Source organism: Rhinopithecus roxellana, chromosome 6 (genome assembly GCF_007565055.1).
Source record: "Rhinopithecus roxellana isolate Shanxi Qingling chromosome 6, ASM756505v1, whole genome shotgun sequence".
In the NCBI taxonomy this organism is placed as follows: Eukaryota; Metazoa; Chordata; class Mammalia; order Primates; family Cercopithecidae; genus Rhinopithecus; species Rhinopithecus roxellana.
Window position 1 is genome coordinate 132,935,712 of NC_044554.1, and position 231,847 is coordinate 133,167,558.

Below are 231,847 nucleotides of genomic sequence, written 5' to 3' on the forward strand. Positions count from 1 at the left end.
GTCTTTCTGACTCTTATTTGTTCAATGTATACTTACTGTCCACTTCCCTTAGAAATGTGGCTCTATAATGTGGGAGAGGATGAGGTGAGAGCGACAGGCTCCAGCATCGCCACAGCAACACCAGCTAGCACCGGCTTGAGGAAAGCAATTTTCAGAGCCATATTCATGGCACATCTTTTAACCCAGTAAATCCACTCTAGAAATTTCCCTAAGAAGGAACTAGTGGGCAAATAGATACTTCATTATAACATGATTGAAAGAGAGATCAATTAGGTTTCCTTGTGAAAGGAAGGTTTATTAAAAATGAAATTACTAAAAAATAAATTTTTATAAGTATCTTCCTTTCCTTAAGGACCTGTCTCAGCTGATTACGTTATTGCTTTCAATCCCTGTAATAAACGACGAGGCAGCTATTAGGAAGTTCATTTTTAAAATAAAGAGGCAAAAATTAAGAAGGGTTAAATTACTTGCCCAAGATGAAAGAACTACTAAATTGAAAAAGTAGTACTTAAACCTAGTTTTTTTGGTATTCAAACCAGTTATTTCTGTTATGGTACAAGTTAAATTGATATTATACATATTTTTCAGGGCTTTTTATAGTCTTCATAATGATCATTTGAATGAATATATAATATTTTATTGATAATCATGACATAACAATTAGGAAAACATATAGAATATCAAATCAAAAATATAACTTAAGTGTGTATTTACCCTAAAAATACAACTACATGAAAAAAATATTACAAGGAAACATTGAACAATAAAAACAGCTGTTGTTTTTAGGTAGCATTATAGGCAATTTTATTCATTTTCTTTAACATCTATTACTATTATTATTAATATTACTTTAGAGACAGGGTCTTTTTATAATGCCCAGGTTTGTGTGTAGTGACTTTTTACAGGCATGATCATAGCCCACTATAGCCTTGAGCTTCTAGACTCAAGTGCTCCTCCTACCTCAGACTCCCAAGTAGTTGGGACTACAGGTATGTGCCACCACGCTTGTCTAACTTCTATTATTTTTTGTTTTTGCTATTCTGTTGATGTTATTTTGTACAGTTGCTTTTGCAATACTGGGGTAAAGCAAACACTGAAAGATCATTCTTTTGGAATCATCAGACTTTCTTCCCCATCTCATAGTCCCAGCAAGTTGCACTCACTTTAAGGAAGGAAAAAAAAAAGGATTCTATAGGTATTGATATGTCTAATTCTAAGCATATACTCTTCATAGACAAGTTTATTTTCGGTTCCAGGAATTCAGTTTATTATCTTAACAGTCTGTAAGAGTAAGAGCAAGATAGTCACAGTTTCCTCCCTGAAGTGCTAATTTCATCTGAGTGTGATATTCCAACTGCTGTGGATCAGTAGGGAATTGTGTGTAAGAAATAAGCATCAGGGAACAGGGCACTTTGTTTTGATGAAACCACAGGTTGAAAAAAGCTTTTCACCTTTGTGCTAGCCTTTTCATATCTCCACAGTGTTGTTTAACCAGCAATATATGGAATGTCTTTTATGTGCTATGTGAAGAGAGGACACCCAAGAAGAATAAGAAAAAGAGCTTATAATTTAGAAAGAAATATAAAATAGGCACCCAAATAAATACATAATAAATATAATATGAGGCATCTTAAGTCACATGAGATACTACAATATAATGTGAAAACACAATTTTCACCTTCGTGAAATACTCTCAAGACTTACCGTGAAATGACTTACACACAATTCCCTACTACTCCACAGCAACGGGAATATCACACTCCACAGTGTTGTGGAGTTGAGAAGAGGCTAACACAAAGGTGAAGAATTTACTTCAAGTAAAGGTAACACTATACACAGACATGGAGGATTCCTAGTTTTCATTTCTGTAAATGGGAAAGGTCTATGTGAACCCGGTTATGGCAGGATGGAGGCAGCCAAACTAAGCCTACTTCTGCCATTTCTTTTGATACATTTGGCAGAGTTGATGTGGACATTTTAAGGAATAGGGAAATATATTGAAGAGGAAAGGGATAAAATAAAAATCAGTTAACTTATGACCTTGGCAAAATAGCAACTTTAAAGGAGGCAGCATCTTTCTGTTGTCAAGTTGCTACAAAATCATCTCTATGACCTTAGCACGAGCATGTTATCTCCAATAACATCTCTGCTCACTGGGCCTGGGGTGGGCATCCACCTCCCACCTCCCCAGCTCCAGCCACCATTCAAGTTTTTTCTTTGGGATTCTGTTTATTCAACAAATATTTGAATGCTTACTAGGTGCTAGGGATTGAGACAGGCACTGAGAGTGTGAAAGTTGTCAGAATCAAAATGGAGTCATTTGTGTTAAAAACTCTGACAAATAGAGGTGGGGAAAGCCATGAAGGGAGAGTTCCCAGGCTTGTATGCTTGATACCAAGAACTATCCCCAAAGACTCTGCAGAAACCACAATCTTGCACAAAAAAATACCTCTGCAAGGGCGTCTACCCAGCAACTGCCTGTCCAACCTCAAACTGGCGCCACCTTTGTTATTGATCCTTGAAGCCATGGATAATTATCTCAAAAACAATGTAATTCTCTTCACTTTTCCCTTAAAAGCCTTTACCTCCCTGAATACACACATAAGTGACTATGGCACACATAGTCCCACTGGAATGCCCTGTCCACGAATAAATATCATTTTCTTTTAGAGAGCCTCTCTCTGTTTTTTATTTAGGTTGGCAGAAGACTAAACATATACATGATCTTCGACTTGTGGAGCCTACAATCCAGCTAGAAGACAGAAATTAATCAGAAAATCACAAAAAATAAACATAATTTCAATGGTGATAGGTGCTACCAAAACAAACAACTCCTCCACACTGCTCCAAAAAAACACACAACTTAGTTTCAACCAGAGCAATGATAGGCTGAGTTGACCTGATTGTGAACATCAAGGAGGACTTCCCTGAGGAACAGATGACTGAAGGAGCACTGAAGGAAGTCTGCATTAACTAAATGAAGAGAAAGAAACAGCATATTCCAGCAGAGAGTGGGAAAAGTTTGTCCAAGTGCCCCATGCCAGGAAGGAACAAAGTCCTGGAAGCAGATCAATGTGGAGAAAGGGAAAGGAGGAAGGGGCAAGTTGACACAGGATGAAGCTGGTTGGATGTCAGATCACATGGAACGTTGAAAACCATGTAAGTAGTTTAGTCTTTATGCTAAGAGCAATGGGAAACTGTGGAGGATGTTCATGATCAGATTTGGGTTAAGCAAAATCACTCTGGGCCAGGTATGGTGGCTTATTATCTGTAATCCCAGCATCTTGGGAGGCTGACGTGGGCTGACAGCTTGAGCCCTGGAGTTTGAGACCAGCCTAAGCAACATGGTGAAACCCCATCTCTAGCAAAAAAATGCAAAAATAAGCCGGGCATGGTGGTGTGTGCCTATAGTCTCAGATACTCGGGAGGCTGAGGCATGAGTATTGCTTGAGCCTAGGAGTTTGAGGCTGCAGTAAGCCATGATTCTGCCTGCCACTTCACTCCAGCTTGGGGGGTTGAGTGAGACCCAGCTTCAAAAAAAATAAAATAAAATAAAATAAAATAAAATAAAATAAAATAAAAATAACTCTGGCTTCAGAGTAGAGAAGGGATTCTAGTAAGAGCAATGGTGGCTCCTGGTCTGTTGTAATTTTCCAGGCAAGAAATGATGGTGGTTTACACTACAGTGGTGATGTTAGTGGATATGGAGATGGGAAATGAGGAGGAATTCACAAAGGTTTTCTGGGTTACTCAATAAAAAAGGAAACATACCACAAAGCATAACACATAACAACTTTTTCTGCCAACATATTTGTTGGAGATTTGGAGGAAAAGATATGGTGAATGCTGGGGCTTGGATCACTCAAATTCTAACCCAATTTCCTTCTAATGTGCTTTTCTATAGTGGAGAGGCCAGAGAGAGAAAATTGCATTGCAAATTCCCTGCAGTTAGATTTGCAGATGTGGTTTAGAAGGTACCAACCCAATGCACTTACATAAGATGAATTCGGGAAAGAGGTAACAAGGGAAGAAGCAAGATTCAAGGCATACTTTTTGCTGGTGTGGCTTGTAACAGAAGGAGTAGGGTTCTGGCAATTCTGCCAAATCTTTCTGATTTGATAGGTGGCCTCCTAATGGTGGCAGGAGCTATGGCAATTGGCAGCCCAGTTTGGCAGTGCCTGGCACATAAATGCTTAAAACTCATGGGCTACTATTATTACACTTAGGATATGCAGCAGATAATAATATAGGATGTCTATGTGCTACAGAGACAGAAACTAAGGGATAATTAAATGCTCACCCCAACTTCTGAGGTAGTTCAGTCCTGAAGGGAATATTGTTTCATGGTTTAATAAAGTGTATGACATTAGTGTCCCTAAGCCCGTGTTATATTCCTTTTTACAAGTAGCCTACGCGCCACAGTATAACATGCTAAAAAACCTGATTCTGTCAAATGTTTGGGAGAAAGCTAGTCTATTGAAACTAAAGGAGGGCTGGGGGCAGTGGCTCATGCCTGTAATCCCAGCACTTTGGGAGGCCAAGGCTTGAGTTTGAGACTAGCCTGGGCAACATGGCAAAACCCTATCTCCACAAAAAATGCAAAAGTTAGCCAGGTGTGGTTAGTGGTGGTGTGTGCCTATAGTGCCAGCTACTAGGGAGGCTGAGGCATGAGAATCACTTCAACCCAGGAGTCAGAGGTTGCGGCAAACCAAGATCACACTGTGGCAGGCAAGGTCTCATGCAGGCCTCCGTAACAACTGTGTCAGTACCGACTGAGTGGATAAGTTCAATATGAAAAGCCAGTGTAAGAAAAGCCCACCAGGAGTTTTGCCTAGGCCTTTCCTGGGTCTGAAAGCATGACAAAATAATGAAGGAATTCTTAACAGGACTCATTTAGGATTAAACAAGTTTTATTGTGAGTCTGAAGAAACCCCCCGGGGTTCCACAAACAAGCTTATTGGGGGGGTCGGAAGGAACTCACCAAACCTCCATGATTTAGCAGGAGACAAGATAAGGGTAATCATTCCAGCACCTGGACCTATTCAGATTAAGTAAATTTACTTAGGCTCCAGAGGAAGGTCTTCAGGACTCAGACTTTAGTTATAGATTAAAAGAAGTTAATTATGTCTTAGATGAATGTACACTTACACGTAGACATATAACTTAGAAAGTATATAAGCTCTGGAAAACTTTGTAATTTGGAGTTGGTCTGGCGATGATTTCCAAGCCTTTTCCCTGTAACAGTTGTAAAAGAATGCAAAAATAAAAACTCTCTTCATCCTGAGTTCATCCGCATCTCACTATCGGGCCACAAGAAACAGCAGCCCAACACTTAGTTTGGCCTGGGAACACCACCACCACACTCCAGCCTGGGCAACAGTGAGATCTTGTCTCAAAAAAAAAAAAAAAAAAGAAAGGAAACTAAAGGTGAGCAATCCTCCTCTAGAATATCCCAGAAATCCCAGAAATTGTAAACAGCTGATGAAAAACAATTTAGAATTAGAATAATCTGTGACTTTTAGTTGCACTGATCATTTTTTTTTTTTTTTTTTTTTGAGACGGAGTCTCGCTCTGTTGCCCAGGCTGGAGTGCAGTGGCGCAATCTCGGCTCGCTGCAAGCTCCGCCTTCCGAGTTCAGGCCATTCTCCTGCCTCAGCCTCCCGAGTACCTGGGACTATAGACGCCTGAAACAACGCCCGGCTAATTTTTTTTTTTTTTTGTATTTTTAGTAGAGACGGGATTTCACCGTGTTAGCCAGGACGGTCTCGATCTCCTGACCTCGTGATCCGCCTGCCACAGCCTCCCAAACTGCTGGGATTACCGGCGTGAGCCACCGCGCCCGGCACACTGATCATGTTGACTTAAACTAAGCAGGAAATGTATCTGAACCAGGAAAACTAACAATGTTGCAACTTCCTCTACAAGGATAACTTTACTGTAATAAATAAGAATTTTTTTTTTTCAAAAGTTAAAAATGTTAACAAAGACATGCAGGAAATGGCTCTAGCTCCTAATTCCCAAAATAATTTCTCTCTTCTCTGAACACATTTTTGGTACCTCTCAGGACATTTTCCATTTTTTAGCTTGTGTTGTAGTTATTTATGTCCACATCTGATCTGCCCAATATAGAAAACTATAAAAGCACTGAAGGGACACTCACTGATTCATTTTTATTCACTTTGAAGTGCTTGCTAAGAATGATCCCTTATACAAAGCAGGCAATCTAATAAAGGAATTGGTGAATTTTTGAACAATCCTTGTCAAGAATTATACTAACAGTTGTAAAAGAATGCTTACAAGGTGTTCATATGCAACTAAATACTTTGATTCATTTTTCAGATAAAAGTGAAGGAGGAAGATGAGTAGGGCTGTACAGGTTTTAGAGGATGGCAACTCAGATTTAGACAGGTGTTTTTCCCACTTTCCACAAGCAAAAAGATGGCCGTTTAAGAGGGTTGGAGATTTAGCCTCTGACCATTCATAGGATGTATGATTATGGTCAAGACACTGGGAACTTTCTGGGCCTTGCTCCACCACCCCTTCATAAAAGAAGTTGATGAAGTGATAAACAATAGTTCCTCCTCACTTGTAATTGTATCAGAAAACTGAAGCTATTAGGGATCTTAAGTTCATCTAGCCCCAGAATGGCAATTCAGCATTATCTTAGATGCTGATCTTGGCCTATCAGTGGCAGCTTCTTGCAGTGTTGAGAACAATTCTGAGGCTCTATTTGGACTCAGCGGAAAAGGCAGCCTTGACTTAATAATGATGTCTGATACAAGGCAGGAGGAAAGTGGCAGCAAATAAGTCAAGATATGTCATCCCCAATTTAGCCCAATGCCTTCTCTTCACAGGAAAAAAATAAGACCAGAAGCTCATATTTTGAGTTTACCTTGTGCCAGGCACTGTGCAAATTGCTTTTACATTCACAATTGTATTTAATCCTTAGCTTTAAGAAGTTAGCATTATTATCATTCCCATTTTACAGATGAGGCTTAAGGAAACAAAATTTGCCTGAGGTTCACACCTTAGAAACCCATATCCATAAGCATTTCCCTGTATCGCCTCCTGTAGGCACTTACTATGTGTTATGCCAGTGGTTCTCATCGGGGGGATTTTGCCCTCCAGAGGACTTCTGGCAAAAGTCTGGAGATTTTTTGTTGTTACAACTGGGGAGGACAGGGCGTTCCTTGAATCTAGTAGGTGGAGTCCAGATATGCTGCTAAATGCACAAGACAGCACCCCTCCCCACCCCTTGCCTCCAGCAGGAAAGAATTATCTTTACCTAAAATGTTAATAGTGCTGAGGTTGAGAACTCTGTATGCAGGAACTGTTTGCAAATGGATGATCAAACTCTTCCTGTAGTCCAGCAGGTACATAATTATCTCCATTTTACAGACAAGGAAAGGTGATCACAGAATGAGGTGGTCATCACAAGACAGGAACTGAGTTAGTTTGATTCTAGAGGCCCTCAGTTTCCTTTACTATCAAAACATGCAAACTCAGGTAGCACCCGTGTACCTATTACCGATTTCAGAAGCTAAGACCACTGTGCCAAATGTGAAAAATTCCCACTGTGGTGGGCGTGTCTCCAAAGAGAAAAAGTATTTGTTCAACAGTTCAAAGAAGAGGGTCTCTAGGAACTCTTAATATGGAACCACTGATCTTTATTAGACATTCAAATCGTTATTTTAAAATAAGACTTTGAGGAGAAAGCTAATTTTAGAACATTAACAAGCTTTTTCAAGAATAATTAGCTCGTCTGGGCGCGGTGGCTCAAGCCTGTAATCCCAGCACTTTGGGAGGCTGAGACGGGCGGATCACGAGGCCAGGAGATCGAGACCATCTGGCTAACACGGTGAAACCCCGTCTCTACTAAAAATACAAAAAAAAAAAAAAAAAAAAAAACCCAACTAGACGGGCATGGTGGTGGGCGCCTGTAGTCTCAGCTACTCGGGAGGCTGAGGCAGGTGAATGGCGTAAACCCGGGAGGCGGAGCTTGCAGTGAACTGAGATCCGGCCACTGCACTCCAGCCTGGGCGGCAGGGCGAGACTCTGTCTCAAAAAAAAAAAAAAAAGAATAATTAGCTCTGCGTGGGTTTCAACTTTTCTTTTTCCTTTAGATTTTAGGAGCTGGAGAGCCTGGAAGCTTATTTAGGAGTAGAAGAGGAAATGAAACTATGAAAAGCCACAGTACAATTCCTTCTTTACTTGGGGACAAGGCACAATGTGAATAATTCTCTCATCCTGTCCAATTAACGCCTCAAGTATACACACACACACACACACACACACACACACACAAAGAGAGAGAGAATGTACACTCTATAATGATTTGATTTGGAAGACATTAATGAAAAAACCCAGAACGGCATGCTAGTGTAAACAACAAAGTCCTATGCAAATAACTTCCTTTCGGATTGAAGGTTGGTCTCCTACAGAAAAACCAATGCTAAAGAAACAGGCGGAGAGGCTGAAGATGGAGAGCAAAAGAAAAAGAAATAAAATAACTTGAACGAGGAAGGGGACTGGCAGAAGGAGGGCAGAGCAAGCCTCTCTCAGAGAGGAAGTATAGAAAAATGGAAGGAGGTTTGGGAAAACCCAGTCTAAGCTGCTCCGGCGGCGGGGCTGGGCGTGGGCAAGGTGCCTCCTTGGACTGTGCGCGCGCCTGCCAAACACGTCCTTCCACTACCCATCCAGCCACCTGGCGCTGGTCAGGCTTTGCGAGGTTGTTTAGGAACCGATTTGAAATCTTCTCCAATAAGCTTTTCCGTGTGCCGACGCAGGCGGCATGACAGTCGGTTTGCTAGGCAGCATCTCTGGCGCCTCCCGCCCTCGCCCGCCGCCTGTCAGATCCGAAACAGACAGTCCCAGACATTTCGCGAGGGGGATGGTTCCAGAAAGCGGAGATCTGAACGTGGTGAATGAAATGTGAACAAAATAGCTCCGGAAAGAGTCTCAGAAACCTTGAATTGGGGTCAGTTTGGAGACTGGAAATGCGACGAGCGCCTCAGGTGGTGGTTGGCAGGGGGATTTAACACTGTGGAGCCCTTTGTGCCAGGCGCCGAGCCCAGCGAGCCACGCGCGGTGCCCAGCTGGGTGAGGTCGGTCAGTTGGGTCTTCAGGGAGGCTAAATACCCTGTCTTTGCCATTCCCTTCGCCTGGAACGCTGTTTGCGAGACTGGGTGTGGCAGCTCCTTTCCCATGCTCAGGAATCTGGGTAAAAGCCACCCTCGCCTAGAGGCCCCTCAGGGTGAGCACCCCATCACGCACTAAACCACTTTCGAAAGCTGGGCTTGGCTCTCATCTCAGTACTAACAGTCCGTCAGCCTTTTATTTTGTGCATAGATATGTATATTCTCTTCTTTATTGTCTGCCTTTCCACAAAAATGCAAGCCCCGTGAGTTACAGGAGCCTGGTACGCCTTTCTCACAGTTGCAAGCTTGCAACTGCTCCTGGCACATAATAGGTGCTCAGTAAATGCTCATGCCCTTCCCACCCGCCACCTGCGGCACTCGACACATTTGCAGTCTGCAAACTGACCCCAAATCATCGGCTGCTTGCATTCGTTCGTGCTAGGATCAAAGAAGGCCATTGGGCTAGTGGGAAGTCAAGTCGGGTGGACTTTCCTGTCTTTCAGGGAGATTTAATAGTAACGACGGTGCTCTCCCGACCCCCTACCCCCTTGCACATAAACTGCACAGAACAAAATCACTCCGGCACGTATCTGCACGGCTGCCTCTGGAGGTAGGGTCACGTTCTCCGAGCCCCGGGTCTCACAATGATACTGTCCTTTGTCATCTCGCGCCTAGAGTGCTGCCTCCCCATATATTTCCTCTGTTTTCGACTCCTCTGCCTCAGTCTGACTTCCTCGGGAGGTAGAGTTCTCCCAGCCTGTGCGAACGAACGCAAGGGTCCCCTGGAGCCTTCTTCGTAAACCTGCCCCTCCCACTCTGCCTTCACTTCTTCCTCCTTCACTGGCCAGGAAGAGCCACTCGAGGAACAATTACCGAACGCCTACAGCGAGCAGGCACCGAGCTGGGCCGCCGGCAGCCCCCACACCGTGCCTCGCCGCTGCACTCGCCTACCTCCGCCCTCCCAACCCGTCCGGAATACCGGATCCCTAGTCCCCCGGCTGCGTCAGGGAATCCGCGGGTTTCTTCCGAGGGCATCGCCCCACCTCCTTCCCCCAAAGACAACTTATGATTGGTCGGAGCGTGCGTCACTCTACCGCCCTCCCGCCCCCTCGGGGCCCCGCCCCCTGGCCTCGCAGGCCCCTCCCCTGCGCTCCAGCCCCTGCGCGGCTTCTCTGGCTAATCGCCGGGCGGCGCGCGCCGAGAAGTTCTGGGCAAAGTACTCAGAACTGGCCGCGTGCTGGTGGCGCCCGCTAGCCGACCCGGGAGACGGGACTAGAGCGCGACGCGGCCAGTGCGCAGCGCGGCTCCGGCCCCGTCTGTCCGCGAGTGGCCATCCCCGCACCCGACTCCTGCGGCCGGTGCGAGAGCTGTCAGCTGCACGTTGCGGGGGGACCGGAGAAGCCGGTTTGCCTTCTCCCGGGTCTGTGCGCTAACCCCCGAGCCCGGCACCGGGGAACTAGGGAGCGTCTCAGGCTGCACAGCGCTCAGGTGAGTGGCGGGGCGCCTGCCTAAATGGGGCCGAGGTGTCGGGGGGCCTGGCGGCGGCGCGGGCTCGGAAGGGCTGCGGTTTGGGGGGCGCCGCAGGTCTCTGCAGAACCGGAGTCTGCCCGTGTCGGCCGGGGAGGATCCGGCCCTGGGGCAGACCCAAGCCTGGGAGCTCGCTCTCGGTGCCGGCTGCAGCTCCCGGGGAGGGAGGACCCGGTTCTCACCCACCCTAGGGCTCCGTCCCTCGAGGGACGATTCAGAGGATTGACCGCCAGGAGGAGCCGAGCGCAGGGGCTGGGGCGCAGGTGCGGGAGGACGCGGCGCGCGGAGCTGTCCTGGGCAGCGGGGAGGCTCTGCGCCGGGGCTGGAGGCTCAGGAAGCCTGGTTAATGGGCGGAGCGCGACGCTTTACCACATCCGCGGGATGGGGTACGCCGGTGAGACTGAGACAACGCTCTCGGGGCAGGCGCTCCGCTCGCCCGCCTTCCCAACCCCGGCTTGTCCAGATCCCCCGTGCCGGGCTGGAGCCCCAGGGCACATTCCTTTCCTGTCTAAATTTACGTATTCATCAGCTCTCTGGCCCCTTCTGGAAATTTTTTTCTTTTGACTTTCCAATTACTGCTGGTCAGATCACCTTTAGGCTCACCCTAACTCTTGTCTCAGTGTCTCTCACATTGGTCCTTTCCCGGAGGCCCTGCAGCATCTTAGTTCAGGGTCTTAAGGACTTACGCACTCTTTCTGAACGTTGTCTGCAGTTGGGTTTTCCTACCTCTGTCTCTGTTTATTCCATGGTCAGGTAAATTTTTTAAGTACTATCATCATAAGCCAGATACTCCCAGGCAGCCCCTTAGCACTGCCCAGCTTCCCGGGGAGCGTTCGTAGCCTCTGGAGTCGCTGATGGGCACTGTCGTAGGTCGTCCAGATACTTCTTAAGCCGGGGCGCGCCGCCCCTCCTTCGGCAACGCAACTTGCTTACTGCCTTCTGCACACTTGTGCTTGTCCTTCTACACCTCACAAGCTACCAGTCTCCCCAGGCAGGACTCTTGGAGCTGAAGGGACTGTGAAGTTTTCGGTTTCCATGTGTCTGCGTACTGCGCAGAGGTGCTTGAGACCCCCTCGGTGTTGCTGTGACCCTCAGAGTGTGAGTATTGGGATGAGGGCATTTAGAAATGTTTTAAACTACAGCTGCTAAAGAGATACTTGCACAGACAGGTGAAAGCGAAGGCCTGGTTTCTCATCATCTACACTGTACCCCGCAAGTATCATACAAGGTGATGTCCTCCTGGCTAAAGGAGATCAGTCAGGCAGGCCTGGGCTTGTATGCATCCAAGCTAAATGACCATCCCGTCTAGCCAAGCCACATCACCCGTTTGCTGTTGCTCGTAGAAGGTAAATTTCTCCCAGAAATTGTCTCCTTGGGTTATTGGGTTATCTGTCTTCTCTCATTAGGATGTAAGTACCAGGAATGCAGAGATCTTGTCTGTCTTGTTCATCACTTGATCCTCTGTGTCAAGAACACATAGTAGGTTTGCAATAAACATTTGTAGAATGAATAAATGAAACCTTCTCTGTAAATATGAGGAATGAGATTTCATAGCTGATTTTGATTTTCATCTTTATCCTTAATTTACTATTGGGAAAATTAACAAATAGCAATACTAGGAACTTTTGTAGATTAACTCATTAAATTTACAGAAGTCTGTTAGCTAGGTATATTTAACCAGATGGGAAATTGAGGGTCCAGCAGGTTAACCAGTGTTGCCAAGGTTATCCTGGCAGAACTAGGATTCCAGCTCATTTTGTCTCTATTGTGCTGGACCTCTTCCAATAAACTAAAATGTGGTTTCCACCATTACAGCTAATAGACGTTTAGCTTTATTTGTATCAAAAGCTATGGCTTAGCCAAAAGATTTACTGTTTTCTTACTGAGATATATTTCAGTAATCGCTAATAGTTACATCATAAGCCAGATACTCCCAGGCTGCCGCCATAAGCTGTAGTTTTCTTTTTCCTTTCCTTTCCCTTTCCCTTTCCTTTCCCTTTCCTTTCCTTTTCCTTTCCTTTCCTTTCCTTTTGACGGAGTCTTGCTCTGTCGCCCAGGCTGGAGTACAGTGGCATGATCTCGACTCACTGCAAGCTCCGCCTCCGGGGTTCACGCCATTCTCCTGCCTTAGCCTCCCGGGTAGCTGGGACTACAGGCTCCCGCCACCACGCCCGGCTACTTTTTTGTATTTTTAGTAGAGACGGGGTTTCACTGTGTTAGCCAGGATGGTCTCCATCTCCTGACCTCGTGATCCGCCCGCCTCGGCCTCCCAAAGTGCTGGGATTACATGTGTGAGCCACCGTGCCCGGCTGGTAAGCTGTAATTTTCACCATCTTGCTGGGCAGTGTTGTGAGGTTATCTCCATTTTTCAGGTGAAGAATTGGAAACCGAGGTTTAGGAACCTGCCTAAGGTCACCAATAAATTGCTGAGCTAGATTTTTTAATAGTCTGACTTCAATTCTTGCCCCACTATTTAATTAGATGTTAACTCATGATAAGAGTCCAATGATACAGATATTAAAACCATCTGAGATTGTGCTGTAAACTTTCTGGTGCCGATCTCAAGTGTCTAGTTGTACTGTTTTCAGAATCCTTGAGACTCTTACTGCCATTGATTTTTGTGGTTGCGTTTATGGTTTGTGGGCCTGGTGGATTGGGGACTTTTAATCCAGAAGGAAAGGAAATCCTCCTTTCATCTAAATCTAAAGAGAAATCTGATTGGTTTTACTCACTGTGGTAAATGAACTCTCAAGTAATGCTTTATACCTCTTAAAGAAAGTGCTGGAAAACCAGCTAGTTCCTCTGTTCTCTAATGCAGAGTGGAGAGTTAGAAACTGCTACTAATTCCAAAAGCTTCTGCAGTAGGCTTTCAGTAAAACAACTACATTTCAACTCCACTCTTGCACTGATACTGAGGGTGAAAAGTTGGGGAAGAGTGGCATGGGTACCACCTAAAGGACTCATGGCAAAATGGGATGGGGAAGGAATTAGTGATTCCTTCTTTCTTCTACTTCATTCCAGTTTGGGTGCTGGTGTAACATTTCCCTCTGCATAAAGGTCTGGATAATGCAGTTTTATTTATAATGTGCTTCTTGGCAGTACTGTATTTTCCTATTTGTTAATTCTATTTCAAGAGTACTCCAGGAAGGTTTGGAGAACCCTGCAACCTGGAATGCCTGAGGAAGAGATTGAGGTGTAGGATACTAGGGAAGATGGACACTGTTAGGTGGAAAAAGTCTTCCATGCATTAATTGAGAGTTGTTTATGGTTCTCTGCACATTCCTTTCCTGTCTAAATTTGCATATTCATCAGCTTTCTGGCCCCTTCTGGAAATTTTTTTGTTTTTTTTTTGATTTTCCAGTTACTACGTTCAGATCACCTTCAGGCTCACTGTAACTCTTGTCTCAGTGTCTCTCACACTGGTCCTTTCCTGGAGGCCTTGCAGCATCTTAGTTCAGATTCTTAGGGACTTCTGCATTCTGGCCTAACATTGTCTACAGGTAGGTTTTTCTACCTCTGTTTTCCTGTCTCTGTTTTCATGGTCAGGTAAATTCTTTAAGTACTGTCATTATGTTGTTAAAAATTATTGGGTGGCTTATATAGTGAATAACATTAATGACAGTAGTAACAGCTGCTGAACTTTTATGTGTCGGGTGCTGTCATAAGTTCCTGTACGTGCATTATTGCATTTAATCCTCAGGGCAGCATCAAAGCAGGCATTGTTATTATACCTCTAGTCTCCAGATGAGCCTAGGAAAAGTTAAGTTCACAACTGCTTTGCAACTAACATGGTGGATCTCAGACTCAATCCCCAAGTTATTTTCTCTACTTACTTGCACATAGATTCCTTAGCCTGAAGTCACGATCCAGCAGACTGGGCTCAGCTTTGGCCTCATCCCGTCATTCCCCAACCCTGTGAACTGGTAGTCTGAGTTTTATTAATCAACAAAGGATTTTGCCTTTGTCCATGCACTCCTGTTGCCTAGAAAGCTCTCTGGTCTCTCCGTGTGAAAACCTAAGTCTTTCAAAGCTGGACTCATAAACTACTTTTGTCAGCATAATCTCTCTAAACCCAATTTCCCAGAGCATTTGGTTTTTTAAAATATGAGAAACTTCCCAGTTCAGTTTCTGATCACAAAGTATATTGCTGGTGTCCTTCCTTCCTTCCTTCAGCACTTCTTACCTTTTATCTTCCCCTATTCCTCTCATCCTGTTGCCTCCTGTGCTAGTAATTTATTCAAACTTACTGCCTCCCTTACTAGATTTTAAATGCCTTGAAGGCAGGGTGAATGTGTGTTCCTTAGGTTTCTATTCCTCACGTCACTAAACATGGTGTCCTATCTATAGTAACTGTTCAATTGAAAAAAATATTAATTATATTTGCTTGCATTTTGTTAGAATATTCTCTGAAAAGGTAATTGGAATGTGACATTTTGTTTTCTAGTTTTCTAATTTGTTTTAATCCACAGTATTTTATGCCATCATCATTTTATGATGAAGCAATAGAATATGCCATCATCATTTTATGATGAAGTAATAGGATTTCTAGTTAAATCCACGAAAAGCACCTGTTCTGGTTGCTCTCATCTTTGGACCAAGGAGATATTGCAAGGAGATCTCAAATTCACATGTATAATAATCATTGTCTGTAGAATAAATATTTTGCCTATGTTATGTACTATTTTTTCGTATCTATGGTAATGCTGTTAATAAAAATGTACTAAAATTGTTATGGAATTCAAATGGAATTTTTGTGAATATTTTATGGATCAATGAATATTTCACATTTTAAAGCAGATTTGCAAGACCTTCTCTGAATCAGCTCCTGCTTCCCTGTCTAGACTCACTGCTTCCCTGTCTAGACTCATAGCTCACCACTCACCATTGAGACACAATTCACATATTATACCGTTCATCCGTTTAAAGGTACAACGTTTAATGGATTTTAGTATATTCAGAGTTGTGCAACCATCACCATCATTTTAAAAAATTTATCACCCGCTAAAAAACATTTGTACCCATTACCAGTCATTCCCCATACTGCCCATCCATTGCCCCCGTCCCCACCCACTAATCTACTTTATGCCTGTATAGATTTGCCTATTCTGGACATTTCATATAAGGGGAGTCATATAGTATGTGGCCTTTTGTGTCTGGCTCCTTTCACCTAGTATGTTGTTTTCAAGGTTAATTTTTGTTGTAGTGTGTATCAGTACTTCATTCCTTTTGATTGCCTAGTAATACCCCATTATATGTATATACCATGGTTTTATTTATCTGTTTGCTAGCTGATGGGACTGGCATTTCTAAAAAAAGTTTGATTCTAATGCGACCCTAATGTGTAGTCCTGAAGTTCCTTTGAGCCCTGTTCGCTATTTTATCGTGGAGCTAGAACAGAACCTGGCACAAGATAGATGCGTAATAAACATTCAAATGACTGCAGCATTTTACTAAAAGTGTAACTCCTATTATGTTGCAGTCAGCAAAACGTCTCGTCGTTAAAAAGAGGTCCTCATAGTTGATTTTTTAGATACTGATTTGAACAAGCCAACTGTTAAAAAGAGTCAAGGAACTTTGAACATGGCTACAATGCTACAGTTTTTAGGATTTGCTTTGAAATAATCTGGGGGTGAGGAGGGGGAGTACGGAGGAAACAAGGCTGTCCGTGAGCTGATGATCGTTGAGGCTGGGTGATGAATTCTCTATCTGTGGTGTCTGCTGGGCAGCCATTGGTCGCATGTGGTTATTCAGCCTTTAAAATGTGGCTAGTCCTTACTGAGAAGTGCTGTAAGTATAACACACACACTGAGTTTCAAAGACTTAGTATGAAAAATAATGTAAAAATACCTCAATTTTTAAACATCACATATTGAAATAATATTTTGAATATATTGTAATAATGTGTAATTAAAACTAACTTGTTTTCTTTTACTCTTTGTCTACTTAAGAAATTAAAATTACATCTATGGCTCCTATTAAGCTGGGCAGTACAATGCTATACTTTTGTATATATTTGAAATTTTTCATAATAAACAGTTTAGAAATATCAAAGGCATCTTTTAAAAGTCTTGAGTATCATATTTTTATAAAGGATTCTTCTGGTATGAAAGGATTGGGAAATATTGATTTTTTTCAAAGATGCTTCTTTGCAGAAGCTTATAGCAGGCAGGCTATAGCCTTCCAATATCATTCCTGGACTTATTTAAGCTATGTGAACATTTAAAAATTCTTTTGTAATAATAAATGGAATAGCAGTGTGACGAATTGCTTCTTTAGTTATTAATCTAAATGATTTTGTTGTAAAGTTGATGAAATATTTCCTTCATCTTGGAAAAATACAGAAGACTCAGTGGTAATTTCCTTGTTCTTAGTCACATTGTTTATACCCCTGAAATTGAATTTTCTCTGGACTTGGTTTATAACCGCCTCTCCCTAAGTCTGTTGTTTGAGAGCTAGAATATGGTTGTTTCTAGATGCTCCAAGACCCCTTGAGTAAGAGTGGAATATGATTCTTAGGGAATAATAATAATAATGTGTGGGTTTAAAGCCAAGAAGCAAATTTCTTACATAAAAATTTCTTTAGATGAAAATTATGTTGCTGTCTATATGTCTGTGTTTACTTATGAAAAAAATATCTGAGGTAATCAACCCAGTTCTCTGAGCGAGTGTGGGCTGGATGAACAATCTTAGCGGAATCCTCATCTGTGATTTCTGAGATTGCGTGAGAGTAGATCTGAATTAAAAAATAGCTTAAATGTAAAGCAGAACAGAATCAAATTGCAATGAGCAATCCAGTGCGGTATTGGCAGAGGATCCCTGAACAGTTACTGTAAATAAAGTTTGCTATTTTGTTTACCCTCTACAGTTAAAATACTGAAATCTTTATTTTTAGTGTTCTGTGGGTCAGATACGTTCCTCAATGTAACATTTCTCCAAACATGTATTAAAATGTAGTACTTGTAAAGATTTGCACCTCCACTTGTAAAGGTTTTCTGTCTTGATATCAAATATCGTAATGGTTACAAGAACTTTAAAATTATAGTTTACATCTTATAAAATATTTTTCCCTCCCCAAGTAACTTGTGGTGGACAGTCATCTGAAATGTTTAGAAGCTAAAGCTAATATATATGTTTTAATCTACATATATGTATACATATGTGTGTAGATATTTATGTATGCATATATTTTTTAATCTCAGCAACTCCTATTACATTTGAAGCAGATGCCTCCCTAGAATTAAAGCATGCACTAAGATTTTTGCTCATACATTTCACAAATATTTATTAAGCACATGCCATGTGCCAGACACCAGTCTGGGTGCAGGGGATGTGGTGATGAATTGAACAGATATGGAAACCTCCCTTCAAGGAGCTTACAGACTAGAAGGGGATGTAGACATTAAAGAGTTGCAGAGAGTTCATTAATTACAGTGGGGAGATGTGGCTCAAAGGGAGTGAGTCTGGGTTTTAACTGGGACCCTGGAGAGAAAAGTTTCATTGTTTTTGTAGGTTGTGATTCAGGCTGCTGAAGGGGGAGAAAAGAGAATGTGGCTGGGGAATCCTCAAAGGAGGATGAGAGGAGCAGAGTCCTGCCCTTTTGTGTCTTTCTGCCATTGCTAGAGGGCATGTAGAACTGAGTGGGAGGAGGCCTTAACTCCTCTTTTGAGGTTTTGAATTTCTCTCTCTGATAGGACACACCGGTTTGTTTATTTGCTAATGCGAGTTGAATCCAAAGTTGAGTTTTTAACACCTTTGTAGCAGAAACAGAATGATATCTAACAACCTGCCCTCCAGCATAGCCCTGCGTGGAGCTTAAAATAACTTGCTGGCTGGATTCTAGTGTAGCTCAGTTGTCTGGCATCTGAGGCACAGTGGGTTAGCGGTATGTAAAGCCTAAAAGAATACAGGGAAGCCCACTTGGGTTTTTCTCAGGTGTAGGGCTGCTTCGTGCAAATTCCTGATGTATACAGAATTAACTGAGGTTTCCTTCAGAGCTTGTTGGAGTTATTAGGGAAGGGGAAACCATCCTTCCTTTGAAGGTGGAGGTAATTATGAATAACAGTGATAACAGTGGCAGCCATTAGCTGTTGGGCGCTCCCCATGTGCCAGGCTAAGTGCTTTACTTACACTACCTCTTTAGATCTTACAACTTAGGAGGTGGTTACTATCATTCCAGTTTACCAGTGTTAAAACAGAGACTGGGGAGCAGTCACGTGCTCTTTCGTTTTTCCAACATCCCTTTACCCTTCCTGATTTCCATTCGATAAATCACTTCTTGCCTCTGGATATATAGTCTGCTGGGACCAGAAGGAGGGGCCCCATTCCCCTCAGCTGTGGTCCTGTGAGCCAGGTCAGTCACATGCCTCTCTCTGGACTCTGGGTGTGGGAGGGTCATGGAGAGTCTGCTGTGAGATGTGTCATGGCCAGACCATCTGTGCATACAGCTTTGTTGTGGTGTAGCTTTCTATCCCACAGAGCTGTGCCCAGGCTTGCCTCTCCAGCCTCCTCTTAGTTCCTTGAACTGGTTTTTTTTCTAATACATGTTCTTTGGCTTCATTTACCAAATTGTTTTCTGTTGCTTCCACCCAAAGAACCCTGGCTATCCAGTCTTAGAGAGGGTGAAGTAGTTTCCTGTGGTCACACAGAGAGCAAGCAGCAGAACTGGGGTACAGTTAGGTCATTCAGCCTCTATTGCCAAGCCCTTGACCAGAGACCTCTTCTGTGTGCTGAACAGCATTGGACTGGCAGTCCCAGGAACTAGATGTAGTTCCTGTGGTACCTGCCTTTGGGGCCTTGGGCCACTCCTCTTTGAGCTGGACAGGGTAGATGGGATGAAATCTGTACATATCTAAGTGACACCCAGTTTGAGAGGATTTTCCTGTCTGAGACTTTTGGACACATTTTGTCCCGGTTTTCTAAAGGCTTTTACTTTGAGGTTTGAGGAACGGTCTGAGGCAGTAGTTTTCAAAGTATGACTCCAGGAGATGTATCAGTGTCACCTGGGAACTTGTTAGCAGAACTTGGGTGGGGCCCAAACCCATAGAATTGGAACTCTGGGGGTGGAGTCCAGAAAACTAGTTTTAGCCCTTCGGGTGATTATGATGCACACTAATGTTTTAAGCCCCTGACATTTTCATTTTATTAAAAACAATTTGTTATGTACAAGGTGCTACCTAGAAGCAGGGAGCAGGCAAATGTTAATTAACCAACAGCCCCTGACCTCAAAGAATATTCACTTCAGTTCAGGATATATATGTTTATAGCACTCCTCCTTCTCCCTACAATTGTGTTTTTTATATTTATATATCTGTCTGTATCTCTATATATCGATCCATCTTTTCTCTACTTATATAAACAAGATACTAAAGTGCCATAGGAGCTCAGGAGGAGTGAGGGAGATGCTTTTGCAGAGAAGTGAGTGTTTGAGACATGTCTTGAAGGGCACATAGAATTGAGATAAAGAAAGGGATGAAGGGGCCGAGTGCGATGGCTCATGCCTGTAATCCCAGTACTTTGAGAGGCTGAGGCAGGCAGATCACCTGAGGTCAGGAGTTCGAGATCAGCTTGCCCACATGGTGCAACCCAGTCTCCACTAAAAATACAAAAATTAGCTGGGCATGATGATGGGCACCTGTAATCTCAGCTACTCAGGAGGCTGAGGCAGGAGAATCACTTGAACCTGGGAGGTGGAGGTTACAGTCAGCCAAGATGGTGCCACTGCACTCCCTGGATGACAAGAGTGAGACGGGAAAGGTAGGAAGGACGTTCTAGGCAGAGGTGGTAGGTAGGATGAGCCAAGGCATAACATTTTAAGAGTTGATGGACTATCCAGTTTGATGAAGAGAAGGACTGTGTAATGGGAAAAGTAAGAGCATACAGGAGTGGAGAGGTAGATTAGGGCCCAAGTGGTGTAAGTCCTAAATCCCATAGTAAGTCCAAAGACTATTCTGTAAACAGCGAACAAGGAGGTGACAGGGTAAGAGCTATCTTAGTGGAAAGTGTTCTGGTGGTGACAGAGAAGGGCAGAGGCTGGGAGTACAGGCACAAAGTGATGACACCTGAACTGGGATGGTCACAGTGAGAGGAGGAAAAAGACAGATAATATCAAAATACTGGGAAGTTATAATGATAGCCCCTAGAAACTAGGAGTTGGGAGTAGGGTTGAGGGAGAAAGCAAAGATGATTCCACAAGAGATAATAAGTGGTGTTGGTACAATCAGGCAAAAAATAAAATAAATTCCACATGGATCAAAACTTTAAAACAATTAGAAGTACAAAACAATACAATACACTTTTAATAATAAGATGAAAAATCCTTTCTAGATAGGACACAAAATCCAGAAGCTATAAAATAAAAGATTGATTTATTTGATTACATATCATTTTTGTGGGGTCAGTTTTTAAAAATGATGTCAAAAGGCAATCAACACATTTAGGAAAATGATTGCAATTCATATCACAAAGACCTACTTTTATCAGTATATAAAGAACTCCAACAAATCAGTACGAGAAAGGCCAGTTACTGTAAAGGCAAAGAGTTTGAACACATAGTTCACGAAATGGCATGCAGATGATTCTTAAACATATGAAAACTTTAACCTCACTCATAAAAAGAGAAAATGCAAATGAAAACTTCATTGAGATGCTATTTTTCACCTGTCAGGTTGGCAAACATCACAAAATGTGATAATAGTGTTGGCAAAGGTTTGAAGAAACAGGTATTCTGTATACATCGTGGATGGAAATATAGATCGGTCCAAACTAGCAAGCCATTGGCAGTATCTGTCAAAATTGCAAATGCATGCACTCTTTGACTCAGCAATAACAGTCCTAAGAACTTTATCCTACAGATATGCAAAATTCACAAAATGATGTATATGCAAAATTGTTTCTTGCAGTATTTGAATAAATATCAGATTACAAGTAACTTAATTTTCATCAATAAGTACTGATTAAAAAATAATGGAGCTGTTAAAAATGAGGCAGCTCTACATTTTCTGATATGGAATGATATGTGAGATTTATTGTGAAGTTAAGAAAGTAAAGTATAGAATATCCATATATATATTTTGTATGTGTATATACATATACACATGGACATATATTCATACGTATATGCATACATAGTTAAAACTGGTGGGCTGAGGCTGGTGCTGTGGCTCACACCTGTAATCCTAGCACTTTGGGAGGCCCAGGTGGGCGAATCAGCTGAGGTCAGGAGCTCGAGACCAGCCTGGCCAACATGGTGAAACGCTGTCTCTACTAAAGATACAAAAATTAGCTGGGCGTGTTGGTGTGTGCCTGTAACCCCAGTTACCCCGAAAGTGGAGGCAGGAGAATCACTGGAACCCGGGAGGCAGTGGCTGCAGTGAGCCAAGATCACGCAACTGCACTCCAGTCTGGGTGACAGAGGGAGACTCCGACTCAAAAAAAGCAAAAATCCTGGTGTACTGAAGCCAGTTTACACCGGTATGTGGGAACCAACTGTACATGACTTCCCAAGCCCTTGGCTGATTACTTCATGTTGGTAATTTGAAGCCAGCCACAGTGGGGTATTTACACCATGGAAATCAGGAAACACAAGACACGAGAACATTTTTGTTTTTGTTTTTCCAGAGAGCTGGTTGATAAATGTTTAATTGTACTCACTGTATATATATAAATATAAAATATCTTTTGAAGGTTATAAAAGAGGTTGCTATAACATCAGACTCTCCTAGGAAGGAGTAACGAAAGGCAGGATAGGTATGAAGTTGAACTTATACCTTTTGAATATTGTTCCATGTAAATGTGTTACTTATTTGGAAGTAAATGTATAAAGCAAACCAAAAAGTAACTGCAGAGTTTCAGGCCTATGTGACTGTGTTATTTCTGGTGCCATTGACTACTGCTGGGGAAAACAGGAAGATGAGTAGATCTTAGAGAAAGAGAATGCTTTTGGTTTTGAATATGCTGAGCTTTAAGTGTATGGGTGGTATCAGTACAGACATGTCCAGCAATAGCTCAAGAGAGAGGGCAGAGCTGTTGATCAGTTCTAGGAGTCAGCAGTTTAGTTAAAATTGTGACACTTAAGGTGGCCCTTACCTGTAGAACCTTTGAGGCAGGTCCCAGGAGAGAAAGGGGGAAGCATGTGGTACCTTGGGGAAGGTAAGCCGAGAGATGGGTAAGGAAAGGGTAACTAGTCACAAAGATTGGAGGATCATAAAATAATAACAATGGTAGTTTCTTAAATGAAGTATTTGCTGGAAGTGAGACACTATTCTCTGTACTTTTTGAAAGAACATCATCTGATTTAATTCTCACAATCATTCTCTGGGGTGGGTACTTTTTCCATGATAACCGTTGAGTTGGGGAGGGTAATTTCAAAGAATAAACCAGGAGAGATCTCATGGGAAGGGTGTTAATAGAGCAGGACCTTGAAGTGTGATACAATTTCAAAAGGTAGAGAAATGGGAGAGAAGGACATTTCAGGTAGAGGGGAGTGATGAGCAAAGGTGGAAACAGGGTTATCCCTTGCAGCTGTAGGGTAAGAATTCATGGGCACCCAAGGGTGGTACATGGCTACTTCATCCTCTGGTCATTGGAGAGCCACAGAATGTTTTGAGCAAGGTAGGATGTGTTAATCTGTTCAACTGGTAGTCAAATACAAATGTTAAGTGTTGTATGATTGGAAGATTTCTGTGTGTACGTTGTGGGAAGGAGGGATGATAGGAAACAGGAAAAATTACCGTAAAAATTTGAGATAATGTAGATGGCCTGTGAATACAGATTTAGACTGTCTGCGAACAGGCATTGTGATGGTTTATGCAAATTCAGTCTCTCAAGCTGAATTTGCCTGTGTGGCAGTGTATTGCTTATCTTATGTATTAGTCACTTAGGGGATGTTTTTCGTATATTTTCCAGAAGACTGTGAATGGGGAATAAGCAAAGGGGCGGGAAATAAAGAAATGATTATTTGTTGACATACATTTGTGTGTATGTGATTTATATATGAGTTTTGCCTGGGAAGTAATGATCAGCCTCATGAGGCACACACAAGCCCAACCTCTTTAGAGAGGCACTGTGTTTGTACTAGCAGTTCTTTTACCTTATAAACATACATATACACAAACATAGTGTAAAATTCCACCCTAATTAGGTTTTCAGCTTAGTCTTTCTCTGGGCCAATGTCTTCTTTAAGTTTGTTTTGTATGTGTGTCATTATGGAATGATACAAATAATAGGGTGTCAAAAAGCAGAGTCTTTGGCCTAAACATTGCTCAGAAAAAGGATTGCTTGGCCTTCTTCGTGCACACCTGCCAATGCATCATACTTCTGACTTGTAATTCCTGTTTTTCTAGTCTTTCATCCTGTGGGGCAAAATAACATTCCAGCTTGTTTGTTACTTTCAGTTCTGCATCATTTGTTCCTTGATTAAGGGCCTGGAAGCCCCGCTTGTTTGTGGCATCCAGAGGTCTTATTTTCCTGCGTGTATCTAGTTAGGTGTAGATAGATCTTTATATTAGATGACTGCCTTTTCCTACCCACAGATAAGATGCCTTTGTCTGACGGATGCTAGGGGCCAGAAGCACAGGATGTGGGAGTTTGGTTTCTTTTGTAAAATGTGCAGTGTGTGGTCTCCACAGGTGCTGGATTTCTCTTCGTGGTTAAGAAATTCCCAGTCTGGGGAAAATACCCATGTTGTAGGAAGTGAGATCTGTGGGTCTTGCTGTAGCTAGTTAACTCAGGCTGAGGTTATAGCAAGTCATGGACCTCCCACATCGTTTTGAACAGTACTGTTTCTCCTTCTCTCAGAGGACTTGTGTGTGACTTAGCCAGGTGTCAATGGATGTGAAGGGGGTTTGGAGGAAACAAGGGCAAGGCAACATTCTGGCTGGGCAGGGAGCCAGCTGGAGGGGTGGGGCCACATGAATGGGACACACCCTTGAGGGCAATGGTTCTGAACCTCAGCAGTGTCAGAGTGTCCTGGAGGGACTGTAAAACAGTGAGTTGAGTCCATGGCAGTGGCTCCTGCCTATAATCCCAATACTTTGGGAGGCTGAGGTGGGAGGATCGCTTGAGGTTAGGAGTTCAAAACCAGCCTGCTCAGAATAATGAGACTCAGTCTCTACAAAAACAAACAAATAAATTAATTATTTAATGAAACAAATTGCTGGTCCCCACCCCCACAGTTTCTGAGTTAGTGGGTTTCTGATTTAGTGGGACCTGAGATTCTGCAATTCTAATAAGTCATTAGGAGATACTGACTCTGGTTCACGGACCCCTTAGCAAATCCAAGCATTGGTTCAGTAGGCAAAAGACCAAGTCTTAACCAGCCTGGAGTCCATTCTGATTCCAAGAAGAACGAGATAATTCTGGTTATTAGATTGTCATAACCCCCTTATTTTATATAACACTTCCACAATTGTAAATCACTTTAATATATGTTGCTTCTCACAACAAAATAACCCTTTGAGGTAGGCAGGGCAGGTATTAACCTTGTTGGATGACTAAGGAAAATCAGATTGAAGACAGATGACCGACTTACCCTGGGGGCAAAAATAGCTTAGCTCATACTTTTATCTAGATTTTCTTACTGTAGATTTATTGCTCCTTCTACATTGTCTTTTTTCCTTGGAAAATACTACATTTTATTCAAATGATTTTTAGACAAAACAAAATTAGGGAGATGTAGAATCCTTTCCCTCATGCATTCACAGTAAATGTTTTTTGAAGACATAATACAGAGCACATACTTATTGTTGAATAAATGAATGAATGGTTTCCATAACTCACTAACTCTACTTCTAAACTCATGCACTTTAGTGGCCCAGTAGTATCAATTACAAATAATAAGAAAAGCACAATCAATTAATGAATACAACATGCCTATTAAAAATACTTCCCAAAAGATTGCCTTTAGAGCTAGTAAAAAGCTTAGAGATCATCTGCTCAGTTATTGCTCAATGTTTGTCCAACTTTACTTGTTTTACTCACAGCCCCCGACACAAAACAACTTTTAAGTTTATAATAGTTTTAGAGGAAGAGAAAAGATGGGAAGATAGTACAAAGAATTCCCATATGCCCCCAGTGGTTTTCCCATTGTCAACATCTTACCTTAGTATGATACTTTTGTCACAATCAGTAGACCAGTACTGTTGCAGTATTAGTAACTAAAGTCTATACTTTATTCAGATTTCCTTAGCTTTTCCTTTGTGTCCTTTTGCCGTTCCAGGACTCCATGTGGGGTTCTATGTTATCTTAGTTGCCATGTCTCCTTAGACTCCTCTTGGCTGTAATAGTTTCTCAGGCTTTCCTTGTGTTTGATGACCTCGAGAGCTTTGAGGAGTATGGTAAAATATTCTGTAGAGTATGTCTCCATTGGGATTGGTCTGATGATTTTCTCGTATTGGACTGGGGTTATGGGTTTGGGGGGAAGAAGATTACAGAGGTAAAATGCAATTCTCATCACATCATATCAAGAGTATATGTTATCAGAATGATTTATAGTTTTGGTCATGTTGACCTTGCTCATCTGGCTGAGGTAGTGTCTGTCAGGCTTCTCCACCATATGGTTATTTTTTTCTTCCCCTTTCCATACTATACTCTTTGGAAGTAAGTTACTATGCACAGCTCATATCTAAGGAGTGAGGAGTTACGCTGCACTTCCTTAAGGGCAGTGTAGCTACCTAAATTATTTGGCATTCTTCTGTGAGTTGGATTTGTTTCTTCTCCATTTGTTTATTCAATCAGTTTTTTTAATCAGTGTGGATCCATTGATCTTTATTCTATACTTTGGATTATAATTTAGTAGTACTTTATTTTGTTGCTCAAGATCGTCCAGCTTTAGCTATTAGGAGTACTTTCGGTTGGCTCCTGTATCCCTTTGACGTAAGTCCATCATTGTGGATTTTTTTAGCATGTCCTTACTTTTTGGCACTACAAGGTACTCAGGCTAATCTTGTATAGTCCTTGTCCCTCCTCTACAATTATTTTTTTGTATGGGTAGTGTTGGTCTTGACCCACTAAATTGATTTCATCACCCATTACATGGTTTATTACCCACAGTGAAAAACACTGATCTGTTTCCGCTCCTCACATGTTAAAGATAAGAAAATAGACACCTCAGAAGGTGACATGGTTTATCTAAGGTTACGCCTCTTTGGTAGCAAATCCCAGGCTAGGACAAGGTCCTCTGAACTTGTAGTCCTGACCCTTTTTTACCACTCCATGCTGGCAGATTCCACCACTCAGAGTCTGGTTCAGTGTACTCCCATCTCACCCAGGTCCTTTTGCATAGGCAGTCAGATGTGCACTCAGCCGGATGTGCTGCTGTCTGCCCTGGGGAGATATCAGCACAAAGGGGAAAGTGGGTTGGCTGGATTCTTGGTGGAGGTTGCCATGGTGAGTCTGTGTTGCCTGGTTGGAATGGAGTTTTGTCATGGTGAAACAATTACAGACGCCCAGAGTGGCACTGCTGACATCAGCATTTTGCAGTTGTGGTTTGACCACATGACTGGCCTCTGTGTTCTGGGGAAGTTGGCAGAAGAGAGGCTTTTAGAATCCAACACCCGCTTCTTTGGGTTCTCTTCCTTTCCATGGGGGAGGATGAATTCAAGAAAGAAGTGAATTCAAGCAGCAAACCCCTCAGATTTCACTTTATCCTGTGAACTCCTGACATCCACAAAAATAGCACTAAGCAGACAGGTTTTTGGTGTTCTAAAAGCCCAAACAATCTGGTATTAGGATTGGGTGTGAAAAATCAGTTATGCCAAGAAGCTTATTTTCTTTTGTGAGCGGAAATAATTCAGTCATCAAAAAGTTCTGAAGATGCAGGGAATAATAAAGGACAACCTTAGTTCATATTCATTTCTCAGAGTGTTACATTTCAAAAAATTTTTTTTAAACTTTTTGTTATAATTGAGGGTGGGCACTCTGGCTGAAGAATTATTCCTATTAAGGGTTTTAAAAGAATTCAGCAATGGTGCTGTATTAGGGCATTTGTTTGCAAGTGACAGAAACTCATCCAGCATAAGGACAATGTAAAAGAAAATTTATTGGCTTATGTTGCTGAAACGTCCAAGAGTAGTGCTAACTTCAGGCACAGCTGGACCTAGGGGCTCAAGTCATGCCGTTAGAGCCCTGTTTCTTGCCATGTCTTAGCCTGTTTTTACATGACTTCATTCTCAAGCAGGCTTTCTCTGTGTCTCTTAGCAGCTATAGGCTTGTTTCCTATATGCCCAGCAACTCTTAATTCTGTAGATGCTTCTTGGCTCTGGTTGTTTGCACCTGGGTCATGTGTCTGATCCTGAACCAGCTACTGGGGCCAGAGTTGTCAGGGCTGTTACTGGCCAGGCACGGGCCAAGCATTTTGTTTTGTTTTGTTTTCTCTTCTCTTCTTTTTCTTTTTTTTTTTCTTTCTTTTCTGTCTTTCTTGTCTTATCTTTCTTGTCTTTCTGTCTGTCTTTATTTCTGACAGAGTTTCACTCTTGTCTCCCAGGCTGGAGCATATGGCATGATCTCGGCTCACTGCAACCTCCGCCTCCCAGGTTCTAGTGATTCTCCTGCCTCAGCCTCCCGAGTAGCTGGGATTATAGGTGTGCCCCACCACACCTGGCTAATTTTTTATAGTTAATAGAGATAGTGTTTCACCATGTTGGCCAGGCTGTTCTCAAACTCCTGACCTCAAGTAATCCACCCGCCTCAACCTCCCAAAGTGCTGGGATTACAGGTGTGAGCCACCGAATGTCTCTTTATTAAATAATAGAAAGGTTGATGTGCTGATACCAAAATGGGGAGTTGGCTGGGCAGACAAAAATAATGTATGTCTGTCCTTTATGATGTTGTGAACAGTGAGGATAAATGCTTGATGAATGAGTAAATGGCCAGCTCGATGCTATCCATGCATTTGTTTATTTAGTCCTTTACCAAGTTATACTCATTTATTGTATGGACTTTTGAGCCCTTTTAGAGAGATATCCTTGTTTAATGCACTATGCTGACTACCAGTCCTTGGTGGGCCCTGTTTTAGTGTGTTCAGACCACTATAATAAAATGCCAGAAACGGGGAAGTTTATAAACAATAGAAATTTGTTTCATTCAATTCTGGAGGCTAGGAAGTCCAGTATCAAGGCACCAGCAGATTTGGTGTCTGGTGAGGGCCTGCGTTCTCACAGATGGCACCTTCTAGTTGTGTCCTCTAAATGGTGGATGGGGCAAGGCAGCTCTCTGGGAGCTTTTTTGTGGGAACGCTAATGCCATACAGGAGGACTCCGTTCTTAAATCACCTCTCAAAGGCCACACTTCTGAATACCATCACCTTGGGGGTGAGAATCTCAACATATGATTTTTGTGGGGGACATAAACATTCAGACCATAGCAGGACCTCAGCAAATGTTGCTTCTTGTTAATTTCAAGTAGACTTGGCTAGATCATGGTGAGCCTCTCTTCCCTGAACCTAGTCAGATACTGCTCTAAGACTAACCAGGTCAGTATTAGACAGTTTATGATTGGTTTTGGCTGAATGGATAGCCAAAAGACCATCTTTAGTAAAGACACAGATGTCCTTAATAAATCTGCTTTACTGTTGGGGGAAAGAAGATATCTTCCTTTTTCCCTTCGTGCCATTCTTAGCTCAGATTATTAGTGGTGAATTCTAATCCTTCCTTTTGTAAGGGGGAGAAGAATTTAAAAAAGAAGAATTACATGAACAAAGAATTGTTCCAGGTTTAAAAAAATTATTTCGAAGTTTAATTATTCAGATCCCTTGCTGGTTTTCCTTGTTGCTACCTGCCTTCTGCAAATTTCGCTGCTTATTAGTACCACTTCCCGAAGGTGGGCAAGGTAAGATTGAGGGGTGTAATTAAAACCTTGATAACATCCTATCTTTTTTCTTATTTCTTTTTGGAGGGACTCTGTACTTGGTGATACTTCTGTGCAAAACCAGTTTTGTACATTGACCAAGATGAACTGTGATGGATTATCTGTGAAATTCAGTTAATTATCTTTTTGTGTTTCCTTTTACAACAGGAAGTTTAAAGTTGGCTGTGAAGTCACCCCTGGTTACTGGTGGTTACCTAGACTTCACATCTTTTTCCTTTTCTTTCCTTTTGAGTTTTGTTGGGATCAGATTAAAAATGAATTAATGTCAGGTTCGGAAGAGGGTAAGTGTTTGGGCCTGTTCATCCGTCTCGGAGTGCCTCTTCTATATTTTACAGCCCAATAGAAAAGATTTTTAAAAATCTGCCTCCATTAGCACAGATAATTGAGTTTACTATATTTTGATTTTGTGTTGTCCAGCTTCTGCATTTTTTCTGCTCTGTTTGACTAGCTTAGCACTATCAATTTATTTTCCTGTTTTTAATCTCCAAAGTATTTGTATGTGGGTTGTGGTCAAGATTCATAAAAAACATTTTGATTAGGTTTCTCATTCATTTATATACCACACAAGCGGGGCATGCCTTTGTATTATGAGAATATTTTTAGAAGAATAATGAGGTGGAAGGATCTGTGTTTCATTTCCCTTAGTTCTCCTCTATTCAGACACCTGCAGTTGCCATTAATTACTCCTCCTGCGGTACTCTCACACTCTCTTTGTCTGTTGTGCAGTGTTTTAAAATAATATTGGGAGGGAAGCTAGGTGCTGAGGCATATATCTGCATTGGAATATAATAGTTTTTTTCTTAGTAGTTCAACAGAAGGTTCATTTAAGAGTAATAGCTATTTTGGTACTATTTAAGGAAATTCTTTTCTTTTATCTTTCTCTGCAATATTTGCCTACTCTCAGTAGCTGATCTCCGTTGGTCACCTCACTTTATTCTTAGTCAAAAAATTGGTATACTATTTGTGACTCATGCATTGTTTCGGAAATAGAAAAAATTTTTTGTCCACGTTCTCTTTTCAGTGATAGGCTCTTTGGTCAAACCAGTGCAAATCAGTTGGGTTTTACAAGTGGCTGATAAGCATGTCAGCATTTAGAAAAACATTTATTCATGAAAGGTATTTTAAAAGGAATATATTTTCTTTTGGAAGTTTCACCTATTGATTTATTTTAGGAACATTTTTATTAAAGTATAATATGCCTGCAGAAAAGTATGCAAAGCATCAACGTATAATCTAATGAGTTTTCAGAAGATAAATAACCTGTGTAAGCAACATCCAGAACAAGAAACAAATTATCACCAGCTCTTCCGAAGTCCCTTTAATATAGCCCCTAGTCCCTATCCCTACCCGCAATGGGTAATTTCCATCCTGATTTGTAACACCATAAGATTAGCTTTGGTTGTTTTTGTAACTTAGGTAAATGGACTCATGCTTTAGGTCTGTGAGAGTCATTCATATTTTGATATGTGTTTTTAGTTTGTTTATTCCCATTGCTGTTAGAATCGCATTGTGTTAATATGCCAAAATTTATTTATCCATTCTATTATTGATAAACATTTGTTTTTTTTCTGTTTGGGGTTTTTATGATTAGTGCTGCTAGGAATATTCTCATACATAACTTTTGGTGAACAAATGTGTGCGTTTTTATTGAGTATATACCAAGAAGTAGAATTGCTGGGTCACAGAGTTAATATATGTTTAGCTTCAACTGATTCCCCCAAACAGTTTTCCAAAATGGTTGTGCCCATTTACGTTTCTTCCAGCTGTATATTCTAGTTGCTCTACGTCTGTACTTGTTCTTTTCTTTTTTATTTTAGCCATTCTAGTGAATGTTTAAAAATTAAAATTCATGGATTATAGAAGTCTCTAATCCCCTTTAATACTTTGATCTTAGTTATGTCCTTTAGTCATTCAAGTCACAGCCAGAATTTCAGTGTTAAAACAAACATTAAACAAAAAAAACTTAGAGAAAAGATGATCAGCATTTAAGTGGTGATATGGATGTCTAGGCCAGAGAAGAAGTCTGTGGATCTTCACTTTATTCTATTATCCCCATCACTAGATTTACAACATTGGTTTGGAAGTTGAAAACCACATATGCAGTTAAAATGCAGTCTTTTTAATTCAGTCTTCCATGCCACATTAATTGAGTGAATGTGCTGAATATCACAGGGAATGCTAAGATGAAGAATATAATCTGGACCTTCAAGAAGTTCATACTTGGCATACAAGTGTACATGGCAGAGTGAAGTGATGCTATTATGAAGCGTTAAAAATGCTCCCTGGGTACTCTGAGGAAGGAGTGATTAAGTCCTATGAGAGGAATACAGGAACACTTCATAAACATTGAAATGCCTTTGAACTTGACAGTTTTGTAGGTGAAGTTGGAAGTAATGGGCGTTTCCCAAAATATAGCCCATTTGGGGAATAGCAGATAGCTCACAGTAGTTGGATCATAGAATGTGCAGAGTAATACAAAGGGAGAAAGTGAAAGGGCGTGAAAGAAATTTTTTTAATATTCAAAGAGAGACTGTCAATAAAAAAAAAAAAAAAGCCAAAAAAACCTCATTAGAAAAAGCAATTAGAACACATGGAGATAGCATTTTTTACTATCCTATTGACTGAGATTTAACAACAGTGTTTGATAAGAGATTTATATTGATCAACATGTGGAGAAATGGTCTTCATTTATGGCTGGCAGGAGAGTAAATTGCTCTAAACCTCTATGGTGGACAATCTGGCGGTCTTTTTGAAAATTGAAAACGTGCATGCTTTTTGACCCAACAATTCTCCTTTTAGAAGTGTGCCTTACAAATATGCTTATATGTGAGCAAAAGATTATGACAGTAAAAGACTGGAAATAACCTAAATGTGGGAGAATGTTAAGTAAATAATGGCTTATATAGAGAATGGGGGAGCTTCCTCTTTATTGATATGGAACAGTCTCCAAAATATATTGTTAAATGGAAAAAAGAATGTGTAAAACAGTATATGATGGCATTTATGCAAAAATTGGGGGGAAATGAACATATTTCTGAAAAAATAAGTATGGAATTGAGTATATTAATTGCTTCCTGAGAGAACAAGATCATGAGGACTTTGAATTCTAGTCTAACAGTTATATTTTTTTAGGTTTATAAAATTCATCTAAGTGCATTCCCTCCTTTTTGGTTACAGTTCTCACAGTAACCAAGTGAGGAAGCAGTTTTTATTTGTGTTTTACAGACGAGAAAGCTGAGACTCAGGAATTTAAGCAAAATAATTCAGTGGTTGATATTAGAGAACATTAAGTATATTATTTAAGAAATCACTTACATTTACTGTATTTTGTTACTAAAAAGACAAAAAACAAAATACTAGAGTATTTTTGGAATGAATGTGTACTGAATAACAGCAGTTGAAGCTTAGTGATTTGAGACATGTTTATTAGTAATTTTATCTGGATCCTTACCTGAGTACCCTATTACCATGATCAAATTTCAGCTGTTCAATCTAGATTAAAGTTTGGTTTCATACTCTGTATCCCTAGGTGGAAACGTTGGAATTCATTAGGAAGGAAGTAATTGAGGCCTTGATAAGTTTTTGCTTAATGCAACCTGAGGATTTGTTTGTTAGGGGCATTTGGAACTGTAATCCTGTTTTTTGTTTTTTGCTTTTTTAATTGACCAGAAGGCAGGTATTGGATTTGATGGTGAGTTTTTTTTTTTTTTTTGTCTTTTTTTTTTTGTCTGTTCTACCATGTCTCAGCAAAGTGTGGATTAATGTGACTTTAATAGTATTGGCCCCCTTCTTTTAGAGTATTAAATTCCTCTCTTATTAGAAGCAATGGGCCTATTCAATTACAGAGACGGAAACTTTCTAGAGTGGCTTAAATAGCAGTTCTGCCTACTTAGTCTTACACCTGCATAGCACCAGGCAAGGCAGATAGCATGACTTATTCTAGTTATATTGATGAGCAGACAGAACTCATGGTTGTAAAGGGATGTGCCCAAAATCTTACCACTTTAATTGATGGAAGAGACAATGAATTAAAAAACTAGAAATTCAGTAAAACAAAGAGAGAGCATTTTAAAAAGGAATTTCAATGGACTAAAAGAACTCCATGAGAAGAAAGTAATAATGGTTGAAGGGTAAAGCATTAAGAAAGGATAAAACCTGAATTTTTCTTATAAAGAAACAAAACAGTATATCTCCATTGAAAAATAAAATTTTATTAAGATAACACAAGTATCTAAAAGACAGATGGGAAAAACCACAAAATATAGAAGAAGGCCTGTTTTACAAGGAAGAATACAAAGAATCAAAAAGTTTTAGGTCTAACAATGAGACTAACTTTATAAACAGAAAACCTTCCCTGATAAATGTATATATGCCTCATGTGCATAAGACAAAGGAAGATGGCCATTTGATAGTGAAAATATGAAAATGGTAATTCTAGTGCTTTACGTGTTTTATTCTTCAGTTCTTCATAACAACAAATACATGGTCAGGGTAGGTGGGACATAAAGCCAGAGTAGAGAAAACTAATGAGAATTGGTTTTTTAAAATTAGGTGTATTCTATTCTGAGTGCCCTCATTCCATAGTGAATAAAACAGTTCTATCCACTGGCATCCTTTGCACGTGTGGAAATATCTCAGAAGAACAGGGAAGAGTTGGTTAACTGGGAGCCAGGTGGCACCTTTGAGGCTGAGTCAGGGGCAGGCTTTTCAGTATTTCAGTCACAGAGCAGTTTTATTGAAGCCTTCATGGCTAAGTGGGTACATGCATGATGGGAATCAGCACTGAGTTCATATCCAGATGTTGACTGTGGGTCACTTTCATCCTGGGAGAAGTCAGTGAGTATTTTCCATGGAGACTGATCCAGGGCCTGATGGAAATGGGCATTTTCATTAGTGATATAGAATACAAAATGGAAATTATACTCTTAGGGTTTACATAATCTCATAGCTACAAATGCAAGGTTTTCTCAGCAAGACCAAGAACTAGTTTGAGTGAAAAAAATCTGAAAGATCCGTGACTAAACTGCACAGCAGTGGCTGTGCTGAAGAAGCTCAATGATGGTATGTTTTTAAAAAACATTCATTCTGTAGATATTTATTGAATGCCTACTAATGTGTCAGACCCCCTTGTGGGTCCAGGGGATACAACAACAAAGTCTCTGCCCTCATCGAGTTTGCATCATAAGCAAATAAATATATATGTCAGGTGATAGTAAGTGCTGTGGAGAACAGTAAAGCAGGGATAAGTAGGTTAGAGTGTATAGGGGACGGGGTGCTGCTATTTGATTTTACAAAGAAATGGCTGAAGGCCTCTCTGATAAGGTGACATTTGAGCAGAAACCTAAAGAAAGAGGGGAAGCACAGATTTCACAAACATCTACTTAGAGAAAACAGGAAGTGCAAAGGCCCTGAGGCCACCCCAGTAGCCTCTCCTCCACAGAACAGCCAGGGAGAATCACTAGAATGGAAGCTCTATGAGGGCAGGAACAACATGTATCTCGTCTACCGCTGTATTCCCAGCACTAGAAAAATTCCCAGCACATTGTAAGTGCTCAGTATATTTTTGTTGTTGGGATAGATTAATTGCTAAATGACATGGTAGTCCCCAAACTCATTATGGGAAAAATTTGCTTTTTTCCTTACTGGTGGGGAATTAACTGGTAAATTGACCTGCTACTGGCTTTCAGCAAATTCATGAATGATTGAACTCTAACAGTTTATTAATTAAAAAATAATTTTGTGGAATTCTGTTATGTGTCAGACACTGTTCAAGTGTTGGTAATATGTATAGTAGTGAACAAAATAAAATCCCTGCTTTCGTGAAACTTGAAATAAGGCTAACTCCCTGGCAGAGTTGACAAATGGTCAGATATTGAGAATCAAGAAGTAACCAAGGCACATTATGGATCTTTGAGACCATGATTATGGAGGCATGTTCACATTTCCCTTGCCTGCCCTGTTGCCGCACCCTCTACTCCATCCTTAGATCCATTCCTTTAGTACTGTTAGCAAGAACCCTTGGCCAGAAGGACCACTTATCAGACCCCATGGGATACTTTTTATGCTCTTTCCAAAAAACCTTTCAAAGTGTCTTCCACTTTTATAATTTCTAGGTAATGTGGTTTGGTCATCATATTCCTGCTAAAAATTTCCAGGTTTGAAATTAAAGAGAGGGTCAATGCAAAATGACTTTGTTTGTTTAGGGTCCACATCTTTAATTCTTTTTAGTGTACTGTTGGAAGAACCTAAGTTTATTTGTAGGAGATGGGGTCAGGAGGATTGCAGACTTGCCTTTTTACATCTTGACCCCCTCTGTCCCCCCACCTTTTTTTTCCTGATTTGTGTGAGAATTGGCCAGGGAGCACTGAGTAACATGGTTGGGATAGAGAGAGTGCTATTTGTCTAAACACTTTGTTTGCAGCAGAAATGCCAGGGTTAACTGGGTCTCTTGCGGATATGATTATATGAATTCAAGCAGTGTAGATGATTCTTGGCATGAGAGTAGCTGTAAAAATATTCATAATTATATAGAACTTTTAAAGCTATTTTGGTCTGATGCCTTACCTTGGGACTGAAAGATTTTGACATCCTTATGGAGAAAGGATTAAAAAGTAAGTCTCTCTTGGTGCAGAGAATAAATAACTTCACGTCTAAAAATATCTTAATGTGCAAAAAAAAAAAAATTAATCCAAAGTGTTTGGACAGACTTTGCAGCGCAGCCAGATGATTCCTGGTGCTCAGGAGAGTATTTTGGCTTGAGTGATTCTGTGTTTGGACATTATCACTACTTTGTTTGCCTACATGAAAACGATAGTTTTGGGAGAAAGTAGAAGAGTGGAATACTATGAAAGAGGAAGGAAAGTCTTGGATGAAGAAGAGCTTCACAGGGCCTGTTTGGAGCTGCCACTTCCAGTGTACCTAGACCCCTTTCTCTGAGTTTGTTCTGAGGTTCATCTAGTGACTGAGGAAGCGTTCCAGACTGCTGAGCATCATTGTGATGATTACCATGGAGATTATTTTCTTCATGAGCTGTTTTGTCTCACATTTTGTAGCAAAAGCTATTCCTGGGATGCATGTTGCCTCCTTCTAGTTCATGCCGTTGGACATTTAATGGAGAGTTAGACGGCATTGACCAATTATTAAATGGAGCTCCAGTTGTGCCTTGATCTAAGTGACTTGGAGTTTTATTTTCATTCATTTGTTCAGCATTTATTGGGCACCTACTATACCAGGATCTGAAATAGGTAGTGGGTATAAATCTGCAGCTTCTGTTTAGAGTAAGCTTCCTTCCCTGGCTATGAACTGTTTGATCACTGATACAATCTGACTGCTTCCTAATGTGCCTAATTCTTTTTCTGATGATCTATTTAGTTTTCATACTGAGAATAATAAGGAATGCTCAATTAATAAACCATTTTTTAAGATGAATATTCAAGTTCGGTTGCAATTCAGCAGACGTAATACTTTTTTTTAACACAATACTTTTATAAGACACATTTAAACTCAACTTCTGAGCAGCCTTTCTGGCAGAGATAGGAAATTAGAACCTGCTGGTGTAATTTTTTTTGAAAGAAACTCCAGGGAAGAGTTGCTGGGTTGGGAAAGATTGGGCTTACTCCTTGGCAGAGCTGACAAATGATGGCATATTGAGAATTGAGCTATAGGTGGGTTGCCAGAATAATTAAAGTGATGAAGCAAAATTACTCAAGTGAAGGCTTTAATCTTTTAAGATAGTATTATTAGCAAAAGCCCAGAGTATGTATTTATTTACTTTTTAGAGACATGGTCTCACTCTGTCGTCCAGGCTGGTACACAGTGGTGTGATCATGTCTCACTGCAACCTTGAAATCCTAGGCTCAAGTGACCCTCCTATCCCAGTCTCTCAAGTAGGTGGAACTACAAGCATGCACCACCATGCCTGGCTAATTTTTAGATATTTTGTAGAGACAGTGTCTTGCTGTGTTGCCCAGGCTGGTCTTGAACTCCTGAGCTCCAGGGATCTTACCACCTCTGCCCCCCAAAGTGCTGAGATTATAGGCATTGGCCATCCCAGAGTTATTTTAAATGAGACTGGGGAGGGGGAGCAGGGTTGGTAGGGAATTGGGTAGGGAATTATTTTAAATCTGGGAACCTTGATGGTACTCTTGTTTATAGATTCAGCAGATGGTTTGCATATTGGTAGAGCAGGCCTAGAATCCTGGAAATAACCTTACCATAATCTCTATAGAGTTGATGTAATGCACAGTTAAGAATGTTGCAGGATTTTGCCTGTGAATATACATATGCCTGGCATGAACTATACTGAGATACATGAAAAATTTGAATACCTGGTCTCCAAAGGTGGCTCATATGAGAATCTTTCCATATTTATAGAGCGACATCTAAAATTTCATCCAGTTTCAGGATATTCCTTAAGGGTATTAAAAATAATATTTTAGACATATTAGATTAGATCATATCTTCTGAGGTTTGTGAGGTTTCAGTTTGCTACAGGGCATTGTATTGAATGTCAGGAGACCTAGATAACCAGGTATATGATTAGTGATTACATGACATTGGGCAAAACTTGAGCCTTGTGGGCCTCAGTTTCTCTGTCCTTAAAATAAAAAGTTGGACTACTTATGTTCTGCTTAGCTTCTTAATTTTTTTCTTAATTCTGTTTAGATTACAGATCCTAACCCACATGAAATATTAGCCTATTGAACAGAATTTTGTGCATCATTTCAGTGTCTGGGTAGTTCAAGTGCCTCCTGCCTATTGCATTCGAAGACTAAAACTTAAAGTCTGAGCTCCTTTTTTGAAGCTTGAAAGAATGGCTGGTGGGGAGGCCCCTCTACATTCATCCCTGTCCTTCCTTTTAGTTATTAGATGTTATAATCCAGTTAATAATATCCTCAAGAAGTGTTGCTGTCAACAGTACTAGAGCTCTCTACAGTCTCATTCATGTTGGAATAAAATGATTCCTTTTTATGTTTTTAAAAAATGAAAACATTTGAGGTCTCACTGGAAGTGTTTATTCATTCGAGCTGAAAGATGTACCGTGGGTGTTGTGATTTTGGAGAGCTTCTGCAGCAGGTTTATGTCTAGAGTGTTTTGTCCCTGTTTGTGTTTGTTTAGACTGAAATTAATAGTTTTTCTTGCAAGCTATGAGGATCATTAATACAGGTTTCTCCCCCGTGGTGTGTTTGTCAGCCCTTACATGGAAGAGCAAAATGAAAGAATATTTTTTTCTTTTAAGCTCAAAGCTTATGTCTTTACCATTAAATTGGGGAACTTGGGAAAAAAAAAAAAATCCTGTGTGTGTGAGTAGGGGGAAAGGATTTGTGTGTATGCACAATAATAAAGTTTAAGTCATAAATACTAATAGTCTTCTGGCTTTTGTAAACCAGATTTCTTTCTTGGATCTAAAATTTTTTTATTTTTTGTGCCCACACCCGTCGTCATGGATTTGATGTATATATTTACAGTGATTTATTTTTTGGTTCACCTTTGTTTTTCATTTTTCCCCTTCCTTTTTACCAGAAGGAATATGAAGTTACATATAAATTCTACATAATTGAAAAAGTGATTTTGATTTACTTTTTACTTGAGCAAGGAGTTGCTTTTACTTAAAGGCATTTCTATTTTTAAGAAATTTGAAAAAACCCCACTTAAGGATCCACTTACATTAGGCCACTAGCAAATATTTTTAGATAAGATTTTGATTGATTTCTTTCAGTCTAATTCCATAATCTCAAATTTCTTCATTTCTTTTCTCCTCCTTTCCATCCTCTTGATGTTACAATAATCAATAATTTGATTTAGGAGATTCTTTCTTTTTGTTGGGGCTGGTCACGGTGGGGAGGGAGATTGTTGTTTTGAATATTAAATGATCATTTAATGGGGCTTTGATACAATATCATATAAATGCAACTTTAATCCATTAATTCAGATTTAAGGCTTAGCTTTATATAAATATTAAACTTAATTTTTTTTTCAAGTCAAGTTCAGTCTCCTCTGATTTTGTAACAGACTTCTAACTGTTGAGCATTGACTTTAGACAGTCCTCTGTGGTGACTTGAGTTCCAAATTACACAACGACTTTCATTCTGCACTGATTTGTTCTGAATGACCCTCTTTCTTTCATTTTACCCTTATCATCTTTGGCTAAGAAATTTTACACGTTTTTGTATTGAACTAAATAGTTTCTGTTTTTCCCTTTTGAGAGCTTTGATGAGTTTAACTTTTTCTATATTTCTTGGATTTCAAGTTGTAAGCCCTAGTTATAAGGACTTAAATGAATATTGATACAGGCATTTCGATTCTCTAGAAATCTGCTTTCACCAATGTGTGTGTGTCTGTATTTTTGTATGTACATGTCAACGTGGATGGATATTTGCTCCTGGAGCCTTAATTGCATTACTAATGTTTTTTTCTGGTAAAGAAAGGCAGTATGGCAAAATGACATGTTTCCTTAGGAGCTTTTGTGCTGGCACTCCATGCTGCTACAAATACTTTTTATGACCTGGCTTGCGAATCTAATCATTTATAATAGCATTTCTGTGGGGGAGAAAAACAGATTGCAAATTCCAAGCAGTTGACCTATAAAATATTTTTGAAGCATGAAGTATCGGTAAATTGGAGACTGTTGAAACAGGTCCATAAGGTCTGGGCTTAGTTTGGGTTCCCATGAAAGCAGAGCCTGAAGCAAGGAGCTGGATGCAAATAATTTATTTGAGAGGTGATCTTAGGAAGCAGCGCTGAGGGAGCAGGGAGAGAGGCAGGGAAGGAGGAAGTCAATAATAACAGGGTGTGTTATAGTTAGAGCATTTACACAGCCATCCCTGTACCTCTCTGCTTGAGGTTGTGCACTGGGCCATTTGTACTCCTGCTTTTCTGGGTCACTCTTGCCTTCAGGCTGAGTTGATACTGCCCAGCTTCAAAGAAGGCTCTGGGGACAAAAGAGACACTTAGGCTGTCTTTAGTGGGAGGTGTCAGCTTGAGGTCACCCTATTCTGAACTCCCCACCATGGCGATGGCTAAAATCAGAGGTGGGCGGAGGGAATACGACAAGGGGACATCAGGAGTATCTGCTGCTAACATCTAAAATGGATTGATTATATACAGCTCAGCTCACCTACTTCATTGAATCAAAGACTGTGTCAATTGTAAGATCTCCCATTAGTTTATGTACCACTAAGAAAGAAAATGTCCCACTGAGGAAAGAAAATATGATGCCAGGTAAACTATGATGGCTGTTAAATGTGAGACACACCCAATATCAGAGGTATTAAAATAGGAGAAAGAATGTGTTCCAGAATTGGTGGAACACAGTATGTGATGAGTACTGTGAAGCTATGCTGTAGGTCTGTATGTCATATTATGGGAAGATGTCAGGAATACATTGTTAAATGAAAATGGCAGGTTATACAACAATGTGTGAAATGTGGTTCCGTTAATGTGAATAAGCAGATTGATAAATTCTAAGTGAATTTACACTCAACTACTAATATGAATTCTCCCCAGTGTGGTGAGATTACTCACTATGTTTTCATGGTGAGATGTGCATGGTGTGACATAGTTTACAAAGAAAAAATAAAGATGTAGAAGTCCAGAGAAATCATGATATGCAGACTCTTTTGGTAAATCATTAACATCATAAAAGCCAGATCTAAAACCTCCTCTTGGAAATTGTTTAATTAATTTCTGTTTCTGTTGACTAGGAGCAGTGTTGTCGTTAGGAACAACGGATTTCCTGTGATGACTCATAACTCAGCCACATACTTTGTATCCACACCTCGGAAGAGCTTGTCCTGAGGGAGCCCCATCTACCCTCTCAGTTAAGATACTTCGGATCTCTTTCTTCACTGTTGATGACAGAGGGCTTAGTGAGATTAGCTGGCTTCCATATTAGCCTAGGTAGACAAATACCAAATCAAGATGTAAAACTGGGGATCCTGAGATCTTTAAAAGATGATTTGGGAATTATTTACTCAAAGAAAAGATGGAGACTTCCTCTTCCATAGAATGGATAATAGAGTAGGGCTGGAGGAAGGTATCGTAGTATCACCCATTCCATTACACCATCTGATTCTGTAATCTACGCAGCTTTGCTGATGGACATCATTTAGCCTCTGAAAGCTTTTCCATTGACTCAGTACCATTGCATGAAACCCATTCCAGCTGTGAGCTATCAAATTGTTAGAAGGGTCTTTTTTTTTTTTTTTTTTTTAAAAGATGAGGTAAATCTGCTTGCTTTGACTTCCACCTGTAAGCCGTAGGTCTACCTTCTGAAGTATTAATAGAAAAGTCTAATGTCTTCTGTATGGAAGTACTTCAGCTATTTCCTCTGAAGTAGAATAAGTCTGATGTCTTCTGTACAACAGTGCTTCAAATATTTGAGAATACCTATCTGTCTTCTAAGACTTTCTTTTTAGGCTATCATTCCCAGACTTGAAACCACTTGGGAATCTTCTCTCTCTCTCTTTGTCTTCCGTAGCCAAGGGAGACTGTTTCTCTGTGATCTGTTCTTGTTAGCTCCAGCTCAAGGGATTTCTGTATAGGTCTGTGCGCTTGCTGTATGGCATATGATAGGTTGTCTTAGTTTGATTTTTTTATTTCTTGTAAACGATTTAGAAATGAACATTGGATTAAAAAAATCATTATTTAAGCTTAATCTGTGATACAATTTCTTGCATCTTTGGGACACAGTGAATGGATGGAGCTCTCTGGGGACATTATATTGTCCTCCTGTACAGTGTCAAACCGCCAGCACTGATCACAGAATCTGGCACATGGGTAGTATGCAATGAATGTGTGTGTGTGTATTGTGTGTGATTTAATTGGATATATATGTATACATATATATACACGTGCATATATTACTTGTGTTCAGATTATAGTTTAGTTTGCAGCATATTTCTGATGTTCAAATTTCAATAAATACTGTGCTATCTACTCAGAAATAGTGATTCCTAGATATTTTTGGCAATATTTGGCTTCCTCCTTACCCATATAGATAAGTTGCTGGTATGGTGTTAGGAATTAAACATTATGCTAAAAGTGTTACTTTGAAATTCATTTCTTGATAGGGACTGAGGAAAGGTAGTTTCTGTGAAATAAAGATATGCAACTTTCAGGGGTAGTCACCAGGGGAGCAAAAGCAGCAGTTGGGAGTGATGCTCTGGAGGTTTCTGGTGCCTGGGTAAAGCTAGGCTGCATACATGCTGTGGGCTGATTCCTTCTGTAGCCGTTGAACTCTACCTGGAAGAGCTTTATTCAGAGAATTTCCTAGCTGTCTTTTTTCTATATTAATACATTTTTGGCAGGAGGATAGTGAATAGTGACATCGCACACATTTATAGGAACTCAGTTTTGCTTTTATTTTCTAAATCCTTTGTCATGGAATTGTAAAGTCTTTCTTAGAAGGGACCTTGGAAACTTAGAACCTCCATCTGATGTTTTACTCCTCTCTACAACACCTTGACCTGACCATCATCAAGGATGGGGCACTCCTGACTTTGTTTTTTGTTTTTTATTTTTTTTTGAGACGGAGTCTTGCTGTGTCACCCAGGCTGGAGTGCAATGGCGCAATCTCGGCTCACTGCAAGCTCCACCTCCTGGATTCATGCCATTCTCCTGCCTCAGCCTCCGGAGTAGCTGGGACTACAGGTGCCCGCCACCATGCCCGGCTAATTTTTTGTAGTTTTAGTAGAGACGGGGTTTCACCATGTTAGCCAGGATGGTCTTGATCTCCTGACCTCGTGATCCGCCTGCCTTGGCCTCCCAAAGTGCTGGGATTACAGGCGTGAGCCACCGCGCCCGGCCCTGACTTTGTTTTTAGACAGCTCCATGCCTTGCTAGAACTCAGCAGTCCAGCCTCCTGTGGTACAGATTTTTTTCTTTGTTTTACAATTTAAAGACATGAAAGGGGCGAGAATAATGAACAATAATGCTTATCCTTTTCATTTTGAGCCCAAGCCAAACAGTAAACCTTTATTGGATGCCTACTGGGTATTGTGTTAAAGAAAAAGGTTAAGGCAGTTCTTATCCTCACAAAGCAAATGATATAGATGCAGTTAATTTCTCTCTCTCTCCTCCCTCTCCTCTTTTTCTTTCTTACACACATCCCTGCTACTTCAGCTCATGAATCCAGAGCATATGATAAAAAATGATGTGAGCCGAGGAGGGAGAAATGTCTGCCACATGGAGTGGATAAGGTGGACCTGAGCCTGCCCTTCTTAATGGCAGGACTCTGGTTGTGTGACCTTTTGTTGCTTAAGAGTCCAAAGTCCAAAAGCAGCTCTGTAACCCTCTTGTTAGGCTAATCATTCAGTTAAGCTTAGTGTATTCAACAAAACAAGATGCTTGTACTGAGCAAAATAACAGATAATGTCTGTTATTTCCCTGTTAATGTCTCATATCTAAAATATAGTCTTCTACCTAAACACATTTATTAACTAATGGAAACTTACCCCTTTAAAGTACTGTGGAAGTTTTAAAAACTGACCAGAAGTTCTTTCATTGATAGATGAGGTCTGTGTACCCTTCTCTTAAATACGAGTTGGTTTGTGCTCCAACCAATAAAAGTACGGCAAAAATAACACTATATGACAACTTGGTAGTCTAGGTTGTGAAAGGCTGTGCAATTTCTGCTTACTTCTCTTGGGACATTAGTTCTGACCATGCTAACTGCCAAGTCGAAGTATGGCTACTCTGAGATTCCATGCTGGAGAAACCATGTGTAGGTGACCCAACCAGCAACCCCAGCTGAGCTCCCAGCTGACAGCCAGCATTGACTACCAGCCTTGGGAGGGAGCCTCCTAAGACACCTACCCAGCTGAGCCTTCAGATGACTCTCGCCCACCTAGCTGCAGCCCCACCTGGCATCTGATTGCCATTAAATGAGAGACCCTGAGCCAGAGCTGCCCAGCCCAGCCTTTCCTGAATTCTTCACCATTTAAATTATGAGCCAGATAAAATAGTTGTTTGAAGCTGCTAAGTTTTGGGGTACTTTGTTACTTAATAATACTAACTGGAACAAGTACTAAGAAATAAAAATGTTTAAAATCAACTCTTTATACATTGCTCTAAAATGTATTCTCCACTCTACTGTTTCTTTGAACAGAGCCTTGACATAATTCGAACCTCTTATGAACAATGAGCATCTTACCTCTTACATTATGATTAATGTAGTTATGTCCTCAAAGTATAAAATGAGTTGCAAAGAGACTCTAGACTGCTCATCTTTTCAGAGTCTTACGTGTACTTCTAGTTTTTTTTTCCTTGCTACCAGTAATCATTTCACCATATCAGAGTGTGCCACTTTCAACATGTTGAACCACATTTGGAATCATTGTGTTCAAATTCAGATACTGCCCTTCATGCAGGATGTTTTCAACAAGTATTTAGTGAGTGCTTGCCTTGTGTCTGGACTTGTTCTAGGTGCTAGATGAGATGTTAAGCTTTAAGATAGCAGTGATTTTTGTCACTGATATATTTCCAATTCCTAGAATAATATTAATACTTGTTTTCACTAAGTCTTTGTTGAATGAATAAATATACAGGACACTGCTTTAGGTTGTCAGAGCACATACTCATGATGGATTCTGCCCTTAGAAAAATGAATAGGATGGAGAAGGAACTGGAAACTGTTTTCTGAGAGAATAAATGAATTAAATGGAGATGTTTAGACTAGAAAAAAGAAGGGTTGATTGAAGGAGGGAAGGATTGTCATGTGGAAGAGAAATGGTACTAGATTTGAAATAAAGTGTTTTTCTTTTTTATTTGTTCCTTTGTTATCAAGTGATAATATTATTTAAGATAATATAGGTGGTAAACGCCACCCAAGACTTGATACTCAAGTAATCAAATCTTGAATAGGGTTTGCCACCAAATGACGTGGCAGTGACAGTTCTGGTTTAAGAATGCTGCTTTCTCAAATACGAGGAAAAATCTCGTCATGGAATCCATCAGGAAAAGAAAGTCAGATGTTAACTCCATTGGGCCAGAATGATTGTTTCCTGTTTTCTGGTTTCTAAAATATTTTTTGAGAATGATGTCATTGCTCATTCATTTAAAATGTCACTATTAAAGCAAATGAGAAGGGCGTTATAGAGGAGTTATGTACTTTGCTAGATAAGAAAAATACAAATACCATATTGTGGTACAAACCTTTGGATAAAATAGGGCATACAGGAGAACCTTTGGCATTCCTTCTCTTTTGAAAGAGAGAGGATGGTTGGGTTTATTGAGATTTTATATTTTTAAACATCACCATGGCATTTTTTTTTTCGGAGTCTCGCTCTGTCACCCAAGATGGAGTGCAGTGGCGCAATCTCTAGCTTACTGCAACCTCCGCCTCCTGGGTTCAAGTGATTCTCCTGCCTCAGCCTCCTGAGTAGTTGGGATTACAGGTGCGCGCCACCATGGCCGGCTAATATTTTTTGTATTTTTAGTAGAGACAGGGTTTCGCCATGTTGGTTGGGCTTGTCTCGAACTCCTGACCTCCTGATCAGCCCGCCTGGTCTCCCAAAGTACTGGGATTACAGGCGTGAGCCACCGCACCCGGCCACCGTGGCATTTTTAACATTTGGAGTTTCTTCTTATTAACATCACCACCATAGTCCCAGTAATGATCAGGTGAGTTTAATGCAAATGAGAAAATAAAAGCCTTTGCTCAAAGTCTCACAATAACTTTAGGAGGTGTTACAGCCACTATTGTAACCAGACATCTTATTTTAGAGTACGAAGAATCCAGTAATCTCTTCAAGTCAAGATAACTTTTAATCTTTGGTTTCTCCCTAATAAAAATGTTTCCTTAAATATATTTTTTTTAATTTTAGACTGGAAAATTTTAAATTTATTCCTTGGTTTTTCGATGCCTATGAAAGGAAATAATTGACTACTTACAGTCTCCTGTCCATGCTAGGAAGACAGATTAAGTAAAGGATTCTTAATTCAACTATTATTGTCTCTTCCAATTTGTGTTTAATCTGAAACATAAGTAAATTTCACAAATGGACTTATCTGCAGTACAATGATAAATATCAAGATTCAAAATGGAGCAACCAAAGGCACATCTGTTTATGATATTTACTCTGGATAATGACATCTTCAGCAGTCCATCCCAATTTAGTCTTGTCATAGTGAAGATACAGTCCACACCAGGGAACGTGAAAGCTTTTCTTAGAGTAAATTCCACTTTCTGATCTGTTTCAAAATTGAATCTGTTTCTTAGCATGACTCTAATAGTATATGGGTTTCCTTGGAGATCTGTAGAGATAACAGAGTTATAGTGTTAACTCTGATCTTATCTAGTTTAATGGAACTCTTCTTAGAAAGGTTTGCTGTTATTTCAGTCATTAAAATATCCCACCAAAGCAAATATAGAAACTATGCAGGTAAGATTTGAGGTGATAAACTTCAGTTTATGAATGTGGTGCTTGATTGCTTTTCATATTGCAATGAAATAACTAAATGAACAGACTGAAATGTGTTTTGTCCTTCCTTTAAGCCTCTAAGGTACAAGCACATATGTACGGGCTGCCTCATAGCTTGAGTATCCTTGTCTCAGTCACTGTGTCATGATTTGCTGTGGTCGTGATTTACTCCCTAGACTATTGGAGAGTGAGAGGGTCAGATTTATCAGTATGAATCTAGCCAGTGTACTGGGCATGGCACTGCACCAAGACAACCATAGAAGGGACATAAATTAGTGAATTCATGAACCCCTGGGCTGCCATAGCCAGGAGAGACTATAGTACTTAATGATCTACAGCATAACTTGGGAAAACTTTCTGAGGTTCTGTTTTACCTGGGCATTTCTTCTAGCCCTGGGTTGGTGTTCTGTTTGGAGCCAGAGAAGATGGCTTTTGCACTGCTCAGCTCCTTTAAAGTTCCAGTGTCACACAGTTGTTTGTAATGTAGTTTCTTAATCACAATTGTGAAATCTGAATAGTGACAGGTTTTGGGCTTTTTGTGGAGTTCATTTGATGGCATAGTCTGCCCTGCCCTGCCATGAGGCTATTCATGATCATTATCCCACTTAATAGGGATGTTCATACTTGCAAAAATATCAGTGTTTCTGACTGTGAGATGCTGCTCTAGGTCCTGCTGGAGGTGTTGTAAAATAAAAGACAGATGTATTGTGTTACCTTAAAAAAGCCATTTTGAATATTCCTAGCCTTGAAGGTTTCAGAAAAGGAACTGAAGACTTGTACCTAACAGGAAGAAAAATGGCCATCACCATAGAAACACAGAAGCTTTCATACTTTGCATTTGTCCTAATATTTCAGGGACTCTAAATTCTGTATGGTTGAGTAGATGAGACCTGATAGCAGGATTCCCTATTCTCTTGGTGATCAGCATGGAATGCATAGATTACCATGGGACAGAGAAGAGGCCTGTGAAGGATCTAAATCCAGGAAACAACGGAAGCAGTGTCTGGAAAGGCGCCAGACAGACATGGCTTCAGGCACTCCTGGCTACAAGTGTACTTAGTGCCATGGTCAGGCGTGGGGGCCCTTAGCTGTATTTAGAACTACAGGTTCATTATATTAGTTGTATAAAAGAATGCCTATGCTTAGATTGACTATTTAGTAAATTTGGTCTAGTTCATTCCATATTGTATGAATTTCATTCTTTTCAAATAGCCGCTTTGTTTTCTTATAAAGTTCTGAGGTTAAAAAAAAAAAAAGCATCTTGTGATATTGTTAAGGGAAGGCTTCTTGAGTCAATTGGACACAACATACATTTCTGGTGGTGCCCAAAGTACTTGGAGCAGATGGGCAACAAGCCTTACAGAACAAAGCTTATTCTTTTCTGTTGTGTTAATGTCTTACAAAGAGAGACGTGAGCAAAACACAGCCCTGGGTCCTTGGAATGACACTGAAGTGTGGATACTGATACCTATACAGCTTGCCTGGCTTGCCTTGCATTTAGGAGAAGTGGAGTACAATGTGAGCGATAAAGGGGCAAAGGAAGGTTGAGTTGGCACTTGGGAGGCCTTCAGTACCACCACTGTGTAGTTGGACTTCATTTTATACATCATTTGTTCACAAGTTTTGCATTTAGAATTCCATGCAATGATGTATTACACTTCAGATAACTAAATGTGTTACTTTATGCTAAATGAGAGAGCTCTTCTGTTAGGTGTGATTATGGTCAAGTGGGAGAACAGATTGCCATTACTTGATTTTTGTGGTGGGAATACTGTGACCTGTCTTACAGGATGCAGGTGCTGTAAGAGCTTGAAAGCCAGTGCTCTGGGTGAAGAGGAGTCATTGCAGGTCTTTGCATAGAGAGGAGTATTCAAAGAGATACTTTAGGAGGATTCGGTTGGCAACTCTATGTGGCATCATTTAGTGGGGAGAGCTCACTACACCTTGGAAAGCTACGTAGGAGCTATTGTAGTCATGTAGGCAAGAGATGATAATTGCTACCTGAACCTGGCAGGTAGCAGCAGGAGTAGAAAGAGGGGAAATGTTGGGAGTAGAGACTTTAAGAGATATCCTAGATGCATCGGATTCATCTCCGCTTTTCTCATTTTGTTCCTCCAGGGTTTTTATAAATTGATAAGAAGAAAGACCCATTTAGGAGGAATTATCTGATAATAGACTGGAATCTTTAGGATTTTCTCAGGGTTCAGGGCAACATTTCTTATACATATGTGAAAGGTCATCTACCTGAAACTATTGCTAAGGCAAATAGATTTCTCCTTAAAAGAAAGAAATGTTGGCCGGGAGCAGTGGTTCACACCTGTAATCCCAGCACTTTGGGAGGCCAAGACAGGCAGATCACAAGGTCAGGAGATTGAGACCATCCTGGCTAACATGGTGAAACCCCGTCTCTACTAAAAGTACAAAAAATTAGCTGGATGTAGTGGCAGGAGCCTGTAGTCCCAGCTGCTTGGGAGGCTGGGGCAGGAGAATGGCGTTTACCTGGGAGGTGGAGGTTACAGAGAGCCGAGATCGCGCCACTGCACACCAGCCTGGGTGACAGCGAGACTCCATCACAAAAAATAAAAAAATAAAAAAAAAAAAAAAGAAGAAAGAAATGTTAAGAAGAGCGATGTGGGAAGTGTGAGCTTTGGTTTGTAGCTGTCTCCTGTTTGCCTTTGAGCTCCTTTCCTGTTATTATCCTCCGCTGTGCTTATATTGAGGACTTACCTGACATCTTCATTCACTGTTCCTCTTCTCCTTGGTGTTAGAGACATCCCACACCACCTCAGCAGCCCACTCCAGTGGCCAAACCCTGCTGCTCTCACTTTGAGATGGTTATCTCTGAAATACCCTTTACTCCATCACAGCCCCTGTCTTTCCTGTCTGCTTTCTGTCAGTAAACCTTTTCTTCAGACTCATTGTGAATTTATTCCCTGATCTGCACCCTGTTTGTTCAGCCTGTCCGGTCTTTACTCTTCCACACCCTTTACTTCTCCCCAGTGTACCTAGACTATATAGTTAACCCTTTTGATGATCTGTCATTGGTACCAGTAATTTCTACACCTCCTGATCTTCTATAGGATTCATTTCTTTCTCCAACCCTGATTCAACACAACAGTCTACTTCTGTCCTTGTACTCAGTTTACCACTCTGCTTATTGGCTTTCTTACAAATTTATGATTTTAATGTTAACAGAGCCTTTTGATATTTTGATCTGAAAATGTATTTTCAGATCCAAAGTTCACACCCTTTCCCTTTTTTTTTGTAGCAGCTATTCCAAACCTTTATTATTTTCTTCAAGAATACAGCTTTCTTCCACAATCTCATTCTCAACATTTGACCTTGTTTTCATTTCATCTAAAAACAGAAGTCAATAGGAAGAAATTCTCCCAACTTTATTTTTATTTATTTATTTTTCTTTCTTTCTTTTAGTTCTGGGATACATGTACAGAACATGCAGGTTTGTTACATAGGTATACATGTGCCATGGTGATTTGCTGCACCTGTCAACCCGTCATCTAGGTTTTAAGCCCTGCATGCATGAGGTGCATTAGGTATTTGTCCTAATGCTCTCCCTCCCCTTTTCCCCCACTCTCCTAACTTTAGTTATAGCCCCCTGTTACTGATTTTTTCCCCCTTCTCAGTGACTGAACTGGGCCGTTCCGTTCTAAATCTTCACTGTCTCCCAAGGCCTCTTGATAACATTTTGGCCTGTCTGTTAATGTTTGAAACTGTTGACTATTAGGATGATTTTGGCTGCAAGTAATGGAAAACCCAAATAGAAGAAACTACGTTAAAAAAGCCTGAAATTAGGGCAGTTCCAAAGTTGCTTAATTCAGTGGGTTGACTGTGTCCTCAAGGACCCAGTTTCTTTGGTCTTTTCTTCCTGCGTGTTTAATTTTTTAAAATACGCAACATGTTAACTTTTTGTCTCCCATACTTTCCTTAGGGTTCCATTGGCCAGGATTGTTTCAGATGCACTTACCTAAGCCAATCAATAGCAAGGGGGAAATGAGATTACCTGATAGGTTTAGAATTGTCGGGATTTACAGCTGGGGTTGGGGAAGAGCCCAAGCTCTCCTCAAGCACCTAGCTTCCTAATAGCTGAACAAAGTTGGAATTCTTATTAGTCACAAAGAAGCACAGGAGAGTGGCTGTTGGGCGGACAATTACCAGTAGCTTATACCTTCTCCATGCTCAAAGACCTTGGTCCTTTGGATTATGGACAATGTTGTTCTTCCTTCTCTGAATGTTCTTGATGTCTTAGTTTTCTTCATTTATCTTTTCTCTTTCTTACTCTTAAGTACTGCATTTCCTGGGATACTTACCTCACCGTCTCTTCTTGCTCAATGCTGATTCCTTGGGCTATCTTAACTATTCCTATGATTTCATCTGATATCTCTATGCTAAAAATTCTTGAATCTTTATTTCTACACCAGTTCGTACCCCTTGTACTCTGTTTCCTTTCATTTGTTCTTGTGTTCTGCATCTTAATTAATCACATCATTTACTGTGTCAAATAATGTTGCCTTCCATTATATACTTTTCCTTAATAACAGAATCTTTTTTTTAAACAAGGGCTCACTCTGTCGCCCAGGCTGGAGTGCAGTGGCCAGATCTCAGCTCACTGCAAGCTCCTACTCCCAGGTTCACGCCATTCTCCTGCCTCAGCCTCCCGAGTAGCTGGGACTACAAGCGCCCGCCACCTTGCCCGGCTAGTTTTTGTATTTTTTAGTAGAGACGGGGTTTCACCATGTTAGCCAGGATGGTCTCGATCTCCTGACCTTGTGGGGCATTAATCCTATGGAAGCGGGGAGCCCTCATGACCTAATCACCCCGCAAAGACTCCACCTCCTAATACCATCAGGTTGATGATTAGGTTTAGTTTGGTCAGGACAAAAACATTCAGCCCATAGCAAATAAGCCCTTGTTTACTTAGGCCACCATTTGGAGATAAGGAGGGAAGTATCTTGTCGGTTGCAATTAAATGTAGTCCCTCACAGATATTTCTACTTTTGTTACCCAAACAGAACACTCCATAGTGTTCTTCTCTGTCCTTCAATGTCCTCATCCTAATTCATGGATTATACTTTGGAAATATCTTTTGATTCTGGAAACATAATATAAAACCAGAACAAGAATATCATTTCTACACTCACAAATTTGTTCAAATTAAATAGTTTGGCTATACCAAGTATGGACAAAGATATGTAAGATGGAAACTCATGTTTTATTAATGGCAATATCATTTGGAACAACCAGCTTGAAGAATGCTTTGGTAATAAGTAATTAGTTAGGTTTAAGGTGTTTTATGTTTTATAAAAGCCTTATAACACCATAAACCTCCAGTTTTGCATATCTATTTCCAGATATGTAAAAGTGTGGCACATGTATTGGGACATCTTATGTATGCTGTGTTCACTGCTATATTGTTGTGTTAGAGCAAAACATTGGAAGCAACCTAAATGTCCATAAGATGGATAAATATAGTGGATTCAGTAAATTAAATTCTATAAAGCAGAAAGAACTAAAACTATATGTATCCTTATGGGTAAATCTCAAGAATAATGTTGAACAAAAAAGTCAAATTGGGGATTCAAAAATTGAAATAAAAATTTACTGATATGGTTTGACTGTGCCCTCACGCAAAGCTGCTACAAAACTTGAATTGTAGTTCCCATAATCCCCACGTGTTGTGGGATGGACCTGGTGGGAGAAAATTGAATTATGGGGGAGATTCCCCCATCCTGTTCTCATGATAGTAAGTTAGTTCTCACTACATCTGATGGTTTTATAATCTAAGGGCCTTTACCCCTTTTGCTCGGCTTTTCTCCTGCTGCCATGTGAAGAAGGACATGTTTGCTTCCCCTTCTGCCATAATTGTAAGTTTCCTGAGGCTTCCCCAGCCATGCTGAACTGTGAGTCAGTTAAACCTCTTTTCTTTATAAATTACCCAGTCTTGGGTATATCTTTATTAGCAGCATGAGAATGGACTAATACAGTATCCTTTTCTATGACAACTGCTGTTGCTGCCCTAGTCAGGACCTCATTGCTTTTCACCTGGTATATAGTTTTAAGAGCTCAATAATTTTTCTTCTTATTCCATTCTCTCATTCCAACTCACTTTTGATACTGATACCAGTCTAGTCCTCTGTTTAAAAGCCTTTGAGTTTCCTACTGCATATAGGGTAATGCAGGCAAACTTTTATCATGGTATTCACGATCGTTTCCAGAATCATACCCCTTCACATCTTCCCTAACTTGTACGTATCTGTTCTCCAGCAGGCCCCCAAAGTGTTTGTGCCTGCAGGCAGTATCTGTGACTAGAGTGACTCTTTCCCCTATTTTCATTTTCTCTCTGCCACCTGGCAGAAGCCCAAATAGAAGGTTTCAAGGCCCACGGCTAGGGTCCTTCCTTTCTCAGTCATTCTGCTTTCCCACTCCTAGACAGAAGTGGCTGTTTACTTCACCATATACTCCCAGCACTTTATTCTCATTGGTGGTGTAAGAACTTGGCCCATTGTGTTGCATTGCAGTTTTGACCTTGTTAAGAGCACGATCTTTGTCTTGTACATGTTGAGGTCTTGGATAACCTTTGCATAATTTTAGTACATATTCTGTAGTCATTAAAGGTTATATTGAAAGAATGTATTCATGTTTGTGGATTGTGAGAGGAAAAGTTAGCTCTAAGTAACAGCCTATATTCAGTGTCTCAGTTTCCTTTGAAATTTTCACATATATTCTTACATACTCACTGAGCTTCATGGGGAAGAACTTTTCAAGTTTATCTTTTACGGGAACCAGTAACTTAAGGCCCCTTCAGTATGAAGTTGATAGAGGTTGTGTTTTAGGGGAGTGATACAAAGGATGGTAGTTTTCAACCAGAAGAAATCTTTTTTTTTTTTTTTTTTGAGACGGAGTCTTGCTCTGTCGCCTGGGCTGGAGTGCAGTGGCCGGATCTCAGCTCACTGCAAGCTCTGCCTCCCAGGTTTATGCCATTCTCCTGCCTCAGCCTCCCGAGTAGCTGGGACTACAGGCGCCCGCCACCTCGCCTGGCTAGCTTTTTGTATTTTTTAGTAGAGACGGGGTTTCACCGTGTTAGCCAGGATGGTCTCGAACTCCTGACCTCGTGATCCACCCATCTCGGCCTCCCAAAGTGCTGGGATTACAGGCTTGAGCCACTGCGCCCGGCCAAGAAATCTTAAGAATGAATTAAATGGTGATAAAAAAAAGATTCCTTCTTCAAGAATATACAGTACATAGCTTTTTTTTGGGTCTTTTTCTCTGCTTTATTAAAGCAACTCATACTCTCTGCAAAATAAATGCCAGAATACATAAAATAGAATTTGTAGAAGAAAATTAAATGTTGGTGTTCCCCCACCCCAGCACCAGGCACATAGAGACACATTATGTGAGAATTGAATCATATATAAACATTGTTTTGTGACTTTTAAAAAAACCTAATGTGTCATCAATCAATAGAACTTTTCATCATTCTTTTTAAATATAAGCATACTTTATAATCTAAATTGTATAAATCTGAAGTATATGGCCTAACTACCACCTAGGTCAAGATATGGACCCTTTCTAGTACTGTAAAAGGTTGCCTTGTAGTTTTCTCTGTGGTGATGGACAATCTGTATCTTGTTTGTGGTGGTGATTACATAAATATAGATAACATTTTATGGAAATATATATAATACAGATATATACACATGCACACAAAGTGAGTACATGTAAAAATTGGTGAGTTTCTGAGTAATTTCTGTAGCTTACCATAATCTGAGTAACCTGTGTAGCCTAATTGTATTGTGCCAATATTAATTTCCTGTTTTTGATTGTAGTTATATATAAGATGTTACCATTGGTGGGTGCTGAGTGAAGGGTACACTGGACCACTCTGCAGTATTTTTGCAACTTCTTGTGAATCTACAATTATTTCTTTCTTTCTTTTTTTTTTTTTTTTGTTGAGACAGAGTCTTGCTCTGTCACCCAGCCTGGAGTGCAGTGGCCGGATCTCAGCTCACTGCAAGCTCCGCCTCCCGGGTTTACGCCATTCTCCTGCCTCAGCCTCCCAAGTAGCTGGGACTACAGGCGCCCGCCACCTCGCCTGGCTGGTTTTTTGTATTTTTTTAGTAGAGACGGGGTTTCACTGTTTTAGCCAGGATGGTCTCGATCTCCTGACCTTGTGATCCGCCAGTCTCGGCCTCCCAAAGTGCTGGGATTACAGGATTGAGCCACCGCGCCCGGCCACAATTATTTCTTTTATTAAAAAGCCTCCCTCATGCCTGTTTTGTCATTTTAATGGATGTCTTATAGGTTATTATGTAGTTGTACTACAAATTATGTATCCAATTTTCTATGCATTAATATGTCTGCCTTTTTTTACTAGTACAAACAACCATATGATGAGCAACCCTTACATATTTTTTGAAAGGGGGCTTAAAGGAAAAGCCACTAAAGGTTCTTGTGAGTCATTTTCAATGGCTACATACAATTTTTAAGAAAATGCCTTATGTAAAAATGAAACAAACCCATGCAGTAGAAATAATTAAGTCTCCCAGAAAGAAAGCATTTCAGCAAAGTGATAATTTCTGGTGTCTCCATCTGCCTGTTGCCAAAAGTCCAAGAGTGTTGAATCCCAAGCCAAGGAATAGAAGACATAACTGAAAATTGGCCTAATTCAAACTTGTGTCATTACATTGCTTCTGAAGGGTGAAATATTTCCAGAAAAGATCCATTCAAAAGTAAGCTGTATGGCAAACTCTATTTTACAGTATTTATTTTAAGGATAAAGCCATTTAAGTAGTTATGCTGAGTTTCATCCTGATTTCTAAGCCGATTTTGAGAAGGTCAGCTTGCATGACAGACTTCTTGACACCCTAGTGTACTTTGTGCTACTCCCTAGTGGTTGGGGGCCAAAAGATAGATATGTTTTTGATAACACATACATTATATGAGGATTGTTTTCCATTTGAGCACAGCAGGTACTCTATTACTCTAGCAGTAAATGAAGGTTTTTTGTGTTGTTGACAGTGTTCAATTCACTTATGTTCTATTCCTGGCTTTTACTGTGTCTTTGATCTGAGGAGCTCGGTTATCTGTCATTAAAGCTTAAAACTAAAACACAAGAAAGGATTATAATGAAAAGGTTATTGCTTCTGAGACATCCAGCAAAGCAGGCTTACATTTGTCAATAAGATCAGTGTTGAACATGTCATATCTGTGTAATATTTGAATAAAACTTTGTTGAGATGATTGATACTGGTGTTTTTAAAATGAGGCCTGTATTGAAGTGGTGAGATTTAATTTTTCACATAAAAGACTGCTCCAATATGACCTTATTTTCCATCAGTTACAAGCTTTAACTCTTGGCTCCAGCTGAGAAAATTAACTTTCTCTCAGATTCCCATTTTAGAGCAGTTAAACACATGATCTATCTGCATTCTTAAGCTTTGCTTCTCTCTTGTCGTCTGTAAAGGTATTTATAGACTAAACTGATTTAATGCCAACAAATCTTAGTATTTGTTGTTTTACTCTATTTATGCTAAGTGGCACAGCTCTTGTGTATATATGTTTCACTGTATATTTGACTGAAATTCCAAATTTTGATAGCAAAAGCAGATGGTAACTTTGGGAAATACCCATTGGTTTGCTTTTCTCATAGCTAATTATTTAAATATCAACTAATTATTTAAATATCAACTTCTCATCAGAACTGAGAGCATAGGCAAATGCTTGCCTCAACTGGAGTTTAAGATAAATAAATAATAGAAATGCAACATTTATTTTTTACACAAGCTTAAAGTTTGCTCAATTCCTAGTTTTTCTTGGGAATGGAAGCATAATCAGAAATATTAATGATTTGAGTGTTTTGCAGGGTAGGGTGAATCTTGTTTGGGTTTTAGACTAGCTTGTGACTATTAGTAAAGTTTTCTGGATGCTTTTCTGGATTTTTTTTTTTTTTTTTTTTTTTTGAGACGGAGTCTTGCTCTGCCGCCCAGGCTGGAGTGCAGTGGCCGGCTCTCAGCTCACTGCAAGCTCCGCCTCCCGGGTTCAAGCCATTCTCCTGTCTCAGCCTCCCGAGTAGCTGGGACTACAGGCGCCCGCCTCGTCGCCCGGCTAGTTTTTTGTATTTTTTAGTAGAGACGGGGTTTCACCATATTAGCCAGGATGGTCTCGATCTCCTGACCTCGTGATCCGCCCGTCTCGGCCTCCCAAAGTGCTGGGATTACAGGCTTGAGCCACCGCGCCCGGCCTTCTGGATTTTTTTTGTTCTCCTGATGTTGGGCATCTTTTTAAATATTCATAAACTTACGATATTTTTATGCACGTGAAATTATTCAGTAACAAATCAGAGTCCATTGAGAGAGAAAATATTCTAAAGGGTCTATGTTGGCAAGATTGCTTTTTACCTTCATGGGTTGGTTCTTTTTTTGACTCTAGAACAGTGTTAATAAATAGTCAAGCTGAAATGCCTCGTATTTGACTGCCTTTTTGGGAGTTTGCAGGTGGTACTAATGATCTTTTCTCCCTTGAACACGTATAATTGAATGTCCCTGTCCTCTTTATCCTCCATTTAACCTTGAGCAGTGAACCCCCCTCTCAGCTGGGTCCCAGTTCTGCAGGCGTCTGTGTGCGTGGCCTGTTATTTACTCTCTGAATCACTGCTGGCCTTATTAAACTATTTTGGGCAGCAGCCCTTCCATTCTCCTCCTGTGAACGGTGAAGACTGGAGTTGCTGCAGCAGCATCAGGTCCAGTGTGGAATCTGAATATGGAGGAAAAACGGTTCACTGGTTTGTAACATGGCATTCTGCATTATAGAACAGTGAGGGTCTGCCCATGGGGACCACTTTGAGTCTTGAAAGTTTTCTTTTGTTTTAAAAAGTGATCTTAGAAAGATCGTTCCTGAATGCCCAACTTTTAAAATGCTTGAATATAAGGCAGTTTGGTCTTTGCCCCTGTCTTAGTCCATTTGGGCTGCTCTAAGAAGATAGCATAAATTGGGTGGCTTATAAACATCAGAAATTTACTTCTCATAGTTCTGGAGGCTGGAAAATGCAAGATCGAAGTACTGTTGGATTTGGTGTCTTGGGAGGCTCGTGTTTTGGTTGGTAGACAGTGCCTTTTTGCTGTGTCCTCACAAGGTGGAAGGGACAAGGAGCTCTGTGGGGCCTCTTTAAAAGGGCACTAGTCCTATTCATGAGGGCTCTGCCTTCATGACCTAATCACCTCCCAAAGACCCCACATCCCGATGCCATCAAATTGGTGACTAGGTTTTAATGTATGAATTTCAGGGGGACATAAACATTCTCACCAGAGCACTCCCTTTTCCCTTTCATTTTCTCTAGGATGCTTATGATCCTGGTTTGTGTTGGTGGTGTTCTCTTGCTCTTGCATTCTAACCTATCTCAGACCCCTGGGCGCACAGCTTGAACCTTGACCAGAGAATGCTGCAAGTACACTGGATAAAAAGGTGACCTCCAGTCCGAAATGCCTGCATTCAAATTCCGGTGATGGTGGACAAATATGACCTTGTTAAACCTCAGTTGCTGAAGCTTTAAACTGGGACAGATGTGCCCATGCAATTCTTATTAATTAAATAAGACATGGTTTATGGGAACTGGTTTATGGGGAAACTGACCACTGGTTTGAACTACTCTGTAGGGAAAGCCCTCTGGCCTTTGTTACGGAGAGATTATCATTCATCTAGTCTACGTGTTTTGTTTTATAGATTAGTCATTGAGACGCGAAAGGGTTGTGCTTGCACAGTGACACAGCCGTATGTGGGAGAGTGAGGACGAGAGCCCAGGTTTTTCCATTAAGCCCCAGCTGCCCCATATATATTGCTGACTTAGGGCCACATTTGAGACAGTATCAGTCTTGTTGGTGGAAGTGTTTGTTGTTCATCAGAAAATGCTTTTTCATATGCTGTTTCACACTTCTCTTTATATCCTTACATCCCCTTCCTTTTTTTTTTTTTTCTTTCTTTCAGGAAAGACTGTATTGGTTGCCTATTACTGTTATAGCAAATTATGTTGCTTTAGGCTTAAGTTGTTTAAGTTTATGGCTTAAACCAACACAATTTTATTTTCTTTCAGTTCTGGAGGTCAGAAAACTAAAATCAGGTGTCAACGGGCATTGTTCCTTTGGGAGGCTTTTGTGGAGAATTCACTTCCTTGCTTTTTCTGTCTTTTAGAGGCTGCTTGCGTTCCTTGGTTCATGGCTTCACATCACATCTCCTTTTCTTCCTCTGTTTCCATCATCCCATTGCCTTCTGCATCTCCTGACGCCCTCTTATAAGGGCCCTTGTGGTTAGATCAGACCTCCCAGGACAATCCAGGATAATCTCCCCATCATATCTGCAAAGTCCCTTTTGCCATATAAGATACATTCAGTGCTTCTGGGGATTAGAACATGGACATATTTGGGGACCATTGTATTATTCTGCCTACCACAGACAGACACCTGCCTTATAACCCAGAGTTCCCAAATGATCTCTTTTCACCTATAGTTCTGAATTCTTTCCAAGTTAAATAACATTTATCAGTCTGCTCACAAACATTTTTGTTAGCCATTCATACTCCTCCCTCTGTGCCCCACAGTGAATACCTTCTTCTAGAAAAGACCTGTTCTAGAAATGGAAGGAACTGGCGGCACCCCTCAAATCACTGTTCAGATTTGTTGGCTTACCTTGATATCAGTTCAGGAAGCAATGGTTGGGAAATGGATGTCGGGGAGCATCTGTCTTCCCACAGCTCACTTTTTGCCTCTGAACATGCACTTCCTGTGAGAATGTTAAATAATTTTTGGAATTAAAAAAATCATCTTCACATTCTACCATGTATGTATTTGGCATTTGGATTGGAGAGAGGTTTGCCTTCTTGTTTTTGGATATAGGTCAAGTTTGAGTGACAAAATCTCATTGATGAATTCATTTAATCAGAAGTCCTTCATCTCAACCTAGGTTCTCAAACCCTTAAAGACTCCACAGAAGGCTGTCAGAGAGCCAGACCCTTTGGGACTGTGCAAAACCATGTAATCCTTTCTGGAAAGACTGGACCATAACTTTCATTCAATTTTTTAAGAGGTTAACCTGGAAAGGTTAATGACCAACTAATTGATGGCTTTATTCTTCATTTCCCCCTTAGGTAAGAGGCCCTTTGAAGTACACTGCATATGTATTTTTAATAAGTGATCTTTTGTTAGCTGCAACTCAGCATCCCCCCTTCACATTGAAATAGGCCTCCCACTGAAACCCATGTCTTTTTTGCTGTCAGCAATAAAAAATTTACTTTCTTTTTTTTTTGGCATATTTTGAGGTATCTTTAGAACAAGAGATGGAACACCTTTGTTAAGTGTAATCTTAATCTTGGATAGGCAATATGTAATTTGTTTAGACAGAAATTGATGATAAAAAGTGTTGAGTTTTTCCCCCATATTCCAACAAGCACCAGATATTTTATTTGCACATTTTTTTCTTTTAGTGCATATTTCCTTGGAACTGAAAAAACTAATTTCCTTCAGTTTTGCCATGCATTTCTCCCTCACCTTTGATCATTAGTTACCCTTTCTTCTAACTGCTAAAGTTTCCTCATAAAGAATGTATGATATTTTCCTTCCTTTATCATTAACAATGCCTTCACCTTTACTTTACCCTTACCTTGCTTTATGAGAACCCAGAGAGGTGAAGACTAACTTTAGGGATTTGGTTGGTTTTTTTTTTTACATTGCTAGATATACAAGGCTGAACAATAGTAAAGAGATATTGTGTAAGCATACGGCAGAATATCAGATGAAGTGCAAAGATTTGCCAGTTGATTCACTCCACAATTTAAAGCTTAGTGAGCAAAGCATACATGACCAAGGATGATTACTTATGCTTTTTGAATCAGGAACTTTTTTAAAAACAGGTACAATTTGGAGTTAAGCTCAGATGACTGTGAAAAGGAATGCATTAATGTTCACATGAAAGTTCATGATTTGGCAGATTAGCTTGGAAGCAGCAGGCAAGGAGGGAGCCTTCCATTGAATGGAACTCCTTTGTTGATTTATTCTTATTCCTTGAAACAAAGTGTGGTGTTTGGGAGAGAATTATAGCATGAAATAGAATATATTAATATGCAAATTCTCTTTGAAAACTGTGGGACAATCTGTAAAAAAAAAGTGCTTAACTATTATGAAAGTATTGTGATATTTTTGGTAAAACTGATTTATGTTCATTTTTACTTAGTACAAGAATTTAAGCCTCATTTGGCCCAATTAACTATTTTATCAATACGGGAAGAAATGAGGTGGGATAGATGGTCTTTATGGCGTTATGCAACTATTTAATGACAAAGTCGGTGATAAAATTTAAGACAACGATCCTGATCCAGCGACCTTTCAGTATGCCACATTGCCTGTGTTCCTTAGAAAGAGGAAAAAGTTAAACACTGAATGAAACAGATTTCAGACCTTCTAAATTAAACTACAGTGAGGCACACCTGCACACCCATCAGCATGACTAAAATGTAAAAGACTGACAGTAGCAAATGTTGGCTGGGATGTGGAGCAACCAGGGCTGTCAGGCATGGCTGGTGGGAGTATAAAGAGGTGCAGCCACTTTGGAGAGCAGTTTGGCAATTTCTAAAGCTAAACATGCTTACCCTCTGGCTCGTCATACTGCCTTTTATATTTACCCAAGAGAAAGACCTGTAACACAAATGTTAATAGCAACTTGATCGTAACAACTAAAAACTGGAAACAACTCAAATGTTCATCAGCTGGTGAACAGATAAATTGTGGTGTATTTATACAACAAAATGCTGCTCAGAAGCAAAACAGAAGGGACCAGTGATATTAGCAACAACATGGCTGAAACTCAGAAACATCATATTGAGGCGAAGAAGCCATAAAAGAAAAGAGCATATTCTGTATGATTCCGTTAATACAAAGTCCTAGAACAGGTAAAACCAGATGGTAGTGATAGAAATCAGAGGCATCAGGGTCAGACTTGACCGCAAAAGGGCATGAGGGAGCTCTTTGGTTGAGGAAATGTTCTTTGAGGTGTTGATTAAAGTGATGGTTACATAGGCATATACATTTGCTCCAAACTCATCAATCTGTACACTTAAAAGGGGAGCTGTATTATCCTGTTCTCTTACTGCTATAAAGAAATACCCTGAGACTGGGTAGTTTATAAAGAAAAGAGGTTTAATTGGCTCACGGTTCTGCAGGCTGTACAGGACGCATGGTTGGGGAGGCCTCAGGAAACTTACAATCATGGCAGAAGACAAAGGGGAAGCAGGCATGTCTTACATGGCCTGAGCAGGAGGAAGGGAGGGAGGAGGAGGTGCTACACACTTTTAAACAACAAGATCTCACGATACTCACTATCATGAGAACAGCACCACAGGGGAAATTTGTCTCCATGAGCCAATCACCTCCCACCAGGCCCCACCTCCAACGTTGGAGATTACAATTTGGCATATTTGAGCAGGGACATAGACCCAAACCATATCAGGTGCATATAAATGATACCTCAAGAAGCATTTTTTTCTTTACAAAAAGAGATAAGGTAGTGAGAAGCTCAGGTGTTGAACAGCAAAGCACAGTTGGTATAAAGTGTAAAATATTTTTATCTTGCCAATGAATTTTCTGTGGTCCTATTTTCTCTCTCAAAATGGTAAACCTTATGTTATTATGCCCTTACCACTTGTCTGAGAATGCAGACATAACTAGAAGCAAGTGTATCACTGTGAAAAAAACTGAACAATCCACCCATACACATTTTCATCAGCAAGTTTCTTCTGTGCCTGAGGATATTTTGCCAACTTAAGCAGTAATCATGGGAATCATTGAGAGCTTCAGTTATTGATTCTTCTTTAGTCACCAAAATTTTACTAGCATAACTATATATGCAAGTAAAATAATACCCCAAGAAATGCCAAGTGCTATTCTGTTCTCTAGGAGGAAGTTTAGAGGATTTGTAGACTGAGTAGCTTGGAGTTATTGCCATATTCTCTGCTAAAAAGTATAAAAATAAAAACGTTGGCATCACAGTTGGTGTTCTGAGTCGTATTTTAAGGTCTGCAAGCTTGTAGCTTAGAAAAATGCTATTCAGAAAACTCTAAACTGCACATAAAACATATCTTCGTTTTTGTCAATTCCCTTGCTGGCTTCTTTCTTTTGGGTTTTCTTTCAGAGATATCTAGGACTAGAATTGAAGACATACAAATCCTCTTGAAATGAGTTCCAGACATACGATGGAAGCAGCACTAGTTCTAACTGAGTCAGAGATCCCCAAACGTTTTCTCTTGTGGCATGCTTGAGGATGATTAAGTAACTCTTGGAACCCAAAGCTCACTATAAAAAAATCTATTTGAATAAAAATTCGTGATTATATCCATTCAAATTTTCTTCTGTTCAATTCAAAATAATGCCAGCAGTCTGTTTCTTACAACATTGACTACATTGATTTTATTTACATGGATGCAATTATTAGTTCATCGGAAATTTTTTGAGTACCTGTCATATGAGGTCCTGCTAGGCAGCAGGACATAAGAATCACAGAGACCAGGTCCTCCAGGAGCTTACAGTTCAGGTAGGAGAGAAGCATGTACATATCTTTATTGTAATAGTGTTGTATATACAAGGTATATGCAAGGGCAGCCTGGTGCATGCCAGCCTGGGAATGTTAGGCAGAAATGGACAAGAAGGCCTCATTTGAGCTACGACCTTATACAGTGGTCACTCTGCTGTGCCCACAGTAAGGGTGAGCATGGCTGCTACAAAGGTTCAGAGATAGTCTGTAGAGAACTGCAGGTAGATTTGCATGGCTGGAAGGTGGAATGTCAGCTGAAAAGTGGTGGGAATTGAACCTTGTATGTAACACAGAGACTTCCTCTTGCAAGCCAGTAGTCCTCAATCCTGTACATTTCAATCATCTGGAAAGCTTTTTTTAAAAAAATGTTTATACCTGGATCCTGGGACCATTGAATTAGAATCTTCAGGTAGCGCATGTCCTGAGCATGTATTTTTCTTTACATTGTCCATGGATGATTCTGATTTGCAGCTAGATGACCTCTTACTTGTTGTAGGTAATGAATATCCACGGAAGAAACTTGATCAGGGGCATGGCATGACCCTACACGTTCAAACTGAAAACTGGAAAAGTTTGTATGAAACGGAGTCCATCTTATAAACACTACTTCTATAGGTGCAAATAGGTCCCTATCATCCCTAGTTTAGTACACCTAAGGGGTAATTGTTCTAGACACAAAGAAATAATAGGATCCAATTACCACGGCATACCAAGCCCTGTTATGGGAACTGCCTGATAGTAGTGTCTGCCTCTTCATCACACCATTGCAAAACTGAAGGCTCATAAGATTTCAATCTCTAGCTGTTTAAGGATCCTTTTAATGAAACAGGATAAACTTTATATTTCTAATTCCGGTTCTATCATCTTGTCTTAATAGTGATCCGTGGAAACTAAAACTGATATTCTGTTCAACCTTTTCCATATCACAAATCTGGGTGAAATAAATACAGCTAGCCAGCCAACTCTCTTCACTCTAGCAACATTGAGATTTAAAGGAGAAAGCTTGCTTTAAATACACCATCAGTCAAACCTATGTCTATTCCTGCTTTTCTCTTGTATACAATTCAGTGATTCTATCTGCTACAGTGATAGAGAAAAGCAGTGAAATGTTCCAATCAAAATAGGAACTGCTGAATGCATGTTTAGCCCTGAGAAACTAGAGAATGCTCTTGCAGAGAAGGATTTATTCCTTAGGAGTTAAACTTGAAAGGAAAGCCATCTTTGTAGAATTCCTTTGAGACATTTCGGTGCCTCTTGCCTCAAGCAGGCCTGTCCACTGGCTGTTTAAAAGGAAGACAAATTTTATTATTAAATAAGAACTAGCAAGGAAAGATGGAGAAACTGTATTGGGTCTTTGAGTATTTGGGCTGGAATTGGGATATTTCTTCTTTTCTTGAAAAGGCATGTGGCCACATTATAGGCAGACATCACCCCCAAGTGTTCCAAAAACTCAGACAACAATAACAAACTCAGATGTGTATGCCCATGTCAGCCCGGAAGGCTAACCACCCACCATCTACACGTGCTTCTGGGGTTGATGTTGAAGGGGCTGAGGGAGGTTTGTTATCACAGCTGTAGGCTTGTAAACAGTCTACCAGGATAATTTCTGTTTCAGCTATTGGCTTTTTAAATCCAACTCTGTGCTAATATACATGGTATTTAAAACACCTAATTATGTGGTCATGTCATTTAGAAATCTTTACTAACATTTTTTTAATGTTAATTGTATGTATAGTTCCACTGTGCTCTTACAAAGAGCAGAAAGACATATAAAAATGATGAATTGCTATGCCTTTTCCCTTGTCTCCTTTGTGTATAAACACACAAAAAAGAAATGAAAAAGAGTAACAGCTAAATATCATTGACTCTTATTCTCTCTAAAGAAGGGAAGACAGGCAGACCACCTGAGCCGGGACAAATCTGACTGCTAGGCAGAACTGTGAGCGTCTATAGGTCTAAGTATCTCGAGAATAAGGGGAACTTGTTGGTCATCTAACAGCCTTCTGATTACTGTCCGATCGGTGAGCTGCTCATACAGGCCTCAGGGCACCTGATGAAGTTGGAGATAATCGATGTCACCCAAACATTTAAAAATGGAATTGGCTGTCTCAGAAAGAATGAGTAGTGAGTTGCCCATCAGAGTATCAGCAGCCATTAAACTCAACCTTGTACAAAGTGGGCAGGCATTGAGGAAATGTTTACTAAGTTAAGGTTATCATAACGATACTGGGAAGAAGCTTAGCCAGATGATGGCAATTCTTAGAGCCAGTTCTGTGTAGGAATCCATACTGGGTATTATAGCAATATGAAAGTCACAAGTACAAAAGTGTATCGGTGATAGACTCTTACTACTTTTCCCCTTTTTATTTTTTATGTTTTTACGTAATTAAATATATCATTTTGAATATATTCTCATTATAAAAATGTTGAAAATACAGAGAACATATAGAGGAACAAAAAATCTCTTAGCATTGCCACCCAAATGTAGCCTCCTATCATCTCCCTGGGTATTTTCTTGTGACCTTTATTTTCAATGTACGTTTTTACATAGTTCTATGTACTTTTATATTCAGCATTTTTCTCTTAACCATAAATATTTTTAAAGATGATATTATTCACTGCATGAAATAAATGTATTCTAGTCTTAATTTGCTTAACTTTTATTCTACTCTTGGGCATTGAGGTTGTATACACTTTTTTCTATTGCAAATATTGAGTCCAAAGGTATGAATATTTTATAGAATTTTGTTAGTGATAGCTAAGTAGGTTTCCCAGATATTTTAACTTATTTATCCACAGCATGTGTCAAAATTGCCGATGTTGCTTCTCATTAGGTTTTGATATTTGAAATTGTTTTTCTAGATTTCATAAGTGAGAAATAGACTGGATCAGGTAAGAGAAGGTTTATTGGAGTGGTGCAAGGGGGCAGCTCTCAGAGCCCCTGGCAGGCAGCAGGAAGCACCGCTGTGACGTGGGAGGGCCTCCCACTCTGTGGACAGAGCCCCATGAGGATCTCCCTTGTCCCCAGCCGGCCGCCCGCCCCACTCTAGCTGCCATCTTCCTGGTCTCCTTTGGGTTTCTATTTACCTGCCCCTGTGTTGTTGCATGTGCATGCTGTCTGTCTGCCTGTCTCTGTGCCTCACACTCTGCATTTCTCTGGGACTCTTGTCTGTCAGCCTCTCTTCTCTTTTAGTCTCTGCCTCCCTCTGTCTGCCCCGCTGTCCCATAATCACCCCTGCTTGCTCCTCTCATGGTTAAAAATAGCTGCCCTGGCAGTCCTACTCATCTACTGAGTTCAGTGGTCTTCAGAGTCTGCCTAGGTCACTGTGTGTCTAACTTCCAAATTCTTCCACGTTCTGAGGAAGGGAATCAGGTTCGCTCAGCTAGGTCAGCACAGTGACTGCTCTTGGTTGAGGTCACTCCAGTGGCCAGGGAGACACGAGGCACAGACCCGGATTCTGATTCACCCTGAGAGTGGAAGAGGCTGGTTCTAGGAGCAGGTTGCTGAGGAGTGGAGATGCTCTTCTAGCCCTGACTTCCCAGTCCTGAGGAGCTCCACTCTGTAGAGAGAGGTCAGCAGGCGTGCTTGGGCTCCTCTGTGGGCCTAGTGATGGACCTTTCTAGATAGATAATCTATCTTGATTGATGGAAACTATCTTCTAGGATTATATTTGCTGTTCTGAACTGAGGAAGATTTGCTTAATTGGTTCCACCTCTGATTCTGGGTGTGTGTTGGGGTGGGGGAGGTATGTGGTGGTTATAGTGTAGAGTATCTCTGATGCTCATGTTTACATGTTTTTTTCTTTTTCTTATTCTTTTCCTTTTTTTCTTCGACTCCCAAAACTGTAAGCAAACTTGCTTTTCTGTTTGTTTGCCGCATCGACCCTAAGATAATAAGCTTACCTTGGAATCAGAATTAGCCCTGTGGTTCTCCCTGAGAGGGTAGCCCATCATTTTCACCAAGAGGTTGGGTTGGGGGGACAGGGTTGGACAGAGATCCTTGACCTGAAAACCTGAAGCAGGACTGGGGGGTTACATGCAGAGAACAGAGTTCATAGCAAGACTGTGAGTCAGAAGCAGGTGGTCAGGCTAGAATGAGGTCAGACTGAGGACCAGGGCAGAGCTGGCAGCTCTGTGGAAGTCACAGGAGAACCAGGAGAGGGCATAAGGAAATGGGGGAAGGGCTAGGGAGATTAGCCTGCCGTTTTACACACTTCCCTTGGGTTTTACTGTAACGATGAATCACATAGTGCATTTTATGTATTTAATTGTTTAATGAGAAAGTCATGTTTGTAGAACCAGACTCTAAAAGCACCACAGTATCCACTGAAAACTTAATTTCCCTCCCACCCTGGTCACTCAGCCATACAATTCCCTTGAGAGGGAATTGTTCCCTGGTTGGGAATATCAAGGCACAAGGAAGCAGATTTGCTCAAGGTCACATTGCTGGCAAGGACAAGCCACCTTTCTAACACCAAAGTTTGTGCTCTCCCCAGTCCACCTCACTGTGCCCTACTAGGACTTTTTGTAACACAGTCCAGACAGTACAGTGTTTGTAGATAGTTTGTATTTTTTAACCTTCTATTTTCTATTTCTCACCTAAATAATGTCTTTTCTGAGGCCAGGCCAATCCTGTTAATCCCCATTGCACTGTATGTAAATTACTTTGCAGTAGTTAAAAAGTAAATAGCATTCACAATACTAATGATGTTAGAAGTATAGAGATTCTGGTCGACTAGGTGGCTCACGCCTGTAATCCCAGCACTTTGGGAGATCGAGGTGGGTGAATCACGAGGTCAGGAGATCGAGACCATCCTGGCTAACATCGTGAAACCCTGTCTCTACTAAAAATACAAAAAATTAGCCGGGCGTGGTGGTGGGCGCCTGTAGTCCCAGCTACTCAGGAGGCTGAGGCAGGAGAATGGCGTGAACCTGGGAGGCAGAGCTTGCAGTGAGCCGAGATCACACCACTGTACTTCAACCTGGGAGACGCGAGACTCATCTCAAAAAAAAAAAAAAAAAAAAAAAAAAAAGTGTAGAGATTCCATAAGCATTTTTGAGGTGGCTGCTATGTGCCAGCCTCTCAGCTGGGTGCGAGACATAGAGGTGGTGAAAAATTGAATCTGTATTGATCATAGATGTTGAGAAGCTGCCAAAAGTCATGAATCTACTTTTACTAATCTACTTTTCATGTATCTTCCTTATAAAATACATTTTTGAAAAATCCAGCAATTTGGCTTTCTGTAAGAACGGCAAGTTCTTAAAAATCCTGTAATGTGAACTCTTGTTTGTTTTCATTTCCAAATTAGCAGAATTGTACTGAGGTTAGAACTCTGGGATAGTAGCTTAAGGAAGCCATAGGTCCTTCCTTCCCTCAGACTTTAGAGATCCCTTGTGAAGGATTTGTATGTCTCAGTGGGAGTAAGATGGAATTCCCAATGTGGACCATGCCCTGTATTTGCTCACCAGTTTAGGGTACCTGAGAGGTACCCTAGAGGGTACACTGTTTCTCTTTCCTGCTGCTGCAGCCAGGATGCTGCCACTTCTGAGCCACATTCTGGAGTTGACCTTGGAAGGCGTGATTAGCTTGAAGTGCATTGCATAGGCCTCTCTGGGCTGGCCTAGGCACATGACCAAACATCTATGAAAAAATGTGTTTTGAGTAGTGTCAAAGAGCTGATTTACAATTACCTTTCGGAGCTCAACCTCTCAAAAGTTGGGATTGTCTGTGCTTGCCCTGTTCATGTTGTTCATTTGACTGCAGACAGTGCAATTCAGGCTTTTCATTAGCTATGTCATTCTTTGGATTCGTGATGGGTTGATTTGTGTGAATATGGGTGTACATATGTGTATCTATTTTAGCCTACATCATGATATTTCTGAGAATTAGAATTGTAACTTTTTTTTAAAAATGTGGGCTTGAGTCACTGCTAAATGTAAAGCAAGCATGTAGAGCAAAGATCAACCAATTGTTTCAGAGTTTGAAAGTAATTTTCATGTCACATCCAGATTAGACTTTTAGTCACTCTGTAAAGATTTTCATTAGACCTTGGATTACACGTAAATAGATGCTCAGAGATCTAAGCTGGTGCTGCCTCCTGGGATAGAAGAAAGCCTTTGAGATCTTAGAAGACCCCAGGTTCATTACTGGGTATAGTTGTCAACAACTTCTCAGGTGAGTTCTAGGATGACTAATGTGGCAGCAGGATTGACAAGTCTTGTCATAATTTGTACAGGTGTTTCAATGTGTAGAAGTTGAATCTGACCTCTGACTTTTGCTATTTCATTCTTTTATTTCCATGAGTTCCTAGATGGTACAGATTTAATAGACTTTATGTAGACTGATCCGAAATCACAGGGTTGATTTTATTTTATTTTGTTGATTTTATTTGGTCATTTGTTTTCAACTGAGCTTGCTATTTTAAAGCAGTCTTGGTGGGGTTTTCATAACTTTCTTGTTGGAGTTTTCAAGGGAGTTTTACATTTAGATATAATTCACATACCACAAAATTTACTCTTCTAGAATATATGTCAGTAATTTTTTTAGTATATTCACAAAGTCTTGTTACCATCACCACCATCTAATGAATCTCTATCACTCAAAAAGAAACTCCATATTACTTTGTTTCCTTCAGCCTCTAGCCAGTCCCTGGCAAACATTAATCTGTTTTCTGTCTCTATAGATTTGCTTATTCTGGACATTTTATATAAATGGAATCATATAATATATGGCCTTTGAAAAGAGATCTATCCTCATTCACTTAGTGTAATGTTTTACATGTTCATACATGTTGTAGCATGACTCACTATTTAATTCCTTTTTATGAATTAAATAATATTTCATTGTGTGGATATTCTACTTTTTATTTATGCATTCAGTTAATAGACATTTAGCTTTTTCTACTTTTTGACTATTATAAATAATGCTACTGTGAACATTGCTGTGTAAGATGTCGTGTAGACATACATTTTCATATGTCTGGGTTTATACCCGGCAGTGGAATTGCTGGGTCACATGGTAACTCCATGTTTAACTGCCAGAAGGTTTTCCAAAGTTCACGTTCCCATCAAACTGTATAAGGTCCCAGTTTCTCCACATCCTTGATAACACTTGTTATTGTCTGTTAATTAATTAATTTTATATAAACATTTTAGTGCTACCTCATTTTGGTTTTGATTTGCATTTCCTTAATGGTTAATGACATTGAGCATCTTTTCATGTGCTTATTGGCCATTTTTTGTGGCTTCTTTGGAGGAGAAATGTTTATTGTAGTTATTTGCCCATTTAAAATATTGGGTTATTTGTTTTTTTATTATTGAGTTGTAAGAGTTCTTTATTCTGCATACTAGACCTGTATCAGATGATCAGCAAATATTATCTCTCATTCTGTGGATTGTCTTTTTATTTTCTTAATATTGCCCTTTGAAGTGCAAAATGTTTTAATTTTGATAAAGTCCAGTTTATCACTTCTTCCCCCCTTAGTTGCTTGTGTTTCAAGTGCCATGTATCAGAAACCATCACCTAATCTGAGGTCAGGACGAGTTACCCCTGTGTTTTCTTCTTAGAGTTTTATAGAGTTAGCTCTTGCATTTATGTCTTTGGTCCATTTTGAGTTAATTTTTGTACCTAGTGTGAGGTAGAGGGCCCAGCTTTATTCTTTTGCATGTAGATATCAAGTTCCAGCACCAGCACCATTTGTTTTAAAGGCCTTTATTCCCCTTTTGGATTATCTAGGCCCTTTTGTCAAAAATGAATTGACCATAAATGTGAGGGTTTAATGTCTACATTCTCAATCTTATTCCACTGATCTGTATGTCTGTGTTTATGCTAGGACATGTTGTCTTGGTGCCTGTAGCTTTGTAGTAACTCGAAATCACAGTGTGACTCCTCCAACTTTGAAAATACTATTTTTTGATGTGTTGCTGATGTCTGTTCTTCTCCCACACGTATTTTGAGATATCTTTTCTTTGTCATCATGAAGTCATATTGGAAATGCTAGTTGAAGTGGCCATGAATTCATTTTCAGATCTAACCTTGGTATTTATATAAAATATGTGGATTTGGATGGAATCAGACATATTCCAAAAATTTGGCCACTGGCTCTGTTTCTTAACTATCAAATGAAACTCTACCAAATCAAAGGGTAATTCTGGGAATTAAATATGTGACATACGTAAGAGCATCTAACATTGTACCTGGGAAATGTTAGGTACAAAATTTATGTCTGTTGCCTTTTCTATCCCCTTCTCATGGATGCAGAAGCTTTCTTGGTACCTTGTAATACAATTCTAAATTCTTCCTTAAAATCATTCTTCTTCCATTTAGAAACTGTTTTCTCCAGGGTCATCACAGGAATTGGAATTACTGAATGTTCTAGTCTGTGCTGCAATATTTGTATAATGTTTCAGACTAAGTTCACTGCTCTATCTCCAGTGTCTAAAACTGTGCCTGACCAATAGTAAGTGATCAGTGAACATTTGTTAAGTGAGTACTAAATGTTGATCCCATTTCCTTATTTGCTTGGATAACTATAAAGTTAATTGCTTGTATATATGTTTCTAAGTGAGCCCACATAACAGTTGTGTGAATATTTAATTACTGAGGTATTTTCCACAAGATTTTTATGAGTAGTTTATCCAGCTGACCTAGTGTTTTAACTTTCTTGAGTGGCACTTCTTTCTTCCAAATACTCACATATTCCCATCTAGATGTTTTCTCTGTAGGGTAATTCCAGACTGAAATAGGAAGGATTGAGTCTGGGTAGTAAAGTTTAAACAGCAAGTGGAGAGGGGAGTAGGATATTGGGGATGGCAAAGATATGTGGTCATGAGAACCAAGGAGGGAAACTCAGGGAGGATAGGGTCAAGTAGGAAAGCACACTGCCAGCTTCTGACCATTGCCGTGGTGTTTATGTGACGGTCAGTTTCTCATGACTCTGTTGACCTCTCAGGTCTATACATGAAACTGTAAACAAAGAGTATCCAGGTATCATTACTGGCTACTGTGAGCCTGATACACACTGAGAAATGACATCTGTCTTGTTATTATGTGCATCGAGAATAAGCCAACCTTTATAGGTAAGAGTGCAAGTCATTTTGTGGGCTCGTAGGATCACTGAATTTGAATGCTAGACAGGATCATCAGACTGAAGGAATGTTGGTAAATGGGAAAGTGTTGCCTCAGAGAATGGATTCCATTATCAAATAGGTTTGGAATGAGTTCAACCAAGTTAACAGGTTTGGGTTTTGTTGTTGTTGTTTTTGTTGTTTAACTTCAGAATTTCTCAGAGCCTGTAATGTGCCAACATATGTTACATGGTGTCTTTAAGAGTGAATGTAAGAGCAGGACTTCCCAAAGATGACTAAAAGGCTCCCACAGAGAACCTTCGGGGACTGGTACTTGCCAGGGCATATTTTGCATAGTTATGGTTCAGGGTAATGCCTTTATTTCTCAGAGATGAAGTTGTATTCTTTAGTCTTTTTGAGTTGCTGTTTCTAAGAAAGGTCATGTCTGCTGATACATAACATAGAAGCTGACTGTGTCTGTTCTCTTACTAAGAACTGTCACAAAAATGAGAGCTTAAATTAGGAATTACAAAAAAATTGATGAAACTGTCTGTGTAAGTGTATATATATAAGTTACAAAATATCCTATGCTCCAGGATATCAATATTTGGGTTTTTAAAATCTGTTACTTGTATTGCTCAGTCTGTGTGGTGCCTGATAATCCTTGATATAGCAAACTTGAAAATTCGATTTCTGTGGATTTTGCTCTGATGCACACTCCTTAAGATGGAGAACAAGGAAGAGGCAGGAGGACAAACTATGGAAAACATGACCACTGACTTCTGCTATAGAATAAACAAAATATGGACCACTATCATGGTGCTGGGGTAGTAGATAAGCTTGTCACTGGAATGCATTCTTGGAGTTCTGTGGTAGAGCAAATTGTATATAGTTACAAATATGGGTGCAGTCCTCTCTATTCCTAGGAATTCTTTTTCCTTCCCTCTCTCTACCCACACACTCATCCTTCCTTCCTTCTTCTAAGTCATCAAATAGGAGTTATTTATTTAATTTTCTAAAAAGAGAGAGAGAAATGGGAGAAAATGGAAGATGTCTTAGTGGCTGCTAGTAAACCTGGTTTGTGTGTGTTGGTGTATGTCACCATTGTGGTGTAACAGCAGCACAGCTGGGAATCCCAGCATGGGTAATTTCCATTGACATCTCTAGTGAAAATACCCAAACACCACGTTTTTCTTATCTGCATTATCAGGGGGTTTCTGCACTTCCCTAGTAGATGATGGTGTTGGGAGGAGTGGTGTTAGGCAGATTCTTTCACCTTAGAGCATGGCGCATAATGTATCTCCAACAATTGAGGCACAGCCAGAGAAGAGGGTCAGGGAATGAAGAAGACTGATGGAGGTATATGAGTCAGAATCTGAGGTTGGGGAGTGTTGGGGGAAATGAGAGAAACACAGATCGGGTGAACAAATGGAAAAAGAACCATGCAAGCCAGAAAGGTAATTGCTATTTTATTTTTACTTCAGTGATGTTTCCCTAATTTTAAAAAATTAGGCAAAAGAAAAGAAAGTAAAAAAGCTCAAGCAGAAGATAACAAATGTTAACATTTATTTCAGCCATGCCTCTGTACATGCAGTGAGAGAGGAACAGAAGGATGGATAAATGATGGGCAGAAATAATTGTGTAAGACTGGGTTCAAACAAAACATGGCTTTAAAAGTAAAACATTCAATTTGATCTTACTTGAATTTAACAAAAGGGAAATAAATTGTCCATTTTCTGAAAAGTAATTCTGTAGCATAGGAATATTTGTTCTCTTAGGTTCAGAAAAGAGATGAAAACCATCACGAGGTTGGGAGTCAGGATGGATTGAGAATAACAGGAAAACAAGATAAACATCGAGTGCCTTCTCCCTCTATCCCTGCCTGGCTTTCTGATGTATGCTGCTTGTTTTATTTTTGTTTTGTTAGGCTTTATACTTTTAACACTCTGTAGCTCTAATTTCCCCTGGGTATCCCTCCACCTATTTATTCCTAATCAGTGTACTGTTAACCATTGGTCTTTTTACTATGGCTTTTCATTCTTAAAAATGTAATGGGCTGGGCATAGTGGCTCACGCCTGTAATCCTAGCACTTCGAGATGCCGAGGTGGGTGGAACACTAGGTCAGGAGTTTGAGACCAGTCCGGCCAACATCATGGTGAAACCCCATATCTACTAAAAATATAAAAATTAGCTGGGCGTGGTGGCAGGTGCCTGTAATCCTAGCTACTTGGGAGGCTGAAGCAGGAGAATAGCTTGAACCCAGGAGGTGGAGGCTGCAATGAGCTGAGATCGCACCACTGCACTTCAGCCTGGGCAATAGAGCGAGACTCTGTCAAAAAAATAAAATAAATAAATAAAATTAGTGTTTGGTGAGCAACATGGTGATTTTTTTTTTTTTTCTTTTAGAAAGGGGTTTTGGGTGCCATATTCCTTGAGTTTGGAAATATTTCATGTTTGAGGATTATTATGTTTGGAATCATCTGTTGCCTTTATTTTTGAAAGACAACTTTTCTATTGCCAAACTGTCTTCTAAAGAGGTTGCTCACATTTCTCGTCTACTAGCAATTTATGAGAATGCCATTGATCTTTTTACTTCCATGGGGGAACTTTATGAGAATGCCATTGGTCTTTTTACTTCCATGGGGGAACTTTAAAGACTTTGCCTGAAATGACAGAACTCTATTGGGTAGTGGCTGAAGTAAGTTCGAGTTGGTAAATCAGTGGCCAGATTATGGAAAAACTTACATGTTGGAGAATCAACTGTTTTCTTGGTGAGTTTCTCCTTTCTTTGACCGATTAACAACTTTCCAGCAGGTCAAATGAGAGCTATTGGGCAGCTTTGTGGAGCTGTTTACAGACTTTGTAAATTGTGTGGGAACCCTCTTAAAAGATTTTTCATTCTGTCTGCCTGCCCACTGTGGAAAGGCACCTCTCTGGCTGATGGTAGATTTTGGTTGCCATCTGAAGGTAGTAGAAAGTGGTAAATAATTTCATCTACCAAAAAAATTGGCATCTGATTTTTTTTAACTGATGACGTTTTTGATTATGAAGTATGGTCTTTTGCCTTGCCTGACAGCCTGTTGTCTTGATACAGAGCAGTCCTTATGAATCATAGCTAAACGATTTCCAGTTGAAGCTGTATGAGCTCGAGGGTCTGGTCGTGTAGGGCAACTCATCTCTTGTAGTGACACAGTTTGAAGTACTTGTAAGTTTACACTGGGCTTTTTACTAAAAAACCTTGCTGATCTCATGTAGAAAACCAATAGCCTGTTTCATCTTTGTTTCATTTTATCCAGACAATAGAGGAAATGGGAAAGAAAATTGCCCACATGTGATTTCATACACTTAAGTTTTGGCCATCATACTTTGTGGTGGCTCAGATGTACACCAGCCATTGACTTTTTCAGAGGAGGTGAGCAGGGCACACCTGGAAGATTTCAGGAGGCAGAAATGTGTCTAGGTTTGCCCATTTTTTGCTACAGAAAAATGGGAGAAAATAGGTGGTTTAGAATGGTATGGCCTAAAACTGGGCTCTCCAGTATGGTAGATGCCAGTCATCTGTGGCTATGCAAATTTCAATAATTTAAAATGAAATAAAATTTAAAATTTAGTTTCTTAGTTGCACTGGCCACATTTCATGCACTCACTGGAGCAAGTGGCTGGAAGCTACAATATTGGACAGCATCAAGTTCTACCAGCTAGTAGATGCTACTGGCCAGTAGAACTTGATGCTGTCCAATACTGGCTCTGCTGTCCAATGACTGGCTCTGGTGTGCGTGCTGATCTTTTCTTTCCATGATCCTGCGGGGTTCTTTCCAGCCTTAAGAGTTGGGCTCTTGTCTCTTCTCCCTTGTTACCTCTACTTTCTAGCTTGAGCTTACTCACATCGTGGTGGCTGAGTTGAAGGGCAACACCCTGAGACAACAGAACAAGCGGAAGTTACATTGCCATTTCTAATGCAACCTCAGAAGTCACGTAGCATCATTTCTGCCACATTTAGAAGCCACTCAAATTGGAAGGATGGGAATATAGAAGCCACCTATTGATGAAGTGTCACTGTCACTTTGTTAGAGGAGCATGTGGGATGGGATGTACATTGGTGTGGTCATCTTTGAAAAATACATCTTCCACACCCAGTAATGAATCAGAACTGGCATCAGCTTGCTGTAAGCCATAAATAAGCCTTGACGTCTGCCTTGGGTCTGGAGACTGGGTGCTTCTCATTTTCGGGAGCTATGATGGTCATTGTTCTGTGCTGAGGCTGTTCTGTCTTTGGGTGTGAGGATGGGAGAGTTGCCTTTTGCATAGTACTTGGAGTTCTTTGATGAAAAACGGCAAGCGCAGAATGGTTTATTAGAATGCCCTTAATGTGCTAAACTCCCTAAATCAATGGATGTCTGCAGTGAATCTGCAACATAGGGGAATATGCAAGGAAGATCAGGCCCCTGGTTGCTGGATTTAATTTTTAAAATTAATTTGATGAAGCCAGCTTAGAGTTTTAACACATTACTTATATCCCACATTTTGACTTACATTTTCTTATTTGTAATTCCTATGAACGATTATTTTTGGGTAACATTCTCACTAGATGTAAACTCCCAAAGAATTAAGATCCATCTTTCCGCAAATTTTTAAAGTTTGATAAATGGATACTTGAGAATGTTTTCTTACTTCTGAGATAAAATAAGTTTAGTAAAAATCTTCTGGCAGCTAGTGTGAAGGGGAGGGAACACAGGTTATCAATTTGATAAACAAACAACGTGCCACCTACCGTGTCAATTAAGAAAAAACAAAAACAAGAATGGGACAGAGTCTTCAAATTGCTTTTGATCTATACACTCTACTGAAGAGAATAAAACAGCCATGCCATTGTTAGCACTGGAAACAGAGGTGCTTTTAGATTTTTCTTGCCTTTTTAGCTCTAGTCTACCAGTAACCACCCCACCTTTTTAAAACCTGTTTTCTCTGCCTTTTCCTTTTATGTCTCTCTTTTTACTAGTTTGTACTAGTTTAAAAGTGTCTAGGTTAAATTTTTTGCAGTAATCTTTCTTTCCCCTAGAAGTGAGTAAAACTTCCTGTATCCCCTTTTCTCCCCACCTACGTTCCCTAAATTAGTGATTCTCTTACAAGGAATTGCTTATTATTGCCCCTGCAGTTTTAGAAGGATACCTCCAAAATATGTCTTGGGGACTTAGATTTATAGAATTTGGTTTAAGCTTAAATTCTCAGTCCCAGGGTTATTTTTAGTTAAGTGGACAAACAAACGTGAAGGGTGTACATCTGATACATGACCCACTAAGGTATTTTGTTTCTCGTTATTTGAGTGTTCAGTTAGCACTTACAGAGCATTACCCATTGTTAGCTGGCTGTTTACATTTCTGAAAAGATGATAAGTAGATTTTTATAGGAAATAGGGAAGTTTTAAAACTTCACATTCACATTTCATAGTAACTCAATTGATAGTCTTTTGAGATAAGTAATGAAATGCTGTCTGTGGTTGCCAATTGTTAAAACTCTACCAAGCTTCCGCAAGCAGTTGTCAGTTAAGGGAGCGTAACAACACCCACTGATAAAATTCAAACCACCAGATGTTATTTTAAGTTCTTGGGTGGTGCTATCTTTTCTTACCCTTTAAACTGCTAAGTCACATCCTGCTTTGCATTTCAATTTGTTATAAATTGGATGCAGCAGACATAGGCCTGGCATAAGATGCTCAAACAAAATTAAATACCAAAATTAAAGAAGGCATTTCTGTGGAGTTAATCTGTCATTTCTGGATGCAAGATTATATTAGACCAGTGGCTCAACTCTTGCTGTTTATCCAAATCACCTGGGAGCATCTCAGGATGCCCTTGCCTTGGCCTCATCCCCAGTATCTGGACCAGTTGGTATGAAATGGCACCAGGCTTTGGGATTTTGTAGAAGCTTCCCAGGGTGATCCTGTCATGCAGCCAGGGTTGGGGTTGAGAAATGTTGTAGGAGGTGCCCCCTCCCTGCCCAGCTCACAGCTTTGTCCTCCATGCTTCTCTCTACCTAGTCAAGCCCTAGCCACATCTTCATGGCTCCCTGCAGGCCACCTCTTCCCAAGTTTTTTCTCACAACTACAGCCCCACCAAGCTCTTCCCTTGTGACTGCCCACAGCACCTACCAGATGGCCCACCCTGGGGTGTATTCTGGCTTATTTCATTTGTGACATCTTCTCTCTTTGATCACAGTGGTTTCCTCCTTGGATTAAGCTTCTGTCACTTAGTTTCCATCACTGAAGGGTTAGCACAGCAGTGGACACATAGTAGTTACTTTATAGGATGTATACTGAATTGAGTTTTCATCAATGTGCCTGTCTTCTTTTGGCCACCTGTTTTTCCACTGTAGCTTCCTTTATTAGCCCACATTTACTCATAAGTATTTCTTCCTTGTAAGGTGTAGAAGGACACGTAAGAGTAAACTGCAGAAGGAGGAGGAAAACTCAGCCCATTTCTGATTTCTCCATTCAGGAATGGAGGAGTTGTCGTAGGACCTATGGACTCATCTCTCTCCATTCAGAACATTGATTCATCCTGATCTGTAGTGACTCTTGGGACCACATGGGTGACAAATGCAACATGAGAGGGGCTGGCTTGCTGGAGAAGGTGAAAATTGTTTGAGGATTGGATCTCTACCGTCTATCCTATTTTGAGAATTTGGGATTATTTCAGGCCAGGATAATATACACCTTCAAACTGAAAATAGTAGCTTTTGGCTGGGTGTGGTGGCTCACACCTGTAGTCTTAGCACTTTGGGAGGCCGAGGCAGGTGGATCGCCTGAAGTCAAGAGTTTGAGACCAGCCTGACTGACAGGGTGAAACCCCGTCTCTACTAAAAAGTGCAAAAGTTAGCCAGGCATGGTGGCGTGCGCCTGTAATCCCAGCTACTCAGGAGGCTGAGGCAGAAGAATTGCTTGAACCCGGGAGGTGGAGGTTGCAGTGAGCTGAGATCGCACCACTGCGCTCCAGCCTGGGCGACCAAAGGGATACTCTGTCTTAAAAAAGAAAAAGAAAAAGAGAAAGAAAGTAGTAGCTTTCCTTATTTTGTCAAACAATGAAAAGGATTCTCATTGCCAGAGGTTCCTGTTTCTGGCACAGAAAGCTGGCCAGGACAGAGGTGATTGGCAGCTTTCTGTGAAGACGTACAGAGGTGACCTAAGGTTCCTAATTTTAAGGCATGCCAGCTTCTAGGGCCAACATTATTTGTACTATACCTGTGTAACTGAGAGATCCAAAAATTAAGTGACTTTAACAAGATTAAAGTTTATTTCTGTCTCATGTAACTGTTCAGATATTGTTATTCCTTGACTGGCATGGTGACACTACGGTCTTCAACTAGTGGCTTTCATTTCTGGGTCCAGCTATCAGCACCTCACAGCCCTCAGGAATGGGGAAAGGGCAGGGAACATGTGCATCTCTTTTAGGATCATGACCTGGAAGACAGCTCTGCTCACATCTCATTGGCAGCCCTTAGTCACAAGCCCCCACCAAGCTGCAAAGAATGCTAAAAGTGTAAGCCTCTTATTAGATGCCCATGAACCAAACTAAAACTCGAGAGTTCTATTATTAAAGAAGGGGAGAGTGGATATTGCTGGATAACAAGCCACGGCATGCATGCTAACTTGCCAAAATATCACATCTTACCAGTTATCACCCCTGTTCACTGGTTTGGGTAAAAATACACTAAATGTCAAAAGAAACCTCAAATGTGTTATGAGTTCTATGAAGTCATGGTAGGAAAGTAAAGAACTTGAGGGGGATGTGTGATGTCTCTACCTTTCGGGGAAAGGTAGACCACAAGCTTGAAGAGGACGTGGAAAGTATAGACGTAACTACAGCACAGATAGTGTTGAGGACAAGCGTGTTTGGCAAGAGATTTGCTAACCTGTTTAAGAGAGTTGAACTGAAATTTGATGGGAAGGAAAAACATCAAAACTTGATTGGCTGGCCAGGTGTGGTGGCTCACGCCTGTAATCCCAGCACTTTGGGAGGCTGAGGCGAGCGGATCACAAGGTCAGGAGATTGAGACCATCCTGGCTAACACAGTGAAACCCCATCTCTACTAAAAATACAAAAAATTAGCCGGGCGTAGTGGCGGGCATCTGTAGACCCAGCTACTTGGGAGGCTGGGGCAGGAGAATGGTGTGAACCCAGGAGGCGGAGCTTGCAGTGAGCCAAGATCGTGCCATTGCACTCCAGCATGGGCGATAGCGACACTGTGTCTCAAAAAACAAAACAAAACAAAAAAACTTGATTGGCTGGAGAACAATAGGCAGAGCAAAGATAAGAAGACCAATAACAGGAGGAGAATGTCAGTAATTTCTTTTTTAAAAAGCCTGGGCAGCTGGTTGGTTATAATACCTGCAGCTCTTTGCCATTGCACAGCCTATGAGAATGAAGCAAAATAAACTTGAAACATTGAAACTTGAATATAGATAGCATCACTGGATCTGTCTCACCATGGTTAGCATGGTTCTCATGACTAGAATATTATTTTAGAAGGGGATGTTTTACTGTAAAGAATCAGTTTTTGGGAAATCTAGACCTTGATGATGAATCCCTGGGTAAGGGGGCATGGTAGGGAAGAAAGATTGTAATAGGATCAGTATTATGGATGGCCAGATGGAGTCTATGGAGGGCGCTCTCTTCTCAGAAACTGAAACTTTAGAATTAATACCACATGGGCTGATAAAAAGGAGATTCAATCAGATAATCACCCACTGGATGTTTCATTCTGCTAACTTCTGATAAACTCTTGACTTGTGTTTCTGATTATTTAATTTTTAAGAAGACTGAAAAGATAATGCAGAGATTGATAGCTCCGGGTTTCTTTCTGAGCCAACAAAGAGGCATTAGCCAGTGATGGAAAGTGGCAGGAATCAGGAATTGAAATCCCCAAAGAAGGATGCTTTGGGCATAACAGCTCTATGATATTCGAAATATCTGAAACAAGTCAGAGAAAAGAGAGAAATGATGTCTCTGTGGCCAAAGACTTAAACTGGCAAGGAGATCTCACAAGGAAGGAATAGCTAAAATATTCTGAGATACAGAAGTAATCTCAAGTGATTCCAGTGAACAGTAAAGACAGAAGGCTCCTATGGGAATAAATAAATGTGCTCACACAGAGAACTCTTTCCCTGGCTCAACAAAGATTGCTGCCAGTCTTTGTAAGTTACTTTTCCACAGACTGTAGAAATGTGAATAAAATGCAGTCCTCGAGTGAGATGTAGACCCAGCATCTAGCAGTCAGGATATGAAGAGTGAGTCAGGGTACAGGAAACGTGACTAATACTTTCAGGCAGCACAAAAGTAAAGCAGAGTCCAAGAGGAAACAAACCCATTTGGAGTGGAAGAGAGGTTGAGAAAAGGCTTCATGGAGAAGGCAGTGCTGAAAGTGATCTTCAGAAGATGGAGGACTTTGCCACAGATAGAAGAGAGAAGATGGGTTAGGAGGGTCCTCCATGAAGAAGGACTCACTAGGACGAAGAGAGAGTACAGAATGCAGGGTTTGTATATGTGAGTTGTTAGAGATGAAGTTTGAGTAATAACAGCCAAAGTGTAACCGAGTGATGTCTGGCAAGGACTAGTACTGAGTATTTTACATGCATTATTTCAGTCAGTCTTCACAAAACCCTGTGAGGTTAGTACAGTTATTCATGCCTGCTTTTGCATGACGAAGCAACTGAGACATTTAGCCACAGAGTGAGTGAGAGGTAGAGCCAGAATCCAAAGCCAGTAAAATGCAACTGTATAGTGGAGGGTTTTGCCTGCCAGGCCTTGCTATTTTACTTAAGCCTGTAGGCATTGGGAATTTGGAGCAGGGGAGAGCCTGGAGATAAATTGAACTAGGGAGTGAATATAGGGATTGAAGCGCTGGGAGAGAAAATGTGGAGTCAACTGCGGGGCCTAATGGTGGTCTAAAATGGATCAGTTGTTTTGAGAATAGAAGAATATAAAACACATTGGGGGGTGATGAGGTCAGTGTCAGGGAGAGATAGAATCTACAGTACTGGGGGCTCTGGGAGAGGGAGTTTGGTTGGATTAGTAGCCAGTGGGTGTCTTAATCAGAGTCAGGAAAGCCAGTGGCAGGTATTAATATCAGCATGAGGGAGTGATGATTATTAAGCTTGCTGTTCCAGTGATGAATCCAGGGGCCAACACCAGGCTGGGGACTGGAGTGGGGGTAGGGAGCAGTGTAGAGACTTTACTAAAGTCAGGGGCCTGTAAGGTGATCAAGAGCTCCAGTGCATAGAGAGAAGTGGATGAGGGACAAAACTTTGGTGAGTGCCTGTGGAACTGGGAGAGGAAAAGAGGAGCCAGTAAGCAACACTTTAAAGATAAGAGGTATCAGCGCTCCTGTGTTCACAGAAGCACTGTTGATGATAGCCAAAATGTGGAAACAACCTAAATGCCCATCAACAGATGAATGTGTGAAGACACTGTGGTAGGAACAGAGTGGTCAGTGGCCTGGAGAGCAACATGCCCATGTATGCTTGTGACTGCTGTAATAAATACCTCACTCATGACTCTTCATCTGTGAAAAAGATACTCTACAGTGGTATCTACAAAGAGAATATGAAAGACTGCTGTCAGAATGGGGTGGAAGAGCAGGCTCAGAGCCCGATGGACAAAACAATGGCTGCACTTCAACAAGGAAAGTTTCCTCCTGCTCCATTCTCTGCCCCTGCCCAGCAGGGGCAATGATCCCACCTTCCCCCAAGTCTCCCTGCTCCTCTTTGCCCTGGTATGATGCTAGCACCTCCTATAAGGGGCCCTCTCATGATGTCAATGATGGGTTCTCCTCCTCCTGGGATGATGCCAGTGGGACCTGCTCCTGGAATGAGGCTGCCATGGGAGGTCACATGCCAATGATGCCTAGGCCCCCAGTGATGGAACCTCCCACCTGCTCCATGATGATGCCTGCTGAGCGCAGAATGACTCACTATGCAGATGAGAACAGCAGGGAGGCCTCTTTATATCAGTTTCCTGTTACTTCTTCTGCTTCACCAGGAGATCATGGTTCTGTGACTCTGGGTGATTTCTCTTTTTTTTGAGATGGACTCTGACCCAGGCTAGAGAACAGTGGCGCAATCTCAGCTCACGGCAACGTCCGCCTCCCAGGTTCAAGCAATTCTCCTGGCTCAGCCTTCCAATAGCTGGGATTACAGGTCCCCGCCACCACGCTTGGCTAACTTTTGTATTTTTAGTAGAGACAGGGTTTCAACCATGTTGGCCAGGCTGGTCTTGAACTCCTGACCTCAAGTGATCTGCTCACCTCGGCCTCCCAAAGTGCTGAGATTACAGGCATGAGCCACCACACCTGGCCACTGGATGTTTTCTTAACAGCATGGCAAGGAAGACTTATGCCCTCTTCTTGTCAAAGAGAATAGTTTTAGAGCCCATACTCATCAGTATGGAGTCATGACTCTTAGCCCTGGACGCCTGTGAGAATGTCCTAAAGAACTTATTCCACTTCAATCATAGACTCTGGGCTGGGGCCTGGGCAGCAGTATTTTGTAAAAGTTCTTCACTAGTTTGCAGCCAGGGTTGATAACAATTGGTCTAGACTTTTCTGAAATTTCCTTTCTGTTTCTAATAATCTTCACAGGATCTACCCAATTTTCGTTTTCCGATACCTATCTCACTCTCCCTCATCCGGCATAGCTTACTATCAGGTCCCATGAAGACTGAAGTCATTCAGTTCCTTCATCTGTTTGGGCTAAATTGGTATCCAGAACCCATTTAGCAGAGCTGGGTGCACATTTCCTATCTCTTCTCTGTCGTGGGTTTCAAGTTTGTCTTCTCTGTGGTTATTCTATTCTTTCCTGTTAGTACTTCTTCTTTAAGAAAAAAGATGGAAAACAAGTGGGATTGGAGCAATCCTCTTGGCCTCGGATGCTTTGTGAAGAGAGTTTCCACACCCAGAAGCTTATCTTCTATTTGTGCATCTGGCTCTGGCTATGTGTCCACAAAGCCCTTTAGTTTTCACCACTGCTGTTTGCAAGCCTTGGCTTGCTCCTGATACCAGTCCTGCAGGCATTATTCCAGCATGGTTGTGCAACACTCTTGATTATGAGCCTGGCAGTACACTGTTCTAGTTCCTCTTAACTGTACACACACACACACACACACACACACACACACACACACACACACACGTTTATTATGATCAGAACACTTAACTGAAACTCTGTATCCATTAAACAATAACTGGCATTCTCCCTTCCCCCCAGTCCCTGACAGCCACCATTCTCCTTTCTGTTTCTATGAATTTGATTGTTTTAAATATCTCACATAAGTGGAATCATGCAGTATTTGTTCTTCTGTGACTGGCTCATTTCACCTAGTGTAATGTCTTCCAGAGTCATCTGTGTTATTGCCCATTGTAAGATTTCTTTAGTTTTTTATGGCTGAATAATATTCTGTTGTATATATAGCTGTCCCCTGGTATCTGTGGGGTACTGGTTCTGTGATCGCCGCAAATACCAAAATTCATGGATGTTCAAGTTCCTGATATAAAATGGCAAAGTATTTGCACATAACCTGTGCACATCCTCCCGTATATTTAAATCATTTCTAGATTACTTACAATACCTAACACAGTGTAAATGCTATGTAAATAGTTGCTATACTGTATTGTTTTAAAATCTGTATATTTTCATTGTTGTATTGTTATTGCTGGAATACTGTTGCTCTGTGGTTGGCTAAATCCACAGATGTGAAACCTGCAGATACTGAGGGATGACTGCATATACCACAACTAAAAGAGTTGACAGTTATATTTTAACATTTCAACTGTACTTTTTCTGTCCCACTTCTCCCCTCCAAAATTATTCTCTTTGATAGGAAGAGGGAGTAAGTCTTCCTTGTCATGCTGTTAAGAAAACATGCAGTGGCCAGGTGCAGTGACTCACGCCTGCAATCCCAGCACTCTGGGAGACTGAGGTGGATGGATCACTTGAGGTCAGGAGTTTGAGACTAGCCTGGCCAACATGGTGAAACCCCATCTCTACTAAAAATACAAAAATCAGCCAGCTATGGTGGCACCTACCTGCAATCCCAGCTACTTGGGAGGCTGAGACGTGAGAATTGCTTGAACCTAGGAGGCAGAGGTTGCAGTGAGCTCAGATCTCACCACTGCACTCCAGCGTGGGTGACAGAGTGAGACTCTGTCTCAAAAAAAACAAAACAAAACCAAAAAATTGGTGAGAACATGGTAGCCAGTGGGGAGGACACAGTCTGATGAAGTCAACCCTACAGCAAAACCCACTGTCCCGGGTGACATCTGTGGTCAGGGGTCAGGGGATATGTGCCAGTAGTGAGGCCCATGTGACCAGGAGGAGGGATTCAGCATTGGAGCAAAGCCCTGGGCGTTCAGGTATTGAGTGCTGGCAGACACAGGGGTGGATGTGTTGGCAGACACAGGGGTGGATGTGTAGCAAACATCTGTCTTTTTTTAAGGAGGATGTCAGACTTCTGAAAAGTCCACTTGAGATACTCATAAACATATCTGTTTGGTGATGCTCTTGTGAACAAGGTAGAAAACCAAGATCTGAATCAATAGCATTTCTTCTGGTGAAGGATAGTATTACATTTGCATAAAAATCATTTGGAAATTATCTTTCCCTCCTTCTCCCAATCTGCCTGCAAGTGCCCTCTCCCAGGAATCCTACCAGCTTTGAATTGTCCATCGATGAACTTCAAAAGGCTAGTAGTAAGCAACAATGGCCACTTGGGTCTCTCTTGATCTCTTCCTTACTTCACTGGCAAGTATCTTTGATATGTGGCTTTCTGATTCTGTGAGCTAGAGGCTATTATTTGTGTCTACTCTTTCCTCATTTTCCACTTGTTCTAAGGACATTTGTGGCCATAGGAACTGTCAAGTTGAGGCTAGGAGCCATAGGGCTCACCCAGAAGATGAAATGGAAGGCATCTTAGTGTTGGAAGCCAAGTATTAGGTTGGTACACAAGTCGTTGCGGTTTTTGCCAATGAGAAGACCACCAGTACCAGAACATCTTGCCAACAGCCCAGCAGCAGCTTGTCTTACTTTCTAACTTAAGAAAAAAAGGTAATTTATTTACACATTGTCATATTCCACAGAGTTTTTGAAGTGGCCTCCAATAATACACTGCACATGGAAACCGTCCGTAGTTGAGAGAATTGGAGCACAGTGACGATAGAGGGAAGCCAAGCACAGAGAAATACTCATCTCTTGCTACTGAGGATTATCAGTGGTGAGCCATCAATTTGACCCTCTGTCCATCCTAGTACCTCAGACAAAGAGGGAGGTGCTCTGTTCACAGTCTCTGAAAGCTAAGAATAAGCCAGTTGTTTAGGCGTGGCGTTCGAGAATCCTTTCTTTATTATTATTATTTTTTCTTTTCTCTTGTAAATGACCATAGAAGAGACTTTAAAAAAAAGAAGCCTCTGTGCAGTGTAAGTTGGTGTGACCATTTTGAATAGCAACTTGGAATATCCAGTAAAACTAAAACTAGTCCTACCTTAAGATGCAGCAGCTCCACTTGCTTTAGAAAATTACCATCACAGCCTCACGGGGAACAGATACAAGTTGTTTGTTGCATCACCATTTTTAATAGGAGAGAGTCAGAAACATCTGAACGAGTAAGTTCAAGGCATAGTTATGTTGCAGGAGTGGAAGAGAACATGTGTTTTTGTGTGTGCAGTGATTTTCAGTGAAAATAAGCCAGCTGCAGAGAGAAGTTAAGTTTAAGAAAACCCAGAAAAATGGTGAGTATGTATGTGTGGAGACCCATTAATTTTGGATGATAGTAATATGGATATTTGTATATATCCTTTGCGTTTTTCTGATTAAAAGAGTAAAATACCCATTGTGATGTTGTGCAGGATGGTGACCAGTACATCCTACACTACCTGACTTACAGCAACGTTGATTGCCTTCTGCTAAATGGTCTTATATGGATTAGCTCATCTAATCACCTCAACAACCCCTTTCAGGGAGATCCTTTTAATTATTCCCATTTTGCGAATGAAAAATTGAGATCTAGAGAGACTAAAAGCTTAACCTAAAGCAACTTAGTAAGGCTGGCCTTGAACCTGGGCAGTTAGAGTCCACAGCTTTTAGTCTTTATTATACTGCTCTACAAAATTTTCCAGTATCGTACAGTGGGTTGGTTATTTATTTATTGGCAGCAATTATCTCATTGTAGGCCACGGGCATACTCCTAGAAGACAATACAGGGAAAGCAGTTCTTAGAGATCAGACTAGGGTAGTTCCATTATCAGATGATATGGCTTGAACTTGGTGCACACATTGTCTTGTCTTTTTGGATCATTTAATGGTGGCTCACAGCCCAGAAGCACCTTGTCAACCCTGGTCCTACACCAGAAATACCTGTGGAGGTTTAGGAATACCAAAGCCTGACCCCACCAGAAATTTCAACATAATAGACCTAGGATAGGATCTGTTTATTAGCATCTTTAAAAGTTTCTCACGTAATTTTAGTATGCACTCCGAGTGTGATCCACTGAATGATAAAGTCTGGACAGTACGTAGTTCAAAGTTATAATGTTTGGCAAGAGCCTGGTGCATGGGTGTTTTGTGTTGAGGATCAAGGACAGGTCCGTATGTGCTGACCTTGATGACCAGATTGCAGCTAATGTTCTGTGAAATCATGGCTCTTAATCAGATTAATGCTCTTAATGCGTCTTAGCAGGATAGATCTGTCTTACCAACTCGGTCTCTCTCTCTCTTTTTTTTTTTCTTTTTTTTTTTCCTAGATGTAGTCTTGCTCTGTCACCCAGGCTGGAGTACAGTGGCGCCATCATGGCTCACTGCAACTTCCACCTCCTGGGTTCAAGCAGTTCTCCTGCCTCAGCCTCCCAAGTAGCTGGGATTACAGGAGCCTGCCACCGCGCCCAGCTAATTTTTGTATTTTTAGTAGAGACGGGGTTTCTCCATGTTGGCCAGGCTGCCTTGAACTCTGACCTCATGATCCGCCCGCCTTAGCCTCCCAAAGCGCTGGGATTACAGGCATGAGCCACTGCACCTGGCCATCTCTCTCTCTCTTTTTTTTTTTTTGAGACAAGATCTGACTCTGTCGCCCAGGCTGGAATGCAGTGCAGTGGCAAAATCTCGGCTCACTGCAACCTCCGCTTCCCAGACTCAAGTCATCCTCCCACTTCAGCCTCCCCAGTGGCTGGTACTACAGATGTGCACAGGCATGCCCAGCTAATTTTTGTATTAGGTTGGTGCCAATGGCAAAATCCACGCTTACTTTCACACCAACCTAATATTTTTTGTAAAGACGGGGGTTTTGCCATGTTGCCCAGGCTGGTATTGAGCTCGTGAGCTCAAGCGATACACCTACCTTGGCCTCCCAAAGTCCTGGGATTACAGGCATGAGCCACCATGCCCGGCCGGCCAACTCTGTCTTTTAGTTTTCTGGAGAGCTGTTTGAGGGATTTTGCCATGATGACGAAGTGTGGGAGTGGAGACTGGAAGCACATGTATCTGGTACTTGCCATCCCTTGATTAAGGAGTAGCTAAGCAGTCGGACAAAATTTTTGTCAGAAAAGAACTCAGAGTCTACTCCAATCACTGACAGATTTACAGTAAGTCCTCATGTATCTTCATTGATAAGTTCTTGGAAACTGTGACTTCAAGTGAAACAATATATATGAAGCTAATTTTATCATAGGCTAATTGATAAAAACAATGGCATATTTCCTGTGGCATATTTCTGGTCACAAAAAACATCACCAAACTTCTAAATAACAAAAATAAAACAACATTACTTGAGGACCTTCTGTATACCAGAGGCCTAAACATTCTATGCCATGGATGTAATATTAGCCTGTGGCAGTGGTTCTTGGACTTGTGCATTCAGGTCACCTGGAGAACTTGTGAAAAACAGATCCCTGGGTCCCACTCTCAGTTCCTGATTTTGTAGGTCTGTGGTAGGGTCAGAGATTTTGCATTCCTAACAAGGGCCCAGGTGATACTGATACTGCAAGTCTGAGGGCCATTCCTTAAAAACCACAGGACTATGATGATGATAATAAAAGAGGGTTTTAGCTTCCTAGCCTCTGCCACATCACACGTACACAAATGGAAGGATTGGCTCGGAGTCAAATAAGATGGGTTGAAAGCTACAGGCTAAGTCAGTTATGTTCTCAAACTTTAATGTAAGCAGAAAACACCTAGGGTATGTGTTAAACATGGAGATTATCAGGCCTGTCCCTAGATAGAAATTCTGATTCAACTCATCTAAAATGGAGCAAAATCTGCATTTTAAGTAAGATCCAGAAGACTTTGAAAAAGGTGGATCTGGACACTTTGAGAAATTGTAGGTGATTGTACAGTTATGGGTATTTACAGTGGGTTGGCAAATTTGTATGCAGAAATGCTAATTAACAAACAAATTAATGGCAGGCTACAGAGACCTCCATGTCCTTGGTGCTCTTCTTGTTAGTAAATCTCCAAGTATAATTTACTTTGGTGATTATAGAATTCATATGCCTGTGCAATCTGTGTATGCCATGACAAAGAAGTCAGCCAATGACCATTGGTCTCCAGAAATATCTTGACATGGGTCAAAATTAACATGAGATAATTTAGTAATGATTATAATGTTGGTAATAATAATAGAACAGTCAAGTCCTGAATTTTAGTTAAAGGAAGTAGAGGAGTCCACTTCAGAAAGAAGGAAGCCCAACTTCTCAAAAATCCCTGTGACCTGACAGTCCCAGTAAGAATACTGAGGGCTGGAAAGAGATGCGGGTTCCCCTAAAGCTAAGGCAAATCCAGCAGTATTAACAGTTGCAGTGTGGTTGAGGCCAGGAAGGTTGTCATTGCCTTCTCTTCTGCTCTGTCCAGACCACACCTGGAGCTTGTCTTTAAATCTGGGCATCATTGTTAGAGAAGCACAAATTGAAGGGTGATCAGAGTTGAACATCTGGGATCCCAAGGGCTCTTGATCCTTGTCCCATTAGAAATGGATGATGATGACAATGAGGCTGTTTAGTCAAGAGAAGAAAAGATTTGCTGGGTGGGATGTGGGGATGGTAGGTTATGGTTAAAAAAATGTGCTGTCTTGTTCTATGTAGTTACCAAGGGCAAATCTAGGAGCAGTGTGTGAAATTATAGTGAGTCATTATTTCAGCTCTAAATAATGACAAACTGTCTAGAATAGATTTAAAAAAAAAAAAAAAGTGAAATGGAGTGCCTTGTTTCTATCACAGAAAGTGGTCAAGCAGTGATGATCTCGCTGTGTTATAGAAGGAGTTCTTGCTTTGTTTAAGCCAGAGGTTGGGCTAGAATTCATTATTAGGCTCCATAATTCTGTCTAATGACTGATGTTATAGCGCTTGTTGTTTTGTTTACTCAGTGATGACAAATAAATGTTTCCAGCGTAAACTGACAGCCAGATACCATTGTCCAGCTTTTTGTCTCATGGAAACTGCACACTTCAAATATGCATCCAGGTGCATTTCATTTGCTGGATTGGGCTCTGAGCAATCTGATCTCCCCTGAAGAAGTGGATTGTGAAGGCCATGGATGGAGCAGGGAATAGAAATGGATACTCTGTTTGAATGTGCCAGAGTAAGCATTTGAGTCTTTAGGCCTCTTGACTCCTGTCTTGCCAAAAGTCAGAATAAGATACCAAAAAAAAAAAAAAAAAAAAAGGTTTGTGGAGGAATTGTTTGACTTTAAGGAAGTGACTTGTGTGGACACTGAGCCTTAGTACTCATCTCCCAGAAACAGTCAGGTATTGATGCCCTTGGATCAGACCAGCGGTTCAGATAGTTCAGACACATGGACAGCACTTTAGAGGTCCAGGATCACCAATTGGTATCTGAAGTTGTTGTGTTTAGAACCTGCTTCCAGAAACTTCTGATGCTGAATCTCTGGTCTGTTGTGCTTAAAGCCAAGTAACCAAAGCCCTGCTTTTGACCATGTAACATTTTTGAAATCAGGATGTTTCAGAGGGTACCATTTGTAAAAAGATGCATATCTAGGATTTGAATAATTTTATTTTACTGAAGACCAGAAATAGATATCCCACTTTAAAAATTTATAGTATTAATCCAGGACATAATTTCTTTATATATTTTACTGGGAAATGGCAAACTATTTGGAATTACATGCCATCTGGCCTTCATGAAAGTCGTTTCCAACTATGGAAGCAAAATCTGTTTCTCAAGCAAAACATGGCCAAGTGTCTGAGTGCAGACCCCCAGGCCTAATGGATTAATAAGTAGCTGTGTTATATGCCACTCTTTGCATTCTACCAGATAATATTGCTTTTTTGGAGAGCTAGTGGTGATGAATTCTGTGGCTTTTATCTTTCTGCATTTATGTCTTCTTCCAAAGTAAGCACACTGCTTTAATGATTTAACACTAGTCTGTTCACACTCGCGTTACGGATTTTGGGAGATGTTAATATGTTGAAGGACACACGTTTTAAGATTCTGTCATCTTTATTTGTTTGTAGTTGAAGGAGGGGTAGAGCTTCTTATCTTGTGCTGTACCTGCCACTTTCAGGAAGCCAGGAGAGAGGAGGCAATGAGCTTTTACATCTGTTGAGTGTCTATTCTATTCTAAAGCCAGACATTGTATCCTCATTTTCTTATTTAATCCTTCTAATTTTCCTTCCTTCTCTCCTTCCCTCCCTCCCTCCCTCCCTCCCTCCCTCCCTTTTTCCCTTCCTTCCGCCCTTCCCTCCTTTCCCTCCCTCCCTCTCAGGCTGGAGTGCAGTGGTGCAATCTCAGTTCACTGCAACCTCTGCCTCCCAGGTTCAAGCAGTTCTCCTGCCTCAGCCTCCTGAGTAGCTGAGACTACAGGTGTGCACCACCATGCTCTGCTAATTCTGGTATTTTTAGTAGAGATAGGGTTTTACCATGTTGGCCAGGCTGGTCTTGAACTCCTGACCTCAAGTAATCTACTCACGTCCACCTCCTAAATTGCTGCAATTATAGGCGTGAGCCACTGCATGTGGCCAAATCCTTCTAATTTTCTGAGGTGGCTATTATTATTCCTCATTTTATACCGGAAAAAATAGAAATCAGAGACCTTAATACATTTGTCAAGGTGCACAGAGTTTGTAATAAGGAAAACCAATTCAAACCTAGGTCTGACTCCTTCCAGCGCACGTATATTGTGTGTAATGTCACCTTTACATCTTTTCCCAAATTGTGTCATCTTTTCTAAGTCAAACCTACTAACATGAGTCTTAAAATCAGCCTTTGTTGCCAAAATACTTAACAGTACATTGATCATTTATTCTTCCCCATTCTGGGTAGAAATCAGAGTTCTCTTTTCCCAATGGAAGCCCCAGGACAGCTTATGTTTGCATGTCATATGTCCATTTGACTTTTCACCAAAACACTAGCGTTTCACACAGTCCTGACCCGTCAGCTTCTCAAAGGTGGGTGGCAGTGGTGAGAGACGATGAAGCTCATCTCAGAGGCACAAACAGGGCATTTTTTAACTGACCCAAGTGCATCTGGTGTATGATACCCGTTGGATTTGGTGGCCTCTGTGATTTAGATGAAGGGGAGGGCCATAAGTTTTCTCCTCCTCAACCTTACCACCAGGTAGTTTGTTGAAACAAAAGCAGATCCCAGACTGAATTCTGTCACACATCAAATACTGACATTAGGCAGAATGCACCAAAGTAGCCATAAAACCTGTTCCTGTAAGCTGAGGAAGTCCTAGCTCTCCATCCTTAAGGTATGTTGACAAGTACTTGCAGGAGAGATTTACTCAGGGACAGCAATCTGCAAAAAGAAAAACTCCAGGGGACCAAGAAGCCTTCTTGGCAGGTTGTAAATGTTCTATTTTTTTTTTTATCCAGCTGATGATTATTTGAGTATTTGCAAGCATAACATTCTGTATGTGCACTTAAGATTTGTGCCCTTTAGTGTATCTGTTATTTCTCAGTACAAAATAAAGTGGAAATAAATGTTTGCCCTTAAATTATTCACAGTCTGTGAGCAGGGAAATTATCATATATTGTTCAAACCCATAAACCCTTTGAATTAGAGGTTTTCCATGGAAGGGTCTCCCGGGGGGGAGTGAAAGCACTCAGGGGTCTTTCATATGCACCGTCCTGCCGAGGCCTCCTCTTTGGTGACCCCAGCCCATCCCTGTGGTGTCCCCTAGAGTAGACACAGTAGTTGCCTCCATCCAAGTGACCATCTTGGCACCTGGGATACTTTAGTCTTGGGCTACTGCTGCCTTCTTTCATTATTCTTCCCTGTTTTAAGTAGAGCCATGCATCGCTTATGATAGAAAACACTGTGAGAAATGTGACATTAGGCAATTTCATCTTTGTTGTGGGAACATCATAGAGTATACCTAGCAAACCTGGATAGCAGAGTCTGCTACACACCTGGGCTATGTGGTACGGCTTACTGCTCCCAGGCTACAAACCTGTACAACGTGATACTCTCCTGAATACTGCAGGCAGCAGTAATACAATGTAAGGACTTGTGTAATAAACATAGAGAAAGTACAGTGAAAATACAGAATTATAGTCTTATGGGACTACCAGCGTATATGTGGGCTGTCACTGACTGAAACCCCATGATGTGGCATGCGACTATATATCCTTCTCTTGGAATTTGACTTCTTTTACTTTTTAGGCCGCTTTTGGTGGCTTTAACCAAATTCCTGATGAGGCTAGGCAGGAAGGTTCTGGGGAATGAAATAGATCTATTTCCCTGGGCAACAATCCCAGACTCCACGCTGGAGTGGGGCATGGGAGGGGCTACGGGTCCCCTCTCTTTTCTTTCCCAGAAAGGGAAAGGAGACGGGGTAAGGATCACCAGGGGGTCGTGCTGCAGAGCCCTTAGCTCTAAGTGCCAACTTTGATAGTTATTGGATTTGGCCTAGCAAGCCCTGTCTGTTGCCTCCCAGGTAAAATTCTGCAGGACAAAGAGATAAAGATGACTTCCGTATCAGCTGCCTCTAGGACAGGGTTGTGGTGTTTCTGCTTTGGCCGTTGTAGAATTCCTGTGACTTTCATTTATTGCCCACTTTTCTCTCCCTTTACATTGCACACACACCCTTCTCATCCCAGACTCTCGTTTAACAGAACCTCAGCCTTAAAGAAAAAACTAAAACAAAGCTTGTACACACACACACAAACCCTCCGCTAGTATTCCTAATCTACTGTGGAGTCTGTTGCCATAGCAGCAGGGAGCGGCTGCCCCCTCCCCTCCCCAAGCACAGACACACACTTCATCATGGGGCTCCCATCACGTTTTTAATTTTTTTTCTCTTTCTCAAACAGCAACAGCCAACACTGCTTTTTCACAAACTATTAATATATCTTTACAGTACTCTCTTGGTACTTTTTAGACTGCATTTGCTTCTGACTTCAGGTACACCTAGTCATGCCCCCATAAGTAAGGCTAACTTTATGAAGAGGCTGGTGCTGGTTTGCTTTTAGTCTTACTTATTATTGGATCCAATACTAAATGAATAAAGAGATTTGGGGAGTTATCTAAAAGTGACATGGGAATTGAGCTCTATGGCTCTGGGCACCTTAATTTCATTTTCTGAGATTTTGTATTTCTTTTCATTGTTTTGATTTTCGCTTATTGCGTTAACATACTCTTTTTTATTTTTAAAGAACTAAGTGTTAATGAAGGCATAGGAAAGAGTATATGATAATTAGCCAAGTTTGATATCATAGTTAACTAGCTGGTTCCTAGACAAATATATGATACTCTTCTTTTTATAATTAGACTATGTGAACATTAATAACGGAATGGGTTAGATTTTTTTTTTATGTTAACATGCTTAGGAAAGTTGTAGAATTTACTTGAACTTAGTGTGTTAAATAAAGTCCTGGTTTTCTGAAGCCAAAACCAAACATGTTAGTTACTCTTAACCCAGGGCTGTGGGAGAAGCCAGTGATTCTAGGCTCACATTTCTCCTCTTTGAGAACTAGAAACCCCTCCATCAGGGCAAGACTCCCAAAGAGCTGCAGGTGGCAGTCCAGCTGAGTGCTTGTAGAGGGCGCCCCCCCAGCCCCCCGCCACCCTTCTCAGTCTCCTTCCCCATCACAGACACTGTGCCATCTTGGAAATGGATACTCTGCTATAGGAGGGAATGAGATTTTGCCTCTTCAGAGCTTGATACCTCCCTCCTGATTCTTTTTAGTCCAGCTCCCCAGGTCTCTTAGGTCTCAGAGATGGAGCAACAGCTGTTATCATCAGACCTGGTCACCAGGGAGGGATGTGCTCATTTCCAGCAACGTAGTTAAGGGGCTGGGAAAAACTAATTAAGCCTCTTGGCAGCTATGTGATTGGGCAAGTTCCCTAATCTCTTAGAGACTCAGTTTTCTTCTCCATAAAATAGTGATGATACTCCACTTCCGTCATGCTGTTGATTAAATGAGACAATGCTTGTGGGAATCCTTACTATAGTGCTGGGCAGTAATTTGTGTGTACTCAATGAATGATCATCCCTTCTCTTTAAATATGCTCATAGATGATATGGAAAATTCTACTTTACCCCCCACAGTTATTTGTCATATCATGTTGTAGTTTTTAAAGATTTTTCCAAAAACCTTTGGGAGAACAAATCCTCTACCCTACTACCAAAAAACCAGGAAGAACTTTTAAAAAGTTGTAATAAAATACACATAAAATTCACATTTTTAACCATCTTCAAATGTACAATTTAGTGACATTTAGTACATTCACAGTGTTGTACACCCATCACTGCTAGCTAGTTCCAGAACTTTCTTCTTTTTTTTTTTTTTGAGTCAAGAGTCTTGCTCTGTCACCCAGGCTGGAGTGGAGTGGCGTGATTTTTGCTCACTGCAGCCTCCACCCTCCCAGGTTCAAGCGATTCTCCTGCCTCAGCCTCCTGAGTAGCTGGGATTACAGGAACCCACTACCATGCCTGGCTAATTTTTGTATTTTTAGTAGGGACAGAGTTTCGCCATGTTGGCCAGGCTGATTTCGAAATCCTGACCTCAGGTAATCCGCCCACCTCAGCCTCCCAAAGCGTTGGGATTACAGGCATGAGCCCCTGAGCCCGGCCTAGTTCCAGATCATTCTTATCACACCAAAAAGAAACTCTGTAGCCCTTAAGCAATCGCCCTACTCTCCCCCCAGTAACCACTAATTATTGGCCTTCTGTCTCTATGGATTTGCCAACTTTGGATATTTCATATGGAAACATACAATGTATGTTTTTTTGTGTCTGGGTTATTTGACTTAGCCTAATGTTGTCAAGGTTCATTGATGTTATAGCATGTATCAGTACTTCATTCCTTTTAATATCTGAATAATATCCCATTGTATATATACACCAGATTTTGTTTATCCATTAATCAGTTGATAGACATTTGGGTTCTTTCCACCTTTGACTATCATGAATAACATTGCTGTGAACATGGGCCTACAACTTTTTGAGCACCTGTTTTCACTTCTTTTGGATCTATACCTAGGATTGGAATTACTGGATCATATGATAATTCTGTGTTTAAATTTTTGAGAAATAGAACAGCTACCAAACTGTTTTCCACCATGGCTATGCCATTTTACATTTCCACCAGCAACGTCTGAGGGTTCCAGTTTCTCCACACTCTTTCCAACACTAGTTATTTCCCATTAAAAAAATTATTATTATAGCTATCACAGTGGATGTGAACTGGTGTCTTACTGTGTTTTAAGATTTTTTTATAGTACTGATATTATATGTGTCTGGACTCAAATTTCTATATTGATGTTCTTAAGCCTGCTGTATTGCAAAGCTACATGAAAAACCACCTATACAAAATTCCCAACAAGAGAATGGTGTAAAGCTTCTTTTCCTTCTTGGCCCGTGCTATAGCTAAACATCGTGACTCTGTAATCTGTAGTATGTTTAAGCCACTTGCAGACAATTTGTGGCAAATTAGAGATGATATCTGATGCCTCTGACCTTCTTTCTAATTTCTCTTTTTTAGGTTTTAGGGTTTCCTTTGGGGCACCCAAAATGTTTTTTAAACACTTTGGATAAGAGCTAAACCACCTGCCACTGGGGACTTCCATACTCTCGGCTCCCTTGTCATCTGATGGCATTTTGACTGTCTTGAGGCCAAGTGACTTGCTGTTCATGATGAGTGATGAGAAGAACCTTGGTGTGTCCCAAAAATTGGTGTCACCTTCAAGGAGCACAAGTAGCTGCTCTTCCAAGCAAGGAAGTCGACAGGTAAAGTTTAACTCATGCAAAATTTAATATGCAAATATAAGCCATCAATTTTGCTGGTTAAAATGCGCACATTTATTTGGGAAATCCTACTTCTCAGTTTAAGAGCATTTACTTTTGGTTATCTCTTGACTGTGTGAGAGAGTAAATTCTGCATAATTTTAATAATGTGTGCCTACCAGGTGGGAAGAACTGCATTTGGTTCTTCATGTAATTTTGTTTAATTCTTGCAACTGTCCTCTAGTGTAGATATTAACATCTCCATTTTCCCCATGAGGAAGCTGACTCAGACTGACCAGGTTACTTGCCCGAGGACACACAGCTAGTAAGGAGCAAAGAAAGAACCAAAGCTCAGTCTGTTTGGCTTCAGAGCCCACACTTTGCTTTATATCCTGCTAAGCAAAACAAAAAAACAATCCATCATTTTTCCAGTAATTATAATATCCACCCCAACTTTCTTCCCTTCATCACACCTTTTATGGCAGCTTGTAACCACAGATTGCCCTGTTAGTAGCTTCGAGTCTCACCTGCTTTAATATCTGTAATGGATGAGGGAACCTAATCTACAGAAAAATTGTCCAAAGGAATTAAGTAGGAGGAAGAAAGAATTGAAACAAAGGACTGAATAATTAACTCCTAAATAACTGTCGGGTAATTATATGTTGTTTCTTGGTGTCCTTTCTAATGAATCTATGTTGGCAGAATTTGCTGGTTTTAGATCAGTGGCAGTAAATGCACATTAATCATTATAATTCTTCCCCTCACAGTTAGGTGGCGAGAGAATGAGCTGTCAGAAAGCTGAATTTATGACCAAAGTGGTCTGTGAGCCTTTTCAGCACCTGCTGGCTCTGTTGGCATTTCCTTTTCCTCATAGGAAGTGCTGGCCTGAGAAATCACCCAGAGTCTTTGGTTCCAGAATTGGAAGCAGCAATTAAATAACTCCCACCTCAGTCACATCTACACATTTATGACACATCATCAGGGGTCTCTCAGACTGAGTGTTGCCTGGGATAAGGAGCTTTGCCACCCATGAATCTGTGATTCCAGGAAACTTAGATTTTGCCACAGGTCTGACATTTGGGAAGCCCTCCAGGATCTCCCCTGAGGGGTTAAGAAGGAGAATTTTGTCAGCACTGTCATCGGTTCCTTCTGGGATTAAAAAAAAGAAAAAAAGAAAAGACTAAAATTAGTCATTGGCTAATGCATCATGGCTCTCTGGAGTTCTGTTTTCATGAGGGTCACTGTGCTTGTCCTCTTTGTCAGCTTTCCACAGGAGTATTTTTCTCCCTAAGCCAAAACTCTGGTTGGGGTTAAAACAGCATGTGGTATATCCCCTACCTGTGCCATCTTCCTTACACCCAGGAATTGTTATGTCCTTCTTTGATAAAGGGGGAGAACATGATTCCTTTAAGTAGCAGGTGGTGATTACACCATAGGAATTGGAACAGTACAATGAAATTCTCAGATCAAATACTATGAAAACTTTTTTCAGTGTGTTATTTGGAATTGACTGGGTTTTCACAAAGCTTTTTTGGAAGTTACATCATAAAGGGTAAGAGGAATATGCTTGATGCCTTAACTTTTTTCTGACTTGGAATGCTTGGTCAGTCAGTCAGTCATTCATCAAATGGTCATCTTTTATATTTAGGGTCTCCTGCTTTAATATGCATATAATGTGGCTTTATAAATGGAGACACTTCTATTTCTTCTGTGGCAGAGAAAGTGGAGAATTTAATAAGTTTATTTCAACTTCATCCTATAGTTATAAAGCCCATGTTTGATTTCCAGAGGTCATTTTCTTAGTCCATCTGCTTTCTCATCCTTCTGTCGAAGAAAGGTCTTCTGTCCCAGGGTATGCTTAGTGTTTCCATCCATGTGGTCCACCTTGGCCCCCCCATACCCACTCTGCCTTCGCAAACTGGCCCAAGATTGTGCTTCAGTCTTTAAAGGTGCTGCAGCGGTGCAGGAACCTTTGAAGCTCTCCTCCCTTAGGGCACACAGCCATCTCTGATGGTCTGTCGGTTGCTAAATATAAGGATGACACTGTGTTTCCAGTCATGTCACTGAAGAGTACCAGTTAAACACTTAAAACTTCAAGATTTACATAGTAAGAAATTTAGAGGAATATGAAATATAACTAAAGATAATCTGTGCAAATACCTACTTGTATTTCAAACACCAGTTTAAAGTCATTTTCAAATTGCTCTTTTCCTTTCATCTTAAGGGGATACATCTGATGTTGATTTTATTGGTCATTTTTCTTAGTGCTAGCTTTTCTCATGTGCTTTGGAATTGCAGCCTAGAGCTTCATTAGATGAAGCTTTCCATGTATTCTTTCTCTGCACTCACTCTGACCCATCTAGGGATTTGCTGTTGCCAACTTCCTACCTCTCAGCACCCCAGTGCAGAGTCAAGTCTAATATTTGCAGCAAGGGCCTGCTGTTCCGTGATGATGATGGAATACCTGGGACCCAGCACCAGGCCCCAGACAGCATAGCCCAGTGCCTGGCTGTGAGGCTATGTCTCTCTCCTCACCTCTCCCTGGGCAAGCAGATTTTCAAAGCTCTCTTTCATTGTGGTGTGGGGGCTTCCCCCTCCACAGTTTCAGATTTCCAGCAGCGAGCTTGGCTCAAGTCCCAGCCTTTTCCTGATGACATTTTTCACCCCATTAGCCCACAGAAACAGGCTAATGGACACCTCTGTCTACAGTATACTTTACATTTCTGTTTGGTTCTGATCCATGGAGATACTTATCTTTTTTTGCCACATTATTCTTTTTTTTCAGGTTTGTTGAGGTAATAAATGACAAATGAAAGTTGTATATATTTATGGTGTATAATGTGATGTTTTGATACATGTACGCATTAGGAAGTGATTACCCATTATCAAGCTAATTAATATACCCATCACCCCCCATAGTTATTTTTGTGTGTATGTGTGGTAAGAACATTTAAGATCTACTCTTACAGCCAATTTCAAGTAAATAATGCATATTATTAACTATAGTCGCCATGGTGTTACATTAGATCCCCAGAACTTACCATTCTATCATCTGTTTCTCTAAGTGTGACTTTTTTAGATTCCACATGTAAGTGAAATCATGCAGTATTTTTCTTTCTGTGCTTGGTTTATTTCACTTAGCATAATGTCCTCCGGGTTCATCCATGTGATTGCAAATGACAAGATTTCTTTCTTTTTTAAGGCTGAATAGTAGTCCACTGCATAAGTATATGTACCACATTTTCTTTGGAAATATTTAATCTTGTTTTTTATCGCACAGACAAAAAAGAGCCCTATGTGCTTATAACTTTGTATATTTTTGCCATATTTGGAGTGAGGGTGACATTTTGTATGTTTTTGCCATATTTGGAGTGAGAGTGGCAATAGGGAAGGGGCACTAAATGGATGAACTTAAAACACCATCTTAGCTGGAAGACATGGTTTTTTAAAGTCATTTTTACTTAAATTCTCATCCAGTATTGCCAGGTGACCTTGAGAGTCTCTGTACTCCAGCCACACTAGCTTTCTTTCACTTTCTGGAGCTGAATTTTCTCTTGTCCTTGTTTCTTGAACTGAACTTAAACTTGAACCTGGTCTTCCTATCTCAGACCTATTCATATAAAATCTCATGGAGCTATGTGTTTATGTATTGATACTCTCCTACCTATATATCTATGTTAAAAGAGCTTGCTTCCTTGAAGGAGAAAATGATTGAGACCTAGGTGTTTTCATTTTTACGTCTGACCTAAGACAAAATGTACAACTTAGGGCCATAAAAACCCTAGGAGGAGGGTTCTATCATCTTTTAACTTAAATGTTGGGGCTCCTGAGATTTTAAAAACAGTAAGCCTCACTTTGCCAGTATGAAAACAACCTGTCAAGAAAATCTCTTCAAGATAATTTGAGGAGAAAGGTATGCATAGTGATTAGAACATTAACTCTCCAATCTTGGGTCCACCCATTAATTGGTTCTATGACCTTAAACTCTCCAAGCCTCAGTTTTTTCATCAATAAAATTGGAATAATAATAGTTCTTTTCTCATAGCATTGTGGTAAGGATGAAAAATAAGTACTTATTCCAGGGTCAGACTTAGGATAGATGCTGAGTAAATGTAGATGTATGTTTTTATAATTATAGTTAACATTAATTTGACCTTCATTCGTATTTGTGAAAGTCCTAAATGCTCATAGTGAATAGTTCTAGCTTTTTTTCTCCCAGGAACTTTTACAGGTTCATACATGTATCCACTCATATCTTTTTAGTGTTGTACAAAAGCCCACTAAAATATACACTGTACATGTGAATATATACTTTTAAAATAAAAAGTGCCTTACTCCACACATTAACAAAATGCTTTTGTGAAGAATACAATAGAATGTTTAATAATTGGGCTACATTTGACATCTTTAGGCATAACCTATACCTAAAACAAGTGAAAACAGTTGATGAATTCTTCCCCCATTCTGCTAAGCCATGCCCTTGCTTGGGTGGTAAGTGATTTTCCCCTCTCGCCCCCTATGCCAGCATCTATCTCTTGGTAGTAGCTGCACAGAGCATTGTGTTAAGAAGGACTTTGCAGCTGAGTCTGCATTCAGGGGAAAGATTGCCATATTTTTAGCTGTGACTTCTGGGCATAAGCCAGGGAGAGCACAGCATGGGCACTGTGTTTGTCACCCCTTAGTGACAGAGAAGAGTTGAAATCAAGAGCTCTCTGTTGCGATCTTTATAATGTGTTATTGGATGAACTTCAGGTAACCGTAGGTTGTCTCAGTTCTCCATTCATAAAATGGAGGAAAAACTCTCCTCCTGCCTTTTCCCCTGGAATGCAGTAAGAGAACATGGAGTGTTTTCAGTGGCTAAAAGACATTGAAAGTCTTTGGAGAAAAGTCCTCGGTAAATTCAAGAAACTGGTATAATTACAGATAAGCTGCCTTTACTTTGGCCAGTTCTGGAAGCAGAACTCACATGACCTTGTTTCAAGAACCCTGACACTCTGCAGAATTGGTTCTTTTTGAAGTAGATCACTTTTCAGATATCATGCCTTCACTATAGAGGAATCTACTTTTCTTGTAGGAACTAAAGGCACCCTGCTTATTTAAAAAAAAAAAAAAAAAAGGTTGTTTGTCCCTCCTGACTGTCTTAATCATACCCTATTATTTGTAGAGTTCTAAGTGGATCTTCAATGTTCTTCCTCATCCCAGGTTTTGGCTCCACTATTCCTTTAGCTAGAATGATCATATGAAACCTTACTACCCTTTTGAATTATGTCATTTCCTTAGCAATAATTTTTATTTATTGCTTTAAGATTTTAAAATGATTTTTATAAAAACAAGATTTGCTCATTGTAGATCATTTACAAAGTAAATGTGAATTGCTATGCTTTAATTAACTTGTTTTTAAATGGCTGCTGATAGGTCAAATAAAATGCCTGAAAATGACCGTGGTTTGTGGAGGTCATTGGTGTCATTGTCAGATGGTTTCCTTGCAGTCCTGGGGGTGAAAGACTGATTAGTGTTGATTCATGAGAGACTAGGAACAGAGGAGTAGAACAGCCCAGTTCTGCCAGGCCCGTCGACAGGATTTGAGAGAGGCCTTCATACATGTTCTGGTTTGGAACCTTGAGCTTGGCTAATACCATGCTTAACACTGCCATTGTCTCTCCTCTTTCAGTTGCTTCATTGGTTAAAAAAGTGTATGGTTCTTTAAGTACTGGGTCCTGTGTATACATCCTTTTATTTCTCATAGCACCTAGGACAGGGCTTTGCACGTAGAAGATACAAATCGTCGGATTGAATTTATTGAAAACCAGCGACAAATATCCTTCTATTGGGGCAGGTGAGAATGTATGGCCAGGTATACATGGAGAACATGCGGGAGCAAAAAAGCCCACAGATTCTTAAGTTCCCCTGCTCCAGTGACAGTTGTGAGGATCTATAATAAAATGAAGTAGGGCTTCCCCATTGATTTTATTCTGGCAAATGATAGCATCCATAAATGTTCTTCTATACCTGCGGTCTGTGAAGGAACTACTCTATTGAACATCTGGAACAAAAGTAAAGATGCTGGCTCTAGAAACTGATGCGTGTTCTCACTGGCTTTGCTTCCTGCTGGATAACCCTGTCATGTTTTTTAACACATTCTGGGTCTCAGCTTTTTAGCTGTGAAGTTTGGATAATTTTGCTTACTTTTGAGAACTAAATGAAACAGTAAATAAGAAGCATCTAGACTAGCACATGGAAAACATTCAGTAAATGTAGATTAAATTAATGAATGAATTTAATCATTCATTCATGCAGTTGCTCAGTAGAATTAGGTTAGGGTTAGAATTAATCATTCATTCATGCAGTTGCTCAGTAGAAAGATTACCATTCACAAAGTCTTGTAGATACATTAAGTGGGTTAAGGAGTATCTAAGTGGGAGGGAGAATTGCTATTTTAAAATGTGTAAAATATGAGTAATTGCAATTTCCTCTTATCTTTTTCCCACTGCCCCTTATATTTCCTTTCTAGAACTTTCAAAGTAACACATTCCAGAGAACAGATTAGCTTGATAAAGATGACTGAATATGCTTTGTCTTTATCAAAAGAGTCCTATAGCCTTGAGTTTTATTTCTTCAACCAATATCTATTGAGAGCCTGTTATTAAAAGGCCCTGAGCAGGGATATACGAAGCTATGAAGGACAGGACAGCTGAACAGTTCATCATAAATAAGAAATCAACTCTGACTGGAAAGACTATGGGTTGTAAAGAAAGCACAGCCTCTATTCATTTTTAAAGTGTATTGTTAGCATTTGGCATAGAAGTTAGCAGTAGAGAGTAAATCCTGACAAAATAATTGACAAGTGCTTCACTCATGATTGCAGGGGTTTTGAAATGGAGAGATCTGTTGCTAGGTCAGTTTCCATACAATTATGCAATTCACTCTTGTCACCCTGCTAATCTACAGTGACTCGAACTCTCCTAGCGTCACCCGATGAGAGCTTATTTATGCAGGGTATTAGATTATACTGCACTCCAGGGAGCCCAGCCTGGCTGGGCTCTGGGCCGGAACTCATAAAACAGGTGAGTGGAATAGGGAAGAATTTGCTAAGGAGGGAAAAGAGAATTAACACTTTAATGTCCAGGTGTTATTTCAGCTGTCTGGGTATTGAAAATGCTTAGTCCCATTTCTTTCTCTTTTTTTGAGACGGAGTCTCACTCTGTTGCCTATGCTGGAATACAGTGCCGCAATCTCGGCTCACTGCAACCTCTGCCTCCTGGGTTCAAGCGATTCTTCTGCCTCAGCCTCCTGAGTAACTGGGATTACAGGTGTGCTCCTGTAGTGCCACCATGCCTTCAGGTGATCTACCCTCTTTGGCCTCCCAAAGTGCTGGGATTACAAGTGTGAGCCACCGTGCCCGGCCCCATTTATTTCTTTTAATTTCATAATGTCTTTAGAGATACTAAGATTTAGTATCTCTAAATTTATTTCAGTATTCAGTAAAGGCTGAATAAACACCACAAGACAGTCCAATCAAGGAGGGACCTTGGAAACATCGTGGTTGTCTCACATTGTTCTATGATGATCATAGAAGAGGAGAGGCAGTGAGCATGAATGCTTGAGCCAGATGGCCAGTGTTTGAGTCTCCAGCTGTTTATAAGCTGTTTGATCTCAAAGTTAATACCCTCTCTGTGCCTTGTTTTCTTATTAGGTGTAAATTGCTTAGTTTGAGGAGAGCATGTAGTAGGAAGTGCTATGTAAGTGTTTGACAAATAAATATAGCCTTTTGTGAGCAGTGGAGTCCCGGGAGCCCTTAGGCAGTGTCACAGCTGCTTCCCTGCTTCTTTCCAGCTGGGAGGCGGGTGGCACAGTACAGGGGCAGGCAGCTTGGCTTGTGTCTAGGCTGCTCTCAGAGGAAGAGTCAGCATGGGACACTGGAAGTGAAAACTCTCCGATAGCATCTTCACAGCTCATAATATCCTTTCATGCTACCCTTTGGAGTCTCAACACAACTCAGTGAGGTCTGTAATGTTTCCCCCACTGTGGAAAGGAAATACGGCCCAGAGATATTAACTGATTTGTTCGGAGTCCCATGGCTAATAAATTGGTAGGGGACCAGGCAACCAACTATTTGGAGAGCACTGGGTTTCTTTAGATGCTAGAAGGCTTCTTCAGAAGTTTATTCAAGTTCCATGCCTTATGTACAAATGGTCATTATTTAAACAAGCCTCCATCATTTCACATCTTTATGAATGCAGGGCCAAGAGGAACGTGGATGATTGAAGTAGCCTTAGGATCGCCGTTTGCCTGGAGCTTTTTTTTTTTTTTTTTCCTTTTTTCTAGTGGACCCCACTGAGAAAAATAATTAACTATATATTTCGTATAGTTTTCTAGATTCTCATTTTCTGGGCCTTTTACTTCTCTTCCTTACTGCTGACCTTTTAGCCACCCCTATGGTTATGACATACCTCAAAGGTAGGAAGGCTGAAGAAATAAGACTGAGTTCTCAATATATTCCCACTCTGAGTAAGTCTTATAAGAAACAAACAAACATTTGATATCAGAAAAGGTTAAAGTATCGGCTCAAATGGCATATTTGAGTTGTCAGGACTTCTTTGTTCCTTTCCACATCCACAGATGACAGACTATCAGCTGCATTCCACACTCTGAAGATCACGAGAAAGTGAACTCTTAAAACACTTCTGGAAAGTTACTGAACTGTCTGTATTGTTCTGCAATTCTGGAATAATAATCACAGCAAATATATTTGGGTGAGATTTAGAAATATTACTTTGATGAAAACTACATGGAATGCCTTAAGAAAATAAATATATTTATTCATGGTTGGGAGTGGGCACATTTAAGATGCAGGAAGGCAGAACCCTGGCCCAGATGCTCCGGTTGAGAGCACGGCGTAGCAGCTGTACAAGGTAAGGGAATGTTCTCAAGAAGCTGTTGATGCAAATGTAAACTAAACTGACCGATTCAACAGCTCTTTCCTGGGGAGGGGAAAGTCTACTTCAGTAATTTGATAATATGAAAAAACTAAAGGTCCAGAAGTGACAGCGTAAGAAGTAGGACAGAGGCACAACAGAATACTTCCCTAGTGTCATCTGACATTGCTCTAAAACCTACACCCTGGCCCTACCATCGAGTTCAGCTGTGTTTTCCACTGCATCTGTACACAAGCCCACATCACCATCTAAATCACCTCCTCTCTGTTCCTACTTCAGATGAATCACATTCCTGGCACATCTTGGCCCAGTGGTCCCTGGTGCCCTGTGGTCCCTGGTGCCCTGTGGAGTGAGTTGAATCATCAAAAAACATGTTCACTTCCTACTTAATTAAACTAAAAAGTTGCTGCACAGCAAAAGAAATAATAAACAGTGAACAGACAACCTGCAAAATGGGAGAAAATATTTGCAAGCTATGCATCCAACAGGGAACTAATATCCAAAATATACAAGAAACTCAAACAGCTCAACCACAACAACAAAAAACAAATAATCTCATTAAAAAACAAGCAAAGGACATGAGTAGACATTTTTCAAAAGAAGACATACAAGTGGCCAACAGGTATATGAAAAAATGTTCAACATAATTAATCATCAGGGAAATGCAAATCAAAACCACAATGAGATACCATCTTGTATCAGTCAAATGACTATTAATACAAAGACAAAGAACAACATGGTGGTGAAGATGCAGAAGAAAGGGAACTCTTTCACATTGTCAGTGGGAATGTAAATTAGTACAGCCTCATCGGAAAACAGTATGGACATTTCTCAAAGAACTGAAAGAAGAACTGCCGTATGATCTACTGGGTATCTAACCAAAGGAAAAGAAATACATATATCTAAAAGGTACCTGCACTCATATTTTTATTGCAGCAGTATTTACAATATCAGAGATATAAAATCAACCTGTTTCCATCAATGATTGAATGGATAAGGAAAATATGATATGTACACACAGTGGAATACTGTTGAGCCATCAAAAAGAGTGAAATCATGTATTTTGCAGCAACACGGATGGAACTGGACCAGGTCATTATCTTAAGTGAAGTAAGCCAGGCACAGAAAGACAAATATCACATGTTCTCATAAGTGCGTGCTAAAAAATGTGTTCGGGTGGACATAGAGAGTGGAATGATCTAGATAACGGAGACCCAGAGGGTGAGGGTGGGGGAGGGAGGAGGAGGACGAGAAATTAGGTAATGAATACAATGTACATGGTGATGGATACCCTAAAAACCCTGACTTGACCACTATGCAAACTGTGTATGTAAGAAAATTGCACATGTACCCTATAGATATATACATTGTTTTAAAAGAACAAGATGTGTCCACATCCTAATGCTGGAACCTATGAATGTTACCACATTTGGAAAAAGGATCTTTACAGATGTAATTAATTTAAAGATTTGAGATGAGGAGGGCATCTCAGATTATCCAGGTGGGCCCTAAATTCACTGACAGATGTCCTTATAAGAAACACGTTGGGAGGCCGGGCGTGGTGGCTCAAGCCTGTAATCCCAGCACTTTGGGAGGCCGAGACGGGCGGATCGCGAGGTCAGGAGATGGAGACCATCCTGGCTAACACCGTGAAACCCCGTCTCTACTAACAAATACAAAAAACTAGCCGGGGGAGGTGGCGGGCGCCTGTGGTCCCAGCTGCTCAGGAGGCTGAGGCAGAAGAATGGCGTAAACCCGGGAGGCGGAGCTTACAGTGAGCTGAGATCCGGCCACTACACTCCAGCCTGGGCGGCAGAGCAGGACTCTGTCTCAAAAAAAAAAAAAAAAAAAAAAGAAACACGTTGGGGAGAAGACAGACATAGAGGAAAAGGTGATGTGATGGTGGAGGCAGAGATAGGAGTGATGCAGCTACAAGCCAAGGTATGCCATGGAATGCTGGCAGCCCCCAGAAACTAGGAGAGGCAAGGAATGAATGAATTCCCCTGAGATCCTCCAGAGGGAGCGTGGACCTGCCAACACTTTGATTTTGGACCTCTGGCCTCCAGAACTACTAGAAAATAAGTATCTGTTTATTTCAGCCACCAAAGTTTGTGACTGCTCATCAAGTTGGCCTCAAGAATCTAAGACACCCTGCTGCTTACTGTGTGTCAATTTTTCTGGAAGTCCCAGCTCAGGTGGATCTAGGCCTTGGAGATTATGCCTGTCTGAGCTCCTGCAGCAGGTTTGTGTCAATCTCCCATTTGCAATTTACAAATTTTCAACATTGTGGTATCCCTTTTATTAACATTTGTAATGTAAGTTAGATTCTTGAGAGCCAGCACTTGATTTTACGTCTTTGTATCTCTAGTTCCTGATGATGAGCTTTGGACCTTTGAGCAGGGACCACCCTATTAAAGGGAAGCTCCATTACAAACTGGACTATAACATACTTAGCACTAAAGTCATTCCTTCTTTGATTTGTAAAGTTCTCTGAGATCTTAACATTGTCGCTAGGTTCTCATTATGAGAACCAGTTGTTGTGTAGCACTGTGAAAATAATACACTTCTGATTTGGATCAAGATAAAGAAGAGTTTATTGTGCTAAACTTCTGCCACCTACTCCTGTGATTCTAAGTCATGCATGTGTTGATTAGTCAGAATGTATCTCTACTTTGATTGCAAATTTCAATTAGCTCTGAAAAAATAGTTTTGAGCACTCTGTAAGAGAGAACACTGTTCTCAGCTGGTGCCGTCCAGCAAAGCAGTGGGTCTCCTTGAAGAATCGTGAATGCCCTGTAGTTGGCATACAGAAGTATTATATCTGAGTGTAGAGTCTGTGATTCTCTTCTGTGCTCAGACACCAAAGGGCAGGGCTCTGTGACATGTCACTGAAAATTTTTTTAAATTAAAAGGTAATAAAGGTAAAATATTAAAACAGTCCTGGGTGATATAAGAAGGAAAAATGTCTCACCTCTGGCCCCAGTCCCATTCACATAGGAGCCTGTTTTGGAGTTTTTCTCCCCTCCACACATGGTGTGCGCTCATGAGTTGGAGTCAAAAGACCTGGGTCCTGGTCCTCAGAAGCCCCTCACTCATTTTTGTGGCCCCAAACAAATCACGCAGCGTAGATTTCTCATCTCTAAATGAAAGAGCTGGGTAAATGACTTCCTCATTCTTTGTCACACTCTGAGACTTAAATATTCCATGATGGTATAGGAAAGCCAATCATTATGGTATACTTTGAAGGGAAGAGAAAAGCCCAGAAGAGACCCTTGAGTTACTTGGGTGTTCAGAGCTACCTTGTCTTTATTGACTAAGCCACAAGCATATGGAGGGCAGAAACATGCCCCTGGAACAAAAGACAGACTTGTTCCTCTAGGGGAGAGAGTAGTGGGGTGAGAGGCAGGACTGGTAGGGGAGGGTCAGTAGGTGGCCCTGGATGGACTCAGCTAAGTGCTAGTGTGCTTCTAGGTGATCTTGTCCAAAGTGGACACTCAGCTGCAAGGTTCTGCGTGGGATCTCCAGACTCAGTCTGTAAATGGGTTCTGCCTCTTAATAGTTTGTGATCTTGCACAAACTAATTTGGACTTTCAATTTTCTCATCTGTAAAATGAGGATAATAATAGTTTCATTATAGAATCACCACAAGGTACATCATATTAAAAAAATAGTAGTTGTCACTTTTGTAACTATAATCACTACCACAATAGCAACTATAAAAACCCCATCACCACCCCAGTGGGCTGCATGGCCAGAGAGGAATGACATTTATGGGCTGGGTGTTTTCATCCTTAATAGTCCAAGAGACTCTGCTTTCCGAACAGAGCATTAGGAGGAGAGAAAAATGCATAGAAGATGCTGTTTGTAGCTTTACGGGGCTTGATACCATTAGGGGAATATTTAACAAATATTAATGATTTCCAAATATATCTGAGGGGCCTAAAAATATGCCAAAGTAATTGTAGCCATAAATGTTGAGTGAGTAATCAACAGTGTGGAAAAAGTCATACATGCATTGAAGTGTTTTTATTAATGCTGTTTTAACTATAAATCCATCTGTGGTCAATACAGTTGGAATGCGTTTTTCTCTTTGGAAACTCAGGATGGGAATGACCTCAGGTGGAGCCACCGACAGAACTGGCAGCCCACAGGGTTTTGTCTCCCTGTTGTCAGTATCAGCTGCTGGCAAGGACTGCTTTTCCTTACCTTTCTCAAGGGTTCACCACAAAGACTGTGAATATTCTCCCATTATCTAAGTAATGAAGGCACCAGTGTTTTTGGTCTGTGGCTAGCCAAGTTATAAGACTTGAAACATTCTGGGGCCTGAATCATCTGGATATTCACTTCCCTAGCCCTGGCGTGAGATTGGAGAGCTACATCTCTGTGTGAAGGGAAAGAAGGGATGGTGACAGTGGCAGGTAGTGACTGCTACTCCCATGTAGCCATCAGAACCCAAATGGGAGCTTCATTCCTCAGTCTCCTGCTTTCTTTAATTTTCTCACTTAGATTCCAAAGTCAGGAATTGTACCCGAGGTTATAGGGCTAACGCAAATGCTGCTGTTTAGTCCAGCATGAGTTTATGATAGAAGATTTAGAAAGGATCTCGTAGCTCACTTGTTCTAAACTCCCTGCCAGTCTTGGAATCTTCTCTGTGGTGCCTCTGCCAAGTGGCCACAGCCTCTGACGGAACACTCCAGACACTTTCATAGAGCAGCCATGTCGTTTTTGTTATTTTTCATAGCACTCAGTAGATAGTAAGACAACCCATCCTTTAGGCAGAGCTAGAATCCAGGGCTTTGTAGTTCCCACCCATTAGTCCTGGTTTTGCCCTCAGAGTCTGTCAAGTCAAATCCCAATTTTTCGAGACAGCCTGGTGTCCTGAAATGTGGCTACTCAAGTTGGGCTTATGGTCCAGCAGCAGTGATAGCCTCATCTGTGCAAGTGCAGAATCTCAGGCCTCCCCCAGACGTACTGAATTTAAATCTGCATTTTAAACAAGATGTCCAAGTGATTGACATGCAAATTACAGTTTGAGAAGCACTGAGTGAGAGCTCATACACTACCTTTCTCCCAGCTAATTTTTTCTTTTCTTAAAAATTGCCATTGCTATCAGACCTGCTGGTGCTAAACAAATAAACAAACAACCATAGCTGAGAAACATCTAACAAGAAACAGCAACTCCAGCTCTCAGTGATTGAAATGTGAGTACAGTTTTGGTCTAGCATCAGTTAAAGCTGTCATTCTATTAATTGAAAATCTATCGACAAGTATTGTCAGTGTTCATAAAACAATCATAAAAGATAATACTGATGATTGTTAGCCTTTCTTAATAGGCTGTAGAAGATCCTGTAATGCCTTTAAAATCATCAAAGACAGATTAAATTACATGATTGCCTTGTGATTTTTAAAAAACTGATAAACAGATTAAACAAGTAATCAGGACACCCGTTTTCCAACCATGCCTGAGAGAGGCAACCACAAAACTTTCTTCCCCAACACTCTTCAGCTGCAAGAAGAATAAAAGTTTAAATTGTTTTCTATTTCTGACATCACTGCAAGGGTAGTGACTGAGGATTCAGCATTTGAAAGGTGCCTGTGGAAACAGCTGTGCTGAAGGGAAGTGCTTTCAATTCGTGCACTCAGCAATATGGAAATTAACTTGGCCAGCACATGAGCATGAATAAACGCTTAGCTGCCTTTGCAATCACAAAGCAGCTTTCTATCTTTGGCACTTTTCAGACATTCAGTAAAACAGACTAAATTTAGTGCCAGATGACAGCGCCAGACTGTCTTCAGTGAAAACTCAAGCAAAAACCTTAAGAGGCCACATCCCCCAACCCCTCCCATGTTTCTCTCTCCATCTGGTCTTCATGGTGACCTTTAAGCTTGACACCCCACAGGACGAGACATCAGTGCAGCCGTGTTGGGCTAAGTCAGCAGGGCCTTGATTTCCCCAAGGGCCCAAGTCTACCCTGTACTGTGTCTCAGGATATGCAGCTCAAGGTGCGTGCCCTACTCATGGGTCACCAGGAGACACTCCTAAGTCCTGGTTCCTTTAGCCAAAAGAAATCAACATCCCTCTTGTTTTCTGTCCTGAGTGCCAACTCATTCTAATCCAGCACACGTTATTAAAGTCCCACGTCCTGAAGGTTCTCGGGGATTCTTTTGATACCCCCCTTGCTTTGCAGACTCATTCAGTAAATATTTATTTCAGCCCCTATTTCCCAGGTAGTAGTATTGTAATAAATAAGACACAGTCCCTGTCCTCACTGAGCTCATGTTCTAGCTAGGGAGGCTGACAGTGCAAGGTGACTGTCATCCAGGGAGGAGGTTTGGACCTAAATGAGAATTGACCAGGCTAAGAAATGGGGCAGGCTTTCCAGATACGAAAAAAATGAATGGCAAAGACTTGGCAGCCTTAAAATGCACAGGCTAATTTCCCTTCCCTGTTTGGTGGGACTTTAGGATAGGGAAAATGGTAGCTCTGAGCAGGGTTGAAGACCTAACTTGCCTCCATCCATACTGCACTGTTTCTTAACTCCTTCCAATTGTCTCAAGGTCTCGACCCTCCACTGTTCCTCTACCCAATGGGATTTACTCCTTTTTCTTCATCAGAATTTACATACTTAAACTACAGTAAAAATGCAGTATGCTATAATATGTGACAGAATGATTAAAAATGTAAGTTCTGCAGTCAGGTGGCTTCATCACTTGGTTTTATAACATCAGAGAAGTTACCTAATTCTCTCTCCCTCAGTTTCCACATGCAAAAAATAAAGAATAATAAATCTAATCTCAAAGGTTGTGCAAGAATTAAACATGATCATGTAAGTATGGTGTTTAGCACATTATCTGAAATATAGAAGATGTTTAATAAGTGTTAGCTATTGTAATTGCTCTATTCTTTCAACATATTTATTAATATCTACTATGCACTATTTTAAGTAGTGAACAAGACAGAAAAGGTTCCTACTTTCATGGAGCTAGAAAGTGTTCTCCAATTATTTTATATTATTATTGCTTATATTGTTATGTTTATGTATTATTTCAGCCGACCCCGCTGTATATTTAAATGGCATGCTGTGCAGAATTGTGGATACAGCTTAATATTTCTTTGTAAGCCAGCTACTCAGTGCCATTTACTTGGTTTGAGAACTTATTTTCTCGGTTTGAGACCCCAACAATGAATAAACCAGGAGAAATATTTTAGTTCCTACTATGTATATACTTAGTACTTTACTAAGATTCTAAGCAGGTTGAAAAAATGGTCACTGCGATAGTGTGGGAAGAAAAGACGAAAGCACTGGAGATAAAAATGAAAGGGAAGAAAAAAAAACCTTACAAGTTAATTAATTGCTAAATTATTTGGTAATGGGCAGTAATAATAATGTGATTTACAGGAATATGTGACTGATGTGGTTTGGATAATTTAGGAATTTCATGGAAGGAGGTAGAAACCAAACTAAAATCCCGAAGAGTTCGCATGGTTGGTAAAGATCAAGAGAAGATTCTGGGAGGCCAAAATATAAGTAAATCGCCAAAGTGGAAATAAAGACAACCATTTTGTCACACTCATTTTTATATTGCATGAAGGACAGGACACAACAAGGCCCCATAAGTGGTTGTTGACTTTAGTGCAAGTGAGGAATTAATGGAATGGATGAGAGCCAAGGTTAGGATGGCTGAGGAATCGAGAGGAAGGAAGTAGAAAATACACATTTTGAAGATGGAACCAACAGGACTTACTTACAAGAAAATATTAAAGCCTTTACAATTTTCAAAGTGATTTCACATATGCTGTGTCCTGGCCTAGTATTCTTTCTTACAGCGGCACACAGAATTTGCACCAAGTTCATTAGTGGTCCTAACCCTGTCATCCACGTAACCAATGTCCTCTTATTATGACCAGTATTTTAATGATTGCTTTACTCTCTTGTAAATTTGTGTGCGTATATATATAATTTATATATGTAAATATATATAATGTATATAATTTTTTATATATTAAAAATTATATATATATATATACACACACACTTTTTTTAAGAGACAGGGTCTCACTCTTTCACCCAGGCTGGAGTGCAGTGGTGTGCTCATAGCTCTCTGTAGCCTTACACTCCTGGGCTCAAGCGTTCGTCCTGCTTCAGCCTCCCAAAGTCCTGGGATTACAGGCATGAGCCACTATGTCCAGCTGAAATTCATTATTAATGTCACCTACTTGAATACATAATTTTGAAAATGTCAGCATCATGCTTCACTGTAATATAAAGGAAAATTCAACGAATGTGGTTAATGTTAAAGCATACATTTCAATATGTAAAAGCCCAGGCATGACCACACCAGAAGACATAATGAAGTGATCAGATATACCTATACATAGAAAGGGACCACTGCAAATGGAGAGGATACAGGTGTGCTGTATTAATAACTCAAATAGCATGGCCTTCAGCAACGTCGTTCTCTAAAATAGTGGGAGACACTTGGTAAAGTTCCAACAAGAACAAAATACAGTCTTCCCTCAGTTACTCAGCACTTACATCCCAAGAGTGCAAAAAACCATGCGAAAATACTTTGATGTATGTGTGAAACAGAGTTCGGTTCCATGCTCAAGTGATTTTAAGTACATTTCACCTACGGAAATGGCTAATGGCACTTTGGGAAGTCTTTGGGGTGTGGGACAGCATTTTCATTGTGCAAGACCAAGGCATTGTGGGACTTCTAACATTCCTGGCTCCCAGCCATTCCAGGCCAGAGGCATCTCCTTATCATTGTCACAACCAAAAGTGGTTCCAGGATTCCACAGTGGTCCCGAGGGAACACTCACAACCTCACTGAGGACCACCAGGCTAGATGTTGGCCTCATGACTCATGGACAGTGACAGGGGAGTTGGCGGTGGGGCGGGGGGGTCAGATTTGGATGTCGAGTCCAGAAAAGGAGTTGGTTGCATTGCTTTTTTAGCCAAGGAGAGTCTTCACTTTCTTAAATATTTCAAATCTGGCTTTTCCAACCTGGTAACAGTTTCAAGTTCTGACCCTAGGTGGAAGATAAAATGAAGAAAACACAATATTTTGTAGGAAAAAAAAATCACCTCCTATTTTTGTTTGTTTATTTATGTTAAGGGCCAAGAGATGTGCTTTAATTCCCTGCGCTCCTTGATGGCTCACTGATAGGAATGCACTCTGTCTCAGGAGGAGGAACAATCCAGTTCTAACAGGAATTTTTGAAATAGTTCTCAGATCTAATTCTTGTTTTCTTTTAAACTTACAGGTATGATCTTATCTCCTTTTTTTTTCAGTTTTGTAAAGGATGCAATAACGTCCGATTCCTCTTGGTATTTGCTCAGAACAATCGAGTGTTTTGAGCAGATGTGCATGATTGTTTAGTATTACTGCTCTGCAGGTTGCTTCTGCCTGGGACTCTTAAAACAAACAAATCAAAAGGACTTGATCCACTTAGAGTACTTTCCAGAGGATTTTAAGTCTTGGATTTTTATTTAACAATGACAACAACACTCACATCCCCTTCTTTAACAAATATGGATGCATTGTATCTCATTTGTAAATAGTCATTTGGCTCAAAGATACTGGGCATACTTCAAACGCATACTAATTTATGACATTCCAAGAAGATAAATCTGTTTGCAGACTTATTCCAAGACTAAGTTTATTCATTTGCCAATCAGATGCATACTATTCACAGGACAGCAGGTTAGGCATTGTGGGGAAATCAGAAATACTCTGGACCCTTTATGCCCTCAAGGAGCCTACTGTCCAGCAGGGATGATAAAATCTCATGTACATATTATCATAAGTAAGTGGTGAACCTCCGGAAAAGTGAGATGGAGTCCTTATGGAGTCTCTAGGGATTAAATGGTATTTTCCACTGGAGGGGGTGAAATTTGAGGTGGAAGTTTTAACTTGACAACCTTAAAGGTTCATTAACATTTAGACGGGTAAAGTGTGTTAAATTTTGAGGAATGGCTTTCTGAGCTAAAATAAATTCAAGTAAGATTTTTTTTGGTGTTTTTAAGTAATAGGAAATCTGACTTCCCATCACTTATTTGTATGCATTTATTGTCTGAGTGTAATTAAGTGACTTGGAATAATTGGTAATAATTGCTATGAAGAAATCTCATTCAACATTGCTACCTTCCTTAAAAAAATCATTTAATTTAAAAGCTGGATCTTTTTTCTAAGCTTTGCTTTTTTCCATTGAAGAAGTCTCTTTCACAACTCTGGATCTTGGGAATACCACTGTGATATTTTAAAACTCTGGAATGTACCTTTAATTGGATTCACAGTGAAGTGCTATCAGATAGAAGACAGACCCATCACGATCATGATGTAAAGAGTTCCGTTGCTAACGTAGGAAAGGGTTCTCATTAGCAGGTGGGTCCCACGTATTGAACTTGAGGACAACACAGAAACTGAGCCTGAGCCACTCAGGACCTTGTGTGGTTTCTGTGCCCTCCCTATTAGACCACTTGTGTCCCAGGACTTGAATCTAACTGCCTCCTGGTGCTGGTTCAGACTCACTGTCCATCTCCCAGTGCCTTTGGCTTCTGTCTGTAGCACCTGCTTGTGGGCTGGAGATTTGACTCAGAGCAAGTTAGTCCAGGTGAAATCTTGGCTAAAGTGTCATGCTTGTCAAAACTTAATTACCCTGTGTTGGAAATATTTTCTGTTGGATCTGGCTGGCAGTTACTAAGTATATGTATAAATGTATAAATTTATCAAGGCATACTCTTTAAGATTCGTGCATTTCATGTAAATTATATCCCAGTAAAAAATTTAAAAATAATAATAAAAATAAACTCTCCCAGTCACTGAAGTATTGCCACTTTTGGTTTATCTTCAGGTGATTAGCAATGATGTATTCCTTTTTAAGTATTTAAAAGTAAATTTTCAGAACTTTTAGTGTTTTTCTTTTTTATTTCTTTTAAAATTCTTTTTCAATTAGTTGAAATAACCTAAATAGCCAATAGTAGAAGATTAGTTGTAAAAACTGTTTGTAATAATTGGCCAAAGAAAGAAAATTTTTTGAAACAAAAAAAGATGGAAAAAACAAATTTCTGGGAAAAAAGAGTGAAAGTTCTTGTTGCAAAAATATACTTTTAATGCATCCAGATTTCCGGTACATTTAAATACCTAGAATTTGTGGATGCTGATTTTCAACAAAATAATTATTTCAACCAAGTTGTCATATTTACTGATTTGCATTGTCTCATACTTTTTAGCCAATTCTTAAACCAACTTCCTTCCCCCATCAACACACCACACACACACTCTCTCTTCTGGTTAAAATTCAGACTGAAGTCTAGTGCTGAGCAAACAGTAATTGCATGGTAATGTCAAAGTGAACAAAAATAGAACTTACAGGAAAATCTTTACATTTAGCTGTGCCTATTAAGGTTCAAACACCGAAGGAAACATTCTCTTCTCAAAAAAAGAGCTTTAAAAAAACTGAAATTTGATGCCACTAAATTATAGAATTAAATCTATGAAGCCCAGGGACTGTATGGAAATTAAATTTGGATTTCTTCTCCCCAACAAACCCAGCCAGCCCCCCCATCTTGAATAAATTTACTGATAGGACGCAGTGCTTTTTACCATTATTATTTTTCAAAAAGGTAGACATTTAACATCAACTTTTTTGCTGGAACAGGACAGCTGGGAAGTGGTGGAAGGACTGAGAGGGGAGATGAGTTACACCCAGGAGCCACCAGTTCAGAAAGGATTTTTGCTGAAAAAGAGGAAATGGCCCTTAAAAGGCTGGCACAAGGTAAGGTTGGTCTTGGCCTCCCCTTTATTTGCATTCACACTGCCCTGACACTCAGCACCTGGTTCTTAGGCACTCATATTTAATTTCTAGTTGTAATTTGAGACCAAGAAAAGGGCACCTAAATTGAATGTCTTAATTAATAATACTTTCTTCCCCACAGAGATTCTTCTATCTGGACAAAGGAATCTTGAAATATGCCAAGAGCCAAACTGATGTAAGTCTTTTCGTGGGCCCGGTGTGGTATTGAAGAATCCTAAAGGGGTAACCGTCAGCTCAGAGATGAGAGTGCATATAGTTGAGGGTAGCTTCTCTCAGAACTGGAAATCATAAAGGGGAATCACTTCTGTCTGAGCTCTGGGTTCCAGGCAGGCTCAGTTCCTCCACCAGGTCCAGGTGCAGGGGCTCCCCCAACACTCTCTGGGCATGCAAAGGTCTGTTCTGGTCTTAAGGTTGTGCTAAGGAGTTCCCCGGGTGGGAGAATACATCCTCGCAGCTAGATAACAGGAACAAAACATAGGGCGTCCCTCTCTCTTGTACTGTGACCAAGGGGTTCAGGGGAGAAGGCCCTGGGTGAAGAAGTTCCTTTTCAAATTAATCCCAGGCAGTTGGTGTGTGAGGGCTCTGAATGACCATTTGTCCTGCCCCTTGAAGGAGTCCTGCTCTTCTCCCTTCTTCCTTTCCTGTCCTCTCAGTCCCCTGCTCTCACTTCTTTTATTAATGCATCACTTCTAAATGAATGCAGACACCAGAAACTAATTCAGCGGGAGGCAGTGCAGTTGACGGGTGAATTCACTGCTATGGGAGTCAACCCACAGTGTTGACTCTTTTGCTCCCTCACATCCTGACTGTGTAAACTGCTTGTTACTTAACCCCTCTGTACCCCGGTTTCTTCATCTGTAAAATGGGGAGAGTACTTCCTACCTCAGAGATTCAGGAAGACAGTGCACGTCCAGCACGTAACTCAGCCCTGGCTCAAGTCGCAGTGTTTGTGATTTTACTGTCAGTGGGTGTGGAAGGGTGTGTCAGGGTTGTGACTGCTGCTTTTAACACCATGGTTCCCAAGTGACCCTCTTGGTACCTCTGCAGATAGAGAGAGAGAAGCTGCATGGCTGCATTGACGTCGGGCTCTCAGTGATGTCTGTAAAGAAGTCATCAAAATGCATAGACCTTGACACCGAGGAGCACATCTACCATCTGAAGGTGAGGCTGCTTCCCACTGTGCAGAGTTGACTTACGTTGGGGAAGGATTGTCAGTTATTATACTGTTGGTGATGCCTTGTGGGGATTCAGCCAACATGTAGAAGACCTTCATTACCAAAGTGTTTCTCATGGACAGTGTTGGTATTTGAATGGGATGTCATTGTGCAGGACTGTCAGCACTGCTTGAAGGTTTAGCCTCCTGGTCACCTCATCCCCTAGATACCAGCCTGCCCCCAGTGATTGTGACAACAGTCAACAATGAAAAATGTTGTTTCCGAACCATCTCCACTCAGGCAGTCACATCTTTAGTGAAGAACCATTTACTATAGGTTAAAATGTGTTCCTGAAATATATATAACATTTAGGCCATGGAGACCTGTTTTATCACTTTGGCTAATTTTATAGGAATCCCACTAAAATTCTAATATTGTAGTGAAATGTCAGGAATTTTTCCCCTAAAGCGTGGGTTCCCAAATAGTACTTCAAAGCTGCTTACCCTCTTGTGCTGTCTCTCCTGCCGATGGTAGAGATAGTCAAAGCATGAAGCGTGAGATCTAGATCTGGTTCAAATCTTGATGTGGCTACTCACTAGCCATTGAACTTTGGCAAATTACTTATCTCTGAAAGTCTCAGTTTTTTCACCTAAAACAAAATGAAAATTATTATAACACTCATCTTGTCGGGCTGCATGTAGAAAACTTGGCCTAGTGCCTGGCCCAGGGTAAACTCAGGAAGTGTAGTTATTGTATGTGCTTGTTGGATGGTACCCGAATGTTAGAAATTAATTGAGAAAATACTAAGACTGTTTTCTTACTTGGGAAAATTACTTGAGATATTGGGAATGGGGCCCGAGGATTAGGAAAATGAAAGCATGAGATCATGAGCTCCTTGTCTCAGTGTGTCCCTGTCCTCTCTATGGCATGTGTGTGGTGATTGAGCTGTGTGGACCACATACCTGTGGTTGGTTGAATGGGCAAGACAGTCAAATCTTCACTATTTCCTAGCCTAACTGTATCTCTGGGTGTAGCTAATTGTGTAAAGCAAGGTTTTTCAGCCTCAGCACCATTGACATTGTGAGCTGGATAATGCTTTGTTGTGGGAGGCTGACTTTGTATAGCAGGATGTTGAGCAGTGTCCCTGCCACCTGCCCTCTCTCTAGATGCCAGTAGCATCCTTCTCCAGTTATGACAACCAAAAATATCTCCAGACATTGCCAGGCGTTCCCTAGAGGATAAAACCACCCCTGGCTGCAAATGACTGGTGTGAAGTATGGGAGGGAAAAGCCTATATCTTAAGAGAAAAAAGAAATTTAAGAAAGAATACTATCCTTTATTCTGTTGCAGTGATTGGTCTCCACTAGAATAGTTTAGGTTATTTCTCCAGGTACTTTCAATGAATCTTAGCTCTGTATTTTGACATGGTCAGGAATTAATAGGTTCTTATTTGCCCACTATTCTGGTTAACAAAATAAAAGTAATTATGAATTAATAATTTTTAAAGGGTTAGAATACCCTAAAATATATTGAATGCTAATACTGTGATAAACGCAGTTTAATATTTCTCTATGTGATTTGCTTTAATTTCTGTTTGGTTTCTTGTTCGTTCTTTTGAACATCAGCTCTGATTCTTAGCGTAGCCAAGTATAGTTATTTGAGGGTTCTAGTTAATAGACTCAGTCAGGCAGTTTTAAATTGTGGGCTGTTTGATCCCATTTATTTTATAGATAAGGGATCCTGGATGGCAGAGAGATTAAGCGGCTGTTCACCCACGACCCTAGAACTACTTGAGAGACTGGAACAGGACCCTGGACAGTTATTTAATATAGTGCTCTTATTTTTCTACCTTGTTTAACTGATAAAAAAGTGAGTTCAGATGAGTGCTTGGGCACTGACTTATAAGGGCCTCTGAGAATAGATCAGAGCAAAGGATGACACAAGATTCCTGTAAAATTCCTCTTAACCACATCTGGGAAATGAAATACATTTCAAGAACATAATTTAGGGGAGACAAATAGGTGTGAGTCTGTTTGTATTGCTTCTTCCTGTAAATGACACATTAAAAAGCCCCTGCAGGTGCTTCCAGTCTTATAGGTACTTCTAACAATCAGCACTAGAGCCAACCTAACAGTTCCTCAGTGAGTGATATTGCTGGCATTTATTTGCATATCCTAGCTCTCATCTCTGGCATTAGTAAAGATTTTCACAAATTGACCTGAACTTTTCGTCTTGGAAGTTATCCTACTGTGCATCCTTTTGGAGTATCTTAAATTACAGCTTCATAAGTCTTAGTGTTCTAATATATGGTTATCTATCATTTTTTTTACTTTGAAAATATCAATGCATTGTCACACACACACACTGACTTTTTTTTTTTTTTTGAGACTAAGTCTCGCTGTCACCTAGGCTGGAGTATAGTGGCACGATCTCGGCTTATTGCAACCTCTCCCGCCCGGGTTCAGGCGATTCTCCTGCCTCAGGCTCCTGAGTAGCTGGGACTACAGGTGCATACCACCACACCCAGCTAATTTTTGTATTTTTAGTAGAGACGGGGTTTCACCATGTTGGCCAGGATGGTCTCGATCTCCTGACCTCGTGATCCACCCTCCTCAGCCTCCCAAAGTGCTGGGATTACAGATGTGAGCCACCGTGCCTGGCCAAAATTGACTTTTAGGAAATATTTGTGGTATATAGGTGCTTGTTATATTCTTTTTCTATATATCACATATATTTTTATAAATGTTTGAAATATCTTTAAATAAAAACTACTAGTTACAAACAGTATTCTTCATGGAAATTAGAAATTGATAATTGCTCATTTATGGAGAGAATGGCTAAAGGTTTGTGAGTATGAGAGGAAAAAAAGTTGGAAAAATAATATTGCTGTACAGTGCTTTATTTCTGAGAGTGGGAGAAATGTTCTTTCAGATAACCTTCATGTTCATTAACATATTATATTAGTTCATTTTCACACTGCTGAGAAAGACATACCCAAGACTGGGCAATTTACAAAAGGAAGAGGTGAATAGGCTTACAGTTCCACATGGCTGGGGAGGTCTCACAGTCATGGCGGAAGGCAAGGAGGAGCAAGTCACATCTTCTGTGGATGGTGGCAGGCAAAAAGAAAGAGTTTGTGCAGGGAAACCCCGCTTTATAATACCCCCAGATCTTGTGAGACCCACTCACCACCACGAGAACACTATGGGAAAGTCCTGCCCCCGTGATCCAGTTGTCTCTCACTGACCAGGTCCCTCCCACAAAATGTGGGAATTCAAGATGAGATTTGGGTGGGGACACGGAACACAGCCAAACCATATCACATATACTCCTCAGCAATGTATTCTTTGTTGGAGAGATGAACAAGGTTAAATATTTTAGGAAGAATTTACTAATTCATTCCAGTTCAGAAAAGATTGATCTGAAAAGTCTGAATTAGAGAAGAGTTTAAAAAGAAAAATGGTGCTCATATTTTCAGTAGGGATAGAGAAGCTGGGATTAGAGAACTTAGAAATGCTTTAAGAGGCAGATAAATATAAATTTCAATTTATTTGTTGCTTAATATGATTGGCAGTGTTCTGTTTTCTTAAAAATAGCATAACAGGCCAGGCGCGGTAGCTCATGCCTGTAATCCCAGCACTTTGGGAGGCCAAGGCAGGCAGATCACAAGGTCAGGAGTTCAAGACCAGCCTGGCCAACATGGTGAAACCCTGTCTTTACTCTAAAGATACAAAAAATTAGTTGGGCGTGATGGTGCATGCCTGTAATTCCAGCTACTCGGGAGGTTGAGGTGGGAGAATTGCTTGAACCTGGGAGGTGGAGGTTGCAGTGAGCCAAGATCGGGCCATTGCACTCCAGCCTTGGGCGACAGGGCAAGACTCCGTCTCAAACAAACAAACAAACAAATAAATAAATAAATAAATAACAGTTGGATTCACTCATAGAAAGCCAAAATACATACTTTATAAAGATCATTTTTACTCTGCATTTCTTTCTCAAACTTGTTCCTGTGGACCACATCAATGTAAACAGTCAATGAGAGCCTATTTCTCCATTCCTTTTCTTATTTATGTATTTTTTTTTGAGGCAGAGTCCCCCTCTGCCACCCAAGCTAGAGTGCAGTGGCTCAATCTCGGTTCACTGCAGCCTCAACCTCCCAGGCCCAAGTGATCCTCCCACCTCAGCCTCCCGAGTAGCTCAGATCACAGGCGTGTGTCGCCATGTCTGGCTAATTTTTTTGGTATTTTTTGTAGAGACAGGGTTTCACCATGTTGCCCAGGGTGGTGTCAAACTCCTGGGCTCAAGTGGTCCTCCTTCCTCGGCCTCCCAAATTGCTGGGATTACAGGCATCAGCCACTGCGCCTGGCTGTTGAAATTATGTACCAACTGAAAAAGCGGATTTCGGGAGTGGCCTCAATTTGATGAGTAATTGTTCCTTCCCGTGAGTGATTCTCTTCTTTCCTTTTTTCAATTGAATACATCATAGGTCAAATCAGAAGAAGTCTTTGATGAGTGGGTATCGAAACTTCGCCATCACAGAATGTATCGTCAGAATGAAATTGCCATGTTTCCACATGAAGTTAATCACTTTTTCTCAGGGTCCACTGTCACAGACTCTGCATCTGGGGTGTTTGACTCCATTTCAAGTAGGAAGGTAATGAGTGTTTTGCCAATAATGAATCTGAGAACGGGGTGGCTTTGTTTCGTGGAGTCCTATCTTGGGAGCTAATTCCGAAGAAGGAAAGGTTTTCAGGGACAAGCAGGTAGGCTTGGGGTGGTATTTAATTAGTCTGTTTGCCCACTGAGTCAGAAGCAAGACCAGATGAGCATCTATTATTTGGGGGGGACAGTGACTGAAGAATAAGGAGGAATTTAGCATCTCTGAATGAACTAGCTTTGTCCTGACTGGTTTGAGTTTGGTTTCCTTTTCTGGTTGTAAACTACAGTAGGTATGCATGTAGCTATGCAGGATTGCAAAATAGTTGCAAACATTTATATTATTGTTTTGGTGTTATTATTAATATGTGATAAAAGAAGAAAATAAGGTCCACCATTCAAGCATGCCATATCATAGCATGGTATGGCCAAACCAGGGTGATAGTCAGAGGTCTTAGTACTTAGCTAGAAGCTCCTTCCTCATTATAGGCAAATGGTATCCATTAGTGACTAACCCACTCTGTTATCCTTTACCTTAACATGTCCCTGCTTGGTTCTGTTTCCATTTACAATGTGCTTTTGTCATCTGTGGAACAGCGTAGCAGTATATCAAAGCAGAATTTATTTCAAACTGGAAGCAATGTATCATTTTCTTGCGGTGGTGAGACACGAGTTCCATTATGGTTACAGTCTTCAGAGGACATGGAAAAATGCTCCAAAGGTAGAGTGACTTGAAACCTCTGCTTTCTGTCGTGGCTATTAGATGATACTGGTTTGGTGTTTACACTTCAGGTGCATTTGTGTCCTTCCCCTTTGCTTGTCCACATTCTCTTCCATATTTTGCTTGTAAAGGTTGTACCCATCATCAACAAGAGACACTCTCCTTGCAGATCTTTGCATCTTCACCTGGCTGTACATGCAGACAGGTTTCTTCTTCTGTTCCTTCAGTATTGATGCCTGATACTGATGCCTGATTTCCACATGGGCCTCTAAGTCAGTCTCCAAGGGCAGAGTCTGACACACACCCAAGATTGAGAATCATTGTGCTAGAGGTGAGGGGGTGATCAGATGGAGATCTTCACGACTTAGGTGTTCTGTACCCTGACTGCACATTAGAATCACCCAGAGGACTTTTAAAATGCAGTAATACCCATTCCCAGTCCTCTGTCTCAAATCATCTCTTTAAATTGGTCTGAGGTAGGGCCCTGGTATCACTAATTTTCCAAAGTTCCCCAAGTGATTTTGATAAGGCGCCTGCCATAAGGAAGCTCAGCATTCTCAACCTTAATTAGCCAAGACTGACTTAGGGAACTAAAAACCGAAAAGATCCACAGCGGGATTGGGAGTGTTCTGATTGAATTGTCTGGGGGTGGGATTTAGGCATATATAATTTAGAAGATTTCTCCAATTGATTTAAAAGTGTAGCCATGATTGAGAACCACTGTTAGAGAAAGATACAAGAGGCAGCCTTGAAAATTGCATTATCTCTTGTTGAATCTAGGTAGTATCACCCTTGGGACCATGTAGGCTTTGCCCCTCCAATAAACATCACTCATGAGCTTTACCGAGTGACAGCTTGTCAAAGCAGTCGCTGGAGCCTTGTCTCTGGAGCAGCAGCGTCCACCCGGGAACTTATCAGAAATGCACATTTTCAGGCTCAACCCGGATGTACTGAATCAAAAACTAGGGGTAGAGCCCAGTGAGCTATGGTTTAACAAGGTCTCCAGGTGATCCTGATGATATCAAAGTGTGAGAGCCTCTAGCCTAAGGCATTTGGGCCTGTATTCTTTAGCAGAAACATCCATCAGCATCCAGCGAACAGCAAATTATGGACTATCTTTTGGGTTAGCGACTGGGATCTGGTTGGAGAGTCTTCTTATGTCTGCTCAGGTCCATCTGCAGAGGCTCATTATGATCCTCAGGCAGGTCCGTGATTGATAAAGTTTTCCTTAGAGACTGGTACAACTTTCATTTTAGTTTTATTAATGTGCATTAGGTCCTGACAAGTGGATAGCGTCAGCATATTCCTACAGGATTAAACTTAATAATGATGATGATGATGATGGCTGATTTATTTAGTTTTTACTCTGTGCCAAACACTCTTCTAAGAACTCTGCAATATCAACTCATTTAATTCTCACAACTGTTTTGTGATCTACATGTATAATTGTCCCCATCTTTGTGATGAGGAAGCTGAGGCATGCAGTTTTGCAATTTTCTCAATAGTTACAGTTCATTAAGTGGATTCAAACTGAGGCAGCCTGGTTCTCAAGATTCGTGCCCTTAACCACTAGAGTCTACAGCCTTTCCTGTAAAAAGGGAAGTAAAATTTCCGATCCTTACAGATGAAAAAAGAAAATCAACCACAGATAAATAAGGAAAAGTAGCTGGCATGGGGACAGCACAGCGATCCCTCTTGCTAGTGGACCATTGTGAGCACTGTCCTCTTTTCCCCCACAGACCTGGCACACTGTCATGCCTACCTGGTAGAAATGAGCCAGCTCCTGCAAAGCATGGATGTCCTGCATCGGACATACTCGGCACCAGCTATCAACGCCATCCAGGTGAGCCCGACTCCTCTTCTGTTGACATTCTGGCCCTCTTCTGCTTTCCTTTCTCCTCCCAGCCTTTCACTAACAGTGGGATGCTGTGGTCAGTTGCTTCAGCCAAAGTCAAGGGGATGGAGGTAGTCACCTTGCTATGCATTTATCCTTGTCGGTTTGGTGGACTTTACTGTCTGTGCTCTCTTTCCTGTTTTGAAACAAAGGGTGGAGCTTTTGAAAGTCCCAAAAAGGAAAAAAGACCACAAAGGAGGTGGCGGTCCAGAGCTATTGGCAAAGATGCTAAAGGAACACTGCAGGTAACCATGGCTTCCCCCGACAGACTGGTTTCTTCATTGGCCCTGCTCTGCATGCCATGTGCCGGGAGCTGCCTTGCCTCAGCTAGGAGAATAGATGAGTGAATACTCTGTAGTTGTTCTTTCCAATGTACTCTGCAAATAGATGAATTGAATCGCTTAGACTGTCTGGGTGCTAGGATATGCACATAATGGATCGTGGGCAAGGGAGAGAATATTTTCTAAGGGAAAAAGGGGGTGAGGTTGCAGGGACTGCTGCCATTTCTAGGGCTTTTGGTTTCCCCATCTTCACTGTTGAGCCTGCCTGTGCTCTTCCCTGCTTGTGTTTGTGCCTTGTTTTGTGGCTGCAGTTACTCTGTGCTCTGACCTGTGTCTTCTGCTGATGCTCCATGGATTTGTCATCCCTCTAAGCCCACAGGCATGATTCTCTGGGCACAGGACATGGTGTAGATTCTCCTTGGCCTCTTATCTCCAAACTCCCAATCCCTCATCCAGGATTCACTGTGTCATGCATGCGAGGAGCTTTCCCAGTGCACAGCTAAGCCACAGGCCAAGATTTACAGCTTAACGGTTGCATATTAATTTGCAACATTTTTAGAATCAACATAAATCTCAAGCTTCTGGTTAGGTCACCTGATACACTCTTGTATACTCTTTGGTTCAAAGTAGTTTATGGACTGAAGATAAGCACTTTGGAAGTAAAGAAGGTCCATGTGCAAATGAAGGTCATTTGTTTTGTAGAAGCCCTAGGTACAAAGGAAAGCATTTTAAACCTATCCATTACTAACTGCCTGGATACATGGATGATTATTGCCATGAGGAAGGAATTGAGTATAAATGAGAAAGCCTGGCAGCTTTAGCTGTCATTTTCAACCTAAAGCTTTAATGCTTCTATCATTTCCAAAAGAATATGTGATTTCTCACCCATTTTTAGCTCACAAGAAGCAAGTTGCTGTGGAAAGTGTTGTCTTGAGTTCTCATTTTTAAAAATAAGTGATCACTCAGTAGAAAGACCTACCTATAAAATGTTTTCTGTTACTATATTTCAATCTTAGAATCAAGTAAATATTCTAAGCAATCTGCATCTGAAAAGAAATATCTCCGTTTGGTGTTACTTCAGGTCCCCAAACCTTTTTCTGGCCCAGTAAGACTACACTCCTCCAATCCTAATTTGTCAACACTAGATTTTGGAGAAGAGAAAAATTATTCGGATGGCTCTGAAACCTCATCAGAGTTTTCTAAAATGCAAGAAGATCTGTGTCATATTGCCCATAAAGGTAAATGAGTTTTCTGTCTTCCTAGTGTGTTTGATGAAAATGTTAAATGCATATCTGAATGTGAGATGTCCTTAGAGAGGGTATCTTAGTTGGTTCATTTTCTGCTCTATTAAGATTTAGGGAAACCTAATTTTTATTTTATTTCCCTGGTAGTGGAGAATGTATTGGCAAGAACCGTCTTTTTAACCTTGTAGGGGAGAGAGTTAGTACTTTCAAAGCTGAGCAGTTCATGTGATGCTGATGGGAGTGTAAATTGGTAATTTTCTGGAGGGCAATATGATATTATTTTCCCACTATTTTAAAAATCTGTCTATCTAGCAATTCCACTTTGAAGAATTCATTGTAGGAATTAACTTAGAGTTTATCCAAACAAAGTATCCATTTTGCATTGTCACATCAAAAATTAGAAATAGGTATTCAACATCATTAGCCATTAGGAAAATGCAAATTAAAGCCATGATGAGATATCACTACACGCCTATTAGAAGAGCCAAAGTTAAAAGAAAATATAGTATCAAATGCCGGTGAAAATGCATATAAATTTAATCTATCATACATTTCTTGTAGCTATGTAAAATGGTGTAGCCACTCTGGAAAACAGTTTGGCAGTGTTGTATAAAACTAAACATGCATTTACCATGCAACCTAACACTCATTTCTGAGCATTTGTTCCAGATAAATGAAAATTTTTGTCCACACACAAATCTATACCCATGTTCAGAGCAAGTTTATTTGTATTGGCCAAAGACTGGAAACAAACTCAAGTGGTTTTCAACAGACGAATGGTTAAACAAACTGTGGTACATCCATACAATCGAATACTACTCAGCAATACCAAGGAACAAACTATTGATATACATAGCAACTTGGATGGATCTCAAGGACATTACGCTGAGAGAAAAGAGCCAATCTCAAAACATTACATGGCATAGGGGTATTACTCCATGTTCATGCTGCTGATAAAGACATACCCGAGACTGGGTAATTTATAAAGAGTTCCATGTGACTGGGGAGGCCTCACAATCATGGCAGATGACAAAAAGCTTGTCTTACGTGATGGCAGGCAAGAGATAATTAAAGCTCAGTGAAAAGGGAAACCCCTTATAAAACCATCAGATCTCATAAGACGTGTTCACTACCACAAGAACAGTTTGGGGGAAAACCGCCCCCATGATTCAATTGTCTTTCACTGAGTCCCTCCCATAACACATGGGAATTATGGGAGCTACAATTCAAGATAAGATTCGGGTGGGGACACAGCCAAACCATATCCATAGGGTTCCACTTACATAAATATTTTGAAATGATATAATTATGGAGATGAAGGAAGTAAAGGGGAGTGTGATTATAAAGGGGTAGCACAAGGGGTCTTGTAGTGATGAAAAGTTCCGTATCCTGATTGTGGTGCTGGTTACAGGAATGTGGACATGTGATAAAATTGCATTTACTCATACCCACACACATATAAACAGATCAGTGCATGTGAATCTGGCGAAATCTGAATAAAATCTGTAGATTATACTAATGTCAACTCCCACATTTTTATATTGTATCATAGATGTGTAAGGCGTAACTAACTACTGGGAAAAACTGGGTATAGGGTATGTGGGACTTTACTGTTTTTGCAACTACCTATAAGTCAATAATGATTTCAAAATAAAAGGTTAAAAAAATAAAAATAATCTAAATGCCAAACAATAGAAAATTGAATTTTTTCAAAAATGTAATATAATAGAATATTCACTACTGCTAATAACGATAGCTACTTAACATCGAGCACATAACTGTCGTGTCAGGTATTTGCTAATTACTTTACATGCATTATTTTAATTCTAGCTGTAGCCTGTGAAGTAGGTATCGTTGTGATCTCCATTGCATAAATAAGAAACTTGAGACTTAGACAAAATAACAGCTTCCTGAGGGTCACATGGTTATAAAGCAGCCAACATGAGACTTGAATTCTCACCTGTTTGACCCCAGAGTCCGTATTCCTTACCTGGTATTTCTCTGCTCTTACAGATGGAGTGGCCAGGATTATTTTTTATAGACATAGAAAGATGTCCTCAGCATAAAATGTAAAGTAAAAATGTAAGATTACAAAGCAATATATAGATATGATTCTATTTCGAGCATATATAGGTGTACTAAAAAGTTTGGAAGGATATATACCAACATTTTAGTGATGGAGGCTGGAGTTATAAGTTCTTATTTATCTTTCTGCTTAACTTTGTTTTCAATTTTCATGTATTATTTCTTAAAGAGAAAAGGGATTTAAAATGTTTCAGTGGGAGGGCAGTGTGTAATGTGGGAAGATAAAAGATATTTTCTCTATTGCCTTCCTTTCCTACTTCATATTTTTCTTTCATACATTACTGATTATTCAGCTCTCTCTTCCCTTACATGTTGGATATGAGGTGGGTTATAAGGAAACCATTTCATCCTTTATACAGATTGCTACCTTGAACGCTTGTCCTAATTACCATTAGAATGTTGCCAGTATTTTGCTGTGCTATTGTACAGTCCATCTGTGAAATGGCAAGAGTTACCTGGCCCACCCTTAAAGGCTCTTCAAAGAATTTGAAGAATTTAAATGATCAGCTGCATTTAGGGCATCTTAAGTTTTGTGGGAGGAAATTCCTATAAAACATTGTTACTTTTTAATAATATGAACTTAAAAAAAAATGAGAAGATAATGCCTCCCTACACAGAGGAAATGTCCTGAGTTTCACCTACACTGAAGAAGCTGCCTCCTCAGTGGGACAAAGGTCGTCATATTGAGTGGATCCATTGATCCAGTCCTCCTGCAGAGGCCTCCACCTTGTTGAAAGTCTGTAATGGGCCCCAGCCAGCAGTTCTGTCTTTCCCACTTTGTGAAAACCTGCTGGCTGCAGAGCTGCCACATACCTAGCCTGGGCCAAGGTTTGTCCTGGAGAAAGGTCCAACGCAGTTATTCAACAGTCGTCTGAGCCCTGTGGGCTTACAGACAGCAAATTCCACAGGGAGCCTAACAAGCTGTTTCATTCCTGTGGTTTTACAGTACACTTGCAGAGATGGAAAGATCTTCCTTTTCCTGGTTCAGGGAGTCTCTTACACAGATGGTAATTTGGGGGCCTCAGAGAATAAAGACAGCTCTCAGGTTTGTGCTAAGTCCTGTGACCTTGCATGCCTTCTCACTTCCATACATTCAGACTCGAAGCATCTTGACCTTTCTTCTTGTGTAAACCTCATTTTGTTACTGACAGTATCTGTTGTACTTTCTCAACTGCATCACTATTCTGTTGACTACAGTTCCAAAGCAGCTGAACTAAAGGCAAGAATCCCAGTGATGTAACATAGTCTTTGTGACCTTCAACTTGTTAAATGCGTTTGAATTCTCCTGGTTTTGTAGATCAGATGGTAGGGAACCAATATACACCCATCCTAGTTTTGAAGTCCTTATTCTATATTATAGACTGTGAGTTTGATTTTTATGGCATATTGTTGAACCAGTTGTTGGCTTATGTTTCTGTCTTTGTGTGGATGTTCACACACATAGAAGCAGAGAATGAAATGTATTGAAACCTAAAAGTCTTAAGTAATTTTTGTTGCATATATTAGTTTTTACGTTTCCCAAAATAATTTTATGGATCGCTTTGTGCATACAGTACTTCTAAAAATGAAACAAAAACTTCATGATTAAAAATGTTTGGAAAACACTGCTGACTGTGGTCTCCTTTTGGATTTACATAAGAATAGTAAATAATAAAGGCCCTGAGAAGTCCTGCAGCAAACAACAACAAAACAAAAAAATCTGTTGGCTTTGTTTAACTCAGTGACTTTCAATGTTATTTGGGAATCTTCCCCCCATTCCCAACAGCTATTAACATCCTGGAATTCAAGTTTCTGAGAAACATACTTTAAGAAACAGTGTAAGTAATAAGCCTTTTTTGGAGCTCCCTCTGTACTGGCTAAGTAGGCCACCTCTGTTAATGACCAGCTGTGGAACTCCGACTTCATTTATTAACCTCTCTGGCCCTTGATAACCTGTTAAATGTCATATAGTAGTTGTCCTGACTCTTTTGATTCTCAAATTCTGTAGTTATTTTCTTTGATTATTTTACACTGAATAGAAAGAGTCCATACTATTGCTTATTGTTACAAGAAGGTTTTCTGAGAGAGTAGTCTGTTAGCAGAAACAGAAATGACCAAACTTGGTGAGTAGATTTAGGATGGCAAAGCAAGGAACAAGACAGGACTAGGGTCAGGTGTTCCAAATGGAAGTGGATATCTGTGTTCTCTGACTTGGAAGGGAAGCAAATGATGTTTTAGGGACACTTTTCCTACAAGTGAAGGAAATCATTATTCACAAATGTGAAAGCTAAATAGAACAAAATCAAAACTGTATTTACCTATTCTTTTCTTCCTGGATTCTTTCTCTGTGTTTGAGTAGTAATTATTGAGTGGTCATTTTATGAACCATTTTCAGCTTATGGAAGCATTGAATAAAAAAGCCAATTGTGTTACAATGATACCTCTTTCATAGATCAAAAAGCTAAAAGAGATATATGACTCAACAAAAAAAAGCCAAATAATTTATTGTTCATAAATTAGAATTCAGCATAAATGTGCTGAGCAATTAGATTCATAAGTAGGATCATTTAGTAAAGTTACCTAATGTATCTAAATCAATTCAGATGGAATATGGGTTAAAAAGTATTGTGAAATCATGGGCATCCTGTGAGGTTTGAAACTTCTGCAGATTACAGAAGATCAGAGTTTCCCAGATATATTAGGAATGTTAACATTTTAAAGAAAATTCACCTAAAATTTGATTTCCAATTATAAAGGGGGGAAAAAGAGTCTTACTATTTGTTAGGTGCTCTGTGATAGTAGGTTTTCTCCTTGCTTAAAGCACTCCTCAGATGTGCCCATTATCTACATGTACAGATGTAGAAACCAAGGATTTGTCCTAAATATAAATGGCAGCTGCAACTAAGTGTTAGAGGTAGGATTTAACTTCTGGCTGGCCTTATTAGAGAATTTCTTTCTCCTGTACCACACTGCTTTCTAGAGCGGTGCCCATGACATTCATAACTGTTTTCTCCAAGATCTTATTCTTTCCTGATGCTGAGAAACTGCTAAAGAAGGAGCATATTAAGAAGTAGAGCTCAGATACATTGAGTCCAACTCTCCTTCAGTATTGACTCTCACTATCCAAACATTCCATCTATTATAGTCTCACCATACTAACTCAATAAAAGAACAGCTTGGAAACCTTAGAAACAGAAAGGTAGTGACCATGAAGAGTCACTTGTACGATGCTTATGATGTTCCATTCTGTAGATGCAACTTAAGACTTCTTATAATCAAAGACTCAGCCTGTGCCTGCCTCTCGTAGTCCAGGAAGGGTATCTGAGAAGTGGCTAATGACAGTTTGGGACAGAGATAAATAAACATAGATGCCACAGTTGCCTTCCGATATTTGAACACCCAATGAAAGAGGAAATACCTCCTGTTTGACAGTGAAGAGACACTGAGGCAAATGTCTTAGCAGCAGGGAGGACTTTCTGAGTCCCAGAGCACAATGTACCATTTTAGGAGATAGCAAGTGCTCTGACAAGCATGAGCCAACAGACCATTTGGCAGGGAAGCTGGAGATGTGAAGAGTTGTTCATGTTGTGGGTAGGTGGCTTTGATAATCTATGAGGTCCTTCATACCTCCAAGCAGCTAAGAGTTTCTGTGTGGCTTTATTTATTGTCAGGTAACCATAGATGTGATGCACTCATTTGAATCTTCTATTTTTTAAAGCTGTTTATTTGTCTTTAGTAAGCTTAGATTCGTGTTAGAAATAAGTAAGAAAACACTCCTGTCACAGAGAGTGTTCCTGACTTTTGGGATCCTGTGTCTTAATTAATGTAAATGTGGGGTCTCTCATGAGCAACCTCTGATCGTTGCCCTGTGTGTGGCAAATCGTTAGGTGGCTGTGAATGACTATTTTAACGTCCTGAGTGGGCCTTAATAATCATTTAAGAAATTTAGTACACGGGGATCTAGTCTTCCAAACCCTTTTTTTCAGATGATTTAGGAAGCGTTTTATACCTTACAATAAAATATAATGACTATATGAGTTTCTTTCTGCTTATCTTATACCTGCTGCAATCTTGTCAACTGTACCTTTTGAACCAAATATTGTATATTCTGCCAGTTTTTAAAATTTATATAGGACTTTTCTCATTTGGTGGAAAGCCTTGCTTTTCTGTGAGTCACCTGGAAGCCAGAGGAATTGATTTGGAAAAGTGGCAGCCAGCTGAGTGCCACATTTATTTTATTTGGAGCAATAAACAAGACAGTGGAGAGGTAGCTCCCCGGGGGATCCACTGAGATGGCCATGGGCATCCTGTGTGTGTGGCAGGCAGGGGAGGGGCATAGTGCCTATCTAATAGGACATAGGATGTAGTCCGTAACTGTGTGGCTTCTGCTCTCCTCCTGTGGCTGTTCCCCTATGACTCCATAGATTCTGGCCAACCCCTCATTCCTAGAATGTCTACCCTGTGTGCAGTTATTTACAAGCTTTGTCCTGGCAAAAGATTAAAGCGTCCTCTAGAGCTGCTGCCAACATTTCAAGAGACTGCAGTCACCATCACTTTCATCCTCATGCGTCTCCTTCATTGGTATCACTATGATTATTGCAGTAACACTTGTTATGTATTACATACCATGCATTGTGTTATGTGCTTTACCTGCATTCTCTCTCTCATTCAATCCTCATGACAACCATTTAAAGTAAAAGTTATTATTATCCCCACTTACAAATGTGGAAACTGGAATTCAGGCACATCATTTACTCATCCAAGGTCATGGAGTGAATAGATGATGGAGTAGGGAAGAATCCAGGGCTGGTGGTGGAACCCCAGCTGTTGGTCACTCTGTTGTCCTGCCTATTTTGCTCAATTAAATTGTTTAAAGCAAAGAGCTAAGTGTGTTTCATAGGCATTGTTAGAAAATTTTAGTTCCATTTGACCCCCATCTTCTCTTGGCAGAGGCAGCGCCATTGTGTGTGTGCGTGTGTGTGTGTGTGTGTGTGTGTGTACACAAATTGTAACTTTGTTAAGATGTCTCATGTCCATCACTAAATGCCACAACCTCAGACAAGTTCAGCAACAACATATAGAGAGGTTTAGTTGTCCTCTTTGCTATTAAATGAAGTAAGTCAATAATGCCTATTTAGTTTCTGTGTTACTAAATAGGCCACTCTTGAATAACAATACCTCTAAAAATGCAGCCCTGTGGAATTCAGTAATGTGCTAGGTCATTTGAGAAGACATCTGTCTGAGTCTCTTCCGTCTTCCTGCTCTTCTAAAACAAAATATAATCAAGGAGATTGGAAAGATAATATTGAAATGTGATAGCCACGATCAGTAATTTAGAAAACAGCTTCCTCATCCCTAGGAAGTAATTTGTACATGATGTGATCAAAACCTAATGAATAATGATTTTTTTTTTGGCTGTATGTGTTAATGTTTTTTAAAACTTCAGTTCAGGCATTGGAGGCCATAGTGGCTAAGCCCTCATTGTACCTGAGTGCTCACTCAGGAACAGAGTAGCTGAATGCCAGGGTTAGAGCTGGGGTGTTCTGGGTCCTGCAGCTGGAAGGGCTAACAAGCAAGGAGGTAGACAATAAGACCTTGTTTTGAAACAATGACAAACTTACAGAAAAGTTGCAAGAATTATACAGAGAACTTCTGTATACCCTTTACCCAAATACTTCATTTTAAATATTTGCCACATTTATTTTATCACTCTCTCTCTACATACACACTTTCACTTTTCGGAACCATTTGAGAGTAGGATTCATACATCATGTTGTTCTTCATGGCTTTATATTTTAGTATATAAAATAGGAATACTCTGTTATATAACCACAGTATAGTAATCAAATTCAGGAAATACAGCATTGAAACAATTTTATCTATTCTACCTTCCATATTCAAATGCTGTCAGTTATCCCAATAATGCCTTTAGTATCATGTTGCCCCTTGAGTCAATTTCATTGTCATTCCTCTTTTGCCTCCTTTAATTGGGAACAGTTCCTCAGCCTTTCTTTCTGTTTCATAAAACTGACACTTCTGAATAGTATAGGCCAACTTTTAAAAATAAAACACTTCTCATTCTGGGGTTGTCTGATGTTTCCTCATGATCAAATTCAGATTACATAGCCTTGGCTGGTATGCACCAAAGGAGATGTTGTATCTTTTTCAGCGTACCTTACCTGGAGGCACATGGTCCACCTGAGTCTCACCGATAGCTAATTTTAATCACTTGATTAAGGTGCTGTCTAATTTTTCTGCTGCAGTGTTAACATTTCCCCTGAAAAACCAATAAGCTTTGTTTTTAACCCTTTCCAGTCTTTGGGGATACAAACAAAACAAAACACAGATCATTGAGGATCCAGAAGCAAAGTCCAAGCGTCAGAATATCCTGATGATAAGTCATAAAGTCATGAGACGTTATAGTGGATAGGGGCCTTAGAATTGCCAGATGTGTGTGAATGGGAGTTAGTTTTAATAGACTTAATTTTTTTCGAGCAATTTTAGGTCCACAGCAAAATTGAACCAAAAGTGCAGAGCTTTTGTAAGCCCCCTGCTCCCATGTAGGCACAGTGCCCCTGCCATCAGCATCCCACACCAGAGTACTGCATCTTTTACAGTCGATGAACCTACGTGGACACATCATCATCCAGAGGCCTTAGTTTACATTAGAGTGTTTTACATGGCAAATGTGTTTTTTAAAGTCAGGGTAGAGTGTGCATTTGCTACACTCAAAATATTCAGGGCTGTTACTTTGCTTATTTCTTTTATAAGAGATAGTTTTTTTTCTGTATTTTGTTTTTAATTATGCCTCCTTATTCCTTTTTATAATGATTATATCTCTATAGTTTACTTCACTTTAAGGTCAGCTTTTAATATCATGTCAGCGGAGAGAGAGAAACTGAAGCAGCTGATGGAGCAGGATGCCTCCTCCTCCCCATCTGCTCAGGTCATTGGTCTGAAGAATGCCCTGTCATCTGTAAGTTACATGTCTGCATCCAGGAATGCCTGAGATGTGTCCAGGCTCATGAATGTTTTGTAATTTCTATTTCCATGGTTGTGTTGAAAATTCAGGAGAAAACCAAATTATCCGAATTATATTCTAACCTTTCATCAGATCTATTTATTTGAAACATCAAAACTTAACCTATCCAAATCTTAATAGCTAGTATTTTATTAAGCAATACCTTCTTTAAGTTTGGTTTCCTCTGACTGATCTAAATTTTTTTGTTTCTCTAACATTTTTATTGTACGTTTTTGTGTGTATGTGTGCATGTCTTACAGACATTTTTCTGTTAATGCTTACAAAATCTGACAGTTTGGAGGAAATTTTATTGGCGTGAGACGCCACAAGTTTAGCCTTACTTTCCAAATGACAGGTGGCAGAGTGAAATTTCCAGTTCATGCTCTTACCTTCTCTATTGCAAAGCACTGATCCTGTTTACTACTCTTTGAAAGACATGAGAGCTATTTTGTTTGATTGGATAGTACAAGACATCATTTAGCTTCCCCCCCCGGCCCCACCTACTGTGGCTACAAAGAGATGAGTCACATGAAAGTGCCTGTCAGGCAATCACTATACCTTCATAGTAACAGGAAAATCACTGACAGGGTCTCAAATGATTCTCAGCCATTCTGTCTCTCATTCTCTCTCCTTTTTTCATCAGTTTCAATTAATTCCTCAGAATAGTTAGGCTCCATTAAAGTGCCATGTCCTACCTCGATTTGAATAAAGTTATCTGTTTTTCTTTTTTTTTTTTTAACCCTACATCTATTAGGAGGCTAGAGAACTTTTGAAATATCATACTGATTTGGTTTTACTCTTTTCCTGTACTTTGGAATTCCTACTTTAGAAAAAGAAAGAATGTGTGCACATATGAAATCACCATTTGAAGCAATACTGAATTTTCTATTTCAGGTCACGTAGGGGAGATGAATTTTAGGATCTTGTAACCAGAAGCCAACACAGGCATTGAGAGAACTAGAAAATGTTGATTCATATTTTCTATTCATCGTATTGCTAAGAAAAGTGATGCTCTTGATATAATGTTAGTGATAAATCCTTTGCCAGTAGCGCGTAAAGTTGTTGTAGAATATGTAAGGAATATTCACTCATGGACCATTCCAAGTATGCTATCTTCAAAAGAAATTAAAAATAACATTGGCTTGCTCCATATATAAAAAGAGTCTTAATGTTGTCTTAAGGTGACAGATAGAATCACCCCCTTTTTGTTGTAGCAGACAGCCATACACTGGGTGCCATTTTGGTTTGAGAGAAGCAGAAGCAAAGTGTTTTTGGTTTTTTCCCCTGAGTTTCTTATTGTTCCCATTAAGCTAGCTTTTAGTGTATTTACAAAAGGTACCTCTGATGGGCTTCCAAGGCCCCTCACCCGTAATCTTCCTCTCCCTGCTTCCTCCCACAGAAGCCTGGCCTCATCTTGTCAATCTGCCTGTCTGGCCACTGAGACCTATTTGGCTGTGGTATCCTAGGCCAAGGCTGTTCTCACCTTCACTAAGGAATTCATTCTCACCCATATTCATGATTTTGGAAACTTCGGATAAAACTGAATGATCCTTTCTTTCCTTTTTGGCTTGGATTCACAATTGGGTTTAAGACTTGCTTTTTGAAAATGCAACTTTTAGAACCATATAAGAGCTATCAGAATGGGTATGTCGGTGCTGTATGTACGGTGTTGCTATGTTTTCTTCTTCTGCCTGTGGCTTACAAAGGAAAGAAAAACTAATAAAATAGCACAATTTTCAGGCTGTACTAAGATTCTAGCCTCCGTACCACTGACATATTGGCCAGAATAAAGTGAGTGCTCCAGAGAGATTGTTACATGTGGTTGTGTGAGCTTAGCTCTTGTACAGTGCTTCTTAAGTGGTCCTCAAGGATTTTCAAATAACCCATATGTTCTGCAGGGACTGAAAAATAAAGCCAGCATCCCTGTTGGAGATCCAGGTAGAGGATTAGGCAGTGCCACATCCTTTTGTGCTTTCAGCAGGTCAGTCCTGCAGGCCCTGGTGGATGGAAAAGGCTCAGAGCTTCTTAGAAAAGAGTCAGGAATACAGACACAGGCTGAATCTGCGTGCAAGAGCCCATGGAGCTGATCCTGTGAGTGTCTGGAAAGACAGTCAGGAGAACTTATCCCCTTCCACAGACAGACCATTGGAGAACAGTTGGTCATGAAGTGCACAGGAGTATCAGCGTGAAAGAAACAGCTTTCTTTACCTTTCAGTCACTTTCCTCCTAGTTGACAGGTTGAGATAAGGAATGGGCCCTGCCCAGGGAAATACAAAGGAGGCCTGGGGTAGTCTCAGATGTGCTTTTCATCTCACGTTTACCCATTCCCAGAGCCATGGTCCTTAAGCCCTTATGCAGGTAAGTGAGGTTTACTTATTTCTTTTTTGAAATAAATTGCCTTAGTCCTGAAGAATGAATAGAACAATCAATACTCATATTGGAAAAGAATAAAAATCTTTCACAAAGCCCTACTTCCCAGCACACAGCACACTTTCTTTCTTTTATTCTTTTCTTTTCTTTTTTTTTTTTTTTTTGAGACAGGGTCTCACTCTATCACCCAGGCCGCGATCTCAGCTCACTGTAACGTCTGTCAGCCTCCCAGGTTCAAGCAATTCTCCCACCTCAGCCTCCCCAGTAGCTGGGACTGCAGGCATGCGCCACCACGCCCAGCTAATTTTTGTATGTTTTGGTAGAGATGGGGTTTCACCATGTTGGCCAGGCTGTTCGCGAACTCCCGACCTCAAGTAATCTGCCTGCCTCCACCTCCCAAAGTGCTGGGATTACAAGTGTGAGCCACCATGCCCGGCCTCTAGCACACTTTCTAATATCTGATTCAATGGGTATGATAATTAAGTAGCATTGAAATACATCCAGTCATAAGGGGTGGGGACAGCCATATTCTTCAAAGCTGATAGAAGCCTGGATTCCTTAGGAAGGGATTTGACCAAAGAGACTCCAGACCACCGGTCTTAACAGAAGCTGACAGTGTCTGTGACTTCCCACTCTGTCATGCTTACCAACCCTCCTTCCATGTCTGGAATGAGAAAAGAGAAGGAGCATCATTTCCAGAACCTCCAGTTTGTCATCTCCCAGGCATCTCAGAACCAGTATCCTCTTGGAGAGCATTCAAGGAAAAAGTCCAGAAAGTGTGCTCTCAGACCACGTCACTGAGAGTTTCGTCAAGCTCTTAGAGATTGTTCCTGCAGGGCCCACTGCTGTGCTTTTCTGAAACATCCCCATTTATTAACAGAGCCCCACTATTTTAACATGTTCCAGGCCCTAGCACAAAACACAGATCTTAAAGAACGCTTACGCAGAATCCATGCCGAGTCTCTGCTCCTCGACTCCCCCGCTGTTGCCAAGTCGGGTGACAATCTGGCAGAGGTGGGTAGGTTTCTCATCTGGTAATGTCTCCTCAGCTGCCACCCGCTCCTGTGATACCATCTGTCCAGTTGCACGGCCTCCCTGCTTCCCCTCGTGGGTGCTGTTCACCTCTCTGCCCTCCTCTTCTGGGTGCTGGCCGCAGCTGGCTCATGGACTGGGGTCTCGGGCTCAAACGCTTTCTTGAGCGTATGCTGCTAATTGCATTTTTAAACTGCTCCCTACCCCTGAACTCTTCTTTCTTTTGTATTTCTTCACCCTGTTTCACTCCTAAATGTCACCCCTTTCAGTAAGTGATACTGGAGTGGGAAGTATAGAGAGAGAAACATTTTCTCTTGTTACTACTGAAGAAACCTACATTACTCTGACCTGCAGTATCTTGGTTCCCTGCCAGCCTCCTCCCCCTCTAGCCCTTTCTCTGTGGCTGTTCCCTTCTCCCTTTTCTGTGATTTTATTTTTCTTTTATAGAATGTGGCTGTACACTCTGAGGGAAAAATAATACTTCATTACAATTAAAGTGTCTCTTGGTCAGTTAAAAGTATGTTAAAAAGTTCTTTCCTCAAGACTAGGGATGTTTATCCAAAATAGTCTTTGCATGTTTAAAATGAGAAATTTCAGAAAAGTACAAGTAGGTTACTCAAAAAATAAGTAGGAAAGAGTAATGAAAATAAGAACTGTTTTTAAGCTATTTTTTATATTATATGCCTGCTTCAGATATGCTAAATTTTTATTAAGAAATGAATTAGACTGAGTACACTTAAAATAAAAAATATAAGGCAGGTAATAGACAAGAGGTGTGTGTTTATATAAGTTTTTAAAAGAAGTTTATAATGTTTAATCGTAATCCTTCATCCTTCTTTTCCTGTCCTCAAAAAAAAAAACAAACCCCTCACACACCTTCACTCCTTGGGAAGCCATTGTGCTGGGTGGTGAGGCGAGTTGAGGCTGAAGTCAGTCAGTACATGGACTATAGGGCCCGGGGCACCCAACCCATTTGGAGACCATATGGTGCCATGTGTGAACAGGCCCATCCGCTCGCATGAGCCTCACCCTCTGTCTGACAGAAGCTCATGGGTCTCTACTACTTCTGAGGCACATGCTAGTGGTTAAGTATGATGTTCCTTTATAGAAACGCTACCCCCAAGAGGTCACTTTTCAGATATTTTAGACCAGACCTAAACTGTCACCGGCAGCATTGAGCACCTAAACATTACTTACGGCGCCTTGACTTTGGGCCTGGGCAGGCCCTCTTTTGAATCTGCACATTTTCTAAAAGCAGGACCCAGTCATGGCCAGGATCAGCCATTACTGACCAGCTGCCACTTACTATGGTATTCTCTGGAGTTTGTGCATGTTTTCAGACAGTTATTTACCTTTTTAATAGTATTATCACAATTTACTTATTTAACAGGTAATTAAATACATAACCTTCATTTATTCTTTTGTGAATTTATGCTTGGCATGTCTACTTGGAACTATTTGTGTTTTGGAAAGGAAACCAAAATCACAAGCCTTTTAAAATACATGTTTTTAAACTATATATTTAAAACGCATATTTTAAAACTGATCTTAAAAGTAACATACCTGAAAGCCGAAATGCTGTACACTGTCCTTGAGAGGTAACAATAACGTTCTTCAAACATACACCTTCCAAAACAGCCTTCTTGAGTCTACATGCAGTTGTCATCTGTATCTATTTCCTCTTTCAGAAATTTTCTGTTTCCCTTATTTTTATCCCTTTTATCATAGAGTGACTCAGGCTAACTTTCCCAGCAAAGGTAAAGTTATTGTTGCCTTCAGGACATAAGCAGGAAAGTAAGTGAAAATGGCCTCCCAGACTGAAAACTTGACTCCAGTTAACTTTTTTTCAGTAACTCTGTTACCTCTGATACTCTATTGGGAAATAACAGTCTCCAACAATGGGGTCAGCCCAAGGTGCTCTCTTTTTGGAACTCTCACTTTCTTTGCTCACTTTGTTACCTTTTCTTTAGCCTCATATATTACCCATCTTTGGTGTTGGGCCTGGCTAATTGAATTCTAAAATGCCCACGTTTTTAAAAATCAAATTACTCCACAACCTACAAATTTCTCCTGTTTTATATTCCTGAATGTGAAGATTTAATATTATCAAGTTATCAGTTCTGAGATTATTTTAGATTCCAAATGAAAGGGCAAGTGACTTTGGGAGGTAACACTATACTATATCCAATGTCCATTTGAGAGACTAAAAAAGGCCAAAACTTTTAAAGAAAAGTCTGGAAGAGAAGGGAACTTAATTCTTTTAATTGTCTGTTTGCTATATCAGTGTGCCTTTGAATGCATTACCTCACAGAATCCTAACCATGACTCTATGAGTTGGATGGTGGTGGTTTCATTTGAGAAACAACAGAACTAAAGCTCACAGAGGTTAAATAACTTCCTCCAGACACACAGCTTGTAACAGACAGAGCTGGGATTTAAATTCACATCTAATGAGGCCAAAGCAATTCTTTTCTCAGTAGTATACACTGCTATATAATGAAGAACAGTATGCCAAGCTAGAAAATAAAATACTCATTGAAGCTCCAGCAGTTAAAATAAGATGATGATGGGTAAGAATGGGATGGAGTAACTCTCTTAGGCATAAACGTTATTTTGTATATAAAAGAAATACAGATTATGGTTCGAAAAGGCATCAAAAACCAATGGCAAAGAGATGGATTATTCAATAAATTAGGTTGGCACAGCTCAAAGAAGTTTATTACATTATTATTATTAATTACCATTATTTTGGAGTTGCCCAGCCTGACCTTGAACTCTTGGACTCAAGCAATCCTCCTGCCTTGGCCTCCCAAGTAGCTGAGATTATAGGCATTCACCACCCACCATGCCCTGCTCAAAGCAATTTAAAAAGAAGTTTAAATCTTCATTGCATGCTAAAATGAATCAAAAGCAAATTCAAGTTAAATATAAAAATTCAAACTGAAAAATATTAATGTAAATATCAAACTGCTAGAATAGGGAAGATTTTCTAAATTGGGGTACAATAGAAAAAAATTTCAAAAAGAATGTTGATTAGATCTGACTCTCTTTTAGGAAAAAGTAATGTGTGTCAAAAAAATAAGACAAATAATAGACTGGGAAAAATATTTTCAGTGAAATTGACAGACTGAGATAATGCTAAATCAGTGATAGTGTTTTTCATATGTAAGCAATGAACAAATAATATCAAGTAACTTAAAACTTTAATAAGTAAATGGAAAAAGACCATAATTCTCTCTCTCTCTCTCTCTCTCTCTCTCTCTCTCTCTCTCTCTCTCTCTCTCTCTCTCTCTCACACACACACACACACACACACACACACACACACACACACACACACACAGAGAGAGGAAGGGAGGGAGGGAGAGAGAAAGGGAGATAGGTATGGGTTTTCTTTTTTCTCCTTTTTCTTTTTCTTTTTTCTTTTTTTTTTTTTTACTTATTTTGCAATATTTGTAAATTCACAGGGAAGTACGAAGAAATGCAGAGGGAGGTCCCATGAACCCTTCATCCAGCCTCTCCCTACATTAACATCTCTACAAGCTTGTTTTTTAAAAAGGAGTAATTATTCAGCTTAATGAAAATTAAAACAGATTAGCTCAAAAGTTTTCTAAATTATGGTATGCAGTGCCCTTAATATAGAAAAAACAGAGGTTTCCTTATTTGTTGATGTGATTAGGTAATATATATTTTGCCTTAAAGGTTATTAATAATTCTACTTCCAAAAGTTGATTCTAAGAAATAACACGATACAAGCAAAGATATATTTACAAACATGCTAAACCATTTTCGCAAATCTGTAAACATCCCTAATTTTATTACTCTGTGACACAAATATATAATAAAATATTTATCAATTAAAGTTCATTGTCTCAAAGAATTTTGAATGGTCTGGGAAAATGTTCACAATATAATGGTTAGTGAATGAAGCAGACATTAAATTCTAAAATGCCCGCCTTTTTAAAAATCAAATTACTCCACAACCTACAAATTTCTCCTGTTTTATATTCCTGAATGTGAAGATTTAATATTATCAAGTTATCAGTTCTCAGATTACTTTGGATTCCAAATGAAAGGGCATTTGAAATGCCCTTTCAGATAGACTGTCTATCCCAGTTTTTCAAAATAAAATTTGTCCACAAATATTTTAATATGAAAATACCAGCAAGTTAATAGGGGCCACATCCACTCTCACATTCATACAATGGTACTTGAAGTGATACTTACTTGCATTTTTTAATTTTCTGTTTTGAATACATATTTTTGTTTTCAGAATGCATTTTAATTTTGAAAAAAAACTACCTTGCAATATTGTTTGGGCGAACTTTATAAAATTACATATATAGAGATACGAAAATAGCATGATTATTTCACAAGAAAAATGTGTCAAAATGCTTGTAGTGGTTGTTACAGTGTGAACTGTGAATGTCCCTTTCCCTCCCTTCTCTCTGTTTATTTAACTTAGGGGTGTTCAATCTTTTGGCTTCTCTAGGCCACATTGGAAGAAGAAGAATTGTCGTGGGCCACACATAAGATACACTAACACTAACGATAGCTGATGAGCCAGGAAAAAAAAAAATCACAAAAAAATCTCGTAATGTTTTAACAAAGTTTACAAATTTCTGTTGGGCCACATTCAAAGCCGTCCTGGGCCGTATGTGGCCCCCGGGCTGTGGGTTGGACATCCTTGATTTAACTTTTTGTAATGTAAGCAATAGATAAGCAACCAGTCATGCATTATATATGTGAAAGGAAATTATTGAATTGAACTGCCTGGGTTAATATTTTAACAAATGAGATCCTGAGTTGTTTAAGACACCATGTTGGAGACTTGGAGCTGCAGCAGTGCTGATGAGTTTTTAGTACATATAAGAAGACACCAGAAAGGGCTAGGGGCTAGGAGTATTATTTTCAGTGTTGGTCAGCCAGGAAATCCTTCGGACCCATGAGTCTAGGAGGAGGAAGATACAGAGAGAGCAGGAGTGACTAGTAATCAATTAATGAGTAGAACAAGTAGATAAATCATGAGCATCTTTTGTGACAGGAGCACACAGAAGACACAGGACAATTCTGTTGTTTGAGTGAGTGACAGAAGCTGTTCGTTATGATGTTTTCAAACTCGGTAGCTTTATGCCTGGCTCTTTTGAGGAGAGAGACCTTTTCCTTGAAGTTAACAGCTGTGATACAGATTCTAAAGTGATCTCTTTGTTAGGGTAGAGAAGAGGCTAGGTTTTCAGAAGGCTACACGGGTATTAAAATGGGTAGGATCATTAATACTTTGGGCAGATGCCTTATTTAGGAAAGGGATATATATTTCAACAGTTTGTAGATACATATTTACAAACGGAAGCAACCAGTTTGCAAAGGGACCACTTGCCTTTTATTACGAAAATCTGCTATGGCCCTCCTGTTGTAGCATCCTCTCCCTATGAGACTGAGGGGTGTGTCCTGAATTCAGACAATTTCTGGGCAAGATATAATCTGCCTTTTCCCCAAATTATTCTGGATGATATGGAAGCAACTTCTTTGCTATCCCAATAAAAAAATGTGAGTGGTTTTACTACTACCTGTCTACTCTGATTGAAAGAAATCAAATCATCCTGTCCTGAATCTGTTCTTTTTCCTCAAGTGCCACCTCCGTGAAGCCCTCCCCAAACAAAATCTCCCTAATCAGAATCAATCTCTCCACTTTGCCAGCACTTTGTCTGTTCCACAGGCCTGGTCTGATATGTGTTGGATGCATTCTCTCACCACTCATTCAGTCCACAAACCTTGTCTGGTTCATTGTTATATCCTGCCATGGCCAGCTCAGGACTTTAGTCCTCCCCAGAGGGAAAGTCCAGACCCAGCGGAGTGGAGAATAGAGGGTCATGCGAGATGAGAAAACAATGATATTCTGTTGTGTTATTTGTACAGAGGCTTATAAAGAGGACTGGGGACTTCCTTTCCGTGCAGAGTCATTGTGGGTGGAAAGAGACAGACAAAGAGAACTTATGTCATTCATCCATGAATAATAAATTATCTGCCACCAGGGTGCTCTGTACCAAAACACACTGTGTATTTGTCAAGGGACACCTCAAAAGCAAAAGCAGCATATTGTTCCTTCAGCATAGGGGCAGAAGAAAGCAACGTTGCTCTGAACCAGCCATGCAAGGACATGCATTCAGTGCAATGCAGAGGAGATTTTAGTATAAAAAGAAACATCCAGCAGTGGTAGCGAATAAGAGGATATGATTCAGAGAGCATTGGCATTTTTCCCTTTTTAAATGGAACAAAGAGTGACCTGGACAGTTGTTTTTTGCCTTGTGATTTGTTGCATGTGTGTGAGAAGTGATAGTGCCTGTAAGTGAGGTGGCCATATTGGGGGAGAACTTTGTGTTTTGCATGAGGCTCACTTCTCAGCGTTGGAGCTGACCTCTGCTTTGAGTTGCTTATTTGCATGGGCCTGTGACCTTGTGTATTGTGCAACTAAATCATTTATTTTCTTTCTCTTGACAGTGTTTCTAAATGTATACATTTTTGGTTTTGTTCTTCAAATAGGAAAACTCCCGAGATGAAAACCGAGCTCTAGTTCATCAGCTTTCTAATGAAAGTAGACTCTCCATCACTGACTCCCTTTCCGAGTTTTTTGATGCTCAGGAAGTTCTGTTATCTCCAAGCTCTTCAGAAAATGAGGTTTGAGCAATGTTTACAGTTAGGTGCCTCAAAAATCTCTCTTGTTGCTTTGCTGGTTAATCTGTTCAGTAAATAGTCCATAATCAGAAACACTAAACTCAGTGGCCCTTTTTAGTCATTGTATTCTGAGAGTTCTATCATAACTCATACCCAAAAATGATACCATATGTGAGAAGAAAAAGTAAAAGTAGAGAGCATTGGATATTTTCTCATTTCTGTAACTTGATGTGTTAAATTTGTTATGCTTTTTTTTTTTTTAAACGGAGCCTTGCTCTGTTGCCCAGGCTGAAGTGCAGTGACACAATCTCAGCTCACTGCAACCTCCACCTCCCGGGTTCAAGTGATTCTCCAGCCTCAGCCTGCCAGATAGCTGGGACTACAGGCATGCACCACCGCATCTGGCTAATTTTTGCATTTTTAGTGGAGACTGGGGTTTGATCATGTTGGCCAGGCTGGTCTCAAACTCATACTCCTAACCTCAGGTGATCTGCCTGCCTCAGCCTCCCAAAGTGCTGAGATTACAGGTGTGAGCCACTGTGCCTGGCCTCTTTTTTTTTTTTTTTTGAGACACAGTCTCACTCTGTTAGCCAGGCTGGAGTGCAGTGGTGTGATCTCTGCTCACTGCAACCTCTGCCTCCCAGGTTCAAGCAATTCTCGCACTTCAGCCGCCCAAGTAGCTGGGGATACAGGCGTGCGCCCCATGCCCAGCCAATTTTTGTATTTTTAGTAGAGACGGGCTTCCTCATATTGTCCACGCTGGCCTCGAACTCCTAGCCTCAAGTGATCCACCCGCCTCAGCCTCTCAAAGTGCTATATTTCTTCTCAAGTACAGGTTAATAATTTTGACTTCTACCTATTTAATAATGTAATATGTCTACTGCAGAGAAGGAAATTAGCATCCTGTATGTTTCTTAATCATGAAATTTAACCTACATTGATTTATAATATATAATAATTACATTTTTTTATAATGTGGTTATTGTAATATTAGTTTATAACATTATTTGTTTTACATTGATGCATAACAATTATACTTTCCTGAAGAGCAGTTATTATAGTTAATATTGCTTTGTGTCAGTGTGTACTAGTAATATTACCCCTTAAATATAGACATAGTCATCTTGTTTAGGTATTAATTCCCATAGAAGATACTTTTTACACAAATAGCTCAAAGACAAACTGTAACTCCTTCTACTCAAACACTAATAAATTCTAAAAATGCAGTCAGAATTAATAAGAATCTTTATAATAATAGTCTTGAGCTTGCTTGCTGTTTTTCTTGTGAGAACTAATTCAGAATGTATAAGAATTTTAAGAACAGGTATTTGTTGTGAATACCTCCTTGGCAGATTGGTATATGGACCTTTATGAAAACAGTACCCAAGACTATTTATAGTGTGGGACTCAACATGTTTGATCATTTGGAGTCAGGGTTTTATGAAAATCTGGCTCTTGTTTATTCTAACTCTAATGAATGTTATTTCTTCTTTCCCATAGATTTCTGATGATGACTCATACGTCAGTGACATAAGTGATAATCTTTCCTTAGATAATCTCAGTAATGATTTAGATAATGAGAGACAGACCTTGGGTAAGATTTACATTATTTAATCTCTGAAAAGTTTGGATTTTCATAGAATACTAATACGTTGTATAGTTAACTCTTGAACAATATGGGGGTTCGGGGTATATGCTGATACCCCACACAGATGAAAATCCATGTATAACTTTTGACTCCCCAAAGATTTAACTACTAACACTCAATTAACACATATTTTGTGTGTTATGTGTATTTGAGACTGTACTCTTACAATAAAGTAAGCTAGAGGAAAAAATGTTATTTAGAAAGTCATTAGGAACAGAAAAGATTGACAATTCATTAAGGGGATCATCATAAAGGTCATCATCCTGGTCATCTTCATGTTGAATAGGCTGAGGAGGAGGAAGAAGAGAAGGGGTTCGTCTTGCTGTCTCAGGGGTAGCAGAGGCAGAAGAACACCTGTATACAAGTGGACTGATGCAGTTCAAATCGGTGTGGTTCAAGGGTGAACGGTGTAGAGGACCTGCTACAAGCAAAGAGCTCTAGCAAGTACTGTGTAAGAAAACTAAGACATGGACCCCACCCCCTAGGATTTTATAATCTAGGAGAGGAGACAGCACCCACATGTGAAAGATGTATTAATTCAAATAAATTTATCTGCTTGTACAAATTTTTATTTTTATAAAGTGAGTGTATGCCAATTATATGAATATAAAAAACGTAACAGATACTTTTTTTTTTTGAGACGGAGTCTCCCTCTGTCGCCCAGGCTGGAGAGTACAATGGCGCGATCTTGGCTCACTGCAACCTCTGCCTCCCGGGTTAAAGCGATTCTCCTGCCTCAGCCTCTGGAGTAACTGGAGAATACAGGCACACACCACCATACCCAGCTAATATTTGTATTTTTTGGTGGAGATGAAGTTGCATGTTACCCAGGCTGGTCTCGAACTCCTGACCTCAAGTGATCTACCTGCCTCGGCCTCCCAGACTGCTGGGATTACAGGCGTGAGCCACTGTGCCTGGCCCAGATATCCCTTTTGCAGTCTAATGTTGTCTCTGTGGACATATTAGAATATGGTTATTCGCCCTTAAATATCAGGGGGGTTTTATAATTTAGGAATGTGATAGGACTTATATAATAAAAGATATGATCCGAGTCGTCATTTAGCTTCAGATTCTTCAAAACAACACATTTGAAAGTAACAAATGGCTACCTGTTGGACGGACCCCTCAGGGTATTCTAAGATGACCCTTTATTACTGCTTGATCCCAAGAAGGGAAATGATGGGCAGGAAAGATACTTCATAATGCTAGTTTGAACTGTGGAATATCTGGAGTGTCTGGCTAGCCCCCCAAACAGCTCTGATTTAGGACTTCAGTAAGCAGATTGGCCTGTTTAGGAAGGTGCCCTTAAAAAGAATCTGCCTACCTGGACAGTTCCCTGCATGGGTCCTTGTAGCATCAAACACTTACCATTGTTGGTACTCAGTTTGCCTTGGAGTCTCTAGGTTTGTCTGCACTATGCATTGGATACTCGAAGCACCACCTATTTTCATATCTACACGGAGGAGAGGGACCATGCCAGGCACCTTTTTGGTATTTCAGTGTTCTTCAGTTCAATGTGTATGTGTGAACTGATGAATTGTTATCTGAATGCTTAAGAGCCACCTTTTGGGGGACCACAGTATAGGGGAAGAAAACAGGTAGTTTTACCATGCTTTGGAAGAGTATCCTTTCAGTATCACACCTGCTAGAAGTGAGATGCTCATCATGGTTGGTATTTTGTTTGAAATGTTTCTTGGGAGATGAACCCCTTAGTGGAAAAGTCTAAGAACAGTGGGTTGGAAGAAGAAGGCCAAAAACACTGGAGCAAGTTTGTGTGCTACTTATTTTTCTAGAAAAACAAGGAGGCAAGTTGAAAGAGAAATGAAGAAACATCACTCCCTTGGCAAACAGCACACACACTAAAGTGGTGCTCCCACCGTAGATGAGGAGGATTGACGAATGTGGAAGTCCTCCATTCCTTTGAGTCTTATAGAGAGGGAGCCATAGGGAGTACAAGAGTTAATGGAGTGTTCAGAGGTCAAAGATAAAGAGAGGGCATGGTTCAGAACCTAAGACCACAGCTATGCTGTGTTGACACCAGCCAGGAAAAGCTTAGAGGTTAGAACTGGTTCTATCGTACTCTACAGCCATGTTGCTAGAATGCTAACTAACATTCCTTTTTTTTGTGTGTGAAGACAGATTCTCACTCTGTCCCCCAGGCTGGAGTGCAGTGGTGCGATCTCGGTTTACTGCAACCTCTGTCTCCCGGGTTCAAGCAATTCTCGTGCCTCAGTGTACCAAGTAGCTAGGATTACAGGCACACACCATCATGCCCAGTTAATTTTTTTGTATTTTAATAGAAATAGGGTTTCACCATGTTGGCCAGGCTGGTCTTGGACTCCTGGCCTCAAGTAATCCACCCGCCTCAGCCTCTGAAATTGCTGGGATTATAGGCATGAGCCACCATGCCTGGCCTACATTGCCTTTCTTGAACAAGCACTGGGCAAAACCCAGCTTTCTTCTTTGTCAGTGTTTGAATACTAGAAGTGTATGTCCCCCAGTTCTTTACAGACATTCCCATGGTTTGGGGGAGATTATATTTCTAAGCATCAATACTCGACTGAAAAGATTGGATACAGAAATAACCTTTACATTTCATGTCATCATTTTGCCTATGTTAGGACCAAGGTCTTGATACACTATTGTTGTTTGAGTTTATAGTAAAACATGAGATTTTTAGACTATTTCCTATAAATTTCTTCCCCACAATGTTGCTGGGCACATATTAGGATCTGTCTCTATGCTGGGTACTTTGGGGAAGTTAAGTGGTTAAGAATGTGGATTAAGGGACCAGACTTCCTTGGTTAGCCCCAGCTCTGCCACTCAGTGGTTGTGTGTTCTGGGACCAGATACTTACTTCCTCTATGCCTTATTTTCTTCATCTGTGAAATGGGGATAATAATACTGTTTACCACAAGTGGTAGTTACAAAGGATAAGTGGGAATAATGCACGTAAAATGCTTAGAAGACTGCCTGTCACAGAATAAAATGCCAGATATGTGTTAGCTGTTAGTAGTATTGGTGGTTATGATGGCAGTGGAATAGCACTCTTTCAAAATTTACATTAGTGGAATCAAAGAAAATTTTTTGAGAATACATGAAAAACTGTTTTCAAAAATGACTATAGGCAAGGCACAGTGGCTCACACCTATAATCCCAACACTTTGGGAGGCCGAGGCAGGAGGATTGCTTTAGGCCAGGAGTTTGAGACCAGCCTACGCAACATAGCAAGATCCTGTCTCTAAAAAAAGATACAAAAACTAGCCAGGAGTGATGTAGCATGTCTGTAGCCTAAGCTACTCAGGAGACTGAGGTGGCACGATTGTTTAGGCCCAGGAGGTCAAGGTTACAGTGAGCTATGATCACACCACTGCACTTCGGCCTGAGTGAGCCTGTTGAGAAGGACCCTATCTCAATAATTAATTAATTAGTTTTAAAACTGCCATTTGCAGCTACTTACCTATGTTGTATTTACCCATATTAAGCAACTAAAACAGGCTGGGCATAGTGGCTCATGCCTATAATCCCAGGACTTTGGAGGCTGAGGTGGGTGGATCACTTGAGCTCAGGAGTTTGAGATCAGCCTTGGCAACATAGTAAAATCTCATCTCTACAAAAATACAAAAAATTAGCCAGGCATGTTGGCATGCGTCTGTGGTCCCCACTACTTGGGAGGCTGAGGCAGGAAGATTGCTTGAGCTGGTGAGGCAGAGGTTGCAGTGAGTTGAGATTATGCCACTGTACTCCAGCCTGGGCAACAGACCAAACTCTGTCTCAAAAAAAATTTAATTTTAAAAAAGCAAAACAAATTCAAAAGTTAATTGGATGATTAGATTACCATGAGACGCACAGTGTGGCCCTGTTTTCATGTGTTTCTGTTCATCAGAGCAGCCCCTTTATTCAGTGATTGGCTTTATAATAAGTAAATGTTAAATATGGATGTTTAATAAAATATATATCAATAAAGTATGTTTATTTATATATAAATAAAAAACAAAATGCAAGAGATTTCATTTGAAAACAGGTACAATGGAGGATAGGAATTTCAGTGCATGAAACGAAGGAAAAGATTGATAGATTGACATACCTAAAATGGGTGTCATTCATCAAAATACTCCATGGAGCAAATTTAAAGGTAAATGCCAAGTGGGGATTAAATTGTAAAACAAATATAAAAACAAAAGAGTATGGTCTTAATACATAAATAGGAAGGCAGGCAATTCAGCAGAGCAAAAGTGCTCATGAAAGCACTCCAAACCACACGGGAAATCTTTTAAATGTAAGCTAAAACAAGGAGGTTACGCCGTCCACCTGACAATCTGACAGAAATTAAAAATGAAAATGACAAGCCTCAAGAGTCCTCAGGAGATGGATGCTCACATCTGCTGCCGATAAATGGGGAAGTTGGGGGCAGCCTTTTTGAAAAGCAGTCTGATTATGTGAATCAAAAGTTTTAACAACATTCAGAGTTATTGACATAGTAATCCCACTTCTTTGTATCCTAAGAAAATAATCAAAGATACAGGCAAAAAAATATGTTTACCGTCATTAAAAATGATGTTAAAAGAAAACCCTTAGGTTCCGGGGTACATGTGCAGGTTTGTTATGCAGGTAAACTGCATATCACGGTGGTTTACTCTACAGATTATTTCATCACCAAGGTCATAAGCATAGCACCCAAATAGGTAGGTTTTTGATCCTCACCCTCTATCCACCCTCCACCCACCCTCCACATTCCAGCAGGCCCTGGTGTCTATGGTTTCCTTCTTTATTCATGTGAACCAACGTTTAACACCCCTTAACAAGTGAGAACATGCATTTGGTTTTCTCTTCCTGTGTTAGTTTGCTTAGGATAACGGCCTCCAGCTCCATCTATGTTGCTGCAAAGAATATGATCCCATTCTTTTTTATGGCTGCACAGTATTCCATGGTGTATATGTACCACATTTTCTTTACCTAGTCTACTGTTGATGGACATTGAAACTGATTCCATGTCTTTGCTGTTGGGAATAGTGCTGTGATGAACATACACGTGCGTTTGTCTTTATGGTAGAACAATATATGTTTCTTTGGGTATATAGTCAGTAATGGGATTGCTGAGTTGAATGGCAGTTCTGTTTTAAGTTCTTTGAGAAATCGCCAAACTGCTTTCCACAATGACTGAGCTAACTTACATTCCCACCAGTAGCGTATAAGTGTTCCCTTTTCTCTGCAACCTCACCAGCATGTTATTTTTTGACTTTTTAATAATTGCCATTCTGACTGATATGAGATGATATCTCATTGTGGTTTTGATTTGCATTTCCCTAATGATTAGTGATATTGAGCAAAAACTGATGTTTTAGAAAAATTTTAAATAATATGGAAAAATACTCTGTTAGCTGAACAAGCAGAATATAAAATATGCTTACAGTATGAACAACACAGATGGAGAAAACATGAAATGAAGATACTCCAATATATAAATGGCTGATATTTTGGGATGGTGGAGCAATGAAATGACCATTATTTCCTTTATTATTTTCCTGTAATAAACACAGTTGTTTTACCAGAATTTAAAGTGATTTTTTAAAAACTTTACAAGTTTTTATAAACAGTAAGCAGCTATAGGCATAGAAATCCAATTTCCAGTTTTATTCTAAGTGTGTATGAGCTACGAGGAACTAGATTTTGAGGAGCGATTCAGGGTCTTCCCTGTGAATAAAGTCGATGGGTTTTAGTGTGTGTCAGTTTGGGTATTTAATTGCTCAGAATTCTTTTGCTGATTTTCTGACTTCCAGTCATACTCTGGACAACTGAGTTTAATAGTAACATTGAGTACTTGCTAGCTAAGGTTTTATTCGTGGTTTAAAAATAATAGAATAAAATGAAAAGCTTTATAGAGACAACCAGGCCTCTTTCCCTTTCAGGGCCTGTCCTTGAAAGTGGTGCGGAAGCGAAGTCCCGGAGAAGAACGTGCCTGCCGGCACCCTGCCCGAGCAGCAGTAACATCAGCCTGTGGAACATCCTGAGGAACAACATCGGGAAGGACCTGTCCAAGGTGGCCATGCCGGTGGAACTGAACGAGCCCCTGAACACACTGCAGAGGCTCTGCGAGGAGCTGGAGTACAGCGAGCTCCTGGACAAGGCCGCGCAGATTCCCAGCCCCCTGGAAAGAATGGTGAGGAGTCAGCCTTCCCTTGTCACTGTCCAGCCTCAATCCCCGAGCCACGAGGCCATTCACGGGGCCCATCAGAGAGACAGCCCCTGTTCCCTCCGGTTTCATTTTGATTGTTCTATAGACAGGTTCATTACTCAGAGCTGTCTGGCTTCCTCCGCCTGGCTGTTTCCAGTCACCTTGTCTGGATTTGGAGGCAGGGTTGGGGTGCTTCTCTGTGGCACTCGGTGCCTGGGGTAGTTCTGTTCTGTGGGTTTATGCTTCCTCTTCCTCCAGAAGCCTTCTAGCTGATTGTTCCAATGTGCCCGGCTGGAAAACATGTCTTTAGGGCTGTCTGCATGTTTATTTTTACTTCCCTGGGTGGACAGAATTTAATTTCTCGAGCTGTTTTTCTCATCCAGGGTAAGTTTCCTCTGAGAATGTTTGTGTTTATTTCTGGAATTGTCCCATTGGCTCCTAGGTTTTTGGAAAATAAAGTTCACTAGAGGAGGTTTTCACATCAGAAATACTCTTTTTTTCTCTCTCTTTCTTATTTTATAGAGTACTTAAAAAAAAAAAAAACTCTTAGAAAAGCCCACCTTCTCTTCTCTACTCGGCATCAGCTCCAGTCACAGCATGCTGGCTTCCAAGTATTTCTCATCTTTCCCCCATCTCATGGGTAGGGAGACTGGGAATGGAGAACTCAAAGGGCAAGACTCGGGCAGATCAGCCCTCTATGACTGTGACTGACTTTGTTCTTGAACGTGGGCTTCTGTACCTCTTTTTGCTTCTTCATGTTCAGTGCCCTTAGAGCGGTAAGGTCATTGTCTCTATGGGATGCTGGGACATCAGTGTCCCCCAAATGCAGAGTCTCTCTCCTGGGCGTTTGCCAGTTGGCTGCATTGGAATTGGAGTGGCCCCTCGTCTTCACAGACCTAGCCCTGCCGACACCCCACATTGATAGAGGATGCTATTCTTTTCTACATTTTAAGCATTCTGTAGTTTTAGCGCTTAGTAAAACATTATTACTTCTATGATTTGAAGATTGAGGGGAAATCTTACCTGCTGTCTGAGAGGGATATCCCATCGTCATTCTGCCCAGTCTCCAGGGCCTCCCCTATCAAAGAGACTTTCTTTTTTTGAGTCAGGGTGTTTGTCGCCCAGGCTGGATTACAGTGGTGCAGTCCTACCTCATTGCAACCTCGAACTCCTAGGCCCAAGCAACCCTCCTGCCCTGGGGCCCAAAGTGCCGGGATTACAGGCATGAGTCACTATACCTGGCCCAAAAGACTTTCTTTCTTGTTACTGATAATCAGGGTGGGAGACAAAAACAAGCTGTCTTTTTTAAACTCTTCTTGGTTACTTGTCCCCAGATAATTTTTGCTGAATAAAAGGAAGGCAAAACTTCTAGAAATAGCTTCTAAGGCAAGTGTTAAAAGTCAGCATTTGTGGACAGCTCTTTTCTTTAAAGGAAATGATTGGCTTTGAGGGCAAAATTTTCTTAAAGATGTTTCATCCTGTGGCAATTTAAGAGACCCTTAGGATATTCAGATGATTGATTGGTGTCATTGCCCTTGAGCAGAGGTTTGAGGAGAGGCTTCTCATCCCCAGCATAACCAGTAAGCAGGAGTCTTATCGCATGGGTTTTGTTTACTAACCTGCAGGTCTGCTTATGCCCCTGCCTGGACTCTCCCTCATGCTGCCAACCCGTAGGGAGAGTGCTTCCTTCCACCTCCCCTTCGGTCTCTCTTCCCCACAGCATCATGCATGGCACTAGGTTCTTTCATTGGTTATGTTCTATTTTACACGGTGCAGGTGACTAAGGGTTGATTCAGCATTCCAAACACGGTGTGGCTGTACTGTTTCACAGGTTACCAATGTGGAGAAGCAGGGAGAGGAACACACACCCAGGTTTCAAGAACACAGGCAGTCACAAGTAGGACTGACTTGAGTGTAGTTGATTTCTTCTTCTTTTTTTTTTTTTTTTTTTTTTTTTGAGACAGAGTCTCTCTCTGTCACCAGGCTGGAGTGCAGTGGCACAATCTCGGCTCACTGCAGCCTCTACCTCCCAGATTCAAGTAATTCTCCTACGTAAGCCTCCTGAGTAGCTGGGATTACAGGTGCGTGCCACCACATCCAGCTTATTTTTGTATCTTTAGTAGTGATGGGTTTCACCATATTGGTTAGGCTGATCTCGAACTCCTGACCTCGTGATCCACCCACCTTGGCCTCCCAAAGTGCTGGGATTATAGATGTGAGCGACCGTTCCTGGCCTTTTTTTTTTTTTTTTTTTTTTTTTTTTTTTTGAGACAGGGTCTTGCTCTGTCACCCAGGCTGGAGTGAGTGCAGTGGTGCAATCACGGCTCACTGTAGCCTCGACCTCCTGGGCTCAATCAGTCCTCCCACTTCTGCCTCCCAAGTAGCTGGGACCACAAGCATGTGCCACCACACCCAGCTGCGTCTGTTGTATTTTTTCTGTAGAGAAGAGGTTTCGCCATGTTGTCCAGGCTGGTCTTGAGCTCCTGGACTCAAGTGGATCTGCCTGCCTTGGTCTCCCAAAGTACTGGGATTACAGGCATGAGCCACTGCACCCAGCCAAATATAGCTGATTTTTATAAGCCATCCAGCTGCTCTAGAGAATTCTATAGCATGTGGTGGTGAGGTGGCCCCTATTATAGGCAACACCAAAAATTTAGCAGAAGGTTATAAAGGAAGATTATGTGACTAGTGAGCATTTATGAAAGGCACTCAGCTTTTCTTCAGTATAAGAAACTGCATGAAATGTGCTGGGAAGAAGAAATCTTGAGATTGTTACTACCCGACATTAGAAAGGAAAATTTGCCATCACTGCTTAGGTTTAACTGTTTTCACACACATGGAAAAAAAGACAAAGAAGGTAATGTGCCTCCCTGGTGCCCTGACGGGGAACCGCTGAAGATGCCAAGACCTCACAGTGAGGGCCGCCCAGAGAGTTTGTTCACTTCGTGTTCACGTAAAGTTTTTCTTCCTTCCTCTCTTTATTTTAATTTTTTTTTTTTTTTTTATGTTTCACTTTTCCTCCCAAAAGAGCAGAACTTTAAAGTCACTATATCCTGTGGCTTGTTTCCCAGGCTTAGGAAATGACTCAGATTTTCTTTGGTTAAAATGAATGTTTTGATTTCTATAATATCACATTTTGAATGGTTAAATTTATGATGCTGATTCCTGAGTTTTGGAGGGATGTTTTAACACTCCTTTTTTAATACTCTTTCCCCACTCCACCCCTAAAGCCTTAGCACCTTATCAAGATCCTCAGATACTGTCAGGCTTAAAAGTACTGGCCTCAGCTTAACAGTTTCCAGAAACAGTGTAGTCCAGTTTAGAAATGTCATCGTCTTGATAGCATCTCCCAACTTTTCGGCATCAAGATAAACGGACAGCTTGAAAACGTTGGATTAATTCGTTTGGGGGCCCAAATAAACATTATTTAAACGTACAATTTTAAACCTGTGTTGGTTTGGTTGTTTTTAAACAACCAAAGACAAATCTTTGGCTTTCTGAAAGAAAATCCTAGAGGTTTTATTTTGTTAAGTTCTTTGTGAACAATAAAGCTCTTGGTGACACAGAAGTGACAACGTTCTTTTCTCTTGTCCTTAGGTGTATGTGGCAGCCTTTGCCATATCAGCGTATGCATCTAGCTACTACCGAGCTGGGAGCAAGCCATTTAATCCGGTTCTTGGAGAAACATATGAATGTATTCGGGAGGACAAGGGCTTCCAGTTTTTTTCAGAACAGGTATATACACCCTTTTTTGCTTGTTGGGAGGGGTTGCTTATGTCTCCCATTCAATGTGCTTCTGAAATATTTATTTCCTACCTTTCGCTGGCTTCAAAGCAGCCGAGATAATTACAGTACTTTTCAACATAAAGGGAGGGATCGATTTCCCTTCCACTGAAGCCAAGCCACCACCCAGGGGCATAAAGGTACCACCAGTAATTCTGCACACTCGCTTGGCTACATGCATTGCCGGTGTCCTTTCTCTTTAAAATCGTTAGCACAAGGAATTTTGAAAGGATGAACATTGGCCCAACCTTCATTGTAGAGGTTTAACATTGCTCCCTAACACACTGACATCGTTATTCCAGAGCATGAATGCCCCCAGCAGAATGGGTAGCACCAGATAAATGTGTTATTCTCAATTTTGATTTGAGAGGAATCATTCATTGATGTATTTATTCATTCTAGTCAATAAATTATTTCTAGAACATATACCATGTGCCTGCCACTGTTCCAGGTGCTAGGATATCACAGTGGGGTGGGGGTGAGGGATCCGGACAGGAGTCCCTGCCCTCATATGATGGATGCACAACCTTGTACTCATGCAGCCTAAGGTTCCATCACACTCTTGCCATAGAAGTAGCATAGAGTAATACTCAGACATCAGACAGCCTAGGATCCATCCTATCTCATTTCTACCTCTTACTAGCATTATAACCCAGGGCAAGTTACATAGCTTCTCTGTGCTTTAGTTTGTTCTTGAGAGTGGAGATGATGACAGTTGTATGTACCTCACATGGTTTTGTGACGATTCAGCGAGACACTGTCTGCAAAGCGCTTGGAGCAGTGTCTGGGACATGAAGATACATGTTATATGAGTGTTTGCTGTCATTATTGATGCCAGCATGCATCAATAATTTGGGGTGGGAACATCTAAAATACTTGTCAATAGGGAATTATTTACCTAAAATAGAGTGTATACATATTGAAAATTTTTAAAAACCTTCTCTTACTAAGATACGCAGGAAGAAATTTTTTTAAAATTATAACAAATTTAAAAAATAAAATATACCCTCTCCCACCTTGTTAAGGTAGCAATCAAACATGTTCACTCTCTGTATATCCCTAAATCCCTAGGAACATTAAACATCATTGTTTCTATACATTTCTCACCTCCCAGTTCTTAGAGAACTGAGGAGAAAGGGGGGGGGGGTGGATTGCTAAAATATTCTTTTATCTTGCTGCTCTCTTTATCAATGGATTTGCACTACAGGGAGAGGAAGGGAAGCGTGGGTTGGCTGAGAGACTTATGATGATAGTGCTTATCTTAACTGTAAATGATAAGGAGTGTTCTCTGGAACTTGAAGGAAAATGAATATACAGTAACCCAAAGCACACTGTCAGTAGCTTGCCAGTTAGAAGCTAAAACAAGAAATTAAACATGGACTGATACTGGGGAAGTAGGGAGCTAAATCAGTAGTTAAAGGGGATAAGATAATCTGTGTGATTCAAAATTCATCTGGGTTATTTAAATACTGAACCTGAAATAGAATGAGAATAAATGAAAATATAATTTGGTTTCCATGGTATCATATGCACTCTTGTGAAAAAATAAAGGCCAAAAATAGCCTCAAACTACAGCAGACAATCAGGACAGGATGAATAGCTATAAGAAAAGAATAGTAACGTGAGCTGTGTAAAGTTGAGCTTCAGTCCTCTGAGCCCTGGTGGGACAGGGCCCAAAACAAGATCTGTTTGTATGTTTCCCATGGTGGCACAGTGGGGAGAAATCAGAGCTCCTGGGCACCTGTGCACAAAGACAGAAAGAGGGTTACATAACTTAGCATTTAGTTCCATGAAATAAGCAAGAAAGAGAAGTGGTTATTGTTAGTAGTTTAGGATGTGCTGGGTGTAGGATGTGCAGACCTGCCTGCTTCCAATCTTAACTCCACAGTTTGCTCCATGCGTGACCTTATGTAAGTTCCTTCAACTTTCTAAGCCTCCCCTTTTTTTTTTTTTAATCTATAAATTAGGAATGATAATGTTTGACTAATAGGTTGTAGTAAGGCTTAAATAAAATAATACACTGATGGAAATACTCAGTAAATGGCTACTGCTCTTACATTTACTGGGAACTTCTACGATGTCTTTTTTTTTTTTTTTTTTTGAGACAGAGTCTCACTTTGTCACCCAGGCAGGAGTACAATGGCACGATCTCAGCTTACTGCAACCTCTGCCTCCCAGTTCAAGTGATCCTCGCACCTCAGCCTCCCAAGTAGCTGGGACTACAGGCTTGTGCCACCACGCCCAGCTAAGTTTCGTGTTTTTAGTAGAGATGGTGTTTCACCATATTGGCCAGGCTGGTCGTAAACTGACTTCATGGGATCCGCCCGCCTTGGCCCACCAAAGTGCTGGGATTACAGTCTTGAGCCACCATACCTGGCCTACAATGCCTTTTATTATAAAGTATTAAGAATAGTAAGAGTGGCCGGGTGCAGTGGCTCACCCCTGTAATCCCAGCACTTTGGGAGGCCTAGGCGGGTGGATCACGAGGTCAGGAGATCAAGGTCCATACTGGCTAACACGGTGAAACCCCGTCTCTACTAAAAATACAAAAATTTAGCTGGGCGTGGTGGCAGGCGCCTGTAGTCCCAGCTACTCAGGAGTCTGAGGCAGGAGAATAGTGCGACCCTGGGAGGCGGAGCTTGCAGTGAGCTGAGATCACGCCACTGCACTCCAGCCTGGGCGACAGAGCAAGACCCCATCTCAAAAAAAAAAAAACAAACAAATAATAGTAAGAGTTTGGAAGGCTGAGGTAGGTGAATCACTTGAGGTCAGGAGTTCCAGACAAGCCTGGCTAACATGGTGAAACCCCATCTCTACTAAGAATCCAAAAAATTAGCCAGGTGTGGTGTCAGATGCCTATAATCCCAGTTACTCAGGAGGCTGAGGCAGGAGAATCACTTGAACCTGGGAGGCAGAGGATTCAGTGAGCTAAGATCGTACCACTGCACTCCAGCCTGGGCAACAGAGCAAGACTCCGTTTCAAAAAAAAGGGAAAAGAATAGTAAGAGGAGTGTTGACAAGGCAGAGAGGAGCCTGAGGAATGACTTGATGAAAGAAAACTAGAAGGGCATGTATCTGTAATATATACTTTCTTATGTTCAAATAAGGTATGCTATATCTCCACTTCTAGTACAAGTGGTTCGAAGGGGCCTTAATGTTGCTGGTGAGTCTCTGACAGAAGATGGCTATCAGGCAGCCAGGAGTTCTCACAGCTGGCTTCACCATGGTCATACCACCAGTCTTGATCATCATGGAGCTGCTTCATCTGTCTGGAATTTAGCCTGATGGCCACAGATAGTTGGTTATTTTAATATACCTAAGAATGGATGAGTATCTCAGGGATAAATTCACACTAAGCTTACAAGAGACTGATATATAAACTAGAATGCTACTATATGCATTTACTGTGAAAAATAGACCTGCTCTGGGGATCAGAAAGCATTGTCCAGTGTGACTAGGTATGATTTTCCCATAGGCAGATTACTTGGGAAGCCACTGAGAATCCTAAGTGAGTATACAGTGTGAAGATGCACCTATGTGATTCAGTACGCCAGGCAGCCCTCTGCCTTAGGAGTGGGAAGGGCGTAGGGTCGGAGCCTCCCTTTTCCTGGCCAGCAGGAGCCTATCAACTCAGTGCCCCTCTTTCCCTCTCCTGACCTTGTCTATTCTAATTTAACACGTCTGAAGAGAGTGCCAGAGCATTTATTCTGTTTCCTACTGGTAGCTGGTATGGCTCTTTCTGCCTCCAGCCCAGGAGACAGTCTACCTTGATGGAGGCAGCATGACTCTGCCCTTGTCCATTATGTGTCATTGATATACTTAAGCTCTCATGGCTTAGAGGTTTGTTTTCTTGCGCCTCTCTACAGTGAGTACAGGTTTCTGGATGACTAATATAATAAACTGGGCAAGCCCCCTGAATTAATATAGGGTGGAATTTTTTTCTAAGGAGATGTTGATGGAAATTATATCTCCAAGCTTAAGGACCTGGCAAGAAACAACTTGGCCTTTCTTCTGAGTTTCCTAGACAACAGTCTGATTTGGAAAGCGATGGCTGTCTCTCCCTCAAAGCCCCTCGATTTTGTTATCCTGTGGATTTGCTGGGTATGTGGATGTTCCAGGTGGTGAGCAGCCAGGCAAGTGGAAGTCATTGCTGCTTGAGAGTTTGACTCCGTTGAAACTTGCCTCTCTATTGTTTCTCATCTAAAAGACCCAAAACCACAATATCAAAATGACTCATGTGGTCAGAAACCAGAGAAAGCATTTCTTGTTAAAAATTTTTCTTATAACAAGTATTAGATGTGTAGAGTGTTCCGTGCATTCATGATCTTACTTGATCTCCAAAATAGCGCTCTGTGGAAGGTGAGGCAGGGATCAGTTACAGGCGAGGAAACCAAGGCCTAGAGGATTTGAGCTTCCCAGTGCCCCTCAGCAAATGCTAGATCTAACCCAGCCCCTCTGTTTCCATCCCTGCGTCCTTTTCCCCTCACCTTTTGTGGGGTCTCTTGTGTGGACTCAGTGACTGTGCTCAGAGCTACTGGAGTCTGCGGTGGATGTGAAAGCAGCCCTTTGTGTATGCTGTTCTTTCTTGCCATGAAGAGTCTCTCCAGACTCACATAGGACTTTGTTTTCAGCTCCCGTGGTAGACTGGGGTGTGGCCTTTGTGAAAGAGGAACGATCAGGAGTGAGTCATACACATTCCTCTCCTGGGTTCTGACCCTCTGGCTCGTCCACCTTCTCAGAGGTTTTCTTTGTGTCAAAAAATCCAATTCAACCTTGGCTTTCTACACAAACCCACAAAAGGAGGAATTCAGAGAGGAGGGACTTCCCTTCTTTCCTTATTGGTCAGGGACTGAGTATCCTCTGGCAGGTGATTCCCTGCTTGCTGAGTCCTCCTGCTGCCTGGCAGAGCTAACACACTGTTTTTGAGCTGCATCAAGGGAATAGATGGGTCAGAAAACTTATTTCAGCTGGCTGCGTTCCTTTTTTCAGACCTTTGGGAAACGGTTTGGTGTTGAAAGGATATGCAATTAAGCTATAGTCTAAAAAGTAGCTTTTCCTAATTACATGAAACTTTAGTTGTCCAGATCATTGTTCATTTTAACCATTTACCCACCCACCTGCATACCCTTGAGAGTGTCAGAAAAGCTGAGTGCAGTTATTAAAAGTTACTAAAATATAAGAGATTGAAATGAAGATATTTTCCTTTGCTCTACAGGCTCAGCTTTTCTTCCTTTTCTGTTATTTATTGGAAGACTCTGAGTCCATACATTCTTGGACAGACTTATACTTGCCACACCCATCACTTCCTCCTTGCACACTCATGTAATCTCTCTGAATAGTCCTTGTATCTACCAGTAAGCAGTTATTTATTACCTATTAAATAAGTAAATACCATCTTAAAGACACTGTCAAAGGGTAAATTCAAACCATTCAAATAAAACCAGCAATAAATCAAAGATGAGACAAAAAAAACCATTGCTTTGTGGTTTTCTACATTTCTAGGGCAAGTCAGCACTTAATGTGTTTTTGTTTTTTAATTTTTTGCTAGAAGCCATGTGTTTATGAGATAAGTGATTCACTCTGAACGTGGGAGAAGGGAAAATAATTGACATCTGCATTCTCCCCAGAATCAGGTCAGAATTCTTGGCATCATCCTTAATAGCTCTTTCTCTAATAACTCACATCCTCTCATCAGCAAATCCTGGGGTCTTCCTTCAGAAGCCTGCCTTCTGCAGCCAGCCATTTTCACTCTGTCGCCCATTTGGTGCTGGTCACCTAACTCAGGCCACTAAAATCAGTGACTGGGATTATTGCAGTTGGACTCACTACTGATCTCCTGTTTCCAGAGCCAGTTAATTCCTTATCCAGCAGCCAGAGTGACTGCTTAAAACAGAAGCAGCAGCTGCTCTAAACCCTCCACCAACTTCCCAAGTCACTTGGAATAAAATCCAAAGTCCTGGCCATGATCCACAACGCCCTCAAAAATCTCACCCTCAGACACTTCTCCTACTTTCCCCGCCTGGTCATTTAGCTCTGCCACACTGACTTTGCTGCTTCTGCTTCGTACCAAGCATTTTCCAGCCATTGGCCTTGGCTGTGTCCTCTACCTGGGATGTGCTTCTCTCAGATACCTGTGTGGTTAACTTCCGAACTTCTCTCAGCCCCACAGGTTTCCATTATTAGAGTCCTGCCCCACCACCCTGTCTAACCAGCCCTCCTACTCACTGTCCCCACATCCCCATGCCCTGCTTTATTTTCCTCAACACACATTACTACTGACAAATTATGTGCTTCTTATGTGTCGTTTGTCTTACCCACTTCCATACTAAAATACAACTTCCATCAGGGTAAGAATTTTTGTTTCTTTAGCTTATCATTGTACCCTTGGTGACTAGGACAGTGCCTGACACATCGGAGGCAATCAGTAAGTGCTTGATGAGTGACCTGGAAAGAATGGCCACTTGGTCCCCCTCTCTGGATGACCTCTTCACCTGGCACTTGCCCTCTTTTTCATTATTGCCCTGTATTGCTGCAGGGAAGTCAGGACCTGGGAGTACTGGATAGTTATGCCTTGGAGCGGTTGCAGGGGAGAACTGATGGTATTGAAGGGCTACTTTTCTAAATCTGAAAAATAAAAGCTTACAAAGTACAAAAATACTGAAAATACATCCTTTCCCTATCTGCTTCTCCCTTGACCTCTTATATAAAGTGCATTCAAAGCATAAATTAAAAATGATTAGGTCAAGGTAAAGAAAGGCCTCAGATATATAAATAAATTATAAATTACCAGAATTCTTAACTGCCAGGGGAACTATATTGGGGCTTGTAGAAAGAAAGATAGATACATGTGTTATCATATGAATACTTGCATAATAAAAACCATGTGTAGTAATTCCTTGAATGCTTGGACATCCTTACCAATCAAGAATTGCTCTTCTTTGATTGGAAAGGAAGTGATAGGGAAGAATGCTTAAAAAAAAAATGTCTAAATTGGGTTTATTCAATAGGCTAACAGACAGCTTCTCTTCCAGGGCTGGGTCAATTCAGACAAATGCATCTACTGCCTTTTTTTGCCTGAGTTAAAATGGAAGGAGAATACAGACTCAACCAAAATCCTACAATAACAAAGACAGATTAGATTCTGCTCATTATTCTCTACTCTAATAGATTTTAGAAGGATTGCCATCAACAAAGATTAGTGATTAAGTGTGAATTACCTTTTTCCATGGGCGTTGAAATTAAAGCCTTTGTATAATATTTTCAAGTTGGCCAGCATCCGCTGCCACCTTTGATGCTAAGATTCGAAGAAGATATTAACATCAGATGTTAGAATCAGAGCATTTTGAAGCCAAGAGGGATCCTCACACCTCATTTTACAAAGAAATATGCGAGACTCAGGTTGGAAAGGTCAAATTCAAAAGGTTTTTTCTCTAAATGTCCATGAGAAGGAACCTTAATGATGTGTCCTGGCTTTGGGGAGGGACACGAGCCCTGGATCTGGAAGAGGATGACGTAGGTTTGGAGTGCTACCTTTATCACTCATTAATGGTGTGGCACTGGGGAAGCTCTTTGCTGGACAGAACCCCTATTTCCTAATTTATAAAATCAGGCTAATGAAGATAGTAAGAACCAAGTGAAAATACACTCATTAAAAAAAAAGCAAAACATAGTCTCTGCCTCATCCACATCAGCATACGATCCTGGACAGTTTGTATGTGTTCTCTTTTAGTTGGCCAAATCAGTGGAATCAGCCTTATTTCACAGATGAGGTGACAGAGGCTGAGGGGATTGGAAAGCTGTGAAGGTCAAACAGCCAGCAGATGATGTTGCAGTCAGGGCTCAGGTCCGTGGAACGACAAAAACCTTTCCCTCATTCCCGGACACTAGTGCAGCACATGGCAGATGCTCCACAAATAGGAGGAAATATACAAAATAATAATAATAATAATAAGCTATCAATGTAAATCTCCCCAGAAAGCTTCGTAAAACTCTTAAAAGCAATGTGGGCCAAATAAACCATTCCCAAAGGCCTGTGTAAGCCATAAAGAAATAAGCAAAGTTACTGATATTTGAAGGTTGAGACTTAATTCAGAAAATGTGTTGAATCCATCTAAACTTAATCTGCTAAACATTCATTCATTAACACAATAGTTTAAAAAAATCAAGCTTGTGTTTTTATGAGATGTGTGTATACAGTAGGGGTTCTTTTATAGTTCATATGGATAGTGTATTTATCCCTATTTTATGGTGTTTAAAATTATTACAAAAGAGGTGTGTGGTTTTTCTATACTGTGTTTGGCTTTGATGTTTACATTCGGCCATACCTGTAAAGATGCCAAATTCTTCATCAAAGCTGTAGTACTCCTCTCCCACATTGCTACATTGTTTTTGTGGGATGAATATAATCTACTTCATAATAATCCACTTTAAAATATGTCTCCATTATGGGGGAGAGGAACATTTCATAGCTGTCCTTCCACTCCGTAGTGGGTCATGCCAGGTGGGGTGGAGAAGTGGGGAGTGGGGATTGTCTTGAGCTGATTTATGGTTGTTTTTAATTATTATTATTATTATTATAGATAGGGTCTCACTATGTTGCCCAGGCTGGTCTTGAATTCCTGGACCCTGGGCTCAAGGGATCCTTCTGCCTCAGCCTCCCAAGTAGCTTACAGGGCTGTGCCACTGCACCCTGATTTTGTTTTATATGGTCCCATGGTTTCAAAGCTAACTCCACTGTTTTCATTGAGAGACAGCTAGTGAAGAAAAGGAGAAGAATATAGCATTTTTTGATATAAAGTATCTCCAAGTGGTAGGATTTTTTTAAAAAAGACAACTGGATATGGTGGCTCACACCTGTAATCCCAGCACTTTGGGAGGCTGAGGTGGGAAGATCACTTGAAGCCAGGAGTTCCAGACCTATCTGGGCAACATAGCATGACCCCATCCCTACAAAAAGTGAAAAAATTAGCCAGGCATGGTGGCACAAACCTTTAGTGCCAGCAACTTGAGAGGCTGAGACAGGAGGATCACTTGAGCCCTGGAGGGCGAGGCTGTAGTGGGCTGATTGTGCCACTGCACTCCAGCCTGGGTGGCAGAGTGAGACCCTGTCTCAAGAAAAAAGACAACATCAAAGGAAATATCAGGGAGTTACATTATGGGATTAGGTTTCTAAGTCAGTGCTTGAAGTGAAAATTGCCCTTGAAAATCCCACAGGCACAGAAGGGCTCACGTTGTTAGGAGGCACATGGGAACTAAGACAAACCAAAGAGCCGCAAATTTGAGTCTCCTGCTTTGTAGTGCAAGTGGCGTTTATGTTCATTGAGGAATCTGAAAGATACCTACATGATTTACATCTTTGTCTCTACCTTTCTTTGGCCCGCACAGCTGTAATCCCATGAGTCACATGTGGGTATGGTGTGTGTGACCGCATCCTCCCAGCCCTGCGGTCCTCCAGCTGGAGGCCTGGCACACAGAAGTAGTTTTCAAACCATGTTCCTCAGCCGAGGGTCCCAGGAAGGTGAACAGCTGTGGATTTGTTACCCACTGCCCTCCCTTCCTCCCCACCTGTTTTCTCAAGCAAGGGCTCAGTATTCTGGGTTCTTGATAAGATGGGTTTGAAAACCGTGCAGCTGCTCAAAACATTTTTTTTTCCTTTTTTTGCAAAGTTTGAAAACCAGTGAGGTAAACCAAAACCGCTTGGTCTTTCCTTTGTCTCTTCCCTGACTATCGGTGTGACTTGGGAAATGTTACTTAATCTTTCTGGTTTCAGTCTCTTTGTTTATAAAATGCAGGCTTTGAGCTAGATACTCTCAATGTAAGACACCTCTGCTAGGAATCAACTACATCAGAGAACTTTCTGGAAACAACCCTGGCAGCATTACTGTGGTTTCACCAGTACTGAATTAGAATAACAGCATGTACACCTCTCAACATTCCCTGAGTGCAACTGAGATAATGAGGAAATAGAGGGAGGAGCCATTTTCTCTTCAGCCTCTTCATTACTGAATAAAATGAGTAATGACTCCTTGCCAAAAAGCAGTCTCTGCTCCAGGGAGTTCTCTTTTCTGGAATGAGATTACTTACTTGCTCAAGATAGTTTTTATCTTGACAAAAAAATAAATAAAATGTTCTTAACAGTTGACTAACATTTCCTCAACAATTGTGTGTTTCCCCCCTCTCCTTTTTTTTTTAATAGAAACATTCTTTTTTAAAAAATTACCTTGCATTGGTCTTCTTGTAGGTGATTTGAAAAGAGGCTGGCCTTTTATTATGCAGAGTTTTCAAGAGTTAAATTGGCTGAGCCCGAGGAAGAGCATTTAGGTTGCTTGTTAGAATACTTGTTACTTGATATCTTAATTAAAACATCTGCAGCTACTTTCAGAATAGCTGACAGAGATGTTGACACATTGGTAGCCAATGTTAGATTATATGTTATGGATGAGCAATCCTCACATGTCCCTGTTTTTATTTTTATGTCTTTCAAAATGCACCTCTGTCCTCATCACTCGCCACCTGGCCGCCCTCCCACGGAGGCTTCTGGAGGCTTCCATTCAAGGGCCTTGCCCTCACCCTTGACCAGCCTGAGCAAGTGGGAGCTGACTGTATCAGGAGCGCCCTCTTGAGGACAGACTTGTTGAGGGAAACTAAAGAAGTTTTTCCTTCAGTTCAGCACTGCACAGTGTTACATCTCAGTGCAGTGAAGAAAGACTGGATTTCATGAGACGCAAAAGTTCATTTTTTGTTTTTCTGTCCTTTGTTTCCATCAGGTCAGCCACCATCCGCCTATCTCTGCATGTCATGCTGAGTCTAGAAATTTTGTTTTCTGGCAAGGTAATGTGCTAATACATTTTACTTCCATCATATTGTGTAATATGTTATCTATTTACTTTATCCAAGAATTGCTATCAATTCTTACTGAGATCAAAAGTGGTCCCTGGATTTGGGCCTGGTTGGAAGGATCTACGTCACCTGTTCTTGCCGCTCATCTCTCACTTACCTTATCTGAGCCTCCTCCATTTATTTCTGTAACTTTATCTTATTTAAAAATCATTTGAAATGCCTCACATATTTCAAGAGACACTAAATATTTACAGTTGTTTATCAGAGTATAGACAGCAGAGGGGTTTTCTGCTTTTGTCAGACTTAAATTTTATTTCTGAGATCATGTTTTACATTGCTTACTTCTTTTCATTTTTGAGATGATTGTTCCTAAAATTTTGTTCAGTTTATCTTTTGAGTTGGGGGTGGGTGGGTCAGTCTTCTGAGGAATGAATAAGGCTATAGCTATTTCCTAGATGGATTAATTTTGTTAACCTCTCAATTTATTAAAAAAAAGTGCACTGGAGAAGGAAAATGTAAGCATCCTAAGTTTTTAAGACAGTAAGCACATATACATTTTTAAAATATTTTTCTCTGCTACCACTGATATCACATGTTGCCTTTACACACACACACACACACACACACGCACACACGCAGTCTATTAAACTTTAAAAGTACAAAACAGTATACTGTAACCCCCTTCCCCAGCCACTCAGTTTCTCTCTCTGGAGGCAATCAGTATTTCCAGCTTAAAGTGACAAGTACCATGGTTTTCTTTCTTCACCTTTGCTATTAAAGTTTCAGATTGAAACTGCTCTCTCACCAAAACCCTCTGGAAATATTCTCATAAGGTTCCTAGCCTCCTAACTGGTAAATCTCACTCATGCTATAAGCACCTCTTCTTTGTTGTTTCAAAAGTTGGATTTTTTTTTTTTTTTTTTTTTTTTGAGATGGAATCTCGGTCTGTTGCCAGGCTGGAATGCAGTGGCGTGATCTCGGCTCACTGCAACCTCTGTCTCCCATGTTCAATAATTCTCCTGCCTCAGCCTCCCAAGTAGCTGGGACTACAGGCATGAGCCACCATGCCCAGCTAATTTTTGTATTTTTAGTAGAGATGGGGTTTCACCATGCTGGCTAGGATGGTCTTGATCTCTTGACCTTGTGATATGTCTGCCTCGGTCTCCCAAAGTGCTGACATTATAGGCGTGAGCCACCTCGCCCAGCCAAAAGTTGGATTTTTTTTTTTTTTTTTTTTTTAATGAGAGGGGTCTTCTCAAAGTAGTTCTGTGTGCTTCCTACATTACGTCCTTCCCTTTCCTGAGCATCCTTCTCGTAGGCCATCCTTCCCCATCAGCCTTTTCCTGAGCAATCCACCTATTTCCATGGGCCTAGGATTCCCAAATCTTGGTTTGTAACCCAGCCCGACATTTCTCTGCCTTTTATGTAGGTTATGTAAACCATTTCCATTTGTTGTGATTGTAGATGTAGCTGGGCTTAAATCTGCCCTCATGATGTTTCTTTTCTGTTTGTCACATCTGTTCTTTGTTCTCCTTTTCCTCTTTCTCTGCCTTTTGGATTGAATAATTTCTATCATTCTCTTTCATCTCCCCTGTTAGCTTATTAGCTATACTTACCCATTTTGTTTCTTGTTAAAGTTGTTACTTTAGGATTTATGTTATATATTTTTAATATCATCAAATAATATTATGCCAGTTTCACCTATAGTGAGATTTACAGAAGTATACTTCCATTTTCCCCTCCCAACCTCTCTACCATTTTTGACATACATCTTACTTCTGCATACCATAAATCATGTAGTACATTGTTACTACTTTTGTTTTAAACAGCCAGCTATCTTTTTTTTTCTCTTAGTAACAATTTTATGAACATACAACTTATATACCATATCATTCACCCGTGTAAAGTGTACAGTTCAATGGTTTTTATTCACAGAATTGTGAATTTTATAAACTGTGCAGTTATCAGCACAGTTAATTTTAGAACATTCTCATCACTCCAGAAAGAATCCTCTTTAGCAAATATTACCCTGCCCCTTTTCTCTCAACATTCCCCAGCCTATAAATGTGCCTGTTTGGGGCATTTTATATAAATACGATTATACAATATGAGGCCCACTGGGCTCGCTGGTCCCAGCCCCACCTCCACCTCTCTCACCTGGACCCCAGCCAGGGCTCCCCACTGTCCCCTCTGCTCCCACCCTGTGGTCTGTCTATCTTCAGTGCAGCAGCCAGATGGGATCCTCTTGCTGTTCTTTTTCTATTCCCTGGCTTCTCTGTTGGTACCACCATTCACGCAAGTTAGAAAAATCTGACATTGTTCATAAATTCTTTTTCAGTCTGCATCTAATTTGTCACCTAGTTGTGCCTGTTTCTTCTTCTTTAGTATTTCTGGGCTCACTCGCTTCCCCATGTCTGTTGTCTTGGTTCCCTTCATCCCCATTTGTTATCCCCTGGGCAACTGCAGAAGCCCCTTAACTTGTCGCCTTGCTTCTCCTCTCTCCTACTCCTGTTCCATTCTCCGTATGGCTTCCAATTGCCTTTGCAAGGTCCATGTCTAATCACATCAGTGGCCTGATTGTTTCCACTCATCGCACACAAACCAGACTCTTAGCCAGGCTTGGAGAGCCCATTGTTCTTCGTTTTCAGTTTTTTTTGTTTGTTTGTTTGTTTTTTGAGACAGAATCTCACTCCGTCACCCAGGCTGGAGTGCAATGGCACAGTCTTGGCTCACTGCAACCTCCACCCTGGGTTCTTGCCTCAGCCTCCCGAGCAGCTGGGACTATAGGCACCCACCACAATGCCCAACTAATTTTTGTATTTTTAGTAGAGAAGGGGTTTTACCATGTTGGCCATGCTGGTCTCAAACTCCTGACCTCAAGTGGTCCACCTGCCTCTGCCTCCCAAAGTGCTGGGATTACAGGCATGAGCCACTGCACCTGGTTTTGTTCTCAACCTTTCTACTCTTCTCTAGATAAGACAGTCTGAGACCTGTAGGATAGAACCATACTATGTGACTATGTTTTCCTATACTTCTGTCCCCTTGGACAAGCTATTTAGCCTTAAATTGCTTTTTCTCTGCCCAGTGAACTCCTGCTTTTTCCTCAAAGCCCCATTTAGATGGCCCTTTCTGACAAGCCTCTTCTGATGCTTTCTCCAAGCATGTTCGTCACTCCTTCTTCTCAGGTTTCATTTTACCTTATAACACACTTAGTTATAACCTGGGCCTCTCTGTGTGCTAACTACTTGTTTTCACTTCTGTCTGCCTTTCGTGCTGTTAATGCATTCATGGAAAGGACTTTATCTTATCATTTCAGTTTCCCTGATTCTGCTCCAGGGGCCCAAAGGGTTGGTACTTATATTTTATGAAAAGTTATCCTATATAATAATTGACTTGATTGTGAAGAGGTTGTACTATATAGTGATTGATCATTTATCTAGCCTAGGAACTATTTAATCTACCTGACTCTCCTGCTAAAAATGTAATATTTGGTATTTCATTTCAGATGTGAGATGGAAAAACAAATTCTGGGGCAAATCCATGGAAATCGTTCCAATTGGCACAACCCATGTGACTCTGCCAGCGTAAGTTCTTCTTCTATGGTTAAGGAACTTTATGGAATTTAGGGCCAAGATTTTGCTTTGGGAGCCGGATGCCCACCCCCCCGCCTGTTGCATTGAGTGTGTGTTTTTTCTTGTAATCTGTCTGACAGTAGGTTTAAATGTTCCTCCTTTTGGCAAGCTCACTTTTAAAAAATGTTTCTCCCTCAAATGGAAATGCCTCCTGCAGACCAGAGTTCCCCGAATAGATGCTTATTAAAAACTCATTTCCACTTCCTAGCAAGATTAAGAATGGTGGTTTTGGCTGGGCACCGTGGCTCACATCTGTAATCCCCGCACTTTGGGAGGCCAAGGTGGGCGGATTGCTTAAGTCCAGGAGTTTGAGACCAGTATGGGTAACATGACAAGACCCTGTCTCTAGAAAAACTACAAAAATTAGCCAGGCATAGTGGTGGCATGCACCTGTATTCCCATCTACTCAGGAGGCTGAGGTGGGAGGATCCCTTGAGCCTGGGGAGGTTCAGGCTACAGTGAGCTGTGATCATGCCACTACACTCCAGCCAGGGTGACACCCTATCTCAAATTTAAAAAAAAAAAAAAAAAGTGTTTTTCCTTTATTGTGCTGCTTTGCTATCAAAATCCCTTTTAAGAAAGGCATGGCCTTGATCTGATAGGGGTGATTGATACTTATTTATTAAGCAAGATGCTTCTGAGCAGGGACTCTGGAACTGGACTGCCGAGATTCACCTGCTCACTCTGGCACTTACTGACAGCGAATCGCTGGACAGTGTACTTCACCTTTCTCATCACCAGTTTCCCCGTCTAGAAAGAGAGAATAATAAACCACCTACTTCCTAGGGCTGTTGTGAAGATTAAACCAATAATATACATAAAACACCTAAAATAGTACTTAGCACACTGCATATGTTTTGTAAGTATCTGGTCATATTATTAATACCATTTTCCTCATAATTATTGAATTCCATAAGTAATATCTGAATACTTTCTCATCATAAAGGATGCAGGCAATATATGTTCAGCAAGTTGTATAAAATCTTCATCCCTTCCTCAAGCTTTCCTTTCCTAGTTCAGCAGCCTTGGACAAGCCCCTCTGGCTGTGAACTGCCTCCTCTGTCAAAGGAGGGAGTGGGCTGTTCCAAGAGACCACCAGCTTCTAGTGAAGCCTCTGGTAGCTTCCAGAGTGCAGAGTCTGAATGCTGTCATTCTCTGTGGCATGCACGCCTCCTTGGAGAGTGGAGGCTCCTAGAACATCTAGCGTGGCGTGGACACTCAGCCAGTGTTGCTTCTGTGAATAAAGGGATGAGTAATGACTTATTTTATAAAAGAGCAGAGTTTGTTTGCATTTGCTGCTGGCTCTTCTGGAAATTGGTACTTCTACTTTTTCCTTCTTTTTAGTTTTGGGGATCATTTTGAGTGGAACAAAGTGACCTCTTGCATCCATAACATCTTAAGCGGGCAGAGGTGGATTGAGCACTATGGAGAGATTGTCATCAAGAATCTGAATGATGATTCCTGCTACTGCAAAGTGAATTTTATAAAGGTAACTCCAGTGACTCTCTGAACTCTGTCCCTGGAAAGGCTGTGGCAGAACCAGGGCCCCAGAGCACAGGGCATTTGAGAGATTTTTCACCTTCACCTTTATGCCAGCAGGCAAGCAATGCTGGAACTCCCTGGTCCCAGCTGCACCTCTGTCACCTAGACCAGGGCAATGGCCCCTCCTGGGGGCCACTAGGGTCTGTCCTCAGTACAGCAGCCAGAGAGACCCTTTTAAAACATAAATCACCATGCTGCAGTGTGGATACACCTTGACAGCATTATGTTGAGTGAAATAAGTCAGCCCCAAAAGGACGAATATTACATGATTCCACTTCTGCAAGATCGCCAGAGGAATCCAGTTCACAGAGAAAGAAAGCAGAATGGTGGTCACCCGGGGCTGCAGGGGGGAGGAAGGGGGAATTAGTGTTGAATGGGTATAGAACTTCAGTTTGGGAAGATGAAATCAAGTTCTAGAAATAGATAGTGGTGATGGTTGCACAGCATTCTGAATGTATTTAATGCCACTGAATTGTACCCTTAGAAATGGTTCAAATGGTCTATGTTACATTAGGTATGGTTTACCACAGGCTCTTTTTAAAAAAAAATCTCATGCTGTATCATTCCTTTGAGCAAAATCCCCCAACAGCTCCCATCTTTCTCAGAGTTGAAGCCTGCATCCTTATGGTGACCCGCCAGGCCCTGCACAGGCTACACTCCCCATCCCCACCCTTTCACACACATACTTGAACACTTGCAGATACACACACCACCTCGTTCCCCTCCAACCTGAACTTCTCTTTTTCCTCCCTCTTTTTTCCCCACTGTCCTCTGGCCACACCGGCCTTCTTTCTCTTTCTTCATTTCCTTCTGCTTGGGCAGCTGTCCCCAGATCTTTCCATCACTAGCCCTAGCCCCATCCTGTTATTCGCTGCCTATCCTGTCCCATTTTCTTCAGAGTGCTTGTCACCATCTGAAGTCAGCCTGCTTATCGTTGCTGTGTGTGTTTATTTTCTGCTCTCCATACCCTCCTCATCATCCTTGACTCCAGAAGAGCAAAACCTAGTCTGTCTTGCTCACTTCTGTAGTCCTGATACCTGAAATGGTATCTGGCACACATGAGAGACTCATAAACATTCAGAGAAGAAATGGAAAGATTGGCCAGAGGCAAAAAGTATGGAGTCTCTTTATCATTTTAACAGCCTTGCTGGGCAACCCTCCCTGCTTTCTCTCCCTCCTAGATTCCTTCATGCTCTTAAAAATTGTATGTAGTTAAAATAGCTTTAAAACATGATCCTCCTCAAGGAATATTTGCATTTAACAAAGATGGAAATAATAAGCAGAGAGTTGAGGTTTTACTGTGGAACTTCATGTAATGCCTCTCTGCACCACCTGTAACCTATAGGGAATACTTAGGAAGAGGTGGATTGGGGTCTTTATTATAACCTCAAACTGGTTTATAGACCAACATAAAGCCCATAATGACCTTACATGTGGGACAAAATAAAAATGACCCTACCTTGAAAGCTTTGTCTGAGCTCTCTGCAAACAGAAACAAAAGGAAGCCTGAAGCAGGGATATATTACCTGTGTCCCACGTGAAAGCCACATTGCTCTCAACGTTTTCTCCAAGGAAACATGCTCCACTCCCGTATCTACCACCTACCTGGTTCTCATCCACTTACATGCAGAAAATGGGTTTTATAGTCATTAGAGATGAACACTGGGCATGTCTGGTATTGAAAGAGATGCTGCAAGCAGATGCCACACTCGCCTGTGGAAGGTGACAGTGTCCCTTGGTGGCTTCCAGCAAATTCTCAGCACTGGATTTGTTGGCGTATATCTCTAAGGGAAAATCTGACACCTGATTCAGAATAAAATTAAGAGCCCTGGTGCCATGGCTCACACCTGTAATCCCAGCACTTTGGGAGGCTGAAGCAGGAGGCTCACTTGAGGCCTGAAATTGAGACCAGTCTGGGCAAAATGACAAGACCCTATCTCTATAAAGAAATTTAAAAATTAACCAGACAGGGTGGCATGCACCTGTAGTCCCAGCTGCTGGAGAGGCTGAGGCAGAAGGAGCACTTGAGCTCAGAAATTTGAGACTGCAGTGAGCTATGACTTTACCACTGCACTCTACCCCGGGGAACATAGTAAGACCCTGTCTTATCAAAAAATAAATAAACAAACTTAAGATCATTTTGCTTTTCCCTCATTCTTACATGGCTGGATAACTTAACTTTAAATTTCTAATTCAACTCTGAGACACTTCCGTGCGCCACTATTTTTACCGCAGCCTTGAAATGCAGAAGCTGAACGACCGGAATCTGACCTGAAAATGCCATTCAACATTATTGGTTTCCAAATATGGATTCTGTTTAAGCTGAAAATAGTACTAGGGTTTTTTGATTTGTGGAGAAATGCCTTTGCCGTTCTTTCATAGAAACTTTTAGGGCAGCCAGGTAATTTGGGGAAAAAAAAAAAAAAAAAATCAACTCTAGGGCGCTAGAGCTCCCTCTGCTGGCTGCAGTGTGGAACTGTATAAAATCCACTGGACTGGGCTGGCCTGAGCTGAGCTGAACTGAGCAGAATAGAGTGCAAGGTTGCCTCTCACCAATACATAGTGAGAATACCCACGCTACTCGCTTGATGTATAGAAACTGAATCTTTTCTTTTCTTGTTTTTGTTCTTTTTTTGTTTCGTTTTGATATGGAGTCTCATTCTCACCCAGTCTGAAGTGCAGTGGTGCAGTCTGAGCTCACAGCAACCTCCACCTCCCGGATTCAAGTGATTCTTGTGCCTCAGCCTCCCAAGTAGCTGGGATTACAGGCACCCACTACCACAGCCGGCTAATTTTTGTATTTTTAGTAGAGATGGGGTTTCACCATGTTGGATAGGCTGGTCTCAAACTCCTGACCTCAAGTGATCCACCCACTTCGGCCTCCCAAACTGCTGGGATTACCGGCATGAGGCACTGAACCCAGCCGAGAACTGAGCCTTCTTTTACATTGTATGTAGCAAAGGAAGTAATGCAAATGTATCTTACACAAATATTAGTTGAGTTACAAACTGCAGATCGTTAACCATTCATTTTTATTAAATAACTAAAGGTATGAGTTTTTTAAAGCCAAAGTCCAAGCATAAAAACAAATACATAGACCAGTGGAACAAATAGAGAACTCAGAAATAAATCCATGCATTTATAATTAATTGGTTTTTGACCAAGATGCCAGGAACTCACACTGGGTAAAGGACAGTCTCTTCAATAAATGGTGCTGGAAAACCTGAATATCCACATGCTGAAGAATGAAATTAGGACTGTATACTGTATACAAAAATCAACTGAAAAGGACTAAAGACTTACAGTAAGACCTGAAACTGTAGAACTACTAAAACAAAAACAAAAGGGGAAAAGCTTCATGACGTTGGTCAGGGCAGGTACTATTTTTGGATATGACCCCAAAAGCACAACAGCAGCAAACGTAGACAAATGGGATTACATCAAACTAAACAGCAAAGGAAACAATCAATACAGTAAAGAAACAACCTATAGAACAGGAGAAAATATTTGTAAACTATACATCCCCTAAGAAGTTGATATAAAAAATGTATAGAGAGCTCAACAGCAAGAAAACAATCTGATTTAAAAATGGACAAAGGACCTGAAGAGACGTTTCTCAAAAGAAGACATGTAAGTAGCCAATAGATATATGAGGAAAAAATGATGAACATCAGTAATCATCAGGGAAATGCAAACTAAAACCACAGTGAGATATCATCTCATATCTGTTAGAATGGCTATTATCAAAAAGATGAAAAATAACATGTTCAGGAGGATATGGAGAAGAGGAAACCCACACCATTCATGGAAATGTAAATTAGCACAGCTATTATGGAAAACAGAATGGAAGTTCCTAAAAAAAAATTAGAAATGGAATTACCCTATGATCTAGCAATCCCACTACTGGGTGTATATCCATAGGAAATGAAATCAGTATATGAAAGAGATATCTGCATTTCCATGTTCATTGCAGCAATATTCATAATGGCCAAGATAGGGAAACAGCCTAAGTGTCCAACAATGGATGAATGGAGAAAGAAAATATGGTACATATAACATACAACAGTGAAATACTGTTCAGCCTTTAAAAAGAAGGAAACTCTGTCATTTATGACAACATAGATGAACCTGGAGGGTAAGTGAAATAAGCCAGACACAGATGCCACATAATCTTACTTATATTTGGAATCTAAAAGAGTCAGTCTCATAGAAGCAGAGGGTAGAATGATGGTTGACATGGGTTTGCCAGGGACAGAGGGGAGGATTGAGAAATGTTGGTCAAAGGATTCAAAATTTCAGACGGGAAGAATTAGTTCAAGAAATCTGTTGTACAACATGATCACTATAGTTAATAACAATGTGTTGTATACTTGAAAATTGCTGAGAGAGTTTTTGTTTTTGTTTTCGTTTTGTTTTTTTTTTTTTTTTTTTTTTTTGAGATGGAGCTTCACTCTTGTTGCCCAGGCTGGAGTACAATGGCGCGATCTCGGCTCACCACAACCTCCACCTCCTGGGTTCAAATGATTCTCCTGCCTCAGCCTCCCAAGTAGCTGGGATTACAGGCATGTGCTACCACACCCAGCTAATTTTGTATTTTTAGTAGAGATGGAGTTTCTCCATGTTGGTCAGGCTGGTCTCGAACTCCCGACCTCAGGTGATCCACCTGCCTCGGCCTCCAAAGTGCTGGGATTACAGGCGTGAGCCACTGTACCCGGCCACTGAGAGAGTTAAGTGTTATCATAAGTAAGTATGTAAGGTAATACATATGTTAATCAGCTTGATTTAGCCATTCCACAAGGTATGCATGTTTCAAGACACTATGTTGTACATGATAAATACATAAATTTTTAATTTGTTGGTTAAAAAAACAGAACCCAGAGCTAGCAAACTAATATGTAGTATGGAACCACTCTTACAGTTCTTTCTCTAGCTTTTCCTTTTTTCTTTCTTTAATATCTGTAATAAGCTGATGCTAAAGGACTAAGCCAACAACTCTCATTTGAATCCTAGGCAAAATACTGGAGCACTAATGCCCATGAGATTGAAGGCACAGTGTTTGACAGGAGTGGAAATGCAGTTCATCGGCTGTTTGGGAAATGGCATGAAAGCATCTACTGCGGTGGCTCCTCCTCTTCTGCTTGTGTATGGAGAGCAAGTGAGTATCTGGGTTTGTGGACCCCAGGCTACGAGGGGGTGGGTGAGTGGGCATGGCAAAAGAAACTACAGAGGACAGGAGCGGTGTCTGTTCAGCATCTCCAGCCTCTTCTGCTTTGAACTAGGTTAGAGGTGTTGGCCCTCTTCCTTCATCCAGTCTTCACCTACTTGTCATGCTTACTGATAGCAACACCTCTGTTGGGCTGCTGGGTCCCGGGTTCTTAACCCCAGAACAAGCATTGCTAATCCACGGGCATTCTCTGAGGGAATCTTGCAGTCCGCATGTGTGACTATACTGGGTACTATGAAAGAATATCAGTGAGATGCAAGAAGGCATTCTACAGCAAGGACAAAGAGGAAAAGCAGTGACCCAGGAGACCTACAAAAGTTAGCTATCCCCAGGCTGACCTAACCCCAGAAGCCATCCTTATCACTCCTGTGATTCCAGAGGGTGCTGAGCTCTTAGAGCAGATACGGGCAGAAGAGCTAGGGAACCCCAGCTTTCATCAGCATGTCCCCACCACACTTTAACATCTTATTCGATCTTCTAAGTCCAAAAATTATGTTGTTTCCAAGTCACAGCCATATTGTAAACCATTGTTTGTTAGGATGCTTTAGGTTGGTAAAAAAACAAACAAAACCATTTGACTGGTGGCTTAAACTGTTAGGCTATGTGCTATTACGTAACAGTAAGTGAGGCGGTGGGTGGCCCCAGGGTTGTTACATAAGGCAACTTACCTGTGTCAAGGGCACACGGATCAGTGAGGATACATTCTGCCACTCCCAGTGTACTGTGGTGTTTCCCCTAATGGATGCAAAATGGTTGTTACCATTCAATGTCATACCCCTGCATGACAGTGTACCAAGCATGTATTGAGAGGACAGAAGAGTTTTTCTCCCTTGTGCCTCTCTTTTCTCAGGAACATTTTCTAAGATTCCCCAGCAAATAGGACTTTACATCATGTCAGCCTGCAGTGGGTTCAGACCCATCCATGAACCAGTCATGGGCAACAGGGTAGGCAAGAGAGATTTAGATGTCTTGGAGTAATCCCCAGTAAGGGAATAATGCCATTTGAACAGAATCAGTATTCTGTTAGCAAGCAAGAAAGAGAAATGATGGTCAAGTAGGCAGCCAGCAGTGGCTCTTTCGATGGGTAGCTGCCACATCTCCCACCGTTGCAGAGGTTGCCATGAAGTTAGAATGAACTGGCACCAGTGGAAGCCTTCCTAGCTTCAGAGGCACACATGAGATTTTGCAAATGGCACAATCTGTCTCCTTTGCTTAAAGTATGCATCACAGATGAGAACTACCATCCTGTCTCAATGTTAAAGTACCACCTTGATAAAGCGACACTGTTTAAATTTTTGTTACTGTCATTATTCCTTGACTTTATGTCTCTCTAATGGCAATGAGCATCTCTGGCCCATCTTTAAGAAAAAGCACTATCTTTACTCCCTGGTTACTGGGTTGCTGACCAAGACACCACAGGAAACTTTGCTACTATTTTTATGCTTAGGATACACAGAGAATTAGACTAGTTACAAAGAGGACTTCTGAAGATTCAAAAAATTGGTCCCGGTTAGGCATGGTGGGTCACGCCTATAATCCCAGCACTGTGGGAAGCCAAGGCGGCAGATTGCTTAAGGCCTTGAGTTCGTGACCGCTCTGGACAACATGGCGAAATCTCATCTCTACTAAAAATACAAAGATTAGCCAGGCATGGTGGTGTGCATCTACTGTAGTCCCAGCTACTTGGGAGGGTGAGGCATGAGAATCACTGAAACCCTGGAAGTAGAGGTTGCAGTGAGCCGAGATCCTGTCACTGTACTCCAACCTGGGTGGACTGAGACCCTTTAATTTAAAAGAAAAGGTCTGCATAAGAGTTCTTGGAAAGCATTTCTCTTGTTATGTGTGAAGAGCTTAGACTATAAGTAGATCTTAGTAGTCTACATTGGATTTATACAATATATAAATTTGGGTATGTTTAGCTTGAAAAGCTGGAATTCCAGTTAGGGCAATGCACCTAATGGTTTAAAGATGTAAGATTGGGGGGATGGGGGGGCAGGAATGGAAGAAAAGAATAACACTTATTAACCACTTGCTATGTGTTCAGCACTGTTCTAGGTACTAAACAGAGTTTCAGTAGAATTTGACATCACTTAAAAACAGATTCTCTAGAGTGAGAATCAGGAAAAATGGACCCAGAGCTTATATTAGTATGTTTATTTATTATTTTTATTTTATTTTTGAGACAGAGTTTCTCTCTTGTCACCCAGGCTGGAATGCAGTGGTGTAATCTTGGCTCACTGCAACCTCTGCCTCCCAGGTTCAAGTGATTCTCTTGCCTCAGCCTCCCAAGTAGCTGGAATTACAGGTACCCGCCACCATGCCTGGCTGAGTTTTGTATTTTTAGTAGAGACAGTGTTTTGCCATGTTGGCCAGGCTGGTCTCAAACTCCTGACCTCAGGTGATCGGTCTGCCTTGGCCTCCCAAACTGCTGTGATTATAGGCCTGAGCCACCACGCCCAGCCTAACATGTTTATTTTAAAATCAAATTATTTTCATAGCTTAAGCACTACAGAAACTTCACAGCATTGTATAAATTTGCCTTCTGAACACACTTAGGAGGCTACATCCCTTTAGACAGAAGAAAAATTATAGAAAAGAAAATGTATAGAGAAATGTTCAGCGCCTGTTCATTAGTCAGAATATTTTAACAGAGGTGGAAGGGAGCTGAGAGAGAAAATTTGTAACGAGGCTGAGATGAAAAAGGTGAAGGAATTAAAATGTAACATAAGCGACATGCAAGTTAGGGGTGAATGATTTATTTTCTTCTTAGATCCCATGCCGAAAGGCTATGAGCAATACTATGGCTTCACACAGTTTGCGCTGGAATTAAATGAAATGGATCTATCATCAAAGTCTTTATTACCACCTACTGACACGCGATTTAGGCCAGACCAGAGGTAAGGATTTTTTTAAAGATTTTTCTCTCCGGAGATGTAAAACGCCTTACAAAAAGTCTTATTAGCAATCCTCGGGCCACCAGAGGCACCTGAGAAAGGTGGAAAATGTCATCAGGAGTTGAGAGGTGGGGACGCTTTAAACAATTGTGTCACGGAGGAGCTGGGGCCTAACTCGAATCCATGTGTGGCATGACCTTTGTTATCCGTAAAGCCCCATTTCCATTGAAATGCCAAAAAAAGGTGTTTATTTTGAAGAGTTTGACTGCATGCAATCATAAAGAACTTAGTGTGTATTTGAAAGGGTGGAAACATCCAGCTCCCCGAGCCCTCAGATTTAAATGATTTTGGTGCACTGAGATCTAACTACTGATTTCTAGGTTGCTACTCACAGGGTGTGTGATATATGGTAGATCTTTTCATCTTTCCCAGCCTCAGTTTCCTACTCTGTAAAATGGAAATAATAATGTCTCCCCTAAGGTCTTTCTAATTAAGACTGAAAATCTAGAAGCCCAAGGAAAGAAAAGATTGTTACATTTGGCTTTAATAAAAACAAACACCACTTTGGGATGCCAAAGCGGGTGGATCACTAGAAGTCAGGAGTTTGAGACCAGCCTGGCCAATATGATGAATCTCCGTCTCTACTAAAAGTACAAAAATTAGCCAGGCGCGGTGGCACGTGCTTGTAGTCCCAACTACTTGGGAGGCTGAGGCACGAGAATTGCTTGAATCTAAGAGGAGGAAGTTGCAGTGAGCCAGGACCACACCATTGCACTCCAGCCTGGGTGTCTCAATGAGACCCCCCCCCCCAAAAAAGCAAACATAAGCCCTTCTTTATGGCAAAATAAATAAAACTATATAAGGTCAAAAGATAAATGATAAACAGAGAAGTCCATATCTGCAACTCGTATCATGAATTGCCTCTAGAAATCTAGTAATAGATCGGAGGTAAATTCATTTTGCAGGGGTTGAACACTCGTTAGCAAGTGCCTAAAAAAGGTGTGAAACCATTTGCATATGTCAGCTGTAACAGTAGGTCCCAAATGGGCCCATTCCCCTAATTTATTTTAAAGAAAGCCACACACAGAATGCTTCAAGCTATCTTGCTATGCACATTATGCTTGTACTGTTTCATGCAGTTTGTCTACTTTTTTAGGGAAGTCTTTTTTTGTATAAAATCTGTTACAATTGTGTTTCTTAAATCAAACCTAAGAATGGAGTTAATTTGAAATATACAGTATATATTAATAACGTATATGGTGTTTAAAGAATGGTAAGCATTGTTAATGTCTATAATGAACATTTTCAATTAAATTTATCTTAACCTTGTGTTAACAAAAAAAAAAGAAAAAATGGACATAGGAAAATGAACAGTCCACAAAACAGGAAATGCAGCTATCCCTTAAACATCTGAAAAGATTCTCAGCCTTAGTCATAATAAGAAAAATGCAAATTTAAAAATCATGTCGACATCCCATTTTTTTAACCTAATTTTTAACCTATCAGATTGACAAAAATTCAGAAGTTTTATACATTCTGAGGTGATGGGGAAAAAAGGGCACTCTCAGCATTGCTGATGGGAATATAAATTGCTGTAATCCCCACAAAGCGCCGTTCAGTGATACATAAATTACACCCCCTTTCACCCAGCAGTTTCACTTCTAGAAATTTCTCCTGCAGATTTTTCCTACTTACTCATGTAAAATGGTGGATATTCAAGGTCATTTATTGCGGCATTGTCACATTGAAAAATTGGGAACAATTCAAATGTCTATCCATAGGAAATTGTCTAAATTCAGATACATCCACACAACTGGATATGATGTGGCTATTAAAAAATGAAGATGTCTACGTATATCCATGGAAAGATCTCTGAGATAGATTGTTAAATAGAAAGTAAACCAAAACAAAAAATCAAGGAATACATAGCATGCTACCATTTATATTTTTTAAATAGAGGGAAGGGTAAGAATATGTATTAACATTTGTTTATATACACATGAAGAATCTCTAGAAAGATGCAGAGGAAAATAATAAGGTAGGTTTTCTAGGGCGGTAGGGTGAAGGTGGTTGGAATTAGAGACCAGGAAGAAAGGAAGACTTTGCCCCAAATTCTTTTTTGTAGATATAATTTTTGAATTATGTAAATATCACCAATTCAAAAAATGTCTTCTCTGACTACTTCAAGATACTGATTAAAGGGTTGGGGGCAGGGTCTTATGTATAGGAATGGGTTTTGAATATCCAGTTGTGGACATATACAAGTTGAGTAGTAATGATTGTTTTGTTTTCTTGAATTCATATCCTTTCATTTTTTTTTTCCTCAATGCCTCAGGTTTCTAGAAGAAGGGAACTTAGAAGAAGCCGAAATACAAAAGCAGAGGATTGAACAACTACAGAGAGAAAGGCGGCGAGTCTTAGAAGAAAATCACGTGGAGCACCAGCCTCGGTTTTTCAGGTTCGTGCCCGGATTGAGTAGGTTTTTGGTTGATAGGTGGTGCCAGCACGTTATGTTGCTGGTTCACAGCAAGTAAAGAGCACCGTCCCCAGATGAGAGCATTCTCCAGGCTTTTCCTGTTTCCGCCTGGGGGAACTGGTCCTCTGTGCCAGGCCCTTCCCTGGCACTTGCCTTCAGGGCCTCCCTCTTTCTGACTTCAGGCAGAACGAGGGCCTGTGTTTTTGCATTCCTTGAGCTTTCCCAGTGCCTCAACCAGTGAGTTTGCAGAGGAGGTCCTCAGTCAGGGAGCCTGCCAGAGCTAGGTGCCAGTGCCAGGTCAGCTTATTAAATTCACAGCTAAGGTTGGTCACCCCCATAGGCACATTTTACACCATGACAGAGATCATTCACAATCACTCCACAGTTAAGCAGTATGGAAATTCCAAGCAGTCTGTTTCTTGCATTGTAGAAGTTCCAATACACTTGGGCTTGCATTTACTGTTATCTTTAAAATAACTTGTCAAGAAGGTCTTGTTAAAATAGATTTAATTTTTTTTTGTTTGAATACAGAATCTTGCTCTGTTGCCCAGGCTGGAGTGCAGTGGTGCCATCTTGGCTCACTGCAGCCTCCACCTCCTGGGTACAAGCCATTCTCCTGCCTCAACCTCCCGAGTAGCTGGGACTACAGGTGCATGCCACCATGCCCGGCTAATTTTTGTATTTTTAGTAGAGACGGGTTTCACCATGTTGGCCAAGATGGTCTCAATCTCCTGACCTCGTGATCCACCCGTCTCGGCCTCCCAAAGTGCTGGGATCACAGGTGTGAGCCACCGCGCCCGGCCAATAGATTTAAATTTTTAAAGGAGGCATGAGAGATCTTCAACCCTTCACCTCCCCATCTCCTCCTATAACTGAGTAGAAGAGAAAGCCTAAGGCAGGGAGGGGATCTGTTGAAGGAGTTGGTATAATACCCCGGAATGGGGCCTGACTCTCCTCACTACGAGGCCAGGGCCTATATCATTTTAGTTTTTCTGTTTGTTCTTTTTTTAAAAAAGTTAAATAGGCATATGTAAAAAAGCAGCAAGTTCCTGCTCTGCTCCATCTGCCCAAGTCCTTCCAGGGCCACCAGTGTCTTTTCATTGTTTGGGGATGTTTTTTGTGTTTTTGTTTGTTTTTAGTGGACAACAGAAGTACTTTTATGAAGATTTAGTTATTTATAACAGCAGCAGTAATAAAATATGTATTCCAAAACATCAAAATAGTAACAAATAAGGTTTTGTCTCGAAGAATATGATGCTCTTTTCCCTAAAGTTGATGTAGATTGTACTAGATCCCTTCTGATCATTTCCACAAATTCACGATATCAGTGATTGAAAGTCAACCGGCCAAAATTTCATCCTGAAATATTCAGGCTTCATTTAAACATTTAAAGAATAAGATGGAAATGTTACATTCCTTTTTGAAAAAGGCAAGAAATAGAAAAATGGATAGATTAACAGGCTGATCAGTTGATTTACTGATCAGTTAATAAACACAATACACCCTTAAATAGGTTGGTTCTTTTTCTTCCATACGTTGTCCATTTTCATTACAAAAAAAAATCTACAATTATAAAGATGTTCATTACAGTACTTTTTAGGATCATTAAAAATGATAGCTAACTAAACTGTCTCAAGGACTAGTTAAGGAGATTCACCAACTGGATCCAACATGAGACATTAAGGATGACCTTAGGAAGCCTGTGGAGCTCTGCTGGAAACACATTACCGTGTAAATGCAAGATGCAGAATATGATTGTGCTGTCCTTGCAATCAGGAAGGAATTACATCTGGAATGAAAAAGGGCAGCCGCTTCAGCTGGGCAGCCGTCGCTCTCTTGTTGACTGTCTATAAAATTATCATAGTATTAGATGGGGCAATATTTTTAAATTGGAGAAGGAGCAAGAGTTGTTCAGCAGTAGCAGTCCTCCATGGGACTGTTCAAATTAGAAACCTGGCAAAGAGATTTTGGAGAGGAATATGGGGACTTGGATGTTGTCATTAACACTTACTGAGGAACAACAACAAAATCACTGAAAATTCTAAGTGGAAACTATAGCTCAGACCAAACTGAGCCTCTTTGTTTTAAAATAGTGAACTGTCTGATACACAGATTGACTCATTTTTTTTTTTTTTTTTTTTTTTGAGGCGGAGTCTTGCTCTGTCGCCCAGACTGGAGTGCAGTGGCCAGATCTCAGCTCACTGCAAGCTCCGCCTCCCGGGTTTACGCCATTCTCCTGCCTCAGCCTCCCGAGTAGCTGGGACTACAGGCGCCTGCCACCTCGCCCGGCTAGTTTTTGTATTTTTAGTAGAGACGGGGTTTCACCGTGTTAGCCAGGATGGTCTCGATCTCCTGACCTCGTGATCCGCCCGTCTCGGCCTCCCAAAGTGCTGGGATTACAGGCTTGAGCCACCGCGCCCGGCCAAATTGACTCATTTTTAAACACATAGTGTTACTGGAATAGGGAAACAAGTGTGATAAAAATCTACATTCCTGAGAGTGTGGGAAAACAGGCACGCTCCACTTTGCTTCTAAACCATATGGTAATATCAGTCAGAATCACAAATGCACATACTCTTTGACCCAGCCATGCTAATTACAGGAATTGTTAACGTAACTGTATGCACACACATATACAAAATAACATGTACTGAGCTAGAGTTTGGAAATAACCTAAGTACCCATCAGTAGGGTACCTGTTAGGTAAATTGTGGTCCATCCATACAATGGAATATCATACAACTGTATAAAAAGAAAATGAGGAATCCTTTATTGCTGGAGTCACCAAACTTTTCCTATAAAGAGCAAATGATAAATATTGTTGGTTTTGCGGGCCATCAGGTTCAATTCATTTAGTAGCAATTATGCAGCCCCGCTGTTCAGCATTGAAAGCAGCCATAAACAGTATTTAAACAAATGGACATGGCCATGTTCCAATAAAACAGATTTCAGAGATATGCAGAAGGCTGGATTCGACCCTTGGGCCATAGTTTGCTGACCCTTGCCTTACTGTACTAATCGGAAATGATCTCCAATATATTTCATTATGTCAAAGCTGAAAGAGTAGAACAGTGTCTGGTGTAACATTATGTCAGAATGAGAGGGGATAGAGTACGTGCTCACACACACACACACACACACACGCATGGAATTTCCCTGAAAGAATGAAGCCGATAACATCACTACCTCTGAGGAGAAGAATCAGGAGGCTGGCAGAGAAGGAGAAGATAAAAACTTGAAGCTCTATACCCTTTGAAATTTTATCTGTGTCATATATTCTCTATTCAAAGAATAAAAAATGAGGACTTATCTTTCCAGACTCTCTTATTATGGCTTCCAATTACTTTTTTTTTTTTTTTGAGATGGAGTCTCGCTTTTGTTGCCCAGGCTGGAGTGCAGTGCTGTGATCTCAGCTCACTGCAACCTCCGCCTTCCGGTTTCAAGCGATTCTCCTGCCTCAGCCTCTCGAGCAGCTGGGATTACAGGTGTCTGCCACCATGCCCAGCTAATTTTTTGTATTTTTAGTAGGGACGGGGTTTCGCCATGTTGGTCAAGCTGGTCTTGAACTCCGGACCTTGTGATGTGCCCTCTTCGGCCTCCCAGAGTACTGAGATTATAGACATGAGCCACCACACCCAGCCTCCTTTAAAAATAAATAAATAAATGTTAACCACTTCCTATGCACAACCTGGTTGATGTGTAGCTTTTGTGCAGTCATTCCCAAGGTGCTGACAGTCATACAAGTCATGTTTTGTCTATGACAGACTCTCCCTGCATCCTCCTCCTGTCAGAAGCACCACTTTTCATAGCCTTTAAGTTTGAGAAGTTAAGAGTAACAAAATGGGCTGGCGTGGTGGCTCATGCCTGTAATCCCAGCACTTTGGGAGTCCGAGGCGGGTGGATGACCTGAGGTCAGGAGTTCGAGACCAGCCTGGCCAACATAGTGAAACCATGTCTTTACTAAAAATACAAAAGTTAATCGGGCGTGGTTGCACATGGCTGTAGTCCCAGCTACTCAGGAGGCTGAGGCAGGAGAATCGATTGAACCTGGGAAGCAGAGGTTGCAGCGAGCCGAGATCATGCCACTACACTCCAGCCTGGATGACAGAGCGAGACTCCATCTCAAAAAAAAAAAAAAAAAAAAAAAAAGTAACTAAATTATTTATGGACTTCTAATTCCCAGAATTCCCAGTCCCAACACTCTGGGACGCTGAATGCGTGTGCGAATGAGGATGGGGAAAGCAGGGCGGTTAGGAAGGAAAAAGACTTGAGAATATGACGCTGGTTTCAAGAGTCTGCAAGAAATTGTTTCTTCTTTCACAGGAAATCCGATGATGACTCGTGGTTGAGCAACGGTACCTATTTGGAACTTAGAAAAGATCTTGGTTTTTCCAAACTGGACCATCCTGTCTTATGGTGAAAAAGTAAAGAAGAAAGATAACATTAGTGTATTTATCCTGTGCTTGCTTTCTGAAGCGGCACAAACCTGTGTTTATGTATTTAAACCATACTCTAGGATGATCACTTGTGCTTAGCTTAGCATTGTAACTCATTAATTCTGTATTTTCCTCAGTGCATTTCTTTACAATTTCAAATGTTACCCTGATTGTTTATATGAATGTAGAACACCTTGACATTTCTTTTTATATATAAACTATTTAATAAAAATGAAAGATTGAATGTTCATGTGTGGGTTAAAAAAAGAGGCTTTAACACTAATTTTCCAAAGTTTAGGAAAGATTCCAATTAAATTTATGCCTTATAAAATTATGTTGTAGAAAAAAAAAAATCAACCTCTCCCAGGTGCATTAAGAAGTGAGAATACCCAGGGTTACTCACCCACACGTAAGCTACCCAAGTTTAATTTGGTAGCTGAGATATCTTTTTGCCTCAGACAGCTCTTGAATTGCTCATACAGAACAATTCTGCTGGTGCTGGAGTCTGAAGAATATCTTCATTTGCATTTTAGTGGTTAGGGAGAGGATATAAGATTAATGGAATGTATATTTTTATATAAGATGAATATGGCACCTTTTTGAAAAGGAAGCAGTTGAACTTGTTTCTCCCTATAGTTCTATTGCCTTGTATGCAAAATTGTACCCTCTTGCTCAGAGAAATTCATTAATAAGAGAAAAAATTCCAATTAATTAAATATCACAGTAGCATCCCAGAGAGACAGTAGGAAATTTCTCCTTAGTGAGAGCTGAGTCCTTGAGAAGTTAAGAGACTGTTTCCTGCTTCCCACCCCACCCCTAGTTTTTTGACCCTCCGTTTGATCACCTCCCTTATGAGTATGGAATGTCCCAGTTTAATATAAAACATACAGTTTATTCCACACAGCAGTTTGACTTTGTAAAAGTTTAGTAAAGTAACTGATTGTTTTGGATAACTCAACATGTTTTTCTTAAATGCTGTTTTAGTATTTTCTACCTCTTAATAAGCACCATATTTTAGATCTTGTATAAAAAGTTTGCCATCTGCCTTATAGACAAATGTAGAGAATTGATGTTCTTGCTTTGTGTTGTGTTCTGGTAAAGCTTTAAGTAAGTGTCTTACCCCTTTCCTATACTTTCTTGTTATCCGTATCATTCTTTTGTGAGTTTTGCAGCAGTCTTGAATAATACAGATTATAACTACTGAAAGGGGAACCTTTGCCTTTTTAAATGTGTTATTTCACATTACAATAATATGTGTAGTAGTTGAGTTGTGTTATCAAAGCAATTCCAACTTCTGCCCAGATGACATTAAAACCAAAGCCTGATTGTTAAGCCTTTTATTCTGAAGTCCATAGCAATCCTATGGAATATCAAGTATAATGATGTAGTAAAAAGATTTCTCCAGAAAACACTTTTAGATACTTAAAGAAATTCAGAGCATATCGAATGTTATGAATGAAGACTAAAATAATTACAGGAAGAGAATGCGTGATTTTTCGTTGTCATACCAAATAACCAGTTGGACAATATTGCATTTTCAAAATGGAGAGTTATTTAAATTGGATCTGTAGCCTTCTGGAATCTGCACGTGACTGGCATTTTAAAACAGCTCATTAAATATGGGATTCATTTTATCGAGATGCCAAGATGAACACAATGTGAATATCATTTCCATTTCTAAGCAGTTGAATGACACAGTCAGATTCTTTGGTGTGTGCTTTGTTCTTTCCATTTCAAGCATTTATCCAAATTCTGCTCACAGGCATGAGGAAGCAGGCTGTAGATTTAAGGGCACTCAAGGGGAAAACAAATGTAGTTTCCACAGTGTGAGGGTAAATGTAGAATCTTAGTAATATTGGCTGTTAAACTGGCCTGCTCCAGAGACTGGCTCAAAAAAGAAAGAAGCAACGAAAACAAAATGTACAGGCTGAATGGATGTAGCACTGTCATGCAGCATTTGGAAATTCCTTAATTATCCTAATGTTGTTATTTCACTTGCCCTCATGCTTTATTTTAGAGTCCCAAGGACAACTGGAAGAAACATCACCTCTGTAGTCATCTTATTTGAGATGGGGGTGGGAATGAATTAAAATATGATACAGAATTATATGCAGATTTTAAAATCTAGTCAGTACTAGCATCTATAAAGGGCTTTTCTGAAATTTAAACAGCTTAATGATGCATCATGATACTATAAGCTTAAAACTATCTTGAGGGGGAAATGACTTCTTTTTTCCTTCTGTCTCTTTTCTCAAAAGCATCTTTACCCCGAATGTTATGTCTGTAGGACATTTTATAGTTTTAAGAGGAAGAAAACAGAAACGTGGCATCATTTGGGAAGAACCGAGGTAGAATTTAATTTTCTGGACTTTAAATCTCCTGGTTAAATAATACTAATCACTGTAACATTTGAGTTACATGTTTTAACCTCTTTTTCCCCCCCGTAATTATTCCATCCAAAAGTTCTGGTGAATTACACAGAAATTCTTGGAAATGGGACTTTGTGCAGGTAACCACCCTGCACTTCAGGTGATGTTCCTGTCACAGCTGTTGACTACCCCGTGCTACAGGAAATCCATTCAGAAATGAGCTAACAGTCTCCAGTGTAGCAGGAGAGCCAATCAGTTCCCTCCCCAGGCCCCAAAGCACCCCAAGGCTGGTATTCCTTTGAGTCAAAGGTATTAGTAATAAAAGCCTCAATGCAGCTTCTCCAAGTAGTTCCTCTCCTAGAAGCCAGGTGGATTCTGGTCCTAACTAAAGAGATGGGAGTTCGCTTGAGGGCAAGAAGTACCCAGGATGCCCAAACAGCCGCACAGGTATCCTGTGCTTCCTGTGAGACTTCTGGGGGAAGTATACAAACTAATTTTTTAAAAAATGTTTACTTCATTTACGCTGCTGCTTTTCTCATATTCTGCTTTTAATTACTTGCAGTAAGTCATTTGCTTGGGCTTCAAGCACTGTCCTCCATCTGCATCTTCCAGATTTATCATGAGTGGTCTTGTTCTACTGTTAAAGATGTCAAGCCTAAAATAAAAATAATAAAGTTTTTATTTGGCTGTTGACCCTTGATGTAGCCCCTACTACATACACTACAAGTTATGCCTTCTGGCTACCACAGAATCTCTGCAGACGTTTTGGTTATGAGTAGAAGCAATAAGAAGTTGTCCTTATAGTCTTAGGAATAATGGTTCCAATGTATTGGCATAATTTGTTTGAATGTCTTTAATTTTGATATTAACACCGGCATAAATCTATTTTTGCTACCAGATGATAGCTATTTTTATTTGCTCTATTTTCCTCTGCATTGTACTAATCTGTTACTCAGTCTTCATTTTTCTATGTTGGAAACCTGTGTCATGTAAATATCTGCAAATCATGACGGTCTAAAGTGCAAACCATTTTCAGAGACTTTGGTTTGGGGAAATGCAGTGATCAGAAGTGGCTAATTTATTTTATTTCTGATTATTTTATCCAGAGGATACTTTTTTAATAGATATTTGTAAATCTTCCACTTAACCACTGAAAATTATTTTGTTTGAATCCCACCCTTCCATCCATACCTCTGTGCCTCCCCAAAAAGCTCCTATTAATTTGCTTATCCCCCTCATGTAGCTAGTTGAATGTGAATAAATAACATGGAAAAGAGGCCACTTTTGTCTTTGTTTTTCCAGGTTAATGGGAAGGTTATTTGGCTGCTAAAAGGGAACAGAACAGGACCCTTGCCTGAACTCTTTTGAGGAGGAACACATCGAGTTACTGCAAGTGATGGGGGTTAGAGATAAGAATATCCTGGGACACAAAACACTTGGAACCCATAGAGTCACTATACCTTTCCCCTAACATTCCTAAGGCATGCCACAATTGTAGATCGCCCTGAGCCCATGGAAGAGAGAACCGAGGCAACTGGAGCCCCAGACAGGACACCTCCAGCCCCAGGCGCCCCTCTGTCAATTCCAGAGTGCTATGAAAATATTATAGTTGATTCTTGAACAACCCAGGGCTGGGGTGCCAATACCCCATGCAGTTAAAATCCACATATAACTTGACTCCCCCAAATCTTACCTACTAACAGCCCACTGTTGACCAGAAGCCTTCCCAACAACACAGATAATTAACACATCTGTCGTATGATATATGTAATATAGACTGTATTCTTATAACAAATTAACCTAGAGAAAAGAAAATGTTATGAAGAAAATCATTAGGAAGGGAAAATACATATACTGTTAGTAAGTGGAATAAAGGTCACAATAAAGGTCTTTGTCTTCATTGTCTTCACGATGAGTAGGCTGAGGAGAAGGAAGAGGAGGGGGGTTACTCTTACTGTTTCAGGGGTGGCACAGGCAGGAGAAAATCTGAGTATAATCGAACCCACACAGCTCAAACCCGTGTTGTTCATAAGGGAGGAGACCACCCCTCATATTGTCTTATGCCCAATTTCTTCCTCCAAAGAAAGAAGAAGGAAAAACTAAAAAGCAGAAATGAAATCCACAGGCAGACAGCCTGGCGTGCGCCCTGGGCCTGGTATTTAAAGATCGACCCCTGACCTCACTGCTTGTGTTTTCTGTAGATTCCAGACACTGTATGGGAAAGCACTGTGAACATCCCTGTCCTCTTCTGTTCCGTTCTGATTATTGTTGCATGCAGTCCCCAGTCACGTACCCGCTACTTGCTCAATTGATCTCGATCTTCTCACGCGGACCCCCTTAGAGTTGTAAGCCCTTAAAAGGGACAGGAATTGCTCACTCGGGGAGCTCAGTTTTGTAAGTCTGCTTGATGCTCCTGGCCGAATAAAGCCCCTCTTTCCTCAACTCGGTGTCTGAGGGGTTTTGTCTGCGGCTTGTCGTGCTACATTTCTTGGTTCCCTAATGGGCAAGTGAGGTGATTAGCAGAGGTTGAGGCAGCCCCCTAGGTGGCTTAGGCCTGCGCTGTGGAGCATCCCTGCAGGGCACTCCAGCCGGCTTTAGTGGCGCAAATCCTGAGAGCACTCCTGGGTGGACAACTGCCCTGGTGGAACACCTCACCACAGCAGCTCACGGTAGGGCCCATGGAGGATGAACACAGCGGCTGAACACCAGAAAGGAATTGGCGCTTGGAGTCCAGACATCTGCAACACGGTAAGACCAGTCTTGGAACTTGCCCACTCCATCTGAGTGGAAGCCTGGCCTGATCACCCACGGTATGCCTTTATCGGCGCCTTGGTTTTGGTTTTGATTTTGACTAGATTGGCACTGTTTTGGTTTAGATTTCGGCATTGACTTTTGGATATGAACTGTTTGGCTTTGATTTTGGTTCTGACTTGGCTCAAATTGCTTGATGAATGAGTAACTCCTTGTCCGACTTTGGTTTTAGTGTGAATTGCTTGGGGAGTGAGTCCCTTCCCTCTTTGTGGTAAGAGTGTTGTTTTGTCTCCTGAGAGAGGAAAATGAGTAAAACACAAGGTAAGTCTACCCCATTAGGAGCTATGTTAAAGAATTTCAAGGAAGGATTCAGTGGGAACTATGGAATCGCTATGACACCTGGAAAGCTTCAGGCTTTGTGTAAGATAGATTGGCCAGCATTAGAGGTGGAATGGCCATCAGAAGGAAGCCTAGACAGGTCCCTAGTTTCAAAGGTATGGCACAAAGTAACCGGTAAATCAGGACACCCAGATCAGTTTCCATACATAGATACTTGGTTGCAGCTAGTTTTAGACCACCCACAGTGGTTAAGAGGACAGGCAGCAGTAGTACTAGTGGCAAACGGACAGACAGCCAAGGAAGAAAGAGGAGCTCCACTCCCGCCAGTCCCTCCCTTAGGGGAAGAGGAAGGAGAGAGGAGAACAGCAGTAGTAGCAGCTGGCAGAGGCAAGGAAAGACCAGCAGAGAGAGGAAAAGAGGCAAAGGGGGAAAGAGAGAGAGGAAAAGAGGCAAAGAGAGAAAAGAAGAGAGAGGAAGAGACAAGGAGTCAAAGAGAAAGAGAGAGGCAGAGAGAGAGGAAGAGACAGAGATAGAAGAAAGAGAAAGAGATATACAAGTAGTTAAGAAAAAAACAGTGTATGCTATTTCTTTAAAAGCCAAAGTAAATTTAGAACCTATAATTGATAATTAAAGGTCTTCTCCGTGACCATATAACACTCCAATACCACTTTGTTGTCAGCGTAAACAACGGCGTAGCCCGATAGCACTGAGGCCGCTGACAACCCGTAGCCTTCCTATCAAAATTCCTTAACCCAGTAACCCGGGATGGCCCAAATACATTCAATCTGTAGCGGCAACAGCTTTGCTAACAGAAAAAAGTAGAAAAATAACTTTGAAAGGAAACCTCACTGTAAGCACACCTCACCAGTTCAGAACTATCCTAAGTTAAAAAAGAGAGAGAAAAGGGGGGCAGAATTTATGTAAAAAGAACGTTATATAGTAAATTCTTGTCCTAAAATAAATTAACTGGTTGTTTAAAGAAAGGGATGTTTGCAATAAGTCAGAAAGTTGAGACATGTCAAAGAATTGTCCGTGAAAGTCGTGAAACAAGAAAAAAAAATGTGTGTTATAAAAAAGGAATTTATGCAAGAAATGTTGTATACTTTAAAAGTAATTAGGCCTCCTGAAGGTAAAACTATTGAAGAAACAGTTTATATGCAAGGTATATAAGAAAAGTAAAATATACTTTTAGTAAAAGGATTGTAAGGAGGCATAAAAATGTGGATTTTTACCTACATTAGAAGGTTAAAAAAATTTTGAAGGTTTAAGCAAGTTTTAAAACGTTAACTGTAAAGAAAATTCTGTGTGTAAACATGAGCTAAAGTTAAAGGGGTATCATCCAGTTTCTCTGTGAACTGGACATTAAAGTTAAAACACAACAGGGTTTTTTTTTTTTTTTTAAAGCACTAACCTGCTCTTTTACAAAAATTATAAAAGGCTAGAAAGAGTCTATAAAAATCTTACCTTATGGTCAGACATTAAAAATTAAATAAATATGTCTACAAAGTTTCATTAAAACTAAGTTTAACATTAATAACACACTAATATAAAGGTGAAATTTAGCTTATCTGGTATAAAAGTCATACAGAAAGCATTGTCAAATATAAAATGGTGTTTGGCTTTCTTTGGTCTAAAAACTAATAAAAATAGTTGCTAAAGGAAATTTCTCAGTAAGGTGACACCAACGTACTATAAAGTCCGCTGCTGATGTCCCCACATTTAAAACAAAAGGTCAATTTCTTAGAAATGATATACTTGGTTTATCTTGCACTTTCCTTTCCCTCAAAACTAAAAGTCTTTTAGCACATGTACCACCCCTACAATTTCTGTTAAATCAGCACCAGCCTGAAAATTACGTTCTCATCGAAGGGTGGAAAAAAGAGAAACTTGAGCCAGCCTGGGAAGGACCCTACCTTGTGCTGCTAACCACCAAGACTGCTGTGTGTACAGCAAAAAAGGGATGGACTCATCACACCCGAGTCAAGAAAGCGCCACCGCTCCAGAGTCACAGGCCATAGTCCTGGGGAAAACCCTACCAAACTAAAGCTAAGAAAAATTAACTCTTTCATCTATTCTATTACTCATTCTTCTTTCCTCGCTCTATTGCTGACCATCTGGTTATTAACATAACCAAGTCAATTTTGCCTCAAACCATCGCATTTAATGCTTGCCTTGTTATACCTTGTGGGTACTTGCCAAGTCAAAGACAGCCCTCTACTTCAGAAAAGTACCTCTGTTCCTCCTGACTCTCCTCAGACTAGGCATTAGTAAATTAGGACCATTTTATCTGAGGAGATTTCAACAAAGACCCCAGTGTCAACCAGGAGTCTCACTCCCCAGTGTAGAGCTTTTATGCCATAGTTGGTCCAACATTCTGTGGGCCACTAAAGAGCAAGGATGGACTGCCCCAACCAGTTTTTGTGATTTCCTAAAATCATACATTCATTTTATTAGAGGATCGTAGAAGTTAAGGACTTCACACAAACGTTGACAATTAAGACAGGATACCAAGATGCAAATGCCTGGTTGGAATGAATCAAATATACCATTGGCCTGTTAAACAAAAGCAATTGTTATGCTTGTGCACATGGCAGGCCAGAGACCCAGATCGTCCCCTTTCCACTAAGGTGGTCCTCCAGTCAACCAGGTGTGGACTTCATGGTATCTCTTTTCCAGGATTTGATAGCCTGGAGTAATAGGTTGTGCCAAGCTCTCTCTGCTATATCCCAAAGTCTGGCACCCTGCGGGTCAGCCCCTGAGGGCCATCCAGCTTCCGTCTTCCAACACTATGTTCACTTCGTGTCTCTCACGACAGGGAGGAAACTTAGCGTTCCTTGGAGACCTGAAGGGATGCAGTGAGCTTAAGAATTTTTAAGAGCTTACCAGTAAGTCAGCCCTTGTTCATTCTAAGCAGATGTGTGGTGGTATTGTGATGGACCTTTACTGGACATTCTGCCGAATAACTGGAGTGGACCGTGTGCTTTAGTCCAATTGACTATCCCTTTCACTCTGGCATTTTATCAACCAGAGGGAGGGTAGGTGATAGAAGAGGGATGGATCCGGTTATCAGACGGAAGAGTAGCTATGCCACAACTGCTAGGAGCTGCAGTCATACTGGCTGTGCATGAGACCACCCACCTAGGCCAAGAGTCACTTGAAAAGTTGTTAGGCTGGTACTTCTACATCTCGCGTCTGTCAGCCCTTGCCAAAACAGTGGCACAGCAGTGTGTCACCACCTGGCAGCACAATGCTAGGCAAGGTCTAACTGTCCTGCCCGGCATACAGGCTTATGGAGCAGCCCCCTTTGAAGATCTCCAAGTAGACTTCACCAAGATGCCCAAATGTGGAGATCTCATCCCTAGGTTTGGACTGCCCGTGTGAATCGGCTTGGACAATGGGCTGGCGTTTGTGGCTGCCTTGGTACAGAAGACAGCAAGGGTGATCAGGTGTAGATCAAGTATTAGAACATAGCCCTCTTGCGGCCATGGTGAAAAGGACCCCAGACTGTCGTCTTGACCACTCACACAGCCGTGAAAGTAGGAGAAATCCCAGCCTGGATCCACCACCGCTGCGTGAAACCCGCAGCACCTGAGACCTGGGAGGCGAGACCAAGCCCGGACAATCCCTGCAAAGTGACTCTGAAGAAGACGACAAGCCCTGGTCCAGTCACACCCAGAAGCTGACTGGTCCATGCATGGCTGAAGCATGAAGAAACTCACCGTGGGACTTATTTTCCTTAAATTTTGGACTTGTACAGTAGGGACTTCAACTGACCTTCCTCAAACTAAGGACTATTCTCAGTGTATACATCAGGTCACTAAGGTAGGGCAAAAAGTTAAAACTGTCTTTTTGTTCTATAGTTATTATAAGTGTGCTGGAACTCTAAAAGGGGCATGTTTGCATAATGCCACCCAGTACAAGGTATGTAGCCCAGGAAGTGACCAGCCTGATGTGTGTTATAACCCATCTGAGCTCAGCCCCCTGTGGTTACAGTTTTTAAAATAAAGTTAAGAACAGTCACCTGGTGGGGTTTAAACCATACTAAAAAGAATCCATTTAGTACATTCCCAAAGTTGCAAACCATGTGGACCCACCCAGAGTTCCACTGGGACTGGACAGCCCCCACTGGATTATACTGGATATGTGGGCATAGAGCTTACACCAAATTACCCAACCAGTGGGCAGGTAGTTGTGTTACTGGCACTATTAAATCATCCTTCTTCCTACTGCCCATAAAAACAGGCGAACTTCTGGGCTTTCCCGTCTATGCTTCCCGTGAAAGGAGAAGCAAAGCTATAGGAAATTGGAAAGATGATGAATGGTCCCCTGAGAGAATCATACAGCACTGTGAACCTGCTACTTGGGTAAGAGATGGCTTGTGGGGATACGGGACCCCCATTTACATGCTCACCTGAATCATACGGTTACAAGCTGTCTTAGAAATAATCACTAATAAAACTGGCAGAGACTTGACTAGTCTGGCCCAGCAAGAAACTCAGATGAGAAATGCTATCTATCAAAATAGATTGGCTCTCGACTACTTGCTAGCAGCTGGGGGAGGGGTCTGTGGGAAATGTAACCTTACTCATTGCTGGCTACACATAGATAATCAAGGGCAAGTAGTTGAAGACATCGTTAGAGACATGACAAAACTGGCACATGTGCCTGTGCAAGTGTGGCATGGATTTGATTCTGGGACCATATTTGGAAAATGGTTCTCAGCACTAGGAGAACTTAAAACTCTTATAATAGGAATTATAATAGTAATAGGAACCTGCTTACTACTCCCTTGTTTGCTACCTGTACTCCTTCAAATGATAAAAAGCTTCATCGCTACCTTAGTTCACCAAAATGCTTCAGCACAAGTGTACTCTATGAATCACTATTGATCTGTCCTGCAAGAAGACATGGGTAGTGAGGATGAAAGTGAGAACGCCCACTAACAAGTGAAGTTCTCAAAGGGGAAAATAATGGAGGAGACCACCCCTCATATTGTCTTATGCCCAATTTCTGCCTCCAAAGAAAGAAGAAGCAACAACTAAAAGGCAGAAATGGAATCCACAGGCAGACAGCCCGGAGCGCACCCTGGGCCCGGTAGTTAAAGATGAGCCCCTGACCTCACTGCTTGTGTTTTCTATAGATTCCAGACAATGTATGGGAAAGCACTGTGAACATCCCTGTCCTGTTCTGTTCTGTTCTGATTACTGCTGCATGCAGCCCCCAGTCATGTACCCACTACTTACTCAATTGATCTCGACCCTCTCACGTGGACCCCCGTGTAAGCTCTTAAAAGGGACAGGAATTGCTCACTCAGGGAGCTTGGTTTTTGAGACTTAAGTCTGCCGATGCCCCCGGCTGAATAAAACCCTTCCTTCCTCAACTCGGTGTATGGGGGGTTTTGTCTGCGGCTCGTCCTGCTACATTCACAGGTGTGTGTGTGTGTGTGTGTGTGTGTGTCCTAATGTGAAAAAGGAAAATGCTTACTACTCAAACCAACATAATCGCCCTTATAAATAATTAACTCATCTCCCATACCTGAGTTGTGTCTTTTGCCATTCCAGAAACACCCTTAGTTCCATTTGCTTCCATTGATATATTAATGGTGTTACACAATGCACTATACCCCAGAGTTACTGACATAAAGTCACATCTCTGCATCCCTGAAAACACTTAAAAGAGACATCCAAAAGCAATTCATGAACCTTGATCCTGGCTTAAAAGGAAAGGAAAAACAAGCTATAAAAGACATTTGGATAACAGTGGAATTTGCATATGAACATAATGAAATTATTGCCAATTTTCCTATGCATATTGTGATATTGCCTGTTGAACTGAATCAAATCTGCCATTAAAGGAGGACTGTTTTTCACCATTATTCAAAATACTGTGTTATGGGCACTAAAGAATGTCTTTAAAGGCAGCCTCAGAATATTTTAACATGATGGTATTGAAACATCCTAAGGTGTCAGCTTTGAGAAGGCAATACAATTTGAAGGTATAAGTTCCAAACCATTAGTTGAGTCATACCAGTGAAATACCAGCATTATCACAGTTAATGTCCATCAGTGATTAGCACATCAGGACATCACTGTCCCCTTAGATGATAGCAGTAAAGGATTTCTTTTTATGGGCTTATTAGTTGGTGCCCCTGCAGGAAACAGAATCCAACTCAGATGGTTTGAGAGACTTAAATGAAGGGACTACTTATAAGGCTGTGAGCAGGCTGAAGTCACCGAGAGATTAGCAACAGTGGGAAGTGGGTACTGCCCAGCAGTAGCTGGGGCTCCTGAGGAGGGAGCTGCAGCTGTAGAGAGACATGTGGAGTCTGCCAGAAAAATTCAGCCCAGAGTGAGGAAGAACTATCCCAGGCCCTGTCTCCTCGGGGCACCACTCTTATTGCAGTGCTCCCTAGTGGCTGATCCCGAGAGAGCTTCAGAGCCCCAGGATGCAATTCTTAGGGCTCAGTCCCTGGGGCAGGAGAAGAGCCAGGGCAAATAGAAAAATCAGTTCTTTATATTCACCAGAATAGTTCATGTCTGAGCGTTTGGAGGCATTTTCAATAAGTAGATATGCATAAGAGCCTTGGAGAGGATAGAATTTGTTCAGTGCTTTCGGCTCCCATTTATTTTACCAAAGGTGGATTATGATCAACTATGCTTTTAGAAAACTCTTTGGGTGGGGCACGGTGGCTCACGCCTGTAATCCCAGCAGTTTGGGAGGCCAAGGTGGGCAGATCACAAGGTCAGGAGTTTGAGACCAGCCTGGCTAACATGGAGAAACTCTGTCTCTACTAAAAATACGAAAATTAGCCAGGCATGGTAGCACGTGCCTATAATCCCAGTTACTCAGGAGGCTGAGGCAGGAGAATTGCTTGAACCCAGGAGGCAGAGGTTGCAGTGAGCCGAGATTGTGCCACTGCACCCCAGCCCGGGTGACAGAGCGAGACTCTGTCTCAAAAAAATAAATAAAAAAAAATAAACCCACAAAAAAACAAACAAAAAAACCTCTCTGGTTCTCCATGACACTATTACTGTTGTAATGGCTTTAATGAGCCAAGAGCATGCTGTCTTCTTTATTAACTGCTGTAATTTAAACAAATATTAGACTAGGAAAGGTATATCGATGTAAGCAGTGATTCTCAGATTTGGCTAATGTCCTAGTGGTAATTTACACACACACACCACTGCCATCACCAGTACCACCAAGTCCCACCAGGTAGTTCAGACCCAGGTAGCACCATACGGTTTGTGGATCAGCATTTGATCAGCACATAGCTGGGACACCACCTTCTAATCTCATGATTGTTCCAGGACCTCAAAAATGGCATGTGGTTTACAACGATGTGCTTCTTTTCATTGAGTTTCATTTATTGCTTTTGTACTGTCTTTGAAATATATGGGTAGGGGCCATGTTCCCTCCTTCCCCTGTGATGCCTGGTGGATACACATGAGAGGCATGTGTGACTCATGGTTCCTCTCCATGCTAAATAAGCCACAACGCTGCTGCCCAGCTTAGGTCACAATGAAATTTTTGATGTGATATCTGTTGTTTCCTCAGCCCAGAGGCATAAGACAAAGGTTGGAGAGTAGATGCCAGCAGTACTTGGCTAGTTAAGGGAACCAGAGGAGGCTAAGGAAATCATGCCCAAGGCCCTCAGCTCTTCCCTGTGCCACAGATCACATAAGCCACCACCTCCAGTGCCCCTACCACATCCAAATACAATCTTAGGGAGGAACAGTGAGGCCAGAACCCAGGAAATTAAGAGAGAGGTCATCTCTCAAGAAGCGACTGTGCATGACCACAGCCGACTGTTTACATGATCAGATCAGGCTGCTTTTTTATTGTGATGAAATATACATAAATTTACCGTTTTAACCATTTTTAAGTATACAGTTCAGCAACATTAAACACATTCACATTGCCGTGCAGCCATCACCACTGTCCACCTCCAAAACTTTTTCACCATCCCAAACTAAAACTCTGTACCCATTTAGACTAAATTTTAAACAAAGTTCGAACTTCAGTTCACTTTTTCTTGCTCACCAATATGTGAAGGGCTCGTGAGGACCAGGTCGGTCATTGACAGGATGACAGAATATTTTTCTCAATTCTGTGTTGTAGTGTGAGTTTTGCAACCCCACTCCAAAAGCCTCACAACAACCCCGTTTAGACAATCCCCGTTTGTCAGAAGCATTCAGTAAGGACTGGAAGTTAAGTAACTTGACCAAACTCTCACAACTCATTGCTGGTGGTGAAGGCTGTGAGTGTGTCTGCGTGTTTCCAAGGGCACCTCCTTGTGCTGCAACACAAGATATAAGCAGTATGATTCCAATACCCCTTTCCTTTCCAAGTTTAAATATTTGTTCTTTAATCTTAATTCCAAAGTTTTCCTTGGGTCTTTGAAGTAGACATAGGCAACCCGGTGCACAGAAAAGAACCCTGGGATGGGACTTGGGGAACCTATCTCTAGTTAGTGGGGAGACTTTGGGTAGGTCACTTAGCTCTGCAAATCTCATGTACCCCAACAGCAGATGGACAGATTATCATTAAAGCTCTAGACTGCCACTCTATGATCCCGAGAGTAGGTAGAAATGTTCTGCAGTCAATCAACAACTATTCGTGACCACCAGATATATGCCAGACACTGCCCTGCCCTCACGGAGCCTACCTATAGATTGCAAGATCTACCCTCAATTATTATTTTTAATCCTAAAAGTGGAAATTATCTGGCCATCTGGAAGAATTATATTGTATATGTATATTGAGGGATTGTGAGATGGCAGAATCCATAGATTGCAGATAGTCCTGAGGCTGAAGAATTGCTGGGGACAGAGGGTTAGAAGGAAGGAACTGGAAAGATAGGAAGTGGCAGCCTAAAAACAGGGTGCTTGACATGTTTAAAACAAGTGAATTGGCCGGACATGGTGGCTCACGCCTGTAATCCCAGCACTTTGGGAGGCCGAGGCAGGTGGATCATGAGGTCAGGAGATCAAGACCATCCTGACCAACGTGGTGAAACCCCATCTCCGCTAAAATACAAAAAAATTAACTGGGCATGGTGGCACACGCCTATAGTCCCAGCTACTCAGGAGGCTGAGGCAGGGGAATCGCTTGAACCCATGAGGTGGAGGTTGCAGTGAGCCGTGATTGTGCCACTGCACTCCAGCCTGGTGACAGAACAAGACTCCCGTCTCAAAAAAAAAAAAAAAAAAAAAAAAAAGAAACAACCAAGTGAATTATGGACTAAATAAATATTGAAACCCCTTTATGTTAAAAGTGATATTGTGATCATTATTTAGTTGATATCTCTTAGTATATTCTGGTCAAGAACTATGCTATTAGCACATTATAAAATAAATAGTGAAATTGCAACTCAAGGTACAGTGCTGTATCCCAAGGAACTGCACTTTTTTTAAAGTCAGGTAGTACGTATCTTAGGCTCTGCAGACCACATGGTCTCTGTTACCCTGAACTCTATTGTTGTAGCCCAAAGCAGCCAGAGGCAATAAGTACATGAATGGGCATAGCTGTGTTCCAACAAAAGTTTATTTTTAAAATGCAGGCGTCAGGTGGGACTCAAACTGCAGACTACAGTTTGCTGACACCTACTCTACCCAAAGCACCATCTATAGGTGCCTGTGATGGTTAATAGTGTCAACTCGATTGGATGGAAAGGTGCAAAGTATTGTCCCTGGGTGTGTCTGTGAGGATGTTGCCAGAGATTAACATTTGAGTCAGCGGACTGAGAGAGAAAGACTCACCCTCAGTGTGGGTGGGCACCATCCAATCAGCTGCCAGCAAGGCTAGAAAAAGGCAGTCCGGGCGCAGTGGCTCACACCTGTAAGCCCAGCACTTTCGGAGGCCAAGGCAGGTGGATCACTTGAGGTCAGGAGTTCAAGACCAGCCTGGCCAACATGGTGAAATGCCATCTCTACTAAAAATACAAAAATTAACCGGGAGTGGTGGCAGGCACCTGTAGTCCCAGCTACTCGGGAGGCTGAGGCGAGAGAATTGCTTGAGACTCTGTCTCAAAAAAAAAAAAAAAAGAAAGAAAGAAAGAAAAAGCAGGGGGAAGAGGGTGGGAACAACTGGCTTGCTAAGTCTTTCCACTTTCATCTTTCTCTCTTGCTAGATGCTTGACTGCTTCCTTTTCTTGAACCTCAGATTCCAGGTTCTGCGGCCTTTGGACTCTTGGACTTAGACCAGTGGTTTGCCAGGGGAATCTCAGATCTTCAGCCACATACTGAAGGCTGCACTGTTGGCTTCCCTACTTTTGAGGCTTTGGGACTCTGACTGAGCAACTGCTGGCTTCCTTGCTCCTCAGCTTGTAGGTGGCCTATCGTGGGACTTCACCTTGTGATCGTGTGAGTCAATTCTCCTTAACAAATTCCCTTTTATATATAGCCTATTAGTTCTGATAACATATATCCTATTAGTTCTGTCCCTCCGGAGAACCCTGACTAATACAGCACCCATGGATAAGTCCTCTCTCAAGTCATCATAGAAGAAAGCCACATTTCCAAGAAACACACACCTGAAATTTAACCAAAGTAAAGAAAGGCAAACTACTCTTTGGATCTTAGGCTCATAGAATCTTGGCAATGAGAGCACTGGAAAAGCAAACACCTTGGCCAGGCTTATCCAAAATTGTGGCTTTTCTTCCACAGAGAATGCATGCCAGTGTCTGCTGCAGCCTCTCCACGCCTGACCTCTCCTGACCTCACCATCCACATTTCCATTGCCTGTGGAAATCCCCTGGGGCATCTCACACTCAACACAACCAAGAATGAAATCATCTTCCCCATGCCCAACCCATTCCTCTCTTCTCTGTCTCAGCAAATGTCACCACCACCCATAAGCTCACACAAGGAGCCTGGGAGTAATTCTAGACTCCTCCCCTCCCTCATCCCCAGGTTCATGGGGACTAAGTCCTGCCCACCCTACCTGTGAAGTTCTGCTTCCTCAGCCCCAGAACCCCTTCCTCAGGTCAAACTTTTAGAATGGAGCCCCCAGCTGCAGTCCCAACTCCCACCCGTTCATACTCTTAGCTGCCACCAGAGTGATTTTTCTAAAATCAGGTCTTATCATTAATCTGCTTATAATCCTTCTCTGCTCTAAACACCTCAGCGTGATGTGTGTATAATACTGCAGTCACAAGCTTGGCCTTTGAATGAGAGAAATTGCATTTGAATCTCAGCTCAGCTATTCTGAGCCTCGGTGTCCTCAGTTCTAAACTGGGGCAAACCCCCGAGGGTAGTTGTGGGGATCGCTGGTTGCTGCCATTTCTGGAGCATTCACTCCATAAATGTGTGAGACACTGTTCTACGGCTCCCTTACTGTCCCCATTTTTTACTGGAAGAAATGGAGCCCTGGGTTAGGTAACTTGCTTACAGCTACAATCTTGTACTTGATAAAGCCAGGATGTGAATGCTCTGACCCTCTAAGCCAGCAGTTCTCAGAGTGTGGTCTTGGAAATCTCAAGACCCATGCATGAGGTATGCAAAGCCTCAAGTGTTTTCATAAAAAAATATTAAGACACTGTTTACCTTTTCCTCTTTCATTCTCCATGAGTGTACAGTGGAATTTTCCAGAAGCTACATGACATGTGAGAGCACAACAGGTTAATGCAGAAGCAAGTATGAGAGTCCCACTGTCTTCTTTTAAGCTACACATCAATTAGCTATGCGAAAATATAAAGCAAAGCTATTCTTCCCTCTATTTTTTTTTTGTTTTGGTGACTCTAGCTATATTTCATTAAAAGTATGTTTTTGGGCTGGGTGCAGTGGCTCATTTCTGTAACCCCAGCCATTTGGATGGCTAAAGTGGGAGGATTGCTTGAGGCCAGGAGTTTCAGACCAGCCTGGGCAATGAGGCAAGATGTCATTTCTACAGAAAACAAAAAATAACTAGGTGTGGTGGCACACACCTGTAGTTCCAACTACTTGCTAGGCTGAGGTGGTTGGATTGCTTGAGCCTGGTATTCAAGACCATAATGAGCTGTGTATGATCAAGCCACTGAACTCCAGCCTGGACAACAGAGTGAAACCTTGTCCCACCCCCTACCCCCAAAAAGAGTTTTTTCATTAACATATAATATGTTATTATTGATATTTTACATGAATTAATATTTTTAAATTTCTGTTTGATTTTCTAAAATGATAAATATCAATAGATGTAACCCACATAAACAACACTCTTTGGGGTTCTTAATAGTTTTTGAAAGCATAAGGGTGCCTTAAGATCAAATAGTTTGAGAAACACAGACCTAACCTATACATACTATATGAAATGTATAGTCCTCAGCTGTACATAATATACGTAAAATGCTTATCATGCTCCTAGTGGAGAATGAGGTGGTTTTTACTCTTTTATGAGGTGCTGTGTCATGAATATAAATTCACCGGCTGTGAGTATTGTAAGCTGCATGTCTCACGGCTTCCCCACGTGCGCTTCTCTTCTGTGTTAGATTGAACTACTCTCAGCCCAGATCTCCATGCCTTTGTGCACGCTGTTCCTCTTTGAGAAATGTCTCCTCCCACATCTGCTTCCCCTTAAGACTCAGCTCCAGCACCCACACCTTCTAGATGCCTGTCTGGAATTAGGCTGTACACCTCTCCTGCCTGTCTGTAGTCATGCTGACTTGGGCAGGAGGTCATGTTGATCTCCTTGGAAAGGGACCAGAGAGGAAGATTTTGTCACTACCCATTCAGTGCATCTGAGAAAGATGCCCTTTTCATGGTACATAACAATTTCCCCATCAGTAGAACAATGTGTGCAAGAGCTGAAGAAACATGATGGACCAGGCCAGTGTTTCCCAAAATGGGGCTGAGTCCCTGAGTCAGGGTCACCTGGGTGCATGTTAAAATGCAGAGTCCTGGGTGAGTTAGGCCTTCTGAGGGTAGGGGCTGGAAATATGATTTTTTAAACCAAATTCTTGAGACAATTGGGTGATTCTTACACACACCAAACTCAGAACCAATCTTCTAGATCCTACTAGGCTCCAGAAGAGGCAGCATACCATCCACTGGGTAGACAAAGGTCACTAAGACCCTACTCTGCCCCTTGCAGAGTCCATGCTCTCTGGGAGAATTATACTGGTTTGGGAGAGGGTGTAACCACCCGTGAATATTTACAAAGCATGGAAACTTAACAAAGGGAGGAGTTAGTTCCATTTCAGGGAGGGTTTCACAGAAGACATGACATTCGAGTTGGTCTGAATGGGCGTTTTTCAGGCAGAGCAGGGCCACAAAGGTATCCAGGCAAGAAGCGTATGTACAAAGGGGTAGGAGTGTGAAAATGCATGGCACCAACAGAGAAGGGCAGGAAACGGCTGAAATCCTTTGCTTGGATGTTATGTTTCTTGGTTATGCTCATCTAAGAAACTTCCTGAATATTAATTTGGTTTTTCAGCTGCTGTGTACCAGATAATAAGCATGAGTTTTCTAGTCATTGGAGAGAGATTTGCACATCCTGTGTTACAAATCAATAAACTGATATCCTGGTTTATAAGCTGACCTTTGGCTAGGGTGTATCAATACCCCAGAACTTAATCAGTGTATCAGATGGCAAAATTAAGTTTCTAATATGTAACTCTAGGCCCTGGCTGTGATTTCACAAGGCGGGAGCCTTGCATGGGGCCTGCCAGAAGGGCTAGCCAACTTCTTGGACGTCCTGCCGGGGATCCTGGAGACGGCCTCAGCCATTTATTCATCCTCCTTCTTACTTACTTATTAGCAGAACTTTAATTCTCTTTGGATGTGGGCAGCCTTGTTCTTGAAGCAGGGCAGAGCCCCTTCCCAGCCCCAAGACCCTGATCAGGCTGAGCCTAGACAGCATTCCTGCTCCTGCCAGCAGCTGCCTTCGGAATGGGCATGGGATACAGTTCTGGCCAATGAGATGAGGGTGAAATGTGCTGGCAGCTTTGGAAATACTTTCCACAATCTGAGAAAGGGGCTGAAGAGAGAAGCGTCTCCTTTCCCGCCTTGAGATGCTGTTTGTGTGGACTGTTTCTGCAGTCATCCTGAGGCCAAGAAGGGGCGAGCCTCAGGGCACTGAGGATGGCAGTGAGAGATGGTGGAAAGAGCCCAGGCTGCTGGCAATGTCGCCGAGCCTCCGAATCCACTCACCCCAGAACTGCTCTTCCTCTGCACGTCTTGATACGTGAAATGACAGATGTATGTCTTTTCTGGTTAGGCCATTTTTAATGGGGTTTTCTGTTTTTTTTCCTGCTGAAAGCCCATTGATGGCACAACACACAGACACACAGACACACGCACACACACACACACACACCATGTACCACTTCCCCACCCTGGGAACCAAGATTAAGGTGTAGGAATGTAGGAATAGCCATACTCCTGGGCCTCCAGAGACTCTAATACATTTATGAAGCCGGAGGATTATTCAGGAACCCACCCACTTCTATCAATAAGATTATCTTGTCCTTCTCAAGGACAAGTTAATCCTCTCCACAGGGCCTGGCTGCCTGTGCCTTTGCCATTCTGCAATTACTAATCACTTTCTTACCTGAATGTCTTTGCTCTACTCATGGCTTCTACTTGCTCACAGCTTCTGCTGCCTAATTTTTTTCTGGGTATCTTTCAGCTTCTGCAGCTGACTAACCAGTGTCCCGTGTCTGCCTTTCAGTTGTTTTGGGAAAGAGTCACATGCTCGTGTGTTAAGGCTGTTGCATCAGGCTGTCTCATGAGCTGCTGGAAGTTGGCTGCACTTGGGTCGTGGGATGAGCTCCAGTCCACTCAGCTGAGGCTTAGGTGGAGATCACATGGGGCCAGCATGACAATTATCCAGGGAGACCACTTAGGAGGGAGTTGTGGGGTATGGCAGGTGTTGTGAAGTTTATCTGTTCAGTACTATGGCAGCTTGCTAGATGCCCTCCAAATTTATTTTCTCCTTAATCCAAAACAGTAGATAGAGAAGCTTTGACTGGCTACATGGTTATCCAGCTAATGACAGCATTTCCCAGATTCCTACTAGGAGTGGCCACGTAACTAGATTCTGACTAGAAAGTCAGGAGCAGCAGTGGTATGTGCAGCTTCTGTGTTGGCCCTTTGCAATGAAAGAGGCCACCCCTCCGTGCTCGCCCCTGTTTCCTGCTGGCAGGCCCATGGGCATAAGGATGGAAGCTGGAGCAGCTGTCTCATGCCCCAAGATAGAACCTGCACATCCGCCAGCCAGCAAGGTCGATGGGCCCTGGGACCACCTGGAGCAACCAATTTGTCCCGGACTTTCCCGATTCTAGCATTGGAAGTCCTGTGAACCAGGGACCTCCTCAGCCTCAGACAAACTGGGACAAGAGTACAACAAAACAAAATAAAGAAATAGTCTTCCATTTGTGATGTCTTTGTTTACTTCACACGAGCCTGTCTCTTAATACAAATACATTTGGTCTAAAGATCTTTGATGACTACTTTTTTGTTGTTGCTCAGCCTCAGGTCTGATGCTGAGGTCTGAAGCTCCCTAACCAGGCTTCTAGGCCCCAGTGTCTGGTCTCTCCATGTCTGGGTTCCAGCCTTTTGTTACAAAGGCCCTGGGAAGGCTGAGACCTGATTGCTAGCTCTAACCTGGTCCTTCTGCTTGGATCTCTCATTCCCTTTCTGAGCGAGAAGGGACTTTTTGAAACCTATTGATAATCCATTCTAACGCCACTACAGACACATATGCACATACAGTCTCTCTCTCTCTCCCCCCACCCCCCACCATTTTCTCTCTGTCTCTCTCTCTCTCTCTCTGTTCCTCCATCTTTTTTTTCATTCCCAGCCTTTTAGAGGGAGCCTTTATGGGAAACAGATGGGAAGCTGGAGTGGATTCAAGGGTACAATACATTTGTTTTTCTTTTTTAAATCACACAATACATGTTCTTAGCAGAAAAATTGGAAGAAGAAGTATGGTTTCATACACTTTGTTTTTGCTTTTGTTTTGGAGATGGGATCTCTCTCTGTTGCTCAGGCTGGCCTCAAACTCCTGGGCTCAAGCGATCCTCCTGCCTCTGACTCCTGAGTAGCTGGGACTGGCACTACACGTGTGTGCCACTGTGCCTGGCTTTCATAAACTTTTTTTAAAAAGCAAAATAAATTGGAACTACAGGACATTAGGATTAGGATTTAACCTCCTTTTGTCACACCATGAGACACTACTGTCACATCAGAGCCTGGAAGAACACTTGAGCTGAGCTAATAATCTGAGGTTAGGTGAGGGGCACTTGTTGGAGGCAGAGGAATTCAGGCTCAGTCTTACTTAGGTGTGGGCTTGCTGTTCAATGACATCACCTGCAAGGTTGGCTCCAAAAAGAGCCAGGGACTTTCTGTATGTCTGCATTTTTCTAGAAGAGCTCTACTTTCAAATACCCTTTCTGGCCCTAAGAGCCATCTATCAAACCCCAAACTTCCAGTGGTTCCATTCCAAAACTTCATTTCCTACACCTCTTCTTGCATCCCAAAGCATCCCTAAAAGCCTTGGTCAGCCCGTGGGTGTGGTCTCTGGTTCGGATAATATACGGGGCCAGATTTTGATTGATCTATAAGCACACTAGAGAATGGCCTATGTGGACAATTTCAGGGTGTCCAAATTGTGTTGATTAAAATACTTCTCCCATTTTAGACTTTTGCTGAAGAGTTCGACCCGTGTAAAGGAAGCCAAGGTGTTATTTTCTATACAAGCTTCTTTCGAGTTCATATATTTTTAATGGTGGGCATTTTTGTTCATATTCTTAATCATAAAAGTAATTCATTACTTTTATAAATAGAGAAAATATAAACAATTATTAAAATAGAAAACAGTGAATATAACATTATTTATAGAACTAGAAACATTTTTAATAATTATAAGCTCAAAGGAAAGAATAAAATGAAAATTTCCTGGGTTCACACCACCCCAAGAAAACACGGTTAATATTTTGGTGCGCGGTTTTTTACTTTTTGGCACCATTTCTATGACTAGCGGTACACACACTTATACATGAATTTCCAGTCCTTTAAGAAATGAAAGGACATCATTTGCATCCAATTGCTTCAGAAAGTAAATCACCTTAAGAGCAGGAGGTGGGAATAGTGACCTAAGAAAGAAGAGAAGGAGGCTGACAGAGTGCTCTTTTAATCCTCATAGTACCAGGCTCATTTGCTTAATAGAACTTCTGTCTGCGGCAGGAAATTTTAATCAAGGCAATCCATTAAGGATTTAATTTTAATTGAATTTTTAAATGACATAAAAACAAACTCTGATCACATATCGAAGACCTGGTTATAAGACAAAACCTAGGATTTGCTTCAAAATAAAATAGTTGGGAATGGGGAGCTGGGTACAGATGAAACAAGATTGCTCATATGTTGATAATTATCAAGCAGGATGGTGGACACAGGGGAGTGTATTATACTGGTCTATCTTTTTGTATAGGTTTGATGATTTTCCAAAATAAAAAGTTAAAACAAGTGACAGTTAAACCCAGAACTGGCCTGGTGACAGACACAATCTGACTCAGGTCCCTGCATCTTCTCATTTTGAAGACTTCTCTTTTCTTAGAAGTACCGCCACCATGTCCACTGTGGCCTGGACCCCAGGAGCTCTTCTATATCACAACTCCTTCTTAGCAGAGATTCTTTTTTTTTTTTTTTTTTTGAGATGGAGTTTCACTTTTGTTGCCTAGGCTAGAGTACAATGGCCCAGTCTCAGCTCACTGCAACCTCCGCCTCCTGGGTTTAAGCAATTATCCTGCCTCAGCCTTCTAAGTAGCTGGGATTACAGGGGCCCACCACCACACCTGGCAATTTTTGTATTTTTAGTAGAGACGAGGTTTCACCATGTTGGTCAGGCTGGTCTGGAACTCCTGACCTCAGGCAATCAGCCTGCCTCAGCCTCCTAAAGTGTTGGAATTACAGGCGTGAGCCACCGTGCCTGGCCTTTTTTTTTTTTTTTTTTTTTTTTTGAGATGGAGTCTCACTCTGTCACCCAGGCTGGAGTGCTGTGGCATGATCTTGGCTCACTGCAACTTGCACCTTCTGGGTTCAAGTGATTCTCCCACCTCAGCCTCCCAAGTAGCTGGGATTACAGGTGCCCGCCACCATGCCCAGCTAATTTTTGTATTTTTAGTAGAGATGGGGTTTCACCATGTTAGCCAGGCTGGTCTCGAACTTCTGACCTCAAGCAATCCGCCCAGCCCTGGCCTCCCACCTCCCAAAGTGCTGGGATTAGAGGCATGAGCCACTGCGCTGGCCCTTAGCAGAGATTCTGAGAGGCTGCTTGGGGCAGGTCTCTCAGATAAAAAGGGAAGGAGGACAGCAACCTAAAGGTGTCCCCAGCAGCTCCTTGCAAGCTTGAAGGATCATCAAATCCTGTCACTTCACACGTTTGTGTTGATTTTGCATTCCAAACAATATGATTTTTAGGCAAATTTTAGAGTTAACATCTCTGAGCTTTAGCTTCCTAATTAGTTAAATGGATATCACACACTGATTTTATAGTACAGAAATTAATAAAATAACATATATTGAAAAATTATCTAGCAGTTTGCTAGACATAGCAAATGATCAGCATTCATCACCTTCCTGTTTCCTGAGTTACTAAGAAATCTGAAAGAGGGTCTTTGCTTTCCTAGACTTACGGTAGAGTTCAGAAGATAACGTGTCCATATAATATTTTGTAACAGCATGAGAAAAATATACCATAAGACTTGGTATTGGACTTCCTCTCAGGAAAGGAACTGTTTTTGTTGGGAAATTTAATTTGATGAAACACTGCGGGTGAAATATGACACCCCAAAGGTATGGATCACCAGAAGACAAAGAAACCACAGAGATGGCAAAATCCCAGGGCCACCTACTATGCATTATTGAGTTGCTTGTTTTGCTTCCTTGCAAACTCCATTTCCCCCAGCATTCAGAAACATCCTCCATATGCAAGTGCCTTGTGTGGGTAGTATTTGTGTAAATGAAAGGCAGGGGCTGGGTTTCACATCTGGATCAGCTCTAAAGAAAGGAATGTGTTATGGCCGGGTGCGGTGGCTCACGCCTGTAATCCCAACACTTTGGAAGGCCAAGGTGGGTGAATCACGAGGTCAGGAGTTCAAGACCAGCCTGACCAACACGGTGAAACCTCGTCTCTACTAAAAATACAAAAATTAGCCAGGCATAGTGGCACGCGCCTGTAATCCCAGCTACTCAGGAAGCTGAGGCAGGAGAATTGCTTGAACCCGGGAGGTGGAGTTTGCAGTGAACAGATATCGTGCCACTGCACTCCAGCCTGGGTGACAGAGTGAGATTCCATCTCAAATAAATAAACAAATAATTTTTAAAAATTTTTTTTAAAAAAGGAAGGAGTTGGTAAGCATGAGTAAGTTTGCAGACCCAGGATCTTAAAGCCAGAAATGGGCACAAAATTGAAGTTGTGGGAAAAGCATGATGTCTTTTGGGAGGTCGTGGGCCTTCTTTGAGGGCTTAAGGTAGGTAAAAGATGGACAGGAAGGAAGGAAAGGAGGGAGAAAGGGAGGAAGGGAAGAAGGGAGGGAGGGAGAGAGGGAAGACAGACCAATAAAGTGAATATGATACTGTTTGTGTTAAGGGGCAAATGAGTGACACCAACAGGAAATGACTTGGAAAGAGATGACTTCTTTGGAGCAGCCATGATGGAGTTAGAAAGGAGCTGGAGGATGAGCAGGGCCTCGGAGTCCCTCATTGCTCAGACTGTACTGATACAGCAGTCTCTCAGAAAGATAGCATTTTCTCCTCCTAAAGGAAGCAGGATGATTTTTTTTACAGTCTAGATTTCACATACCTTCAAAAGACATTTGTGCATCTAAGAGACACACCTCTATGTAAACACAGGAAAATTTAAAAGAAATTGGAAATTGTGAAAAAACAAGGATGTGCTGGGAACTAGGAAAGATGTGGTAGCAGCATTTGAGCTTTCTGGTAACCTCAGGAAGGAGGGGTCAAGAGCTTTCCATAGCAGACAAGTGGAGTTACACTAAGAAGGAGAGCACCAGATTCTAGAGAGAATTCTTTCAGGGGATGTGTTCATAGATATATTTAAGCTCCCTCACTTGACAAAACCTAAGAGGCCATAGCATCACTATTTTAGAAGACACAGGCTCTTAGAAAGGTGAGGGAGAGGGGGAGCTATACTGACAAGTTACAACATGACTGTGACTGTTAATTAGCCTTAAAAATTCATTAGATCTGCATAATGTATCTGAAGCTGAGTCTCCATAAAACATACAAAAATAAGAACCGATAACAAATTGGTAGATGGAAGAATACGAATTGCCATCAAATATGAATACAATTAAAATGAATTAGTCATAAACCATATTAAAATGAAGGCTACAAATATTTGGATTTATGATTTGCACTAAAATGTAAAAGAATAATAATAGCACTTTATCCTAAGCTATGAAGTAATGTTTCTCAATGTGTTTCAGATGATGATATATATAACGTGAGATGTCTAAATCGTAAAACAGAATTAGAGCCCAAATGATTTAAACAGCCATGTAAGAGTAAACACTGAATCGGTTTACATACAAGGGCTTAAAGTGCCTAATGGAATTGAATTTGTAAAGAAAAGAAGATGGAAAAAAAATTTCTTTTATTGTTACTGACAAGTTTCCAGGAGACTAAAGACAGACGTTTCAGGGATGGAGGTGAGAAGAACAAGTTTACCTGTTGTTGAGTTTTGGCTTGCATCGCCCACCTTGGGTTAAGAGCACGGTATTCCATAACAATGCAATTCCCATTGTCTATAATCAGTAACTACTACATCTACGTCACCCCAACCCCACAGGTCCTTGAATGCTATTGGGTGTCTCATTGGCTGTAATTGCCAAGTCCATAGCAATTAAAGTCTGTTAAGATCAAGTCTCATTGAACAGCCTCTTTCATAAATAAAAGATGTATTAGCACACAGAGGAAGAGGGAACCAGTCAGAAAGAAACACCTTTCTAAGTTCTACAACTAGATTTCTGAAATATTACTGAACTATATGGAAATCCATTCCTATAATTCCAACAGTCTTTGCAAAGATATAAAACCAAGTTAGTGATGGAAACTACTAGAATCTGACAAGAAATATGCCCATGAAATCAACAGCTATCATTTATTAGGTACCAAATGCATGCCAGGTACCATGCCAATGATTGAACCAAGAGTTATCTCTAACCCACAGCCACAGCTGATTGTTCATTCTTTATGCATTCAACAGATACCTGTGGAGTGCCGGCTCTGTACTAGACATTGTGTGAGACACTGAGGACACAGTAGTGAGCAAAGACAGGCATCACTCTACCCTTTATGGAGCCTACATAAAACAGACAGTAAACAAACACACAATTAGTTCATTAATTACAATTAAGAAAATTACTATGAGGAAAGCTATGAGAATAAGTAAATGAGACCTTAAACCTGTGGGTCAAAGAATGCTGGCTAGAGAAAGAGAACTTTAAGCCGAGATGCGAAGATAAGCAAGAGGCAGCCACGTGAAGAGCTGGGAACAGAAATGGTCCCTGCAGAGTTAGCCCCTATGGAAGGCACTCAGCACTTCTGAGGAACTGAGGGTGGGCCAGCGAGGCACCTTTCTCACAGAGTAAAGGGAGAGGTGGACAGAGGCCAGAGGATGCAAGGACTTGGGATTCTGTATTTAGGAGCAATGGGAGAATTCCCATCCCGGGCGTGGGATACCCAAACCTCATGTCACCAGCTCCTTCTATGTCTGCTGGCAGCCCTTATGAACAAGGGGCTGTTGCACATGAACTGAAGACAAGGGGACTGCATGAGGTGAAGTTTTTCAAATGGGATGACAATAGCCAGGCCACTACCTCCATTTGCGTCAGGGATGCTCTCAGGTTGTCCAGTGGAGCTGGAACAGGATTGACTGGGACAGGACTTAGAGATTCTTCTTAGGAGTCCCTTGCCTCCCTTCCTCTTGGCCTTTCCTTTCTTTAGAAATGTTCCTGCAGCCAGGCAGGCACTGGAGCGGTTTTGCAGCCATCTGGGACCTTTGCACATCAAGTGAGTGTGGAACATCCAAGTAAGCCCTCCAAGTACGGTCTTGACACTCTTTTCCAAGCTCTCTGGGGTACCCTTTTGTAACCTATAAATACCAACTAGGGGTACAATCTGTAGAAGTAGAATAGAGGCCCCAAAACTCAGGCAACTTGCTCAAGGTCACACAGCCAGTAAGTGGCAGAGCCAGGATGCAAGCCTGGTTACACTCCTACTGCACCAAAGGACCTATTTCAGACTCTATTAAATAAACAAAAACATGGCTGGGCGCAGTGGCTCATGCCTGTAATCCCAGTACTTTGGGAGGCCAAGGCGGGCGGATCATGAGGTCAGGAGATCGAGACCATGCTGGCTAACACGGTGAAACCCCGTCTCTACTAACAATACAAAAAAAAATTAGCTGGGCGTGGTGGCGGGCACCTGTAGTCCGGGCTGCTGGGGAGGCTGAGGCAGGAGAACAGCGTGAATCCGGGAGGTGGAGCTTGCAGTGAACTGAGATCAAGCCACTGTACTCCAGCCTGGGTGACAGAGCCAGACTCTGTCTCAAAAAAACAAAAACAAACAAAAACATTAATGTGTCCACCACAAATTCAAGAGCTCATAATCTGACTGAAAGGTTTCTTTTCCAGGGACTCTTTCCTTGGCCACTGTATCAAAAATTCCAAAAGTTGCCCCCTGTAACTGTTTGGCCTTTTCTTTATTTTGTTCCTTTTAGCATTTACAGTTACCTGATACGCCTTATATTTGATTTTTTCAAGATGTTTTATCTTTGGCTTTCTGAAGTTTCAATACGATATGCCTAGCTTTAGTTTTTTTGTCGTTTATCCTGCTTGGTGTTCTCTGAGATTCCTGGGTCTGTGGTTTGCTGTCTGATGTTAATTTGGGGAAATTCTGTCATTGTTGCTCTAAATATTGCTCCTGGTTCTCTCTCTTCTTATATTTCCATTACACTAATGTTACACCTTTTGCAGTTGTCCCAGTTTGGGAATATTCAGTTCTTTTTTTTTTTTTTTCAGCCTTTTTTCTTTCTGCTTTTTGGTTTTGAAGTTTCTATTGATATATACGCAAGCTCAGAGGATTTCTTCTTTTCTCAGCAGTGTCCAGTCTACAAATGAGCCCATCAAAGTCATTCTTTATTTCTGTTACAGTATTTTTGATCTCTAGCATTTTTAGAATTCTCATCTCTCTGCTTATATTACTCTCAGGTTCTTTCTGGGGTGTTTTCTAGCACCAACCAGTTCTCTGATTCTGCAATTCTCTGACACCAGCTGGGTGTCCAACAATTCAATCCCATTCTGACATCAACTCCCAGAGTTAGCATAGACCCCCACAGGTGAAGAGCTGAGTTTTACAAGTTGCAAGTATCAGGTTTCCAAGTAACCCAAACTTCTGTGTAACTGGGCTGCAAATGTGGGGATTCTCATGACTTTCTCCTCAAGTTCAATAATTCTCTAGAATGACTCACAGAACTCAGGAAAGGGCTGTACTTACTATTACCAGTTTACCATAAAGGATACAACTCAGGAACAGTCCAAAGAGATGCATAGGGCAAGATATGGGTGGAGGGAGGAAGATAAAGCTTCCCTGACCTCTCCAGGCACACCCAGTACCTCAATGTGTTCACCGACGTGGAAGCTCTGTGAACCTCATCATTTAGGAGTGTTTATGAAGGTTCAATGATGTAGGCATGGTTGATTAAGTCATCAGCCATTGATGATTGAATTCAGTCTCCAGCCCCTTTTCCCTCCCTGGGGCTTGGGTGTAGGGCTGAAAGTTCCAGCCCTCTAATCACATGGTTTGGTCTTTCTGGGACAAGTCCCATTCTGAAGTCATCTATGGACCCTCAGCCAAGAGCCATGTCATTAAACAAACTTCTCATGCAGGAGTTCCAAGGGTTTTAGGAGTTCTGTGCCAGGAACTAGGGACGTAGACCAAATCTATTTTATTATGCCAAAATTACCCATCTGTTCTTGCATGTTGTCTACTTCTCCCGTATTAATTATAGTGAATTTTACATTCCTGGGCTGATAATTTCAACATCCCTGCCATATCTGTGTCTGGTGCTGATGCTTGCTTTGTCTTTTCAAATTGTGTGCGTGTGTTTTTGTTTTGTTTTTTCCTTTTCAGCACGCCTGGTAATTTTTTGTTGAAAGCCGAACATGATGTACTGAGAAAGAGGAACTGTGGAAAATAAGCTTTTAGTGATGTGGTGGTGAGGTATAGGGCTGGGGGAGGCGTTCTGTAGTCCTGTTAATCAATCTTTAGTGAGCCTATGTCCTGGGCTGTGAAACTCAGTTCCTTCCACCCCTTATGTGGGGCAGAATGGCTAGAAGGGACTGGAGTTGAGTTAGGCTCTGATAAAACCCCAATAGTTTAGGCTTGGTGAAACAGTTTCTCTTGAAGACAGGCCTCATTAAGAACAGAATGCTCTGGCATGTTTCAAAATGGCTACGTTCCCCGCCTCCCGCTGCAAGAATGAGGGGAGTTTTTTTCTGATATTCCCTGTGAGAACCTGGTTAGAGCTCCTGGAGGTAAAACTCACAGAAGTGTGGAGAGTTTCTAACTCTCAGACTTGTCCACTCTGAGCTTCCAGCAGTTCATCAGTTACAGTTCAGGGCTTCCACTCAAGCAATGGTTCCTGTGGTTTCTGCTTTGGTAAGTTGTGAGTCTCTGAATCTGTGTCTGTGTCTCCAAGACAGTGGTTTTTCTTGTGATCTCATTTCTCTGACAATTCTAAGAAGAGCTGTTGACTGAGTTTGTCCAGCTTTTTAACTTGTTAGGATTGAGTGACGACTTCCAGGTCCCTTTCAGGTTATACCAGGAACAAGAAGTATATTTTTTGCCCATTAGAGAACGAGCTTTATGACAGCAGTCACTTAAGTCTGTTTGTGTCTGTTGTTCCCGACTGTATCTCCAGTGCCTAGGACAGTGGCAAGCACCTACCAGGGGCTCAATGAATGTGCTGAGTGAATTTTCTCTCTTTATCTTCACTCATTCACTTAACTAACATACCACAGTATGATAGAATAAAACAGTATAATACAATGTAATATAAATGCCGTTTCTGCTGGAACTGCTGATGAAAGCCATTTCATAAGCAAATTAATTTGGTGAACCAGATTGCTTTAAGGTGGTGCTCCCAATCTTTGTCATAGCATGGCACACATAGAAAATAAAAGCGTTCATTCAGCAACCAGCCAGAGGCTCATGTTTCAAGGGTTGACACCTCAATCTCTAGTTCCACTTATCACTTGTGTGCTGTACCACTTGGGAAGCTCTGCTTTAAGGGTAACACCTAACTTACTGAAGATACCAATCCATTTGGCTAGGCCCATTTGAATGGGTCCCAAGGACTAAAAAGAGCTTAGGGCAAGAAGAGAGAAAATGGTATAGATAAAAGTTCTAAATGACACCTCCCCGTTGACATGCAGGGCCCTCCCCAGTCTGGTCTCAGCTGATCTTTACAATCTCAGTTCCCTTCCCTCCCCTACACCTTCCATGACATTTCATCTGGCTCCCTTTACGCTGTTCCCTCTCCCTCTATGCTAAATCTTACCGTTCTTCTATTAGCTCCAGGCACAGCCCAGCAGGTGTTTCTCAGTCGTCCTAAGCAGAATCCCCTCCCCTGCACACTACAGTTTTCGGTCCACAGCACTGCAGTTGAGTTTTTTACTCCAAATTTTAAAGTTTGAGTAACCTCAGAGGCCGGGTTTAATCTTTAATTTTCAGATGAAACACAGGGAATCAGAGAAGTAGAGGAACTGTGCTGACCACAAAACCAGATGGGGGCAGCCTTGGGACATGGGTGACCTGCCCCTCTGCTCTTTGTTCTGCTCAGTTTAATTTCTTTTGCTAATGATGAAACTTGATAATTTATTAATGGGCGAGAACTGATTCATTGCAGAGTCTATATGATCGGTAGCAACAACCAGATGACTCTTAATAAAACATTAATAAAGCAAAGGCAGATGGTACTTAATAAAGTATTACACAAACATGCCCGAGAGCCATCAAAAGCATTTTTTCTGCACTTTCTAATAATGGAGAATTAGTAGAGAAGATATAAAAGGGGAAATTGGCCTCTAAACTATGATCTAGGAAAATGTCTTTAAGTTTTTTGCAGATATTTTGGATAATACAAAATTTTTAATTTAACTTTATCCCAGATTTCTTAGCCCTACAACAACTGTGGTTTGTAACAAGTTTGTAAGAAATGACAAAAACTTTAGTAGAAACAAAAAAAAAGTTCTACAACTCCATTTTCCTTTGAAAATCCAACCAAAGTCATGCTACCCAACTCTTCTCACTTTTTTAGAAACACAGACCCCTAGAATTCATAAAAATAGTGTAAACATTCTAGATAGAGGTTTCCTCTTGCAGTGATGGGGGAAGGAGAGGGAGGATAATGAGACTGGACATGAATATACAGAAACTTCTGTATATTCTGTATAGTTTTATTTTTTAACTGGGTAGTGGGTACATGTGTTCATTATGTTATTCTTATAAACCTTTATATCAGACAAATATTTCATCATAATTTTTTTTTTTAGATGGAGTCTAACTTTGTCACCCAGCCCAGAGGTGCAGTGGCGCAATCTCAGCTCACTGAAACATCTGCCTCCTAGGTTCAAGCGATTCTTCTGCCTCAGCCTCCTGAGTAGCTAGGATTACAGGCGCCCACCAGCACGCCTGGCTAATTTTTGTATTTTTAGTAGAGACGCAGTTTCACGATATTGGTCAGGCTGGTCTTGAACTCCTGACCTCAGGTGATCCACCTGCCTTGGCCTCCCAAAATGCTGGGATTATAGGTGTGAGCCACTGTGCCCGGCCCATAATAATTTTTTAAATGTTAAAAATAACATTTCACACCAGTTTGAATGGTGATCATTAAAAAGTCAGGAAACAACAGATGCCAGAGAGGATGTGGAAAAACAGGAATGCTTTTACACTGTTGGTGGGAGTGTAAATTAGTTCAACCATCGTGGAAGACAGTGTGGCAATTCCTCAAGGATCTAGAACTAGAAATACCATTTGCCCCAGCAATCCCATTACTGGGTGTATACCCAAAGGATTATAAATCATTCTACTATAGGCCGTGTGCGGTGGCTCAAGCCTGTAATCCCAGCACTTTGGGAGGCCGAGACGGGCGGATCACGAGTTCAGGAGATTGAGACCATCCTGGCTAACACGGTGAAACCCCGTCTCTACTAAAAAAAAAATACAAAAAGCTAGCCGGGCGAGGTGGCGGGCGTCTGTAGTCCCAGCTACTCGGGAGGCTGAGGCAGGAGAATGGCGTAAACCCGGGAGGCGGAGCGTGCAGTGAGCTGAGATCCGGCCACTGCACTCCAGCCCGGGCAACAGAGCGAGACTCCGTCTCAAAAAATAAATAAATAAATAAATAAATAAATCATTCTACTATACAGACACATGCACACGTATGTTTACTGTGGCACTGTTCATAATAGCAAAGGCTTGGAACTAACCCAAATGCCCATCAATGATAGACTGGATAAAGAAAATGTAGCACATACACACCATAGAATACTATGCAGCCATAAAAAAGGATGAGTTCATGTCCTTTGCAGGTACATGGATGAAGCTGGAAACCATCATTCTCAGCCAACTAACACAGGAACAGAAAACCAAACACTGTATGTTCTCACTCATAGGTGGGCGTTGAACAGTGAGAACACATGGACACAGGGAGGGGAATATCACACACTGAGGCCTGTCAGGGTCTGGGGTTCTAGGGGAGAGACAGCATTAGGAGAAATACCTAATGTAGATGATGGGTTGATGGGTGCAGCAAACCACCATGACACATATATACCCGTGTAACCTGCACATCTGCACATGTACCCCAGAACTTAAAGTATAATAAATAAATAAAGTGTTGTACACAATCTGGATTTTATTAAAAACAAAATAATGAGTATAGGTTGACTGTGCAAACATGCAAACACACACACACACACACACACACATACACACAATGTAATTCAGTATCATGGCCATAGAAATCACTAGACTGAACTACAGCAGTTGTTTTAGGAGTCACTAACCTAGAGAACATTTAAGAACAGAAGAAATAATCTGTTTTCAGATTAATTTACCTAAAGGTAAAAATATGGACTTTGATGTTTATGTTTAAATGTTTGACATCTTCCCCAGATTTACCCATTAGGCAGTAGTCAAAAGTTAGAGTGTGGAACTCAGATCTGAGTTCAAATCCTCATATATATTGTGACAGATTTATAGGCTGCCTCTCTAGAATTCAGTTTTTTTCCATCTGTAAAATAGGGACAATAATAATTTATAGAGTTGTACAAAGATCCAATGAAATGATGTATATAAAGGATCATGCTGGACAAAAACAAGCAATCCAAAAAATGTGGGTATTATAGATATCTAACTTGGTGCTATTAAAAGAAAAACTTTAGATAAATGAACTTTAACAGAGTTTAATTGAGCAAAGAATGATTCTTGCCTCAGGCAGCTCCCAGAACCAGAACAGGTTCGGAGCAACTCTGGGGCTGCCACATGTCTGGGTAACACTGAAGGACAGAAAAAGAGAAGTGACGTACAGCAAAGGGGAGTGAGGTTCAGAAACAGCTGGTTTGGGCTCAGCTCCACATCCACCTTATTTCAACACTGGGTTGAGCAGTTGGCCCTGTGATTGGCTGAATTGTAACCTAACACATCCAGTGAGGTTACAGTTCACTATACTCAGAGCAACCTTTAGGCTGAACTTGAAATACTAAGGAGGGAGCTTTAGGCTAAACAATTTGACAGTGCCCATTGTTCTAACTAAGCTAAAAATAGCAAAGCTGTAGAATAATTTCATATTATTTTTATTTTTGTAAATGTTTTGTGTATTTTCAACAAGAAAGGATGCGCATCGACATTTATAACTTAATGGTATTGTTTATCGCACTGTGACTCCTCCAGGGGCTATTAATACGTCAAATCTATTTCTAATTCTGGGATGTAAGGCTAATCATTCCTAGAGAGGAGGTCCAGTGTTACCCAGGGCCAGGCTTTTTGGTGAGGAAGGAGAGGTGAGAAATGGATTTGGGGAACTCTGAAGCATACTTGCTCAGCCTTCTCTGTAAGGCCCTAATCAAAGGCTGGTCTTTCCATGGTGTGTTTTCCCAAAACTCCCTCTCCCAAGTCAGAATTGCTGGGACCTTTTAAAGCTTTTTCATCACGTCACTCCTCTAGTGGTTGTAAGCTTCTTAAAGGCAGGAATCCAGATGTGTTCAGGTACACAGTAGGCACTCTCCAATATGTATAAAATGGAATGGAATTCCAGAGAGTCAGACACTAATAATGATACCTACCATTTATCAAGTGTCTGCTGGTATACCTAATCACAGTAACTCAGTGAGCTAGGCGTGATTATTCCCACTTTCCAGATAAGGAAATGGAGGCTTGGAAAAGTGGTGACAGCAAGCAGGAGGCAGAGATGGAACTCAAATGTAGCATTTGCACCAACTCCAGAATCATCAAACAGCCATGTCTTAGTCAGCTGCCCACACTGACACTGGGATTTGCTTGGTTTGGGGTGGTGTTGATTTTTTGAAATTGTTTTTTAATATAAGAAAGTTAGCAAAAGAAGATGGATTTACTTGCAGAAAGCAAGCCAACTTGATTTCTGAAGTCCCTGTGTGCCCATTCCCACTGGATGTCTAGATTCCTTACAGAAATGGAGCCTCAGAGCGAAATGACAGGTACAGTTTTTTGGGGGAGAAAAAAAGAAGCTTGAAGATTTCAACATACAGTATTAGAAAAAAAATTCCATTTCTACCAACAGTTTGAAACAAAAGCTTTCATGATATCACAGGTGCTTAAGGTGACAGAAGCTCTACTTCCAGAGCTGTTTTCTTTTCCATCATTCAGAACAACACATTTATTACACTGGTGCTTTTAGCAATCAGTCACGATTGAGTCAGATGCCAGGATAATTTTCCTTGCCAAATTGCTTTTTCCATTGCAATTAGCCTTTTTAAGGACCTTACCAAACAACAAATGTGTATACAATTCCCATACTCCCCCTCCAATTATAACTCAGCTAAGAAGTTGTATCACTAATAGATGAAATATCACCTTCACCCACTCTATCACTAGTGTCTCCGTGTATTCTTAGATGACTCTTGGAATCAGGTGTAGGATTAAGAAAGGCTCATTTAAAAAAACAGAATGTATTATACAATCCAAAAATATGTTGTTTAAACTAAATCAGTTCAGCCGTCTGGTTTACCCTAGTTGGGATTCTATATAAAAAGCTCTGGGCTTGGCCATCACCTATTTGCCCTCTAAAATCATTTTGTATGAAGCTGAATCTGCCACTGCTCTCGAAACCCAGTTCCTTTTTTTCCAGAGCACAAAGACTACATTTTCCAGCCTGTCTTGAAATTAGGAGAGACTCTGTGACTGATTTCTGGCCAAAGGAAGGTACAGTAGGCTCCCCTTATCTGCAGTCTCACTTTTTGTGGTTTCAGTTACCCATGATCAATCTCCGTCCAAAAATATTAAATGGAAATTTCCAGAAATAAATAATTCATAAGTTTTAAATTTGTGCCATTCTTAATAGTATGATGAAATCTCATGCTGTCTTGCCCTGTCCTCTCCAGTGGCACAAATCATCCCTTGTCCAGCATATCCACGCTGTCGACACTCCTGCCTGCTGGTCACTTTGTAGCCATCTAGGTTATCAGATTGGCTGTCATGACATTGCTGTGCTTGAGTTCAATCACCCTTATTTTATCTAGTAATGGCCCCTCTGTGCAATAGTAATGATGCGGGCAGTTGGGATATTCCAAAGAGAAGCTGTAAAGTACTTCCTTTAAGTGAAAAAGTGAAAGTTCTCAATATGGAAAGAAAAAAATTGTATGCCGAAGTTGCTAAGATCTATTTCAAGAACAAATCTCTCTGTGAAACTAAAGAAGGGAAAAGAAATTTGTGCTAGTTTTGCTATCTTACCTCAAACTGCAAATGTTATGGCCACCATGTGTGATAAGTGCTTACTTAAGATGAAAAAGACATTGAATTTGTGGTTGGAGGACATGAGCAGAAATGTGTTCCAGTTGATCCCGGCCAGGTTTGGTGCCATCCTCTATTTCAGGCATCCACTGGGAGTGTTGGAATGCATCCTGTACCCGAAAGTGCTGCTCCCATAAAAATCTCCCATGAGGGAGTCTCCAGGTTCTTTCCTTATCTGTCTGCTGGAGGTGCCCATGTTCAGAGCAACCTCAGCAACCTGGAGCTGAGCCTCCCCCAGCCTGGTTCCTGAAGGAATGAGGACTGTGGTTCTTCCTCCCCACCTACCCCACCCAAAACCTAGAAGTACCTTAGTTAGATTGTTTATCGAGTAGGAAATAAGCTACTATTGTATTTGAGCAATTATAATTTTGGGGTTCATTTTAGCAGTTAGCTTACCCTAACAAGGACAGCTGATCATTGTACTTCTCATCCTCTATCCTTATTGTTTATCTGTCTGCCTTTCCTGCTATACTACAAAGCCCACAGACCTGGAGGGAATGAAGCACATTCTCCTTGGTCACCTTATATCCTCAGTACCTAATATAGCACCCAGCACATAGTAGGTCACTAATAAATATTTGTTACATTAAAAAGATATTGGGTGTATGGACTTTACTTCTCTACGCTGGGTAAAGCTCTCTTGGATGCTGGACAATATTTAAAAATAATGACAATGAGATTTAAAAAGTTTGTGTATCTCTGGGTTATATTACTTTGAATATTTCTGTAAATTGGACATCTGGTGACTGACTACTGGTCTTCATCATAAATGTCCTTAATGCTGATAATAATGTATGTTTCTCCATGAACAATGGGCAAACAATACAGAAGTTTTTACTAACTTTGTTTATGTAATGCCACTTTCTTTTATGGCTTTTTTTTTTTTTTTTTTTTTGACACACAGTTTCTGTCACCCAGGCTGGAGTATAGTGGCACTATCACAGCTCACTGCAGCCTCAACTTCTCGGGCTCAGGTGATTCTCCTGCATCAGCTTCCTGAGTAGCTGGGACTACAGGTATGCACCACCACACTGGCTACTTTTTTGTGTTTTTAGTACAGATGGGGTTTCACCATGTTGGCCAGGCTGCTCTCTAACTCCTGGGTTCAAGTGATCCACCCACCTCAGCTTCTCAAAGTGTTGGGAATACAGACAGAAGCCACTGCGCCTATCCTGTAATGCCACTTTCTTTCATGAAAACAAGTGCAGCAGATAGAAGATGTCTGGAAATTCTTCGCTGTTTCTCCGAGTGAGGGGTAGAATATATCACCCCTATCTTTGAACCTGGGCTTGTTGTGGAAGTTATGTTCTGGGTGTTTAGAGACTAAGTCATAAGACTTGTAGGTTCTGACTTGTTTCTTTTTCTTGAACACTTGCTTTTGGAGCTCTGAGCCTCCGCTATAAGAAGTCTGACTTCCCAAAAACCACTGCAATGAAGAGGCCAAATGTAGGGCTCTGGTTGATAACCCTCAAGTTCAGTCCCACCCCCAAGGCATCCCTGCCAGTGCACTAGATGTGAGATGCTATGGTCTGAATGTTTGTGTTCCCCCAAAGCCACATGTTGAAACTCAATCACCAATGTGATAGTATCAGGAGGTGGGGCCTTTGGGATGTGATTAAGTCATGAGGTGGAGCCCTCATCAATGGGATTAGTGCCCTTATAAGAGACCCAGGGAGCTTGTTTTGTTTGTTCTTTCCTTGCACCAGGTGAGGACACATTGAGAAGTCACTATCTGTGAACTAGGAAGTAGGATCTCACCAGACATCGAATCTGCTGTGGCCTTCATCTTGGACTTCTCAGCCTCCAGAACTGTTAGAAATAAAGGTTTGTTGTTTATAAGTCACTCAGTCTATGGTATTTTCTTACAGCATTACAGCATCCTGAATGGGCAAAGACATGGGTGAAGTTATCCAAGACTCTCCAAACCAGACCATTCACCTTCACCAGCTAAATTCCACTGAGTGACCCCTGTTAGTGCACATGGAACAGAAGAGTCACTCAGCTGAGCCCTGCTCAAAGCCATAAACTATAAAATTGTGAGCTATAATAAGGTGGTTGTTGTTTCAAGTCACTAAGTTTTGGGGTAGTTTGTTATACAGCAGTTGATAATTGGGACAGCAAATTATTTCACATTTCCTTGTTTGTCCAGTAATATTTGCATTAAGACTTTAGATTTGACAATATTGGTTGGTCATTTGCTAGCTGCCAAGTAATTTCAATTCTTCTCCTGTCTGTATCTGTGCCTTGCAATTGAATAAGAAAAGGTTGGGACACCAAGAGAAACAGATTTAATTCTGGACCATATTTAACCCTCTATAAAGCTTTTTATTTTAAAGCAGTAATTAGTAATATGCATTGGCAATACAGTCTCCAGTTTAAAAAGCACTTTTGGGATTTAGGGAGGTAAATGAAATCAGTGTTAAAATATATATCAATGTATGCCAAATTTTATTTTAATTTATGTTAGTAGCTATGTTCCTCTGGGAAGCAAGCAATATGGTAAAAGGCAAAATTATGCATATGTGAAAAATGTAGGCTTAATTTAAAGGCAACTTTAGCTGAAAAGTAATTAATATAGGAAAGGAAACTAATTTTTATTGAGTGCTACTATGGGCTGAGTACTTTATATAATCTTATGACAATGTTATAATTAATTTTTAAATGGGAAGTTACACAATTTGCCTAAAATCACTCAGCTGGTAAGTGGTAGGCTGGATTCTACCCAAATCTGATGGATCCAAAGTCTGTATTTTTCTCCTTTGCAGAGGTTATTCATCTGAAAAAGTCCAGGTCTCCAAACATGGTTCTCAAAGAACTAGGAAGCAATTATGGCAGCCATGCAGAGCTGGTTTATTAGCATGTTCATTTATGACATAAATCCTGGTAGTGAGTTTTATTGACTTTTGCTGCCCTTTCGTTTCCTCAGCAAGAATCTAGGCATAGGGTAGGAAATACACAACACCCAACAGATGTGTTTCAGAAGCTCTGTAAGTTGAAACATAGTTTATATAATGAATCTTTTTGAAAGCAGATGCTTACCATCATCATTATGACCACTCCAATTGATCTCCTGTGAGATTTTCTTTCCATATCCCTCCATTTCCTCAAAGGGAATGTATCTATATGGAATAAGAAGATTGGAGTTCCATGTTTTCTTTTTATTTACTTTTTTCCAATTGGGCTAAAAGTTTCCATGTTGCATATGTTCATCTGAAATCTTCAAATACTCTAACAATAATAATAAGCACAACTTTTTTTTAAAAAAAAGTTATGGCTGTGCCAGAACCTTTTCATCCCTCCACCATTGGACAGGGAGAGCAGCAGACTGGAGTCAGGTGAGATCTTGAACACAAGTTATCTCCCTCTCCTAACACAGACCATGCTCCTACCCTGCTTGGGTAGGGGGACCCCTATTGCACTTCCTATTTTCTGTTCTGGAGAGTCTGTACCCTGTGGTGGGTTAAAACTCAGATGGTGCTGAACAACCTGCGTTAAAATCATGGCTCTGTCTCTTCCCAGCTGTGTGAGCATTCCAGTTTGTGCTTCAATTCCCTCATTTGTAACTTGAAACCCTCAAATAGTTGTAAGGATTAAATGAGTCAATCATTGCATGTAATGTACTCAGAAGCATGCTTGGTGACAGTAGACAGAAAGTGCTACATAAATAATAGCAGCTGATATTATTACTGTCTTCCTCGGGCATTTAATTAAAAGACTGGGCAGGACAAAAAAAAAGAGTGACGGAATTTGAAGCCACTTAGGAACTGTTGCATCAAAAAGTTCACCCACTCTGAATTACAAGTGGTAACTATCTAGATAGAGGACTGGGGCTTTTTGGAGTGGGAACCTGATGAGTATACTGCTTATGAGGATATTCTTTTTTTTTTTTTTTTTTTTTTTTTTTTGAGACGGAGTCTTGCTCTGTCTCCCAGGCTGGAGTGCAGTGTCCGGATCTCAGCTCACTGCAAGCTCCGCCTCCCGGTTCACGCCATTCTCCTGCCTCAGCCTTCCCAGTAGCTGGGACTACAGGCGCCCGCCACCTCGCCCGGCTAGTTTTTTTTGTATTTTTTAGTAGAGATGGGGGTTTCACCGTGTTAGCCAGGATGGTCTCGATCTCCTGACCTCGTGATCCACCCGTCTCGGCCTCCCAAAGTGCTGGGATTACAGGCTTGAGCCACCGCGCCCGGCCTATGAGGATATTCTTAAGGTCAGTACCCTAGGTGGGAATGCAATAATCTCTGACAAGCCAGAGTCATCACCATATAATTTTATGATGAAGAGAACCAATAGCATAGATGAAAAGTCTCTTAACAGGGCTGGGATTCTTTCTTTCGTCCAACATCTCATCACATTAGCAAATCAGGGGCCCACCACCATGGACCATTTCGAACCACTCCTTCATCCAACAACCACTAATTGTGTATCTATTCTGTGCTGGGTACTGCAAGGATGTGTACAGTCCCACAATCTAGGTGGAGAAACAAACAAAATGATTCATTTCTTAACTCAACAATTATTTACTGGATAGCTACCACGTGTCAAATCCTAAACTAGGTGCTGGGCATAGGGAACAAAACAGACCAGCTGCCCTCATGCTGCTGTCGTTTTACAGGAAAGGATAATACATGCAATATGTAGGAGGCACACGGTCTATCAGATGGTGGTGAGTGCAAAGGAGAAAAATAAAGCAGAGGAACTAGAAGGTGTTCCCATGGGTGGGTGGGCAGCACTTTTAATTTGGATAGTCAGGAAAGGCTTTACAGTGAGCCGGATAACTACAATCTAGAGGTATGTTTAAAGCATAGGGGGGCCCAAGGGAAAGCGCTGCTGGGATTCTCTACCTGCCCTCCCCGACCAGCCTTGAAGACAGCCACACAACTCCATACTCTGTGTGAGCTCTCGCAGGGCAGAGATTTCATTTTCTCTTACTCCTTGCTCTCAGCTTAGTAGACTCCTTGCTCTCAGCTTAGTAGACAGTGAAGATGATATACTGACTAAAAATGTTACTG

At 41.1% G+C, this 231,847-nt stretch overlaps 1 protein-coding gene across 5 annotated transcripts; it reads left to right on the forward strand.

Annotated features, from left to right (window-relative positions):
* Positions 1-10,302: 10,302 nt before the first annotated feature.
* Positions 10,303-193,973, forward strand: OSBPL3 (oxysterol binding protein like 3). Of its 5 annotated transcripts, XM_010375927.2 has the most exons (23): positions 10,303-10,625; positions 97,574-97,818; positions 118,417-118,533; positions 118,694-118,747; positions 119,620-119,733; positions 124,213-124,380; positions 124,980-125,103; positions 126,843-126,946; positions 127,150-127,242; positions 128,360-128,516; positions 137,432-137,562; positions 140,884-140,991; positions 147,550-147,684; positions 149,182-149,275; positions 155,239-155,489; positions 159,102-159,239; positions 170,054-170,117; positions 173,632-173,710; positions 175,103-175,247; positions 180,311-180,455; positions 183,295-183,421; positions 185,754-185,876; positions 190,218-193,973. In XM_010375927.2, exons 2-23 carry the CDS (start codon positions 97,723-97,725, stop codon positions 190,312-190,314), a joined length of 2,664 nt encoding a protein of 887 aa, XP_010374229.1. In that variant the 5' UTR covers positions 10,303-10,625; positions 97,574-97,722; the 3' UTR covers positions 190,315-193,973. The 5 variants fall into 5 exon arrangements, with proteins under 5 accessions (XP_010374229.1, XP_030788280.1, XP_030788279.1 ...); XM_030932420.1 differs by lacking the exon at positions 140,884-140,991; XM_030932419.1 differs by lacking the exon at positions 127,150-127,242.
* The last annotated feature ends 37,874 nt before the right edge of the window (positions 193,974-231,847 follow it).

Bases quoted from the DNA above. Each gene is read 5' to 3' on its own strand.
- OSBPL3 (XM_010375927.2), top strand. From the start codon at position 97,723: ATGATGAGTGATGAGAAGAACCTTGGTGTGTCCCAAAAATTGGTGTCA. The intron at 155,490-159,101 runs GTGAGGAGTCAG...TCTTGTCCTTAG, and splicing joins CCAGCCCCCTGGAAAGAATG to GTGTATGTGGCAGCCTTTGC. The intron at 185,877-190,217 runs GTTCGTGCCCGG...CTTCTTTCACAG, and splicing joins CACCAGCCTCGGTTTTTCAG to GAAATCCGATGATGACTCGT.